The sequence below is a fragment of the Sorghum bicolor genome, chromosome 10, assembly GCF_000003195.3.
Source record: "Sorghum bicolor cultivar BTx623 chromosome 10, Sorghum_bicolor_NCBIv3, whole genome shotgun sequence".
In the NCBI taxonomy this organism is placed as follows: Eukaryota; Viridiplantae; Streptophyta; class Magnoliopsida; order Poales; family Poaceae; genus Sorghum; species Sorghum bicolor.
Window position 1 is genome coordinate 53383940 of NC_012879.2, and position 223517 is coordinate 53607456.

At 45.4% G+C, this 223517-nt stretch overlaps 13 protein-coding genes and 1 long non-coding RNA gene across 22 annotated transcripts; 9 read left to right on the forward strand and 5 right to left on the reverse strand.

Annotated features, from left to right (window-relative positions):
• On the forward strand, positions 2326-11879 carry LOC8067650 (two-component response regulator ORR25). Its single transcript, XM_021449900.1, has 8 exons — positions 2326-2383; positions 2884-3000; positions 3105-3272; positions 9399-9549; positions 9661-9725; positions 9816-9892; positions 10240-11508; positions 11823-11879. Exons 1-8 carry the CDS (start codon positions 2326-2328, stop codon positions 11877-11879), a joined length of 1962 nt encoding a protein of 653 aa, XP_021305575.1.
• Positions 68562-74248, reverse strand: LOC8082449 (transcription factor TGAL8). 2 transcript variants are annotated; one of them, XM_002438634.2, is made up of 10 exons: positions 73813-74248; positions 73089-73195; positions 72280-72335; positions 72006-72140; positions 71764-71910; positions 71274-71354; positions 71049-71082; positions 70672-70946; positions 69191-69481; positions 68562-69043 (listed from the first exon to the last, which is right to left on the reverse strand). In XM_002438634.2, exons 1-10 carry the CDS (start codon positions 73869-73871, stop codon positions 68873-68875), a joined length of 1356 nt encoding a protein of 451 aa, XP_002438679.1. In that variant the 5' UTR covers positions 73872-74248; the 3' UTR covers positions 68562-68872. The 2 variants fall into 2 exon arrangements, with proteins under 2 accessions (XP_002438679.1, XP_021304565.1); XM_021448890.1 differs by having other exon boundaries at positions 73089-73200.
• On the reverse strand, positions 80223-84295 carry LOC8067651 (FT-interacting protein 1). Its single transcript, XM_002438635.2, has 3 exons — positions 84054-84295; positions 83074-83202; positions 80223-82982 (listed from the first exon to the last, which is right to left on the reverse strand). The coding sequence occupies exon 3, from the start codon at positions 82885-82887 to the stop codon at positions 80560-80562; it is 2328 nt and encodes a 775-aa protein (XP_002438680.1). The 5' UTR covers positions 82888-82982; positions 83074-83202; positions 84054-84295; the 3' UTR covers positions 80223-80559.
• Positions 93773-101065, forward strand: LOC110431264 (TBCC domain-containing protein 1-like). Its single transcript, XM_021450181.1, has 9 exons — positions 93773-94294; positions 95273-95413; positions 96207-96608; positions 96766-96870; positions 97036-97176; positions 97836-98039; positions 98449-98535; positions 99102-99213; positions 100669-101065. The coding sequence occupies exons 1-9, from the start codon at positions 93806-93808 to the stop codon at positions 100710-100712; spliced, it is 1725 nt and encodes a 574-aa protein (XP_021305856.1). The 5' UTR covers positions 93773-93805; the 3' UTR covers positions 100713-101065.
• Positions 101196-103079, reverse strand: LOC8067652 (polyphenol oxidase, chloroplastic). Its single transcript, XM_002438636.2, has one exon. The coding sequence runs from the start codon at positions 103002-103004 to the stop codon at positions 101214-101216; it is 1791 nt and encodes a 596-aa protein (XP_002438681.1). The 5' UTR covers positions 103005-103079; the 3' UTR covers positions 101196-101213.
• LOC8067653 lies at positions 117447-118729 on the forward strand. Its single transcript, XM_002437241.2, has one exon. The coding sequence runs from the start codon at positions 117565-117567 to the stop codon at positions 118513-118515; it is 951 nt and encodes a 316-aa protein (XP_002437286.1). The 5' UTR covers positions 117447-117564; the 3' UTR covers positions 118516-118729.
• On the forward strand, positions 125041-126325 carry LOC8067654. Its single transcript, XM_002437242.2, has one exon. It carries the CDS (start codon positions 125137-125139, stop codon positions 126094-126096), a length of 960 nt encoding a protein of 319 aa, XP_002437287.1. The 5' UTR covers positions 125041-125136; the 3' UTR covers positions 126097-126325.
• On the forward strand, positions 128158-129366 carry LOC8083099. Its single transcript, XM_002437243.2, has one exon. It carries the CDS (start codon positions 128241-128243, stop codon positions 129186-129188), a length of 948 nt encoding a protein of 315 aa, XP_002437288.1. The 5' UTR covers positions 128158-128240; the 3' UTR covers positions 129189-129366.
• Positions 133729-134946, forward strand: LOC8083457. Its single transcript, XM_002437244.2, has one exon. It carries the CDS (start codon positions 133805-133807, stop codon positions 134759-134761), a length of 957 nt encoding a protein of 318 aa, XP_002437289.1. The 5' UTR covers positions 133729-133804; the 3' UTR covers positions 134762-134946.
• LOC8083458 lies at positions 142096-143381 on the forward strand. Its single transcript, XM_002437245.2, has one exon. The coding sequence runs from the start codon at positions 142258-142260 to the stop codon at positions 143182-143184; it is 927 nt and encodes a 308-aa protein (XP_002437290.1). The 5' UTR covers positions 142096-142257; the 3' UTR covers positions 143185-143381.
• Positions 148548-150865, reverse strand: LOC8083459 (lipid phosphate phosphatase 2). 3 transcript variants are annotated; one of them, XM_021448884.1, is made up of 7 exons: positions 150517-150864; positions 150266-150353; positions 150079-150191; positions 149776-149869; positions 149459-149647; positions 149286-149345; positions 148548-149002 (listed from the first exon to the last, which is right to left on the reverse strand). In XM_021448884.1, exons 1-7 carry the CDS (start codon positions 150757-150759, stop codon positions 148821-148823), a joined length of 969 nt encoding a protein of 322 aa, XP_021304559.1. In that variant the 5' UTR covers positions 150760-150864; the 3' UTR covers positions 148548-148820. The 3 variants fall into 3 exon arrangements, with proteins under 3 accessions (XP_021304559.1, XP_002438683.1, XP_021304561.1); XM_002438638.2 differs by having other exon boundaries at positions 150079-150188; positions 150517-150863; XM_021448886.1 differs by lacking the exon at positions 149286-149345 and having other exon boundaries at positions 150517-150865.
• On the forward strand, positions 156679-158275 carry LOC8067655 (GDSL esterase/lipase At5g37690). The gene is made up of 4 exons (XM_002437246.2): positions 156679-157038; positions 157157-157290; positions 157392-157652; positions 157757-158275. The coding sequence occupies exons 1-4, from the start codon at positions 156753-156755 to the stop codon at positions 158273-158275; spliced, it is 1200 nt and encodes a 399-aa protein (XP_002437291.1). The 5' UTR covers positions 156679-156752.
• Positions 159212-195875, forward strand: LOC110431313. 5 transcript variants are annotated; one of them, XR_002448791.1, is made up of 9 exons: positions 159212-159400; positions 160619-160700; positions 191502-192019; positions 192183-192245; positions 193097-193125; positions 193220-193323; positions 193674-193727; positions 194171-194208; positions 195628-195875. It is a non-coding gene; the product is annotated as an uncharacterized LOC110431313 (long non-coding RNA). The 5 variants fall into 5 exon arrangements; XR_002448793.1 differs by lacking the exon at positions 195628-195875 and adding an exon at positions 195050-195590; XR_002448792.1 differs by lacking the exons at positions 194171-194208; positions 195628-195875 and having other exon boundaries at positions 191502-191858; positions 191943-192019; positions 193674-194157.
• Positions 199906-204439, reverse strand: LOC8083460 (ribose-phosphate pyrophosphokinase 2, chloroplastic). 2 transcript variants are annotated; one of them, XM_021450239.1, is made up of 8 exons: positions 204115-204439; positions 203818-204012; positions 203089-203337; positions 202220-202363; positions 201950-202114; positions 201511-201580; positions 201329-201391; positions 199906-200451 (listed from the first exon to the last, which is right to left on the reverse strand). In XM_021450239.1, the coding sequence occupies exons 1-8, from the start codon at positions 204226-204228 to the stop codon at positions 200399-200401; spliced, it is 1053 nt and encodes a 350-aa protein (XP_021305914.1). In that variant the 5' UTR covers positions 204229-204439; the 3' UTR covers positions 199906-200398. The 2 variants fall into 2 exon arrangements, with proteins under 2 accessions (XP_021305914.1, XP_002438684.1); XM_002438639.2 differs by having other exon boundaries at positions 201310-201391; positions 204115-204437.

Sequence of the window (223517 nt, forward strand, 5' to 3'; positions counted from 1 at the left end):
TGCATCTCCTCAGTTCTCCCAAGGAGATATATATGATCATCAAATTGTCACAATTCAATGCATCAAAAATGGATATCAAAACCTCCAAGACTTTTCATCGAACTCGGCTCTTCTATTTTAAACATTTCTCTTCCATTGACACTAATCCTTCCAACAAGTACAACATTTGTATGTACTATACATCTTAATTTCCCTTCCTCTCAACCTACATGTAAACGACACTACTAACATAATATTGGGTGATACTTTAAAGTTCATTGTATTCATCCTAAAGTTTTCTAAAAATTAGTTTCCTCAAATTTTTGTTAGTAATTTAGATTGAAGATATATTTAAACTATTTTATTTATCCTACAAACTCAATTCCTCTATGGATCAATAGGGCATAACATGTAGTTCCTAAATATTTACCCTAAAGGTAATAAACAATACCATTGACAGAATAAACAAATTGTGTACCTTAGTTGTATTGCCTAGCTTGTTGTGCCTTGAGCATAGTCAACTGATTGATTCGTATCTTTGAGTTGTGCAACATGGGTTGGCTTGGATGAATAATTCATAGTTTTTGTTCCCTCTAGGTATCTTTTGAAGATAAAGGAAGTTTCATTCAAAAATAAAGTTTCAGCCTATGTAACAAATCCATACATACAACTAATTTGAAACAATGGCAAGGGGCATTCACATATAGGAAAAAATAAATGTCATAACTTTCTTTTGTTTTTTATGAAACAATCCTTTTAGGCTTTTGTGATCAAAACCACTCTCTTGGAGTCTTATTATATTTATTAGATATAAGCCAGTGGGTTGCATCAGGGTCGCAATTTTTTGAATTGAACCTTAGTGACTGGACATAGACACATGAGCTCCAAGGACTTCGTATTGGACGCGGACATGTGAGCGTTTAGTGGAGTATGATTTGTCACGAGTGATGCTGAGTGAGCGCTTAGTCACTGGGTAGATGATGACTTTAGAGTCTTTTTAGGTGTATGGAAACCGATGCATGATATGGTAATTTAATTATGAATATGCGTTGTATTTATTATAAAAATAATATGAATGTATTAAAAAAGCAATTTTCCTTAGTAATTAGGAGATTGGGAGGAGGGGCACCGGATGTTGTGATGATCCCATACACCCATACGTGCCTTTTTTGAATAATTAAAAACTGATGAGCCCAGCCCATACATGTTCGTTTGAGCTTATTAGCTAAATCTGTCAATCCTTTAACAATATTTTTCTCTTATAACAAATCAAGCAATAATACTTTTCTGTCATAGCTTATCAAAACAATACAAGGCTGCTGAGTGCTGACCATTTCCGACACGAAGTCATGAACTGTGAAGAACTGGCTCCAACACAGACTCCGTACGTATTTTATATGACTTTGAATTTGTGGTACGGAGGAACGGTGGCTGGATAGTGTACGTATTTGGTCGAATTGTATACGTATTTGGTATAGTTTTCTTGGTAGTCTGTGTCCGAATAGTATATGTTTTTGACAGGGACGAAGTCAGGAAAAAATTTAGAAGAAGCTGAACAAAAGTTCTACATCGACTTAGCTCTACTATTACCCCTCGTAAATATAGATTAAGAATGAAATTCACAAAATATATCTAAAAAATAAAGTTCTCAGCCCACCCTACCTTATAAATTTGTGTGTAAAATTAAAAGAAAAGCACTAGGAATTCCACTGGGCCAGCAGCGGTAGGGGGGCTGGAGCCACCCTAGCCCCACTGCTGGCTTCGTCGCTGGTTTTTGATATCACCAGGTAGAGGATTATTTTAGAGGTTTTTTAAGTGTAGAGATAGAGATATAGATACAGATAGAGATACAGATACAGATACAGATAGAGATATGTAGATAGATATAGAGAGATATAGAAGAAATAGAGATAGAGATAGAAATTATAAATATATTCATTAACTCATTTTTATTTTTTATACACATATAATATTTTTTTGAACATATGAAATAAATATTTTTTAAACGTATATATATATATATATATATATATATATATATATATATATATATATATATATATATATATATATATATATATATATATATATATATATATATATATATATATAATAAACAAACGAGCTAAAGATATATCTTAGATATATGTGCGTAGTTTGACCGGCGTGGACCATACCAGGTCAGCAGCGCTTGCCATACCACGATCCCCTCGCCTCCCTCGCCGGCACCTCCTCCATGCAGCAGATGCAGCAACGGAAACCCAATTGGGTGGCCCCTGATAGATAGGTGGGGATGGAGACTCTCGTGAAAGCAGGTCGGAGCTCTCCAATTGCGTCGCCTACGCCATGGCCGGCGAATCCACGTCTCCAGAGGCTCTTCCGTCGGGACCGGCGGCGAAGACGGGTGTGAGTCCGGCCGCTGCAGACCTAGAAGCTCCATGGGCCGCTTAAACCGTGGGCGACTTAGGGTTGTTTGGCTGGTTTTCCACCCATCAAGAAATTGAAGCAAGCAGCAGCACACAAGCCACGAACAAAGCCAGCAACTCTGGTGGTGGAAGCAGAGGATAACTGAAGGCAGGAATTAATGCTGGGGAAATTCCACCTCGCAAGGATGAACACACCTTCCATTTTTGCAGCCGCATGCATTCCTACCCCCGCTCCTCCCCCAACCCCCCTTGCTCCTGCTATAAATCCCCCCTTCCGAGATGGAAATTCCACATCGCTGCTGCATTCCTCTTCACCCGGAATTCGCCTGGCTCACTTGGCTTGTTTCCTCTGCCTCTATTGCTCACCGGAGGATCTCAGACGGAACCCATTGCATCAGGTACGTAAGAAAGTTCTAGTCGTCTTGGGTTCCTTGTGGGGATTGGATGGTCGAACTGATCGTGTACTTTTTCGATACAGGCAGGGAAGAGATGGCCGCTGACACCTTCCCAGCAGGGCTGCGTGTGCTCGCCGTCGAACACGACCGCGTCTGTCGCAAGGTCCTAGAGAGGCAGCTGCAGTATTGCAACTACAACGGTGTGTTCTTGGCTTCTTTTGCCGCCCCTATTTCCCCGATTCCGTCGTGATACAGTTTTTGGGTGACTTTGTTTTTACGGTTGGATTCTGGTGGTGCGACGCAGCGACAATGGTGACGAACGCCCAGACGGCGTTGGACATGCTCAGGGAGAGGAAGGAATACGGGAACCAGTTTGACCTGGTGATCAGCAACGTCGTCATGCCCAAGCCCAACATGGACGGCTTCAAGCTCCTCGAGCTCATCGGCCTGGAGATGGATCTCCCGGTCATCTGTAATAAAGCCCTTGCTCAAACTTATTTTCTCCATTTTTATGGCACGTTATACGGTAGAGCTACTGATTGTGAATGCTTGGGCAGGATATCAATAATTGGCACATATGCCAATAAGTCTTGATTTTGGGGGTGCATGTGTTCAGATACAACAAGCCAATAACTGTGTTACCATTTGTGTTCTAGTTTTGTATGTTACTGTTTGTTCCTAGATGCTAAGTACATTGGAGCAGTCGCAACAGCGACCAGTGGAGGCACCCTCGTGGCAGCGGGTGGCGGAATGCGGTGTGCGCCTGCCTGTGACCCATGCCTTCTCCCCATAGGATAGCTGTTGTTTCAAGCCACATAGGGAAGAGAGGAGAGCTTCTAATGAAGAACAGCGAGGAGGGGGTGCCCCGCCCCAACACCTGTCGCTGCAAACAATGAGGTTGCCGCTTGTGGGGGGAATAGCTTGTCCGCCACTCGTGGAGGAAATAGCATGTCTGCTGCCGTGGGATAAACCACATGCCCAAGATTCCTGGCGCAGCGGACAAGATTTAGGTCCTCTGCATGGCAATGCACAACTCAAAGGAGCTCCAAAGGGGTGTGGGACTGAATCAGCTACATATCGCGTATCTCTCGCATCCGATGATGTGCTAGGAGGCCACGTGCAGCAGCCTATAGCTGCACCATCGCTAACACCTAACGGCTAAGCTTCTTCCCTGCTAGCTCCATCGCGATGTCGGTCGGCTACTCGATCTGCTACAACTTCTCGCCCTCGGTTTGGATGTAGTGGTCGTCGGTTGTCGGGATTTGAGGACCTGTAGATGTGCCTAGAGAGACGCCACCTGCTGGGCAAGGTGGGCCAGCGCCTTGGCGATGCAATCTAGCGGCGGCTTATCGAAACCTGGCATCTCTAATACTAGATGTTATGTGGCTGCTATGGTCGCAAGGGAGAGAGGGGAGCCAGCCAGGGGCCTTGCTCTTTGTCGAGCAAGGGAGAAGGATTTTCCTTTAATTCTTGCTTGATTAGATTGATACATCTTGTCTCCTTATATAGAGAGACTTACTTGACCCCCTAAGCAAGCTATCCTTTTCAATAGGCCCATGACATAGACCAATCACCCCTTAATTCTCTCCCAATCACTCTTGCTAAGCTTCTATATTAGCACCTACTTATGATATGCCTAGGATTCCCCTCAATTGGGCGCCAATCTAGCCACTTTGCTAATTCGCCGCCTCTAACACTACACTCCTCCTCAACAAGCAGCTCGTCCTCGAGTTGCAACCTAACCAACTCATAACAATAACTCAACTCAATGTTCACATCTCGGCTAATTTTGTTATCCTTTGTACTTTTTATTTTTGCTGTGTCTGAACATAAGGTGGACACCATCTCCATCCGCATAGTGGAGCCACAGGTGTATAGCCACCTGGAGCCCATGGCATAGTCTAGCGGGTGTAGAGACCTGGGAATGGTCGCAACAGCGACCAGCGGAGGCGCCCTCACAACGGCGGGTGGCAGAATGTGGTGGCACTATGCAGTGCACGCCTGCCTGTGACCCATGCCTTCTCCCCACCGAATAGCTGTTGTTCTACGCCACACAGGGAAGAGAGGAGGGCTTCTAATGAAGAACGACGAGGAGGGGTGACCCTTCCCAACACCTGTCGGCATAGACAATGAGGTTGTCGTCTGCAGGGCCATATAGCATGGCTGCCACTTGTGGGGGACATGGCATGTCTACTACCCATGGGGGAACCACATGCCCAAGATCCTAGGCATGGTGGACGAGATCGAGGTCCTCCGCACGACAATGCACAACTTGAAGGAGCTGTAAAGGGGTGTGGGGCTGAATTAGCTGTAGATCACGCATCTCCCACACTCGCCAACGCGCTAGGAGGTCGTGTCCAGAAGCCTACACCCTCTAACACCTAACGACTAAGCATCTTCCTTGCTAGCTTCGTTGTGATGTCCATAGGCTGCTTGATCTGCTACAACTTCTCGCCCTCGGTTTGGATCTGGTGGTCACCAGTTGTCAGGATTTGAGGGCCCCCCAGATGCACCCAGAGAGACACCACCTGCTGGGCAAGGTGGGCCGCCACCTTGGCGATGGGATCTAGCGTCGGCTCATCAGAACCTGGCATCTCTAATACCAGATGTTATGTGGCTGCTATGGTCGCAAGGGAGAGTGGGGACCCGACCGGGGGCCTTGCTCAGGGCCAAGCAAGAGAGAAGGATTTTTCCTTTAATTCTTGCTTGGTTAGCTCGATACATCTCCTCTCCTTACATAGAGAGGCTTACTTGACCCCTAAGCAAGCTACCATGACATAGACCAATAACTCCTTAATTCTCTCCCAATTACTCTTGCTTAGCTTATATATTAGCACTTGCTAATGGTGTGCCCAGGATTCCCTTCAATTGGGCGCCAATCTAGCCACTTTCCTAATTTGTGGCCTCTAACACAACACCCCACCTCGACAAGCCGCTCGTCCTCGAGTTCCAACCTAACCAGCTCATAACAATAACTCAGCTTGACATAAACCTAACATCTAAAAATAAGGCGTTAACATCTCGACTAATTTTTTTATCCTTTGTACTCTTTATTTTTGCTACCTCCGAACATAAGGTGGACACCATCCCCATCTGCACAGCGGAGCTTCACGTGTACAACCACCTGGATCCCATAGCACAGTCTAGCGGGTGTGGAGACCTAGGAGTGGTCGCAACAATGACCAGTGGAGGCGCCCTCATGGCGGCGGGTGGTGGAATGAGGTGGAGCTATGCATTCGCGCCTGCGTGTGACCCATGCCTTCTCCCTACCGGATAGTTTTTGTTCCACGCTAGAGAGGGAAGAGAGGAGGGCTTCCAATGAAGAATGGTGAGGGGTGCCCCTCCCCAACACCTGTCGCCACATACAATGAGGTTGCCGCCTGCAGGGGAAATCACATATCCGGCACTCGCGGGGGAAATAGTATGTCCACTGCCCGTGGGGGAAACCACATGCCCAAGATCCTCGATGCGCCGGACGAGATCGAGGTCTACCGCATGGCAATGCATAACTTGAAGGAGCTCCAAAGGGGCATGGGGCTGAATCAACTATAGATCGCACATATCCCGCACCCGCCGACGTGCTAGGAGGTTGCGTGTAGCAACCTGCAGCCATACCATCGCTAACACCTAACGGCTAAGCATCTTTCTCGCTAGCTCCGTCGTGATGTCCATAGATTGCTCGATCTACTACAACTTCTCGGCCTTGGCTTGGATTTGGTGGTCTCTAGTTGTCGGGATTTGAGGGCCTCTAGATGTGCCTTGAGAGACGCCACCTGCTAGGCGAGGTGGGCCAGTGCCTTGGCGATGGGATCTAGCAGCGGCTCATCAGAACCTGGCATCTCTGATACTAGATGTTATGTGGCTGTTATGTTTGCAAGGGAGAGAGAGGAGCCGACCGGGGGCCTTGCTATGGCCAAGCAAAAGAGAAGGATTTTCCGTTAATTCTTGCTTGATTAGATTGATACATCTCCTCTCCTTATATAGAGAGGCTTACTTGACCCCTAAGCAAGCTAGCCTTATCGATAGGCCCATGACATAGACCAATGACCCCTTAATTCTCTCCCAATCACTCTTCCTTAGCTTCTATATTAGCACATGCTAATGGTGTGGCCAGGATTCCCTTCAATTGGGCGCCAATCTAGCCACTTTCCTAATTTGCGGCCTCTAACTACACCCCTCCTCGACAAGCCGCTCGTCCTTGAGTTCCAACCTAACCAGCTCATAACAACTCAACTCAACATAAACCTAACATCTAAAAATAAGGCGTTCACATCTCGGCTAATTTTGTTTTCCTTTGTATTCTTTATTTTTGCTGCCTCCGAACATAAGGTGGATGCCATCCCCATCCACCCAGTAGAGCTGCACGTGTACAACCACCTGGATCCCATGGCATAGTCTAGCGGGTGTAGAGACCTGAGGAGTGGTCGCAACAATTACCAGCGGAGGCGCCCTCGTGGCGGCGGGTGGTGGAATGAGGTGGCACTATGCATTCGCGCCTGCGTGTGACCCATGCCTTCTCCCCACCGGATAGCTACTGTTCCACGCCACAGAGGGAAAAGAGGAGGGCTTCCAATGAAGAATGGTGAGGGGTGCCCCTCCCCAACACATGTCGCCACATAAAATGAGGTTGCCACCTGCGGGGGAAATCACATGTCCGCCACTCACGGGGGATATGGTATGTCCACTACCCATGGGGGAAACCACATGCCCAAGATCAATGATGTGGTAGACGAGATTGAGGTCCTTCGCATGGCAATGCACAACTTGAAGGAGCTCCAAAGGGGTGTGGGGCTTAATCAGCTACAGATCGCGCATCTCCCGCACCCGACAACATGCTAGGAGGCTGCGTGCAGCAGCCTGCAGCCATACCGCCGCTAACACCTGATGGCTAAGCATCTTTCCCGCTAGCTTCGTTGCGATATCCATTGACTGCTCGATCTACTACAACTTCTCGCCCTCGGCTTGGATCTAGTGGTCGCTAGTTGTCGGGATTTGAGGGCCTCCAGCGCCTAGAGAGACGCCACCTGCTGGGCTCGGTGGGCCGGCGCCTTGGCGATGGGATCTAGCAGCAGCTCATCAGAACCTAGCATCTCTGATACCAGATGTTATGTGGCTGCTATGTTCGCAAGGGTGAGAGGGGAGCTGGCCGGGAGCCCTGCTCACGGCCTAGCAAGAGAGAAGGATTTTCCTTTAAATCTTGCTTGATTAGATTGATACATCTCGTCTTATATAGAGAGGCTTACTTGATCCCTAGGCAAGCTATCCTTATCGATAGACACATTACGTAGACCAATCACCCCTTAATTCTTTCTCAATCACTCTTGCTAAGCTTCTGTATTAGCACCTGCTAATGGTGTGCACAAGATTCCCCTCAATTGGGCGCCAATCTAGTCACTTTCCTAATTTGCTGCATCTAACACTACACCCCTCCTGGACAAGCAGCTCATCCTCGAGCTACAACCTAACCAGCTCATAACACTAACCAAACCAGCCAACATTTTCCCCATTATTTTGGTCATGCTGTGCATAAGACTTATCCGTCTATTGTCAGCAGCTGTTATTACTGATTTCTTCAGTATTAGGATGACAATTACTGGATTGAGAAGTTCTAGTGTGAAGCCCTGAGGTTGTATAGGTGGTGGATGGCTTGCATCAAGTCGTGCTCGACAATTTGCTAACATATTTTATAGAACATACTTGTGAAGCCATCAGGGCCCGGGGCTTTTTCGGGCTGCGCCTAAAAAATTACCTTCTTAACTTCTTCTATTATTGGGGTGTCTCACTGCTCTAGATCGTGTCTTTTTATGTTCAAACTCTCCCAGTTCAATGTGTTCATTCTTGGTAGGTTGCTGTTGAAGAGGTTTGTGTAGTATTGTAGCAGGATGTTTGTCATGTCTTGGTGTGCTGTAGCAGTTTTGTCCCCATTATTTAGTGTAGGAATGTAGAAATTCACATTTTCAGATTTCATCTAAATTTTTTTACTGCAATTTGGATCGAAATTTCTGAAACTCTGTGGATTTCGTTAATTTCAGCTTCGAAAGACATTTTTAGTAAATTCAAATCCAAATCGCTGAATCATCTAGCTACTGAACTGTTGTTTGTAGTTCATTCCATATGCTTCTGTTTATATGTAGTAGGTGCAATCAGTAACTACTAAATATTGTTGCTTGTAGTGTCATGTGCTACCATTTGTTCATATTTAGGAAAAAGGAGCAATCAATCTAACAACTGAATCCTGTCATTTGTGCATGGTTCATACATTGCATGGATTAGTAAGCTCTAGGCGCAACCAAGATAACTTCTGAATTTGTGGCCTGCAGGTTGGCTCGTTATTGTTGGTTTTCATAATAACTAGCCGTTTCCATAAGGATGTGAACAATGCCCATTCTAATAAATTTGTAAAGTTTCTTTTATGAAATTATGAATGACAAAAGTGGAAATGATAGGGAACTGCATTTACTATGTTTATGACACATTTGCTTAAAATGAATGTAAATGACACATGTAATGCCTAAATGACACTAGATCATTCAGTGCCTAATTTATTGAGTTGACTTCTGTATATCATAATTGACTTATGTTGCCTTATGTCATGCAGTGCTATCTGCAAACAGTGAGACACAGACTATAATGAAAGGGATAAAGCATGGAGCCTGTGAGTATATGGTAAAGCCGGTGCGCCTCGAACAGCTTAGGGGCATATGGACACATGTGGTGAAGAATAGTAAGACTGATCATGCTATTCGTAAGTTGCCATGTGGGGATGGTGATAAAGTTAAGAATTATTCAAGGAAAAACAAAATGGTTGTTGATGTTGCTGATGACGACAAGGATAACACATCAACCCAGAAGAAGCAAAGGGTCCAGTGGTGTGGTGAGCTACACCAGAAGTTTGTACAAGCTATCAATCAGATTGGCATGGACAGTAAGTTCTCACATTTCATGGCTTTTTCTATCAATAATTCTTCTGTTAAATCTGTTTCACTTAACAAATATTTTGTTGCTGTAAATGCAGGGGCTGTTCCTAAGAAGATATTAGAAGTCATGAATGTGGAAGGCCTTACTAAAGAGAATGTCGCTAGTCATCTACAGGTTTGGTTTCTACTCTTCTGCTCAATCACTATGTTTGTGTTCCCATCCACTATATTATTAAAGATATTTGCATAGAACTTGTTTTTGCATAATTTCCATCTCAAATTCAATATTGTGTTTATGTCAATGGAATTTGTGTGTTTGACACTCAACAATTCAACTGGAACTTGTGTGCGTACACACATGTATTGAGTTTGGTATGTTATACACATTTGCACTTCTGGAGTTAGTTTTTTCTCCCCTGAATTTCTTTTGTTTCACCCCATGATTAAGAGCCCACCTCACTCATTTTATGGCTTTGTCATTTTTTTCTTATCAAAATGTACTTGTCTATTTTGTGATTTCAGAAGTACAGAATCTACCTCAGGAAGCTCAGCGAGGGCACACTAAGGAATTATAATCCATTTGCTGATGAAACTGAAGCACTATGGAGAAACAAGAATGTCCCATTCTTCATTGGCTCTCCAAGCTCAAGCAACCATTTTGCAAAGATGAATTCCTTATCTGCAATTGGAACACAAGCTTTGCTGCCCACAGAGTCAGTTCAGGTCATGAGCTCCCAGAAAAACCTAGGCATTCCTCAGCCAAACATGAAACCAGTTGGCCACAGTATCCACCTGCCCAAAAATGTTGTGCCTATGCCAGTGCAGGATATCAACAGATTCATCTCTCCTGGCTACGCACCTATATCGAGTGGTGGGCTGCCGGGTGCAATCCAGTGCTTCCCTTCTGGTCCTTCTGGCAGCTCCTTTGCAAATAGTTCAAATAGTGTGGTGCTGAACACAAGCAAACCGTTCTCTGTTGATAGTTCTGGGACTACATTTGCAAATCTCTCAAATGACAGTCCACCATTGACCTCAAACATGTCCTTCTCTTCGTCTCATTCCTGCAGCTCCTATGCGAGCATATTGCGTGGCATGATTTTGGGTTCAATCAGAGGTATTCCTTTCGAAGACATATCAGATGGTGAGATGTTGGCTCCTTCTGCTCATTTACCATTGCAGTCTCCTGACTTGGTGACCCAGCCTTCGGTTCAACTTCAATCATGTTCTGCTGGCCAATTTAACAAGGTTGCCAGCGAAGTTCACCAAATTGCAGGACCTAGCAACTCCTGGAAAGCTGCTGCGCCATCAAGGTTTTCTGATCTTGGTCATAATGTTGGAATGTCTGAAGATCCCTCGCAGGGTAACATTTTCAAGATCAACCAATTGTCAAGATTTGCAGGCTCCTCTGGACAGATTCCAACTTTCAGAAATGAGTATGAGAAGAAATTTGCAGGAATCACAGGGAACTCTGTACCAATGGTAGGTTTCAAAGAGCAGGCGGCAGCATGCGGTTTTGGAAACAACACACACTCTACAGCGACGCTGATTGACAATTCTGCTTTGGCTAGTTCTTCAAACACCATACCTGACCTTCAGATAGACAATTCTGCTATTCCGACCCAGGTGCTGAATGGCGGTGGTGCAAGTGGCAACCTGCATGTAGGTAGCACCGTCAATCAGCAAGCTGTTAGAGACCAACTCAATAACATCAATAAATTCCTCATGGGAACAAGTGAGACACAGAATGAGGAGAGCGATGACTTGGATTATATCCTTGCTTACTTTAACCAAGTAAGATCCTTTGTCCACCTTTTTATGCATAATGTCTGTCCTGTCCTGATTTTCATTGAATTCCATTTCGCATTTTTGTGCAAAAGTAAATTAACACATGAGGAATTTACCTAACTGATGTTGGTTTAATTACTTCTAGTTGTTTGTACTGAGTGCATTGCTCATCATGCTTGTTCACGCATAACTCGACCATAAGATGTGTTAAATTGCTAGCTTATTTTAAATTTACTCCATCTATCCTATCTGGCTTTGCATGTGGAATTGATGACTACCACTTATATGATTTATCTAATTGAACTAGTTTCTTTCAGCAGGATTTTGTCAACAATGGTGATTCTTTCATCGATGGGGACAGGGAGTTTGCTTCTTGACGTCATCTCTGGAAAAGAGATATTTCTGCATTTCCCAGCTGCTAACCAATTCATGGTTCTTGCATGTTGTATGTGCAAATTGGCACCAGTTGTAAGCTAGGAGCAGGCCATCTTGGATGGAATCCCTATGTTTCTCTAGTGTAGTCATGCTGGTTCTCTTTTGTACCAGCTGTAGCTTTTAACCTGTGGTGTTAAGTTTGGCGGGAGGTGTGGGTTTGCCACCCCTGCCAACCCCTGACCTATGTGTTCCTCTTCGTCTTGAATTTTAGTGGTCATTTTTATTTTTATATAAAACAACCTAGCCCCTCGTGGGTGGTCGATCATAGACAAAGTTATGACAGATAGATGTAGTTTCCATGTATGTTTTATCTATCCAGTGGTATGATTTGCATGAACTATTTGAACTGTTGTATTTCATCTGTTTTTGAATTAATGAAATGTTGCTATTTCTTGAAATTAGATTGATGGTCCAGATCTTTTTGTATGGAACACTAGAACAAATGGAATGTGAGACAATAGTGCTATTGTTCATTACTATATTCTGAGCAAAATAAAAGTAGTGCAAGACATGAAGGAACCTTCAATTCAGGATTCATGTACATCTGTTGATAGTCTTGTGTATAAGAAAGGACATGTCATTTTTCTTTTAATTTTTTATACAAAATGAAAACAATCTTTCATCTCCTTGACTTCAACACCAATGGTGCTTCCTCATGGAGTTTGTAACATATCCAGATGGTAGTGATCTATTCATCCCTAATTTGATTTTGCCACATTTGATTTTGCACATCTTTCTTTCTAAAAGGTCTATGTGTATCCTTCACCCCTAATTAGTTCTAGAATAGTTCTTAAAAATCCTTCAAATTCATTAGGCTTTGCAAGTGTTTCAAACACAATTATACATATAACTTATATACATATATATCTTAAAACTCCTCGCCAAAAAAATATATATCTTAAACACATTAATTTAAAAGTTAATAATCTTGTACTTTTAATCTTTGACCAAACCTTGCACAAAATGATATGTTTTTATGACTAGAGGGAATACCTTTCTTTTGGAATTGTATTGGTATATATTTGTTGATGCAGTAAGCACCCTTTCCTTTGTTTAATTGATCTTGGGGTAGATTTATTATCTAAACCATATTATTTTTCTTGCATCTAGGAGGGAAAAAATTACTACCTTATGATTCAAACCAGCTACAGGCCTAGAAGCTCCATGGGCTTAAACTGTGGGTGATTCTAGGGTGGTTTGGCTGGTTTTCCATCCATCAAGAAACTGCACACAATAAGACAAGCGACCAGCAAAGCCAGCAAGTCTGGTAGTGGAAGCATAGGGTTACTGAAGGCAGGAATTGATGCGAGGGAAATTCCTCATCACAAGGATGAACACCTTCCATCTTTGCAGCCACCTGCATTCCGATCCCCGCTCCTCCCACAATCCCCTTGCCCCTTATCTCTAATTAACCCTAACACTAATGGGCCACACAGCCGAAGCCAGCCTATGACATGAAGCTTGTCCACTAGGTTGTGACCTATCAGCCTATGGCAAAGTTGTAAATGCAAACTAGGAAGCATATTAGTGAACCATTTAGAAATTCAAATTTTCATATTTCATCTAAGTTTTTTTTACTAAAATTTGGATTGGAACTGATAGAGAATTGCATTTATTATGTGTATGGCACATTTGCTTAAAATGAATGTAAATGACACATGTAATGCCTAAAGAAACGGAATTTGAAAAATGTGCCTAGTCAACTAAACATGAAGGCCAATATATCATTCAATGTCTAGTCTATTGAGCTTGTTGACTTCTGTATATCATAATTGACTTATATTGCCTTATGTCATGCACTGCTATCTGCAAACAGTGAGAGACATACTATAATGAAAGGGATAAAGCATGGAACTTGTGATTATATGGTAAAGCTGGCAGCTGCTGATGGTAGACCATCTCATCCAGGTGACCGTGGAGGAAGGCGTTCTTTGCATCCTGATGAATGGGCCAGGAACACGAGGTGGCCATGCTGAGGACAATGTTGATTGTCTCTAGTTTGATAACCGGGTTGAAGGTCTCGTCGTAGTCAATGCCTAACGCACCTTGTGTCAAGCCAGAGTCCCATCAAAGTGGAACTAGTCTTTGAATAGCCACTTTCCAATGACGATATTGACATCGGGCGGTTGAGGTACCAGGCGCTAGGTGTCATTGGCGATGAGAGCATCGTATTCTGCCAACATTACAGCATGCCAATTGGGGTTAGTAAGGGCACTATGATAGTTGGTCAGAATCATGGAGACAGAAGCCAAAGTGATCGTTCAGACATAGACTGCCTGTCTGCGGCCATGTCACTGGGCGCGAGAGTGGAGCCAAGAGTGCAGTAAGAGGCTCCAAGGGTGTCGGGGATGAGGTCATGGACGTCACTAATAGGTGGCGCCAAAGTGGCCGCTCTTGCCCAGACGTGGTGCAGGTGCACTGGGACCAAAGGCTTGCTTGGAAGCAGTGGCAGGGTGTGACCGTAGAGGTGCACCGAGCTAGCGTAAATGATAGCTAAATCTTGGGGTCTAGTAGCTCAGCCTCACTGCTAGGCGGAGGCGCAAGTGGTCGCTTCATGGCTGTAGGTGGAGGATTTGCTGGTGGAGAGAGACCCTGCATCAAGAATTCAAGTGATGGTGGCATAGAGGCTACTGACGGAGTCGAGCGAGGGGATAGTTTGTGGATTATCGTGGCACTAAGGTTGGGGTAGCAGAGGGAGCCGAACATTCAGAGGGAAGAGTAATTTGGGAGCTTCTAGTGGAGAAGCTAGTAGGGAATGTTCAGCCTAGTATTGGGGTGGCATAGAAGCGTGGAGCAGCAGGTGCGAACGATATTTGTTGATGGTGCAGAGCATGTGTTCGGCTTTGCCATTTTGTTGAGAAGTGTAGGGGCACAAGAGTCGCAAGGTGATGTCATGACTAGAGAGGAAAACACTGGTGGCCCTGTTGACAAACTCGGTGTTGTTATTCGTTTGGAGAGGTTTTGGAGTGATGTTGAACTACGTGCGAGCAAAAGCGATGAACTCAACAAGATGGTGGTGAACCTTAGATTTGTGGCATAAGGGAAATGACCAACAAAAATGAGAATAATCATCAAGCAACCTGAGATAATATTTGAACCCTGATGTGCTCAGAATAGGATGTCCATACATCATAGTAAGTTAACTAAAAAATGGAGCTAGTGATAGAAGTAGAACTACTGAACAGGATTCGAGTGTGTTTACCAAGATGACAGACATGAAACAGAGACCGTGGTAGGAGATGGCATACATGCTCTGTAGGGTGGCAAGGGTACAAGGACCATGATGACCGTGATGATGATGCCAAAGTGTGGACGAGGTGTAGAGACCCTGCCACTATTGCAGCAAAGAATCACACATCCTGTTTGCAGGTCATTAAGAAAAACCCAGGGCATCAAATTCAATGGAGCATGAGTTGTCGTGAGTTGCACGAGAGGAGCAACTAGAACATTATTAAGGTGGAAGGTAGTATTGGTTGTTAACAAGGTAGATGTGCCATGATGGGAAATGGTAATACCATTACCAATGGTATTGAAGGAATCAAAGTGAGGGGGCAGGAAAGGAGTATACCATCTAAGAATGTCATGTGTGCAATGGCACCATTGTTGAGGACCTAGGGATTGAAACCCTGGTGGTTTAGGGCAGCAATCAGGCTAGCCTAATTGTAGCAACTAGCTCTCAGCCGGGGAGTATCCTAAACATGGACGCATGGCAGGCAGAGCCATAGGAGGGAACTCCTACAAAGAGGGTAGTCTAAGATGTTACCTAGCCCTTGTTGGCAAGACGGAGCTCCTTGAGGACAAACCTTTTGTGGACAGTGACAAAGTTAGGGTATCACATTGGAATCTATAATGTTGTCGGCACTGTGGGAAAAGCGGGGGTTGAGGATGAGCTACGAATGGACAACGGTGTGGCTGACGTCATGCGGGGCATCAATGGTAGTCTTCATCTTCTAGCAGTTGTCGTTGATGGAGTGGTTGCCCTGAGTCGCCGAGTAGAATTCGTGACTCAGGAAGATGGTGTGGGAAGCCTTGTTCGCCTAGAAGAGGTCGGAGATCGCTGCCACAACTGACAGGTAGTCTAATTTGGCTCTTGGGCGAGGTTGAGGATGTCATCTACGATGGTGTTGAGGAGCTCGTTGTGGATGCAGGAGTCAGCTATTACCCACGCCTCATCATCTGGGCAAGCCTATAACACGCCATCGACATGTGGGCAAATGCCAAACTTGCCATGCAGGGATAGGAAGAAGTCTGACCATCGAGTGAGGGCACTTCAACTTGAGGGTGATTGGCACATGGGACTTGTCAAAGATTGTGGCATATGGAGGGATAAAGAAGACTACTGATGTTGATCCTGACCCAGCAAAGGCTAAGGAGAGTTGAGGGGTTGCTATGGTGGCGGCATGCCAAGGAAGACCGAAGCCACCAGCTAGGATTGGAGAAGGAGGTGGGAACAGCCAGGGTGCGTGGCGCTGCAAAGGAGGGAGGCGTGGCTAGGGCGAGTGGACCTAGGCCTGGACTTGTGATACTTTGTAAGGGATGGGAATTACACCACACCCCCAATGTGTGGGGTGTCTGTCATGTATATAGCCATAGTGAACATGTGGTACAAGAAAGGTACTACAACACAAGGAAGCTAGGCTATGATTGATCCTAATGGATTCTATCCTAGTATACAAATGATCCTGATGGATCCTTTCCTAATACAAATGATCCTAATGGATCCTTTCCTAATAGAATGTTTCCCAATTTCTTGCGCTTCATATGTTGATTTAGCTGTGTATGATCTTGATGTTGTAAACCTCCAAGCAATATCCTCCTCTGTTGTCAGGTTGACATCTTGCAATTGTGCCTAGAGTTGCATGAATTGGCATAGTTCTATGTTTGTGGTCATCTGCCTCCACACTTCCATGTCCGGTTTGTGAGAGCCTTCGCAACACTTTGGTTTTTGCAGAATGCAAGCTTGAAGCAGCTGTGTTGTCTTTTGGTGCAGTGCGCTTGAGCCAATTGTCTGTTCAAAATTTTGTTTTTGAACCATTGCGAACATGCATCTATGTGCAACACTTGAATAGCTATTTTTCTGTGTTGTTGAGGCTGATTGGCAGTCCAGCAAATGGTTTATTAGGAGCTTTCCATTTGAGCCATGCCCATTGGAGACACAAGGCTTTATTGAATGCAGCTCTTAGTTCTTGATGCCCAGCCCTCCTAGTTTTTATTGAACTGCATACTCTAATCCAGTTTACTGGACAGTGGCCGCTCCTTGCATCACCGCCCCTTTCATAAGAAGTTTCTTCTAATTCTATCTATACACTTAGTAGCCCATTTGGTGAGTGGGAATGCTGTCATATGGTATGATGGAATGGCTGAAAGTACTAGCATCAGACACCTAGATTTTGTCAGTAGCTTCCCTTTCCAACCGGGTATTGGCTCAAATTTTGTTGATCAGCACCTATTCAGCTTCTCTACACAATCGCCCAATATGCAGTGGTAATTCAAGGTATTTGCATGGAAACTGGCATACCTTCCCCTGAAAATTTCCCATCAATGCACTTATTGGTTCGCCACATCTAATTTGATATACCACCCTGTGATATTTGTTTCCAATCTAGTAGCTGTCCCGAAGACTGCTAGTATCCTCTAGATGGTTGTGAGGTCTTCCTGTTTGGGTTTAATAAGAAGTGATGTGTCATCTGAATAAAGCTTGTTCTTATCCAGATTGGGTCGAATCTAACCAGGGAGAGAATTCCTTGTTTCACAACCAGAATTTTAAATTTCTAGTGATGTGGGCTTCTCCTAGTGTTTTAGCATTTAGAATTTAGTATAAACTTTCCCTGCCAAATGCCTACTAGTGAGGATTCCCATGGGCTATTACTACTGGTAGTGTTTTATTACTATTTAAAAACACTAGAATTCCACCATTTTGGTAGTGTTCAGTTGCCTTCTCAAGTATTTTCTGAATTGGGTCAATTGCTAGGATGAAGACCATCAGTGAGAGTCGATCCCCCTTCCTAAGTCCTTGTTGGTGCCAGAAAACCATTGAGAATGATCCAAGGTGAGGTGGATGACAAGATTAAGCAAATGAGGTCCCGCCAGCATTGTCCAAATCCTAATTCCTAACCCCTGTAGAATTTCCAACATATAATCCCACCTGATACTGTCAAAGGCCTTGGTAGCTTCCAGTTTCAGAAATAGCATTGGCTTTTTGAGTGGTGGAAATGGTTGACAGCACCTTGCAATATTAAAAACTATCTAGGATGCTCCTTCCTTTGATAAAGGCGGTCTGGCTATGTGAGACCAGATTGTTAAGATGCGGAGACAATCGGTTTGCCCACAGTTCTCCCATTATTTTGGCCATGCTGTGCATAAGACTTATCAGTCTGTAGTCAGCAGCTGTAATGACTCCTCTCTTCAGCGTTAGGATGACATTTGCTGAATTGAGAAGGTTCCAGTGTGAAGCTCTGAGGTTGTATAGTTGCTGGATGGGTTGTATCAAGTCCATGATGCTTGACAAATTCCCAACATGTTTTATAGAACAGACCTATGAGGACATTTGTTGGGGTGTCCAACTTCACCAGATCTGTCTTTCTATCTTCAAACTCTCCTAGTTCAATGTGTTCATTCTTGGTGGGTTGCTGTTGAAGAGGTTTGCCTAGGATTGTAGTCGGATGTTTGCCTTGTCTTGGATTGCTGTAGCAGTTTTGTCCCCATTTTTTAGTGTGCGATGTAGAAATTCACGTTTTCAAATTTCCTCTAATTTTATTGCAGTTTGTATTGGAACTTTATGAATTTTGTTAATTTCAGCTGCGAAAGACATTTTTAACAAATCCAAATCGTTGGATCAGTCTAGCTGTTGAACTGCTGTTTCTAGCTAGTTCATTTAATATGCTACTGTTTGTTCATATGTAGTGCAATCAGTAACTACTAAATATTATTGCTTGTAGTTTCATGTGCTACCATTAGTTCATATCTAAGCAATCAATCTAACAATTGAATCATGTCATTTGTGTATGGTTCATACATTGCCATGGATTAGTAAGCTCTAGGCGCAACCAAGATAACTTCTGAATTTGTGACCTGCAGTTCGGTTTGTTATTGTTGGTTTCATAATAACTAGTTGTTTCTATAAGGATGTGAACTATGTGTATGTGTATGATACATTTGCTTAAAAATGAATGTAAATGACACATGTAATGCCTCAGCCTGGGCAATCGGTTAAAACCGACATTTCGGTTCGGTTGATTTGGTTTGCAAAAACTTCGGTTTGCAAGAATCAGAAGCTGATCGGTTATCCCCAGAACGAGAAACCGACGAAATCGGTTTCGGCTTTTTATATAGGTTTTTGGTTTTAAACCGTACTAACCGAACTGAAGCCGCCGGAGGCCGAAGCCCCTCGTCGTGCTGCCGCCGCTCTTTGCTCGGCGTTGCTCCGCTCGCCGCCGAAGACCTTGCTCCCCGCTCGCCTCCGCCGCCCCTCGCGCGCTGCTCGGCCACCCGCGCGCGCCGCCGCCGCCCGTGCACGCCGCTCCCGCTCGCCGTAGTAGCAAACTGAATTTCACCTGTGCACGAACGACCGCGCGGAGCACAGCATCGCCGAGCCGCCACCGAGCCACGCCAAGCAGCTCCAGCGCCTTCTCCTCCCCCTTTCCCCCCATGGACAAGCTTAAGCCGGGGGAGCGCGCCCCCGAGCCGAAGGCCCATGGGGGACGCTGATCCACGTGCGGCGGAGTCGCGAAGGAGGAGGTGGTGGCGGTGGCGGTGATGCTGCGAGCGCAGGATCGACGAAGTACGCTGGCAGCCGAGTCGGTGCCGACATCCGCGCCGCGATGGTCGGTGGAGATGGACGGTGCGGAGGTGGACTGTGCGCAGCCCGCTCGGGAGAAAACTGAATTTGAAAAATGTGCGAGATGGAAATTCCACATCGCAAGTCTGTTGCACTGCTCTTCACCTGGAAATCGCCTCGCTTACTTTGCTTTTTCCTCTGTCTCTGTTGCTCCCTAGAGGTTCTTGGACAGCAGACATTGCAGCATGTAAGGAAGTCCAATTCTTCTCGGGTTCCTTGCGGGGAGTTGGTGGTCGGCGGCTGCTTTCTTGGTGAAGGACCGAAAACGGCGACCAGAGGGGGGGTGAATGGGAGTCTCAAATTTTCTCACGAAAATATTTGGCCGCTGTCCCAAAATCACCACCAAACACAATTAACTAGCTGAGACTAAAATACGCTAGCCAACTTGTGACAAGAGTAACTAGAACAATTCCTTGGAATGGCAGAACACCATCGCAACAGACGGAACACGATTTAGAGCTCAAACGACCAAATTATGCGAGAAACACAAAATCAAAGCTAGTGAAAAATTGATAGAAAATCACCTAAAAATTGTTCATCACAACAAGACCATAACTGCAAGGCGCCCAAAACTAATCATTGTTCGGGCTCTGTTCGGCGAGCAGCCCACCAAGAGCGAGCACTGCTGTGCTTGTTTGCTCGACGTCGATCCAGCAGAAACATCACCACAGCAACGAGTACAAAGACAAATATCGAACAAAAACAAGAACCAAGCACAGCTCACGGTCCAAAAGCAGGGACGTGATTCTGCTCACGCCTGCAGAGAAGGGGATCCAACCTGATCCTATCACGAGCACCTGCAAGAAAACTGGATAGGCATAAGTCTGCTCATGCTCAAGCACGGGAAACAATGGTTGCCTGGGTCTGGAGGTGTTGTCTGCCTGCTGATGGTGACCGGAGGAAAATCCAGTGGCCTTAGTGGACCAGGGTGCACCACGGCAAGGCAAAAAAGAAAAGAACTGACTTAGCACAAGAACAAAGAACAGAACTTGACTCCTGAATCAAGAACGAACACGAGCACCTGATTGACCAAAAGCAACGAACGGAGAAAACTTGGCAGTGGTGCTGCACACCTCCAAGTAGAGAGACACGAACGCAACAGAAACTCAGAAAAGCAGCAGCAGGACTTGAACAAACACTTACGTATAAAGCTTAGCTTCCATTTGTCCAAGTGAACTGCACCCTTGAATGAAGGAGCGGACGAATACGAGCCTGAGCCCTCGGAACAGGAAAGGGGCGGCTTAGAAAAATCAACGAAAATCGACTCAAGGCTTCATGAAACGTTCCTAAAATTTGGTCAGATGAAATTCATCTAGGCACGAAACTATCCCTCAAAAATCATCACTTGAGATAAACTCAAACTCTGGAAAAATCAAATCGTGACCAAGAACGAAAAAGGGAAAACCTCAAGAACACAGTGAAAACAAAAATCACAGACACGATTGATGAATCCCGGAGGACAACTGGAGGATTCGGGCCTCCATTCCCACTCAAAATTCTCAAGAAATACACTACGAATTTTTAGGTCATAGAGACCTCTCTCACTCACTCAAGAACAAAAACAGAAAAGAGGGGAGCACCTACGGGTGAACTGGTGAAGAGAGAGAGATCGAGATGGGTCAGAGAGAGGTGGGAGAGAGGGTTGGGGAGATGGGGAACTCCCCCGATTTATTTATCAGCCATATTACATATTCCCCAAATGTCTTTAGGTATTTTTGAGCGAGCTAGCCCTAGGGGTATTCTAGTCCAACTCGACATGACCTAAATTCGACGGCCACCGCGCCTTCTCACCGGTAGCCTCGCTCCGAAGCGATCTCACCGATGCCGCCACGTGCCATCCGTCCGCATCGGGACCTCCGCCCGGGTTTTGAGGCCCAAACCCGCGAAACCCGCCGCGAGTAGCGTACTCCATACGCTTCCCCGCCACTCGACGTGTCACCGCCGTCCTCGACCGTCCGTCCCGCTAAGTCCTCCTGAGCCTCGCTCGACTTGCGTCCGCCGTCTTGACTTGGTCAACACGGTCACTCCCATGTACTCTTGCACTTGTCGATGTACCAGATGTCAGCCACTGCGGCTGGTCATCCGGCCTCCTGGTCCGTCAGTCCAAGCCTCACGTCCATCCTTCACCGCTCCAGGTCCATCGGCATGGCACGTCTCTACTTGACCTTCTCCTCGCCATCGACCACCGCCTCCGAGCTCCACAGCTGAACACCACAAGCCAAAAGACATGTCGCACACATAGCTTTCGCCATGGTAACGTTAGTCACTGACTCAACCTATTCGTGGATCACGTTGACAATCACTCATCACAAAACGTACCACAAGGGTACTTCTCGACCTTGTGTTCGCAATCTCCCCCTTGATGAGTGCATTGTCAACATACTCACACGAACAGCTTGAGCAAAAGAAAAAATAAAGAAAGAGGAAGGAAGAACTCACCCAAATGACCAAAAGCTAGAGAAAGCCAAAACAGGGTCATTTGAAGTGCACAACACTTGGCAAAAACTTGGTCCCCAAAGACATGGGCAAAGGCTCGACACAACCAAGTAAAACACAACTAGCCCTCAAGAAGAGACAAACGGGCTCAACACCGCTAGCAAAGCTCGAAAAGCCAGAAAACAACTAGACCCTCCAGAAGAGGCAAAGGCTCAACACATCTAGCAAAAGCAACTCAAATGCAATCTCTCTCAAATGAATGCATGTCTCTCTTTTTGTGTGTAACTTTCTCCCCCTTGTTGACACATGCACTTATCAAGATTTGCCCAAGGAGTGCAACTCTCCCTCAAAACATGCTATGAATGCAAAAAAATGCACATATATAAAAGCTTCAAGAGTATAGCAATCAGATTGAAAAGATGCTCTAGGTGGTGCTGTCATGTGTGTAGAGCAATAAGTACAGGTGCTAGCAAATGCTCAAACTGATCAAGTGAAACGAAATATGGCATTTTAGCATTTTTGATCAATTTTAAGCAATTGTAAGGAGTTCACCACTGAAGGTAGCACATAGCAGGTATAAGCAGGAAATCAACCTAGTGCTAACAAGTGTATACAAGGTGAACTACCCCAAGCAGCGTTCATACATCATGTCAGAGACTAACTTGAGACTTGTGTTTTCATCAAATTTTCATTTTATCGGAGTTTGCAGCATATCACAAGGTTTAGTCAAAAACATGTGTGGGTGTGAGAGGTTATCTGTACCATCAAACCAACTTATCGACCATGCCAAGCCTATGTCAGAGACAATCGCAAGCTTAAGATAATGATCTCGGCATCCACTACAAGGCTCAAGTTCATCCATAAGTGCAATTGGAAGCAGTCTCGATACCTTGACGTAGGACAGTACAGACCCATCTCGATCTTTTCTTTTCACTTAGCTTGATTTTCAATTTTTAGCACAAGATTTTGCAAGTTGTCCAAGCAAGTGTATAACTCAAAGCATGAGACATAGCAACCTAGCATATAAATGATAGCTCAAGTGATCTCAACACATCCTACACATGCTAGTTGCCAATGACAATGGTGAACAATTTTCAGGTTTCAACAGGTTTATGTCAAGTTCACTAGTTGTAAAATAGCTTAGCTCATAACATGCATCAAGTGATCAAAAGGAGCATAAGCGACAAGCACCATCATGTACATACAAGACATATCACAAAGAGCATAATCTCAATCTAACAACTATAATCATGAAGCTCAAAATGCTCTAATATACATGATGAGATGAAATGCAATGCAATATGATACAAAAATAAAATAAAAGCTAAACTAAAAGAAAAAGAAACTAGAATACAAGAACCAAAGTTCCCCTCCACTAAAAAGGGAAACAAACTCCAAGCTCCCCTCGCAAGCGAGCAAACTGGGCTTGGTCAAGGGGTTTGGTAAAGATGTCTGCAAGCTGGTTTTGGGTATCAACATGGTGTAGGTCAATATCTCCTTTCTCATAGTGGTCACGCAGGAAGTGAAAGTGAACATCTATATGCTTGGTTTTTGAGTGGAGAACTGGGTTTTTAGCAACGCTTATGGCACTGGTTCTATCACAAAGCAAAGGCACTCGCCTAAACTCTAACCCAAAGTCTCTCAAAGTAGCTATCATCCAAAGCAACTGGGAGCAGCAAGCAGCAGCAGCAACATACTCGGCTTCTATGGTGGATTGAGCAACAGAGGATTGCTTGCGAGAGGACCAAGACACAAGAGAAGTCTCAAGAAACTGGCAAGTCCCCGACGTGGACTTGCGCTCAACACGGCAGCCGGCATAATCCACATCAGAATAGCCGCAAAGAGAAAGAGAGGAGGAAGCTGAAAACCAAGGACCAAACTCAGGTGTGAAACGAAGGTACCTCAAGATCCGCTTGACGGCTTGACGATGAGATGTGCGCGGCGAAGACTGAAAGCGTGCACACAAGCAGACCGCGAACTGGATGTCCGGTCTTGTCGCCGTCAGGTACAGTAGCGACCCGATCATGCTTCGGTACTCCTTCTAGTCCACAGCTTCTCCTTCTTCATCTGCATCCAGGGCCGTGGTGGTCGACATGGGCGTCGAGAGAGGCTTGGCCTCGCCCATATCGAATTTCTTGAGTACGTCCTTGGTGTACTTGCCTTGGTGCACAAACGTCCCTTCTCTAGTTTGCTTGATTTGCAAACCAAGAAAGAACGTCAACTCGCCCATCATGCTCATCTCAAATTCCCTGCTCATAGTTTCTGCAAACTTGCCAACAAGTGCATGAGAAGAGCCACCGAAAATGATATCATCCACGTATATCTGAACCAAAAGAGTGTCAGTGCCTTGCTTGAGGAGAAACAAATTTTTATGAACAGAACCTATTTTAAAATCCTTTGCAAGCAAGAAGGCTTTCAAACGCTCATACCAGGCTCTCGGGGCTTGTTTTAGACCATACAAGGCTTTGTGGAGTTTAAAAACATGATTAGGAAACTTAGGATTTTCAAAGCCAGGGGGTTGTCTCACATAAACCTCTTCCTCTATATACCCATTCAAGAAAGCACTCTTCACATCCATCTGATACAGCTTGAACCCTTTTGAAGCTGCAAAAGCTAAAAGGATCCTAATGGCTTCTAGACGGGCAACAGGGGCAAAGGTTTCCTCATAGTCTATCCCCTCTTTTTGACAAAAACCCTGAGCTACCAACCTAGCCTTGTTCCTCACTACCACCCCATCTTCACTCTGTTTGTTTTTGAAAACCCACTTGGTACCGATAGGATGGCAATCTGGTGGAAGTGGTACTAAAACCCAAACCTTGTTTCTCTCAAAATTTTCTAGCTCCTCATGCATAGCATTAACCCAATCGGAATTAGATAGTGCGTGTCCAACATCTCGAGGCTCAAAAGAAGCAACAAAAGCAGAATGAGCGAAGTGTGAGATGTGATATGACCTGGACCGCGTGACTCGCTGGTCAATTTCACCAATCATGGTCTGAGGTGGATGACGACGCTGAATGTGTCGAGGTGCTTCCCTTGAAGAAGTCGCCTCCCCCTCAACTGCAGCTGGGGCCTCCTCAGGGACAGCCGGTGTAGGCTGAGGAGGCTGCTCGATCGGACCCCAAGTAGTGGAAGAAGAAGGATCGGGGCCATCAGGCGAAGTAGTTGTCGAAGACTCGAGAGGAGCAGCCACTGGTGTTGGCTCGGGATCACCCCAATCGGCATCTTCTGCATCATCATCAACAAAGATACTTTCACCAATCTCCTGATCACCTGCACATTCAAAGACAGGAGAAGAACAAGGCATAGTCTCATCGAATGTGACCTCACAGGTCTCCACGACTCGGTTAGTTTCAAGGTTAAGTACATGATATGCATGAGAATGAGAAGCATAACCAAGAAAAATACCGTCGGAGGACCTAGACTCAAATTTGTCCAAATTACCTTGCTTCAAGATGAAACACTTGCAACCAAACACCCTGAAGTGACTTACCTTGGGTAGTCGACCAAATCGCAACTCATAAGAAGTCTTTTTCAAGAAGGCTCGAAGAAAAATGCGATTGGAAACATGACAAGCGGTGTTGATCGCCTCAGCCCAGTATCTCCTAGGAGTCCTATGCTCATCAAGCATCGTCCTGGCCATCTCAACAAGGGTCCGATTTTTGCGCTCAGCAACACCATTTTGCTGGGGAACATAAGGAGAGGAAAACTGGTGCTCGAGACCCAAAGAAGCACAGAAGGTATCAAACTGAGTGTTTTTGAATTCTGTGCCATTGTCACTGCGTATAGCTCTCATGGCATTCTTAGGCAACTCAGTCTGTAACCGAAGAATCAAATCTCGAACATGAGAAAAAGCCTCATCCTTACCCTCCATGAAAAACACCCAAGAGTAGCGAGAAAAATCGTCCACGATCACTAGAACATACCACTTCCCTCCCTCAGACCGCACCAGAGCCGGACCAACTGTGTCCATATGAAGTAGCTCACCGGGTCCCTTGGTCATGACCTGAGTCACAGGAGGGTGAGAAGTGGCAACCATCTTCCCATGACGACAAGGGTGATAGACCAAATCCTTCTCAAATTTTAATTTGGGCAATCCTCGGATTAAGTCAAGTGAACTCAACCTAGCTAGTAAGTCAAAGCTCAAATGACCAAGTCTCCTATGCCACTTCCAAAGATCAGAAGAGGATCCGGCCACAAGGCAACGAGAAGAGCCAAAAGAGTGAGAAAAATCAGCTCGAAAGACACGGCCAAAAGGGACAATCTGGCAAACAAGATTTTCCTGAGAATCAAGAACTCGAGACAAGCCGGTCTTAAAACGCACCTCAAAACCATCCTGAAGGAGTTGCGAAACCGAAAGCAAATTGAAATGCAAATTCGAAACCAAAGCAACATCCTTCAAGACAAAACTCTCATTGACCCGAATGGTCCCACGAGAAAGAACTTTACCTTTGCTATTATCCCTGAATGTGATGTACTCCTTACATTGCACGGGGTCGAGGCTGGAGAACCATTTTGAACTTCTGGTCATGTGGCGCGAACAACCGGAATCAACAAGCCATGTGTTCTCCAGGCCTCCGATCTGCATCAATAGAAAGACATGGGGTGAGCAAATGGCGCAACACTGGGGTTAGTAAACTGTGAAGAATACCAGTGTTGGGTCATTTGCCCAGGAAAAGTGTTAGGAAAAACACCAAGCATGCCATGTCCCATTTGAGGAAAGCGATCACCACGAAAGGGAAAACGTGGTCCGCTAGAGCTGTGGGACTAAGAAGCAAAGCCACCGCCACGAGGTTCAAAGTCATATTGATCATAACCTGAACCATGTCGGGCATGACCACCACGTGGTCTCGCAAGCTGAGGCCTAGCACCTTGAGGCATTGCACCTCTAGGCCTAGCACTGCGCCTCTGAACAGGCGGCACATGTACGCCATGTGGTGGGCGGTACATGTTTCGGTTGTTCAACTCGTACTCTCGCCGCTCATCTCTCTTCCTCCTAAAGCAAAACTCAACAAGGTGACCATCCCTATGGCAATACTCACAGTGATACCTTACCTCTCTCTTGGGTGGTTGTTGGTTCACTCTCTTGTGGGTATGGTTCACTCTTGGTGGCTTTTTGGCTTTAGGAAGGGGATCCTCAGAGATGTTTGGTAGAGTGTCAAGTGGGTTCCTCAGATGGTTAGGTTTTGGAATCCACACTTGTTTCTGAGGTGGGGATTTTGGAGGTTCTTCAAACACTCCATCTTTGACAGTGGGTTTGGAAGGCTCAGGTGGAGTGAATTTGATCAACTTGGGAGTAGTGGATGGTTTCTCACTTGGGCTCAAACCACTAAACTCACCAACCTTGCCATAAAGATTTTCACCCTTCCCACCTATAGCAAAGCCTACACCCGATGTGCAAGTTCCCCGCCTGAACTGGCTCATCATCATGCCCAACTGTGGCTCACTGCTAGACACCCAGCTCAAGATGGACCGAAGGTATGTGTTGTCTTCCTCGGATCTCATCTTATCGTGCCTGCAAGACTCAAGCTCTAGCACCAAACTCTCACAACGTGCACACTTAGCAATAGTACTATCTGAACTGGCCTTCTCAAGACTAGAGATCTTGGCATTCTTCTCTGCCAGCTCAGATTGCAAGCCCGAGCAGGACTTGCACGCACCCAACAAGACAGGCCTAGCCTTCAGCTCACCATACTCATCAAGCAAAGTAGCATACTTACATTGCAATTCAGAGAAGTTAGACATATGAACAACACACTCATCGCACTCTACTTCATCTGACACAACCACAGCACACTCCTTAGCAACCTCAAGCTCCTTAAGCGCCAACTCTAGCTTGTCCTTAAACTCTTTCCTCTTACGGGCAGCACGCTTAAGCAATTTATCTTGACTAATCAAGGTGATATTCATGCTGTCAAGCTCAGCGACAAGGTCATCGACAGAAGGAGGTACCTCGGAGGTGTCGTCGTCGAAGGAGACCTCATCCTTGCTGGCCTTCACCTCTTCATCAATCGCCATGGTGCAGAAGCCTCCGTGAGTGGAGTCGGCGACGACGCAAAGACCGGTCAGCTTCTCCTCCATCTTCCTCTCGGACTCACCGTCACTCGAGGGAGAAGAGGAGCGGTCATCGCCGGAGTCGTTGTCGAGGTCGCTGAGGGAAGCAAGAAAGGCACGCTCTTGCGCCTTGGCTTTCTTGCGGTACATCTTCTTGAGCGCCTCCTTGTCGAAGCCCTTATTTGACTTGTGCTTCTTGGAGGTGTAGTCGTGCTTGTCCTTGCGCTTGCCGGAGTCGTACTTGTCAGAGGAGTGCTTGTTCTTCTTGGGGCAGTGGGCGACGAAGTGGTCGAGATCTCCACAGTTGTAGCAGCCCACCTTTTGATCACCGCCTCGGCGGCGGTTCAAGCGGTTGTTGTGGAACCGCGAGAACCGGCTGATGATCAACGCCAGCTCGTCATCCCCAAGGGTCTCCAACTGCTCCTCTGAAACAGACACCAAAGAAGACAAGGCAAACGACATCTGTGAAGGGTTAGCTGAAGAACTTGAACTGTTACCTGAGACTAAAGCCATAGTCGGTGCAGAGGGATTCTTGAGCTTGGCTTGAGTCTGGTAGTCGATCTCGGTGGACTTGAGCTTGCTGAACAGCTCGTCCACAGTGATGGTGTCGTAGTTCGAAGACTCGATAATGGCGGACACCTTCACATCCCATACCTTCCGATCTAGGGCATATAGAAGCTTGAGAGCCCTCTCATGATCATCATAAGGTAGCTGTGCCTTGTTTGCTCACATCTTGTTAATGATCGTCTGAAAACGAGAAAACATGGCATCGATGGACTCGCCATCAAGCTGAGTGAAGTTCTCGTACTCTCTCTTGTACGTCTCATAGAGTCTGGTTTTGACATGGGCTATACCCTTGTGATAGCTCTGAAGCCTCACCCAGATCTCTCGAGCAGTAGCACAATCAGAGACACGCTCGAACTCAGGAAGCGAAAGACTCGAGAAAAGAAAAGATCTTGCTCTGCTATTTGCATTGTGTCGATCTTTTTGATCTTGCGTGGTTCGAGCACGGGGTTCAAGCACAACGAAAGTAGCATCCTCGCAAATTTCCCAAACTAGCCAATCAATCCCCTGGAGATGAGCAGACATGCGTATTTTCCAATAGGGATAATTTGTTCCATCGAAGAACGGTGGTTTACCGGAACCACGCTCCATGTCGCCTTCGTGGATCACGGACCGATTAAGGTGGAATGATCCTTAACCGGCTCTGATACCAATTGAAGAACCGAAAACGGCGACCAGAGGTGGGCTGAATGGGAGCCTCAAATTTTCTCACGAAAATATTTGGCCGCTGTCCCAAAATCACCACCAAACACAATTAACTTGCTGAGACTAAAATACGCTAGCCAACTTGTGACAAGAGTAACTAGAACAATTCCTTGGAATGGCAGAACACCATCGCAACAGACGGAACACAATTTAGAGCTCAAACGACCAAATTATGCGAGAAACACAAAATCAAAGCTAGTGAAAAATTGATAGAAAATCACCTAAAAATTGTTCATCACAACAAGACCATAACTGCAAGGCGCCCAAAACTAATCATTGTTCGGGCTCTGTTCGGCGAGCAGCCCACCAAGAGCGAGCACTGCTGTGCTTGTTTGCTCGACGTCGATCCAGCAGAAACATCACCACAGCAACGAGTACAAAGACAAATATCGAACAAAAACAAGAACCAAGCACAGCTCACGGTCCAAAAGCAGGGACGTGATTCTGCTCACGCCTGCAGAGAAGGGGATCCAACCTGATCCTATCACGAGCACCTGCAAGAAAACTGGATAGGCATAAGTCTGCTCATGCTCAAGCACGGGAAACAATGGTTGCCTGGGTCTGGAGGTGTTGTCTGCCTGCTGATGGTGACCGGAGGAAAATCCAGTGGCCTTAGTGGACCAGGGTGCACCACGGCAAGGCAAAAAAGAAAAGAACTGACTTAGCACAAGAACAAAGAACAGAACTTGACTCCTGAATCAAGAACGAACACGAGCACCTGATTGACCAAAAGCAACGAACGGAGAAAACTTGGCAGTGGTGCTGCACACCTCCAAGTAGAGAGACACGAACGCAACAGAAACTCAGAAAAGCAGCAGCAGGACTTGAACAAACACTTACGTATAAAGCTTAGCTTCATTTGTCCAAGTGAACTGCACCCTTGAATGAAGGAGTGGATGAATACGAGCCTGAGCCCTCGGAACAGGAAAGGGGCGGCTTAGAAAAATCAACGAAAATCGACTCAAGGCTTCATGAAACGTTCCTAAAATTTAGTCAGATGAAATTCATCTAGGCACGAAACTATCCCCCAAAATCATCACTTGAGATAAACTCAAACTCTTGGAAAATCAAATCGTGACCAAGAACGAAAAAGGGGAAAACTCAAGAACACAGTGAAAACAAAAATCACAGACACGATTGATGAATTCCGGAGGACACTGGAGGATTCGGGCCTCCATTCCCACTCAAAATTCTCAAGAAATACACTACGAATTTTTAGGTCATAGAGACCTCTCTCACTCACTCAAGAACAAAAACAGAAAAGGGGGAGCACCTACGGGTGAACTGGTGAAGAGAGAGATCGAGATGGGTCAGAGAGAGGTGGGAGAGAGGGTTGGGGAGACGAGGAACTCCCCCGGTTTATTTATCATGCATATTACATATTCCCCAAATGTCTTTAGATATTTTTGAGCGAACTAGCTAGCCCCAGGGGCATTCTAGTCCAACTCGACATGACCTAAATCCGACGGCCACCGCGCCTTCTCACCGGTAGCCTCGCTCCGAAGCGATCTCACCGATGCCGCCACGTGCCATCCGTCCGCATCGGGACCTCCGCCCGGGTTTTGAGGCCCAAACCCGCGAAACCCGCCGCGAGTAGTGTACTCCATACGCTTCCCCGCCACTCGACACGTGTCACCGCCGTCCTCGACCGTCCAGCCCGCTAAGTCCTCCTGAGCCTCGCTCGACTCGCGTTCGCCGTCTTGACTTGGTCAACACGGTCACTCCCATGTACTCTTGCACTTGTCGATGTCCCAGATGTCAGCCACTACGGCTGGTCATCCGGCCTCCTGTCCGTCAGTCCAAGCCTCACGTCCATCCTTCACCGCTCCAGGTCCATCGGCATGGCACGTCTCTACTTGACCTTCTCCTCGCCATCGACCACCGCCTCCGAGCTCCACAGCTGAACACCACAAGCCAAAAGACATGTCGCACACATAGCTTTCGCCATGGTAACGTTAGTCACTGACTCAACCTATTCGTGGATCACGTTGACAATCACTCATCACAAAACGTACCACAAGGGTACTTCTCGACCTTGTGTTCGCACTTGGAAATGATCGTGTATGTTTTCAATATGGGGAAGAGATGGCCGCGGACACCTTCGCAGCAGGGCTAAGTGTGCCGCTGAAGACGACCACGTCTGCTGCAAGGTCCTAGAGAGGACTGAAATATTGCAACTACAATGATGTGTGTTCTTGCCACTTAGCCACCACTATTTCCCCTAATTATATTGTGATATAATTTTAGGCCCCACGATGAATTGTTTTGGGTCATTTTGTTTCTACAGTTGGAATCAGCCACAATGGTGACGAACACCCAAACAACGTTGGACATGCTTAGGGAGAGGAAGGACAGGAACCAGTTCAACCTAGTGACCAGCAACGTCGTCGTCCCCAACATGGACTGCTTCAAGCTCCTCGAGCTCATCGTCGGCCTAGAGATGGATCTCCTAGTCATCAGTAAAGCCTTTGTTCAAACTCATTTTCCCATTTTTATGCATGGCATTCTTCTAATCGTGCAAAGAATAGCAATCATGAGAATTTGTATTACTAACATTTTTGGATCTTGTTCTAGATATATGCATTGAATGGATTGCTTATAACACGGTTGGCACGCGATATCCAGTAGAGTTGTTGGTTATGCATGTTTAGGTAAGATGTGAATAAATGACGTATTGATTCAAGGGGTGCATGTGCTTAGAGCCAATCAAGCTAATGACTGCGCTACCGTCTGTGATCTAGTTTTGAGTGTATGTGTATGATACATTTCCTTGAAAATGAATGTAAATGACACATGTAATGCCTAAAGAAAACTGAGTTTGAAAAATGAAAATGAATGTAAATGACACATGTAATGCCTAAAGAAAATTGAATTTGAAAAATAAAAATGAATGTAAATGACACATGTAGTGCCTAAACAAAACTGAATTTGAAAAATGTGTGAGATGGAAATTCCACATCCTGTGGGGGTATAAATCCCTATACCCTTACGGCTAGACTTGGGCCAGGAGGCTTGGCCCATTACGAGACAAGTTCAAGGCTTGATTCGACAGCTTGGAGTTTTGCGCAAGGAAACAAGATGTGGAGATCAAGCAGGATTCTAGTCGGTTAGAATAGGAATTGATATCGAATTATCCATGGCAATTGTAACCGACTAGGATTAGTTTCTAGATCTGTAACCCTGCCCTCCAGACTATATAAGGAGGGGCAAGGGACCCCCCTAGGACAGATATTCTCTCAACACAATCCAATACAACCAGACGCAGGACGTAGGTATTACGCCAACTCGGCGGCCGAACCTGGATAAAAAGCTTGTCCGTGTCTTGCGTCACCATCGAGTTCGTAGTTTGCGCACCGTCTACCGATAAACTACTACCGTGGGTATACCCCAAGGTAGACTGCCGACTAGCTTTCGTCGACAGTGGCGCGCCAGGTAGGGGGTGTGCGTGTAACTTTTCCGGCGAACAAGATGGTCACGATCCCAGCTTCCGCGACCGTGCCCGAAGGCCTCACGTTCACCGTCGGCCAGATCACGTGGACGACGTGCAGCGGCGGCTTCGCGACCACGGTTTCGAAAGAGACCCAGATCCAATCTGAGATCACGCTGTCTCCGACCACGCGCACGACGGCACCAAGCACCCGACTACCGATCCCATCCTACAAGGGAAAGGCGATCGACTGCTCGGACCTTCTCCGAGCACTCGATCGCGTTGACTCCAAGCTACTCGAAGTTTCCCAACTCATAGATGGGGTTCTGCGTCGGCCCGACCAAGCTGCTCCAGCGGATTTTTTCAAATCCCGCCGGCCAACTCGTGTCGCCACACACGAACGGCTGGGAACGTCTTTGACGATAACCTCAACCCCCTCAGGACGATCCGTCGAGCTCAGGAAGGAAGACTATCCTTGCGGCCTGAACAACTCGGCCTCTGTTTACTCACGGCACACCCAATCCGTTTTCAGCAAGGCGGGTTGGTCGCCGACAAGGAACAATCGTCACCACGTCAACATGGTGACAATCCGAGAAACACGGGACGGCCAGGTCTCCAGCACCAACTCAAGCACCGGCTCCGTTCCCACCGAGGTTATAAACACCGAAGACGAGGACTACGACCTGGATTTTCCTTCACACCCTCCGGGTTTCGACCGATTCCCGATATTTCACCCCCGGCGAGGGGATATTGTGTTTAATGTCAGCGCCGACGAACCGGACGTTGATGGAGAAACAGATGACCAGAGGCAACTCCGCGAACATTGTAACGCCGAGCGCGCCCGATGACGTGCGGACGAGCAACAACAAATGCCACCAAATAATCTCAACGATGCCTTTGACATGGTCGGGGACCAGCCAGTCTACAAAACGCCAAGCGCCAACGTGGCTGTTGCCATGGCTAACCTAGATCGGCTTCCTGATACCCCCGAATGCCAGGGAGTCCGGACCAGCATCCGAGCACACCTGATCGCCGCAATGGGACAGACAGCCACTCTGCTCAAGAGAATCCAGGACGTCTCTTATACGGGAGCCGCCTCCGACCAGACTAATCGTAGCCGGGCCTCACCCAGCAGGCGTCACCGCAGCCGCTCCCCCGACAACCGTCGAGGGGACTCACGGCGCGACGATGGTGGTCGGGACGCCGATGGCCGCCGCCAGCAGAACCGCGCACGCGGCCAAGAAGAAGATCAACACAGGGATCTCCGCCACAACATCCCTCCCAAAGATGCCCGGGATCGCATCAACAGGCGCGCCGCAGAGAGAGCAGTCAACGAAAACCTGCGCCGCATCGAGTACGATGCAACGCACGGTCCTCCGGGCCTAAGACAGTTCTCCTCACACCTCCGCCAGGTCGTGTGGCCCCGCAATTTCAAGCTCGAAAAACTTAAAAAATACGACGGCAAGGAAAATCCAGAGAACTGGATCACCCTCTATGAAATCGCCGTCCGATCAGCGGCAGGGGATGAGCACGTCATGGCCAACTACTTCCCCGTAGTCCTCGACCAGGCTGGTCATCAGTGGCTTCTCGGCTTGCCCGAGGACTCCTTCGACTCTTGGGAAGAGCTGCGCCAGGCTTTCATCGACAACTTCATCGCCACATGCGAGCAGCCTGGAAACAAGTATGACCTTGAAAGGATAAGGGACAGGAGGAACGAACCTCTGCGCGATTACATCCGACGATTCTCGGATATGCGCCTCAAAATCCCGAAGATTTCTCATGACGAGGCCATCTCAGCCTTCATCAAGGGCCTGCGATTCCACGAAGCGCTGAGGAACAAGCTGTTGCGTAAACGTCCAACAACGGTAGCAGAGCTCCTCGCCACGGCTAAAAATTACGCCGATGCCGACGACGCAGAAAAACTAATCCGAGACGATGCGAGAGGTCCCGACCAGCCTCCCCGGCGAGATGACGGTCGTGGTCGCTACGACAGCAGAAATCACCGCCGCTCCGACAACCGCGATCACCGAGAGGGTTGGGATCGGCGGCGCGACGACTTCAGAGGAAAACGCCCCCGCGACTACGACCACGAAGTAAATACGGTCAAACGTCCCAATGGACGACGGGACTACCAAGAAGACTACAACAAAACGTTGAAGGGACCATGCCAACTACACCCAAAGTCCAATCATACCATGGAAGAGTGCCGCGTCCTCAAAAGTATCTATACACGGCGAGCCGCCCAAGACGACTCCGCCAAGAAAAATAACAAGCGCGACGGGCACGACCACGAAGATGAGGATGAGGACCAAGATAGGGACCCCCGACACCAATACGTCAGCCCCACTGACGTGGTCCACTCCATTTTCGGAGGCAAGGTCTCCACTGAGTCCAAGCGAGAAAGAAAGCTGTTAAAGAGAGCCTGCCTCAACATAGACAGCACGGACGGGCTGATCGCAGATCCGAAATTTCCCACGTGGTCCCACAGGGAGATCTCGTTCAGCAGGAAGGACCAGTGGGCTGCTATCCCAGAGCCGGGTCGTTTCCCATTGATTCTTGACCCCTGCATCAACAGCATCAGATTCGAGCGCGTGCTCGTGGACGGGGGAAGCTCCATCGACATCCTCTTCCGCAACAGCCTGCCCGCCCTCAAGATATCACCGGCACAACTAAAACCTTACGACGCCCAATTCTGGGGGGTTTTGCCAGGACAAAGTTCGGTGCCCCTCGGACAGATAACATTGCCTGTCCAATTCGGCACACCCGATCACTTCCGGACGGAGTTCATCAACTTCGTAGTCGCGGATTTCGACGGGACCTATCACGCCATACTGGGCCGCCCATCGCTGACAAAGTTCATGGCAGTCCCGCACTACTCATACCTAGTCCTTAAGATGCCCACGGAGAAGGGTGTCCTAACCGTCAGAGGCAACATCTACACCGCGTACACCTGCGAAGAAGAAAGCTTCAAGATCACCGAGGCAATCGACCTCTCAATCCGCATGGCGGAAACAGCAAACCAAGCCGCACAGCTGCCTCCCGACCAGCTCCGATTACCTGAGCAGGAGACAGCCAGAAAGAACTCGAAATCCAAGGAGTACAAAGAAGTGCAGCTGGTCGAAGGCAACCCCGAGAAGACAGCCCTCATCGGGGCTAACCTGGATCCAAAATAGGAAGACGCGCTCGTCAGGTTTCTAAGGGACAACGTGAGCGTTTTCGCATGGAAACCCGCAAACATGCCCGGTGTCCCACGAAACCTGATCGAGCACTCCTTAAATGTCTCGAAGACCGCAAGACCAATCAAGCAAAAACTGCGACGGTTCGCTCGTGACAAAAAGGAGGCTATTAGGACAGAAATAACACGGCTTCTAGCAGCCGGATTCATAAAAGAAGTGTATCACCCCGATTGGCTCGCCAATCCGGTTCTTGTACGCAAAAAGAATAATGAATGGAGAATGTGCGTTGATTACACCGATCTCAACAAACACTGTCCTAAAGATCCTTTTGGTCTTCCTCGCATCGACGAGGTGGTCGACTCAACGGCCGGATCCGAACTCCTCTCCTTTCTAGATTGCTACTCTGGTTATCACCAGATCTCGCTAAAGGAAGAAGATCAGATCAAAACATCCTTCATCACACCCTTCGGCGCATACTGCTACACTACCATGTCTTTCGGACTTAAAAACGCCGGGGCCACTTATCAAAGGGCCATCCAGCAATGCCTCCACGACGAGATTCGCGATGACCTCGTCGAGGCCTATGTGGACGACGTGGTCGTAAAAACAAGGGACGCGAGCACCCTAATCGACAACTTAGACCGAACCTTCAAGGCACTCAATAGGTACAAGTGGAAGCTCAACCCCAAGAAATGCATTTTCGGCGTTCCTTCTGGTCTACTGCTCGGCAACGTCGTCAGTCGCGACGGCATACGACCAAACCCTTCAAAAGTCAAAGCCGTACTCGACATGCGACCACCGAAGAACGTCAAGGATATTCAGAAGCTAACCGGATGCATGGCCGCCCTCGGTCGTTTCATCTCAAGGCTGGGAGAAAAAGGCCTCCCTTTCTTCAAACTATTGAAAGCGTCAGAAAAATTTTCTTGGACAGAGGAAGCCAACGCTGCATTCACTCAGCTTAAGACCTTCCTCACTTCACCACCTGTCCTCACAGCGCCTCAGCCCAATGAAGACCTACTCCTTTACATTGCTGCAACCGACAGGGTTGTTTCCACGGCAATAGTGGTCGAGCGAGACGAACCAGGTCACGTCTTCAAGGTCCAGAGACCCGTTTACTTCATAAGCGAAGTCTTAAACGAGTCCAAGGCCAGGTACCCACAAATACAGAAGCTTATATACGCCATCCTGATAACGTCAAGAAAGCTGAAGCACTACTTCGACGGCCATCGAGTCCTGGTGACAACCAGCTTCCCTCTCGGGGACATCCTGCGCAATAAAGACGCCAATGGCAGAATCGTGAAATGGGCAATGGAATTATGTCCATTTTCCCTGGAGTTCCAGAGTCGCACCACTGTCAAGTCTCAAGCCCTGGTCGATTTCATTGCCGAATGGACGGATCTCAACGAGCCTTCCGTTCCCGATGTCTCAGACCACTGGTCAATGTTCTTTGACAGGTCCTTGAACATCAACGGTGCAGGCGCTGGGATATTGTTCGTATCACCCAACAAGGACAAACTCCGTTACGTCCTTCGGATCCTTTTTCCGGCGTCAAACAACGTCGCCGAATACGAAGCATGCTTGCATGGCATACGACTAGCCGTTGAACTGGGGGTCAAGCGCCTCTATGTCTATGGCGACTCCGCTTTGGTCATCAACCAGCTCAACAAGGAGTGGGACGCAACCCACGAGAAGATGGATCTCTACTGCAAAGAAATTCGCAAATGGGAAACTAACTTCTATGGCATAGAGTACATCCACGTGGTCCGGGATAAGAACCAAGCAGCAGATGCGTTGTCAAAGTTAGGCTCATCTCGGGCCCAAATCCCACGGGGTATTTTCGTCCAGGACATCCATGAGCCGAGCGTAAGCTCCCCCCTGGTCGACAAGCAACCCACCGAGGCAATGCTCATAGATGACGCCACTCCGACAACCGGTGGGCGTGACTGGCGTACCCCGTTCATCAAATACATATCAGACGGGACAGGCTTTCAGGACAAAACAGAGAACGAGCGCCTCATCCGACGATCAAAGAACTACATCCTGGTCGACGGAAAACTCATGCGGAAAAACGCAAGCTCCGAAGTACTGCTCAAGTGCATACCCCAAGATGATGGTATCAAGCTCTTGGAGGACATACACGCTGGATCCTGCGGCAATCACGCCGCATCTAGAACGCTGGTCGGAAAGGCTTTCCGAGCAGGTTTTTATTGGCCAACCGCGGTCGGCGACGCAGAAAAACTGGTTCGGCATTGCGAAGGATGTCAGTTTTTCGCTAAGAGGACCCACGTACCTGCCCATGAAATTCAAACCATCCCGTCGTCTTGGCCCTTTGCTTGCTGGGGGCTTGACATGATCGGACCATTTAAACCAGCCCCGGGCAATTTCAAGTTTGTCTTCGTGTTAATCGACAAGTTCTCCAAGTGGATTGAATACATGCCCCTGGTCAAGGCAACCTCCGAGAAGGCTGTGGAGTTCCTCAATCAAATCATACACAGATTCGGCATCCCGAACAGCATAATCACCGACCTGGGCACTCAGTTTACTGGCACCACTTTTTGGGATTTCTGCGATGACAGAGGCATAGTCATAAAATATGTGTCAGTGGCACATCCACGTGCCAACGGTCAAGTCGAACGTGCTAACGGAATGATCGTTGACGCCCTAAAGAAAAGGTTGTACACCGAAAACGACAGGGCACCCGGTCGATGGATGAAAGAATTGCCGGCAGTGGTCTGGGGCCTCCGAACTCAGACCAGTCGAAACACAGGGGTGTCTCCCTACTTCATGGTGTACGGTGCAGAGGCGGTCCTGCCGTCTGACATACACTTCGGATCTCCTAGAATCGAGCACTTCGACCAGGCGACCGCCGACAACGCCAGAGAACTCGAAATCAATTGCATGGAGGAAAAGCGTTTAGTTTCATGTCTCCGAACAGCAAAATATCTCGCGGCAGTCAGGCGATACTACAACAGAAACGTCAAGGACCGTTCCTTCGTGGTCGGCGATCTGGTGCTTCGATGGAAAACAAGCCAGGAGGGAATGCACAAGCTATCCACTCCCTGGGAAGGACCCTTCGTGGTGACCGAGGTCACACGACCTACGTCCTACAGATTGGCATACCCAGACGGAACACGAGTGCCTAACTCTTGGCACATCGACAACCTGCGACGTTTCTATCCATAAAGTTTTAATGACTTTCTTTTGTAAGTATCTTATAATTTTTGATAATGAAATTCTCTATTTTTTGCCTATACCTTGTCACACACAGCACTCGGCAAAACTCCTGCAATGGATGCTCTTAGCGACAACCAAGACAAATACGGTGACACGTCACTCAGATATTCTTACAGCGCTCAAAACAACAGTCATGACAAAAAGCAAACTTTATTACAAACTTTACGTACAAAGTTTACAATAAATACCCTGACGGGCAGACACTAGTCTATTCCTACAGACTACTTTATTGGCCTAGCTGCTCGGGCTGATCACCCGCCTGGCCCTGCTGCCCGGACGAAGGGGTCGGGGCCACCGGCGCCTGGCTGGTCGAGACCGCAGGCATCGACCGCCCATCTCCCGCAACGGACGCGCCCGACAACTCCCTGGCCGACCTATCTGAACTCGGCTGGTCTGGAGGAGTGGCCGTTAAGCACAGATTGATGTCGCCGATCACTGTCGACGACAAGTCCAGCAGACTACCCCGAAGCTCGTCCGCTTCCTGTGGGCCGACTTCCTTCGGGTACCCCTTCTCCAGCCTGCTCAAGTAGACCAGGGGGTAGTGGGCGCGCACCATGCTGAGGACGTGCGCGCCGGCAAACTCCCCGGCGTCCTTCACAAACTGCTGGAGCCAGTCCCACGCCCGTTGCGCCTTCTCGACCGGGGTCAACTGCGGCGCGCGGGGCTGGCTCTCCGGGAGCTCGGGACTGATCAGGTCTAGGACCGGGGACACTCCTTTCCAGATCCTGCAACAGTTGACCTTCCAGGAGTCCCGGTCTTTGATCAGATCATCCAGGTGCTTTTTGGCGTTCACCTTGAGCACTGCAAACGAAACGAAGCGTTATTTTCGGCATACCAAACAAACAAAGGGGCAGGCAGCAACCAACAAGGCGGCACCCATTACCAGATAGCTCCCGGTCTTTTCGACCCAATTCCTCTCCTGCTCGCCGCCCGGACTCCAGCGCACCGGCGAGCTGTTGGCTGAGCTGCTCCTTCTCTTGTCGGAGGCGCGCCACCTCCTCCTCCAAGTCTGCGTGAATCATAAACTGGTCAGCAAAGCAAACTATACAAGTACGCAAAGCTGCTCGGAGCGTGTGACTAACCTTCTTGCAGCCGGTACTGGTCGGCCAAACGACGAGTGAGGTCGAGACGACGCTCCTTTTCGGCACTCATCTCGGCCACCTTCTCCCCGACCTCCGACCGCAACCGGTCTACCTCCGCGGCAAGGGCCTTGTTCTCGGCCATGACGCCTTCTATCTGGTCAAAGCACCGTTTCCGGTACTTCGCCGTTTTCATTGCGCCCTACAAAGCAAGCATATAACGACCATGCAAGACAAGGCATAGAATGTACAGCAGTACAAAAAGCCGCTTACCTTGACTTCGTCGACGAGGCGCTTGGCCGCGCGCTCCACCCTGGCGGCCTCTTCGGTCTCGGCGAGCTCCTCATGCCCGATAAAGTGATCCCCGTGTTGGCGCCACACATACACGTGTTGGCGGCCATCACGGGGACGACCCTCAATCTCTTCCACCTCATCATCGGAGGCCGCCCGGGTTTCCTCCTCCTGTGCTGCGTCACCCCCGGTGGTGGTCCCAAGTATTACTGGCCCTTGGACCAGACCTGGGGAGCCCGCAGCCGAAGAGGCTCCTGCTCGGGGCGGCGTGGGGACTTCACTCCCCCCGGCAGGAGGAGCGGTCGGAGATCTTCCCTTCTCTGAGGAGTCAGTTGGGGGAGCCTCTCCAGCCCTGGTCGGGCTGCTTGTCGTAGTCGGTGCCGCGCTCGGGAGCCCCTCGGTGCTCCCAGGCGCGACTGCAGCTGTCGGCTGCTCTGTGGTCTGGGGGGCCGCATCCCCAGAACCGCGGGCAGGCTCGCCCGTTCCCTGGCTGGCAGTTTGGCCGGGGTCGACATCCGATGCCGCACTACAGGAACAAAAGTTAAATTTCAAAAAAAAAAGTCAAAGAGGAGTCCAAAATACGTAAGTCGAACACTTACAGGTCTGACCGACGGTGGGTCGCGGTGAACCTCCTCCTCGCCCGGCCGGTCGGCACCTGTGCCCCCATCTCGACAGCTTGCGGGGCAGCGGCGCCGCTGGCCGCTCGATCAGTGGCGACCGGCGCATTGTCTGGGCGGCTCCGAGGCCGTCGGACCAACGACGGCGCAGCCTCCTCGTCGTCGTCGTCGTCGACGATCCGCACGAGCCGACGACGCTTCGGTGCTTGGCTGCTCTCCGCCGGTAGATCTGCCGGCAGCTCCGGTGTCGGCAAGGGATCTGCCGGCAATGGCCTTTTCCCCGCTACCCTCTCCTCGGAGGTCGGGACGGGGCGGGCTTGGTCTTCCTCACTGCTGGTGTAATGAGTACACCGAGCAGCGTCCTCCTCTGGCGGGACCTCTCCCGCAGGATTTTCCATCCCCAGTGCCAGTGATACATACACTGTGCACCGGTCGACATCGCCGATCTGCAAAAGCAACAGAGATGAGTCAACTGCAGACGATATACGAATGCTAAAACAGAATCTGCTACATACCTTTGGTGCTGGTCGTCCTAACTTGAAGGCTTGCACCCGATCACTGCCACGGATGAAGCCCCCATCCGCGAAGTTAAACAGCTCGTTCAACAGCTGTTGTACCTCCGCTTTCTCCAAGATCTCCGGCCGCATCCTGGTCGGGTCCGCGCTTCCGGCATACTCGTACGCCGAGTGCACCCTCTTCTGGCAGGGCATCACCCGGCGGCAAATGAAGTTGCCGACCACGCCAAGCCCGTCCAGGCGCGACCAGTCGATCAGCTTCATGAGATCCGCCACTGGACCGTCGAACTCCGGGCGGTCGGTCCAGCTCGTCCTCCTCTCAGGAATGTATCCCACGTCGCAGAACGTGGAGCTGCCCGGTTCCTCCCTGATGTAGAACCACTTCCTGTACCATTCGGTCAAGGAAGTGTTCCACGGACAGTGCAGGTAGCGATTCTTCATTCCATCACGAAGGTTGAGGTATACTCCACCTGCAACCTTGGAGCCTCCAACTGCTCCCTTCTTCCTCAAGCAGAAAAGATACCGAAAAAGATCGAAGTGCGGCTCTATGCCAACATAGGCCTCGCACAGGTGGATAAAGGTGGAAATGAGGAGAATTGAGTTCGGGTGCAGATTGCAAATCCCGATCTCATAATACAAAAGAAGACCTTGAAGAAAAGGATGAACAGGAACACCAAAACCCCTCTTAATGAAATCTTCAAATACGACGATCTCACCAGCGCGAGGGTCGGGGTAGCTCTCCCCCTCCGGTGCCCTCCAGCCGCCGAGCTCCGGGCCGTGCAGAAGCCCCATATCGACGAGGTCACCAAGAGATTTTGTGGTGCTGCGAGACTTCTTCCACTCCTTGGCCATCAGTTCGGCCCTCTTCCTGGAGTCGCTCTTCGCCATTAGAGGTGCGAATGTGGGCTTGAGTTAGGAAGATGCAGGAGATTGGAGGAGATGAGAGCGGAAGGTTTGAAGGCAATGGCAGGGTAAGCGGTACAGGCGGAACTATTAGGCTCTTATAGCCCGCAACTCCACCTCTCCCACTTCCTGTATTCTCGGGAAGTGGGCAGGCCATGCGGCGGACGCGGCGTTTCGGTTTACAATGATTATAGACAATTAATGCGGCGGAGTTTTCGTACCAATTGATGGTTTCCTTTTCTCAAACCATGCAAAGGGCGGCTGTACAGTTGTCAGGCGCAACTTTTCATGCATCCGTCTGACACCCCGTCAGGAGGCCTCGTCACGTCAACTTTAACTGGAAAGATCTTTTCAAAAATAAGAAGACACATACGCCAGTGAGTCAACAATCCGGGGACTGCACCGACCACCGAGCACTCGACGCTCGGGGACTGGTCGCCCAGTCTATCAGCTCGGAACTTCAAGGACTGCACCGACCACCGAGCACTCGACGCTCGGGGACTGGTCGCCCAGTCTATCAGCTCAAAGCTTTAAAGCATGCACCGACCACCGAGCACTCGACGCTCGGGGACTGGTCGTACGGTATAGCAACGTATAATTCCAAGGAGCACACTTAGTGCTTGGGGACTGGTCGATTGGTCTCTTCAATTGCAGATGAGCATGACATGCTCGGGGACTGGTAAATTCACTTTTGACCTTGCTACAAGGCTCATACTTCGTCTTCCAGCAAGCTCGGGGACTACATCGGTACGATGCATCTAGCGATGCATCTCAGTCTCAAAACTACTTTGGGGAATTTTCTTTTGACCCTGGCACCACGTGCCTACGTCACCTACTACCAGGCTCGGGGACTAAGTGGGCACACTTCACCTAGCAGTGAATTTGCTTGCTTTTTTGATGTTTATACCTTTCAAAAAGGTAAAGTGGGCACACTTCACCAGGAAAGAAATTTTTTTAAGAGCACCATGCATTCTTCGAACAACCTGCTTCTTCGATGTCAATGTTGATCAACTGTCTTTTGAGTTGGTCAAAATACCGTTGCAACTGTTCGGGCGACTTTCCTGCTTATTGAAGACGTCAAGCCACACTGATCGAAGAAGCTCAAGACGGCGTGTTACGTCACAATACATGGTGCTCGGGGACTAGCTGTGGGGGTATAAATCCCTATACCCTTACGGCTAGACTTGGGCCAGGAGGCTTGGCCCATTACGAGACGAGTTCAAGGCTTGATTCGACAGCTTGGAGTTTTGCGCAAGGAAACAAGATGTGGAGATCAAGCAGGATTCTAGTCGGTTAGAATAGAAATTGATATCGAATTATCCATGGCAATTGTAACCGACTAGGATTAGTTTCTAGATCTGTAACCCTGCCCTCCAGACTATATAAGGAGGGGCAAGGGACCCCCCTAGGACAGATATTCTCTCAACACAATCCAATACAACCAGACGCAGGACGTAGGTATTACGCCAACTCGGCGGCCGAACCTGGATAAAAAGCTTGTCCGTGTCTTGCGTCACCATCGAGTTCGTAGTTTGCGCACCGTCTACCGATAAACTACTACCGTGGGTATACCCCAAGGTAGACTGCCGACTAGCTTTCGTCGACACATCCCAACACTCTATTCACCTAGAAATCGCCTCACTTACTTTGCTTTTTCCTCTGTCTTTGTTGCTCCCCGGAGGTTCTCGGACAGCAGATATTGCAGCAGGTAAGAAAGTCCAATTCATCTCGGGTTCCTTGCGGGGATTTGGTGGTTGGTGGTTGCTTTCTTGGAAATGGTCGTATATGTTTTTGATATGGGGAAGAGATGGCCACGGACACCTTCCCAATTGGGCTAAGTGTGCTCGCCGTCGAAGACGACTGCGTCTGCTGCAAGGTCCTAGAAAGGAAGCTGAAGTATTACAACTACAACGGTGTGTGTTCTTGCCCCTTAGTCGTTGCTATTTTCCCTGATTATGTTGTGATACAATTTTAGGGCAGACAGATTTTGTTTCTATGGTTGGAATGAGCCATAATGGTGATGAACGCCCAAATGGTGTTGGACATGCTTAGGGAGAGGAAGGATGGGAACTGGTTCGACCTGGTGATCAGCAATGTCATCATCCCCAACATGGACGGCTTCAATCTCCTTAAGCTCATCGGCCTAGAGATGGATCTCCCTGTCACCACTAAAGCCCTTGGTCAAACTCATTTTCCCATTTTTATGCATGGCATTCTTCTAATCATGTAGAGAATAGCAATCATGAGAATTTGTATTACTAACATTTTTGGATGTTGTTCTGGATAGATGCATTGAATGGATTGCTTATAACTCGGTTGGCATGTGATATCTAGTAGAGCTGTTGGTTCTGCATGTTTGGGTAGGATGTGAGTAAATGACACATATGTCAGTCATAAGTATTGATTCAGGGGGTGTATGTGTGTAGATGCGATCAAGCTAATGACTGTGCTACCGTTCGTGATCTAGTTTTGATTGTATGTGTATGATACATTTTCTTTAAAAATGAATGTAAATGACACATGTAATGCCCAAAGAAAACTGAATTTAAAAAATGTGCAAGATGGAAATTCCACATTGCAAGTCTGTTGCACTGCTCTTCACTTGGAAACTCCCTCGCTGCTTACTTTGCTTTTTCCTCTATCTCTGTTGCTCCCCGGAGGTCCTCACACGGCAGATATTGCAGCAGGTAAGAAAGTCCAGGTTATCTCGGGTTCCTTGCAGTTATTTGGTGGTCGACTGTTGCTTTCTTGGAAATGACTGTGTACACTTTTGATATGGGGAAGAGAGGCTACAGACACCTTCCTAGTGGGGTTGAGTGTGCTCACCGTCGAAGACGACCACGTCTACCACAAGGTCCTTGAAAGGCAGCTGAAGTATTGCAACTACAATGGTGTGTGTTCTTGCCCCTTAGCCACCATTATTTCCCCTGATTCTATTGTGACACAGATTTAGGCCAAATAATGAATTGTTTTGGGTGATTTTGTTTCTATGGTTGGACATGCTTAGGGAGAGGAAGGATGGGAACCAGTTCAAACTGGTGATCAGCAATGTCGTCATCCCCAACATGGATTGCTTCAAACTCCTCAAGCTCATCAACCTGGAGATGGATCTCCCAGTCATCAGTAAAGCCCTTGCTCAAACTCATTTTTCTCATTTTTATGCATGACATTCTTCTCATCGTGCTGAGAATAGCAATCACGAGAATTTGTATTACTAACATTTTTGGATGTTGTTCTAGATAGATGCATTGAATGGATTTCTTATAACTCAGTTGGCATGTGATATCTAGTAGAGCTATTGGTTTTGCATGTTTGGGTATTATATGAATAAATGGCATATATGCTAGTCATAAGTATTGATTCAAGGGGTGCATGTGTTCACATGCAACCAAGCTAATAACTATGCTACTTTTCGTATTCTAGCTTGGTATGTTACTATAAGTTCCTAAGTGCTCAGTACAGTTGGGCTAGCTACTTATTTTTGTCATTTGTAGCTTCACACTTACAATTTGTTTTTAGTGTCTGTTACTGCTTTTTTTAGAACATGCCCATTGACACATGTTTCATTAAGAGTAGACCATTATTGTTTGTTCATAAGCGCAATGGTGTTGATGACTTCTTAATGATATTGATTTTTGTTTCATATGTTAGGGCACATTCATTAGCACTATGGAAATAAATTTGTTTTTGGACTACTAGTGCATGGAGTAAAACATCAATATCATGCTTTCTCCATCTTATCTTCTCCTCACCATGCTCTCCTACCATCTACTTCCTCCCCAGCAAGCCCCGCCCCACCTTCCTAGATCGCTGCCACTAGTCAGCATCTTTGCCCCTCGACCCTGTCCTCATCCTTATCCTCGCCTACGGTGAACTCCTTTCCCTCCGCATCCCGCATGTCATGTGGCCATGACCTCCTTCCACGACAAGCTCCAGCCATAGGCACCCCAACTCTGACTTGGCCTGACCACCTTCGTAGTTGCTAGAACCCTAATGCCACACTCTCGTTGTCCCCACCACCTGGCCAGCCTACATCCTCCAAGCCCCTTCTCTTCTAAGCACGACGGAGTTCAGGAGAAGATGGCTCGCTGGAGTTGGGGAAGAAGAGGGATGTGGCGGTGGACAGTGCACGTTGCGTGCATGGGTTGCTGCATTTGCATCTTGTAATCTTGTCAATTATATATCTAGCATGTAGATGCATTAGTTGGTAGTTTGCTTGCCACATGCATATTTTTAGTTTCGCGTAGAATCGCGAGCACCATGTAGACTGCACATTGGTGCGTCGTGACCGCGTCCAAGGCTATCTCTCTGCTGCGTCGTGCATGTCATGCATGTTACACAGGCGACTGCAAAAATGACAACGCATTGTGTAGCTACTGGGCACGGTGGGGATGTCGGATCAAGCCTATGTAAAGACCAGGATAATGCATCAGAAAAGGTTGCATGAACTATAGTTGAAAATCTCTGTCGCTCCTCTTTGTGTTCATTGTGCTCTTGTAATCCTGCTCGTGGTGATCGTGTTCTAGGCAACACTAGACGTAGGTGAACTCGTAGATCTAGCAATCCGTGGGTCCTAACAAGGGTGTGTGTCAGTGGGGTGTGGGACAGTCGATGTGGTGTGTGTGCAGTACCTCTAGGTCATGTGTGCTTGAAAATAACCTTTTCAATTTGTTTTTTGTACTTGTGTGCGTTACATTTGTTTATAGCAACCTCAGTGTTTTTAGGTTTAGTTACATATATTACAATTTTCCCTATATGTTATTGTTGTGCTTGAATTGCATATTTCTCTTCAAGATGTTTGTTGTACTCATCTTTCAACTTAATCAATTTATCTAGCAAGCACTCAACATATTGAACATCAAATCCATTTTTCTTTAGCTCAGCAAGTGTGCTTTTTTCTCTTCAAATGAACCCTCATCATCAGCTGTGCTTGATTTTCTTATTCTTCCCATACAGATATCAAATGCCACTGAGAGACACAATTTCATTCCTTTTTGTATGATCTTAGGATATTATTGAAGTGGAAGAAAATGGGGTTTGTTGTGGAATCTCTTTACCCACTTGAACATAGTATTTAAGCACATCCACATCTTCCACTGTGGACAGTACACATGAGTTATTCACAAATGGAGCCTAGGTATGAGAGTTGTCTGTGTCTTGAGAAATTAGCCCTTCATGTATGTTAGTATTTGTAGTCATTAGAAACTAGCTTATTTGATATACAGAAATCTTTAAGTGTCAAATGGACAATTTCATCATGGATAAGAATAGATATAGGTCATACCACAAGAAGTTGATGCAGAGCTCAAAGGTACCACTCCAATAGGTTCTTGATGTTTTACTTCATTTGTGTTCACTGCATTCTCCAAAGTACTATCAAGCTGTTGTTGAGTAGATTCTGATCTCTCAAACAGTATGAAGCCAGATATTAGAATGAGAACCTAATACATAACAGAAGTAGTCACAAAGAATGTACTTACTACTAATGAAGGCGCTAGTACTCCAAAAACAAAGTTTACCTTTTTGTCTCCATCTTATCTTCTCCTCACCATGTTGTCCCGCTGTCTACTTCCTTCCCCACAAGCCCTGCCCCCACCTTCCTCAACCACTGCCACTAGCCAATGTCTTCACCCCTTGACCTTGTCCTCAAACTCATCCTCACCAGCGGTGACCTCCTTCGCCTCCTCCCTCCTACACGCTACCATGAACTCCGGCCATGACCTCCTCCTTCCACGGCAAGCTCCAGCCATGGGCACCCCCACCCTAACTTGGCCCGACTGCCTCCATCATTGCTAGAACCATAATGTCTCCCTTCTATTGTGCCCACCACCTAGCCAGCCAGCCTCCTCCGAGTCCCTTCTCTTCTAAGCGTGTTGGAGTTGAGGAGAAGATAGCTCACTGGAGTTAGGGAAGAAGAGGGCTAGGGCGGTGGTCTGGTTGGGTGTAGGCAAGTGGGCTTGGATGGTGGATGCGGTGTGTGGAAGTGGGACGGTGGGGCCCAAGCTGGTCGATGCGGTGTGCGTGCCGCACCTCTAGGGCATGTGTGCCCAAAAATAAGCTTTTCCATTTGTTCTTTGGTACTTGTGTGTGTTACATTTGTTCAGAGCTAGGTCGACCTTATTGTTTTCAATTTTAGTTACATATGTTACAATTTTCCCTATATGTTGTTGTTGTGCTTGAATTGCGGATTTCTCTTCAAGATGTTTGTTGTACTCATCTTTCAATTCAGTCAATTTATCCAGCAAGCACAAGTGTGCTTTTCTCAATTCAAATGAACCCTTATTGTTAGCTATTTCTCACAGACATCAAATGCCACCATGAGACATAATTTCATTCCTTTTGTATTGTCTTAGGATATTGTTGAAGTGGAAGAAAATAAGGTTGTTGTGGAAACTATTTAAGCACTTTAACATAGTCTTTAAGCACATCCATGTTTTCCATTGCACACAATAAATACGAGTTATTCACAAATGGAAATCTACATCCATGTTTGTGTCTTGAGCAGTCTACCCTTCATGTATGTCAATATCTATAGAAATCTAGTCATTGAAAATTAGATTATTTGAAATACAAAAAACATTAAGTATCATATGGACAATTTCACCTAGATAATAATAGATATAGGTCATACCATCAGAAGCCGATGCAAAGCTCAAAGGTACCACTCCAATAGGTTCTTGATGTTTTACTTCATTTGCGTTCACTGCATTCTCCAAAGTACTATCAAGCTACTACTAAGTAGATTCTGATGTCTTGAACTGTATGTAGACTACATAACAGAAGTAGTCACAAAGAATGTACTTACTACTAATGAAGGTGCTAGTAGTCCAAAAACAAATTTTGCATTCTTGTCTTCATCTTATCTTCTCACCTTGTTCTCTTGTTCTCTACTTCATCCCCAATGAGCCCTGCCACCACCTTCCTTGACTGCCGCCACTACCTAATGTCTTCGTCGCTCAACCTTGTCCTCAAACTCACCCTCACGTGTGGTGACCTCCTTCCACTCCTTCCGCTTGCACGTTGTCGCAAACTCCGACCATGACCTCCTCCTTCCACAGCAAGCTCCAACCATGGGCACTCCTATCCTAACATGGCCCGACTGCTTCTAGCATTGCCAAAACCCTAACATCACCCTCCCACTGTCCCCACCACCTAGCCGGTCAGCCTCTCCTAAGCTCCTTCTCTTCTAAGCCTATTGGAGTTGAGGAGAAGATAGCTTGCTGGAATTAGAGAAGAAGAGGGCTAGGGCGGTGGTTCGGTCAGGTGTGGGTGAGTAGGCGTGGATGGTGGATGTGCTGTGCATGGCCGTGGGTCGGTGGGGCATGATCCGGTTGATGTGGTGTGTGTGCCACACCTCTAGGGCATGTGCGCCCAAAAAGAAGCTTTTCCATTTATTTTTTGTACTTGTGTGTGTTACATTTGTTCATAGCCAGGTCAAACTCATTGTTTTTGGTTTTAGTTACATATGTTACAATTTTCCCAATATGTTGTTGTAGTGCTTGAATTGCAAATTTCTCTTCAAGATGTTTGTTGTACTCATCTTTCAACTTATCCAACAAGGACTCAACATATTGAACATCAAATTCATTTTTCTTTAGCTCGCAAGTGTGCTTTTTGTCTCATCAAATGAACCCTCATCATCAATTATGCTTGATTTTCATTCTTTTTTATATTGTCTCAAGATACTGTTGAAGTGGAAGAAAATGAGGTTGCTATGGAACTCTTTAAGCACTTGGACGTACTCCCTCCATTATCATTTGTAGGGCATATGATAATTTTTCTGTTTTGATCTTTTGTAGGGCGTCAGTAGGTACCAGTCTTATAAAGTCCAAATGGTGCCCAATCAAATGCTCCAAGTAATTACTTAGCTCTCTAATCAAAGGTTACCATGCAGCAAGTCCTTGCCATACATAAATAGCCATCAAAATTACTACATGCATGCCAGCCAAACTAATCCCCACCAACAATGTGGCCAAGGCGAGCAGTGTTACTAATTTGTCATCTACTTTCACCATAGGGTTTCTTGGTCTCTAGAGTTATAATCTATATGCCCTCCACAAGATTATAAAGTAGTCTTTAAGCCCATCAACGTCTTCCACTACAAACAATAAACATGAGTTACTCACAAATGGAGCCTAGGGATGAGAGTTGTCTGGGTCTTGAGCAGTCAACCCTTCATGTATGTCAATATCGAAAGAAATCTAGTCATTAGAAACTAGCTTATTTGATATATAGAAAACATTAAGTATCATATCGACAATTTCACCATGGATAATAATAGATGTAGGTCATACCATCAGAAGGCAATGCAAAGCTCAAAGGTACCACTCCAACAGGTTCTTGATGTTTTACTTCATTTGTGTTCACTGCATTCTCCAAAGTACTATCAAGCCATTGTTGAGTAGATTCTGATCTCTACAACTTTATGAAGCTATATTAGAGTGACAATCTAATACATAACAGAAGTAGTCACAAAGAACATACTTACTACTAATGAAGGCGCTAGTAGTCCAAAAACAAATTTTACCTTTTTGTCTCCATCTTATCTTCTCCTCACCATGCTGGCATGCCATCTACTTTCTCCCCAACAATCCCTGCCACCACCTTCCTTGACTGTCAGCACCGGTCAATTTCTTCGCCTCTCGACCATATCCTCAAACTCATCCTCACCTGTGACGACCTCTTTCCCCTTCCCCTCATGCATGCTGTCATAAACTCTAGCCATTACCTCCTTCCACGGCAAGCTCTAGCCATAGGCATCCCCACCTAGACATGGCTCCATCGCCTTCGTCGGTACTAGAACCCTAACATCACCCTCCCACAGTCCCCATCGCCTGGCCAGCCTGCCTCCCCTGATCCCCTTCTCTTCTAAGCCTGTTGGAGTTGAGGAGAAGATGGCTCACCGGAGTTAGGGAAGAAGAGGGCTGGGTGGTGGTCTGGTCGGGCGTGGGCGAGTGGGCATGGACAGTGCATGTTGTGTGTGTGGGCATGGGTTGGTGGGGAATAGACCGGTCGATGTGGAGTGTGTGCCACACCTCTAAGGCATGTGTGCCTGAAAAGAAGCTTTTCCATTTGTTTTATGTACTTGTGTGTATTACATTTGTTTATAGCTAGGTCAACCTCATTGTTTTCAGTTTTAGTTACATATTGTGCTTGAATTGTGGATTTCTCTTCAAGATGTTTGTTGTACTCATCTTTCAACTTAATCAATTCATCCAGCAAGCAATCAACATATTCAACATCAAATCCATTTTTCTTTAGCTCAACAAGTGTGCCTTTTTCTCTTCAAATGAATCCCCATTGTGAGCTATGCTTGATTTTCTTATTCTTCCCACAAAGACATCAAATGCCACCATGAGACATAGTTTCATTCATTTTTGTATAGTCTTAGCATACTGCTTAAGTAGAAGAAAATGAGGTTGTCATGCAAACTCTTTAAGCACTTGAACATAGTCTTTAAGCCCATCAATGTCTTCCACTGCTGACAATAAACATGAGTTATTCACAAATTGAGCCTAGGTTTGAGAGTTGTATGTGTGTTGAGGAGTCAACCCTTAATGTATGTCAATATCTGTAGAAATCCGATCATTAGGGTCTAGCTTATTTCATATATAGAAAACATTAAGTATCATATGGATAATTTTACCATGGATAAGAATAGATATAGGCCGTACCATCAGAAGTCGATGCAAAGCTCAAAGGTACCACTCCAAAAGGTTCTTGATGTTTTACTTCGTTTGCATTCACTATATTCTCCAAAGTATTATCAAGTTGTTGCTGAGTAGATTTTGATCTCACTGCATTCTCCAAAGTACTATCAAGCTGTTACTGAGCAGATTCTGAAACTGTATGAAGCTTGACATTATAGTGAGAATCTAGTTCATAACAGAAGTAGTCACAAAGAATGTACTTACTACTAATGAAGGTGCTAATACTCCAAAAACAAATTTTATCTTTCTCTCTCCATATTATCTTCTCCTCACCATGCTCTCTCGCCATCTACTTCCCCCTAACAAGCCCTGCCCCCACCTTCCTCGATCGCTGCCATCGGCCAACGTCTTCGCACCTAGCCCCATCCTAATCCTCATCCACACCAACGGTGACCGCCTTTCCCTTCCCCTCCTGCATGCTATCATGAACTCCGACCATGACCTTGTTCTTCCAAGGTGAGCTTCGCCCATGGGCACCCTGCCCTGACTTAACCTAAGTGCCTCCGCCGCCTCCAGAACCCTAATGTTGTCATCCTGTTGTGCTCACCGTCTGGCTAGCCTGCCTCGCCCCTGAACCCCTTCTCTTTTAAGCTCGTTGGTGTTGAGGAGAAGATGGCTCACCAGAGTTGGGAAAGAAGAGGGTTGGGTGGTGGTCTGGTCAGACATGGGCAAGTGGGGCATGGACGATTAATGCGTTGTGTGTGGGGCATGAGCTGGGGTGGGGTGCAGATAGGGATGAAAACGGATCGAATACGAACTGATATCACTGATATCATATTTGTTTTCATATTTTTGGTCGGATTCGGATTCAAATACGGATAATATCAACAATGTCGGATAAGATACGATTGGATGTCGACATCATAAATATACGATTTATGTATTCGGATACAGATACTGTATCGAATATTAAACATTCGGACTCGGATACGGACAGATCTCAACCTCTCTAAACGAATTCAATTTCGAATACGGTCGGAAAATATCCGTACCATTTTCATCCCTAGGTGCAGATGCGGAGTGCACCTCTAGGGTGTATGCGCCCAAAGAGAAGCTTTTCTATTTGTTTTTTGTACTTGTGTGTGTTACATTTGTGATTTGTTCATTGCTAGGTTGACCTCATTGTTTTCAATTTTTATTACATATATATTACAGTTTTCCCTATATGCTACTGTGGTGCTTGAACTGCGGATTTCTCTTCAAGATATTTGTTGTACTCATCTTTCAACTTAATCAATTTATCCAGCAAGCACTCATCATATTGAACATCAAATCCATTTTTGCTTTAGATCACCAAGCGTGCTTTTTGTCTCTTCAATGAATCCTCATCGTTTGCTATGCTTGATTTTTTTTTCCCACACGGACATCAAATGCCATCGTGAGACCCAGTTTCATTCATTTTAGTATTATCAAGATTTGTAAGGCCAATAGAAGTAGATAGTGTTAAAGAATATTTGTATAATCTCCATAGTCTAGAATTTCCTCCATATATTGTCCCCCTTTGACATCAACAATATCAATCTAATTCAATTACTCTAGGTTTTCGATCTAGCCACCAGCCTTGGAATTGCTGCACTGCCCCCGGAAGATGGAGATCAGGTCCAATCCAAAGAAAAAAAATAGTAGGCTATAGCGGCGCTATAGCTACTAGACAGACTTGCTTGCTAAGCTATTTATATTTTTTCCGCTATTACAACTTTCACGACTATTACGCGCTATAGCGCTGCTAAGTTGCATTTGCTATGAGAACTTTCACTGTTATTACGCGTTATATCGTCGCTATGATAAATCTTTTCAATCTGACTCTCAAAATTACATCTTAGACTAGATTATTATTTATCATTTGTAACGAATTCGGTATTTTAGACAATTAAGCTTTCATAAACCATGCTATAATGTCATATTGGTATTTAGTAATGTTACCTAGGCCTTGTTTAGTTCCCAAAAAATTTTGCAAAATTTTTCAGATTCTCCATCACATCGAATCTTTAGATGCATGCATGGAGTATTAAATATAGACGAAAATAAAAACTAATTTCACAGTTTAGTCGAAATTGACGAGACAAATCTTTTGAGCCTAGTTAGTCCATAATTGGACAATATTTGTCAAATAAAAACGAAAGTGCTACAGTGTCAATTTTGCAAAAATTTTTGGAACTAAACAAGGCCCTAGACTTTTGAAAACATATTTTTATACATCGAAATTCATATTTATCATATCTTTTTATCAATTATTCATCCTTTTTATGTATTTTTAATAAAGACGTTATGTGTCATATCGCCGCTATAGTATCGCTATAGTTGCATAGTTACTGAAAAAAGTTACCGCTATTTTAAATTTTTGTCCAATCCTCATATAACAGCAGCCCATGTGCCTCTTCCTTGCCTTATAGTTGGCCATGCAGCCCGCGGCTCGGCATTTTGGCCTGGCCTGGCCCGACGGCTACTGGGTCCGAGCCAGCCCGGCCCGAGACACTAAGCCGTGCCTAGGCCGCCATCGTGGCCCGTGGCACGGCTCAGGCACGACCCAACGGCCCGGTGCTTAATGGTCTAGTAAAAATATGTAGGTCTATTGGCCCATACAGCCATCCTGAGTGGTCTGTTAAGAAACGTAGTCTGCTAATTTTTTTAAAAAAATATAAACTTACTACTTTAGCATCAGACACGAGCTTGACCCGGTGGCCACCGTGCCTTCGGGTCAGCCTGACGGCCCATGGACCGTGCTTTGGACCGTATCCCGGCACGAGGCACGATAATCGGCAGGCACGGCACGGCACCATGGCCATCTATAACTCGCCTCCATCCGGCCCGTTGCGGGCCACCGTCCCGGGTCCACAACTCGGCTTGTTGTTGCCGTCGCGTGATCCGCCAATCTTCCGCCGTCGCCGATGGGTCGATGCGGCTGCGTGCGTCCGCGCGCTTCTTCGTCTCTTGCGGCCCGTCGCCGCGGAGTTCACACGCGCACGTCCGCCCCGTGTCCACGCCGTCTTCACGCGCCGTACGGGTTCGCGCCGTCTTCACTAGTGCCGTACGGGTCCGCGCTGTCTTCACGCGGCCCGCTCGGGTGCCCCCATCTTCCGCGCGGCGCGCACGGCTTCTTCCTGCGTGCGATCCCGCAGCAGCGTCGTCCGCCGGCGTCATCTTCCGTGCACCCGCCATCTTCATGGATGGAGAGTTCCTTGGTCGTGCGGCTTCCAGTTCGTCTGCTCGCAGCTGGTGGTTCCTGTCAGCGCATCTCCATTCGTGGAAGTCTGACTCCGTCCGCCCTTTTGCCTCTATCTGTTCATCTGAGGTACGTCTAAGGATACATCTGCGTGCGGCTCTCGGTGGACGTCTGTCATTGCTTCAGTCCTCTCTTGTGCGGGTGCTCTGTTTTGCTAAGTGCCTCGGTCCTATGCTGGTGCTCTGCTTCGTGCTGCTGCTCTGTTATGAAGGATTCCTCCTCTACTCTGGTCCTGCTGCTTGCTGCTAGTATATTGAAGCCTATTTTCTGCAAATTTTGCATTTGAGTCCATCCAAGTCCAGTTCTATCCACTTCAGTTCGTCCAAGCCATACGTGTCCATAAATTTATTGTCAAATCAGTCATTTTTTTTTTCTTTGGTTAGCTGAGTCTCGTCTATTAGAATACAGAGAGTTTAGAATGTGATAAGACTTATCACATTCTAGACTAATTATAGCTAATGGCTTGGCACTTTCCATTGATTGATCATTAGTTTATATAGGAGATTACATGACTCTTCACTCTGAGACTTATCACATTCTAGACTTATCATATTCTAGACTCTCTGTATATAATATCGTCGATTTGGCTAATCATCGTTATCATTGGTATGATTATGCTCTCTTGCTCTCTTTTGTAGCCATTTTGCTACACTTCATGATCAATGGCCTTTTATTTGTCGTCATCACCATTATATTCTACTGCTTGCCATCTTGCAGCCATAATCTCTCTATGCTTCCTTTGGCTTGATTTGACACATCTTTGTTCTCGTCGACTTCAAAGTCTCCAAATCAAGATTCATATTTGAAGAGTTGATATATTGTGTTGTGAAGACTCGAGGTATTTTGCTGAAGTACGTGTTGTGAAGGCAGTACCCTATTGTGGAGGGGGTCATTTTCTACATCGACATTGTTCAAGAGTTGCACGCTTTGACAACATCTTTTTTTTGGATTTTGGATGTAACTCGTCTTTTTTTCAAAGTCTAGTGTGTAGTGCCAACTCTCCAACTGCAACGACATTGCATTCACGTTGCATTTGGGAGGGGTGTTAAGGGTATTAGTGTAATCTCCCTAGTCTAGGGTTTCCCTTATGTACTCTATATAGTCCCCTTTTAGGCATCGATAGTATCAATCCAATTCAGTCTCCAAGAACATCCGTGAATCTTGCTTTCTTAATGTAGCCACAACTCTTCGAAACCATTGTCTCCAAGAACATCTGTGAAAGGGGGACAATATATAGAGTACATGAGGGAACCCTAGAGGCCTAGACTGATATCGATCTTCTTGGGTTAGAGCCATCATGGATAGGAGAAGGGACTCGAATAATAGATCTATTTCTTCTACTGGATTCAATAGATACCTTTCCTCAAGAGACCCTTATCTCTAATTAACCCTAATACTAATAGGTGACACTGCTAAACCCAGCCCAATAGGCCTAGCCAACTACCCATGACATGAAGCTTGTCCACTAGGCTGTGGCCTTTGGCTAAGTTGTAAATACAATGTAGGAAGCATATTAGTGAACCATTTAGAAATTCAAATTTTTGGATTTCATCTAACTTTTTTTACTTCAATTTGGATTGAAACTTTTGAAATCTTGTGCATTTCATTAGTTTCAGCCGCGAGAGAAAATTTTTAACAAATCCAAATCCAAATCATTGAATCAGTCTAGCTACTGAATTGTTGTTAGTTCATTTCATATGCTACTGTTTGTTCGTATGTAGATGCAATCAATAGCTACTAATATTGTTGTTTGTAGCTTCATGTGTTACCATTTGCTCATTTAAATAACAGGAGCAATCAATCTAGCAATTGAATCCTGTCATGTGTGGTTCATACATTGCCATGGATTAGTAAGCTCTAGGCGCAACCAAGATAACTTCTGAATTTGTGGCCTACAGTTTGGTTCGTTATTGTTGGTTTTCATAATAACTAGTCGTTTCCATAAGGATGTGAACAATGCCCCATTCTAGTATATCTGTAAAGTTTCTTTTATGAAATTATGAATGACAAAAGTGGAAATGATAGAGAATTGCATTTACTATGTGTATGACACATTTTCTTCAAAACGAATGTAAATGACACATGTAATGCCTAAAGAAAACGGAATTTGGAAAATGTGCCAAGTCAACCAAACATGAAGGCCACTAGATCATTCAATGTCTAGTCTATTGACCTTGTTGACTTCTGTATATCATAATTTACTTATGTTGCCTTATGTCATGCAGTGCTATCAGCAAACAGTGAGACATAGACTACAATGAAAGGGATAAAAGCACTGTGATTATATGGTAACGCCAGTGCGCCTTGAACAGCTTATATGGACACATGTGGTGAAGAATAGTAAGACTGATCATGCTGTTCGGAAGTTGCCATCTGGGGATGGTGATAAAGTTGAGAAGGCTAGAGCAAACCACACCAAGAAGTATTCAAGGAAAAACAAAAAGGTTGTGGATGTTGCTGATGAGGACAAGGACAACACATCAACCCAGAAGAAGCAAAAGGTTTTGGATGTTGCTGAATGCTGCCAGCCATCTGCAGGTTTGGTTTCTACTCTTATGCTCAGTCACTATGCTTGTGTTCTCATCCACTATATTATTGCTAAAGATATTTGGATAGAACTTGTTTCTGCACAATTTCCATCTCAAACTCAATATTGTGTTTATGTCAATGGAATTTGTGTGTCTGGCACTTTAACAATTCAACCAGAACATGTGTCTGCCACACACAAAGCTCTTGTGGTGTACACACATGTATTGAGTTTGGTATGTTATACATATTTGCACTTCTAGAGTTAATTTTTTTCTCTCATGAATTTCTTTTGTTTCATCCCATGATTAAGAGCCTACTTCACTCATTTTATGACTTTCTCATTTTTTTTCTTAACAAAATGTACTTGTCTATTTTGTGATTTCAGAAGTACTGGATCTACCTCAGAAAGCTCAGTGAGGGTACACTGAGGAATTCTAATCCATTTGCTGATGAAACTGAAGCACTGCAGAGAATCATGAATGTCCCATCCTTCATTGTCTCTCCAAGCTCAAGCAACCATTTTGCAAAGATGAATTCCTCAATTGGAACGCAAGCTTCGCTGCCCACAAAGTCGTTCAGGTCATGAGCTCCCAGAAAAACCTAGGCATTCCTCGGTCAAACATGGCACCAGTTCGCCACAATGTCAACCTGCCCAAAGATGTTGTGCTTATGCCAATGCAGATTCATCTCTTCTGGAAAGTCCTACACACTTGTATCGAGTGGTGCGTGGTGGGTTGCCACGTGCGAGAGATTTGGATACTTAGGACTCGAAACATTGGCCTTTTGCAGATTTGCCATTGGACCGACATTCCATAGACACAGATGGACCCATTTGTCATCCACCCAAGTGGCAACATAATCAAGGAGTCAATCTTTATGATTCCCAAATATCCAGTTTTCTCGTGCAAGCCAGTGCTTCCCTTCTGGTCCTTCTGGTAGCTCCTTTGCAAATAGTTCAAATGGTGTGGTGTTGAACTCAAGCAAACCTTTCTCTTCTGATATTTCTGGGAGTTCATTTGCAAATATCTCAAATGACAGTCAACTATTGACCTCGAACATGTCTTTTTCTTCGTCTTGTTTTTACAACTCCTATGCGAGCATATTGTGTGGCAAGATTTTGGGGTCAGGCAGAGGTATTCCTATCGAAGACATATCAGATGGTGAGATGTTAGCTCCTTCTGATCATTTACCATTGCAGTCTTCTGACTTGGTGAACCAGCATTCTGTTCAGCTTCAATCATGTTCTGCTGGCCAATTAACAAAGTTGCCAACGAAGTTCATGAAATTGCAGGACCTAGCAACTCCTGGAAAGTTGTTGCGCCGTCAAGTTTTCTGATCTTGGTAATAATGTTGGAATGTTTGAAGATCCTTTGCAGGGTAACGTTTTCAAGATCAACCAGTTGTCAACATTTGCAGGCTCCTCTGGATAGATTACAACTTTCAGAAATGAGTATCATAAGAAAATTGCAGGAATCATGGGGAACACCGTACCAATGGTAGGTTTCAGTGAGCAGGTGGCAGCATTCAGTTTTGGATTCAACACACACTCTACAGCAACACCGATTGGCAACTCTGCCATGCCGACCTAGGTGCTGAATGGTGGTGGTGCAAGTGACAACCTCCATGTAGGTAGCACTGTTAATCAGCAAGCAGTTAGTGACCAAGTGAATAACATCAATGAATGCCTCATGGGAACAAGTGAGGCACAGAATGGGGAGAGCGAAGACTTGGATGATTTCCTTGCTTACTTGGTTAATCAAGTAAGATCCTTTCTCCACTTCTTATGCATAAAATCTGTCTCTGGCCTGATTTTCATTGAATTCCATTTCACATTTTTCTGCAAAAGTAAATTAACAGGTGAGGCTTTACCTAACTGATGTTGGTTTAATTACTTCTAGTTGTTAGTACTCAGCACACTGCTTGTTCATGCATAACTCGATCATAAGACGTGTTAAATTGCACCTCTAATCTACACCTCTTCTTTTCTCTGTGTATAGTTTTCAGCACAGCAGTAGTAGGGCCACAGACAAGCAGCTTGTAGTTTGCTAGGCAAGAGCAGCTTTCATATTGTCCAGTGTATGTTCGGTTAATCCCCGATTTGAGAGGATTAAGGAGATTTTATCATCTACAAGTCAAAATCCCCCTCAATCCATTTGGACTGGGGATTTACCGACAAGCGCTGAGGTAGCTTCAGTTTTGCCTTGTGTGGTCTGAAGTCTTAGATGACACCAGGCTTTAGCAGTTTAATTTCTTGTTTACATACCAGTGAGTGAACAGTGAATGGGAAGGAGTATTAGTGCAGATTTGTTTAGCTCCTAGTAAAAGGACAAGGAGTACTGTGGCACTTTCTACTATTATTGTTTCCTCTAGATTTAGATGGAAACTCAATATTAGAGTGAAAACGAGCTCGAGTAAACTTGCTCATCTTCATGCATCAGCGGTTACGATTACGGCAACTGAAGATGGTCAGGCTTCTCTCATTTTTCAAACATTGTTCAGCTACAACTTGTTTCATAGATTGTTTTCATGTACTTATAAAATAACAGTACTTATGCTTTGAAATAGCTCTGCTCTTGTCCGAAATAACCATGTTGTGCAAAGTAGTCATACACTGCTACAGTACATATTGCTCTAAGAAAAATTGCTCTCTGAATTACTGCAGAAGTGCGTGTGCATCCAAATTAGCTGGACTTTGTAAGCTAGATCTTCTAAATCGATTAATAGGCCATTGATAAGCTAAACTTTTGGCAACTAAACTTATTCAAGTGATAAGTTTAGTTTCAGTCAGACTGTTCTTGCGCAAGCTCTTTATCTAGATCTTCTAAATCCATTTACTTGCTTCATGCTCTTGGTTGTATGCGATGCAAGGAAATAAAGTTCAGGTGATGTTCAGTCTTTCAGTTTTTTGTTTCGCCGATCCAAGTGGACAGATCCGATGCTATGTATTTCAGGTTTTTTTGTCGAGTCTAACAGACAGATCATGAAGCAGTTTGTTTAAAGTTCAGTCTTCCATTCCTTCATGTTCTGTCCAGCAAATTCAGACTTGCAGTTCTTTAAATTTCAGTCTTTCCGGTTTACACCTTCTACTGTCCCTGATTGGCAATTCCACCAAATTGTTCAAAGCATGAAGCAAGTAAATGGATTCGATGCACCACCTGCTGCAAGGAAGTTTGATGCACCACCTGCTCCGAGTATGTCCTCATTGTTTATAGCGTAGATGGTTACATCATTCTTTTGCTATGTAGAACTCTTCTTTGTATCACCTCAGGTCCTGCCATTACATGGCAAAAGCATTCTTTCTTCTGCCATATAGATTGCTACATCATTCATTTCATCAGTTAAATATATTATAAGTATCGCCAAACTTGAATACCTTGTCTGTTGTTGCTTCTCTGCAGCTTATAGGCAAGAGCTATGTAATTTTTTTGTGCTTGATTAAACTCAGGAGACATCACCTTAGCTTTTAGTTCTGTGTGATCTCAGATTAAACTAATAGCCATGGAACCGTTACGCACTCCGGACCCAGCCCCCCCCCCCCCCCCCACTCGCGCCTCCCCCACGGTGTGTGAGCCCATATTTCACCCACTATGGCGGCACTAGCGCTTTCTTCGCTTGGCTGTTAAGTTATGGCTTAAAGTACTGTTTGTTGATTTGTTGTGAGAGAAAAAAATATTGTTTAATGGCTGGTAAATTCGACAGATAAATTGAAGCGAAGATTGTTGAGGGGCGTCGGGCCCTCCTTGCATTGTCATCTGCGGCTGCTTCAACGGCGTCATGACCGACACCGCACTCCTCTACGTCAACGTCAACGTCATGACCGGCTAAGGAAGACTAATAAGTTGGCAAATAAATACCCCGGTGATCCTTTCTTGTTATTAAAAAGTTAGCATTATTGTGTACGTTCACATATACGAGCACACAATCTCTCCTATGAACACACGCATACACAACCAACCCCAATGAACGCACTCATGTACATCCTATCCCTATGAGAACCTCCAAAGAATTGAGTTAGACTGGTTACATGTCCCTACAGGGCTTCGCCAAGCGCCACGGCATCGAAATCCACTTCGTCAAGTGGCGCAGCCTCGCCAACTGCTTTGGTGTGTCTCTCCTCTTCCGTGACAGGCTCTACCTCGACAGCATGCCCAGACATGCCTGGGATGATGACATTGTGGAGCGCATCATTGGGAGGCGCTGTGCTTTGGAGTCCATCGACACCGACCTGCTGCACCCAGCTGAGACAAAAACCATTGATCTCTGGACTTGGACAGCAAACCCTAGCCTCATCCCCAAGAAAGTTTGGCTCACCTTCACCAACCGCACCAAAGACGCCAAGCTTCAGTCAATCCTGGTGACTGAGACGCCGCCTGAGCACTGGCAGGCACCAAGCATCCTATCATCATCCACCTGGATGAAATTCATGACTACACTGCCTCCACCATCGACGACAAAGGCAACATCTCCCTAGGTAAAAGACGTCTCCCAAAATGGCATCTAGGTGTTGTTGATGGAGCGTAGGTTCCCTCCTGTGCTTTTGAGGAGTCCCTGCATCACCTGCCGCCGCCTAGGCGCACACACAAGGAGGGGCCGCGCACCAGGCGGCCTGACAACAGGTCCTCCAAAGGGACAAAGGGGTGCTACAACAATGACCACCCTGACTTCTACATGGGTCATGGCAAGCGCCACGATGACGACGACGACTACGACACCTTTGGCCAGGGCGGCCGTGATGACCCTGGCAGGTTTGGCCGGGGTGATCATAGCGGTGCTGGTGGCTACCGCGAACGCGAACGCTCCCCTCCACGTCACCTCTGGGCACATGGCAGTAGGCAGGGAGGACGCCAGAGGGCTTCTAGCGCCCTAGAGCATGTTGTGGTGCAGCCAACTGAGCTCTAGATGCTGGCTAAACTTCCTCAACTAAGGCTGAGCTGCAATGCCTCTTCAGAGCCATGCCATGGCCCTCCAAGGGGCTGTGCAGCACATCGTGGACCGGGCGGGCAGCCATCACACTAGAGAGATGGCCTCCCTGCTGAAGTCTCTCATGTACGACTACATCGACAAAGCCTCTGCGCTAGCTGGCGGGCTCGGGCTGATCCAAGCCCCTGCCGGAAGCCGCTACGCCGGACCTGTACAAGGCGGGGAATGAAGCCTGGTCCAAGTGCCCCCCCACAGCCAGCTCCGACACGCCGAGCTCTTCACGCCACAGTACTCGTGCGTGACGTCTTCGGCCGCATCCTCAAGACGCTACCACCAAAGGCAGCAGTGGAAGACAACTCCATTGCTGCGGTCGAGAAAGCACTGGCGCGCATCGAGCTCACTGCAAGGGAGAGCCCCACAATTCAGGTGCCACAGCCAACCTCTCCTTCTCACCTCTGCAGTTCAGAAATGTTTCCTACAGAGTAGAGTCCCAGCGATGCAGCTCTCCGTGATCTATTCAGCACCCAACCATCACTCACCCCTGCTGCCACTACACAGGGTGACAGTGGTTGTGGCCAGCAACTAACCAACAGTGTCGTAGCACTCTTCAGCAAGCCAACAGAGCCACTGCTCCAACAACCTCAGCACGCAGCTGCTGTCACGCCAACACCAGCTGTGCTGGGCCTAGGCGTCGCAGACACCAACGTGTCTTCGATATGTCTACAATACGATGCAGTGCGCGCCTAGCCAATGCTAGACCCATGTCCCAGATGCAGCGTGCTCAGAAAAATCTTTGCTGAAAACTTGGCCTACTGCATGATGATCTTGAACCTGTGGAAAACGCTTTGCAGGATTACATCGCCATGTTCAATGGCCCGCTGCCGATGGACACCATCACCGCACTGACGGAGATATTCAACATGGGCACTGAAGAGACGAATGATGCTGATGATGCGCTGCTTCACATGGTGGGTGAAGGAGTCGAAGAACTCCGTGACGCAGCCATCCTCACTGCAGCGGCCTAACAAGCATTACAGGCTACACAATTCGTGTCCAGACGTTTAATATGTATCAAGCGACCTTTTTTCAGAATTTGTACAAGTGCTTCGCACTTTCCGCCGTCGTCGTTGTTCGGGCTGTAGGCCTGCTTGCAAATTTGTTGAGACATCTTGATTTATGTATGCCTAAGACTTTCTTCAGTATGGGTCAACTTTGCTTCGCAACCACTGGTGATGCCTTCATAGCTGCTTTGTTACTCCTGTATACCTGGAGATGTAGATTAGTCTTCAGTGATCTTTCTCTAATTCTGCAATGTTCCTACAGGCTGCCTTCATGCACCATGTTCATGCGTTCATTACCCCTCCATGGTTGCACAGAGTATTGACCTTTTATCATAGAATGTTTGAGGACTAAACCAGCAAGCTAGAAGAGATATTGTTCACCAGATAATAGCTGCAACGTCATGCAACATTGCATGCCTGCAAGAAACTAAGCTATCCCAAATCTGTCAATATGATGCTTCGTACCTTGGTGGCTATCGCCTACATCAATGCTTACAAGCTGGCATCAGGGCCTTCTCAAACGCAGGGGGCATCATCATACTATGGAGCGACTGCCGTGTAAGCTGCACTGACATCACCATTGGAGAATTCCACGTCTCGATGAACGTTCAACTGAAAGACTTGGACACCAGCTTCCTGCTTACTGTGGTATATGGGCCATCGCTTCGTCGTGCGGACAAGTTACGATTCCTTGATGAATTAAAAGCGCTAAAGCCAGCATCTAGCACGCGGTGGCTCATCACAGGCGACTTCAACCTCATCTACAGAGCCGCAGACAAAAACAATGGGAACCTAAGCCCACGCCTAATGCGCCATTTTCATCAGGCGCTAGATGAGTGTGATCTTGCTGAAATTAGCCTGCAGAACAGAAAATTCACTTGGAGCAATGAGAGGCAACAACCCACGATGTCAAGACTCGATCGTTTTTTCTGTAACGCAGAATGGGATGCCACCTTCAGCACCCACACCCTGAATGTGTTGTCGACATCACTTTCCGATCATTGCCCTCTATTGTCATCTGACCTATCAGGACCTAGAACGCCTAGCTCATTCAAGTTTGAAAACTTTTGGATCAGACTCCCAGGCTTCAAAGACATAGTCAAGAATGCATGGGATACTCCATTGGAGCACCATGAGTCGTTTCATGTCTCGTACCACAAGCTGCGCTCTACCTCACAAAAGGTGAAAGCATGGAGTAAGGAAATTAACTTTGATGCCAAAAAAAACTTTTTTCATGGCGCAAGAGATCATCCTAAGGCTTGATATTGCCCAAGAAAATAGAAATCTCACCGTTGCTGAACTGCTGCTATGGGCAAAGCTCAAAAAAAGAATTTTGGGGCTAGCAGTGATCGAAAGAGCTAGGTCCAAGCAGGCCTCGAGACTGTCATCCATCAAGCTAGGCGATGCTAACACAAAAATTTTCCACCGTAAAGTAAATGCGAGAAGGAGGAAAAACTACATCCAGCGGTTGAGACATGGCCAGGGTTGGGCGATAAACCATGACGACAAAGCCTCTATAATACAGGACCATTTCTCAAACTTCATGAGGCACCCTCCAGACGACAGCAGGACATCAATTGGGACGAGCTGAATCTGCCGTCGCACGATCTGAGTGGACTTGACGCAGTGTTCACCGAAGAGGAGATAAAGCTTGCTATTCACCAAATGCCATTTGACAAAGCACCGGGACCAGATGGATACACTGGTGCTTTTTTCAGATCGTGTTGGGACATCATCAAGGTCGATGTCATCAATGCGGCAAATGCCTTCCATTCACTGCGTACAAGTAGTCTTGCGCTCCTCAGTTCAGCCAACGTGGTGTTGATCCCCAAAAAGGATGGCGCCGAAGCTATTACTGACTTCCGACCCATTAGCTTAATCCACTCCTTTGCTAAAATACTCGCCAAGGTTCTCGCACTACGGCTAGTGCCCCATATGAGCTCCATTGTCTCCCCAACACAAAGTGCTTTCATCAAAAGGCGAAGCATCCATGACAACTACATGGCTGTCCGCAACACGATAAGACACTACCATAATTCTAAGCTGCCAACTATATTCCTTAAGCTCGACGTCACCAAAGCTTTCGATTCAGTAAGATGGGAGTATCTCCTCACTCTGATGAATAAACTTGGTTTTCCTAGTCGTTGGCAAGACTGGATCGCGGCGCTTCTATTCACCTCTTCGACGAGGGTGCTATTGAATGACATCCCAAACGCACCTATCAAGCATGGCAGAGGGCTTCGTCAGGGTGATCCGCTGTCACCTCTGTTGCTTGTCATAGCAATGGATCCACTGCAAAAACTGCTTGATCCGGCAACTGAAAAGGATTTCTGTCTAGGCTAAGGGGAAGAACAACTCAACTTAGAGCTTCAATGTATGCTGATGACACGGCCATCTTTGTGAAGCCAACAAGGAAAGGCATCTTAGCTTTGGCCGAGCTCCTAACATTATTTGGCAAGGCTTTAGGATTGAAAACTAACTTCCAAAAATCAACAATAATCCCTATACGGTGTGAAGGATTAAATCTTAACGAAATCCTTGCTGGCTCCCCAACGAAAATTTCATGCTTCCCAACTAAATACCTAGGCCTGACGTTAACACCTCTGCGACTAAGGTGAGTGAACTTCCAGCCTCTGGTAGACAAAACGGTCAGCAAGCTCACTATATGGAATGGGCGCCAAATTAACCCGCGGGTCGCTCGACTTTGGTTAAAGCTGTCCTTACTTTGCAAGCAGTCTACTTCCTCAGTTCCTCACATCCCTCCGTGCGCCAAAAGGAATAATCAAGGACATCGATCGGCAGAGGAAGAGATTCCTGTGGGCAGGTGTTGAAATGCTAACAGGAGGAAAGTGCAAGGTCAATTGGCCGAGGTCAGCTAGACCCAAATACTTTGGAGGCTTGGGCATCCTCCACTTGGGGAAATTCGCAAGGGCGCTAAGGTTGCGATGGCTGTGGTGGCAATGGTCACCAATTTTTGATGGTAGACTTGGGGATGAGACCCCATGTAACAAGACTGACAAGCTTCTCTTTGCCGCATCCACGACATTGACAATAGGGGATGGGAAAAGAGCGTTGTTCTGGACAAGTGCATGGCTTGACGGCCAGCAGCCTTGTGACGTTGCGTCACACCTCTTCTCCATTTCCAGAAGGAAGAATAGAACTCTGCAATAGGCACTCCGTGATAATAATTGGATTCGTGACATCAACCTTCAGCATCAAAGTTTCTCTGCCAAGCACTTAATTGAGTACACACCTATGGCAAGCAACCAGGCGCATAACTCTAAGAACGGGCACGCCAGATAGCCTTGCATGGAAATTGAGGAAAATGGAGAATACACAACATCCTCTGCTTACCACGCCTAGTTTGTTGGTGCAACTAAAAACATCTTTGAGGCACTCATTTGGAAACCTTGGGTGCCACCCAAATGCAAATTCTTTAGCTGGCTTGCGATTCAGAATCGAGTTTGGACCACAGATAGATTGGAAGCTCGGAGATGGCCAAACCAAGGAACTTGCGCACTATGTCGACTCCATGCAGAGACAGGTGCAAGGCCTGCACCTGTTCAGGGACTGCAGGTTCATGAAGCATCTGTGGAAGGAAATCTCCACATGGGCGCAAAATTCTTACCTGCACCCAAGTGCATGGCCGCCAAGCAACACGACCGAGGAATGGTGGACGTCGATATCAAATGCGCCGAGTACAAGTAGGAAAGGTCTACGTTCACTCATTATACTAGTATGCTGGGAGGTCTGGAAGGAGAGAAATGCGAGAGTGTTTGAGCACAGAGAGTCCACCAATTTTGTGGTACTTCAAAGAATCAAAGATGAGGCGAGGTTGTGGATCAAAGCACCTTTCTACATGCATCCAACGACATCACCAACATTTTCTCCCCTAGTTTTTGAGCTTTTGTTTCCTTGCTTTGTTTGCTTGTTTGTTTTTTGTTTCTTCTAGCTGTGTACAGAGCCCAGTTGGCTGAGGTTGTACAGTGCATGTCCGGGCGATCTCTTCTTTTTAATACAGCAGGCAGCTCTCCTGCCGGTTCGTTTCAAAAAAAATAAATCTCGAGATAGACGAAGTCACAATAGGCGTCTCGCTGTCGATGCACCTAGCTACCACTAAAAGAATAGTACTATTAAATCTTAGAATAAATCTAGAAAAATACAAACATCTGTCAGTCGAGGACTTGAACCCGGGTGGCTTATGCTTCTTAGAAAGGGCACTTAAGTATTTTCCATGTTATTAGCTATTTTTATTTTACGTTGGTGAGAATCTTTCTGGTCCGACATGCCATATAGTGCCATCACATCGCCACCGAAACTTGTAATGTAAACAAAGTCTACAGGTATATATGAATATCATATCACAATCATTTTCATTCAGAAGCGATGGTTCTCCCTTCAAAGTTCAAACACATATGTATACCTCACTAATAATTAATCTGCTTTGGAATTGTTGCAACTTTGAAAAGAGAACCACTGGTGCACTTCTATATGATACTATTTTGTATCTATAAATATCACCGATACATTTGCATGTGATGTATATAGTTTAACGCTTTCTATGTTACTACGTCATATAGGCTATATAGCTAAGCTAGTAGCTAGCCGGCCGCGTATGTATTCCATTTCCATCCCATGCCGTAGATCAGTTGTACGTCTACCCGGCCGGGCCTCTAGCCAGATTGGCCGTCCGGCTGGTGGTCCAGAGCGTGCTGAGCGTTCGGAGGCGGCAGAAGTAGTCGTCGGCGGCGATGAAGCAGCGCGCCGCCTGCCTCGCCGTCAGGATCTGCCGGAGTGCGTGCAACGCCTGCATCCTCAGCTCGTCCGCCTGCATGCAATTGCCGGCATTATTGCGCTAGCTAGGTTTGCGATGAGCAAGCAATGCATGGGTTGCGGCTGAAAATTAAACTGAATCGAAGGACAGACAGACAGACAGAAAATGCATCCATGCATGCATGGTCACCATATACTATACCTGTCTGAGGATGGTCCCGAGCGAGGCCACCTTGTCCATGGCGACGGCGACGTGCATGTGGCCCATCCCCATGTAGCCGGCCACGTCGGCCGGGTGGTAGAGCTGGCCACCGTACATCATCCCCGGCGGCGGCGGCTGCGCGTCCGAGGACACGACCTCGGAGAGCGACCGGAGCAGCGCCTCCAGCTCGGCGTCCAGCGCCTCCTCCGCCCGCCGCGCCGCCTGCTCCACGTCGCGTGCCCCCGCCGCCTGTTGCTCCGCCGCCAGCGGCTCCACGTGCCGGACCACGACCTGCGTGTGCGTGCATGTCGGCGTCCGTCATCGAAAGGGTTCCAGGAGCAGGTATTAGTATTAAGTAGCAGGAAAAGCGAAGGAGATGATCGATGATCGATCCAATCCCACGAACAAAAGCTGGAATAATAATCCTGGCGTTCCAAATTAATCTAAGCACGTACGCCATGACGCGATCATATATCTATCGACGTCGACAGCGACGGCGACAGCGAGGGAGAACGACGACGACCCCGGCGGCGACGACGACGACGACGTCTGAGACTAGCTCGTCGTCGTCGCGTGAGGCGGCGTGTCCATGGATCGATCGAGCTCCAGCGTGTGACACACTGACACCGCCTGCGCGGCAATGAAGCTGGTGGATCACCTCGATCCGCCACCTACTCCCGGCCGTGTGCGAGATGGTACGTGTATTAGATGGAGACTCGTTGACGTGACACTCATGCATGTACGTACGCAGGCGGCGTCTAGCGGCTTACTGTAGCACAACGACTTCTCTCTGGAGACGGATCGAAGCTTATTAGCTTACTACGAACTGTTCCATCAGCTAATACGGTGACGTCCCACCTGCTACCTCTAGCTCCTTACTTGCCCTGCTAATCCACTGCACCTAATCCCTGCTGGACCGATAATTGACTAATATACATGCATGCCATCAACTTTGTATATATAAGGCCTTGTTTAGTTCCCCAAAAAATTTGCAAAATTTTTCAGATTCCCTGTCACATCGAATCTTTATACGTATGCATAGAGTATTGAATATAGATGAAAATAAAACTAATTGCACAGTTTGGTCAAAATTGACGAGACGAATCTTTTGAGCCTGGTTAGTCCATAATTGGACAATATTTGTCAAATACAAACGAAAGTGTTACTATTTCTATTTTGCAAAAAAATTTGGAAGTAAACAAGACCTAAATATGTATGTACTTAGAAGGGATTTGGCATTGGTTGGTTGTGAGGTACGGTGGTCATGCTGACGTGCATGCGATCGAACCACGGTCACGGTCACACATGTCAGTGACGGGCATGCATGATGATCAAAACAGGTGTCATTTCAGGTCCGTACGTGTGTCATTATGCATGTATTCGTTGCGTGTGTACCTTTCTTGGTCTTTCGGCCGGTGGGTACGGTATTAGGCTATTAGCTAGCGGCAGATGATGAATTTTAGCGTAGTACTAGTAGGTACCTTGACGAGCTCGGAGGGGCGGAAGCCGCCGATCCAGAGGAAGCAGCGCTCGGCGGCGCCCTTCCAGAGGCCGGAGAGGAGGTGGAGCGGGTCGGCGCCGGCGACCCGGGCCTTGTGCCCCATCAGCGCGCCGTAGTGGGCGGCGGCCTCGTCCACGTACGCCCGCAGTTCGCCGTCCGGCCGGTGGTGCTCCTCCGCGGCGGCACGCAGCCGGGCCACCACCTTGCTGTGCTCCCCAAGCCACCGCTCGTACTCCAGGTTGAACAGCGCCGCATCTGCATGCACGTGCACGTGCAGCCCCTAATAAGCCTTCCGTGACAGTTGTTGATTCGTGAGCTAGTTATATATATGTCACCAGTGGCAAAGCAAAAGCAAACCTGGGCTTAGAGTTCCTGCACCCCATAGTGCACCCTATATATATGAAGAAATGATCGAAGAAGCATAATTAGTATTAGACAGTTCAGAATTAAGCAAAAAAATACATGGATTGATCTTTTGCAATGTTCTGTTTGTCATAATGACTGTGAACAAACTTCCTCTGAAAGCATTGTTATATATAGGATCTAAAATTAATTAGTCACCAGTTCTTCACCACACTTTACCTGATGGGTTCTTGCCATCTGCATCTCCTGCTCTAGCTGTGCCAACCTGATCCTGCCTGACTCTAGCTGCTGAATATAAGCCTGTTTCACACGCAACCAACTAGACATAAGAAATTATTCTCAAAAAAAAAACTAGACATAAGAAATTAAGTAGCTTCTATATATATTACTCAGTGCAGCTCATCTTCCTTCATGAAGATAGAGAAACGGAACTTTCAGAAGGAAAAATATATATGTATGTATGTGTAGTCCAAAACAACTATTTTCTTAGGTAGTAGGTTAACTTAACATCCTATAATATATGTCCAGTCTACTTCCCAATCCCCATCTCTTCGTTTGTCAATTGCCCTTTCTTGCAAGACTTTTTCTCCTCATGTTTTGAGGGTTGACTTGTCCTTCCACCATATTTTTTAATCAGTATTACTACTTAACGACGGTAGTAGAGGTCGTCATCATCATCATCAGTAAATGAATTACAATACATAATTACCTTCTTCCTCAGCCTGCTCTTCCTGGCGGCCTCCCTATTCTGCGCGAGCCTCCGCAGCGTCTTGGGGTCCGGCGTCCGGGGCCCCTCCTGATCCGAGCTCGAAGCTCCCACGGCGCCATGCTTGCCGCCAGCGGTGCCGCCTTCTCTCTGGTTGCGAATTGTGATATATAACAAAGCATTACATTTGCTGTAGACATGAAGCGTACGAGATGAGATTGATCGTATTGCATATATATAATTACCTTGATTGCTGCCTTGGAGCTCTTGCCGGCGGCAGCAAGCGGCCCGCCGCCTCCCATCAACGACGGCGCCTGCGAGTTCTTGGAAGGGGCAGCAGCGACCTGTGCTGCCACCACTGAAGAAGAAGCCATGGAACCCTGAATAGCAAGAGACGAATATATGAAGGGCGTATATAATATGTACGACGTATGGCATCATCATGAAGCAATCATCACATCTCTTGTGCTTTGAGGTAGCTAGCTAGCTAGTATAGGTCGTTAGAGCTTGAAAGGGTACCTTCGGGGATGGCTCGATATGATGCATTGGCTGGGAGGGGAAGATGTTGAGAGTCTCTGCACGCATGAAACAAGTCCCGCAAACATTAGAATTTTGTAGAGCACACAATGGCACTCGCACGCGCATACTATTGTGTTTCCTAATATGGATGGTTTTCTCCATGCGTGTGCGAAAAAAGATCCTCATTCAGATATAGGTGTTTTCATTTCACACGCAATGGTAATAAGTGGTAAACTGGTAACAATCGTAAAATGCTGGTAGTTAATGTCAGAAATTAATTGGGGAGAGGGTTGCTCAAAAAAATAGAAATTGGGGAGAGGGGGGAGAGTCGAACAATAATTGTTCAGTTGCCTAATTTTAGCATGACATTTTGAAACTATATCAGTTAGTGTTACGTGTCACTCTACTCCGACAGCTAGCTACGTAGTTGGTACTTAGTAGCTAGAAAATATTCTGAGAAACTGTGATGACAAATGAAGGAGTTTGGGATCAACTGGTGGGGAAATTAAACACATTGAGATCTGCAAATGATCGATGAGAGCTAAGCGGAAAGGAAAATCGAAGACTACTCAACACCATTATTTGGTTTGCACTTCTGGCTAAGCTATACAATTTAAACCAGTCATATCACAACGCTTACATATATATATGGACAAGTTTGTGATACATTAATTCGGAACTAATGGAATTTTGGCAATGGCATATTCCCTCAACATATATGTGCTTATAGTGAAAAGTGAGTAAGTGAACAAGCATTTGTCAAAATAATGAACTTTCTTTTGCAGAAATATATATATCGAGCGGCTTACGCGGTTGTTGTTCTTGAATTGATGTCTTAGCTTGCTGCCCATCAAAGTAGAGGAGTAGGGCTTGGTCCAGATCGGATGACATGTCATATCCTTCAGGATCCCTTCTCCTGCACTTTCACAAATGCAACGGAATATCACAACTGCTCTCATTTCTATTGAGTAGTTAGTTCCACAAGTTTAAAAGGGATTTAATTGAGAAGAGGGGAATAAATTAAAAAAGTAAGCAGTACAAAAATAATATATAGCTTCCATAGAGAGGATGAACTAATCCATTTTAGGTTGTTCACCCAAAAGACATAAATTATTTGTTTGGGAATATATAGCATATCATCAAAGAATCGATCGCTCTCCAACAGGAAGAACTAAAAGGAAGCAAAAAGAAGCGTGAGAGGGGAGGTAAAGCTTATTATTAGTTCATGGTCAGATCGATTTGATAGCAATCATTTACTCACAACACAACTTGAACTAGCTAACTTGAAGAAAAAAAATCATCGCATGCATGATGAAATAAAGACCATAAGAAGAACGAAGGAAATAGGGATCGGATCTCCTATCAACCATAGCAAACTTCTTCTGCTAATCGTGATGACCAGATAACAAGATTCTCAAGGGAAATCATCAACTATATAGAATTGAAAGAAAAAAAGTAACTCATACGGTGCAAATCAAGTTTGAGAAAAAGAAAAGGTCAAATCGAGAAAGCTAAATGGATGGGTTAACTTACATGCTGCCATGGAGGGATGAAGAAGCTTGGACCATCCCGGAGGTAGATGGATAAGCCATTCAGATGCTTCCTTGAAGACAGAACCCAGCTCTGAACTTGCTTCTTGGCCACTTCAGACTGAATTGACACATCTTGAAATGGAGTGAAACATCCTACCAGACCAAAAAGCAATCTTATGTTTCTTCTTCCTCTTCCTCGTCCTCTTCCTCTTCCTCTTCTTCACAACAGGGCTGCTATGATCGATGAACGGAGATAAACAAAAAGGAAACTGATCAGCAGCAGCCGTCTTTGTTCCCCTTTAATTTTCCTGTGCCTGATCGAAATCAGTTTGTGTGGCTTTTCTTCTGACCAGAAGGTAACGGATGACTTTTGGCTTGGGGATGGAGGAGTGGTTGTGCAAGAAATAGAAGGGAGCCAGTGGCTATTGAAAAGTTGGAAAAGCAACATGTCTTCAGACTTTATAATAAAGAATTAAGAGATGTGATCAAGTCTATGCAATCGGGTAGTTTTAGAGCGGTTTTACACTTGTCGTTGTTTCATATCTTTTCACATATTGACATTTCAGAGGGTGGATTTGGTTCAACTCTTTAAAAAAACCTATCTGATAGAAGAATGAGTCCAAATTGGCTCCATCTTTTGGATCTACTTGCATGGGTGTAGACGATTAAGTTCAAGAGCTATTCCATATTAAACCCAAAACATACGACAAATGAGAATAGAAAGGCCCTTTTCTATGCTTAATCTCACTGGTATGTAGTGCCTTGCCTATCTTGGGGATACAAATAGCTAGAAAATTTTTCTCTATTTAAAATTAGTTAAATTGATATATATCGAATTATTCAGTGGGATTAGCTTAAAAGACGAGTTTGTTTTGTTCGGCCCACTATCAAGGTTAGGTGTCATGTCATCCTCAAGCAGACAGATACATTTCCCTCTTGATTTAAGTTAATGTGTTAAATTAGCTAGACTTCATTCTGGTTACGGGACTAGCTAAGTACACTTGATCCCATCAGATCGAGAAGGAAAGAGCGCCACTCTCTTGCGCGCTCCATGGCAAATTGTTTTGTCTCTCTTCTTTATTTATTTTGTTAGTCGAACGTAACAGGCGATGCGTCCAACTAGCTAGCTAGTACATGTGTCGTATATACGGACGTGTGACTAAGCACCACTGCTAAATGAACAAGTGTTGTTGAACCGTGCCATTATAAATGTTAAGGTTTGAAGAAAAAAACCATTATTATTTGTCTATTTTGAATCATAGAATTACAATCCGATGTCTATCTGAACCTTTCCATTTTCTACGGTTTTAGCAACATTTTTTTCAAAAAGCGGAAAAAAACTTAGTTGGCTTTTCTTAACAAAATAAATGACCTACAAATAAATGATTAAATTTTTATATCAATACCCCTTTCATCTTCTCTATTTCTATACGCTATATATAAGAAACATAAACCCACAACAATGGCTTCTTGTGCCTTGCTTCATCAACGCTCTCCACGCTGCGGGTGACTCATGGCGAGAGTAGGTCACGAGGACTATACCTGGGCAACGGGCCGGCCCGGCACGTTGCCTAACGGGCCGAGGGGGCCCGTCGTGCCCTGCGGGCCGTGCCTTACCGGCCTGCGAGCCTGACCTCCGGCCCAGGCACGGGCCCGTGGGCCATTTTGCGTACCGGGCGGGCCCGTCAGGCCGGGCCAGCCCATAGCCCGTTGAACAATAACATATCAATAAACACAGATTTAAAAGCATATTTCAAACACATTCATCAATTCATCACTTCATCAGTATAAAGAACACATTCAAATACATATGACAGATGTAGAGAATAGATTTAGATATTAAAATGAGTTATTTTATACAATGTTGTTATTTGACGGACCGGGCCGTGCCGGCCCGCGGGCCTGAAGTGCGGCCCAAGCACGGCCTGCAGCCCCGTGCCGTGCCAGCCCGAGCCCAATGACTTTCGGGCCGGGCCGGGCTAGGGTCGGGCCAAAATGACGGGCTTCGGGCCGTGCTCACGGGCTCGGGCTGCATGCCCAGGTATAACGAGGACCACTAAGAAGGGGTGGAAGTTGAGGATGGCATCATACTCCCTTAGAGGCGGTGACGCAGGTTGGGGCAGGTTTGCTACAATGCTGCTCGAAGCTCTGAAGGTCGGCTGGCAGCCGGGGCGAAGCTATGTTGAAGACCGTGGGTGCTCAGGCACCCACCAAAATTTGAAAAATTATTTTTTTAAGGGAAAATTTTGAAAAATTATTATTAGGAGTAGATTTTCATGAATCCATTGAGGGCGAAGAATGAAGGAAGAAGATGACCAAGAAGAGGGCATTTTAGTTCATATAAAATTATTGTGCATGTTAGTGGCCTGCACATGGGCCCAACGGTGACCAGAGCATATATAGATTGTGGACCATGGTAGATCTCACGTAGACAAAAAAAAAAGTATAATAGCATAATTCCAAATAAACAAATAGCAGTAGTGTTGCTCATTACATTTATAATGGAATCATTCTAGTTAACCCAATAAACGTTAGTTCTTGTAAACTAATTTTAAACCAAAATCATTCATTTAAAAAAGTTATATAGACGTAAACATCCATAAACACGCATCCACACGCTCCCTCCTAAGAATACACATGTACACACGCAAATTCTATCCCATAGACATCCCTAGAAGACTAAGATAACATAGATGCTTTGTTGCTGGTGGACACATTAGTAACTGAAAAATAATACTATTAAATTCTAGATTAATTTTAAAAAAAGAAAGCACGAATCTATGGAGCTCCAGCAAAGAAAAAGTAATCCTTCGAAGACAGGCAATATATTTTAGCGAGCATGTGCATGAATGGTTGCTGCCGAATTTCTGAAGAAACTTCTGGTGCTCAGTTCAGCAATTGATTGATTGAATTGCTTGAGCTTATCAGCATGGTTTATCATTATATAGTATTTTTCTCTTGTAGCAAATCACGAACAGTACCTTTCAGCATCAGCATAAGCTAAATTTCAGCGAAACGGTAATCATAGACTTTGATCTCAGTCCACCTCCTTTCTGGCATGCTATATAGCATTTTATTACGTATTTGGTTAACCTCCAGCTTCATCGATTCTCCGGCTGAGCCAACAAGCATAGATTTTTTTAGGGATAGAAAGTGCTGTTTTTGGAAAAGAAAACAAATTTAATGCAACAACTAGAAATAGTACTGAATCTAAGGAGTCCTGCAGGTTCAGAGTTATGAATTCAGAACAAACAATTCTAGAGACTTTCTGCAGACACCATTCATATTAATCTTGCATCAAAAAAAAATCCCTGGCCTGCAAGCGGAAATGAAAAGAAATCCAATCTAGGCGCCGTCCATGAAGTACAACAGGGCCGTACGAACCGTGAACATTCAATTCAAACAGGAGAATCCGAATACGACGTACGTATGGCAAAGGCATGGTAGCGGCAGCTGCAGTGCAGCGACCAAAGATCACGACTCTGACAGACAGTGATCGGGAAACCAATGCTTCCGTCCTACACACACATTCCTGGGACTTTCGTTCTCGAAACAAAAATGCCCCGTCATCTGCTAACTTTGACATTGCGACAAGGAACGGACTTTGAAATTTGAAACACCCGGACTTCTTGATTTAGTCTAGTTTTGAGTTTTATGCCTTGACCATCACTAGACTGATTTGGCCATATGTTGCAAAAGAAAAGAATTTACTAGTATTCTCTTCATTTCAAAAATTATGTGTAATCAAAATATCTTAAATTTAATTAAAACTATAAAGAGAATTACAAAATTTATGACATCAAATAGATATACTATAAAAATATAATTAATAAAAAAATTAATAATATTTAATTATATCATAAATGTTATTATTTTTTATATAAAATTAATTAAACTTGAGATGTTTTGACTGGAACGAATGGAGTACAATGAAACGAAACACTCTGAAGAACTCATTTGCTTCGGACTGTGAGAACACTGTGATCCAGTTTTTTTCAGGATGAGAGTACAGTACTAGTACTAGTAAACCACTGACGACAACCTAGGAGCTCCACCATTTGCCTTTGAGATAAAAAATCAATTCTCTAATAATGTTTTGTTTAGTTCACCCAAAAACCAAAAATAATTTTTCAAGATTCTCCGTCACATCGAATCTTGCAGCACATGCATGAAGCACTAAATATAGACAAAAATAAAATTTAATTGCACAGATTACCTGTAAATCACGAGATGAATCTATTGAGTCTAGTTAATCCATGATTGGACAATAATTGCCAATAAAAACGAAAGTGCTACAGCAACGAAAAGCAAAAAGTTTTGAGAACTAAACAAGGCCTAATACATTTTTTCCTTACTATGGTAAAATATGTAAGTTTGATAATACTTACCTTACTAAATAGTTTTATTATTAAATTTTTCATAAACTTTATAATACTCTCTCAATCCTCAAATAAATCAATTCCTACCGTCCGTATAAGTCAAACTATCTTTAAGTTTTTTTTAAGATCTAGTTACAAACGCAGACGCTCACAAACACGAGCGCACACTCACCCTTTATGAACGCACTTACGCACACCCTGCCCCTCTGCGAGTTGGACTGCCAAATCTCGCTATCGACAGGCACGTCGCCTACCACTAAAAGCATAGCACCGTTAAACGCGAGACCCCATGTGAAGCTGGGGATTTCAACTCAGGTGATCAGGTTTCACCAAAAGAAACTCAACTAGTTAATCTATGATTGACGTATAACATAAAATGAGTATATTATGAATATATATTCTATGGTATATATCTAATGATACTAACTTGATGTTATAAATCTAGACTAATTTTTATTAAAGTTTAAAACAATTGACTTAAGAAAATTCTATATATCTATTTATTCAGGGACTGAGATAGTATATTTATTTGGTGCGTTAAATTTTGGATATTTTAGTCGAAAACACTATTCTGTTTTAGATGAGGTAATATCGAATTTGGAACCATATAGAGTGGCTTTAGAGGTAGTCTATGCTTATTAATAAAGTAGCAAAATTTCTAGATATAAATTTTTTGTCCTACCCCTATTATCGAGTCGTGCTCGGACAGCAGCTATGCCGAGCTATCTTATGTTTCTCCGTTGGTTGACGCTGGAGTATGGAGGAGGATACGGTAGCTCGATGGCCCCAAGATGGCAAGATCTATGAGATTTTGTTGTGCTAAGAGAACGAGGCTGAGGTGGAGGTGCTGCTCCGAGACGTGGATCTTGCGGCGGCAGTGGCACGGTCGCGATTCACGAGAGATGCATCACTGGAATCGGGAGATGCGCGCTTGCCAGCCACTGAGAGATGCACGACTAGAGCGATGCGCCGACCATGAGCCACCAGGGGCGAAAGCAATAGTGGCGGCGGCGGCCACCCCCTCACGAGTCGTTGCGCGAGCAACAAGGTCAGGAAGAGGAAATGCTTTCGGCCTCATGATTCATGGATTTCTTCCATATGGAAAATGAAAGAAAACGGGCTTCTGTCTCCGTGTAGGTGTGCTTCCAAAGAGCACGGCAGATTGGCATAGGGAAAATCGTCACTCGACGTGGGAAAGTCACGGGGAGATCTCGTGCTGCCAAAGTAGCCCAAAATGTTTGTCACCAAACTCTATCTGTTCTTAAATATTTGTCACCACAATTTGCGTTTGGCTCGATTTTATAGAAAATGTGTAATATTTTTATCTCCAAATAAATTTATTAAAAAAACTAGATTTAAATATCTAATTATTCAAAGTTATTTCTTAGGAAGCAAAAACAAAACGAACATTTAGACCTTATTTACTTCCACCCCAAAACCTAAAATTTTTCAAGATTTCTCATCACATCGAATCTGAACCTTATTTACTTCCACCCCAAAACCTAAAATTTTTCATGATTTCTCATCACATCGAATCTGAATCTTTAGACGCGTACATAGAGTATCAAATATAGATAAAAATAAAAATTAATTACACAATTTGATCGAAATTTACGAGACGTGAGCCTAGTTAGTCTATAATTCCACAATAATTACCACAAACAAACAAAAATACTACAATGTCATAAAATCACAAAAATTTTCCCTTCCAAACTAAACACACCCTTAGGGATGGACGGAGGGAGTACTTGCAATCCTGCAGGCCTTCAATGAGCGTTCTGAAGAAAAGTGCAGCAGCTCCGTTCGGGAAGGCATTGCCGCTGCACCGTGGAAATTCAACTTTGACATCACCTAAGTTCAGAAGTACAACAACCTGCCTCAGCTTAGATTGGCACCCAATTACTTCCCTATTCAGGGTCTCCCCTATTCATAAATCGCCTGGAATTCAGATCAGTATTTCCCAAGTAAAAACTGAAATCAATCAAGCATCAAACTGATAAAATGGACTGGAAACCAAACCACACGATGCACATGCAGCAGTAGAGAACCACGTTAGCTGACAGCACTGCCGCTGAACAAATAGGTAAAGCAACAACTAACGCCCGGAGTTTCCAAGCATCACACATGCATGCATACCTAGCCATCACAGTCACACATCATGCGTTCGATTGTTACAGGAAAGGTTCACAACCATCTGAATACATAACCAACCATGCAACAGAGAGAAGCTACAAAAGTACCGAAGGTACCTAGCAGTTCATCGTTTTCAGATACACTCAAGACAGAGAGTGAGAGAGAGAAACCATCTGCGAGCTGCAATCGACAGGTGAAACCACCAAGCCAGCAATGGAACCAGGCACCTGCAGCACCTACAGCATGCTGTCGGTCCTTGCCGGCAGACGCCTGAAGAAGTTGAGCGGGACGGATGGCATCCTGTGGCGGAACCTGGGGTGCCTCAGCACGTACAGGCCTGCGAGGAAGACCACGACGCGGAACGGGGTGACATACAGGACGATGGCGGCGATGAAGCAGAAGACCACGAACAGCGCAGTGGCCCTTGGGTCCCTCCAGCTCAGCAGCGACTGCAGCCGCTCGCCCTGCGTCGCAAGGTCGCCGACCACTGTCTGGATCCTCCCCGCAACGCTGCGCAGCCTGTCATACCGCATCCGCACGATGTCCGGCGGGCGGGAGGTGGGGAAGGTGTCAAACTCCTCATCGAGCTCATCGGGGTGGGCAGTCTCCGCGTGGGAGAGGCGGGTGTCCATGTGCGGCGGCTGCCTTGGCCGCCACCTGTAGTACCACACCCCGATCAGGAACAGGTAAAGGAAGATTGTGGGCAGTATCAGCTCTGGGTACAGAACCAGTATCACGAAGAGGACATGGATCAGAATGGTGGTCAGCGGGTTCCTCCAGAGACAGATCTGATCGAACCACTTGGCCACTGCAATCAGAGGGCTCAGGACACCCATGATACGGAAGAAGTTAGCCTTGCTCTTTCTCATGCTCCACATGTGCGAGTCAACGTCAAGCATGTACTCCACGATTTCCTTTCGCAGTGGTGGCTCTGCACGGCCCAGCCTTGTCGAGACAATGTTTGTGGCTTGGCGCCTCAGGTTGTCCACCTGTATCACGGACAATGGGTGCACATAGTGCATCTTGGGCAGCAAGGGCTGTGAGTACAGATGCATCATGTTGAGCAGTGATGAGCATGTGAAACGGACAGCAAGCTGCACCTCACCCATCTTCTTAACGCCACCAGGTGTCAGAACAATAAGAGGGTATGAGTGGGTATACACCCGATCAGTTTCAAGCGTCGAGAGGCGGATGCGGACCTTCCCAATTCTGGTATCCCTGGCACCATTGGCCTTTTCCCCGCCATTCAGGTGGCAATTGTCAAATACACCAATTGTGATCACAGTGCATGGATCATACACTTCCCAGGTATACTGTTCATTCCATTTGGGAGTGAAACTGTCGATTATAGTCCTAGTACGCACCCATTTCTGTCCATACTTTGCAACACAATAGGCATCAGTCGTGCCACGCCCATCCTTGGTCTTCATTGGCAACAGGCCCTGTGCTGTCAAGATACCCAGCTCAAGAATGCCAATGCTAGGTTTCCACAGAGGTTTTGCAGTTGGCCTTAAATCACTACTGTAATGTGTTGACTCATCCAAGACATGATATCCACCTTCAAGACAAATTCTCAAGTGAATCCGGCTTGAAAACTTGGTCTCTTTCTTCTGCTCACCATCAATAATCACATGCTTCTCAAGGGGATACCACTGGCTGGTTAGCAACCTGTGATCCAACCTCCGGGGTACATGCTGCAGTGAAATGATTGTCCTTCCAATTACTTCATCCTTTCCTGGGGCCACCCTGTCCTCTACGCTCAAAATTAGGTGCTCCTCAAATGGCTCAGCTGCGACAAACATCAAATCTTCATTCCACATTGGATTCAAGGTCCGGCTCGCTAATACCCTGGTTCTAAGTACTTGGTTGCCTAGCATTGCTTTGACATAAACCTCAGGGAACCTGGTCTTGTCATTTGGTATAAGATCCTGAGCTTCAATGACATTGACACGGAGATACCAAAGCTTTGGAGTAAGATACACTTTCGATCTAATGCTTGCAAGACCATCACCAGGGACAGACGCTGCATCAGAATGCCATGCTTCAGGGAATGCTTCATCAGCTTGAGTACCCATCCAAACAGCCAACATCAACTCCCCCTTCACCTTGTGACCATTTCGGTCTTCCAACCGATACCATTGTGGAGCCAATGGACTATCAGGTGGCACTCTCTTTGGGACCTCATTCAGATCAAACATAACACGCCCAATGAAGTCATCCTTGACAAGATCCTTGTCCTTGACCACAATCTCCACAACCGATGACTGAATGCGCTCCTTTGAGAAGGCAAAGACCTGATTCCACTCTGGGTTGTTCTTCTTCTCGAAATGCCGAGTCTGGCCCTTATAATTTCCTAGCTTCACCTCAACATATGGGTCACAGCTCCCAGTGATGTCCTTGTTTGGAAGTTCCTTTGCTTTTACCACTCTTACATAAAGGTACTGCATCTGCTCAACCAGGTCATAGGTGGTGGTGAGTTTGTCACCAGCAGCTGCACCACCAAGGTGAGGTGAGGTCTCCTTCAAGGAGTACTCCTCCGGACGGAGTGGTGGCCTCTGCATCATCTTGAACGAAGACAATCTTCCACCAAACTTCTACTCACTGACTTGACAAAGTGCCAAGAAATCCCAGCTGTCCACTTGTCCTAGACAAGCTAGAACTGCACCAAAAGTAAACAACTAGCTTTAGATAGCTATTACAAGGAAAGAGCACTAATGAACAATAATATGAAATTGAGATGGAACTACTACCTCTGCAATAAACTTGTCAGGCAACACAGCTACGAGCATTTTGAACATTTCCTCATCTTGCTCTGTGGGAGGAAACCATTCGACTTAAAGAAGAGAATGAACTCTACATCACCAGTCTGGGGGAAATACCTGCAGCAAGTATGAAACTGGAATGAACCAACCAGGTAGTGTAAAGGAACTGCATTTTACTCAATATAAGTCCCGCCTGAGAACTGCAGCCATCTGACTTCAGATATTCAGTAAACATTGCAACAGCCGGATAGCGACTAAGCGAAGCACTACCAAAATAGAAAGAAAAAAACCCTGAAAAGTCACCATCTTAAAGAGCTGCGCACCAAACCAAAGGAGTTTAGTCCATCGTAAAAAACGAAACAATCTAAAACAAACTAGACTCGACAGCTACTACAGAGATAAACCAAAGGGTTTGTAAAGAAGTAACCATTTTTTTTATTTAGGGGAAAGAAAAGGAGTAAACGGAACTAAGCACACATGGAAGTTAAAACTAATAACAGATCTAAAAACACCATCGAGCAAAGGATCCAGCATCCTCCCCAGCATTGCAAGAAGCCAATAGACACAGATGGGATGGGCACCAATAATTACACAGCTTTATTACCTTTTCCAACTCACTAGCCTTCTCTTTTTCGGCCTTTTTCCCCCACTACCGTCCTCATCTCAACGATGACCTAGGAAGCAAAAATCCCAGATCCCACGCCATTACCATCCTAAACAACTCAAAAAGCACAGAGAAACTAAAGGCTAAAGGCCTAACCGCTTGAACCACGCGGCGCTATGCCGGCCCAGCAAGCGCAAATCCCGCAGCTAACCCGGAAAACATGAACGGGGCAAGGAACTGCGGTCACGGCCACCGGCATTACCATTTTCCCCCAACAGGCTCAAAGAAAACAGTAGAATGAAACCAACCACGGGGACAAAAAAGACTCAGAGAAAAAAAAAGCAGGGATCTTTGGGCTGCTTACCGACGCCGGCGGGCTGATCTCACGCGTAGCGGCGGCGGCGGCGGCGGCGAGGACCCAGAAGCTTCGGCGGTGGAGAGGACGGCGGATTTGCGTAGGATTTTTCGGCCTTTTTTCTTGCGAGCAAAAACAAAGGCAATGGGAGAGGAGTGAGAAGAGAGAGAGATGGGGAAGGGAGCAGAGAGTACTAGAGCGGCGTGGAGTGCTCGACGAGGACGAAGTGGAGTCCAGAGCGTGGGAGGTTTTTTGGTCTTGGGGGGAGCGGAAAAGCCCCCCTCCCCCGGACCCCGGTCGGCGCTTTTCCGCGGAGGCCCTCGGGCTTGGCACGATTTCGGTGGAAGGACCGGCTGTGTACCTAGGATTCCGTGCCAGCTCTATCTGCATTGTCGTTTTCCTGTTGCTTTGCTCTGGGTGGGCGTGGGCGTGGGCTGTGGCAACGAAACCCCTCGGCACTTCTCCTTCCGTGTTAGAAGGGGCGGCTGTTCCGAGCGGTTCCTTCGTGTGCATTGTAGTGACAAATTATTTTTAATCTTTTTGTTTTAAAACAAATTAAAAGATGGTAAAATTATTTTTTTTTCACGGTTCCTTTGAGGATGTAGCAAGACGCGTCCAAAAGTTTTCAAAACCCACTTTCAAGCTAAACTTTTTTAGTAAGATTGGGGAAAAAGTACTGTTCTTAAAACAACTCTCTACCTCAATTTTTAGTCTTTCCGCACTTGAAGAAATAATGCGAAAGAATAAGTAATATGATATGGTTGCCAATACAGATAATATGAGAGAAAAAAGTATATAAATAATTAAGTCATTTATAAATACTCCTCTTTGTGTCATATGAGTCCAGATCCCATATAAGACATGAAGGGTATAAGATGTACTAGATGAAAAAATAATAAAATTTTAGCTCTTTAATACTAGATATAGAAAGAGATGGAAAAAGATAGATAGATAGATAGATAGATAGATAGATAGATAGATAGATAGATAGATAGATAGATAGATATTATTCTCTAGAAAACTACTTAAGTGGGCTGATTAACTATTGAAAAGTGAGATTTACAACTTTTTTTATTATAAATATACCATAATGTTCCACGCGCCGCATTTTATATCGCATACGCCATTGCCACATAAATTCATTTGGATTTGATCGATTTGGTGTTGACGTTCTAAATTGGAGCATGTCATGTGAAAAGGTTTACGTTTTATTTGCTTGAACTTATTAAGTGAATTTGTTAATTTTTCTCTTACAACAAATCAGTCAACAATATTTTCTATCATGATTTATTAGCCAAACGAACAAGACGTTATTTGACGAGAGCAGCTATACTCTTTCGCTATACCATCTTCAGTCCTGGTCGTGATCGAGTCGTGAGTGACGTGTGTGTAATGCGTTTGTTTCGGTACATGGTTGCCGAAGTTGTTCAGCACGTACCAGCTGCAATCACCTGTGACCATGCTAGTACGTAACATCACAAGGCATATATCGAACGCCAGAAATACGCAAAGAAAAAAATCCACCGACAAAAAAAAAAGGGTAGAAAGAAGAAGAAGAAGAAGAAGGGACGCGTCCAGCCAACTGCCCACTGCCATTGCCGTGGTGTAGCAACAGCAAAACGGAAAGCCAAAAGCCATGCACGGATGCGCCGGGCGTAACGAATTAGGCGTAGCACGGAGGGCCTTGGCGCAAACGCTCCGTTACCGGCGGCCCCCACGACCATCATCCACGAGAGAGCACTCGAACTCGATGGTGCCCCGCCGCCCCCCACGCGACAGTCTGGAGGGGCCCGCTGTGCATATTCGCGTGGAGTGGATTTTTTTTTTTTACCCGTTTCACCCCTCTCTCTCTCTCTGTTTTTGAAATCTGGATGGAACCGAACCGGGCGTGCGCTCGCGACGAGGCCGGGCGTGCGCGGAGCAACCGAGCCGTTGGACCGCGGTCGGGGCTCGGGCACGTGCTGCTGTTGCCCCCCTGTTGCCGCGCGTGGACCGAGCCCAGACGCCCCCGCAGCCCGCAGCCAGCTCGGCGGGGGCGCGGCGTAGGGTTTTTGGCCCGGGGCCTGTAAACACCGGCGCGGCCCGAGAAGGACACGACCAGGTCCGTCACAGGAAACACCATAATTGTTCCCTAAAAAAACAATAATAACAACAAACAGCATAATTTTTCTACTGCAAGTGAGAGGGAGAGAGCATCGTTCGGCAGAGGAGGGAGAGAGAAGTGTGCTCAAGGACTCTTCACTCCTCCTCCCTCTGGGCTCTCAATTGGAGCACCGGACTCAGTTGAGGGCCCAGAGAGAGGAGGAGTGAAGAGTTCTTGTTTGGTTTTGATAATTGAATGACAACTTAGGTAGATTAATAGTATTTATGTGAGATACACAGAAGATTAGTCCACAGGTGATGATGTAATGATGGAGGAGCTTATTGCACATGAGACATAACATGGAGTCATGTGACCAAGGTGAAGAAGATCAAGATGAGGCTTGGCTGATGGACCGGTTGCAAAAGTGAAGGACAAGTCAGAGGCTTTAAAGCGAGGGACCGTGTGTGACGGTAAAGCTTGAGCAAGACTTGGCGTCGATGGACCAAGGCAACAGTGAAGAGCAAGTGAGGTCAAGATCGATGAACCAATACGGTCACGCGATGATATGAAGTGGATGATATCATTTGGTGATTGGTTGGTGCATGTGTTGCATCAACATTAGAGGAGATGGAATGGAAAGCGCAAGGCAAATGTATAACCTAGGGCTTTTCCATTTCATCGGTCATAGGTGTGTAGAGAAGTTTATGACCGGATTTAGGATAAATGGTCGTACTATCAAGAGGAGCAAACTTGTTTGCATATCGGTCATCTAGTGCCACTTGAGCGATCTAACTTTGCATACGTGTTAGGATCGAGTAGAGTGGCAGATGAGAGGCTAACTCCTTTGGGAAAAAATGTTTGTGAAATGCTAACACACATGCACATGGTGGTGTACACTTGGTGGTGTTGGTATATTTACAAAGGAGGTAGAGTTCCTAGGGTAGAGAGGGGTTTGGGTTTCTCGGTGCTTTTAAGAAAATTAAGTGTATATTTTCTATTACGCCGGTGGGAAATTTAGAGAAGTTGCGAGAGTGTCACCGGACGCACTGCGCGGAGGCACCGGACGCTGGCCTTTATTGTCCGGTGTACTGTCGGGTCTGACCAGAGAAAGCAGTGTGCACCGGACGCACCAAAGTGAGTCCGGTGCTCAGCGTCCGGTGTGCGGGCGTTTTGCGACCCTCTCTACGCATGGATCCGTTGAGCACCGGACGCTACTGGTGCTCAGCGTCCGGTGACCCTGCGGGTTTGCGGAGCTCTCGAGTTCGGTGAGCACCGGACGCGTCCGGTGTGAACCAGCAGAGCGTCCGGTGGTGCTGTGTCAGGCGTGAACGTGTGCTAGCCGTTGGCGGCAACGGTCGAATTCAAACGCTAGTGTCATGTGGCTGTTTTTGGAGCACCGGACGCATTGTTCCAGCGTCCGGTGGCTCCATGCAGTGAGTCCGGTGCCCACGTGTTTTGCCCAGTGAAGGAGCAACGACTAGTTTCTTGGAGCTATAAATGGAAGTGGTGGCCGGCCACGGCTAGTGTTAAGCACCCTTGAGACTTAGTGTCCATGCTTGGGGAGTGCTAGGAAAGCCTCTAACTCACTTTTGCTTAGAGTGTGAATTAATAGCGAGTGAGTGATTCTAGTGCGTTGAATCGAGAGATTGCATAGAGTGGCATTAGGTGTTCGTGTTGCAAACCGGTGATTCTTGTTACTCTTGGAGGTTGCCACCTCCTTGGCTTGTGACTCCGTCGAAACACACAAGGAGATTGAACGGTGCTCTGGAGAAGAGATTGTAAGGGGTACGGTGCTCGCCCCACGCGGATCGCGAAGAGCAACTCTAGTTGAGCAAGACGTGAAGAGCGACAAATGGTCCGGCCGGGTCAAGTGCTAGAGCTTGTGGTAAGCACTCCACGTGGAAGAGTGTGACTTGCGGATCACCACTAGCAAGAGGACCGATGAAGGGTCGAGATGGCGGACTAGAGGGGGGTGAATAGTCGTTTCTAAAACTTATTGCGCCGGCAAACCGAAATAAATGCGGAATTAAAACTATCGGTCTAGCCAAGACTACACCCCTCTATCTAAGTTCTCTAGCACCCTGTAAAAGATCCTAAACAAGAAAACAAGGTGCTTCCTTAGCAAGAGCTCATCTAACCAATTCTAGGAGCAAGGTCACACAAACCTATGCCACTAGTACTTTGCAAACCGGGGAGCTCCTATACAACTAGTAAGCAAAAGCACGAAGCTCCTAAGCTCACTAGCAAGCTCAATAACAAGGCAACTAATGCCAAATTAGAGAGCGCAACTTACTTAGTTACACAAACTAAGCAATGTGACTAATAAGGTTACACAAACCGAATTAGCCATATAAGGGAACTACTTCTAGCTACACAAGCAAGAAGGTAACTAGCAAGCTACACAAGCTTAACTAATTACAAAAGCAACTACACGAGCACAAGTATATAAAGAATGTAAATACAAGCTTGTGTAAGGCGAATGCAAACCACCGAGAAGAGTAGACAATGTTGACACGGTGATTTTTACCGAGGTTCACTTGGTTGCCACCAAGCTACGTCCTCGTTGTGGCGATACACCCACTTGATGGATCACGAGCTAATTGGCATTCCAAAGCCAAACCCTCAGCGGGTGCTGCACATCCACTCTCAAGATGGGGATCCTCCAAGCCACAAGCAATCCACTAGAGTTGCTCTTTGCGATCCCCGCGGGGTGAGCACCGTACCCCTCACAAATCCTCCTCCGGAGCACCGCACAATCTTCTTGCGTGCTTCAAACGGAGCACAATCCACCAAACCGTCTAGGTGATGGCAATCACCAAGAGTAACAAGAAATCCCCAATCACAAAGATTTCCTAGTGCCACCAAATGCAAATCATGAAAGCACACACTAGGCTCTCACTCCCTCACTCAAAATAGCACCAAGCATGAGAGGGAGAAGAAGGGGAAAAGGTGGATCTTCAACCTCTCATCCACACCCACAAAGGGCTCTCAATCTCTCTAAGAAATTTCAGCTCAAATCCATAGGAGAGAGAGAGGAGAGGAGGAACCCTAACTTGCTTGCTCTCCTAAAGTGAGAAAATGGGGAGAGAAGTGAGGAGGAAGAGGGCAGCAGCAGCCCCAAATACCTCAGCTCGCGCTTCCAACGGTCAGATTCAGCCTCGCAGGAAATTCCAGTGCGGGTAGGAAATAATTCCAGGCGAACACACTTTTGACCGTTGGCGTGGGTTAGATCTGAGCTCAACCGAAAAATTTCCAGTGCGGGTAGGAAATAATTCCGATCGACCCCTCTCTATTGCAAGCACAAACACTAGAATATCCAGGTAGGGCAGTGAATAATTCCGATCGACCCCTTGCTGTTTTGGCAAGACTACTAGCTCAGTTTTTCCAACTCAAACCCCTTTTAAAGGTGCTAACTTTCCCACGAAGTACCAAAAACAATTGAGCACTTAGGTTAACATTTTCACAAATAATTTTTAGGGCTTTCTCAAGTATTCTCACCACGTCACTAAGCGCAATGCATATGCAAATGAGACTCACACTTAGTGGCACTAGATAACCATTGTAACTAAAGATTTCCCCTCTTTATAGTACGGTTATATATCCTAAATCCGGTCAAGCAATTCTCTAATCAACTTAGACCGGTGAAATGAAATGCCCTATAGGTTATACCTTTGCCTTGCGTATTTTATTCCATCTCCTTCGATGTTGATGCAACACATGCACCAACCAATCACAAATGATATGATCCACTTCATATCATCACATGACCGTATTGGTTCATCGATCTTGACCTCACTTGCTCTTCACCATTGCCTTGGTCCATCGGCGCCAAGTCTTGCTCAAGCTTCACCATCACACGCGGTCCCTCGCTTCAAAGCCTCTGACTTGCCCTTCACACTTGCAACTAGTCCATCGAGCCAAGCCTCATCTTGATCTTCTCCACCTTGGTCACATGATTCCATGTCATGTCTCATATGCAATGAGTTCCTTTATCACTACATACCCACCTGTGGACTAATCTCCTGTATATCTCACATAAATACTATTAGTCCACCTAAGTTGTCACTCAATTACCAAAACCAAACAAGGACCTTTCAACCGACGGCAACCTTGAAGCTTGTCTCAACGGGGACGTAGCTTGGTGGCAACCAAGTGAACCTCGGGAGAAAATCATCGTGTCAACATTGTTCTTTCCGTTGGTTTGCAAGTCCCTAACACAAGCTTGTTCTTACATTCATACACTTGTGCTTGTGTAGTTGCTCTTGTAATTAGTTAGCTTGTGTAGCTTGCTAGTTACCTTCTTGCTTGTGTAGCTAGAAATAGTTTTCTTGCGTGACTAATTTGGTTTGTGTAACCTTGTTAGTCACATTGCTTAGTTTGTGTAGCTAAGTAACTTGCGCTCTCTAATTTGACATTGGTTGCCTTGTTATTGAGCATTGCTAGTGAGCTTAGGAGCTTTGTGCTTTTGCTTACTAGTTGTGTAGGAGCTCCCCGTCTTACAAAGTACTAGTAGCATAGGTTTGTGTGACCTTACTCCTAGAATTGGTTAGGTGAGCTCTTGCTAAGGTAGCACTTTGCTTGCTTGCTTAGGATCTTTTCAAGGTGCTAGAGAACTTAGATAGAGGAGTGTAGTCATGGCTAGACCGATAGTTTTAATTCCGCATTTGTTTCGGTTAGCCGGCGTAATAAATTTTTAGAAAGAACTATTCATCCCCTTCTAGTCCGCCATCTCGACCCTTCAAGAAGTGCGGCTGCAGAGGGAGGAGAAGTGAAGCAACAAACCTAACTTTCTATATTTATATCGAAGACGGCTATCGGACCTCGACTGGGCCTATTAGGCCTTGGCCTTTTTTGGAGACGGGCTTTGGGTGCTACACACATGTTGCATCGGGACGGCTTGCCCGACCTCTTCTTCTTCCTTCATAGGTTCACTAGCTCATGCTGCTATGGAGGAAGCAGAGTTTGCTTGGTTATTGATTGAATAAAGTTTGCTAACACTACCTTACATAGTGTTATCCTAAAAGTGAAAGGGTAAATAATCAGTTATCTTTTGTTAGCATTTAAACGGTTTAGACAATATTTAAATAGATTAAAACGGTCTAAACAATTTTACATAATATTACCAAAATATGCATATTTGTATGTAAAATTAATTGTGCTGAAATTTTTATATTTATGCAATTAAAATCAATTCTTTTAGCATGTATATATAATTAGGGAACATATCCTGTGCAACACAGCTTCGTGTGCAACCTATGCAATCACCAATTAAGACCACATGATCTAGATCTAACGTCTGAGATTTTTTCACTTAAACCCTCCCATCTGGATACACACGGGTTAAATTTAAACCCACAGGTGGAGGGGTTTAAGTGAAAAAAATCTCAGACGTTGCATCTAGATCCTGTGGCTTTAATTGGTGGTTGCATAGATTGCACACGAAGTTGGGTTGCATATGATACGTTGCCATATAATTATGCTTTGAAAAGAATCAAATATACATATTTATACATGTAACAAAATCAAATATACATATTTATAAATATAATAATTTTAAGTATACAAATTTATACATCTAAAACTCAAATAAATTTATCTAGTGTTCGCTTAAACAATCGTTTAACCTGTTTAATACCATTTATCTCTATTCCATTCCATTCCATTGTTTTTTATCATTTAAACAAAATATTTTACCACCGTTTACCATTTAGCGGCCATTTATAGGTAGGATGAACTTGTCAAAAAAAAAATACGTAGGATGCAGCTTGGCCATCATCCTACAAAGGTTATTGTGTTCCTATCAGCGCGATACCCGCATCATGGACGCCCCATACATGCATTATCGGGAAAAAACAACACCGCCTCCACTTGAGCCCGTCGTCATATGTGAAGTCAGTAAGGTCATCTTTGGTTGGTGAATTTTTTTTTCTCTATTTGACAATTATTATTCAATTATAGACTAACTAGACTTAAAAAATTTATCTCGCAAATTTGAGGACCCTGTTTAGATTGGAGATAAAAAATTTTTGGTTGTCACATCGGATATGTCGGAAGGATGCCGGGAGGGTTTTTTAGAAACTAATAAAAAACAAATTATATAGCTCGTCTGAAAACTGCAAGACAAATCTATTAAGCATAATTAATCTGTCATTAGCACATGTGGGTTACTGTAGCACTTAAGGCTAATCATGAACTAACTAGGCTTAAAAGATCCATCTCGCGATTTTCAACCAAACTGTGTAATTATTTTATTTTTTATCTATATTTAATGTTCCATGAATGTGTCCAAAGATTCGACGGGATGGATAAAATTTTTTTGCATAGAGAACTAAACAGGGCCTAGGTAAACTATGCAATTAGCTATCTTTTTTATCTATATTTAATATTTAATGCATGTGCGGCAAAATTTGATGTGACAGGAAATCTTAAAAAAATTGGGAGACTAAACAAGGCCTAAGTCACTTGTCAGTTCTATATCCTCGAGCTGATGGTATTTTAATATATATAGATCTTTTATATTTCTATATATTTTCATGTGAAATTAATCTGATTCATATGAAATTCCCGTACAAATCCTGTTCCACACAAGTTTTAAAATTTGGTCGTTACATTCTATTTTCATTTAATTTACTAATTGAGATTTTAATTTATTCACTAACTAATTGTTACTCTTAACGACATGTCCACACGATGTATCCCAAACTCTTGTATATCTCGTACTTCCTCCCAAATTATAAATTATTTAAAAAATCTTAGAGAATCAAAGTGTTATAAATTTAACTAAATTTATATGATAACATAATAATATTTATGATACTAATTATCATTATATTAATTATATTTTTATAGTATATCTATTTAATGTAATAAATCTTTATAAAATTTTTAATAATTTTTATTAAACTAATATGCTTTAACTTTATAAGATTCAAAACTACTTATAATTTGGGATGGAGTAAGTAGTACTTTGAACGGAGAACTTAAAATTTGTTGAACAATTTTTTCAGTAACTTGAATAGTTCCATTTTAGGAAAATTTTGTGTGTGAGCTCTTGCAATTTCTATAATTTTGTGTGTGAGAAACGGGATTTTTTTTAACCCAAAAAGGGCTAAAACTAGCGAAAATAAGGAAACCAAGAGCTATTCTCAGGCCTTGTTTAGTTCCGAAAAGATTTCGAATTTCGGTACCGTAGCACTTTCGTTTGTTTGTGACAAATATTATTCAATAATGGACTAACTAGGATCAAAAGATTTGTCTCGCGATTTCCAGCTAAACTGTGTAATTAGTTTTTGCTTTCGTCTATATTTAATGGTTCATGCATGTGCCGCAAGATTCGATGTGACGAGGAATCTTGAAAACTTTTTGCTTTTTGGGTGAACTAAACAAGCACTCTGAAAACCAAAAAGTTTTCAAGATTCTCCGTCACATCGAATCTTGTGGCACATGCATGAAACATTAAATATAGACGAAAACAAAAACTAATTATACAGTTTAGCTGTAAATCACGAGACGAATCTTTTGATCCCAGTTAGTCTATAATTGGATAATATTTGTCACAAACAAACGAAAGTACTACGGTACCGAAAACTTTTCATTTTTCGGAACTAAACAAGGCCAAGGCCTTCTCAGATCTCTGTTTGTCTCTGCCTCCTCTAGCCCAGTCAGTCAGTTACCCTCAATGGCCGACGATCCCCTGGACTCGTCCCCGTCGGCGTCCGCCGCCGCCGCTGCTGCCGGCGGAGTCTGCTCCGCCCCCGCCCCAGCGCTCCGGCCGCGGCGGGAGCCATTTGAGTACGGGCTCCTGCCGATCCCCAAGCTGGTCTTCCCGGAGGGCACGCTGACGCAAACCCTATCCCAGCTGAAGGAGAGGCTCGCGCCGGGGGGACCGCGGGTGGGCGCCGCAGCGCTCGCTGATGCGCTGCAGATCCCTGCCGAGCAGGCGGCCCTGGCGCTCGGGACGCTCGCTGCGGTGCTGCCCGCGGAGGATCCGGAGCTCGGCGAGGATGGCGCGGGGAATGCCGACCTCCGCGACCTGCTTCTTTTCATCTACATCCAGTCCTACAAGCGCCTCGTGCCGCGCGCGCACAAGGACTCGCCCGCCGTCGCGGATGTTTGGCCGTCCACCTCCGCCTTCGATGGATACCTCTCCGCGCTATCGCCGATCCAGGTCAGGCCCCGCGTGTATTATGGACTTATGTTTAGTATATGTGCTAGATTGGAGTGCGACAGAGTGATTCCTTAAGATTGGTTTTGGTGGTTTCTAAAAAAAAATAATTTTGGATCGAAATTGAGGCATGCTTCTTCCAACATATACATATTATGGATCTCGGATATAACACACATATATAAGAATAAGAGATAATAATATTGTGATATATTCCTGAAATGGCCAAAAATCTAGAGTGTCAGGAAATGATGCTTAATGTCTGGTTTCAGTTTCAAGTGCATTTCAACTTTCAGGCAATCAATAAAGGTGTCAGGTGATTGCTTCATTATGAGAACATGAGAAGGCTTTATATTTATTACCAGTTCTGTAGCATTATTTTTTATGAAATTCTTGCCAATCATTTTGGTTAAGGAATGTATAAGAAGATGTATTTTTGTGAATATTTTTACAGTAACTTTGGTACATTTTACCGACTATGAGAGTCTATGACCGCTAGGGTTTGTAGGAAATGGCGCATTTGATGATTTGATTAACAGTTAAAATTTTGATTGTTCAAGTGCTTATTATTGACACATGGGGTAGAACTTGTAAAATATCAAAAGTTTTTCTCAATATGTGATTCCCAATGTTTTTTTGTTTCTCGAAAAAATGTGCTTCCCAATGTTGCATGCTAACTGTAAGGCTAGTCTCAATGCATGTTTCATGAGAGTGTCATGCACATTAAATAGGGTGCCACATAAGCAAAATTGTTGACTTGGCAGGGTCATTAAATGAAGAAGTTTCATCAGATGAGAGAGGAGTTTCATCCCCATGAAATTCATGTGGCTTGGTTAACTAGTTTATAGTCTTGGTAACTATGTCATGAAACTATGCATTGAGACTGGCCTAACTGTTCCATATCAAAACGTGCTCTTTCTTCATTGCAACTTTTACTTCTTATTTAGCAACTCTTAGACATATGTTTATGTCATTTTGCAGTTTGTACGCAGCAATAGTCGCCGTTTTATGCCTTCACAAGCAGATGAAGAATCTCATCAACTGTCATATTTACAAAAGCATATGGCCAACATTCTAACACTTTTAGCAGATTCTGTTGATGGAGAGGGAGATGACTCTATGGTCAGTTTTGGCTTTGTGTATTCTTGTATACATGTTTGTTTCTCTAAGCCGACATATAGTTATTTAAGTTGATTAACATCAATGGAGGCAAAGATGTGTGCAGATTGTAGAGAACAATGCTAGGATGTCATTGTCACACCTAAAACTATTCAAACTGAAGCACTTGATTGTCATTTTGGATAGGAAACATGAGACTGCAGCACCAGAAACTGTCAACTGTTACGAATACCATATAGCTTTGTTTTCACATTTTTCAGACAATCCGATTGATATGCATTGTAAACTACCCAAATATTCGACTTACAAATTTTTGTCCTTTATGCTTATGAGTGAGCTACGGTGAAAACTACCTGAAGTGACTCCAGCTTGGTAGTGATTGCTATTAGTGAGGTAAAATGATATAACGAAAAGCAAGGACCACTTTTTTGTGATCTAGATGAGTAAGGATGAACTGGGCAAGATACTCCTGTAGGCTGTTAATCTTCATGTATTCATGTGACCTCACATGACCACATTTTGGTAGCATGAAGAATGTAATAAATTTTATGTACTGCCTCGAAATTTTGTTGACAAATTGCAAAATATAGCTTGCTAATCTTCTAAAAACATATGAAATACTAAAAAAGATTTTGGCAAGTAGTTTTGGATGATCGATTAATTACTATTGCAGAACACAACACATCCACAATTCTGTTGTAATGCTTCTGCTCTGAAGAAATATACCATGAATGCATTGTGGTAGATATGCTTACGCTGAAGATTCACAAAGTGCTAACTATTGCTTTATATGCAGGTATTGACAATGGAGACTTTTGAGCACCTTGGATTTTTGTTGCATCTCTCTGAAGGAACTCCTTTAAGCCAAGCAGCTACATTTTTTGCAAATTCGGATCCAGACATGCCCGCTGCTCCTGTACCTGCTGCTCTGGTACATGATTGGATCTTGCAGCATATAGCTTCAGCATTAGATTTTATGGCAGAGAAGTCTGCGGCAAAAGAAAACAGCAATAATGCATTTGATCCTGATGTCACAATGTCTGATGCTGTCACGAATACAAGAATTCATAGCAGCTCACCAACTGGCACTTCTGCACCAAACTATCCTGGATACTACCGAAATGCATCATTTGTGGAGGGTTGCTCTAAAACTTCAGTTGTCAAACAAGCATCGGATCTGAAAGGGCATTCAATAAAGGTATGTATGTGTTTGTTTTTTTGTGGACAACAGAAACTGAAGACAGACCGAATATGCTTGTCCTGTGCCCTTTGTACTTCCATGTTGTACCTTCAAGACTGGAATTTCGAACCTGCAATTGGCAGTGATTAATGACACTGAAATTATGTTTTTGTAGGTTTTGAACTGCCATGATTCTGTCATTTACATTTTAGCCCCACTTAAGTATGCAACCGTCTACGGATGTTCTGACACTACCATTATTCTTGGTGCTATTGGTAAGGTATGTTTTATATAATTTTACTATGCAAGACTGGGATTCCAGGATGACTTTATATTCCAATGCACACCTTTCCAATAAGAATTCTATTCTATAGTTTTCACCTTCTAGATTTAAATATCTGTCACCTTATTTTGTTTTGAGCCAAAAGATGTTCTATGTTATCAGGTTGTTAAAGTGGAGCATTGTGAACGTGTACAAATTATTGCAGCTTCAAAACGAATCTGTATTGCCAATTGTCGTGAATGTATCTTCTACTTGGGAGTAAATCACCAACCACTTATTGTGGGGGACAACCATAAATTACAAGTGAGTTTTGCTCTTCCATCTGTGCCTTTTTCCACCTCATCAGATGTGTATCAGTATATGGTAATCCGTAATGTATCAATACTCATCCTGTTATAAAGGATAAAGAACATGGTGGACAGTTGGACGGTAAAAAAACAGCTGGGTTCAGATATACAGAAATAATATGTTCCTCGTCATGGCCTGGGGATGGATAGTAGTGTGGACATAGGTTTTATGTATGGAGGGGATCAGTAGCCGAGCGCTTGAATTTGGGCACCATGGTGCCAGCGTTGACGAACTGAAGGTTAGGGATGAAAGGGAATTGGGTTTAACTTCTTGATTGCTTAACTCATGGGATTACAAACTTGATATATAGTCTCCCTCTCCACTATCTTAACAAACTCAAACTCTCATAAACTAAGCTAGTACGATTCCAATGAACTCTCAACAAATCCTAAACAAACTCTATGTCTGGCCACTTGAACTGGACATGTTCGTTTTGGTTTTCGGTTCTAGTCTGTCAGGACGCCGACCTCTCTGGTACATCTGGCCAAACATGACAAACCCAAGTGTGTGATTTTATTTGGTCATTTTGATTTCAAGAATCTCTGCTTTAAAACATCGCAATGCATGCATTTTAATCTTCAACAGCTTGAGTACCTTATTTTGTATTTTAACAGGTTGCCCCATTCAATACTTATTATCCACTACTTGGGGAGCATTTGGCACAAGTTGGTGTGGATCCTAATGTCAACAAGTGGGACCAACCTTTTGTGTTGGGAGTTGTTGATCCGCATGATTCTTTATCTCATCCTGCTGGGGTTTCTGACGTCCAGGCCGAGTCCGCCACTTGTCTAGATCCTGATCTATTTACTAACTTTTTGGTATGTGAGCTATATGTTCCCTACATTATTACTATCTGCTAGACTTGAAAAAACTCAAATGCAGTAAAAAAAATAAGCGTTTTATGATGAACAGATCTCTTGCTTTGACAACATGTTGCATGTGATGCATCTGCATTAATAATGTTACCCAATTTTTTGCAGTATTATTTTGTCCATAGCAGTTGGAGTAGGAACCTAGATAAATATTTTTGTATACTATGTTGTTACTAGTTGATCAATCAATTGACAAAGTTTTAGTTTCTCAATATTCTACTCAACCAAATATGGGTGGTAATATGCTGTGTTGTGGTTCTGTAAAAATGACATCTGATGCATTTTAAATGACTTTAGTGTGCATTTTTTCTTGCAAAATATAAAAAAATTGACAGTCAACTAATTCTCTATGCAGATTCCTAGTTGGTTTGAAGTAGAAGGACCTACCAAATACAATCCGTTTACCTTACCTGAAGTTTACTGGGCATCCCAAAGGAAAAAGGTATATATGTCGAGTGACAGCAAACCTTTGTATATAGCTTTATAATAGTAGTTGTTTAGGTCAGAGGTGCTTATTCTGTGGAGGGGGATTTTTTGCAACATTATATTAAAACAGTTTCCTTGATGTAATTCTATGAGATTGGGGGATTCAATTGAGATAAGCACATGCTATTGATGTATCTACAACATTCATAAAATGAAAATGCTGTGGTGTTCTGAGACGAGGATAGCTTGAAAGATGCAAGTTATTTAGTTTAAGTTTAGTTTAATACATGGATGTTGATACAAAAATATTCCATCCATTTGGTTTGTTGTCGTAATTACTACTCTAATTTATTTGTGTACCGTTATGATTTGAAACAAAATAAATATATAGTTCCTGGCATATGTGTGACCTATAAGCTTATAAAGGTGCATTGTTGGATCAATGGATTCGATGGCCCCAGCAATTTGATTAGTCTCTTTATTTTATTGTCTAGTACCTTTCAGTAGCCTATTCTTGAGCATGTTATGCAGAATAAAGTATTTGCACATCTTTTTGAAGTTCAACCTATTTTAAATTTTCAGCATGCTTCTCTGGACGATATTCAAAAGAATATCCGGGAACTGGAGATCGATGATAACCGGAAGAAAGAATTAGCATGTGCCCTTCATGCTCAATTCAAAGATTGGTTATATGGTAAGTTACATGTTCTTATACAACTGTGATGATAGGTTGGTGTTTACATGGCTTTTGTGTCTCTGTTTTGCTATTTTTCTTTAGTTAGTCCATGTAACCTTGTCTCAAGTTGACTCATGCTAGATTTCCTTTTTCCAATCGTGTGTTGTTGATTCCTTGCAAATTGTGTGGTCATTACTACACTAGCAGTATCAACCACCCAAAATATGTATTTAACCTTGTCGGGATTCTGAACATCAGCTCTGGAGTTTCGAAACATGGTCAGAGATACTCTAGGGAGATTCTTCAAGATGGTTGTTGTTTGATCATCTCTGAACTGTACATTCAAATACTAAACACATTGATTCAAGTGTTGAGATTGCTTGGTCATTTACTTTAGTTGGTCATATGATCTTTCATTGCCTACTTCAGAAGTTGTAAACTGAACCCAGTGATTAGTAGTGACAACTCTAGGGGCTAGGGTAGCGTTTGGATGCAATGTGATTTGGGATAGGGATGAATTGGTTATAATTTGGTGGGTTTGGGATAGGGATAGAAGTTTCTAGACCATTTCCTTGTTTGCATGCACTAGGTTTGGTTTGGGATTAAGTCAAATCAGAGAAACAAAAATGGAGAAGAGAGAATTGCGTCTCCCTAAGAAGATCGTCGAGTCAACCATCTTGTTGTTTCCACCCAGGCACATCATTATCCACCCAGGCACATACCAAGCCTGCACCACCTGTCTTGTCTCATCCCTGGCATGAGTGGGCAGCTCTGTGGGGAACCAAGATCCAGCGGCTCTTTGCGCTGCTGGCTGCTGCTATTGTTTGAGTTCATGTTGGCGTGGTGGGTGGCTGTCGGCACATTTCTCGGCATTGTCTTCACAGCAGCTGGCGAGGTGTCCCTGAGCTACCTGTACTCGAGCTCAGTGAGGCATCCATGAGCTGCTTCTGCTCGAGCTTGGCAAGGCATCAGTGAGCTGTGCGGGCATGGTGGCGTGGGCAGACTGGGATCCAGTGCTCTCTTTGAAGACGGCGCAGTCGATCTTGAGGGGTGTACTGGGCACAGCTTGCGTGGATGGAGGTGTAAGAGCAGTGCACCGCACTGCAGGAAGCAATGGTGGCGGCGTAGTCCGTCTTGTCGATGCTGCAGGCTGAGGTTGATAAGGAAGCACATCCAGGTCATAGTTTGTATCCTGGTCATAAACCCTCCCCTTACAACGGATTAAGATCGGCAGGAAATTGTGGTGCTCATTTCTCTTTCCTGCAAACCAAACATTGGATATGATATCTGCCCCGCCTCATTTTCCTTTCCCACACCATTTCCCACCAACCAAATGCTACCTAGTTGGTTTTACTCTTTTCACTTTCCAGTTTCCACACCATCGGAATCTTGTCCAATGCAAATGCATGTTCATTTTTATTTTGAGCAAAATTCTTGAGTGAATGTTTAATATTTTTTTTATTCTTGTTTCAGCTTCAGGGAATATCCGCCAGCTATACTGTTTGCAAGGTGAATAAGCATACGGTGGGATTCATCTCTCATTGCAATATGCACCAGTCTGCATCTGTAAGTGCAACTCAACTCGGGGCGCCTCCGAAATCCAAAAGTGACTTCCAAGCTGACTTCGTGTTGCTTGCCCTGATGCACCTGGTATTTCAGCTGTAGTGTTTGTGGAGGGAAGTATGTATGTAACTGTAACGTTTTTTGTTTGTTCCAATCATTTTTTATCACTTTCCCCATTTTGTTTGGCCGCAAGGTTTCTGTAAATCTTTGATATTGCGGGTTTCATACTTGAAATTTCACAAAGCGGATACTCAATCCTCTCTTTGGGAAGAAATAACATTTTTTTAACCTTCAGAGGGTCATTTAATCTACTGTGTCAACTGGCGAGATCTTTGCCCAGGTGAGTGATAAATTGACAGTTTTGGATTTTTTTTCCGGACATCATTATTCAGCGGAACAATTCAAAATGCCCGTCAACGTAACGCGTGCACCTCGTGTGTGTTGTACTGTAAACCTCACTCCGTCATGTACACTATTCTGAGGCCTCCGATCCTGACCCTCCCCTCCACGGGCACCAACGTCACCGTGACGCTGTCGTCTCCCTCGGCGCCCAGGTCCTCCAGGATCTCCTTCAGCGCCACCCTCATGCTGGTCTGCACCACCACCTCGCCGGGGTGCTTCAGGGACACAAAGCTTCCAGCCATTTCCCGTCCGCCGGGGCCGACCTTCTCGTGATCCACCGCGTTCACGTACACGTCGAACTTGACGAAGTCCGCGCCGTCGGCTTCGATGCCGTCGACCACCAGCACCTCCTCCTCCCGCTGCCCTCGTGGCTTTCCCTGCCGCCGCCGGCTCACCGCCGCGGTCACCGCAGCATCGAGCGACACCGGGAAGCGGACGGACTTCAGGTGCGTCGGGCCGCCTCTTCCGCGGTTCACGTCGGCGACGACGGGCGGCCGCGCGCTGAGCCACGGCAGGCCGACCTCGGCGTACGCGTACCGGAGCCTCCCGACGTCGAGCATGTCGCGGACGGTGACTCGCACGAGCCGGGCGTCCTCGTCGTAGAACAGGAACGACGAGTCGAGCCAGTCGGGGTCCGTGAAGTCCGCGTGGCCGCCGCCGACGCCGCGCCAGACCTCCCAGAGGCGGTCGGAGTTGGCGTGGTGCGGGTAGAAGATGGGGTCGCGGGCGGCGGAGTAGTAGGCGCCCATGTTCTCGTGGTTGGCCCGCGAGAGGTCGCCGGACCATCGGTGGATTACGTTGTGCGGGCTCAGCTCCACCGTCCCTGCTCCGGGCATCGCCCGGTCGCCGGCGCGGTACGGCTGCCCGTGGAAGAGCGACGGCAGCGGCGCGTTGGTGACCATCTGTTTATACATGATGCGGAGGTTGAGCTGGATTTGCTGCTCGTCGGTGCAATTCCTGTCCACGTACGAGAAGTCGAGGTCGACGAGTCTCGGCGGCGCGTGGTCCGGGTTCCTCATGGGGTCGTACAGCGGGGACGCGGCGTCGGCGAACTCCGGCGGCACCCGCATCCCCTCCGGCACGTCCCAGCTCCAGAACGGCACGGCGAAGCCGGGGTCGCCCAGGAGCCTCGCCGCGACGCGCTCGAAGAAGTAGAGGTAGGCGCGGTGGAACGGGAAGAAGAGCCACGAGTAGTGGATCTGCAGGGGCAGCTCCGGTCGCCCCGCCTGCCGGTACGCGGCGGCGCAGTAGGCGCAGTGGACGTTGGCCTGCTGGTAGAAGCTGCGCGGGTCCGACTCCGGCAGCGCCTTCATCAGCGCCACCGCGCGCGCGTACCTGGCGACGACGCTGTTGTCCGTGCCGCTGCCGGAGCCGGACTCGTGCGCCGGCCGCCGCGTCCGGAGCGGCTCGCCTGGGTCGGGGAACGTGAAGTTGGCGATAGGAGTGCCGGACGGCGGTGTCGGCGGGCAGCAGCGGAACGGCGGGAGCGCGTGGGATGGGAGGTCGGGCTCGCCGCACGACAGCAGGTCCGTGACTATGGGCCTGCCGCCGCTACCGGCCGGCTTGTTGCCTCCGTCGCCTTCAGACAGCTCGGCATTGGACTTGGAGCCGTCGTCGGCGCAGGAGATGAGGTGAGGGTCGAGGGCGGTGGCGGCGAGGATGGTTCTTGACAGGGAGGAGGCGCATGGCCTTGTGATGAGAGGGAGCAGCAAGGTGGTGGCCGCGGAGGCGAGGGCGCAGAAGAGGACGATGCGGAATGCGATCAGCAGAGTGCCGTTGCTTCCTGCCATAGCCCAGACACGGAGTATACACTTTGTTGCTTCGCGCCAAAAGCTTTCAGGCATTCAGGCTCCCCATGGAATAGCTGGCCGGAGTACACATGCGCGCACCAATATATATACTCCACGTCCTAGATATATAGGGGGAGGTCGAGACCGGGAGCGACAGAAAAAAAAAAGCACGAAGATCAATTTTCTTGGGATATTTAACTTTTTACTATCGTAATAAGAGGACACCTCCTTAGATATCACTCTTACAATTACTCATATAAATATTTACCATTAGAGAAAGAGCACATTTGCTATATTCTTACCATTTTCGTTGATATGACAAGCTAACTCGACCTGACAGTATGGACCGGCCACGTGAAATGACAATTTTGCTCCTGATCTATTTCTTCTTTCTCTATCCCTTCCTTGCTTGAGCTCCAGCCATGGCCAACAATGAGGTCCATGGTGGCAGCTGACGGGCATAGGGGAAGTTGGGCGCGAGGCAGCGGGGGCCATGGCTCGCACGTCCACGGCCATGCCCTACGACGGCGACGGACATGGCGGCACCTAGAGCACGCCACTACTACAGAATTGGTTTGTAGGGGCGGCTAGAAACCCTCTATAAGAGCGGCTGGCCCAGCCGCTCCTCCGGTCTCGCACTTACAAATAAAACATTTGTAAGGGCGGGTGCCCCAGCCGCCCTTAGAAATACCATATGTAAGGGCGGCTGGTGACCCAACCTCCCTTACAAATAGTATTTTCTAAGGGCGGCTGGTGATCCAGCCCCCCTTACAAATAGTATTTCTAAGGGCGGCTGAGACACCATCCGCCCCTAAAGTGATAATTTGTAGGGGCGGTTCAATCTACAGCCTGTTTTTCAGCAAAAAAAATTTAAATCTGAATTCAAATATGACTAGAGCACGTAATATATAATTCAAATCTGACCACCACACACACACACACACACACACACACACACACATATATATATATATATATATATATATATATATATTCATCCACAACCACACAAGAACAATATAAACCACAAATTACATGTCTAATTCATCGCAAAGTCTATTACATAACCATAATTCACAAGTTCAAATATTCCTACAAGTCCATATGCATCTTAGTCTAGATTGTTATCAACGTCCAAGACAGAGCCTGTGTGTCTCACGCAGGTGTTGGTGAAGTGGATTGGAGCCTAAGTCGGACCTTACATCATGATAAGCGCCTCTAGAATCAACAATCTCGTCAATGATGAAGTTGCAAAGGTCGCCGACGAGCCCTATGAGTTCATCCTCCTTGATTAGGTTCCTTCGCTTGTCTTTATATTCTTTCCACTATAGGAGAACAAGTTTAAGATTTTATAACATGAGGAAACTAAATTTCATAACATAAGCTAAGTTTTCATACTATGAGGGAACAAAGTGTGAAACTAACCAGATTGGGGTGTCTCGTGTAGGCACTAGTGTTACTCATCATGCAACATATGTAATATCCGCAATGGTATTCAGATCTCGTGTAGGCACTAGTGTTACTCGCATAATCAGATGTGATCTAATGGTATTCAGATCTACAAATGCCATAAGATTCTTGCAATCTTTGCAGGGACAAATAATTATATCCTTATAATGTGTCAATGTTAATGCATGCTTCTCTGTGGCTTCAATAAATTTATCCACCTCATCGCCAAAACCTTCATCAATCCTTGACCAACCATACATCCAAGAGTTCCTGTACTCCGTCTTTTAAAACAAAATAAAAATACAAAATACATAAAACAAAATAAACTAATAAAGAAAAATACAAAGTAGACATTAATTGTGTATATACTCATGGTAGAGGATAATTATTTAGTTGGCTATTAATAAAACTAAATATTTAAAAAACGAATAAGAAACAAGTATTATTTTACCAATTTGCAACAATTAACAACAAAACAAAAATACAAAATACATAAAAAATAAATTAATGAAGAAAACTACAAACTAGAGATTAATTGTGTATACATACTTATACTCATGGTAGAGGATAATTCTTTAGTTGGCTATTCTTGATTATAAAGTTGTAAATGGTGAAAATATTAACTTATATATTAATTAGTTGGCTATTAATGAAACTAAATATTTAGAAAAGAAATTAGAAACAAGTATTATTTTACCAATCAACAATAATTAGCAACAATTATAAAAATATAATTATATAAATAAACTTATATATAGTTCCATTGTCAACAATTAGAAACAATTATTATTTTACCAACAATTTTTCATATCCAAACCATTCTAATTTCATGAACCATAAATAAAAAAAATTAAAAAGCAAATCCTAGATCTAGAACTAGATCTACACATACATGATAAAGTGAAATATATCACCACTAAAATGAAGCAAGATCGACCAATAAAGAGGGCAAGCTCATATCTCTAACTAATTCCAACTAATAGCTTAAGAACAAGGGTCTAATTTGCTCCATACAAAGCTCAAGCACTATGGAAGAGAGAGAAAAGCAAAACTCAAATTACTCACTAACCAACCACTAAAAACTTTAATTAAAGTGTTGGAATAGCATTTTCTTACTTTTCCAAGCTTCCCATCATAGTTTTTGAGACCAAAACCTCCCCCCTCACTAGAGCAATTTTTAGGAGGTGCCCAAGGCCTCCCAACCTTATCTCCTCGGGTTGGAGTGAGTGACCCGAGGAGGAAGAAGGGTGCAGCATATATACAGCCGTGATTTGTAAGGGCGGCTGCCAGCCGCCCTTAGAAATACCACAATAAGAGCGGCTAGATCACGAGCCGCCCTTACAAATCGCACAGTAAGGACGGTTGGATCAACAACAGTCTTTATAAATGCAGCCATTTGTAAGGGCGGCTCGTGTTACCAGCCGCCCTTACTGTAGTATTTGTAAGGGTGGCTCGTGATCAAGAAGCCAGGTGCTGATGGAAAATCCACTGTAACGACAGTTACATCACCAGCCACCCTTACAGTGGAATTACCCTGGCTCTTACAAAAATTCTGTAGTAGTGCGCGCAGGAGCATGGCCTCCTCGGCACCAGCGACAAACATGGCTGTTCCATGCCTCCTCCTGCTCATGCTCCTCTACTTCCAAAGCGGTGGAGGACGTGGATCCCCGGCCACAGACGAGCTGCGCCACATCTCTTCGTGCGCGGCCGCCACCGCCACCAGCCTCTGCCGTTACCGGCGCCCCCCAGGAGCAGCGGATCGGTGCCTAGGGCCCACCTGGCCCTCTTCTGCAGTTGCCTTCCTGTGCGCGTGGTGCCATGCCACACGACGGCGCATGTGGACACACGGGGAGTCGAGCCGGGCACCCGTGGCCAGACCTGCCATGACCAACCCCGCACACGCGCGCGCAGCAGAAGCAGCTACGTGCTCCGGCGGCACATTGAGTGCGAAGGTCGGCGAGGGGAGGCGCTCGAGCGGGGCAGCTACTAGCTACGCCCGTGGGTGCTCGCTTTGTGGCCGAGGGTGGTCCGTGGCGTTGTGCCCACACACGCAGCCACACCGCTATGGCTTGATGACATCGACGTGCTCTAGCAGGGAGAGACAGAGATGAGAGGCGCGTAGGCCGAGATACATCTTGACCATTGCCGGCCATGGCTGGAGCTTAATCGAGAGGAAGAGACGGACGAAGAAGAAAGGGGTAACGAAGTCAATTCACATCTGACAGACATGCATGCTGACATGCCTAGGTGTCCTGCCACGTATGCAAAAATGGCTTAAAATTATGAAATCTTCACTAATGATGGCAAATATGTATGAGCAACTGTAAGAGTGCTATCTGGAGAGGTGTCCCCCGTTATAATGGTAAAAAGTTAAATATCTAATTTTTTTGCTAGCCTAGTTTGAAAACTCCAATCCCTCTAGGATGTGGACTTTTTTTTCTAGATAGGTAATCCATAGGAATGCTATTTTGTATATCTTAGGCTCCATTTGGGAAACTCAACTTCACAAGTGGAACTGCTTTTTTAGTTTTAGTTTCACGAACAATTTTCTCGGTGAAGCTAAAGCTGTTTTGGAGGCCCGTTTGGCAAAACAGTTATGCGTATACAAAATAGACTTTCACAGGATTCCACACAGGACCCACAAATGTGCGCTGAAGACGTGAAAGTTACTATTTTCAGCTTTATTCGGCCTCATTCGCATGTGAGAGCATGATTTAAGAAGAATTATGAGTAATAAAAAAGACCCGTTTGGCAAAAAAAAAGCAGCTTACAAGAGTTCATGAAATTGTTAGTGAAGCTTTTCTCTCTTGTTTTCTTCTTCTTTCTTTGTGTGCCTTGGTGGTGTGGTCAACCCCTGGGTGGCTCCTCTCTCTGTAATTGTTTTTGGTGTCATTTATGCAGCTCTTTGGTGTTTGGTGTTTTTTTCCATGGTTTTTGTTTTAAAAAAATAGTTTCTATATTAGTGTCCACATTTAGCTGACATAAAACATGTGATTTTTAGCATTGGGACTCCCCTTAAACTAAAAATAGAGGAGGGTCACTATAACTTGTGTCTAGCTTTTGACCAACCTGTAATTATTTTAATCCGCATGAGAAAGGCATGGACAACTACTATGGCTTGATGTTTTTCCTTTTGAGATCTTGATCGCCAATGAAAGAGATTAGCATGTCATGCACTATACAACGAAAGTTGCCGGCAAAAAAATTGAGGCAAGAAAAACCAGACAAATTGCTATCGATGAGGTTTTTGCTGGCCCCATAACGGGGTTGCTTATGCAGTGATGGATATAGAATTTAGCGCAGCTGCGTAGGGCACCGTATAAATTTTTTTGTGCGCAGCTCGATAAAAGCCATTTAACAATTTGGTGAACAAGAACTAAATAACATAAGTCTTAAATTTACTTAATTACAATATATAGTTAAAAATATAGGCATAAAAGAGACCTACAATATTAATGTACTAGTGAACATGCCATGGTAGCAAAGTATCTAGAGAGAGCATCCAACATCAACGGCGGCAAAGCATCTGCCAGCGAAGACCAAGCGACCATGGTGCCCAAGTATCCGCCAAGTAGAGGGCCAACACTCTCTCAGCAACAAAACATTTCTACCAGATAGGAGACCAAAGAGCTAATGGTAGCAAAGCATCCGCTAAGGATTTCACTGATGGCCAAGCATCTGTCGAGAAAGAAGCAAAAACGCCCACTGCGACAAAGCATCCACAAAGTGGAACAATCATGACACTCTCGGTAGCAAAGCATTTACCAAATAAGATACCAACAACAATGGCGAAAAAGTATCTACCAGAGATGATAACGACAAAGCATTCTCTATGAAAGCCAAACAATGATGACAAAGTCAAGAGCTACAAGACACAAACCATTGTGAGTAGAGCATAGACACACATTGGCACAACGAGAAACTCCACCAGGAGCCGATGGCATAGAAGGAACAACGGATTTCGATGACACCATACGTGGGACAAGCAAGCTCCAGCAGCCAAGGGGGTAGGGGAGCAAGCGACGAGACGTAGGTGATTCTTCAGTGATGCCTTTAGGAAGGTAGGTGATGCCAAGGGTAGCACTATACTTGGCTAAATGGGTCAGGCACGTTGGGCCAACATTGGCATCACCCTAAAAAGCCCGGCTCAGCCTAGCTCCCATCGTGCCCATGCCCAGCTTGACCTGATCATAATACTTGATGGACTTGATTTATTTAATTTATTGATCTATTTCCCTCTCAGTTTGTGACTGCTGAGTTCCTTTCGATCTGCGTTTGCTATGAATTTGGGGCTAAACTTTGATAGTTCCTAGAACAACACTAGCACGATGGCCGCCGTGCTCATCGGCATGGCACGACTAAGATGTTGTCGTGGTGTGCCTAGGCCAAGACCGCAACACAATGACACTATGTGGCACGACATGACTAAGCTATCGTCCCTTGCCATGCTCATTCCTGTGTCGTGTCGTGTAGCCCGGTTGGCCATGTATAAAGATAAAGGCATCAAAGGCTAGGCTTACGCCCAGAATCCAGTGCCATCAATGTAGAATGAAGCATGAGGTTCTTCAATGACATCTCAAAGGCGGAATGTGGTGCTTGAGGTGTCACTGCCCAAACTGGGCTGAGCTTGCGCCCAGAAGACCATGTATCCAATAGCGTCCCCCAATGTTGCCACCGCACGAAGAAGTAGGAACCGACACTGTCTACATAGTATTAACACCGAATTGCAGTGGAATTGAAATTACAATGACTCAACGAGCATCGCTCTTCTCTGACACAACCGACACAACCGACCAATTTCTTCTTCGTCCTTCCTACCTCTCTCTCACGCTACTAGCACCTAATTAACATTCTCTTGTGCACTGATTACACATGACTCTATCACTCATAGGGCCGGCTCTATAATTTGAGGGCCCTTGGGCAAGCAATAAGATAAGAGCCTGTTGAATGAGATCACATCTGCTATCCATCATTGTTGTTGGTTGCATCGTCTCGCAGTAGTGGTGGTGCCACAGCGAGCTAGTGAGTCTGCGACTTGGCAACTAGCATCGGTCGTTGCTGACTCGGCTTCCATGTTTGCATGTGCATTGATGCCTCAATGATCAATCGATAGGAGATTTTGGGATTTGGGAATTTGAAAGAGAATAAGAAGGCCTCGTTTAGTTCACAAAAAAGTTTAGATTTGGTTATTGTAGCATTTTTATTTCATTTGAAAATTAATGTCCAATTATGGACTAATTAGGCTCAAAAGATTCGTCTCGCAAAATACATATAAACTATGTAATTATTTATTTTTTATCTATATTTAATGTTCTATGCATGTGTCTAAAGATTCCCAAAATAAAAATAAAATTTTTAAGAACTAAACATGGCTGAATTAGGAAGCATTGGTGGTTTGGCGCTGGTAGAAAATAAATCGTCCTCTAGTCTCTTGATTTCGCTGCTTGTGCTCTAATGCTTCCAAGTTACATACAATAGGAAGACTGGAAGACACCTACAATGGAATTTTAAAGACTTATATGTGTTAGTCATGCTAAATAAAAAATTATATATACTAAATATTTATATTATTTTGGGCCCCCTAGCTCCATAGGCCCGTGGCGGTCGCACTGCCTGCCCACCCCCTAGAGCCGGGCCTGGTCACTCATTCCAACCCTCGATAACGCTTGCTGGGCTAAACCGTTTGACTTGGCCTTCCCAAGTGCCACTTCTTTATCATAGCCAGCAATAAGGATGAAAACATAACGGAAATATTTGAAATCGACCGTTTTTGTTTTCTATATTATGATACCGTTTTTAAATTTTGTTAAACATAAAAATTTATCAATTTCAGTTGGTTTCACAATCATTTTTAATTATTTTTTTGCATTCTTTGATTTCTAAAATATAGAAATATTCTAAACCAACCGTGTTTGTTTTCTATATCATAATTCTGTTTTCGACCATACCTTCCCGCCTTCTCCTTCTTGTGACTAGTACTCAGTCCAACAAGAATGTTCTCCTGTCATGACACACTTGCGAATCGAGCTGTGGCCAAACAGATTCCACCGCTGAAGCCGTGTACTCGTGCAAGCACCAGAATTGCCATGGAGGTTGGTCGCACATTGGCCCTGCCGTGCCTTCGTCGTATTGATTGGAATCGTCCCAGCGGACAGAAAAAACTGCCGCTTGCAATTGCCATGGCACGCAACCTATATTATTATAAGATATAAGGGATTGTAGAGATTACTCATTCTATCAAAATAATAATAAAAGTTTTAAATATTTACTCAAAATCCACCGTCTTTTTCCTTCAAATGCACGAGATCCTCCCTTGTCACCTATCTACTTTAAAAGTATTGATTGATAATCTGTCTAGGGACAAGCAAAAAAACATATACTACTAATAATAGGAGATCATCTATGGAGAAGTCAGACAAGTAATCCGATGTGCAACTTAAGGTTGGAGAATGTGCTTTACACTAATTTTTACTATCAATTGCTTAATTCGTTCCAGATATACACAATCCGGTCATTGTTCCTCCACATCACAAATCCAAAGTCATACCAAATACGTATACTATACGCACAAACAAGTACACTACCCAACACTATCCGGCCATTGTTCCTCTGCACCATAAATCCAAAGTCATACCAATTAAATACGTATACTACACGCCCAAACATGTACACTACCTAGCTAGCCGTGCTAAGTCTAAAATCCATAATAAAAAGAGACTCCAATGTCATCATTTACCTTGCTTACGAAATCGGCATCTGAATACGAATAAAACTTCACTCGAAGCTTACATGTCCGCATCCTAGACGGTTATGATACGAAGACTGTTGACAGAGTGGCTGCTAGGATCTCTGGTTGGAAGGGGACTCTTCTGAATGCGGCTGGCCGCGCAGCGCTCGTCACTCCAATGTTGGCCACCATTCCTATTCATATGTCCATGGTGCTGTGTCTCTTGGCATGGGCAATTGAGACTATCGACAAGTTGAGGAGAGGTTTTATTTGGGCTGGAGCAGACAAAGTTTCGGGTGGTCGCTGTAAAGTTGCTTGGCCGGTGGTGTCTTTGCCAAAGGAGCTTGGTGGCCTTGGCATTTCTGATTTGAGGAAGGCTGGGATGGCTCTCCGTGCAAGATGGGTCTAGAAAGAACGGATTCAGGGCCTCTACCCTTCAACAAATGAGCGTGCTGTGCTTGCTCTGTTCCAGGTTGCTACCTCCTTCTCTGTGGGGGATGGTGCTTCCACTTTCTTCTGGACCGATAGATGGATGCATGGCTCCAGCCTGCAGTTCCAAGCGCCCACAGTGTTTGCGGCTGTGCAGCCGCACAAGTTGAGGAGCACGGTGGCAGAAGCGATGCAGATCAACAATTGGGTAAGGCACATCAGCGGAGCAGTTACAGTGCAAATGATGATTGAGGTGGCTTGGATTTGTAACCGGATCGATAAGGTGCATCTCTCAGCTGAACCTGATTCCTTCTCCTAGAAGTTGTCTGCCAACCAATGCTACTCCGCGGCGTCGGCCTACTCGGTCTTGTTCTTCGGCGCCTGCGCTCCGGTGGGGGCAAAGCACATTTGGAAGACTTCCGCGCCGCCTCGGGTGAGATTCTTCTTTTGGCTCGTCCTCCACGACCGCTGCTGGACGGCGTACCGAAGATGGAGGCACGGCCTGCAAGACTCCAACTCTTGCATCATGTGTGATCAGGCGCCCGAAACTATCCACCACATCATCCTAGGTTGCTCTTTTAGCCGTGAGGTCTGGCATGCCTGCCTCTCCCATGGTGCAGCTCCAGTCCTTCGTGCTTGTTCGGGAAGAATCTGTCCTTGAATGGTGGTTGATGCAGCGCAAGTGCGTTCCCAAGCAACTTAGAAAGGGCTTTGACTCTCTCGTCTTCCTTATCGGGTGGTCGCTGTGGAAGGAGCGTAACTCAAGAATGTTTGATGGCCGCACCGCCTCCGTGCAGCAGCTCCAGGCAAGTATCCGTGATGAGGCTCTAGCGTGGTGTGCTGCTGGCCACAAGCAGCTGAAGTTTTTGCTTTCTAGGTTGGGGCTTTGCTAGAGTTTTAGGACCCACATGTTGCTCGTTGTTCTTCACAGACTGTTTTTCTTAGACTTCCTTGTTAACTGGTGGTGGTTAGCGTGCCGAGCTGCGGCTCTGGTCGCTGAGTATTTTTTTTGGGTCTTGCTGTTGTTCTCTGCAGCAAATGGTAGCTTTTGGGTGGGCTTCGGTAACCGTGGTTACCGTCCCTATTTTGTAACTTTTTGTTTAAACTCTTAATGCATTACATGTCTACAGCGTGTTCTATAAAAAAGACTTCATCCACGTGTCCACATCCATACAAATGCCTCGGAGCTCACACCACTGTGTTCAATTAATAATAATAACACACGAGCATATATCTAACAGTAAAGAAAGATGTTAGTCGTACTTGGACCATGGAGGACCCAAGGGAATTTACACCAGCTTTGTACTCAAGTTGGCATCAAGCATTTGAGTAGTACAGCAAGCAGAGGACGTGTCATGGTTCGTGGACTGTCTTTTGGGCCATTCTCACGTAGCAGAGTTTGCAGGCCGGGCTTGACTTGGGCCATGGGAACATTCAACCTTGCACTACAAAAGGAAAGCCGGCATCGGCAAAAACGGCCTTGGAGTCTTGGAGATCAAAACACCGGACCGACAGCGAGCTGCGGCTCGAAGGGAGCCTCTTCCCCTCTCTTTTTCGTCCTTCCAAATAATGGCCGAGCTTAATATGGCTTTCACTCCAAAAACTAAAAAAAATTTAAAATTCTCTGTCACATCAAATCTTTCGCCACATGCATGAAGCATTAAATATAGATGAAAATAAAAACTAATTGTACAGTTTAACTGTAAATCGCGAGACGAATTTTTTGATCCTAGTTAGTCTATGATTGGACAATATTTGCCACAAACAAACGAAAGTGCTACAGTAGCGAAAACCAAAATCTTTTCGCATCTAAACAAGGCCATGGACTAAAAATGCTTTTAGTGATGTACTCTATGTATAAATTCAAACAAATATTTTGTCCAGATTCATATCATGAACTTTTAATTTTTTTTGGGGTAGAGAGAATATTTAATTTAATTTGACTAAAGTACTAAGAAAATTCTAATCTGCTCCCTACATACACATTTTAAGCCGTATTTAGCTCCCTCTTTGTTCATGGCCAAGCTCCGCAACTGTTCTCACTAGTCACTACCTTCTCTTGTATCAGAGTGTTCTTAAACTCGATTTCTGTTATACTAGGAAAAACTCGATTTGTGCTTGGGTTTCGTTGAATCCACATGGAGGTTCGTGATAAGAATCAAGATAACTTATCTTGTAATTGAGACACATCTGGAAGATGCAGACCAAGCAGACAAGCTGGCCGGCACAGTCGACACTGGCTTGGACCTTCGTTTCCTTGCTGCCGTGCTGATTAAAATTCAAACGGCTAAGACTGTCTCCAATAGTCTGAACCCATACTAACGACGCATTTATCAATTTGGGTCAAGCACAGTAAAAAAGTACGAGACCCATAACTTTCCCTCTCCAACAATAGACGCAGCGGATATCCTTCCTCCTTTTGCGAGCGCTGAGCTTGGACTCTGCTGCTGCCGCCGCCTCCTCCTCTTCCCTTCCTATCGCGGCCTTTCCTGGAGCAGATCCGCCCTTGAGCAGATCCACAGCGGCCTTCTCCTCCACCTCCCCTCGTGGATCCCCTCTGGGCGGTGGTGTGGCCATTGGCGGGGACCGGTGGGGCGGATCCGACCGGCGAGCGGTGGCACGAACCGACAAGCGGTGATGTGGATGCGACCTCCCCCATCGGAGGTTCCAGGTGCGCTTGCAGCTGCCTCTACGCGGAGCTCCCAGTCTCGGGTCCGTCATGGTCACCCCAGCAGCTCCCCATCGCGGGCCCACCATTGTCGATGGCACAAATTTGGGTCGAGGAGAGAGAGCGATGCAATTTTGGGTTCCCTCTCACCTCCGACGCAAAATGGGTGCTTGCATTGCGTTTCTTTGTTGGAGGGCATTTTTTTCACTGTACACTAGGCATTTTAGGTGCATAGCCTTTTGCATTCGTTGTTGGAGACAGTATAAAAGCATACTCCCTCGACCCTTTTTATCTATGTAGCTCTAGTATTCGTGTTGATCAAATTTTCTTAAATTTATCTACATTTGTTAAAATATTATCAACATTTGTATCTTTAAATAAGTTTATTATATTATATGTTATAAATATATTTTTTCCTATATATATTTTTGTCGAGGTTGAATATATTTGAATTTTTAAAAACAAGAACAACAGTTAGAAAAAGATAAAGGGAGTAGTGGTTGTTGTATGTATAGATATTTATAATGCTCATCTATAAGTCTATCTATATAATATATAGTTGGTTATTAGAATACTACTCATAGATTTTTTAGAGCTCATGCATTAGTAGGTTGTGAACTTACATTTCATTTATCCTCTCCCTTATCTCTCTCTGCCACCAGCTAAGACTGACTCCAATAGCATAGCCATTACGCAACCCATAGCCAAAATACGTCGTGCACAGTATTCCAGGGGCAAAAAACAGGCTCCAACGGAGCAGGCAAACACATGAGCCATTTTGGGTCAGGTGTGACACAGAACACAAATATGCGTCCTCCTTTCATCTCTTTGCGTCTCCATTCACACAACGCTAGGCCCACCACCGAAGGAAGGGGCGACCGGAGCCAGCTCGACGACAGCTGCCTTGGCGTCGGCGAACGATGCGGAGCTCTCGAACCCAGAGGAGGCGGTTGCGGTGGACGAGGTCGTGGAGTCGTCCAGCCGCAGGAGGAGAATGGAGGTGGAGAGCGGCATGGAGAGCACCTTGTCCGCCCGGAAGTAGCAGAGGCTGAGGCCCTCGTTGGAGGCAGGGGCAGAGGGGAGCGCAGCGGGCAGCATGGGGCAGCCGCGGCCGGCGCCGCCGCTCATGCAGCAAAAGCAGGAAAGGGAGTTTCCCAAGGATGGGGGCAGGGTTGGGAGGACGGGAGCCGGAGGAGCAGTGGGGAGGAGCCGGAGGAGCGGACAGGAGGGGAGCCTGAGGAGCAAAGTGCCGCCGTAGTGGAGGAAGATGCCATCGAAGAAGGGGGCGGCGAGCTCGGCCGCCGGATCCAGCGGCTCCCCTTGCTTGCAGTTGTGGATGAGGATGTCAGGAAGTCCAGGCTGGGCCGCATCCTTTCTGGATCTCGGTTTGGGTTGGCTGTTGGAGCTAGTAAATTTTAGGTCCTCAACCTTTTGCCATGATACGACCTAAATCATCAAATGGGTTTTCGTTTTGGGTTGGTGCTGTTGGAGTCAGTCTAACAGCCCTTTATTACAATTGCTCTAAGACCAATCTCAATAGAGTTTTATAATTATTTAATATAGTGCCGCATCAGCAAAAGTGATAAGCTGGTATAAAGATTAAGAGAAAAAGAGATGAAAATATTACTATGGATTGAATCCCATGTTTTAGCTAACCTACAAAACAGTAAAATGAAGATATAGATTGAAAAAGGTTGTTTCATTTCTAGTTTTTAAAACAGCCACATCTTGAAAACAGGGACACAAAACCTCCCATCAAGCAAAAAAAAAAACGATATTTGCTGCTTACTGTGTAAGTATATGTAAGACTGACTTAATATAGGGAAAGGTAAGTTAGGAGGGCAACATGTGAAAATGATGGAGTCTCCTTCGTGATAAGTACCAACAAACATGTCCGTATATTGCAGTCACCTAGATACAACCGTGTTAATGGTAATGAGCTTTGGATTTAACTTGTCTTAACCTCATCTTATTTCAATTAAATCAAATAATTCTAAGTCTCATAATAAATCCTAGGTACAATAAATGACTAATCTCGTAGGGAAAAATTATTGAAGAGTGACTCAGCTTAAATAGATGGCTATTGTGTGCATCTCTTGCAAGGTTAAAAATGGTAGATGGCTGTCCATATACATTTGTGCATGGGCTTAGACAACGAGGCCAGTGACACACGAGTGGTGTGACACACCACCACCACCACCAAATGTTTTCCAATGGTGGGAGTGAGGGATGACAGAATGAGTGATGTTAGAACAGTTGTGGCCATGTGGGAGTGGTGTGGCCATATGGGGAAAGGATGAACAGATGGAGAGAGAGAGAGAGAGAGAGAGAGAGAGAGAGAGAGAGAGAGAGAGAGAGAGAGAGAGAGAGGAGGGGGCACCGTGAGAGTGAGGGATGGATGAACGAGAGGGGCACAGTGAAAGTGAGGGATGTATTAACGAACAAAGAGTGAGAGATGGATGAACGAGCAGGGACACTGTGATGGTGAGGGATGGATATATAAACGGACAAGAGAGATGAAAGAAATTTGTACATGATATTGTTATTTCCATATATATACTTAGTTACGAGAATACTACTACATATGTTACTCCTTCAGTCCATTTTATCTACCACACACGCATATCAAAATTTAAACTTTTAAAAATTTGACAAATAATTAGACTAATAATTTTTAATTATTATAATATAAACTTTATATGATTAGATTTTTATAAAGAATTATCTATCCAATGATTTTAGATTTATAAGCATAAATAATATAATATAAATAAAAAAATAAATGGTCAAAGTTTAATTTAGGAGACTGTATAACTTGTGCCAGATAAAATGGACCGAGAGTATGTTTTATGCCAAGTCAAATATGTCAATTTTGATCTAGTTTACAAATGCGTCAACATCTACAATGTTCATTGGATACTGTATGGAAAATATATTGGTAGTGCAAATTATATTATCTATAGAGTTATCATAACTTGATTAAAATTTAGAAGTTTAATTTAGGACAAAGCAAAAGTGAATTACAATTAAAATGGAGTGAGCAGCACCAATCATAACGCTCCATTCCAAACCGTACACATCACTTTCAAACTACAATAGGGTGAGCTTATTTTCAAAGTATTTGCATTGACTCCCTATAGTGGGCTAGTGGCCTACACGGCACATATTTTCCAAGTCTTCCACGTAGACTAGACTGCATATGTGACATTATATGTCTCCACCAACAAGCAACAGCCATCTAAATTTTCTTCAGCTTTGGCAGTTCCTTCATTATTAAAAGCCTTATCCTTCAGCTACCTCATCGCTACCATTTGGTTGATCATCAAAGCGATCAGGCAGCCATGGCTACCAAAGCCAAATCAAGCTCCTCGTCATGCCTCTCCTTCCTCAAGGACGCCCTGCTCCTTCCATCCAAGAACCCCAAGCTCTTCGTCCCTGTCTTCTTCCTGGTAACCGCTTCCCTCCTCCTTCTCCAAATCACCAATGTCTTCTGCATCCAGCCGCGCACAGCCGACATACTGCACCAGCTCGACGAGATCAAGAACATGGATCCCTCAAGCTCCGATTACGCCAAACTCATGGCGGAGATCATAAAGGAAACCAGGGAGCTTGTCGTCATCTCCATCACGCTCCTAATCATCAGCTTTGCAGAAAGCTTCGCCAGACAGATCATTGCCTTCTTCGCCACCTCCACCACCTACGCCGGCGACCGCTACTCGCTCCCTGAGCTCTTCACCGAGGTGATCATGAAGGGGCGTCGCGTGAGGGGCCCTCTAATAACCGTGGCCATGGTGGGCGTCCTCAACGTCGCGTGCATGCTCCTCCTCGTCGCGCTGCTGCAGCTCGCGATGCGCCACATGGGGGTGCTCTACATGGCGGTCCTCTTCGTGCTCCCGTTCCTCGCGTTCCTCTACCTCAACGTCGTCTTCTTCGTCGCCGTCGCCGCGTCGGTGGCCGACGCGGACCACCGCGGCGTGAGCGCGCTCAGGCTGGCGTGGCGGTTGATGACGAAGGTGTGGAGGAAAGAAGGCTGCGTGCTGGTCGTCGTGGTCCACTTGGTGGCGACGGTTCCGTCCCCGCTCTACGCGGTGGCGCTCGCGTGCTTGAAGAAGAGCATGCCCATGGGACTGGCTCTGCTCTCCGTGTACACGCTGCTGGGCGGCTTGGTGCAGCTCTTCTACTACGCCGCAGCGATGGTGTACTACTACCAAGCCATGGAGAGCAAGGAGAAGGAGGTGATGGCCCATGATGACTACGTCAAGATCCCGACCGGTGAAGCAACAACTGTGTGATTGATTGTTGAATGGTAGGAGTAATAAATTTTCTGCCAGGTAATGAATAATATTTGTTCAATAGAAATGGATAATACTATACATGTATGGTTTGTGCTGAGACTTGTATGCAAAGACTACTCATTTTGCAAATTTTTTTAAAAAAATCCAAAGACTATAATGTACAGCTTTTGTGAAAAGGGTTAGTGGCAAGTGAGCTATGTATATATAATAATTTTTGTGCGTTTTCTATTTAACAGATATAAGCTACAAAAGTACTCAGCTGATGAGTTGTCTTTTTTTTTACAGTGAACATATATATCCAGATTCAAGTATTTTTCAGGATTTATTTTTGAACTTAGTATTTTTGAACATATACCTGTGATGTAGATTGTAGCTTTTTTTAGATAAAGGATATAAATATCCGGCCTCTACATCTGGGGATGTACACAACCAATTATTACAACGTTTTAAATAAAAGATAGAGCAAATATGGTCGTAACAAATGACCATGGAACTAAAGCAAACAATATGTAGATTGTAGCTATAGAAAACAAAGGCGTATGGGTAACTTCTCGTCGATCTCAGCGCATAGGTGTATGGTGTGTGTATGCATTCTGTAAATATCAGTCACTAGCCCATCAATCTATGCCCCAGCACGCTCTATAATCGTATATGTTTTATAAGTATTAAAAGCTTTGTAGGTAAATTTAGTAGATACAACTAATCAAAACCGATATCTTTACTCTCTCTTTATTTATTTCTAACTGTGTACCGATTTAGATACTCTAAAGTGTCTCTCCGGTATGATAAATTTACGAATTACTACTATATATATATATGTGTGTTTTCAACCTTAATGTGTGCGGTTTTACTATGTATTTAGTTGTAAAATTAGATTAAATTATATCAACACTTATTGCACCATCTTTGTGGCAACATGATTTTTTTATTTTTTTATCTTATTAGTTGCGGCATTTTGTATCTACATTCTGGACCACTCTTAGGTACTGCAATAGCATAAACAACCTACACTACGCTACTCAAATCTGCTTGTATATTTGGTATACGTGGTAACACATAGCATTTGTGTTTACCTTAAGTTTAATAATGGTAAAACTAAGAAATTTACAAATGTACATAGTGTCATTTACGGTTATTTAGTTATGAGTAAAATACAAATCCGGTCCTTAAACTTTGCATGGGGTGTCACCCCGGTCCATAAACTTTTAAAGTGTGTCATTACCATGCCTAAACTCAATTTGGGTCTCAATTTGTTATGTAATGGGTCATGCCCACGCCAGGTGGCTGTGCATATAAGCAGAAACCCCCCACTCACACTTCATTTCGTTTCAAATAAAAAGGATCGATGAGCCTTGCCTCCTGGACTGCTGATCCGATGAACAGAGGAGTTCAATCATCGTTTTCTGATTTTTTTTTATAAAAGCGTCTCCTGAACCGATGAACAGAGGATCGTCCAGCCATTTTTCAAAGCAGCAGGAGGTACTCATGCGTTCATTTGGACTGTATGTCTCAGCTGAAATAGACGAACAGAGCTGCTGTCCAACAGCCGAAGTTCTTAGAGACAAACATGATAACAAAGGACAACAACAAAGAATGGGACATGCAAATTCCCAGCTGAAGTTCATTTCATAGTGATGAATGTCATCTTAACCAAGTGCATAACACCTCAGACACATTTTAAATTGTTAACACAGTGCACAGAAGTAGCAGACTTAATGGATACAAAATCTTAGCCTACGAGTAACAGGAATCTGAGCAGACAACTAGCAGACTACACAACTTCTGCATGTCACATGTTATGTCCCCGTTTTAGAAGATGCGCCTGTTGGTGTCTTGGCTTTCTTGGAAGAAGTCTTTTGACTTGTAGACGATCTCTTCTTGGATAATGCAGCCCTGCCTGCGGCTGTGCTTGTGGTAAGTGGAGTTGGCCTTTGCACCGGCTGGTTGGACATGATGAAGATTGGATCCGGTAGAGGCCCTTGGGGTTGTGACAGTGAGCTTTCATGTGTCTCCTGTGTTTCAAATATGAGTGAATGATTTTAGTTAGAAAATATGAGTGGAATATCCATGTCATACATGAGTAAGAATCTGACCTCTCCAAGCATTTCAGAAAGAACAGAACTGCTAGCTTGTGTCATTTCTACAAGTGATGGTGGCTGCGTGGATGAGATGTTTAGTGCGTCTGGTGTCTCATTTTCATTTACTTGATCAGCAGCTGCTCTCATTGCCTCTTCTTGTGCCTCTAGCTGAGTTGTGGCTTGTGTTGTAGCAACTAAAGCCTTTGCTTCTTCTGAATTAAAGCCCATTTTTTTTAGCCTGCAACCAGCTTTGTTATGACCACCATCTGAACAATGGCTGCAATGCATTGTCACACCATGCTTAGATAACCTTGGTCCGTTTCTGCCTGGTACCTCATGCGCTTGTTTCTTCCTAGCCTTCGGCGGTCTACCAGCCCTTTTCTCATAGAATGGTGGGAGGACCTCAGGTCCATTCATTTTCTCCCACTGTGACTTATCTTTGCAAGGCCAAATACTGTTGGCATAAGCTCTGTTATAAGCATCCAGTGAGTAGCAGCTCGGTAGCACAGATTCAGGTGGTATCGTCCCAATTAATCCCAGTAGCAGTGTTAACATGATTAAAGTACACTACAAAGTTTGTAACCTTGTGCACAATATCAGCCATGGCATTGGTGTCTTTGTCTTCAAGGAGGATTCTAAGACCATCTGGGAAGGGCAGCCCAGGTAACAACCAGTGAAATCTAATCTTGTCATCCTTTTTGTAGCCTAATTGTTGCACAAAATCATCAAACCATAGAAAGGACCAAGTCTCTACCTCCAATTCATCAAAAAAATCAATTTTTTCATCAACATAGCTTCTGAGATTGCCACTGCCAACAAAAATTCCACCATGGTGAACCTCTACACTGAACTGACCTCCACCTTCACCTACGTTGTCAACACAAAAATGAGCACAGAAACAACTATTGCAGTGCAGAAATCGTTTTTACACAGAAACCAACAATCAAAACCCTAACAAAAAAAATCATGGACACAGGCATACATTCAATGAAACAGTTGTTGTCCATACTGATCCACCTAGTCCTCTAACACATCATACATTGAATGAACATGATCAGAAAAGGGAGAATAGAGATGTAGAGGAACGGAGCTCACAGTACACGGGCGGCGGTTGCCCTTTGCGTCGCAGAAGCGCAGCCATGTTGAACGGTTGATCGGCGTTGGTCGCCCGGCCCTAACTTGCGCGGCTCCTGCTCCGCCTGATCGGCGTTGGTCGCCAGGCACAGCGCAGCCGCCGCTGCCGCCGCCACAGCCGTCGCGAACTCGCGAGGAACACGAACAGTCACGCGACTTCGACGATCGATCGGGGAATAGGAGTAGTCGCCTAATGAATAAGCTGATCGGGGGCCTAATTGCATAACTACAATGGCTGATCGGGCGCTAATGGGTTGTTTGGGACCCAAATTAAGTTTAGGCATAGTAATGACACACTTTAAAAGTTTATGGACCGGGGTGACACCCCATGCAAAGTTTAAGGACCGGATTTGTATTTTACTCATTAAAAAATAATTTTACTATATCATCTTCTCTTCTCCTACCTTTAGCTTTATTCAATCCCTTAGCTATATATGAAGGATCGAAAACGGTGACCAGAGAGAGAGAGGAGGGTGAATGGGAGTCAATTAAATTTCTTCTCTAAGAGAGGATTTGGCCTATATCCCAAATATCCCTGAAATTGCCTTCCTTGTAGTAAAATCGATTTCTAATCGCCATGACGAGACTATAGATCTAGAGGACAGTGTGCTAGGAAAGCCAAAACATGAAGCGAAAGCAAAAACAGCTTAGAACGGCAAAAGCTCAGAAGTTCCAATGCATGCCGGAAGTTCCAATGTCAAAAGTTGTGGTGGAAGTTGAAAGTTCCGAGACAGCCCATGAAACAGCCTCGATAACAAGAGAGAAAATTCAAAACTCGATTCAATAAACTCTGAACAGTCCAAAACTTTCCCCAAAGCTTGTCAAGCATGTTTAGAAGCTATCCCCAACAGATAAAGTCAAAAAGATTAAAGCATGATCAGGAAATTCAAAAGCCCACTCTCAAACTGGGGTTTTCATAATTTTCTTGAAATGAAGGAGATTGGGTGCCCATGGAAAATTTGGTTGAGGAAAAGCCTAAGCATATTTCCAAAACCTCATAGCACCTAGAAAAGCACAAGAAATCAACCCAAAAACTTCTGCTTAAAGATCCTCAAGAATTTCATAAAAAGTTCAAGAATTGTAAGAGTTGAGGTTTGGAACCAAAAGCTTCCGAGCTGGACTTCAAGACATGTTCAAGATATTTTCCAACAGTCCCAAAGTCTCACAACCCAAAGACATGATATCCAATAAATTTTTTATGCCAAATTGTCAAAATTTGTTGTTCCAACAGTCCCAAAGTCTCACAACAAAAAAAGTCAAATATCTAATGAGTCAGCACATTGATCCAATTGTATTATAATCAATTTAACAGTATTTATTTGATATCATAAACATCTGTATTCGTTTATAGATTTGGTTAAATTTGAAATTGTTTGACTCATTAGAAGTGATAATTGTTTCTTTAAAGAACAGAGAGAGTAGGAAAAACCATACGGGAGAGGCAAGGGACAGTTGCAAACGCCAAGCAACCTCCTAAGGGCATGTACAACGCCGTCTCTTCACCCGTCTCTGTGTTGCTGTTTTTTTGCAAAAAAGACCCCTGTCCGGCATGGAGACGGTCGTCCCGTCGTCTCATGAGGCGACAGCGAGGGCCCGTGCTCCGAGGCCGAATCGCCGGCAAGAGCTGCGTTGTAGGAGTCGTCTTCTCAACTCGACGATGGAGGCGGGATCCCGCGCGGGTGCATACAGAATCTAGTGCCTGTAGGAGGATGTTGCGCGCCTTGCCGCTGCGAGTCGCGCGGTCGACCTCCGCCGCGGCCGCCGCGAGATGCGCTGCAGGCTGCGTGTGATGACCTCTGCCCCGGTCGTCGCGTGAAGCGCGGTCGAGCTCCGCTGCGCCAAGGGCTGGGCACAGGTGAGCTCCGCCACGGCCGCAGCAAGCCGCGCAGTCGAGCTCCGCCACTCCGACCCGGCCACCGCGAGCCACGCGGGTGAGCAACACCTCGGGCAGGTCCCCGGAGATTCTTTGCCTGCTTTCGTTTTGACTGTTGATTCTTGCTAGCTTCCTCTTGCGAGCGAGTTTATAATCTGTTAGGGTTTGGATGACCAAATTTGTTTTTGTGAGCTAGTAGCCTAGTAGTGAACCTGTGTGCTGCTATTTTTGAATTTGAACTTGAACCTATCTTCTGAATTGCTGCGTTTTTCTGAATGTGAACTTGATATGCTATCTTCAGAATGTGCTGCGTTTTTCTGAATGTGAATAGAGGCATCAGGATCCATGCGTAGTGCTCCACTAGTGTCAGTCACATTGTCTATGCTTGTCACTAGTGCTCCACTGTTTTTTGATTGCTTGATATATTTTAAATCAAATAGCAACACAATGGTATACAAAGATCAATTTATGTTAAATTTATCTATATACAAAGTATTAAATAGCTTGCAGACAATGAGATAGACTATGAGTTGTATGACATGTCTTTATACCCGTCTGTATGATGAAATCGAGACGCTTAGAGACAGACTCATCTCGTCTGTGAGTTGTACATGCCCTAACACTACAGGAAAACTGGGCTTTGCCGACTACTAAAATCCTTTGCCACCTGCCAAAGGCAGGCCAGTCGGCAAACATGCACTTTGCCTGACCCAGTAATTATAATCAATTTAACAGTATTTATTTGATATCATAAACATCTGTATTCGTTTATAGATTTGGTTAAATTTGAAATTGTTTAACTCATTAAAAGTGATAATGATTTCTTTAAAGAACAGAGAGAGTAGGAAGAACCATACGGGAGAGGCATGGGACAGTTGCAAACGCCAAGCAACCTCCTAAGAGATGAACTTCCTACGCCCTACAGCTGCAGCAGAAATGCTCTGTAGAATAATAGACTTTTCCCTGACCCAGTCATATGACTCATTAACTCATATAAGCGCGTTATGCAACATCCACCATTATTTCAGATTTAAGAAATAACAGCTACGCGTAACATAGGCTTTGTTTAGTTCCAAATTTTTTTACAAAATGAAGACTGTAGCATTTTTGTTTGTATAGGATAAATATTGTTCAATTATAAACTAACTAGGTTTAAAAGATTCGTCTCGCAAATTACAGACAAACTGTATAATTAGTTATTATTTTTATTTTTATTTAATACTCTACGTATACGTCACAAGATTTGATGTAATAGGGAATCTAAATTCTTTTGCAAATTTTTTTTGAACTAAACGAGGCCATTGCTTATATCAATTGTGCTGACTGCTGACTCTTTCTCACAACGGCGACTTTTTCTAATCGCGTCCGGCAGTTCGGCATCATTTTTCTATAAGGTTGGTTCGTCCAAACATGTTTGTTTACTCAACCATGCGCTTATAAACCGTGATACACTCCTCCAACTTTCTTCTCATCACCTTCTATACGACCTCGTCTCTCTCTCTCTCTCTAGCTAGCTACCTCCAGCCTTCAGCCATGGCAACCGGGCAAAGCTCGACTCCATCGTTCTTCAACTTCCTGAAAGAAGGCCTGCTCCTCCCTAGCCACAACCGGAGGCTCTTCGCAGCTGTCTTCACAGTTATCGCCGCCTCCACATGTCTCCTCCTCCTCGGCAACGACCTCGCCGTCCAGCCCCTCAGAGACCAGCTTGACCAGGACAAAAAGGCTCTCCACAGCGCCGATCCCCGTACCAGTAGCCTAGCAGACATTCTTCAACTCATCCAAAAGACCAAAAATGACGCCCGGGCTCTCGTGCTCACCAGCGCAGCCTATTCTCTGTTCGGCGCCATCACCAAATCCGCCATCCAGGTCGTCGTCGTCTTCGCCGCCGTCGCGACATACTCCGGCGATAAGCTGCTCACCTTCGGGTCGCTCCTTGGCAAAGTCAAGGCGCAGCTGAAGGGCCCCGTGCTCACGCTCGCCTTCGTCTACGCACTGGAGATCGCCTACGTCGCGCTTCTCGCTGCCATGTCCGCTCTGCTCATGTTCCTCAAGATCAAGAAATACTTGGGGTTGTTGGCTGTGGCGTCGCTGCTCTTCCTGGTCGCCGTCGTCTTCCTCCTCTACTTCTCCTTCCTCTGCTCCATGAGCGTCGTCGTGGCGGTGGCCGAGCCCGGTTGCCATGGCGCTGGAGCTCTCGGGCGGGCGTGGAGGCTGATGAAGGGGAAGCACAGACGGGCCATGCTATTCGTTTTTGTGACTGCCTTGCTCGCCGTTGCCTTGACTCTTATCTACACTCTGGCCAAGAGATGCGCCGTAACTGACATGGGAGAAGGGTTGCTCCTGGGGTTTCTGTACAGCATCTTCATGTCCGCCGTGCAGCTGTTTGCAGCCTGCGCCATGGCCGCGTTCTACTACGAGTGTAAGGGGAGCACGACGGAGGCATCGGCGGTGGAATACGTCAAGGTTTCTACCAAGGAGCAAGTTGATGCTTGATTATTAGTAGCTACTCTATTCTGTCAACCTGATGTGCACTGTGCATATATCCTGTTAATATCCATGTTACTTGACTGGTCCAAGTCAAGCGCTTGCTCGTAAGGCAGCCAACGTATTGTACTTTATTTTTTTATCGCATTCCTCGGCTCTATGGTCTTGTATTAATTAAGGATAGCTCAACTAAATCATGAGCTACAGCAACATTTATGAGTAGAAAGTCATCCGTCCATATATGCATCTGGTCCAGATCCTATACTCTAGCTAACTAAGCAGCCTCGTGCGCAGACGAGTTACACAAGTGAGGTATTAGTATAAAGACGTACAAACTTTTTATGTGATTAAAAAATAAGGAGAAAAAAGAAAGATGGAAGAGACACGAGATATAAAGTTTGTACTCGCAAATGTAGTGAGTAAGCTTTGGAGCGTGAACCGAAACAATCAAACAAAAAATAAAACCTTTACAAACAATATTTTCATTAATAAAGAAAAACCTAAATGCTATAATAACGAAAAGCTAGCTAGCCGTGCTATCTGCGTGGCGTGGGTAGGGATGAAAACAGTACGGATATTTTCCGACCGTATTCGAGACCGAATTCGTTTAGAGGGGTTTAAATCTGTCCGTATCCGAGTCCGAATATTCAACATCCGATACCGTATCCGTATCCGAATACTTAAATCGTATATTTGTGATGTCGACCTCCAATCATATCTTATCCGACATAGTTGACATTATCCGTATTCGAATCCGAATTCGACCAAAAATATGAAAACAAATATGATATCAGTGATATTCGTCCGTATCCGATCCGTTTTCATCCCTATGCGTGGGTCATATTGCTGACTAACTAGGGTCTTATTTAGTTTCCAAAAAATTTTACAAAATTTATTAGATTCTTCATCACATCGAATCTTGCAGTAAATGCATGAAGCATTAAATATAAATAAAAAATAACTAATTACATAGTTTATCGGTAATTGACGAGACAGATCTTTTGAGCCTAGTTAGTCTATAATTGAAAAATATTTATTAAATATAAATGAAAGTATTATAGTATCTATTTTGCAAAATTTTTTGGAACTAAACAAGCTGTAGGGCCAGGAGGATTTAGCCGGTCGAACAGAAAAAAGTCGCCGTGGTGAGAGAGAGTCAGCAGTCAGCATATTGATAGGCCATGTTACGCGGAGCCACATTATTTCTGAAATCTAAAATATTGGTGAACGTTGCATAACGCGCTTATGAGTTAATGAGTTATATGCTCCCTTTATATCTGAATAAATAGATTTTTACATTTGTTTAAGTCAAAAATTTTAAACCGTCGAATTTCTAAGAAAAAAAACATTATTATTTATACTGTCAAATTAGTATTTATGTTATAGAGATGTTACTATTTTTTATAAATTAGTCAAAATATAAAAGTTAAAAATGTTTGACTAGCAGAGATTTTAGAAATTGATTTGTTTGAGGACAAAAGGATATGCTATTATTCTATAGAGCATTTCTATAGCCCTAGCCGTAGAGCGTAGAAATTAAGTTCATCTCTCTTGGTGCGTTGCTTGGCGTTCGCAACTGTCCCTCGCCTCTAGCAGTCTAGCGTGGATCTTTCTACTCCTCTGTTCTAGAAAACAAATACTTATCACTTCCTAATGAGTGAAACAATTTTAAGTTTCATTAACTTTATAAAAAATAAAAATATGTTTTTGATTCGAAATAAGAATTATTAAGTTGACTATGAAATATATTTTTATAGTAAATTAAATACAATAGGAGACATAAATATTGATATTTTTCTTAAAAATTGGATCAAAATTTAAAATAGCTTGATTTATCTAAGAGTTATTGACGCCGAATAATAGGACCTAGTTGTATTTTTTGTAAGGTAGAGGGGAGTGACTCTTTGTAATAGTGACAATCTCTTTCCTCTTATCTTAACGAAAAACACGCAAGTGCATGTTGAAAAAAAGAACGGTGAATTTGGGCTAGTTTCCTGGAATCTTCGTGAAGAAAAATCAGGTCGCCTCTGGATCCTAGACCGCTATTTCTGCCTCAGATTTTTCTATAAGGTTGCTGTGTGGTCCAAACCTGTGTTCTCATCACCTTCAATTCGACCTTTGTCTATCTCTCTAGCTAGCTCCAGCGTCCAGCCATGGCAGCCGGGCAAAGCTCGACCCCATGGTTCTTCAACTTCCTGAAAGAAGGCCTGCTCCTCCCTAGCCACAACCGGAGGCTCTTCGGAGCTGTCCTCACAATTATCGCCGTCTCCACCTGTCTCCTCCTCGTCGGCAACGACCTCGCCGTCCAGCCCCTCACAGACGAGCTTGACATCGACACAAAGGCGCTCAACAGCACCGATCCCAGTACCCCAGAAGACATTATTCAACTCATCCAAAAGACCAAAGATGACGCCCGAGCTCTCGTGCTCACCAGCGCAGCCTATCTTGTGCTTTCCGAAATCATCAGATCAGCCATCCAGATCGTCGTCCTCTTCGCCGCCGTCGCGACATACTCCGGTGAGCTGCACACCTTTGGGTCGCTCCTTGGCAAAGTCAAGGCGCAGCTGAAGGGCCCCGTACTTACGGTCGCCTTCGTCTACGCACTGAAGATCGTCTACTTCGTGCTTCTTGCTGCCATGATTGGGCTAGTCTTGTTCCTCATGATCAAGAAATTCCTGGGGTTGTTCTTGGCGTCGCTGCTCCTCCTGGTCCCCTCCATCGTCTTCCTCGTGTACTTCTCCTTCGTCTGCTCCATGAGCGTCGTCGTGGCGGTGGCCGAACCCGGTTGCCATGGCGCTGGAGCTCTTGGGCGGGCGTGGCGGCTGTTGAAGGGGAAGCGCAGACGGGTCATGCTTTTGATTTCTGTCACTGGCGTGCTCGCCGCTGCCTTGACCCCTGTCTACACTCTGGCCAAGAGATGGGAACTTACTAACATGGCAGCAGGGTTGCTCCTGAGGTTTCTGCACAGCCTGTTAATGGCCGCCGTGCAGTTGTTTGCTTTTTGCGCCATGGCCGCGTTATACTACGAGTGCAAGGGGAGCACGGAGGGATCGGCGGCGAAGTACGTCAAGGTTTCTACCAAGGAGCAACTTGATGCTTGATTCTTAGCTACTCTATTCTGTCGTCAATCTGATGTGCACTGTTAATATCCATGTTACTTAGACTAGGTAGAAGTCAAGGGCTTGCTTTCCACCATATGTAATACTCCCTCTTTTCTCCCTTTCATTTCATTTTTCGTGGATGTGATATAAGAAAAAGGCACAAGTGCAATTTCATTAATTTTCTAGAGGGGAAAAGATCATCAATATATAGAACAGCATAAGTACTATATAGAACAAGTGACCAAAGTGCATCCTAACTATAAGGTTCGGTTTGGCACAACTTTCCCAGCAGCTCCAGTAGCTATTTGAAGCTGGTTCTCTTTTTTTTACCAAACGGAATAAAATAAAACAGCTCCTTATTAAGTGAAATTCCTGAAAACCCGTTCTTACATGGGGCGGCTGCTGGATGTAGGTGAAAATACTAGCTCCTTCCAGCTTCTCTTTCAGATCTACTATAAGAAGTTATTTTACCAAATATTTGTTTTATAAACAGTTTTTCTCCGCCAGCAGAGTTGCTCGTGGAGAAAGAAAAAACGTACTCCGCAAATGAAATAGAGCTACTATACCTAACGTGGCCTAAATATCATCCATCTACAACTTGTCCAAATCTCACCTCCTTATAGTTCCCCAGTACAGTAGGACTCCATCGCAAGCGATCTCCGGTGCGTGGTCTCCATATGCGCATCAGCTTCATAGAGGAATCCCCTCCTCCAACTACAAAACGTCAAGGCTCCATTCATCTACGTTCCTGCTTATCTTTTGCCTGCTCTCCATCCTAGGACACGCGCTCTCTGTTGGCATCCTTGGAGAATGGAGACATATATGGACTGACGATATAGTCTCTGAAAAACACCAACACTACTAGCTGTTGGAACCGATCTCTGGTGAGGAGCTCGGCACAGCGCGACACCGGTGAGTGGTGATCGCGGCGACTAAAATCCTACCGGCGGCGCCAGAGCACAACACACAAGAGAGACAGAGGTTTTACTGCATAACAGCGCAGCTTGTTTGATGCATTCAACTTGGCCTTTGTAGGCTCTGATACACTCCCTCCGCCATTGTTGGGCACTGCATGGTGTGTCTTATTTCTCGGTCACCCGTGCGACATGCACGGCATGCCAGCCATGACGGAGAGGGGCCTAAGACGTGGTCTCAGCATGTACGTGTGCAATCAGCGTGACATCCAAGAATCTACGCTAGAATACAAACATGTTCAAACTGAAAACGAACTGAACTAATTAATGCACCTAACATGCATGGATACATTGTCTGCGCTGACACGATTACTAGGACTTTGATCAACACTAGCGACAGTTACAATGTTCAGTCTGTTCTTGATCACAAGATCAAGGAAAATGACAGAACTGGAAGCTCTCTATTACAGGACTAACCTCATCTACACTGCAAGCGAGCTCGCAGGCCGACACTTGTTAATAGCAACCTTTACAACTTACTCTGATGTGAGCGGCACACATTCAAATGCAAATAGCTGTTTCTCTGTAGGGTTGTTAGGGAGGGAATCCCACAGCCATATATGCGTTCGAGACTACTGTGTTTACATCCCTCAAGGCCTTTTCCTCGTGAGATCCATCATTTCGATCGGTGATGGAACAAAAGCTAGCATGCCACACCAGGGATCCAGTGCCAGTGGGCATATATAGCAGCTTTTGAAAGAAACTAGCACACAGAGGCTGTCCGCTGCCCTTCTGTTTCTTTGTCCCTCTGCTGGTTTTTGTCACCAATTTCCTAAATGTTGTTATCTACCATATGCACACACCACTTTGCTCTCTACACCTAAGCCTTGTGGTTATATTTCAATATTTGTGTGCTATATATTTGGGTTTGTTGTTCCTTAGGCACTCATTCAATACAAGCAGATCACACCTTTGGTTGCATCTCTTAGGTCCTAACCACTACCTTCATTATGTCAGAAAAACAGAAGAATCAATGTCTCATCGTAGCGTAACTAACTATATACAATTTGAAAGCTGCTCCCAATCCCAAAAGAGAAAGGGAGATCTTTTTTTTGTTTGGTGGGCTTTGGTGTTTCCAACGAAAAACAAAAATATTCGAACATGAACACAAACTTCAATGAAAAAACAAATATAGACTTTTTAATATTACTGGAGGGATTACTCCCCCACTTGTATATATATTGATATAGCGTCAAATGGGCTCTTTTTATGTTTTACAAACATTGAGAACTGAAAAACAACAATAAAATGCCCAAGCACTAAGGTGAAAAGCGGCAGGACCACAAATATACTAGCAAAATGCAAAGACTACCACACCAAGGCACATGAGCTCTTCAATGATGCCTCTAGGAACGTGAATGACACCAAATCGTAATCATCGTCAGCAAAGTAGGAGCTTGGCAAGGCTTTCGGGTGAGCCTTGTGCCGAGGGATAACTGCATTGATCATGCCGATCTAGGAGAAGTAGCAACGGGTTCTTCAATGACGCCTTTGAGAAGAAAATCCACCTCACTGGACTAGATAGATTTGAGCTAAGCTTTCACTCATAACCTTTGCTAGTGCTCCCATTGACCTGTCGCGACGGAGGGAGGCGTGCAGCAACAAGAGGTTCTTCAATGACGCCTTCGATAAGGGAATCCACCTCACTGGACCAGATAGATTTGAGCTAAGCTTTCACTCATAACCTCTGCCAGTGCTCCTATTGACCTGCCGCGATGGAGGGAGACGTGCACTAGCAAGCGTTCACTCTTGGACGGAGAGGGGTGTCGGCCACCACCACACCGCGCAGCGCAGAGCCATTCCCAAATTCGCCTATGATGGTGGGGGCGTGCATTAGCAAGCGATCATTCCTCAACGAGGGCGGTGCTAGCTGCCACCACACTATACAGAGTTCTTGTCCCTCTGCCAGCCCGCGATGGTGGAAGACACTAAACGGCGAGCGTCCATGCCTAGATGGAGGGGGCGCAAGTCGCAACCACACTGCACGGAGCCATTCCTAGACTCACTTGCGATGGTGAGAGGCGCGCGCACCGGCAAGCGTCCATGCTTATGCGGAGGAGGGTGTCGACCATCGCCACACCACACAGAGCCGTTCCCAGATTCGCCCACGATGGTGGGAGGCACACATCGCCAAGCGTCCACGCTTGGACTGATGGGGTTGTTGGCCGCCGTCACACCGCGTGGAGCCATTCTCAGACGCGCCCGCTATGGTGGGAGGAACACAATGGAAAACATCCATGCCTAGATGGAGGGGTTGCCACCCCAACTGTTCTCGAACTCTCCCGTGATAGCTTCTCGAGTAGCAACTCTAGGCCACCAGGTCTGGACAATTTGACGTCGGATCAGGCAAAAGGGACTCCCATGGGCACACATCCCCAACACTAGCATGCTTGTGGCCCAACCGCGCGCCCAAGGTTCCTGCACACATGCTCGTGTAGAAGAAGCACCACATCACAAATCAGCACTATCCGATCTAGACATGAGGCTATCGAATCAGATGAAGGGGTCGCTGGATAAAAATCTACACATCTGCCAGCATGGCGGGGGCGCCAGCAACTAGCCATCGATGACCAGGTTGACGTGCAAGATCTGGACAAGGTGATGCTAGATTCATGCTATCGGTTACCAATCCACACACCGGGAGAAGGCCGAGAGAGGGGGAGGAGGAAGAAGGTTACAGCCAGCAAACCGTGAGGCTATAGCCCCAGCCCTACAATGGCCAGCGCGCCCCGCGTAGATCTAGGCAGGGCACGAGCCGGGGAGCATGCATGCGTGCATGGGGGGGTCCAAGTAGGGGAGGAGAACCCATGACCCTTTTGGTAGAGCTCAACGCCATAGAGCTCTGCTACAGGGATGGAGGGATCCGGCCAACATGCATCTGCGCTAGATGGGGACCTGTGTCTGCTGCAAGGCTGCTCATGTGCCCAGATGTGCACTGTCAACTCTCCAGAAGCTCCATGGATGACAGGGAAGAGGAGGGACGGGGCAGAGGGCAGGGGAGGGGAGGAGAGTCTAGGTGACTGTATGCAATATCCCATTTTTAGGTCATGTCGTGGGCCACCGCCGCATGCGGAAGGACAGCGACAACAGCAGATGTGATGGCCAGGAGTAGGGGACTAGCGGCACCAGCGACCGGCGAGCACCTCCAATTTGTGCGCAAGAGGATGTGGTGGGTGGACGACTCCTGTAGTCGACCTGTTCGCTTAATTGTCTGAAAAGTTATGGCTGAAAGTACTGTTTGCTAATTTGTTGTGAGACAAAAACACTGCTAAATGACTAATAGATTCGGCAGATGAACTTAAACGAACAGGCTTGACTTTTACTTTACCCAGTCATATCTCATAAGTGCGTTAGGCAACACCCAACAATATTTCAGAATTGAGAAAAAATGGCTACGCGTAACATGTCCAATATGCGCTGACTGCTGACTCTTCTCACAACAGCGACTTTTTTTATTGGATCGGCATCAAGTTTTTCTACGTAAAAGGTTTGGTTTCTCCAAACATGTGTCTTACTTTCTTTACTCCACCATTTGCTTAAAACCTGTGATACAGTCCTCCAACTTTGTTCTCATCACCTTCTATTAATTCGACCTTGTCTATCTCTCTAGCTGGCTAAGCTTGCTCCAGCATCCATCCAGCCATGGCAACCGGGCAAAGCTCGACCCTACCGTTCTTCAGTTTCCTAAAGCAAGGCCTGCTCCTCCCTAGCCACAACCGGAGGCTATTCGCAGCTGTCTTTACAATTACCGCCGCCTGCATCTGTCTACTCCACCTCGGCAAAGACCTCGCTGTCCAGCCCCTCAGAGACGAGATTGACCTCGACACAAAGGCGCTCAACAGCACCGATCCCAGTAGCCCAAAGTTTCTTCAACTCACCCGAAAGATCCAAGATGACACACGGGCTCTCTTGCTCACCAGAGCAGCCAATTTTCTATTTGGCGCCATCACCAGATCAGCAATACGGATCATCGTCCTTTTCGCCGCCGTCGCGACATACTCCGGTGAGCTGCACACCTTCGGGTCCCTCCTTGGCAAAGTCAAGACGCAGCTGAAAGGCCTCGTGCTTACGCTCGCCTTCGTCTACACACTGGAGGTTGCCTACGTCGCGCTTCTTGGCGCCATGATTGGGCTACTCATGTGCCTCATGACCATGGAATACTTTGGGTGGTTCCTTGTGGGGGCGCTGCTCTTACTGGTTCCCTTGATCTTCCTCGTGTACTTCTCCTTCCTCTGCTCCATGAGCGTCGTCGTGGCGGTGGCCGAGCCCGGTTGCCACAGCGCCGTCGCTCTTGGGCGGGCGTGGCGGCTGATGAAGGGGAAGCGCAGACGGGCCATGCTTTTCATTTCTGTGACTGCCGTGCTCGCCGCTGCCTTGACCCCTGTCTACACTCTGGCCAAGAGATGCGCACTTACTAGCATGGCAGTAGGGTTGCTCCTGGGGTTTCTGTACATCATCTTGAAGGCCGCCGTGCAGGTGTTTGCAGCCGGCGCCATGGCCGCGTTATACTACGAGTGCAAGGGCAGCACCGAGGCATCGGCGGTGGGGTACGTTAAGGTTTATACCAAGGAGTATCAACCTGATGCGCACTATGCATAACCTGTTAATATCGATGCTACTTGGTTAAGGGGGTTTGTTCTCTTCTATTCCAAAAATATTTTGGGTCTTGGTTCATTATTTTACGTATGGAACCACCATACAATTTTTTAGCAAAAAGATGGTTATTCTCTATTTTGGATTTTAGCCTCAAGCCCTCAAGAAACTAAAAAAACCAAAAGAGTCTCAAGAGGCTCTTATGAGGACAATAAATTCTGCATTTTGAATGGAATCAATACCTAATACTAAAGAGGCAACATTTTAGCCAGATTTTTGGTCTGGTTAGATTTTCGTCTGTCTTACTTCGATTCTTATAAGGGCCGGTGGTGATTAGAAAAAAAATTGTTTCCAAATCCAAATCTAACAAGAACCAGACACAACATATAGATGGAAAGAGAAGAAAAAGAAACTAGAATTCAGATAGAGAACGTTAATGTGATGAACTCCCTTAAGAAATCTACAATACAAACATGAATCATGAGATTTTCCAAAACGTGACCGAGGTACAAGAGGAGTAGACAACCAAATCCAGGCAATCACGATTTAGATCGGGACCAAATAGAATACAATACCAAATTAAGACTATCAGATGCGTATATAGACCAAATCGAGATCGAGTACATAGAAAATCAAGAGCACCAACTATTAGCAAAAAAAAAATTGAGCACAAACGGCGAGGCCTCACCCGACGTCGCCTACCACAATCACCGAGTAGTCGCCTCCGCTCATGCTCGTGCCGCCTCCCCTGCCACTCCAGGTTGGGGAAGACAACAACAGGAGTGTTGCTCGTGCTTCCTCTACCGATGCTCGCACTGCACACCACCTCCACCACTCGTGCTGGGCGTTGCCGCCGCCGCAACCAACGCTTATCCAGGGACCACGTCGTAGTCCAGCGAAGGAGAGGCACAGGCAGCAGCCGCTGCTTGGGAGCTCTGCCTGGCCGCGCGGCCGTCTCCAGTCAGCCGCCGCCGGAAGAGAAGTTGTAGCCGCTGTGTGCTCTTTTTTTTCTTAGACCAGGAGAGACCAATGCTTGTGGAGTCGTGGAAGTAGAATTTTTTTTTGACAACATCGTGGAAGTAGAATGAGCGGATGATGCTAGGTTACGGGATGGGGGTGGATTCAGAGTAAAGCTGGACCGCACTGGGATCTGTTTTATGGGCTGCCAAAATTTTAACTACTACTATTTGTTAGTTAGACATAATCCTAAAATTTTTGGCATTTTGCATTCTATCATTCCAAAGTAGTTAATATTTTGCATTTTGTATTTTATGGAGAACTAAACATCCCCTAAGTTGTTATTTGCTTATGTTATAAAACATGTTGCCAGCGGTTGGGACCTTTCCCTCTCCGTCTCTCATGATCAACATAGTAGATGAAAGTAGAAGAATAAATAGACACAAGATAGAGAGACTATTCTTTATTCCTCTGAATATTGGTGATTACAACATAGATCTCCCACGTATATATAGTCCTGCCAAGGCCTAAGAGTTTTGGTAAGAGCCCACATACAAACGGACTAGGATTAGGATTCCTCCTTCTCCTTTCCTTCTAGGATCAAGTCCGTATGTTTTACAACACTCCCTTTTGGGCGATTACCACGATATGCACATGCCTCATTAAAAACTCCATCCGAAAACCCAATGGGAAAAAATGGTTTTTGGAGAAGAGTACATCACATTCGTTAATTGTATTGCACATGTTGTCTCGTTAAAAACCTTGTGTGAGAAACCTTCAAGTAAAAACTCACATAGGAAAAAAAGAGTACAACATTTATCCTTCGTGGTCATGTATTCTTCAGGATATTCTATTCTTCATGAATAGATATTTATCTTCATGATTTATGCGTAAACTTCAATGTTTTAGCAAATATGATCTACTTGATCTTTGTAATTCTAGTGTTTTACCTTTAAGGTAGATTTAATAAAAATATGCTCCCCCTCATAATACCAAATTTTCACCTTTATTGTTCAAATCACACTGTTCACAAATGTGTGCTTAATTAATGGTATGCAGTACCACAATACTATATCTTTCAAAAAGTTGGCTCATAATTCTTCTATGAATTATATGGGTATAAATAAGAGCAATATGCTTTATGTATAAATGACCACTAATTAGTTGTGCAAAACAAATAAAAATTATCTTCAAGATAATAAATCCTTTCAGAGGATTATGGGGTAAATAACTTACAATATTCAATATCTTCTAGATAGTGCATCAAACTTATATTTCTTGTTTAGTAGATTTTAAATTATATATTCTAAAAATCTTCGAGATTTTGATTATACCACTAAACAATAAATCCAGTCTTGCATTTGGTACTTAGGGGATAATTCAATTACCAAAATCACCATTATTTTTATACCTTCTATGGTACGAAAATCACAATATACACTTTCTGAGTGTTTCGATGATACCTTCATGGTATTTATAATTCCTCAATTTATTTTTTTCTTGGGTCTACATTCACTTCAGGGACTAATGGTGTTTTTCAAGAATCAACTGGAAAATCCTTCATGGATTAAATCCTTTAAGGATGTTCTCATTTCTATTGAATAATATTTCTCTTCTATGAGAAATATTCTCTACTACATGAGAGTTTATTATGTGATATACATAATGAGATAGTGTTATTCACTACAAAGTCATTCAATGACTATTCCTTCTAGGACATGCTCTTCTTGAGACTTCAATATTCATTCAGGAATATATTATTCCACCTTAGACTTTTTAATACTTAGTATGAGATTTAATTTCCATATGCTGCGATTTCTGTTCTTCAGAAACTATATGGATTTTCAGAATCCACTTTACTAATTGCATATTTCATATTTATTTATTTCATTTGCTAGAGATATTGCAGAACATTTAATTCTTCTTAGTAGGAGATTCAACCTCAATTGCTTTCTTCATTGACCCGATATCATCGCTTCAAGCGACTTTGCCATGGACTTTGTTTTCCGGATCCGGGTTCTCATAAGAGAAACATTTGCAATTATAGACGTAGCATTGTCGACAACTATTATTTTCTCCCAATACTCTCACAATTTGAGATTATCCTATCTCTTTGTCATTTTCTAAACAAGAGATAATTTATTGTTCTGCATACCCAACACTATGATGTGCGCGCTTATTGTGTTGGATTTCATCTTCATGATGATCCTCTTCATGAGGTGCCTAACCTTCTTCATGAGGTGTTCTCTTCATGAGAATGGAGGAGTTTATTCTTATTTCATTTAACAAGTATACACTAAACTAGAATCTAAAGGCGTCCCCGTAGATTTTAGCTTCATAGTATACACATTCAGTTTACTACTAGTAAACACAACTTCTGGTTTATAACTTCAAGTTACTCCTCTCATTTTTTTAAAAAATATCTGGCATATGCTCTGCTTCATACTTCACAAGAGCATTAGTCAAACTATTGTTTGATTTAGTGCGTGATACTATTCCTGCTTCAAGCTTCAAGGAATATTTTCTCTTAAGATCATTTTCCTTCCATGAAAATAATATTTGGCATTCGACATAGTAAAACATGTTGCCAGTGGTTGGGACCTTTCCCTCTCCGTCTCTCATGATCAACATAGTAGATGAAAGTAGAAGAACAAATAGACACAAGATAGGGAGACTATTCTTTATTCCTCTGAATATTGGTGATTACAACATAGATCTTCCACGTATATATAGTCCTGCCAAGGCCTAAGAGTTTTGGTAAGAGCTCACATACAAACGGACTAGGATTAGGATTCCTCCTTCTCCTTTCCTTGTAGGATCAAGTCCGTATATTTTACAACAGCTTACACCATATTTAATACTCTTGTTCCCCTTTTCGTTTCATTTGAGAATTTACTTCGTCGATGTGATGTAAGAAAAAGAATGAGTGTTTCATGATTTTTCTCTCCCTCGTCTCTCTTTGCTTCGTATTATAAAAAATCCTACATGGCACCATACGAGAGGGAGTATAAGATCGCTGACATGTAACAATGCACTTGGCTTAAGCAATCACTACTAGTGCCAGCGAGTGTTGAACGTCTTTGCTGAATGCAACACTCAGCAAAAAAAAACACTCGGCAAAGGGGTCTTTGTCGAGTGCCCAGTGCTCGGCAAAGACAGGCACTCGGCAAAGGTTTTGTACTGAGTGTCGGACACTCGTCAAAACCTGACACTCGGCATATGTGGTCGTAGGTGACAGCCGTCTATCTTTGCTTGGTGTCCACGGTCCGGCACTCGGCAATGAAATTTTTTATTTTTTTAATATATTCTTTGCCGAGTGTCCCGCCTCCAGAACTCGGCAAAGAATTTTTTTATTTTTTTAATAATTTTTTTGCTGAGTGTCCTGGCTCCGGAACTCAGCAAAGAAATTTTTATTTTTTATATGTTCTTTGCCGAGTGCTCTGGCTCCAGCACTCGACAAAGAAATTTTATATTTTTTTTCATATATTTTTTGCCGAGTGCTCATGCTCTTACACTCGGCAAAGAAACTTTTTATTTTTTCCCAGGCTCTTACACTCGGCAAAGAAATTTTTTATTTTTTTATATATTCTTTGCCGAGTGCTCTAGCTCCAACACTCGGCAAAGAAATTTTTTATTTTTTTAATATATTCGTTGTCGAGTGCCCTGGCTCCGTCACTCAGCAAAGTTTTTAGTTTTTTACTTTTTTATCCAAATTTTTTATAACCTTACCACAGTACCTGTAACCAAATTTGGTATATATTTTTTACTTTTTGGTGTATTTTTGTGTTAATTTCATTTCATTAAATTATTTCAAAAAATGCAAATTTGAAATGCACCTGTATCGAATAATGAATCTAGAGATTTTAAAAGATTATATTAAAGTTATTGAGCGTCGTGTGAGGCTGTATCCAGAAATTGGATGGAAATTTCTAACATCTTGTTCATGAAACATGAGGGAAAATTTGTAGACAAAATGTTTTTAAATTCTATAAAATTCAAATTAATTACAAAAATGACAAAACTTTAGAAAACATCGTTATATTGTATGTGTAGGCTATAATAAAAAATTGAGAAGGTTTGGTACATGTTGTCATGTACGACGGTTAGAAACCGCAACATCATACACACATCTTAAAAAAATTATTTTCTTTGCAAATGCCCTGCTGGAGGCACTCGTCAAAGATTTTTCAAAAAAAAAATATTTTCTTTGCTAAGTGCCCCGCTGGTAGGCACTAGGCAAAGCCACCGTTAACAGCGGAACTGCCGTGAAATGCCTTTTTTTTTGTCGAGTACCGCGGCGGCACTCAGCAGAGTCTTTATCGAGTGCCCAACAAAATGCACTACTGACTAGTCATCCAATGCGCGGCACACATACAAGCTAGAAGAGATAAAGATGAAAGGACGCACCACCCATCAGAGCTGGCAGTACAACAAGCTCGCACCCTCGGTTCTCTATATGATCAGGTGGTGGAAATCGCAACAATTCAAAACACTGCATCATCCGCTGTGCTAGTGGTGATTAGAAGTTTCACCGCTGATTTGTTCGGATAGTGAACTCCACAAGCTATGATCTGGCCGTAAATATATATATATATCACTGTCGATTGTCGGTTTAATTCGATGGTGGTAAATGGCTGGAAAAAGAATATTTCCCTCCTCTTCTTCTTCACTCAACTTCTTCAATCATGGCTACTCCCACCATTTTTTGCAACCGTTTCCTGGTGAAGGCTCCCAATTTTCAAAGGATGTTGTAAGGTTGGTGAGTAACAACCCTTTTCATCGCTAGATTAGTTCCCGTGGTTAAATTGTCACCGAGATCAACCTACTTTCTTTTAGAGTGCTTCTTGATTTTGGAGGCGGCTTTTGATACTGTGACTGTTGGCATTAACATCATTACAAATATCATTCCACCAGAAAAGAGAAAATCTAGTAAACCCACTAGTAGGAAGCCTAATAACTCTATGTTCTTTAGGTACTAGATGAGAATTAAATATTCGCTAGTAGCTAGCTCCCAATCTAAATATGTCTTCGGATCACCAAGCTCCCAATCTAAATATGCCCTAGGACCAACAAAGCCAACAAAGGTAAGCATTTTAAACTTAGTTTTGGCAAAAAGATGACTATTACCTTGGTCATTACCTCCCATACCGCAACGGTTTTGATGTAGTCCCCCATGTAACCGTGCATCACGCTCAACACATCGCACCTCAGTGTCTACCTCGGTGTTGCTAGCATCCTCATCTTTCAGGTCATCAACATCTTCAATGTCACCACGATGCAGGTCGTCATTGTTCAACATCTTCAATCCTCTTGGCCAAAGCGTTGGTACTTTACATGATCTAATTAAGCTTCTCATCAATGAAGGTGCTCTCATCTCGTATAAGCTTCTGGAGCCAGTTCTTGGACACACAATCATTGAAATTTGTGGGAGGGGTCTCGTCTCTGGTTTGCCTGACATTGTTAGTAGAAAGAAGACAACACAAAAAGTTCTATCCCTAACTATTATACGCAAGAGGACAAGGAAATAAGGCACTCAACTCTCAAGGGTCTTACTATGATCTTACCGATGTTCTTACCAATACAACAGAGATGCAATCGGTGGTTGGTTGTGATACCGTTGTAGCTTCTGTGTAACAGTTGCAAAGGTGAACCTATAGTAGCAATGGATTAGCAATAACCGTAACATATTAGCAAAGCTGAATAAATTTCAAAAGTACTAGTCATATATAGCTGTTGGTCTTAGGGACGCAGAACAATAAGCTAAAACAAAAGACCAAGAAAGATTCGGAGATATTGCCAAGAGAGTGCTTGTTCTATCCCTTTCTTTGTTTTTTTCCTGATTTTCCTTCTTTTGTATATGTTTTCTTTTCCTTTTTTTCTTCATTTTTTCTAGGGTGCAATATAAACACTCACGACGAATGATCAGAAACAAATGACAGAAAAAGAAAACAAGGAAAAAATCAAGAGAAAAAACAAGAAAAACTGGAAACTTGTTGGATTTCAACTTCTGGGATGGATCTGATGAGGTCCAAAACAATTGGTTGTCAGGGTCCAAGATGACAACAGGACAAATCCGTGTGTTGGTTTCTTCACATCAGCCTCGAAATTATCTTGCCATCGACTACTAGATTGTCTGATTCCGACTTTAATAGAAGTTATCAAAAATTATGATCTTGTTATATTTTAAAAAGTTTGGCTAACACGACAGCTAGCGTCATTTGTTTTGTTTGTTTTTTATGCAGGGAGTATGTCTATAGTCGTTGGCGGGCAAGCAAGATCCTCCATGCGTCAAATCCACTCATCACCTATCAGAGTTCAGAGTTGCCTGCTCCGACGACCTGTGCTTTCCAAGTCGTCGTCGGAGAGACCGATGACCGATGACGCTATATGACAGCGACATCCGGCCGGCCATTGAAAACGAAAACAACACGTCTACACCCACCGCAACCCCACTTGTATAATCCATCTTCCAGTTGTCTAAATCCTAACTACGCCATGGCCACCAAAGCAAGCTCCTCACTGTCGCCTCGCCATGCATCAGGCTCATGGAGGAATCCCTGCTCCTCCCGACGCAAGACGTCGGTCTCTTTGCCAAGACCTTCCTGCTCATCTTCGCCCACACCTTCATCTTCATCGCCGTCGCCGTCCACTTTGCCCACCCACTCGCCACCAGCATCCTCGCCGACATCAAAGCTCACAGGATCGTCGTCACCACTGACACCGCGAGCTCCAACTCCAACCACTCCAAGGCGCTCTCCTTACTAGCCATCTACCTCTCCTACCTCGCGAGTAAACTCGCCACCCAGCTTGTCACCTCTCTGGCCACCGCCACGACCTACTCCGGCGAGCGCCTCACGCGCAAGGCGATCAACAAGGAGAGGATCGGAGGACTTCTTGGGACGGCCGTCCTCGCCGGCGTGCTGGAGCTGTTACTCACGGCTCTACTCGTCGTTCTCCTCGTATCCACATGGACCTGGACCTACGCTGACTCAGGCATGAAGAAGTCTCTGTGTGGCTACTTGATGTTCTCAGTGGCTCTTCTACTCTACATCTACCTCGCCACGGCGATCACGGTGAGCGTCGGCGTGTCGGCGGTGGACAGAGGCTGCCACAGCGTCTGGGCGCTCCGTCGGGCGTGGCGGCTCATGGCAGCAAGGAGGAAGGAGGCTGCCGTGCTTGTGTTCGTCGTCAACCTCCTGCCCGCGTTCATCTACCCAGCCCCCGTGTACGCGTTTTCGTCCGTGTACCGGGCGGATGAGTATTCCCTCTTCTACGGGCAGGACCTGGCGGGCAGGTTTTCTCTCCACCGCTCAGCGACATGGAGCCTGGGCGTGTGGTTGATGGGTGTAGTTTCTGGATCTGGTCTTCCGTCAATTGGTGCGCAGTTGTTCTCCATGGTGGCAGCCACGGTGTTCTGCTGCCTCTCCACGGAAACCAACGATGGAACGCGCTCGCCTGGGCCTGTAGTTTGAGTAGTATGGACTATGGAGGAGGTGAAAAGTTTTTGTGTTCGGCCATTGTAGCATTTTTTTTGTATTTGATAATTATTGTCCAACCATAGACTAACTAGGCTTAAAATTAAGATTTGTCTCGAAAATTATAGGCAAAATGTGCAATTAGTTTTTTTATCTATATTTAATGCTTCATGTATGCGTCCAAAGATTCAATATGATAGAGAATTTTGAAAATTTTTGAGAACTAAACAAGATATAGATCACACTGAGGCCATGTTCGTTTAGGTCAGATCAGGCCAGGAACAGAGTGGAACAGTTTCTAGCTAGCACAAATAAATTTATGAACTAAATCTGCAGGGACTAGTTCCCGTTAAAACGAACGGGGTCTGACAAAATTTGCCTACTTTTTTGTCATGTCGTGGCCAAGACTTTCTCGTTGTTCTATATATGACGAGAGAGAGAAAGGGTGAGCGTTTTACAATGTTTCTCACCCCCAACCATAAACGTAAGGGACTGTTTATTTCTCACACCCCAACGACAACTGTGTCAAGGGAAATAGATCGGATATGTGAATAGGTATTGCTAATCTTATATTTGCTTTTATAGTTTGCTTTGGATGGAGATTATTTTTAACCGTCACCGGGAAGGGAAAATCCACACATAAATAGTATTGATATGTCATTAACAGCCTTGTTTTTAAGGAACGAGGCAAAACTCTTTATCTGGTTAATTTTGAAAAATTGGACTAAAATATATAACAACCCCAGTACAAGGGCGAGATTGTGACAAATCTACGAAAATAAAAACAAAAGCCCCAGCACAAGAGAAAAACATGGTAGAACCATGAGTACAACCGCAAGATAAGCAGACTATAGAGTATAGACACAAGGCACAAGAGCATCGTTCCCTAAGAAGGTGTATGACGCCATTGCGTCAGCCAAAACTAAGCTTAGCATGGCTTTTGCCCAAGCGTGTTTATGCCAAGGAGTGACTGCACCGATCGGGCCTTCCATGGAGAGAAGACCATAGAGACGATGCAAGAATAGGTTCCTCAACAACGCCTCCAATAAGGAAATGTCACCCAATGGCATCCCTCGTGGCTAACCCAAGACTTGTCAATAGTATAAGAAAACAACCAAGAGGGGCTACAATAGGGAGCAGCCATGTGATTGACAGCAAGCTAGCAATACAATTGAAGCAAAGCCCCATGAGCTTTAGCGGAATAGGGCGCCCTAGTGAAAGGATGTATACAATGCCTAGAGGGGGTGAATAGGCATATCTAAAAATTTCTACACAAAATTCAAAGTCACTTGTCAGCAACTGTCGGAAGTCCCGATAGTTTAGGTTAGAACTTCTGATGTGTCAGAAGTTCTGACGCAAACTGTCAGCAGTTCCGACACCTACAGAAAATGAACTACAAGTGCTTAAATGAACTTTGTGAGGTCAACAACCTACAACACCACTTCCTAGTGGTTAGATGAGGATGTTGAGCAACTTCCTTGACACCGAGAGCCCTCCAAATGGTAGATCGATACCAAACCCTAAGAGTGAAGATGGGAGAGAGAGAGACACACACACAAACAAATTCAAGTAATAACAAGCAAATCACAATAACAACAAGCACGCGGGACATAAGGATTTATACCGAGATTCGGCAAGCCCACAAAGGAGTTCCTACGTCCTTGTTATTGAGGTGACCACTAAAGTCAGAGTCTTTTTCACCTTCTTTCTTCTCTCAGGCAACCATAAAGGTCACTTGAGATTTCCACTATGAACAAGTGGGTAGTACAAACTTTACAAGGCTCTTACACAAGATGGAAGCTCTTGGATGATGCCTAGCCGGCTAGGATTCCAAGAATCCAAGAGTAACAGATGCAAAACCCATCGACTTGACAAAGAAATCAAGTGCTCAAGCTTTCCAAAGTGTTGCTCTCACTTAATCCACTCTCCAATCACTCTAATCCTTAGGGGAATCGAAGTTGGGAACAAAGGGGAGAGGAGAGGGGAGCCTTGAATGTTTGGGAGCTATTTTGGCCGAAGGTAGGTCACAATGAATGAATGGGTAACGGTTAGAAAGGGGGAGAGAGTTATTATACTTAGGGGAAGGTTGACTGCTCAGATCTACGTTAGAAGTCCCGATGTAGATCTTGAGACTTCCGACGTACAATAGAAACACTGTTCAAGTGTAAGTCAGAGTCTACGCGAAAATCCAATGTTGGAAGTTCTGACATACATCGGGACTTCCGACGCGTCAGCACTGCTGATAGGCGTCGGGACTGCTGGCACAAGCGCGAGGGCTGAGCTAGCCAAAGAGCTTGGTGTTGGGACCCAGCGTCGGGAGTTCTGACTTACATCAAAACTTTCGACGACCACTGTTCCCGCGCAACACATTGGGAGTTCCGACTCACATCAGGACTTCTGACACCAAAAGTCATGGAAAATTATTCTATATGCCCGTGAAGTGCTAGAGTGTCTCTAATTTAATTTAGTTAAAATGCTTGAGCACTCTATCTTCCCCAAACCAACAACTTTTGTATCCCTCTTAATAGTACGACATACCTAAACCCAAAGACAAAAAGAATAAACTTTGAAGCTCCGCTTTGAGTCCAACACCTTTTTCAACTTCATAAATTAAGGGATACCATTTCATCTTTTATCAATTCTTTGAATCTTTCACGAGACTAATAGCTGTAGCAATTCTTATTAAAAACATATTAGTCCCTAATTTAGGTGTCATCAATACACTAAAACCCACATAGGGGGCAAATGCACTTTCACCTAGGTGAGAAACCCGGCCACCAGATAGGGACCTGTCAATGCTAGTGACTAAGAAGTGGCTATGCCTAGTGTTGGGAGGACTTGAGTATTGCCATGATAAAATGTGTTGCCAACCATTGGCATCATGTGATGTGACATGATGATTGCTAGCAAGATGGGCCTTAGGCATTGGTGCACTAAGAAGTGTCCACCTAGATTGTGGACAAGACGCGACCTATCATCCCCATGGGCCATGGCACTAGATGAGCCCATGATGAGCTAGAGGTGGGGGCGTGGGCAAACTGGGGTGCAATGATGTCGACGCTCGCTTGTTCCAGCATCAACTACTCAAGATGGTGGAGGCCTGACGACGATGGATTGCATGCACTGCAACATAGTAAATGCTCGAACCTCGAGAGTGCTAAGCGGCGGGGGCGATGATGGAGGAGAGACAATGGACTTGGAGGCCTCGGGATGAAATCATGGAATAGGGATGAGGCCTTGTTTTGGAGATCATTGAAGGAGGAGGACCAAACCAAGCGACGTTGTTTGAAGCTCCTCACCCCTAGAATCAGCAAAGAAAAAGGGGTGCACCAAAGGGTAGTGGGAGGGGGCTTACCTAGGAGGAGGAGAGGGGTTGAGGTGGTCACCAGAGTGGGGGAGTCCGCCAGTGAGGGCATGTGGAGGAGACAATGAGGTTTGCCCCTATAGGGGAGGTTGGACTAGGCACTGATGCAGCCCATCTCCTCTCGCCTATAGTTTTAGTAATGAGTATTGGAACTATGGGTCCTCATGTATATTTAGTTCCTCTTAGTATGTGTTTGGTTTGGAGACATAATGAGATAGAATGAATCTATTCTTGATTCTTAGTATGGGGTGTCCCAGCTCTTGTCAGGTTATAAGGGATGGGACTATCCCATTTTTTTGTTTGGAGGAATTAGACCGCATGAGATAGATAGTGCGAACACATGATTGATATGTGCCCATATGTGTGAATTTGCGATTAGTGAATGTCAGGAGTTGATCGGCTTTGGTTGAGTTTGGAGATTAACCATGGCATCAGTGTGTGCAACATATCTCTTGGCTATCATTACTACATTCAGACTATCACCAAAGCCACTATCAATGTCAGTTGGTGATGAAAGTATCACTGTTGGGTGATAGAAGTATCACCACCGGTTCGTAAGAACGTTGGGGTTTGATAAATATCACCGTTGCTTCTCCTTACCAACCGACGGGGATAGTCCATCATCATAGCTGGTTTGCACCACTAATCCTCGGTTATGATGTGCTCCTCTTCACTGTCAGCTCACCGTAAACTAGTGATTAAGACGTTTTTCACCGCTAGCTTGTTGTATGATACGACGGCCATAACCATGTTGCAGCATAATGAAATTCATAACTTTCAAATAAAGTAGAATGGAAACAAACTTTACATAAAAGTTACAAATCTCGACAAGATCTACAACTTTGTAGTTAATGAATTTTCATCTGAAATCATTTAAAATCTAGAATTCTGTTTGAAGCACTCAAATTTGGTAGTTGAAAACTTTTGATTAGAAATCATTTATGGTCTCAAATTTGTATCTAAAGTTTTAAAATTTTGAAAATCAAAGTTTTCAAACGATCTTGGATAGAAAATTAAAATGACCAAAACAAAAATTTATAGATCTTGATGAGAACTATAACTTTATAGTTGATGATTTTTTTTCATTTAGAATCATTTGTGGTCCCAAAACTATGGTTGAAGTTTAGACGATTTGAAATTCAAATTTGTCAAATAACCTCGATGGTTAAATGACTAAAATCAAAGTTCTAGATCTTAATTAGAACAATAAATTGGTAGTTTATGATTTTTTTTCATCTGAAGCCATTTAGGGTCCTAAATATTCTTTCTAAAATCATGAAAAGTGAATACTAGGGCAATGGCACCCAAGGAGGCTGGGTTTGCCTAGGAAAGGAGTCCTCTCCAATGTGATTTGGAGTTCCGCATGTATGTTCTTCGATCCACTTGTTCCTTGGGTTATGACGTGCCTTAAAACTTTTCTAAGGCCTTGTTTAGATCACCTCAAAAACAAAAAAAAAATTCAAGATTCCTCGTCAAATGGAATCTTATGACATATGCATGGAGCATTAAATATAAATGAAAACAAAAACTAATTGCACATGTAAATCGCGAGACGAATTTTTTAAGCCTAATTACTCTATGATTAGACAATGTTTGTCAAATAAAAACGAAAGTGCTACAGTGTTAAAATTCAAAAAAAAAATGGATCTAAACAAGGCCTCATTAAGTCAACAATTGGCTCGAGTGATCTTGGTTTGAGCTCTTCCCTTCGGTTGATGGAAGTTGAAAGCCTCACTTTTGGATTTTAGTGAGTTTCGGTGTGGCGATTGGTTTTTCATTTTGTTGTTGTGTTCTTCGGATATCTAGCTGCTAGTTGGCTCGAGGGCACCACGTTTGTGAGATTTGGCGTTTTTGAAGATTATTTGGAGACCTGTTATTTCGGAAGAAAAAATTAATTAGCATTCATTCCCTCTCTGGTCGTCTTTCTTGGTCCTTCACATAGTCGTTTTCTATCCAAGATGAATTATCGTTTTCTAGCAACGGACTACATGAGATATATAACCGTTTTCCACACATTAGTCACTGTAGTCAATGGGCCCACATACAGGCACAAAAAATGGCTAAGCATCTCATGTAGTACAGTCTCTCCAACCAAAAAAGAAACTAGGACAGTCCCATCCTAGCTAGAAACAGGGATAAAATTCATTCCATCCCATACCGTCTCCAAATGAAACACATACTTAGTGTCTCGGTAAGAAGTCATCTATTCCTTTCACCTGCATTACAAAAATAAAAGAAAAGAAAGAAACGGAAACCTTAAATTCATCGGTCACTGATCTCTGCTTCCTTCTTCCATGGAATCCAGTGCATGGCTGGTAGTTCTAATCTCATTTGACCCAGAAAGATCAAGTGACAGTGACTGATGGTGTAAATTCGCGTTTGTTGTTGACTGTATATTCCTTTCACCTCCCGTTTGATGAATGTGCTCAAAGTAGGCATGAGGCCAAACTCCTGTTGTTCAAAAGTGATATAAAGTTTCACTGTTATAGAAGTAGGTTTGTTCAAAACGATATGTATTCGTAATTCAGAACAAGCTAAGCGCCTAAGCCCAATTGGTTTTTAATATATGTCCACCTATATCTATATGCTAGCAGCCTTTGGCTGTATGTTGTTGAAACTTAAAGGGGAAGACTTTGCTTAGTCGTGTGTTTTTAGTAGTTGCAGAGGACACTACGACACGTTATAAAGTTAAAGAAAATTACTGTTCTGACACATGCAACTAAGCATCTCGTACCCTGTTTACTGTAGGGTGGTGGAAAGAACTGAAGGTAGCAAAATGAAGCAACCACCAATCCTGAAGAGTTGTATCAAACATATATAATCAGCTACTGTGTGATCTTCAGGAATCATAAAAGTTACAGTAGGATGGAGAGAAGCTGAACTTAGTAACTTTTGATGGATACTTACCAAGAACTCCACCAGCAAACACATCCTGCCAGTGGTGCCAGTAGTCACTGACTCGTGACACAGCAACCATCGTTGCAAGCAGCAGAGGCAGAAGCACGATGCACAGCTTGGCAACATGGCCTCCTCGATCGAAAGCCTTGATTTTGCCGGCCAGGTACCATGACAGGAATCCGAGCCCGGAAAAACAACCTTGAGAGGACAAGAAAGACAGCCAGCTAATCTATAAGCGAGAGGGTATTGTAAACTGAGGAATAAATGGATAATCCAAGTCTGGCAAACTTACTGAATTCAGAGAATGGCTAGCTTTCAGCACTTACCTGAAGAATGCCCACTTGGGAAGCTCTTGTGGCCCTCTTCGATTACGCTCTGCTGTCCGTGGCATATGACACCTCCGGTGATGTTGTTGTAATTCTAAAATTAAATTAATGTTCAGGTAAATAAGTTAGTTACCTCAGAATTATACAAACATCAACATTCTAATTCCCAAACTAGTGAACGGTTTCGAAGTGTCGACAGGAAGCAACAAGCAAGCTATAGCTCTGAGCCTCTGACGAATCAGTGAAAAGAACTCTATGACAGATCAAGTGACTGAAGTTACAATCACAACGACTGACACTCACCGGTACTCCATCAGGAAAGCAGCGCCAAAAGAAGTCCGGGCGCGGCCAGCCAACTGCATCCTTGATCGCAACGGTCAGGATGGCCGTTATCAGAACGGAAAACAGAAGGCCTGCTAATAAGCTGACGATGACCACACATCCCATGAAAAATCAAATCAGCTAGCGTTAAAATAAGAAATTACCCTACCAAGAATAGCATGATGCAGGTCATAGACGTTTCTCCTCTTGATGTATATTCCAACCATGAAAATCATCGGCACAACGATGGCAATAATCTGTTTAAAAATCAATTTGAAAACAATCAAAGTTCTTCGTTCCTGGATAGTAGAAACTGCAGTTGCAATTTCATCTTTTGAGATATATAAGCATGGAAACCAGAACATGCATATGATCTTTTTTGTTCAGAAGATGTGGTGTAGGAGTATAGATGTACCGTACCGGCACGGCCCAGCTAGGCACGGTGTTGCCCTTCATCGGGTACCGGAGGCTCGCCATCATGTCCTCTGCGACGAACCGGTGGAACGGCTGGAGCCGGCCGAGCACGGCGTACATGGCGATAAGCAGGAGCAGCACGATCCAGTCGAACAGGTGCAGCCTAGCGACTTGCTTTCCGTGCGTCGTCAAGTATGGGCGCATCGCGGCCGCAGCGGCTCCCGAGGCAGGGGTCGCCGGCGGCGGCATATCCTCACCTTCACCTGATGCACCGCAGCCTCGGTGACGGTGAGGCGACGAGCTCCTCTTAGCCTCCTCCCCTCAACGGCTGAACGGCAGAGGAGTTTATTGAGGTCGTTTTATTTTCTTTATCTTAGATTCTAAAGGGAAGGGAGATGTTGACAAGCGAAGCTAGGGGAACCTAGAAAAGTTGTTGACTCTTTTGCTTACTAGCTCGCTGGTCGCTGCTGCTGACACATCTATCACTCGTGGTGCTTTCTGTGTTTGTTCCGGGAAGATGGAAGGAAGCAATGCAGCAGTACCCTGGAACTTGATCTCGTTCTGGTTGTACCTAACAACAGTTGAGATTTACAGAATCTGTCAGCTATTTAGCCGCGTTTTTCTCTTATAATAAATTAGCAAACAATATTTTCACTCATGGCTTTTCTACCAAGTGAGCAGACTCTGGTCAAATATACACATTTAACTACCGTAGAAATTTGAATTTCTCTGTTTGTCCCAAAACTTGATTCATTTTGGTATCCTAAATATTTCAAACACTATCCCCTATGGACAGTCCATATATTTAAAACATCTTTATTCGATTGAGAAATGGATATCTTAATATCTGTTCTTTTCCAAAAAGGATGAGGGTATGGATGTGGAAAGTGAAAGTCTCAATGGATATGGACTGACAATAATGGATCTTCTTGCTTCTTCTGGTTAAGATTCTTGCAATGGTTTCTCCTTCAGCACCAGTATACCAGAACTTTTCACCTTTATGAAGGACAAATACATCACAGTTTAGTAGGTTTGCCAATCCACTGCAGATCTTTTTCACTTGCCTCTTTCTGAAGAAGCTTATCAGCAGTTCATTCATCTCTCGGTTACTGTGCGATCCTTGGAATTACAAGGAGGTTTTGATTCATGGTCATATATACATTTGGGGTTATAACATCTTTACTTCAAAACATGCATATGTGCACCTCACTGGTACAAGGCAAGTCCACCCTGCTTTCTCTTGGCTATGGAAGTCCTGCTATCATAACAAAAGGAAAATTTTCTTATGGTTGTTACTCAAGGACCAGCTTAGCACTTCTGAGCTCCTAAGAAGGAAAAGAATAGTGTTAGAAGATTATAATTGTGTTGTTTGTCACCCAGCCATGGAAGAATCCCTCATTCACCTCTTCCTAGCTTGTCCTTTCTCAAGATCTTGTTGGGCAACTCTGGAGCTGGTTATTCAGCAACCAACAGTTCCGCTTAGAACTCTGGTTTTCTTTAAAAACCGGCTCAAACTTCCTTTTTTTTCATGGAGATTATTGTAACAATGAGCTGGTCTATCTGGACTGTCAGAAATGATGCTATTTTCAAGCAAGCGCAGCCCTCAATTCTTCACTGCAAGTCCATCTTCAAACAAGTTATTCTTAGAGGAAAAAGGAGCTTAGCGCCATGTTTGCCCAATAGCTAGAAGCTTATGTGTAATTTTTCAAATTTATTTTGTTTCCTTTTTTGTTTCTTGAGGCACTTTGTAAGATCTACACTGCCTTTTTTATTTACTAATAAAAGCACAGTAGGGGGCACTCCTCCTGTTTTCCTAAAAAAGAGATAGGATTTCTTATATCCACACTTTTACCACATGTATCTAAGATTTAAAAAAGAGATAGGATATCTGATATCCACACTTTTACCACATGTGTTGTTATTAATACTAGCAAACATGACCATCAAATCCTTCATAGAGCTTTGTTTTGCAGACTACGGTCATGAATCTATCTATAATTACTGTTGTATTTAGTTAGGTTTGGTCCTACCTTCAATTACTCTCTTCGTCCCCGGATACAACGCATGCACATATTTTAAATTCAAACTTTATTATCTTTAACTAATAATTAGCCTAATTGTATCAAAATTTTATATTACAAAAGTAGATACATGAAATTTGTGTTTTCTAATGATCAAACTTTTATTCCTATATCAAATTATATATATTAGGCCTTGTTTAGATCTAATTTTTTTTTGGATTTTGACATTGTAGCACTTTCGTTTTTATTTAACAAATATTATCTAATCATGGAGTAACTGAGCTTAAAAGATTCGTCTCGTGATTTACAGACAAACTATGTAATTAGTTTTTATTTTCATCTATATTTAATGTTCCATGTATGTGCTGCAAGATTTGATGTGATGGCCGGGGAATCTTGAAAAAATTTTGGTTTTTGAAGTGAACTAAGGCCTTGTTTAGTTGTGAATTTTTTTTGGATTTCGCTACTGTAGCACTTTCGTTTTTATTTGACAAACATTATCCAATCATGGAGTAATTAGGCTTAAAAGATTCATCCTCGTGATTTACAAATAAACTGTGCAATTAGTTTTTATTTTCATCTATATTTAATGCTTCATGCATGTGCCGTAAGATCCGATGAGACGGGAAATCTTGAAAAGTTTTTAGTTTTTGTTGGGAACTAAACAAGGCCTAAACAAGGTCTAAGAAACTATAGCTCAAATATGTTCTTCAAAACCACACTAAGTCAAATTACGTCTTAGGGAATCCACAATAGAAGAAAGAAAAAAAAGCTAGCTCTTGATCAAGAGTAGGCTCATATGAGACACACATTCCAAGATCATGTGAGACTGTCAGGACTGTCATGTGAGGTTATCCATATAAGCTATATGCTAAAAGTTAGCACTATTGAGAAAGATGGCTCAGAGCTAGTAACAGCTTAAGGCATGTCCAATGGCAATTGAAATCACTAGCAGAAAGTTTATTTTATTCATCACAGGAGAGAGAACAAAAAACGGGGCGCGCTAGCGAGAGGTGTGAAGCGGCAAGCTCGCACAAAATTAAATCTAATACTATCTATGTCACTACTCTAATTTTCCTTTTGAACCATATAATTAATGATGCTTTGAGTTTTTCTATTATTTTACCTTTTTGAGCCGGTAATTTATTAAAGGTCATTGGAGACACCATTATATATATTCAGGGTAATCCCAAGGCCGGTAATAGATGTAGGTGCAATAAAGAATGAATCTGGCAATGCAAATTGAATAAGATTGACTTATTTTAATTCAATGTTATGTTAAATTGATACAGTAACAAACTCTATATCCTATTTGTAACTTGTAAGCATGCTGAAATTCAAGGCTGTGGAAGAATAGTCAGCTAGTGGAGATGAAAGTTCCTATGAAATCCCTTTAACATTTTCAGTGTAGCATCAGACAACCAAACTGAAAGTTTAATTCACATTTTCCATGTTCCTAAAAAAAAATATTATCATTGTAAGGTTATACGCCGGTAAAGATTCATACATCAGGATTTGAACTTAGTACATGGATATTCTCTCGAGTGTCCGTACCATCTAAGTTACGCGCAAAACCAACTACATTATTAATGCTATTTTTAACTACACATTTATGAATCTTATATTATATATTTAACACTCTAAATAATATCAAATGAAAGGGTTGTTAACTGCTAAAATTAAAGTTGTAGATCTTGTCAAGTAGTACAACTTTGATGTTGACTTCGTGGCCATTCAACGTTGTTAATTAACTAAGTAAAACACTATCTAAGAACTTATATTAAATATTTAGAATATAAATCATCTCAAATTAAAATTTGGCAACTAGAAAAGTTTTAGATCTCTTTGAATTCTATAATTTTAATATAAAGATTATCTTAGTCCAACTTCATATAAAAAATTTTTATTTATAAACGTAGCCTATCGCTCCCGGTTGTAGTCACAAACAGGTAGCTAAAACCTATCTATCATTATTCACTGCCCTATGTTTTAAAGCAACTAATAGTTTTGCTTTTTGTGACTTACACAGTACAACGCAGACGTTCACAGCGCACGCACACTCATCTCTATGAATACACAAACACAAATCTTATCTATGATCATCTTCAAAGATCGGGTGTTAAATCCTCGATATTGACGAAGTCACTACAAACATCTCGCTAGTAGTGAACTAGTTTCATCGGCTATGTAGCCCATAACTTCTCTACTATAAAAAAACAATGCGAACAATCCTATGTCCACTCAGGTGGTTGTCCCCCAAAGAGATGTGTTTTCCTTTATATACCCTAATTTGTGCACCTAACAAGCTAACACTATTAAAATCAATGGCTCACAGGCCTTCCCGTAGGATTCATCACTATCCAATGGACATGGTCACTTCGAGTCTTTTGGTTTTTATCTTAGCGTTAGCATGCATGGACATACTGCTAGTATTGTAGTAATGAAGTATAGTTCCACTCATGCTAGACGATAGACCCGGCCCATATATAATTCTACCATGTAAGCAAACAAAAAAATTAGAATTTTGCACCCCGACGATCCATCTATTATTGTTTGACCTCCTTATTATGGAACAAAATCCTAGCTGCGCTCTTGTTATGTATGTATAAATTTCTAATTTTGTGAGTCATGTTTGTCCTTTTTTTTTGTGGCACCACTCCAGTTTTGCCTATAAATAGCAGACAACACGGAACGATAAAAAAAGGTTGGGACAAAATGCATCGCGAACCTTGGTATAAGTCTCGATGTATAGTTTCATGGCACAGTTTCCATGACTATAAACTAGGTAACCGAGCCACAGGAGTTTCATGGAGATGAAACTCTTCTCTCATCTAATGAAACTCCTTCATTTAATGATCCGTCAAGTCAGCAATTTTGCTTATGTGGCACTCTATTTAATGTGAATGACACTCTTATGAAACATACATTGAGACCTGCCAATGCGCCTAATAAAGCACCACATGACAGATTCGCGTCCCGACGATGTGGACGTCGCGCAGTCCTGATCAGTGATCCTGAATTCCTGATGCATCGATCCACGAGTATCGCTGTGTGCACGAGCTTGCATATGTGGGATGTGGCACTCGCCTTTACCACACATCCGCGTGCAAGTTGTAACATAAGGCCCTGTTTAGTTCCCTACCCAAAATTTTTTCATCCATCTCATCGAATCTTTGGACACATGCATGGAACATTAAATGTAGATAAAAAATAAACTAATTACACAGTTTAGTTAAGAATCGCGAGACGAATCTTTTAAGCCTAGTTACTCCATGATTAGCCTTAAGTGCTACAGTAACCCACATATGCTAATGACAGATTAATTATGCTTAATAAATTTGTCTTGCAGTTTTCTGACGAGCTATGTAATTTGTTTTTTTATTAGTTTCTAAAAACCCCTCGACATCCTTCCGACACATCCGATGTGACACCCAAAAAATTTTCGTTCTCAATCTAAACAGGCCCTAAATATTCATCATTCATTGCCCACATACAGGCTTGCAACGTGCGTGAACAGGATGAAGGGCTGGCCGCCGCTGGCAACCGCCACACAACGAGCAGCACGCATAACTTGGCCGCCCGATCTATAGAATTCTATCCGGCACTAACACGATGGGACGGCCCGAGCACGACACTAAAAAGCACGGTCTAGGCACGGTATGGCCCGATGATAGTGCCGTGCCTGGGCCGCAACTTCGACCCGCAGTGCCGGTACGGACACGGCACGGTTAATAGGCTGGCACGACGCTGGCACGATTATTTCCATCGTTTGATGCTTTGATAATAGATCATGACCATTAAATATATTTTGAGCCATGTATATAAGCATCACACAACTCTTCTAGACCCTAACTCCCTAGTCGGCGGCGCAGACACATCCTTGCTGCGGCCACTCTTTCTCTCGCCTGACTATACGACAACGGTGGTGCTCGTCTTCTCCTTGAGGCAGGGCGCAGAGAGCTTCTCGACTTCTCTCGAAGCCACGGACCGACACGGGCACGATGAGCCACCGTGCCTATCGGCACGGCACGGCACGGTTAAGGAGCCATAGTGCCGTGCCTGGGCCGAGAGTTTGGCACGATAACACGGCACGATAGACATAGTGCTACATAGTGTCGTATAGTGACAGGATCGGGCCGCCCGTTTGGCCAAGTATAGCCCGATCAATGTATCTGGCTACAACGAACCGGACTTTAGCGATCGATCGGATCGACGACGACCATGAGGTACTACGAGCTGGCCACGAAGACTGCTCTTCTTCTTAGCCTTGTGGTCGTCGGCGCCGCCGCCGCCGCCGGCAGCATCCCGCCGAGTAACGACATCCTGCGCCAGGTCCCGGCGGCGGTGTACGTGTTCGGCGACTCGACGCTGGACGTCGGCAACAACAACTATTTGCCGGGGAAGAACGTTCCCAGGGCAGACATGCCCTACTACGGCATCGACATGCCGGGCTCCGGCAAACCAAACGGAAGGTTCAGCAACGGCGACAACACCGCCGACTTCGTCGGTATATATATATATATATATATATATATATATATACGTACATAGTTACTAGCTATGCTCTTTATTAGCATTTGTTCTATGTGCATGGTCATTATATACAGTATGCATGTACGCCGCAGCGAAGAGCATGGGTTTGGAGAGTAGCCCTCCGCCGTATCTGTCGTTGGCGTCAAGTTCCGACCAACTGGTCCAGACCGCTCTCGCCGCCGGTGTGAGCTATGCGTCGGCAGGAGCTGGCATCCTGGACTCCACGGTAAGTGTTCTGCTGTTCTCCAAAACATTTAACTTTTATTTGCATACATGTCAAAGTGACTGGTGAGTAACAATGTAAAAGTATCATGTATATGGATGAAGAACGAAGGCAACAACATCCCATTGTCGAGGCAGGTGAAGTACTTTAGAGCCACCTGGTCTAAGATGGTCGCTAGCAATGGCTCCGAGGCGGTGAGCGCCCTGCTCTCCAGGTCCGTCATCCTCATCGGCATCGGCGGCAACGACATATCCGCGTTCGAGAACGCCGAGCAGGCGCGCAACAGGTCAGCCGCAGAGCGGCACGACGACGACGTCGCCGTGTTCTACGGCAGCCTCATCTCCGTCTACTCGGCCACCATCACGGTACGTAACACAGCTACTACCAGAGCATCGATCACCGGCCAAATAATCTTGCCGAACTGTTGCCTTGTCTCCATAATTTGGCATGTGTGTTAGTCATATTTCAGGAGCTGTACAGGATGGGGGCCAGGAAGTTCGCCATCATCAACGTGGGGCTAGCCGGTTGCCTGCCTGTTGCACGGGTGCTCAGCGCGGCGGGGGCGTGCTCGGACAGTCGGAACAAGCTCGCCGCCGGCTTCAACGACGCGCTCCGGTCGCTGCTCGCCGGCGCAAGGCTGCCGGGCCTCGTCTACTCCCTCGCCGACTCCTACGGCATCATGGCCGCCATCTTCGCCGACCCGCCGGCGTCGGGGTTCGCGGACGTCTCCGGCGCGTGCTGCGGCAGCGGGCGCCTGGGCGTAGGCGGCTGCCTGCCCACCTCCAGTGTCTGCGCCAATCGTGACCAGCATTACTTCTGGGACGGGATCCACCCTTCTCAGCGAGCCGCGTTGATAAGAGCACAGGCCTTCTACGACGGCCCAACACAGTACACGTACACCACGCCCATCAATTTTAAGGAGCTGGTTTGGAGTACGCACGTAGTAGTTGCGACGGGAAACACAAATCAAACCGTACCGTGGAAATAGTTAGGCATGGTGGGTAATTATCATTTAATAACTTCGTGAGAATCTATGAAAATTGTGTTTTCCGAGTATCCCTTTAGTGTTTGTTATGGAATTCATGGGTCTAGACCCCAAATCTAGACTTTTGATGACTTCCCCACCATAAGGCCAGTCTCAATGCATGTTTTATGAGAGTGTCATGCACATTAAATAGGGTGCCACATAAGTAAAATTGCTGACTTGGCAGGGTCATTAAATGAAGGAGTTTCATCAAATAAGAGAGGAGTTTCATCCCCATGAAACTCTTGTGGCTCGGTTACCTAGTTTATAGTCTTGGTAACTGTGTCATGAAACTATGCATTGAGACTGGCCTAAGAAAAACTCTGTACTTCGTGGCCAATTGGCCATAGAGTCAAAGTTTGAATAAAAAAATGTATGAGCCAGCATCCAGCCATCCTTGGGTCCTCCGTCTTGTTGAGTCAAATTCTAGAACTCGTTCGCATGTGTTATAGTTGAAAATACTATTCGCTGATTTTCTATAAAAAAACTAATGTTGAATGACTTGTAAATTTGATAGATAAATTCAAGTGAACATAACCGCTCTGTGCTTCGTGGTGAAAATAGGTGTTGCTCTGGTTGTACAAGTTGCTCAACACCACGTAAAAAAAATGCTGAACTGGCAAGTTGCGCCGGGCCCTGGCAAGTTGCCCCGTGTGCCGGACTGCCGGCATCGAAAGGAGTCGTGAAGGCAGAAACGGAGAAGGAATGAGCCACTTACACATGGGTCCTACATAAATCACAGAGGAATGATCCACTTACACATGGGTCCCACATAAATCACAGGAGGGCACGAGAAGAAAATTTTCTCAACCTGCCGTACGCATCTCCTTTTATCTTCTATATATACAATCTCCCCTTGTACCGAGAATCTGCATCCCTATATATATCGGCCGCCGCCGGCCTTCTCTTCTCCCTCGTGCCGCCGCGGCGCCGCCTGCCCATCCCTCTCCGAGTTGACCGCAGCGTCGGGGCCATCGCTTCTTCGCCCTCGTACGTGGGCAAGCCTAGCGAAGCCTCTCGCTCTCTCGTTCACCTCTCTCCGGGCGGCGGCAGCGGCGGGGATCGTACGACGACGACCCCAATTCTCAGGTACGCACCAGCCTTTCCTTGATCTTGCTCTAACTGGGGTCATTGGAGTTGGTGATTGGTTGGCCTGGTTCGTGGTTCATACATATTTGGATGCTGCGTTTTTTTTTTCGGTTCCTTAGGTTTTCATCGCCTGAATTACTGATGAGGAGGTCAATGCTAAAGTAGTGATTACTGCTATATCTCCGGTTAGATCAGGTCAACCACGTACGGTTAAGATTGGATCCGAAAAAAAAGACAGAGTACCTGTCAGATAAGATCAGTACCAACAATGTCTGTCTGAGTATTCGTGTTCATGGCCTTGTTTTGTTTGCACTTGGGATTTGCACCTGTCTGTTTAGGCTCAGCCGAATTCGATTCAAAAAGGTTTATACTACTGGCCAGGTTCATAGATCGACATCATGTTGTATTCTATTTTAGGTTTGGTTATTTTCTTACACTAGGGCTGTAGATGTGTTACTTTTATTCCTCATGTTGTACTAGGGCTGTACGTACGAGCATCATATATACTTTAATGTAGAGTATGGTATATATAATCATGTGTGAGTTAGATTAGCTATTTAAGCCTAACAAACTGCACTGGTAGCAATAAAATGCATTGAATAATTTAGTTGCAAAATCTTGAGTAATATGTACTAGAGCATAGGAAGTTTAACATCCATAATACTATGTTCCTTTTATATAGCTGGCATTTATATCGGTTCCCATTTATATCCGTACAACCATTATCAATTGAAAGATGTGACAAAAACAGTGGACACTTATCTTGTTTGTGATATTATAGTTGTAATGTCAGCTGATTTAAAATTCTAAATAAGCATCGCTTTTGTGGTTTCTTTCTGTGTCCAATTTATTTATATATGGTTTGTGCAGATAACTTGGTATTCTAAACCCAAAACCTTTTACAACACCCTTTGTGAAATGAAGATTTTTATGAAAGAACTAGCGTGCATGAGAGCATGACCATAACCATAAAGCTTCTAATAATAGAATGACAAGCGACATGGTAGCAAGTGTTGAGGATATGTTATTGCATTACCATTAGGGTAGCTTTGAGTTATGTTGTGTGTTTTTGTTTAGGAGATGCTAAATTAGCTGTAAACTTGAATTGGTTTCTTTGTGCCTTACTTAGAACAGCGAACAACTATCTATATTATACTTCTGTTGCACATGCTCTTAAAAATGCTAATTTATATATTTTTTTTATTTACATCCCTGCAGCAAACGAGACATACCATTCTTGATAATGTAGAGACAATAGTCAAGAGAGACAACAAGTAAGCTGAAGCCACATTGAAAGAAGGTATATAGTTTGTTAATGGATTTACAATTTACAATTTACAATTTATAATTTACACCATTGTTAGATTATTACATCATATTATTTGTTTTCTTAAATAGTTGTAGTGGTAGAGTTATTTCAATCATTTGTTTGTAGTAACACACATAAGTTAATAAATCATAATAGCATCATCACAATGCTTACTACATAGCGAACAAATATTTATTACATAGGCTTAAACAATAAATGTAACAACTAAAGATAACTCTCTCACAGATTAGGAGTAGATCTTTGGTTGTTGTTCTGCTGATTGAGCTTCTTTGGACAGTTATAAGACATATGTTCTTCCTTTCCATAGCAGAAATACTTGTTAGGAGTGTTGGGAGCACTATTCTTTATAGGAGTGTCATTGGAATTCCCTGAACGAGGTGTCTGCTGACCACTTTGTTGCTAATACGGGTTATGTTGTGGAAACTAAGAGCGCCGATTCCCATTTTGTTGCTGGTTCTAGAGGCGTTGAGGGTACTAGAGGCGTTGAGGGTACTGATTGCGGTTCCACTGGCTAACTGGTCATTGGTACCTCTGTTGAGAACCTTACTGAGAGCTAAAACGCTGTCGGTTACTACTACCAGAGCCTTGTCCTTGCATTCTCCTCTTCCTATCCTGATCCGTGCGCATATTATCCAGCACAATTGCACGGTTCATTAGAGCTTAGAAATTAGGATAAGTATTACCAACAAACTATAATTTAAGATCATAATAAAAACCCTTCAAAAATAAACGTTGTTTATCAGCATCTTCTCTGACCTCATTTGGAGCATAACGAGCTAGCTGTTCAAAGGTATCAAACTCTGCAACTGATCTGGATCCCATTCTGAGTGATCTGAACTCCTCATGCTTAAGCTCTATCATCCCCTCATTAATATAACGAGCCTTGAAATCTCTACAAAACTTCTGCTAAGTGATAACGGAAGTATTATTGGGACGAGTAGCTTGGTATGATTTCCACCAAGTCTGGCGGCTCCCTGCAAGTTGTCTAGAAGCACATAGCAATTTTTCCACATCATTGCACTGAGCTATATTCAATTGCTTCTCCACTGAACGTAGTCAATTGTTTGCATCTAGAGGATCAGCAGAATGAGAGAATACTGGAGGTCGTCCTTTCATAAACTCACCACGCTTATTCCTCACATGGATAGATAGTGGTGGAGCTGCAGGCTAGTGCTGAAGGTGATGCAAGAATGCCTACATTGTGTCATTCTGTGACTGCATAAGCTCTTCCATAGAGATTAGGGCATTATCACCCCTACCATAGCCCTCTGCCTCTACCTCTTGCTGCCATCTGTATTCCAAAGCACTGTCGCACCCAAATTTCAAGGACGAAATAGGATGCGTAAAAAACTCATGTGCGCCCCAGAAACAGTAGCACACATAAGTAGACAAATCTCAAGAATATCATCACAATGTTCATTACACAGTGAAACAATAATAATCACATAGTCTTATACAACAAAGATAATATCCCACATGATAAGTACAGGAGATAATTGAATCTAAATTTTTCTAGGCGGTATCCAACACTAGCAGTTTAGAAAATCAGTCATATCTTTAGTTCTAGAACGAAAACACCTAGTAGGAGTATTAGGAGCACTTCTCTTCATGGGGGTGGCATTTGGATTTCCTGAACGGGGTGTCTGCTGACCATTCTGCTGTTGATTATGATTACGCTGTGGGAACAGAGGGCGCTGATTCCCATTCTGTGGCTGATTCTGGAAACGCTGAGGCTGCTGGTTGCGGTTCCACTGACTAACCGGTCCCTGGAACATCTGCTGGTAGCCCTGCTGAGAACTGAAACGCTGGCGGTTATTGCTTCTAGAACCTTGTGCTAGCATCCTCCTCTTCTTATCCTGCCCCTTGCGCATGTTGTCCAACACAATACCATGATTCACTAGAGCCTGAAAAGTAGGATAGGTATTTCCAGCCAGCTGCAACCTGAGTTCATAGTAGAGACCTTTCATGAACAGACGCTGCTTATCAGCATCTTCTCTGACATTATTTGGGGCATAGTGAGCCAACTGCTTGAATGTGTCATGATACTCAGCCAGTCATAGAGCCCATTCTGAGAGATCTGAATTCCTCCTTCTTGAGCTCCATCATTCCCTCATTGATATGTCGTGCTCTGAAATCTCTACAAAATTCCTGCCAAGTGACAACAGGAGCATGGTTGGAACGAGCAGCTTGATAAGACTCCCACCAAGTCTGAGCTGCTCCCTGCAGCTGTCCTGAAGCGTACAACATCTTTTTTAGATCATTGCATTGTGCTATGTTCAATTGTTTCTCCACAGCACGTAGCCAGTCATCTGCCTCCATAGGGTCTGCAGAGTGAGTAAACACTGGAGGTCTTCTCTTCATAAATTCCCCACGCTTGTCCCTCACATGAACAAGTGATGGTGGTGGCGGCGGTGCAGGTTGATGCTAAAGGTGCTGCATGAAAGCATGCATCATCTCGTTCTGAGTTTGCATGAGCTCTTCCACAGTAATTGGAACATTGGCACCCATGCCATGGCCTCTGCCTCTGCCTCTTCCCCTTGCTGTCATCTGTATTGTATTACAAGGTACAGAAACATGTCTTAGTAACGTCCAACATGACAATTACAAGAGATAACAGAATCTAAAATTTTTCTGGGTAACATACAACATTAGTAGTTCAGAAAATCAATCATATCTCGAGTTCCAAAACTCAAAAGGAAACATTCTGTATTCCGTTGGAAAGATAAAGAAATTATCTACAACTTTCGTTTAGATCATATTAACAGATTCCATCGTTAAATTAGTCAAAAACTGAGCACAACTGAAACTGTTTCAGAATTCCAGACTGGAGAACCTCAACTTTAAACAGTCATATCTCACAGCTCATAACAGATAATAATATCATTCTTGTGGCATTGGAAAGATATGAAAGTCTACTTGTTCTTAGAAAAATTTAATGAACTTTGCATGAACAGAAATTGAATTATTTCAGAATCATTACAGACTGCTCCAGAAAACAGCAAAGAACAGAAACATAATATGACCCCAAACCAACTATTTATTCATGTTCTTACTTAAGGTTCTTAACTAGGGAACTTGTAGACATGTCCACAAAGTTCCAGCACTTATTACAAAAATTCAAATCACACATAATCATAATAACAATCCAGCAAGCACACCAAGTTCACACCATACTAAAAAAAGACTCGAAATTACTCACGATACTACTAACGTTCCTATTACATATGGGTTTTTCCTAAACCTCGGGAGCGGCATCCTTTAAGATGGGTTCTGAACGACGCCTCTTGTGAAGCTTGGGACAGCCTAGCTCTGCTCGAAGATCATCTGCTTTCTTTTGCTCCTGCTCCAGGAGTTCTCTCTCACGGCGCATGTTGATATTTGTTAACGCAATCTTTACTTATTCTCTTGAGTCATTTATTACAATAAACCGACCAATTAATAATAAATCAAATCTAATAATGAATAACTAAGATACAAGCCTCAAGATCTAATTTGAACAGCTCAGTGGCGTTCTAGCTCCTTTATCCTATCAGTGGCCCTAGAAAGGTCGTGTCTAAGGTTGAGCACAATAGTGTTCAAGTTAGAGACCTGCCTATTAAGGAAGTTAATCAAGGACTGGAGCTCCATCATTAGCTTCGTCTAAGGTTGAGCACAATAGTGTTCAAGTTAGAGACCTGCCTATTAAGGAAGTTAATCAAGGACTGGAGCTCCATCATTAGCTTGTCTGTCCCATGGACTTCCTTATCTAAGTCGGCTATAGTCGGCTATAGTTTTACGGCGCTTAGGTGGTGTCTCGAAGGAGTTGAGGGCGTGCTTCGGAGCTTCCTTTGGTGGGATGAAGCAAACCTTCGCTGCTCTGATTCCCTCGAAGTAGGGCCTCTCTTCCTCCGTGGTGTAGCGGACGCTGCTGATCTTGCGCTCCTATTGGTCTTGACGCCTACAACCCTCTCACTGGGCTTAGGCGGCAAGATCCTCATGCCGGCTGGCACCTTGACGATCGCCTCCTGCTTAGCTGATGGCCCCTTGAGAAGAAAGGGTTGTGGCGGCGCTGTGAGAACTGGTTGGGCGTAGTAGGATTGGGTGGAGCTGCGCTGGCGTGATGGCATGGCTGCTAGCTGTCGCTCTGTGTTGGCTGGCACGAGCATGTAGGCATCTCCTTGGGCTTCTTATTAAGGTCGTAGGGAACGATCTTCCAATCGGGGTTGAACTCGTCGGCCATTGGAGCAGCGAGAGACTAAGCAAACTCTAATTGAGGAAGGAAAGAATGAATGAATGAATTGGTGTTGAAAACTGACGTCAGGGGTCTATTTATATAGGGGTCAAAAGTGCCTCTAGAATATTCCACGGGATAAATCCCGCCGCCAAACTTGCGTAACAACCCATCCGTAGGGTTTTTTGGATAGAGATGGGCGAGATTATCGTAATGGAAAAAGACGGCGGCGAGAGGGGCCAGGGGCAGGGCGCCCGCCCTAATGCCTAGGGCGCCCGCCCTGGGCCTGCCTCCTCTGCCTGCCCGCTCGAAGTATTATTATCCTGATGAAAAATATATACGTGGCGCAAAAATGTCAGATTAAAAAGGTCCGGCTTTAATTCTCCATTGGAAGGTAAAAATGGATCACGTCTATTTCCTTAAAGACCACCATCTCCTAGGCATGTGGGTCCAGCGTCATCTCCACGAATAGCGTATGCTAGTGTGTCAAATCCCACGGCAAGAGCACTCCATCGGCTACCAGCTTCTCTAGCGACTCATCGGTGGAAAGCGAGTGACTCCAGTTCGGTTCCATCGCTAACCCTAGAGCAGATGTGAAGACTATGGTGGTGTGGATTCGGGTTGACTACACTTCTCTAGGTGGGATCAGGGATGTGGAGGCAAGGAAGAAGATGATGTGACAGCAACTGCAAGGTGAAAGGGGGAGCAGTCGCCGCATGGGTATTTATACCCTATGGGCTGACCCCTCGAGTCCTAGGGTCCTCTTGTTGTCTCTCATAAACGGAACAGTGTCATCTTGTGAGGATTTCAGTCTTTCCTCCTCCTTAGCGCACATTGCCATGAGAGTTTTGAGATTCCATTTTTTAGGTTGAATGTTGTAGTTCACAATAAAGACCTCATATTCTTTCAGCAAGGAAGTAGAAATCAAATGAATCTAGAATTCATCTTCCTTCAAATTTATTTCCTTAACCCTAGATGTTGTGGCATTATTTTTCAAAATGTGCTCTCTTATGCCACCACAAGTGTATTTCTCAGTGACAAGCTTCTTAATTAGTGAAGTGACTTTGGCCTTAGTAGACCTAGTAAATTGATTCTTAACATGGTTAAGATATTCTGTGGTAGTGACACATTCAAGGATTGAGCACCTTATTATTCTTCTATTGTGGCTCTTGCCACCAACAGGCACTTGTGGTTGGACTAAACCCAATGCTTATGATCAATGACATATTTCGTTCTTACATCCGCATGATCACGCTCTCTAGGTGTGTTGCTGCAATGGCGTCTGGTTGAAATCGTTGGGCACTATGCAGCCCACCTCTCGCTGAATGTAGAACCATTTATGCATCCAATCCGAGAGCGAACTGCTCAGCGGTAGCCTCAGGTACTGGGCTTGCATCCCAATCCTAGAGGCTGAGATGCATGCCTTCCATGACTTTTAAGCCTCCTGCCACCCACTTCTTCAAGTAGTAGAGGTGGCGGAACAGATTGAAATGGGGTTAGATTCCAAGCCAGGACTCACAGAAATCAATGAAAACAGAAACGAAGAGGATGGAATTGGGTTGGAGATTGAAGAGACTAATCTTGTAGTACTCCACGATATATTGGAGAAAGGGATGCAAGCCTAGCTCTAGGGGGTGGGCAGGCAGTGCGACCGCCACGGGCCCATAGAGCTAGGGGGCCCAAGATTATATAGATAATTAGTATATATAATTTTTTATTTGGCATAACTAACACATTTAAGTCTTTAAAAGTCCACCTTAGGTGTCTTCCAATCTTGCTATTGTATGTAACTTGAAAGCATTAGAGCACAGGCAGCAAAGTCAAGAGACTAGAGGATGATTTATTTTCTACCAACGCCAAACCATCAATGCTTCCTAGTTCGGCCCTATTTAGTCCCAAAAATTTTATTTTTGTTCCATCACATCGAATCTATAGACGCAAGCATAGAGCATTAAATATAGATAAAGAATAACTAATTACATAGTTTACATGTAATTTGTGAGACGAATCTTTTGAGCCTAATTAGTCCATGATTGGACACTAATTGTGAAATGAAATAAAAATGCTACAGTAGCTAAATCTAAAACTTTTCATAAACTAAGGTAGATGCACTTAAAAACTCAAAAGTTTATAAGATTCTCCGTCACATCGAATCTTACGGCACATGCATGGAGCATTAAATATAGATTAAAAAATAACTAATTACACAATTTACCTGCAAATCGTGAGATGAATCTTTTAAGCCTAGTTAGTTCATGATTGGACAACATTTATCAAATAAAAATGAAAGTGCTACAGTGTCAAAATCCAAAGAGATTTGGGATCTATACACACCCTAAACGAGGCCTTCCTATTCTTTTCCAAATTTCCAAATTCCAAAATCTCCCATCGATTGATCGAGGCATCAATGCACACATGAACACGGATGTCGAGTCAGCGATGGCCGATGCTATTGCCAAGTTGCAGACTCACTAGTTCGCGGTGGCACCACCACTACCGCGAGACGATGCAACCAGCAAAGATGGTGGATAGCAGATGTGATCTCATTCAATAGGCCTTTATCTAATTGCTTGCCCAAATACCCTTCAAATTATAGAGTCGGCCCTAAAGGGATGGCAAGGATTGCTGAACCCACTGCGGAAGTAGTCCTCAAAAACCACCATCTTCTAGGGGTGCGGGTCCGGCGTCATCTCCGCAAACAGTGCACGCCAGTCTGCTAAATCCTACGGCAGGAGCACTCCATCAGCTACCAGCTTCTCCAGTGACTCATCGGTGGAAAGCAAGTGACTCCAGTTTGGCGCCATAGCTAACCCTAGAGCGGATGTGAAAACTACGATGGTGTGGATTCGGATTAACTACACTTCTCTGTCTGGGAGCCGGGATGTGGGGGCAAGGAAGAAGATGATGTGACGACAATTGCAAGGTGAAAGGGGCAGCAGTCGCCGCATGGGTATTTGTACCCTGTGGACTGACCCCTCGAGTCCTAGGGTCCTCTTGTTGTCTCTCACAAACTGAACAGTGTCACCTTATGAGGATTTCAGTCTTTCCTTCTCCTGACAGCACATTACCGTGAGAGTTTCTAGATTCCATTTTTAGGCTAAATGTTGTAGTTCACAACAAAGACCTCATATTCTTTCGGTAAGGAAGCAAAAAACAAATGAATCAGGAATTCATCTTCCTTCAAATTCATTTCCTTGACCTTAGATGTCGTGGCATTCATTTTTAAAATATGCTCTCTTATGCCACCTCCAGTGTATTTCTCAGTGACAAGTTTCTTAATCAGTGAACTAGATTTGACCCTGTAAACTGATTCTTAACATCGTCAAGATATTTTGTGGTAGTGACACAATCAAGGATCGAGCCCCTTATTTGTTCTTCTATGGCAACCTTGCCACCAACAGGCACTTGCGGTTGGACTGAACCCAATGCCTATGATCAATGTCATATTTCATTCTTACATTCACATGATCACACTCTCCATGTGTGTCACCGCAATGGCGCCTCATTGAAATTATTAGGCACTGTGTAACCCACCTCCCGCTGGATGTTGAACCATTTATGCATCCAATCTGATAGCGAACTGCTCAGCGGCAGCCTTAGGTACTGGGCTTGCATCCCATCCTAGAGGCTGAGATACATGCCTTCGACGACTTTCGAGCCTCCCGCCACCTTTTTCTTCTTCAAGTAGTAGAGGTGGCAGAATAGAATTAAAATGAGGTTGGATCCCTAGCCAGGACTCATAGAAATCAATGAAAATAGAAATGTAGAGGATGGAATTGGAATGGAGATTGCAGAGACTAATCTTGTTGTACTCCACGAGATCTTGGAGGAAGGGATGGCAAGGGTTGCTGAACCCGCAGTGAAAGTAGTCCTCAAAGACCGCCATCTCCTAGGCGTGCGGGTACAGCATCATCTCCACGAATGGCGTATGACAGTCTGCCAAATCCCATTGTAGGAGCACTCCATCGGCTACCAGCTGCTCCATTGACTCATCGGTGGAAAGCGAATGACTCTAGTTTGGTTCCATCGCTAACCCTAGAGCAGATGTGAAGACTGTGGTGGTGTAGATTCAGGTTGACTACACTTCTCTATGTGGGATCAGGGATGTGGAGGCAAGGAAGAAGATGATGTGATGGCAACTGCAAGCTGAAAGGGGGAGCGGTCGCCGCATGGGTCTTTATACCCTATGGGCTAACCCCTCGAGTCCTAGGGTCCTCTTGTTGTCTCTCACAAACTAAACAGTGTCACCTTGTGAGGATTTCAGTCTTTCCTCTTGAGCGCACATTGCCATGAGAGTTTCTAGATTCTATTTTTCAGGCTGAATGTTGTAGTTCACAACAAAGACCTCATATTCTTTCAGCAAGGAAGTAAAAATCAAATGAATCTATAATTCATCTTCCTTCAAATTCATTTCCTTACATTAGATGTTGTGGCATTCATTTTCAAAATGTGCTCTCTTATGCCACCACTAGTGTATTTCTCAGTGACAAGCTTCTTAATTAGTGAACTGGCTTTGGTAACATGGTTAAGATATTTTAAGGTAGTGAGAGATTCAGGGATCGAGCACCTTATTTATTCTTCCATGGTGGCTCTTGCCACCAACTGGCACTTGTGGTTGGACTAAACCCAATGTGTATGATCAATGTTATATTGCATTCTTACATCCACATGATCACACTCTCCAGGTGTGTAGATTCGGGTTGACTACACTTCACTCTGCGGGAGCAGGGATGTGGGGGCAAGGAAGAAGATGATGTTATGACAACTGCTAGGTGAAAGGGGCAGTAGTCGCCGCATGGGTATTTATACCCTATGGGCTGACCCCTTGATTCCTAGGGTCCTCTTGTTGTCTCTCACAAACTGAACAGTGTCACCTGTGAGGATTTTAGTCTTTCCTCCTTCTGAGCGCACATTACCATGAGAGTTTCTAGATAACATTTTTTAGGTTGAGTGTTGTAAGTCACAACAAAGACATCATATTCTTTTGGCAAGGAAGCAAAAAAACAAATGAATCAGGAATTTATCTTCCTTCAAATTCATTTTCTTGACCTTAGATGTTGTGGCATTCATTTTCAAAATATGCTCTCTTATGCCACCACCAGTGTATTTCTCAATGACAAGCTTCTTAATCAGTGAAGTAGCTTTGACCCAGTAAACTAATTCTTAATATGGTCAAGATATTCTGTGGTAGTGACATATTCAGGGATCGAGCCCCTTTTTATTCTTCTATGGTGGCTCTTGCCATCAACATGCACTTGCATTTGGACCGAACCCAATGCCTATGATCAATATCATATTTCATTCTTACATCTACATGATCACACTCTCTAGGTGTGTCACCACAATGGCGCCTGGTTACAATCCCGCCAGATGTACAACCATTTATGTATCCAATCCGAGAGCAAATTGCTCAGCGACAGCCTCAGGTACTGAGCTTGCATCTCATCCCAGAGGCTGAGATACATGCCTTCGATGACTTTTGAGCCTCCCACCACCCTCTTCTTCTTCAAGTAGTAGAGCTGACCGAACATATTGAAATACGGTTGGATCCCTAGCCAGGACTCACTAAAATCAATGAAAACGGAAATGTAGAGGATGAAAATAGGATGGAGATTGCAGAGACTAATCTTGTACTCCACGAGATCTTGGAGGAAGGGATGACAAGGGTTGCTAAACCCACTATAAATGTAGTCCTCAAAGACCACCGTCTCCTAGGCGTGCGAATCCGGCATCATCTCTATGAATGGCGCACGCCAGTCTGCCAAATCCCATGGTAGGAGCACTCCATCGGCTACCAGCTTCTCTAGTGACTCATTGGTGGAAAGCGTGTGACTCTAGTTCGTCACCTGTCACATCCAAATTTAAGGATAAATTTGAGTACAATAAACCTCATGTGCGCCCCAGGAATAGTCGCGTACACAAGTCGACAAATTACAAATGTATCATCACAAGTGCCTTACATAACGTTTATTACAACACAAATATCAAAGTCTGCAACGAGCGGAAATAAAACACATATCTAGCTAAGCTTGGTAGCTCAAATCACAGGGACGACCGACTGGTGGATCGCCAACCTAGAAGTCCTCAGGGAATTCTTCATAGTAGCTTTCATCTGTTACTCATCCGGGATTTTGAGTACATCTCGTACTCCGCAAGCATAACATAGGATTTTATGCGGCTCAAAAAGGTCAGACACTGGCTACAGCAGTTAGCATTTTAATTGGTGAATGTTTTAATCCTATTTAATCATAAATTATGCTTAAGCTCCCGATTAGCCCAAATGAGTACATGGCAATAACAACGTTAACCTTCACGGCTAACACCATCACCATGACGGTTAAACCACATTAATCATCACGATTAATGCATCAGATTTTCATAAGTCATTTACCCCATAACCATCCACACAGAACTATTTCGTAAGGGTCCAAGGCCGCTCATGTTCGAGAGCACGACTAGTATACCAGTTTGATCAAACTCTGCGCAGAGGTGTGCACTTTTTCCGTAAGTCGTGTTACCCATATGCCCGGGATTTGCAAGATCCACTAACACTACCAAGGTGAGCGGGCAAGGAACACTATGAAGCCTTCCATAGGCCTCGTCTAACCAATTAGGGCCGCGAGGTTTCCTCGGCAGGCAGATATAGAGGACCCCCCTTTCCTATGGCACATTTCCATCACGACTATACACATAGGAACAGAAGCAGTTCTATACCCAAGGTGGCAAGCCCCTCTTGCGTCCTTTCGGGTAACCTCTAACCAACTAGATGAGATCCTACTACTGAGCTAAAGTTAGAGCGATATAACCATCACGGTTGCACTGTAAGTCCCGGATAGTCGCTTACAGAGAAGTCCTTACGGAGGGTCTAGGTCAACCAGACCGAAGTCAATTGCACCATAGCCCTTTTCCCAACATTTATCATCATATTCATTAAAGTCAGAGTGATAGTAAAGTCTCAATTAATTAAAGCACTAACAAAGCTACCCACATGCATTCTACCCATAGGTGTCATAAATTTACAGTCAGGTAGCTAGGATGTCCTTATGGTTATCAAAATTAGACACATGCAGATGCATAATTAATTAAGTGAATAGGTGTACAAGGGGAACCCATGTTATACTTGCCTTCGGTGAAGGAAAGCTGCTGCTGGTCCTGCTACTCCTCGGAGTAAAACGGATCACCCACGGACACGTCACCGTCTGCGCTCGATCGGTACCACACAACAACACGCATCCAGGTTCAATCATATAATAAAACAATCATTTAATTAGAACAATACACCAACAGATCAAAAATGAAATAAAATATTTAAAAACAGAACCTACGTTTCGCTACGATCACATAGATACGAAGATCACGAAAATCGAAGTTAAAACGATCAAGTAATGAATTTACAGCGATTTCCTATAGCCATTTAATTAATTAAACCTAACCCTAAAAATAAAAAGTTGCAAACTACAGAAACAGTGGTACTAACATGTAGAGAATTGAATTACGAATCTAACGCAATTTGAACAGGTCAAATCGGAGCTAAAACAAATATTTTATGGCCAAAACAATGCAGTGGCAATCTTGTAAATAAAGTATGTTTAAACGAATTTAAATAAATACAGAAATTCCTGGAATTCTCCCGGCCGAGGACTGCGGCGCAAAATCAAGTTTTTTGAGAGGCTCTTTAACAAAGTTTGCCCCCGAAGGGGTATGGAGCATCCTGGGCCACTGGATCGCGAACGGACGGCCAGGATTAGAGGTAGAGATGAGAGAGAGAGGGAAGGGTGGCGCGCCGGCCGGAGGGGAAAGGGATGGCGGCGGCGCGCCATTGCCGGCCGGCCCGAGCTCGCCGGAGAAACCCTACAGAGCGCTACGGAGCTCGGTTTCGCGAAGCAAATACACCAGGAGAGAGAGGACGTCCCTTCAAGAACTCCCCACGCTTGTCACGGACTTGAACCGGTGGTGGTGCTGCTACTGGTTCATTGTTTATGCGGTTCATCATGGCTTGCATTAGATTGGCTTGCATACCCATTAGCTGCTCAATGGTCATCGGCGGCGGTGGTGGTGGTGGATTCTCAGGTACACCATGTCCATGGCCACGGCCACGTCCACGACCAGCGCCTGCTCCTTCGGCGTCCATCTGCTTCCAACAAAGATTCACGGCTTTTAGTGATCTTCCAAAATAATTATTCATCGCTTATAATGAATAAAAACAAGACTAGCAGTTTTCTGGACAAGTTTCAAACTCAGCAGGTCAGTAATCCATGCTTATCTCAGAATCTATAGATCCAATAGGAACATGGTATACATCGTTGGAAAGGTTAAAAAATTCTCTACAAACTTTATTCAGACCACATTTACTGGTTTCAACAGTAACATAATCAAAATTGTGGTTTATCAAGTTCTGCTCCGGTTCTCAGTCTGCGCAGGTACAGCAGATTAAATCGGACATAATTCATAGAACCGAACAGATAATGAGGTGATTCCAGTTGGAGACGAAAGATATACCAGTCTAGTTTTCACCATAAAAAGTTCGTAATTTTTGACTGAACCAATTATGAGATACAGAATAAACATCACAGACTGCTCCAGAAACAGCACGACTGAGACAGTGATAAAGTAACCCGACCTCACATTAAACATCATTTACTACTAGAATTAAACTTTAGAAACATGCGGACAGGCCCACATGATTCCACAATCAAACAAAATCTCCAAATTATAATTGTTCATCATCACAAACAGCAACACACTGAAAGTTCACATGCCACACATAAATAAACCACTCGTGCTAACGTCTAACTAGAAAGTACTGGGACATCTAGGGAGCTCTATCCTGCAAACGAACTTGCGGGGCTTCTTCTTGTAGATGGGTGGCTGTCCAAGATGACCACGCAGCTCATCCACCTATTGCTGGAGGCGCTTTCCCGCCTGCTGAGAAACCCGCAGCTCCTGCCTCAGTGCCACATTCATCTCATGAATGGCACTAACGTGTCTCACAGTCATATCCAGGGTAGGGTCATCGGCAGGAGGTGCCAGGACATGCCATGTCCTGCCATCTGGGTCGTTGCGGGGAAGAAACCGGTACCTATCCTCCTGCATTGCCTCAATACGGCGGCCATGGTAGTGAAAGTACGCAGCTTGAGCTGCATCCTCCATGCTCTCATAAGCGGAAGCACGCCTAACCTTGCTCTCATGGAGGGACTCCACCTCATCCGAGTTGTCGATGTTGTTCCGAGCTGTGATGATCACCTCGGCCTTCCAGTAGGTGTTCTCCAACGGGTGCTTGTGCTCCGAGCAGAGGTAGCGGACGGTGGCAGCAAACTCCGGGTAGTAGCTCGCCAATACACCCGTGAGTAGAGTGTGGTAGTGAGCGTCCTCGTCAGCCTCCATGAACTTGTTCCTGGAGGTCCATCCCATCTCTGGGACAACCTGTGGGTGCTGAGGCGTCGGCGCTGAACCCGTCGACACATGGGGTGCAGGCGCAGGTGATGCAGGCGGAGCTGGAGCGGCGGCCTACGGGATCGGTATCGCCACCGGAGTAGGTGTTGAAGGTGTAGGCGTAGGAGACCCCGTGTCCATAGGCTCCTCCTCGCCGCCAGCAGAGGCGACGATCTCGGGCTGAGGTACAGGTGCTGGTGCAGGTGCAGGTGCAGGTACTGGTGTTGGTGCAACTGGCGGAGCACGGGCGGAAGTGAAGAGTGCCCGGTACACGGCTGCGCTGTGACGAGGCATCTATAAATTTTATTTTAAGAATTAGAAGCAATATGTTTACATAAATAGAACAGTGGGTAAGAATATAAAATTTTTATAAAATAACAAGAAGGTAAAGTAAGCAGTAAAATAAACAAAGCGAAAGGAAACCCTAAAGTCGACCGTTTCTACCTAGGTTTGCGTCCTACAGTCAGCCTTGCTTTGATACCAATTTGTCACACCCAAATTTAAGGATAAATTTGAGTACAATAAACCTCATGTGCGCCCCAGAAATAGTCGCGCACACAAGTCGACAAATTACAAATGTATCATCACAAGTGTCTTACATAACGTTTATTACAACACAAATATCAAAGTCTGCAACGAGCGGAAATAAAACACATATCTAGCTAAGCTTGGTAGCTCCAATCACAGGGACGACCGACTGGTGGATCGCCAACCTAGAAGTCCTCAGGGAATTCTTCATAGTAGCTTTCATCTGTTACCCATCCGGAATTTTGTCCAAAAAGGGGGCGCGGGGGAAGATCTGGGACAAAAGGCCGAAAAAAGGGGAAGGGAGAAAGAGAAAAGCTTTTTTCTTTTTATTTTCCAAACAAATTTTTCAAACTCTTTTCAAAATGAAATTTGAATTCAGATTCCTTTGTTCAAAACCACTCATCATATAAAAGAAGTGCACCAGCATGTATGCAACAAAAATATTAGTCTAAACTTATATTTAATTTTATTCTCCCAAAATTTATTATTTTCCTATATTGAAATGCTCACAAAATAATTCATTTAAATTCAATTCATCTATTTTAAAGAAACAAAACTTTTGGGTGACCCTAGAGCGGATGTGAAGACTATGGTGGTGTAGATTTGGGTTGACTACACTTCTCTGTGGGAGCAGGGATGTGGGGCAAGGAAGAAGATGATGTGATGACAACTGCAAGGTGAAAGGGGTGTTGCGAGTGGAATGTAAAGTACGAGAGAACAGAGAAGAAGTATGAACTTGGTGTCTATCTTTATTGCATTGATCGGTATTTATACAAGTTGAGGGGGGAGGGGAAACTCTCTCTCCCCAAGTAATCACGATGCCCACGAGTCATGGGGGAAGTCTTGGAGGGGAACCAGTCTTCACGAGCATGTACGGGTCATGGGGAGAAGTCTCGGTTCTCGAGCTGTTAGGATAGATCTCTGGAGAGAGAATCCGAGGAGATGAAATCACCCAAAAATTTTATCCGTAACACTCCCCCTTGATCGAATCGCTTTCTTGACATCAATGGGTTGTATTGCTCCTCCAAAAATTTTGATAGGATAAAAATGAGGAAAATACGTGTATGTGTGCTAAAGTAAAATTCCTTAAAATCGATTGAGAAAAGAAGGAGAAAGTTATAGCACTTAATGATTGCCTCATTGTAAACTAATATGAGGCATGTACGGGGTCGTGGGGAGAAGTCTCGGTCCTCGAGCTGTTAGGATAGATCTTTGGGGAGAGAATCCGAGGAGATGAGATCACTCGGACATTTTATCTGTAACACTCCCCCTTGATCGAATTGCTTTCTTGAGATCAATGGGTTGTATTTGTCCTTCAAAAATTCTTGTAGGATAAAACTGAGGAAAAATACGTGTGTATGTGTGCCATAGTAAAACTCCTTAAAATTGATTGGGAAAATAAGGAGAAAGTTATAACACTTAATGATTGTGTCATTGTAAACTAATATGAGAAAATCTTTATAGGAGAAAACTCATCTTGTAGTTTAGAGAGCAATATGTGTCTTTAATACTCCTTTAAAAACCCCTGTGGGAAAAACAAGAATATGACACTCTTGTGTTAATATTATCTCATTAAAAACTCCTTATGAGAAACCTTGTGAGGAAATACTCATAAAGAGAAAAGAGTGTAATATGATGGTGTAGACAGGCTAAGGTCTAGGGGATTTCTCCCCCTGAACTTTGCTAATCCCTAAGTCATCGCATGCCAATTCCTTTGACACATTTTTCAAATGAGGACTTGGTAGGGACTTAGTGAATAGGTCAGCGAGATTGTTGCATGATTTAGTTTTCAAGATATCAATCTCTCCATTTTGTTGTAATTCATGAGGATAGAACAACTTTGCTGAGATATGTTTGTTGATATTGCTCTTGATATAGCATGTTTCCATTTGTGTAACACAAGCTACATTATCTTCATAGATAATAGTTGGAGCTGTGATAGCTTTAAGACCACACAGCTGTTGTATGCGGTTGATCATTCTACGGAGCCAAACACATTCACATGATGCCTCCTATAGTGCGACTATTTTAGAATCATTTGTGGACATTGTTGTCAAGGTTTGCTTGGATGATGTCTATGATATGGCGGTTCCATTTTGTAAGAATACAAAACCAGTTTGTGATCTGCCATTATGGGGATCTGATTGATATCCAGCATTAGTGTATCCTATGATCTCAGGACTTGTTTCTCTTTGTAAGAATAATCTGAGATGGTCGGTGGAGACGCACAGCGCAGAGGCGGACTGTGTGCAACCCGCTCGGGAGACGGCGTCAGCATCGGGTACCGGATCGACGACAACGGCTCTATGCCTAGTGACTGCCATTGCTGGCTGGCCACCATGGATGGTGGTGGTGGTGGGCACAGGTCGTCGCCATGGAGCGGGCACCTTGGCCGGGGTGGAGCCGGCAATGCGAGGACCGGCGCTGGAGGCGCCAATGGAGTCGGTGCCCTCGACGGTGGTGCCACGGGCGGAGCCACAGATGACACCACCGAACGCTGCGACGGAGAAGCGACATTTGCACGTCGGTGTCCCCCGAAACGACGTCCTACAGGGAAACATCTGGGATTCCTGTCGAGGTCACGACGTTTGCCCCGAAGGCGATAGCCGCGAGGCTCCCTGAGGAGTTCCCGGATGTCTGCAATAGTTTCGTTTGAAGGCGGTTGTTGCCGAAGTGTATGCCTAAAGTATGGGCACGATTGATCGCCATCCAGGCAATCTATAGGATGAGGGAAGCCATAGAGGCGGAATTATGGTGAGACAACGACATGTTTTACCTCGGGCTGAAGGTCTCGGGTGAAGGTCGATCCCTCGACAATGTTCGTACCAACCGAGCGGGAAGAGCGATGTGCTGATAACGGCGAGTGGAATGTAAAGTACGAGAGAACAGAGAGGAAGTATGAACTCAGTGTCTTTCTTTATTGCATTGATCGGTACTCCCTCTAGTCCGTTATATCTGGCGTGAAGAGCCTCATTCCAGATACTAAGGCTGGCCCATTGATGCACGCGCCACAATTAATCACTCCGCTGCTAGCATCAATTAATCTCTCGATAATGCTCCCAACTACTGCTATTTCTCTAGTCTCCTCCATTGCTAGTCACGCATGTATGCATGCAACACTTCGTTTTAAGTAGTAGTGGAGCAGCAGAGTAGTTAATTCACCCTCGATTCTTCATCCCGCCTCCTATTATGGCCTAAGCCAAAAACCTACTCACACCAGATATACTGGACTAGAGGAAGTATTTATACAAGTCGAGAAGGGAGGGGAAACTCTCTCCCCAAGTAATCACGATGCCCACAATGAGTCCTAAGGGAAGTCTTGGAGGGGAACCGGTCTTCACGGGCACGTATGGGGTTGTGGGGAGAAGTCTCGGTCCTCGAGCTATTAGGATAGATCTCTAGGGAGAGAATCCAGATATTTTATCCGTAACAAGGGGCAGCAGTCGCCGCATGGGTATTTATACCCTATGGGCTGACCCCTCGAGTCCTAGGGTTTTTGGGAATCGTGCAGTATGTGACGCCGCGCACAACGCTTCCACTTTCCCACTACCTCCGGCAATCACGCCCGCAGTTAAAGCATTGGTTTCTTGTTTATACCGAGCGATTCAAAGTGTCGCCTCTTTGTTTCCACCGTGTCGTGGGCTCGTGTCAGCATCGTCAAGACTTGCGTTCATATAACTGACACAACAAGACAAGCCCTGAAGGGTCGCGTCTCTTGCCAGTCCTGATGACTGCAGTGTGACCCGTCAAAATTGAAAAGATCATGATGACGATAGCAAAGGAAGATGAAAAATTTCGAGACCTGTAGCCAAGCTGTAATTGGGCCCATGATTAGGGCTGGCAATCCAACATGTGTCCCACGGGTAGAGCTCGGGGACTCCTCCGTACTCCTCTGAGATAAATATCCTCATTTGGGATGTTTCTTTTGTTGTGTCTCAACTCTTCAATATCCTTATAATATAAAAAATTCAAAAATATCATACTAAAATTTTATATTATTTCCACTCATGTGTGAAAGGGCAACCTTTATAATTTATGTCTTTTGTGCAAATGGTTTTGTAAAAAAGTTATTAGTTGATAGTGTAGTTTGGTCAACGTTTTTATATCCATATCACATTAGAGATAAGGGTCTATAAATGTTGATGAATATGGTTGACTAACTTAGATAATTAGTAGCACCCATTGTAACGTTACTGCTATTTTCCCCCTTTCCTCTTAGCTCTAATTTTTCATGTATTCCTAGCGGACAAAAATGTATGTAGAATAGCAGTAACGTTACAATGGGTGCTACATATTGTTTAAGTTAGTCAATTACCCTTATCCCTACTATATATGTATATGGACATAAAAACACTAAACAAACTACACTATCAATTAATAACTTTTTGAAAGATCATTTGCATAGAGCCACAGAGAGACCCAAATTATAGAAATTGTCTTTTTCACACACCAGTGCAAATACTATAAACCTTTAGTATGGGAATATTGAAGATTTTGGAGATTTCAAGAATATTGAAGAGTTGAGGCATAGTAAAACAACAAACACTATATAATCTCAAATAAGAATATTCTCTTAGGGAATTTTGATAAGTTCAATAAAAGGCTATCTTAGAATCTAAATTCTTATCTCTTACTGGTTCACTTGGATAGCTAAAACACAAAGGGCATGATTCTGATACCTTGCTTCACCGCAAAACAAATGATTAAATAACCCTCCTACTAGGTGGTAACTACTTTTTTAAAAAAATAGGATGTAATCTAACAATGGAGTAAATTATGAATTAGAGAGCACTTTGACAAACTATACACCCCTCTCTCCTCTTCGCTTGCCGCGATGGCGGTGACAGACAAGTTCAGGTTTCACTAGGCTTCAGGTTCGACATCCAAGATCAGGTAAACACAAAGTTCAATCTTTGAGCAACCACAATGTTGCAGCAAAGCAGTCCATAGGTATTAGAATATTATCTACCAGCTAGCTGAAACATTGTAGAGGTAGTCTATAGATCAATCCATAACTACTATGGGCTGCCCATAGGGAATAACAAATAGTTCTTCTCTCTGCTCACTCTCTCTCCCTTGTCTCTCTCATATGGAGTATAACTATAGCTGACATAAAAGTTGTCCATATACATTGTGGTTGCTTCTCTCAATGTTTATAATGAACCAATTTTCTAATATTGTTTGTTAAGATTATCCTTTGTGCAGCTAGTATTTTGCATCATCTGAGTCATAAACTATCAGATTATATAGGTATAATTATTTCTTTCTGGTAAAATAACCATTGCTCATTCAATAGTAAATTCTCTTGTTCTATGCAGACCTTGTCCGACCTGTCATACTAAATAATGTTACTAAATTTAAAGAAAAAAATAGTGGACTAATGTTATGACTAATGTTTTCTTAACTCAACCGCCAGTGTAAATGCCTGATTTCCACTGGCGGTTCAGTTAAGCCGACCGCCAATGCAAGTCGATTACCACTGGCGGTTTGCTTAACTGAACTAGCAGTGCAACTCCCTGATTTTCACTGGCGGTTTTCGCCTGTAATAATAGGTTTACTGTTAGAGCTAGCACTTCTGAGATTATACCGATGATGGACTGGTGGTCTAGGCTTGAAAGCACGGCGACTTGCTGGCGGCGCCGTGCTCGGCGCCTAGGGTTTTAGCTGCAAGATAATGGATGTCGAGGGGTAGGAGACAAGGGGCTGGGTGCCCAAGGGAGATACAAGTATCTCAATCCTAGGCTGATCCTTCTCATTAATCAGAGTCCAATACTTATACAAGCAATCCTAACAAACCTGCTACTTTTACCAAATAACAATAATAACTAAATATAAATAGATCCTAACATATAGGACTCCATAACTAGCTGAACTCCTAAACCGACCAGGCCTAGGCCTGTATCTAGGCGCCCAACATAAGGCCTGATCAGCCAACCCGGTCAGCCACGACTCCTACGCTGATATGTCTTGCCGACCATAACATCACCCCCTGCCTCGATAAACAGCTCGTCCTCGAGCTGAAAGTCCAGAAAGCGAAGCTTGAAGTCCTCCACCTGCTCCCAAGTGGCCTCAGATGGATCGAGACCAAGCCATTGGACAAGGACGAACCAAATGCCGCGACGCAACTGAGCCCGAAGAATGCGTTCAGGATGAAGGAGCAGACGACCATTCCGAAGCGGCGGTAGAGGTTGCAATGACGTCGGCGGAGTACCACGGAAGGGCTTCAGAACACCAACATGGAAAAATCATGAATGCGGGCGCCCGCAGGTAGACGAAGACGATAAGCCACATCGCCGGTGCGCTCCAGAACCTGGAAAGGACCTGCATACCGAGGTCCTAGTTTGCCGCGCGACCCCGGCACTAAAGACTGAACTGGTCGGTGAAGAATACGCAGCAGCACCCAATCATCAATCTTGAACTCGAGCGCACGATGCTTGCTGTTGTAATGGCGGCGAGCATATTCCTAGGCTTGAAGAAGGCGAGCACGAACCTCCTGCAGAAACTCATCACGATCCCGGAGCAAGGTGTCCACTGTTTCGGTTGTAGCAATACTCAGCCCAAGGCAGCCATTCCAGCCACGCACGCGGTCGGTCCCCAGTGAGACAGCGCAGATACATGGCGATAGTCTTGTTAACAATTTCTGGTTGGTCATCCGTCTGTGGATGAAAAGCAGTACTCATGCGCAGCTTGACACCTGCGTGCTTGAATAGATCCCGCCAAACATGGACCGTGAACACTGGATCGCGATCACTCACAATAGAAGTTGGAAATCCATGAAGACGAACAACAGCTTCGAAGAAAGCTTTCGCAACCGATGCAGCCGTGTATGGATGACTGAGCGGGATGAAATGAGCGTGCTTGGAGAAACGGTCCACAACCGTCAAAATAACGCTCTTGCCATGCACACAGGAAAGACCTTCGACGAAATCCATAGAGATGTCAGACCATACTTGGGAGGGAACTTCCAGTGGCTGGAGTAGGCTGGCAGGATGCAAAGTTTCAGTCTTGTTGCATTGACATGTGACACAGGAACGGACATACTCTTGCACCAGCCGATGGTCATGCTCGATGACAAAGTGCTGTCGCAGCCGCTGTAGGGTTTTCTGGATGCCGCCATGGCCCCCAGCGTGAGCCAACTCCAGGACCACGGGCACCAGCGAGGATGATGGTGGGACAAAGACCTAGGTGCCACGGAGGACCAGCCCGTCCACCACGCGCCATGGGGCGCCACGATCTTGGACGACCTTGTCACGAAAGGCACGCAAATCCTCGTCTTCCTAGAACTCCCGGCGCAGGGTGTTGTAGAAGTCGAATGAAGGTCCACTGAGCGCTGCCATAGTTGCATCCCCTGCTGACGGAACAGACAATTCGTCGCCGCGACGTGATAGGGCGTCTGCCACCACGTTAAGCCGACCAGGACGGAACTCCATGCTGAAATCATACCCGAACAATTTACTGACCCATTGGTGTTGAGGGACTGTTGAAAGGCGCTGGTCCAGGAGAAATTTGAGGGCGTAGTGGTCCGTGCGTACTGTGAAATGACGGCCCCAAACATAAGGTCTCCAGTGGCGAACCGCGTGCACAAGGTCGATGAGTTCATGCTCGTATGCGGCCAACTTGAGGTGCCGTGCTGCAAATGGCCTGCTGAAGAACGCAATCGCCCCTTCGTCTTGGTGCAGTACCGCGCCAAATCCCGACCCCAAAGCATCACAATCAATCAAGAAGGGCTGGTCAAAATTGGGCAGCTGGAGTACTAGCGTTGTGGAGAGGGCATGCTTGAGTGCTACAAACGCTGCAGAGGCTGCTTCTGTCCACACAAAACCATCCCGCTTAAGAAGCTGAGTGAGGGGTGATGCGATGGCAGCATAACTCTGAATGAATCGACGGTAATAGTCGGCGAGGCCAAGAAAACCGCGCAGGCCGCGAACTGAGCGGGGCTGGGGCCATGAGGTGACTGCTTCCACTTTCTCCTGATCCATGGCAACTCCTATAGATGAAATCACGTGCCCAAGGTAGGTCACCATCGGTTGGGCAAAGGAGCACTTGGTACGCTTGAGGCGTAATTGATGAGACCGGAGAGCCAAGAGCACTGCGTGGAGGTGCTAGAGATGAGCAGATCAGGACGGGCTGTAGATCAAGATGTCGTCAAAGAAAACCAAGACGAACTTCCGTAGGAACGGGCGCAACACTGTGTTCATCAAATGTTGGAACGTCGCCGGGGCATTGGTGAGCCCAAATGGCATCACAAGGAACTCAAAGTGACCCTCGTGCGTCCTGAACGCCGTCTTCTCAATGTCTGCAGTGTGCATACGGACTTGATGATACCCCAACCGAAGGTCCAACTTTGTAAAAAATCGAGCACCCTGTAGTTCATCCAATAATTCTTCCACGACAGGGATAGGGAATTTGTCCTTGATGGTCTGCTGGTTGAGTGCACGGTAATCCACGCAAAATCGCCATGTGCCGTCGTGTTTCTTCACCAGCAGCACAGGTGCGGAAAATACCGATGTACTGGGCCGGATCACGCCCTCTTGAAGCATCGCAGCGCACTGAGTCTCAAGTTCATCCTTTTGGAGTTATGGATAGCGGTATGGACGAACCGCTATTGGGGCTGTGTTCGGTAGAAGGTGGATTATGTGGTCGCACGCGCGCGCTGGTGGCAGACCTTGAGGTTCAGCGAAGACATCCTCAAAGGAATCCAGCAGCGTGTCCAGCAGAGGAGCGTCAGAGTGGACTACGTGGAGTCGAGTAGATGGGACATCCCACCATGTGGACCCGATGCCACGCCAGAACACCCGCTCTCCGCCACGTGTGAACGCCATGCACAAGTCGTAGAAGTCCCAAAGAATCGGACCCAGACCGCGGAGGAAAGAGACACCTAGCACCATGTCCCAGCGATCCAGGGGAATTGTGTAACAGACCACGGCAAAGGCTTCATTGGCGATGCGGATTCCCACGTCGGACGCCAGGCCGCGACACTCGACGCGGTCACCGTTAGCCACGGTAACACCAGTGCCGGGGCAAGGCGTGAACTGAATGCCGACACATTGGGCCACAGCGCCACTGATGAAGTTATGAGTAGACCCGGAGTCGATGAGGGCGACGCACTGCTCGCTGCCCACCTGAACATAAATCTGCATGGTGTCCTTCGTGCGAATGCGCGCAATGGCCGCCAAGGAGATGGTGGGTGTGGTGGACGCCTCTGCTGCTGTGGGTTCCTCATCATCTGATTCCGGGGGCTCTTCTACGATGTAGTCAGCTGCTTCGATGAAGAACACACGCGCACACTTATGGCCTTGGACGTATGGCTCATCACAGTTGTAGCATAACCCTTGCTTGCGGCGCTCAGCCATCTCTGCTGGGGTCTGTGCTGAAGATGCAGCTGAGGACGACGAATTGGTTGGCTATCCCGACGGCGGGCGGCGCGTTGGGCGTGGTGGTGCTCCTGGCAATGCGAGCACCTTGGGAGCATTGCGACGTTCATACGCTCGTGCCAACCGCATCGCGCGATGGAGGTCTTGTGGTTCGTGGAGTTCAACATCCACACGAATGTGTTCTGGCAGGCCTCCAGTGAACAATTGCGCCTGTTGGATAGGATCTAGGCACCCTGCATGGGCTAGGCGCGCCTGGAATGCAGACATGTAGGTGTCGACGTTGTTTGTGAATGGCAGGCGGGCAAGATCGGTGAGGTGGTTGGTGGAGAGGGCCGATCCAAAGCGCTGCTGGCAAAGCAAGCGGAACGCCGGCCATGCAGGGCGACCATGGTCGCGCTCCAAGATGAAGTACCATTGTTGGGCATCGCCTGTCATATGAAAGGAGGCGAGCCAGACCTTGTCCGCTTCCCTCCTTAGCTGGCCACGAAAGAAAGACTCGCAGCGATTCAGCCACCCGAGAGGATCCTCCTTGCCATCGTAGAGGGGAAAGGACAGCTTGTGGAATTTGGGCACACCATGGCGCTCACTGTCGCCCTCAATCTGCTGGGATCCCTGAGGTTGCAGCGAAGCTTCATGCACCGTCGTTGATGACGAATAGATCGGACCATGCAGGATGGACGACAGTGTTGGCACGGGGGACAGCGAGTGGGGGAAGGGGATCTGATGGATCGGCAAGCCCGGCAATGCTGGTGTGCCAACAGAGACGATTGACGTTGCTGCTGCGGAGTTGGAGAGGCCCTGGGACGTTGTAGGCAGCAGTGGAGCCGAGAGCGCTGGTGAAGACAGGATCTCGGAGACCGTCGGCGGCTGCGCAGGGATACCGCCATAGCTCGGCATCCTGTATGGTAGTAGCAGTGGGGACGAATACGGTAGGGCCGGTGGCATCGGCTGACTCGTGCCACCCTCTACGGCTGTCAACCGCATGCAGACTTCAACCATCTGTCGCTGCATGCCTTGGAATAGGAGATTCATCTGTTGTTGCCCCACAGCTAGCGACGCCAAAGCCTCAAAGAGGGAAGGCTGTGCAGACGGCTCGGGGGTGGACGTCGGTGCCGATGGGGGAACGAAGAGCGCTGGGGCACCCAGCGATGAAACTAGCGGCGTTGGAGAGCCGCTGGTGGCCACAGCGTCGGCGGCGGAGGTCCCGGATGCCATGAACACCGATACCAGATTGTTAGCGCTAGCTCTTCTGAGATTATACCGTTGATGGACTGGTGGTCTAGGCTTGAAAGCACGACGACTTGCTGGCGGCGCCGTGCTCGGCGCCTAGGGTTTTAGCTGCAAGACAATGGATGTCGAGGGGTAGGAGACAAGGGGCTGGGCACCCAAGGGAGATACAAGTATCTCAATCCCAGGCTGATCCTTCTCATTAATCAGAGTCCAATACTTATGCAAGCAATCCTAACAAACCTGCTACTTTTACCAAATGATAATAATAACTAAATATAAATAGATCCTAACATATAGGACTCCATAACTAGCTGAACTCCTAAACCGACCAGGCCTAGGCCTGTATCCAGGCGCCCAACATAAGGCCTGATCAGCCAACCCGGTCAGCCACGACTCCTACGCTGATATGTCTTGCCGACCATAAAATTTACATAGGCAGTTTATGAGTCGGGCCGGATGTTTTCTTTGCACTGGCGCGATAACGGAAACCACCGGTACAAATTATACTCAACCGTCGCCGTTGAGCTTTTTGTACTAGTGGGCAAGGCTCTAGCCTAAAAAAACAGTCCAATCCCACAACAGGTACAAGTTGTATCCATGCTTTTGGTAACTCGTGGATGTAATAGGAAGTATCCACCTGAATTGGCTGGTCGCGCATAACAAATGTTGGACAGCAGATAGACTTGCAAAGAAGGGACTCCCACACCCTGAACATTGTCCCTTATGCAGCCAGGAGGACGAGACAATTGACCATTTGCTTGTTTTTTGTGTCTTCTCACGTCAAGCTTGGTTTATTGTACTGCAACGCTTTGGTCTTCAACATTTGGCTCCGCAACCTGATGAGCAGTCCTTTGAAGATTGGTGGGAGGTGGCCTCCACTAGGGCGGCTGACTATATGAATCAAGGCCTAAACTCTCTTGTCATCTTAGTGGCTTGGGCGATTTGGAATCACAGGAATCGTTGTGTGTTTGAAGGAAGGCAACCAGATTTGATTAGGCTTATCGCCTCCATTAGAGAAGATCTAAACTCTTGGGGCTATGCTGGGGCTCGAGGGATTTCACATCTCCTTGCCTTGCAACCGAGTTGATGGCTTTGTGTAGTTCGGGTCTAGGCGTGTGTTTATTTTTTCAGTAGGTATATTAGTGGGTTTTGTTGGTTGTGTGGGTTCGGGCCCCCTGCCCAACCCACCCCCCCAGCTCTCCTGCGTGTTCGAGAAAAAAAAAAGTATCCACCTGAATCTGCACAGACATTTGTTGCTATTGGCTTCTTTGCTCTTCTCATGGTTTGAGGTCGCATCTTTAATCGATCCAAGAAGATTTTTTTAGCAACTTGTTTTCCCATATAAAAGATTGATCCTTTTAGTGCTTGGTTCATGCTTATCTTCAGCAGCCCCTGCTATGATTGGTAGCATCAATTTGTATGCCAACATAGAAACTGACCTTAAGCCAAAAGATTTTCTAGATGCAGTAGATTTCTAGTGAAAACAGAGAAGTTCCATGCTAAGTGCAGCAGGTTTTCTGAATTTACCTCTTATCTTATATAGGAGCAAGAATGAAAATGGAACCCAATGTTTTCATCAAGATCAGAAGCAAAGGCAGATTGGAAAAGTAGCAATAATAAAATTAACAAAATTAATAAGAGAGCTGAGTAGTTGACAGCCCATAGAACCTCATTGGCATGTAGTACCTACATAGTAATTTTTTTTGTTGATGCCCCTGGACATCTTATATGATTTGGACATATCATAACTAAGGCAATCATAACCAAAACTGTGTTCAGTGTATCATGGATTGTATGTAAGAACCAACTATCCTTTTTAATCTATCAAACTATATTATTATATGGCATGCCAAAGGATGCTAGATCAGTTGGTCTAGGCACTCCGGTGGCACCTCCTAGGTCCTGAGTTCGAATTCCAGTGGGAGCAAATTTCAAGCTGGATTAAAAAAATCTCCTTGCCCGTTCTCATGCCAAAGCACCGGGGGGCTTGGCCCAATTCTCACTTGGGTGACGGAAGGGTCACCGTGTATGGATGGGGGGTGTGGGTTCCAGGGTTTTCTTGCCGGTTAGGCGGCAGTCTTAACCACCCCGGTTGAGTTTTTATATTATTATATGGCACTTAACATGGACGTATCTCTAAACAACCTTACCAAAACAAAGTATCAGTTCTGAAAGCAAGACAGTCATGTGCGATCTCATAAATATGTGATCATGTAGTTTCTTTATGCATAGAAAATTATACATACATCAGTCTAATTCAAGTGGACGCAGCTGCAAGCAATGTAATATTATCTACTATATGCAAACTATAAAGTGTTTAACCTCAAAGCCCAGTTACGTCTGAGCCCTGGTGACTATGTTCAAGAACCCTTGGTTCAGGAAAGCAGCAATCTACTTCTTGGTTTTGGACGCTAGTTAACAAATGGCATTCTCTCTCTGCATGTCTGCAGACTGAATCAAGTATCAGAAAAAGCAACGAATAGATCCTTGAGCACCACCGATAAATTAGCGTTACCTGGAACTCGGTGGCGAGAGTGGTCAATGACTCGGTGACATACTTGTTGCCGAAACAATTGATCGGAGTAAATGGATTAGGATTCGAAGTACTTCCTTAAAAAAAGAGGGAACAGCCAAAGTTTCATTTAGTAAACCAAAAGATACATGTCAGATGCCAGAACAGTACCATCAACATTGCCAGCAATTATCTCTGTCTTTCTTAGGTTAACTAACATTACACTATCTTGAAAAGTATCAACTGTCTGCAACATGATAAAATAGAAAGCAAGTGTATAAGACATCAAGAAAAGGAATATAACAAAATGTGATGCATCTATGCATTATAGGTAACAATGTAAAACTTCCTGAGTAGGGTCGTTGCTTTGTGACATGCAGTCAAATGCAACGGTCATAACCAGTTGAAACTACAACAGCATTGTACTCATTAAACTTCACTGAATTGACCTACCAAGAGCTGAATAAAGATGGCTGAGTAGCATAACAAATCTCAAAAAATACAAATCTATCACATAGAGACTATCAATTTTTTAGCATCACCAACAGGCTTTGGAAAAAGTGTGCAATGCCAAGTGCTAAATGCAAGTGAAACTATCAGATAAAAACACGAGAGTAGAAACACCAGAAGTATCGTTTAGAGCATTGCATTGGATGCAGATGGTATTACAACAATGGGAATGGTCCGTGGTGCTCTTTAGGCAGTGTTCACCAATGTTCAGAGCAACGAACAAGAATTGTACGATAGAAATACTATCACCCACACAATGAGCACGTAACTACTTGATTAGAATTGTGTAAACCGCTCAGCTCTAAGAACAATCACATTATGTCATAGACATCAGAAAATAGGGATGAAAACTCCATAAACAATGGGGAGAAAAAGAAAACATCAATTAATTTACCTCGCTGTTGTGACCACGGAACTTGTAGATGACATGGCCCGAGGCGACGTCCCAATAGAGGATCTGTCTGTCGGCTCATTTGTGTTATCCCTGTCCAAAAACGAACCATGAAACGAATGAACATCAAGAAGCACTTGGTGAATTTCCTGTTGCCGTGTCTCCAGATCAGACGTGATGCAACAAAGGGAGACAACGAGATGGAGAAGGGGGTGCGTGCGTGCGGCAGCGACCATAGGAACAAAATGAGGGAAGGGGATAGATCTACAGCGAGGGAGCCATGTCGGTGGTGCAGTGGTGATCCACTCACAATGTCGCCGATGGAAGAGAGATGAGAGCGATCAGGAGAAGGGAGGTCACCACGGGGAAAGGAGAGGCGTCCCCATCCCATGCGCGGACAATGTTTTTTTTTGGTGGACAAAATACTGAGGACAGGGGTGGACCCACAGGGTATGCTAGGTGGGCCACGGCATACCCTGTGGGGCAGCTATGTACTACTTACTATTGGATTATGCATATAACAAAAAATTTTGAAATTAAAGATCAATACAATATGTCTTGGTAGCCCAATGGTAAGTTGTTTACTCTTTAACCAAGAGATCGTTGGTCCAATTCTCCATATCTGCTTTTTTTGTTTTTATTTTCTATATTTTTATGTTCCCCTTAAAAACTAACTTTTTATATGTTCCCTTCAAAAACTAACTGTAGATCATTTTTTATTTAGTTTTTGTGATCTGTTTTTATCCTTTTTCCCCAATTTTTGTTTTATTTTTCTACTTTTATGTTCCCTTTAAAACTAACTTTTTATGTCCCTTCAAAAACTAACTGTAGATAATACATATTTTTTTAGTTTTTGTGTTGTATTTTTATCCTTTATTTTCCTATTGTTTTCATCCCATTTTATTGTGTCCTGTGAGATACTTGGAATGAAAATCTATAGCTATGCATAGCATGAAAATTAGTAGTTATGCATGGCATGGAAATTGGTAGCTATATATAGTGTCCTGTCAGCTTTACAAATTATGCACTCCTAATGTTGCGCATCAGGAATATTAGCGAGATCGGTGGTTAGAGATTGGTTCATAGTTCGTCCAACATTAGTATTATCATGTGAGTTTTTTTAATAAAATTTAATTGATAGGGTTTTTACTGAATGAAATGGTTTTACCAAATTGTATAAAATATTTTGTGTGTGGCATACCCTGTGTTAAAATCCTAGATCTGCCACTGACTGGGGAAGAAGAGGATCGAACCGTGGTTGTGACCATGGGGTGCTGTCATGGAGGAGGCGGAGTGAGCGTGGGTGAGGGCGGAAGCGAGGGGTGGGGTGCTAAGTTTGAAGCCTTGCATCAAACTTTCATCAACAACCATCGGATTGGGTTTGGGTGGTTTTGTAACCCTTGATTTTAACGGAGATAAATTTCCGTGTGTATTTTTCTAGGTGCACAATGGTTAGAGACTCTCAGCGGGGGACGTTTTCTTTTTGGTGGACCTAGGATAGTTTTAAATGGTCCATTATAGTAGAGACTACGTATTTACCTGAATGATTCCCTATGCATCTGGTGGGATATTTTCCTTGTCCAAAATAGTTGGGGTGTCTTGCTCCATACCACAACAATTAGTACCTGTATAATTTTGTTATCAATTGCACGGTGGAAGTTTGCCCAATGGGTTAAAATATACTTGAGTTAATGGTGTAATAAGAAGTCTGAATCAAAGAGATTGGTACATACCTATAGTTGAAGAATCTGGCACTATTTCACTGAGAGCACGAGAAGTAGTAGCATTTTGAGATGTAGCTTTCTTCCGTGCTCGGTAATCATGTTGATACTCATGTTGCTTTCTCCTAATTTCTTCTCTTTGTTCGTCGGTCATTTGAGCTCGAAGATTGTGTTGTTGTATATTTCTTTCCTCCCTCCTCCGTGAGCCTTTATCTAAAGTGGATGTTTTAACATATATTATATTACAAGAATATAAACAGGAATAGGAAATTGAAAATACACTTTAACAACCTGGTATATCTACTATAATACTAAAAATTAACAAAGGTTCTGCAAATTGAGAAATTAACAAAAACACTGCAAACTGAAAAACTGAGACAATACCGGGCAGATCTTACTAAGGCCAAAATTATGAGCATATACATTAAATAATATAAAAATTAATATATAAAAATTAATATGGTTGCAGATCTTTCTTCTATATCCATATGAGCAAAGCATTAAATAATATATAAAAATTAATAATTCTGAAGACCAAATATAGAGTTCTACCAAGGATATTGGTGACGTCGCTTAGCGCCTCGCGTGTATCTTCTGGTGTAGACATTGCAACCTCCCAAAGCGTGTTGTCGTAGGCGAGGACGCCGCCGTCGCGGATCAGCCGCAACAGCCGCTCGTGATATCCTGATGTTTGCCGCAACAGCCTCGAATCAGCCGTCAACAGCCGCAGATCAGCCGTAGTTTTCTTGAAATTTTTGTATCATCATCCACTTGACTGAAGAATATTTTCCTAAAATATTTTCCTGAAATATTTTGGATCAGCCCGTTTTCCTTGTTGGCTTCCTGATGTTTGCCGCACGCAGATTCCAGACGTCCTGCCGCGGATCAATGTTTGCCACACGCAGATTCCAGACGTCCTGCCGCGGATCAAAGGGCACTGGCCTGCTTGCGCTCGCAAGATTGAAGAGGAGAGGACGCTAGCCTGCTGCCGCGTGCAGGAGTCCGAGGAGAGGGCGGCGGCCTGCCACCGCGCGCAGGACTCCAGAGGAGAGGGCGCCGGGCTGCTACGCCGTGCAGTTTTCGGCGTGAGGGGGAAGGAGCGTGGGAGAGCGAGAGTTGATGCAGGCTTCAAACTTTTCTCTAAAACCATTGAATTTAGTCATGGTTGATTTTGAGACGTTGATTATGTTGAAGATAAAATTCTGTGTGTGTTTTCCTAGGTACACAATGTTCCTACCTCCTCTCACTCCCTCCCTCCCCCCTCCTACGCCCTGCATCACACGGATCTGCTATGAGAGCTGTAGGAACAGGAGCGTCCAAGGGTGGCGGCTGCAGGCTCCCCATGAGGACCTTCGGACCACCTAGGGTTCTTACACATGAGGTCACAGCTCTTCCTTCAATCCTTCCCCTGTTCATCCAGGCTGTTGTAGGGTAGAATGGTATATGTGTCTAATTTGTCTTATATCAATAATCATAACCATGTATCACTAATCGACTTGGATTGCTCATGGTTATGTTGATTCAATTTGAAATTGATTTTACAGGATAACAAAAAGGGCGAGATCGAGAAGGATGACGCTTTCTAGAATCAAGACGCCCTCAAGGATGTAGGTTGCAGTCCCCATTCTTTTTTTCTCTTTGCGGAACTGGTTTGGTGTTGCTACTACCAGAGGCTTAGATTTCTTCTAATCTACAAGTATGTTTCGTGTTTCTATAGATCTGCAGTCACTTGGTGCAATGTTGTATGACTATTCATTGTAGTTTTGTGTGCAATTGATTAATCTGTGGCGATCCCTTGTTAGGAATTAGATGCCATAGATGGTTATTATGAGAGCTTTGGTAAATTATAGGAACAAATAGCCCCTTTCAAAACATATCCCAAATTTATATATGTAAGGACTTAGAAACCACAAAAATATATAGTTTGGGTGCACTTTGTAGTTTTTGCTTAACAAAGATTTTTTTATGCAGCATATAGAAAACTAAGAAAATAAGTATTTCTTCATATTACATGCTTGTTACTTGTAAACTCGTGATAGGATGGTCGAGTACGAATTGACCTTAATCACTTTGCAACTTGACGATTTCAGGGAATGTGTTTTTCACATTGTTTATTGAATGGGAAATGAACACTTCTTAAACATTTTCTTAGCAATTATGAACTCAAAACAAAACAATGGATCTCTTGGCAATGCTTAGCTGTGTCATATGACTTTACAGTCCAGTTTTTCTCTGGCAGTTTAGAATTTAAATAAACTAACAAGAGATAGAATGAAATATCCTTTTTATATTAAAAAGGTAAAATGGTGTTGTTCTCTTTCAACTTTTGATTTCACCTTTTGTAATGAGATACTATATGCTTATTTAGCCTAGAGAAAGGGATTTGTTTTCATTTGTTCTTGTATCGCAATCTCTCGTTTTGTGCATCAACTGTCTCTGATTTCTTTGTTTGATCCAGGGAGCAGACACAATCAGGCTCTGTTGCAGGTATCTCCTGAATTTACTATCTGCAGTTTGGAATGGACTTACCCAATAGAATATGATGATGATCATAACTGTACTCTGATCATGTGATCTGTAGTTAGCATTGTGAGACCATGTCTGAGATTGAGAGGCGACGTCTAGATTCTGTGAGGCCATGAAGGCTGTGCCCTGTGCAACCTCGTGCAGTATTATGATAGGATGGTAAGTAGGATTATATGTTGATGGTTTCCTTGGTTGTTTCTTTTATATTGGAAAATATATTGATGGGTTGTTGATCCTTGTGGATGCTAGATTCTTGAATCTTCTATGCAAATTGATTTTCCATGTTACGTTAAAAAGTAAATAATTGATTTTTCATGTCAATTTCAGAAATTTCAGAACCTTGAAGCCTTTTCTTTTCATGCCTGTGATATTCAAATGAAGAACTAATTTAATTTTTTGACACATAGTCAAATGGCCAAATGGTTCTTATTCGTTAATTTAATAGCTCCAATTTTGAAGCATCTTATTTTGTTTCCTTTCTTCCAACCAAATTATGTACCTAATTTCAGGTGGGCTCCTTGCTTTTGGGACCCATTTCAGGATACTTTGGTTAACAATGCTTGGTGAGCTTTCTGCAAATTCAGGGCCAATTTTTTTTACCTTGATTGCCCTCTACAACTTCACTGCCAACGCCATCTATCGCCATTGGCCATCCAACTACAACTGCCCCTGGTCACTGCAGCATCATTGTACCCTTCTCGAACATCATCGTCCCTATTGCACGGTCTAGCAAATTTACCTTCCTACCAATTAGTTGGATTGATCAAATGTACTGCATAGGTGGAAAGGAAGTTGGATTGTAAAACTAACGCTTTGCTTTGTAATATTTTGAAGCCTTTGTTGCTTGGTTTGATGGTGTATAGGTGTACTGATGCATAGGTAGAAAGAGAGTTGTTTGATATAAGGTTTCACTGCTCTATTTGCCATATGATGTGCACAAGTTTTGTCATTTGCATCTCCTGAGCATCTTATGACCCTACTAATGTAGGTCATGTTTTTCTTTCAGGTGCATCAGTTTTCTGACTTTCTATGCATAAGAAAATGGTATGAATCTAGATCATAGCTTGATTACTTATGTTATCTATATTCAGGCTTTGTCCTTTTCTACAGTTCCTGTGTCCTTTTCTGAGTTAAATTAGTTGTCTATTTTTTATCGCGAAATTGCAAAACAAAAAACTACCCATACATCACTTTGGGGTTTGAGACCCCTATAAATCTTGGGATTTTTGGATAAGATGTGAAGCCAGGCGCCACTGGTCATGGTTGGTCGAGGCCTGGTGGGTGGTGTGGTGCGGTGTCAGCGGAGTTAGCATGTGAGGGGTGGTGGGAGTGGATCTGGCAGTGGAGCGCTGCTGATGACGAGCTACTAAATTGGGCAAAGAAAGGATCAAGGAGAGTAGGCTCAGAACAGTATTATTTTGTTTGAAAATCTTCTTATAGAGCAGAATTTCCCTACGGCTCTGAGAAGTACTGAATTAGAAGTAGTGTATACTGGTGTTGTTTTTCTTTAAAGTGAGCAAATGCGACTTTAGGCATTCATATCATTTTAATATAATAACATTCTTTTTCTTGAGTTTTTGTTATAAAGACGGATGCTATGAAATGGTACAATATATTTTATCCTTCTGTAATCTTAAGCTCATGGGTGGATAATAGCTAATCTGTGCTGCCACTTTCAGTTAAGCTGGAGATTCATTTACCTGAAAATAAGTGATTACTGATTATAGTAGATGTTAAAAAAGTCGTAATATCAACTTGTGCTTCATATAAAGCATGTGCAACTAGAGGATCCATATGTCATTACAAAGTGCCTTTTAGAGCCAAAACATGCAATCACTTCCTATTGCTAGGATTCTTTATTTCTGACTTCTTCTGGTTATTGCAGATTGGTGGCAGTAACTTCTTGAGAAAAGCACCTGCTCCTAAAATGTTAACCTCTCTATGTGATGGGTTGTTTTTGGTTATCATTTCATATAATGAATGGCCTTAGAATGACAATGCCCCCTCATTAGGAAGTGAATACAGTTAAGGAAGTCAACATATTATTTAAGTTGTTAGGGATATTGGTGCTTGAAAAATGGTGACAGTGTGTGTTATGCTGATTGCTACATATAGGCCTTGTATAATTGATAATTCTATCATTTGAAATTTTGAAGTGTACCATAAGGTAAATGATAATTCTAGTGAAATCATTTTAGTTGCGGGTTGGATTTTGATATGAATGTAAAAATGGTGCTGGTGCTTACTAACCAACTCTTGTCGTAAATACAGAACTTTTTTTGTCATCCAACCATTATATGAATTAAGCATCCAACTCCTGCGATAGATACACATTTTTATATCTATCTAAGTTCTTATTATCTATTATATGAATTCTCTCAAATGTGTATTATTATTTCTCAAAATTTTCACTATAATTCCTCCTTTACGAATAAAACTTTTTATGGACATGTGTGCCGCAAGCCGGAGATCAACAAGGGCACGACCGAGGTGGCATGGCACGGGCTACAATTGTATAGGGTGTCCGTCATCATTTTAATCTTTCAAGACTTCTACCAGTTTTATCAAAAAGTATTTTAGAGGTCAAACAATGTATATTTTTCATCATATATTTTGTTGTGTTGTAATTGGTGGAGTTGTAATCTAATTATTGAAAATAGAAAGAATTGGAATGAAAGAGTTGGCTACGAAGTTTTATGTAGCGAGGCAAGGTGGGTTTTTTTTGTCTTTGATGAAATTTAAGTTTTATGAACTTTGCTTTTTTAGATTAAATGTTAATTTAACATTGATATTTATTTTTATATTATTATTATCTTATCATGTGATCTGTGTATTTTTAGTATAAAAGTTTTGTTATCCCGTAGCAACGTACGGGCATGCTACCTAGTTAAAAAAATAGACAGCACGTCACCTCTTCTTCAACCTCTCGCAGGCCGGTCGGCCGCGCGCACACTACGACCTGTGAGGGAGCTCAGCACCGGCCACGCCCTTGCCGCGATGGAGCTCAGCACCAACAGCCGCGCGGCCGCGCGCGATGGAGCTCGGCAGCACCGACGAGCGCGATGGATCGAGCTCATCAGCACCATCCACGCAGCTGGCACTATAATACCACCAATTCGATCGCCGCGCACACCATGGCCGGCAATCGGCCCTACGGCCGGGCACACCCTGCCCCAAAAAGCCCGCGCCGCGCGTGTACGTAGCACAGACGCGTGTTAACACGCCCACCGAACGACGGTTTTCCTGCATCGAATTAGTTCAGACGAGCGTTTGTTATAGGTGTCTATGATCTTGGTTTACAGACGTCTGTTCTCCACGCGTCCGTAAGCAGCATAGTGAATATAAAGCGTTTTGGCATAGTGATCATCAAGTGTCTCAGTTCTGCCGTCGGGGAGAGCACATCATCAAGTTTCTCAGTTCTGATCTCAATGTCCATAACTATGTGTACGTCTTTTTAGTTGATTGGTGATTAAAAAAACATAGACATCTAAATTTCGAGGACTTGAACTTTGTACGGGCATAATCCGTTACCTCTCAACCGACTGAGCTAGGCTTACTTCAAACGGAGTAACAAAGTCGCTCAAGAAAACTAGTAACAAATTCGACACAGCTAATCATTCTGTGTTATTGCCATCTTGTGGAGTTGACATGAATGAACACATAAATCCCTTGCCCGCAATACAAAGCTTTCATACTAGGGGATGTTTGGTTAGAGTTGGTAAAGTTTAACATGTACTATAGCATTTTCGTCTTATTTATTTAAAAATTATTGTCTAATCATAGGCTAATTAAGCTTAAAAAATTCGTCTTGCAAATTACTCTCTAACTGTGTTTTTAGTTTCGTAAATAGTCTATATTTAGTACCCCATGCATGTGCCCAAACATTCGATGTAACGGGTGGTAAAGTTTAACGGATGAAACCAAACACCCCCTAAGATTCCCCATCACGCGGCAGATCAGGAGCCCACCACCCTATACTCGGTGATGTCATGATACAAAATTAGTAACCATGTAAAATGTATGTAAGGTCCCCCCTTCGGCAATACTCCCTGAACAATTTCTACCAGGAAAAAAATCCACATTATCTCCCTCAATTTTTTTTGAAAATCCATTTTCCTTCCTGAACTCTAAAACCTGTCAAAACACCTCTGTCAACTTTTAAAACCGTTGATCTTATCTCCCTAGCCCTATTATAAGCAGTTTTGAAGGTAGTTTTGTTTTTTTCTTTTTTGTTTATTTTGGCTGAATCTTTGAAAAATCATTGCAAATCACAAAAATCACAAAATAAAAAATCTAATTTTGTTAGACTACGCAGGAGTAGAATTACATAGTGAACATATAATATGGTATGCTTTAGTATAAAATTGGATTTCCCATTTTATGATTTTTCTATGATCTAATATGATTTTTCAAAGATTCAACCAAAATAATAGAAACAAAACAAAACCACCATCACTGTAGCAGAACCATCATTCACTGTAGTAAAACAGACTTTGAAACCGCTTTAGGAAGGTAAAAAGCATGGTTTGAAAAATTGAGGAAAATATTTTGTCCGGTTTCGACAAAAGGCAGGCTTTCGTGAAAGTTGGAACAGGAAAAGTAGATTTTACCCTTCTATTTGACAAAGAACTAGTTGCAAGATGATTTGCAAATTCTAACACGCGACCTCAGCATGAGTGGGCCGGCCCAATAGTCCCACAACCCACCTAACACTTCTCCCTGCCACCAGCGTCGAGGATTGCCCCAGTTCCATTCTAGTGAACGTTCATTAGAAACTAATCCAGCGAACGATCCGATCAGCGCCTTCCACGTCCCACTGATGTCATCTAAAAAATACAAATCATTTATTTTAAATTGCTATAACTTCCAAACGGTTTATCCAATTTTCATTCCCTCTGCACCATTGTATTCTTCGCGACGAGACGAACAAAACTAGATCCCACTTATATATATTTCAAAGATTTTTTTTTACGTAGAAAGTTATATGTGTTAAATTATAACATATAACTTTACAACTTATGTACATAAATTGTATTGATTAACTTATATACACAAGTTGCATGGAATAACTTATGTACACAAGTTGACTTTCATGACTTTTTATGTTTGTAAGTTTTGATATAAGTTATAAGTTAATTTGTTCCTTTGTGTGTTAATAATTTTTGTGTTTGCAAGTTTTGTCATAAGCTATAACTTAGTTCATTGCTTTGTTTTTAATAACTTTTATAAATAAATTGTGTTTCATAACTCTTGCACTTTCAAGGTTTCGTATATAAGTTATAACTTATACATTATAAGTTATGTATGTTAAGTTATATATTCTAAGTTATATCTAATTATTTGGTACACATAAGCGATTATATGTAAATGGTGTGTTCTAAGTTATATGTTCTAAATTATATATCCTAAGTTAGTACATATAAGTTATTCGTAGAACAAAATTCTTTGAAATATATCTAAGTGGGGGTGTAGTTTTATTCGTCGCATCATGTAGAATGCACTGGTGCAGACGAAATTAAAAATGGACACACTGTTTTTAAGTTATAGCATTTTTTTAAAAAAAATTGCTTTTATGGTTATGTCAGTGCCGACATCATAGCCAGAGAAAAAAACGAAGCGAGAGAGACAATAGGGATGCACGGAATGAGTATTTCCTAAAAGGGAAAGAGATAGGATTTTTTTTCTTAAAATGGAAAGTTTAGATGGTCGAAAATCGTTCGCTTGATTTAGTTTGAGCAATCATTCGCCGGGTGAGGCGCCCGCCTGATGGCTGACACCCCGGTGGTCAGTGGAGGTGAGCAAGACAGCGACAGGGCGGCACGAGACGCCAGTTGCACAGGCGTCTCACCGGCGGATGCTGTGTGATCAGAGGAGGATGGGGTTGAGGGGAGGGGCAACGACTAAGGGCCTGTTTAGATTGGAAACGAAAATTTTTTGGGTGTCACATCGGATGTGTCGGAAGGATGTCGGGAGGAGTTTTTAGAAACTAATAAAAAAATAAAGTACATAGCTCGTCAGGAAACTGCAAGACAAATTTATTAAGCATAATTAATCTGTCATTAGCATATGTGGGTTACTGTAGCACTTAAGGCTAATCATGGAGTAACTAGGCTTAAAAGATTCGTCTCGCGATTCTCAACTAAACTGTGTAATTAGTTTATTTTTTTATCTATATTTAATGTTCCATGCATGTGTCCAAAGATTCGATGGGATGGATGAAAAATTTTTGGATGGGAAACTAAACAGGGCCTAAGGCGGGACGAAAAACAAAACTCGAAGCTAGTTCGTGGCTGGCTCAGCTCAGCTCGTTAGGATAACGAGTCGAGCCGAGCCAAGATTTTAGCTCGTTAGCTATAACGAGCCAGCTCGCAAGCCTAACGAGCTACAGTATTAGAGAAAAAAATCATCATAATTTATACTAGAACCATATCAAGCTTTTAACAAGCCAAGCCGAGCTATCTTTCTGGCTCGTTAAAATAACAAACCGAGCCGAGCTAACTCGTTATCCTAACGAGCTAAAACAAGCCGAGTCAGCTCATTATCCAGCCTTAGCAACAACTCTACGAATTGTTGGTAGCCTGATCGTTTGAGCTTATCAGCCTAAATCTTATTCAGCAATATTTTTCTCCCACATACCTACATACCTATCTGTACCTAAGTACTTATAAAACTGTAAAATAGCACACTTCACAAGATAATACTTCTCGGTGACTCCGAGGAGTACCTTAAAACGTATGAAACTAAGTCAATCGTCAAAGCTAACGATTCTGCGATTTCCATCTTGTCAGGATGACAGGAACACCCGAACCCCTCGCACGCACCCCACGTTATCAAATTGCTACGACTGAGCCTCCACATAAGAGGCAGGTCAGGAGCTTAACATTACTTAGTAACATGACACAGAATTGATCACCCACGTACACCAGCGTAGCACCGGGAATACCACCTTATTATCACCACGTACCAGATCAGCAATACCACCTTATTATACCCTGCCGCCAAAATTGACTCCCTACAAAAATAGGCAAAACAGCAACAGGCACTGGGTGCCTTCTCTATACCACACGAATGTAAGACGAGATGATGATAGCTGATAGGCGTTTCTGTTATTGGAAGATGCTGCTGACGGAGCCATCACGATGAACATGCCAAATTGTTTCGGCTACAAGGTTCGCCATTGAAAGCACCGTCAGCTGAGGGAAGCATTTGTCTTCTGGCAGCAGGATGGAGTTTGTCACAATAACTTCCTCAAAGACACCTCCAGAAAGCCTTTCAATTGCGGGAGGGCTGAGAAGTCAACCATGTTAATATAAAAGTCTTGTGCAAGAATAAGCATGTTATTAGAATATAAGACAACAATTGTGCAAACCAAATAAAGCCTACTGCTACTTTCTTTCTAAAATAAAGTGCAGGTCACCAAGCATACTGAGCACCAAACAAGCAAATTTATTAGTAGTCAAATTTGGACGACTGACTGCAGACAAGATTTCCTCAGGCACCTTCCTACTACAAAATACCATGAGCTATGTTTAGAGGACTCGTATTCCTGGTTGTGAGTTGTGACGTTGCAAACGAACACCATTTTCAAGTCTGGTCAGAGTAAAGATTAACGAGTGACCCATGGCAAACAATGCAATTTATATTCACCTATATGATTTTTTTCCTTAACAAAAATGGCATCCACCACAAATCAATTTGACACTCAACCGTGCATGAGTTAATTTGTATTATACATGTACAACAGGAAGGGGCCATGAAAAACTAATATAAGGTTACTTATAATTGGAGTTGAGGTAATAGAGCATTCCCTCCATTCTCAGATGAATGCTGATTACGGATGTGTGCGCAAACTTTCGAACTTTGACCACTAATATACATGAAAGTATATTAAAAACATCACATGAAAATGCTAGTAAAAAAGGGGTAGAAAACATACTGCATACTATTCTAGTAATCACATAGTTAAGATTAGCTGCTAATGCTGTGCGCACAAGATTAGCAAAGTTAATATGACCTACACATGTTATCCACTAACTACTGCCGCTGCTGTACTTTTTTGTATGGTTTTATGGATGTACTTGCAGAGAAATATTCAAAAGTGCAGAGTGATGAAGCCACATCATAAAATAAAGCCAACTAGAAAACCTGAAAACAGCATGCGTACAACAAGCATATACAGCTTCTGCTCCCTCCTGCTTTAACAAAGCTGCTGCACTAGTGATTGTCCCTGGATTTGATTAAAATTAAAAATAAAAAATGTTCAAAATATGTGACTATTGGATGGAATAATAAACAGACTAATATGTGGAGGCGTGCAGCCAAAAAACTAAAAATCAGATTGCAAACCTGCTGTGTCAATCATGTCATCAATCAAGATAGCCACTTTTCCTTTCACATCACCAATTAAGTTCATGACCTGAAGGAAAACGGAACTCAGAAGTAGGAAACTCAAAAATATGATATAAGCCTCTGTAGTTTTGCAAGCTATAATTGCATTTTATTGCACAGATCAACACAAGTTGAAACATGGATGACCCAAACAAAACATCGGTGATAAAAATACTTTTTTTTTTTGCAAGCAGGTGATAAAAATACTTGCATACAATTATAGTACTAATGAAATTATACAGCTATAAAGAATATAGTGAATCATTGTAATGAGAAGTTTCAAACTCAAGGAACTTAAAAAGAAAAAAAAAAGAGAGAGAACTCCTATCCCGTTTCTAGAACCTTGATAAAAGGGTGGGGCTGTGAAATAAGGATTGGTTCAATCCAAAGGTCTCACCTCTGACATGTTGTGACCCTGTCTTCTTTTATCAACAATAGCTAAACGGGCGTTCAATAATTTCTTAGCGAATGCACGTGCTCTAACAACACCACCCACATCAGGAGAAACAACCACAAGATCTTCAGATATTGTCTTGCTGGCCAGGTAATCCAGAATCACAGGCTACCAAGGATGACACGAATTAGTAATCAGCTAAAATTTTCAGATGAGGATTTCAATGAGATGCAACATTCAAATCAAACGCTGTAAAGAAAGAACTCTCACTACCTGCCCATATATATGATCCACAGGAATATCAAAGTACCCCAACGCTTGCGTAGAATGGATATCACATACAATGACACGGTCACTACCAGCTTCAGTAAGTAAATTTGCAGCAAGTTTGGCAGTAATGGGCTCACGCCCTTGTGCCTGCGTTACCAAAGATGTTGTGCAGTTAAACAAAAGAAAAGCTAGATGTTCAGATATTAAAGCAAATGGAGCAGTAATTTTTTCTTTAATTTAAGTTGGGCAGTTCAGATCCTCCATAATACTCCCTATGTTCCAAACTATAAGACATTTTGGCTTTTCTAGATAAATAACATAATTTATATCTAAGTGCATAGTAAAAAAAGCTATGTATCTAGAAAAGCCAAAACGTCTTATAATTTGGAATGGAGGGGGTATTTGGAAACCCATAGTGGTAATAGTAGTATATAAAGTAATACAATTAGAGGAATAGAAGTCATTCGTAATAGATGGATTTTATCAAAGTTAAGGCAGCAGCAGGGAAATGATTGATTTTTGGATCAACAATAAAGCTGACGTACAAGACTAATTGCCAACTTTATTGCATGAAAATCAGCATCGGAAGATTTTTCGGATCCATAATAAAGTTGGAGAACCAAACAGGTGGCAAACTATATCACAAATCAGCATTAGCAGTGTACACTGCCCTTACAGCAATCCTTGACAAGGAGCTCAAATGTTGAAGCTTACTTTGATGGTGTTGCTTTTATTTGCATTTTGCCAGCAAACACAATGAAATCAGAAGCAATGTGCTTCGAAATAATCTGATTTTTTTAATATTTTACGTTAAATTCTGAATCTGAAGTTACTAGGTTATAAACTAAATCACTGTATCATTTAGCTAATACCTTTCTGTCTGCTCTAGCATAACCAAAGTATGGAATAACAACGGTAATAGACCGTGCTGAAGCCCGCCGGCAGGCATCAATCATGATGAAGAGCTCCATGAGGTTTTCGTTGACAGGAGAGCATGTGGGCTGGATCAAGAACACATCACATCCTCTCACGCTCTCTTGCAGTTGCACATAAATTTCTCCATCAGCAAAACGCTTGATCAGGATCTTGCCGAGGTCTACACCCAGGTAAGCAGCAATTTCCTAGAAAGTAAAGACATAGAGGGACATTACAATTTTCAGTACTGTGTTTAGAAGCGATGTCGCCACGACCACAGTGTATAAAACATCAAAATCTAGAAACCGTACAAATAAAAAGGTGCAAGCACCTTAAACCTACTATTTTAATAGTACTGGCACAAAAGTCGTATCACAATAATAGTAGTTGAAAGATATAAAATGCATAAAATAAAAAATTGCACGTTTAAAAAATATTCGAATTTCAACTGCAGAGACATCTCTTTCATGTAAAGCACTAAATCCAACTGCAATTATGCGCGTAACTGTATAAGTAAAATTATCATGCACAGTGCCATTGACGACTTAAAACCAGTCAAAGAACTAAGAAATAAAGCACTATAGTACCCAAGTTGCATAAAATGGAAACAACAGTTTTTCTTCTTTCCTGTAATAGCCCACGGAACCAAGCGGCCTAACATGGACGAACAGAGTCAGTGACCCCACCTGAGCGAGCGGGCGGTTGGCCGTGCCGGAGAAGATCTTCATCCTGGAGTCCCGCGGCTCCCTTGGCAGTGCGGCAAGCCTGGCCTCCGGCGCGGGCGCCTTTGGCGTCCACACGGCGGCCCTGGGCTCGGCGGCCCCGCCCATCCGCTTCCCTTCCTGCGCCACCCGCAGCTGCTCGCTACCGAGCACGGATCTCTGCGCACACCAAAAGAAGACCAACCAAAAAAGCTCTAGACCTCACCACTTCGTAGGCATCATCCACCAATCAGAAAGCCCCGCGACGAGACGAAAGCTCACCGGAGAGCGGAAGCGCGAGGCGGCGGCGCGGACAGTCGAGGAGGCGGCGCTGCGACTGCGGCGCGGGGAGAGGAAGGAGGACCCGGTCCCCGACGCGGCCGCGGTGGCCGCCATGGGATGCAGGTGGCGCGCGCGGCTAGGTTTTTGGGAGTGGGAGGGTGCGTGCGCGTGGATGGGAGAGGCGTCCTCCCCGGGTTGCCTCTTCAGGGGTCGAGGGTGGCGGCGGTGGCGGCGGCGGCGGCGGTGCCGTAGTGGTGACCGCGTCGCCGTGCTTTTTATGGATGGTCGGATGGATTCCTTTTCTGCGGTTTTAAATCGAGGTTCGGTGCGTGGGGCATGGTCATGATTTCTTTTCGATGATGTGAAATTCCGCTATTTTTCGGCATTTCGGTTGGGAAATCTTGCAACTTTGCAGTCCCATCCAATCATTTCGTGGCAATTCGTGGAAGCCAATGTAGGGAGCGCTAGATTTGTGCGCTTCTTTGATATAGGGATTTAATTACAAATTTTGTTACAAAATGGCACCATTGTGTATAAGGATGAACAATGCATTATAACAAGTCATCCTCACCGGAGGTTTCATAACTTAATTTTCAACATATTTATATTTTAAAAATAGTGTTATCTACTCCCATAAAATTTTTATTATCTCTCTTTATTAACACAGTATCACATAAATATATTTAATATGCATAAAATTCTAATAAAATTTTGTTAAAACTAGCCTTAGAGCATCTCCAATAGTTATACAATTAGACTTTGCATTCTTGAAATTTGCCAAAAACCTTAAAAATTGCTCTCCAACAGTTTTGCATTTGACTTATGCATTTTGGCAAACTTGCATTTGATGGACCAAACTTGGCATTTTTGCATAAGCACAATGGCTTGACAATTTTGATATCCCGAGAATCTTAGACTCTTTGTCGTGCCCGTACTCTCCACGTCGCGGTAGTTTCCCGCAATACGACACCTCCCCACGTGTGACTCTTTTCTTTCCCCCGCGCGCCGCCTCCTTTCTTCGCGCGGGGACGAAGGAGATCCATCGCCACCTCCTTTTCTTACAGCAACGCGAGTGTCGGCGTCTAGATTCGTGGTCTAGGCACTAACAAGTATAAGTCTGCGTGACCGACCGAGCTTGGATGGTGATGCAAGTGAGACACAGGGGGTTTATACTGGTTCGGGCCAAGAATGCCCTACGTCCAGTGCGATCGAGGGTCCTGTATAACCTTGCACCCAAGGGTGCTTGTAGTAGGGGGTACAAGCAGATTGCGAGAGAGGGGTAAGCCCCAGGTCTCGGCTTGGTGATGGACAGAGTGTGGATTGCTGCTCTATGAAAGAGTGTTGTGCGTGTGAGTGTATGTGTGTGTGTGTTCTGGACCTGTGCCTGTCATCCAGTTGTGAACCCTGGCTCCCCTTTTATAGTCTCAAGGGGAAGACAGGTTTTTACAAGAGTAGATTTCTTCTGTTGAATGGTGAAACCACAGTCCCGACCCTGCTGAGGCTGGTCCATCTCGTCCTTGAGGGATGGTTGACGGCATGGCTGTTCCTGTATAGGGTTACCGAGCCCTGTAGGGGTCGCGGGGGTCGGATCGCCAGCACTGCTGCACATCCCGTCAATAGTGGGAAAAGACCTCAAACAGTGGTGCTGATTTTACCTCTCCCATCCCCCTTTTACTGTGCGACAGTATGCTACAGCGAAAGAGGTATGGATGTACAGTGACAGAGGTAAGGCCACAGTGACCGTGGTGGTTGGAACAGTTATCGCCTTGCACTGCTGCGGTATGGAAGCCGTCGCGTCTGTCATGTCGTGGGTACGGGCGCCGGGCGGTGGAAGTCTTGCTGCCCAGGCGGAGTGGGGTCCGGCGCCCGAGCCTGGATGGGGTCGGGCGAGCCGGAAACTGCGTCCGAGGCCCTGAGGGGTCGGGCGAGTCGGAACTTACGTCCGAGGCCCTGAGGGGTCGGGCGAGTCGGAACTTGCGTGCGAGGCCCTGAGGGGTCGGGCGAGTCGGAACTTACGTCCGAGGCCCTGAGGGGTCGGGCGAGTCGGAACTTGCGTTCGAGGCCCTGAGGGGTCGGGCGAGTCGGAACTTACGTCCGAGGCCCTGATGATTGTGGTTAGTACGTTCCTTTGCGTTTTTTATTGCTCTGATTTGGGTATCCCTTATTATGGTACCCAACAGTAGCCCCCGAGCCTCTGAAGGGGTGAGGTCACCTCTTTAGAGGTTCTCTTCCCACGAACTGTAGTCGACTCGGAGCCTTTTACTTTTTTCCGGGGGTGCGCGCGAGCGCACCCGCCGGGTGTAGCCCCCGAGCCTTTTGGAGGAATGATGTTATTCCTTCAAAGACTTTCACCCCTTGACATCTTTAGTCTAGAGTGTTTCAAGGAAAAGGTTGTGTGTTCTTTACACGTAGTGCCTGTTCCTGTGGTGCGAGGAAGCCCCCGAGCCCTTTCCCCGCAAGGGTCGATCAGGTTCTTTCTCGTCTTGTAATTTCGTCCCTCATTCTTCCTTTCGCTCGGAGGAGGGGTGGGTCGTGTCGTACTACCCTCGGTGGGCGAGTGACGACACTTCCCGGGAGCTGCAGGCGGGTAGATCCGAGTGGATGTCCGAGTCCCGTTCGATAGGGGTCGGCTAGTGGCCTTATGAGCACATCTCAAAAAGTACCCGAGGGCAGTCACGGTGGATGTCGGAACCGTTCGTTAGGTCCCGAGGGCTCGATGCCTCCCTCGATGGGATCCCACTCTCGTGACACCCGCATGGGTCTCGGATATGACTTGCAAAGATGCGCCGACTCCCTGTAGGGTTCGGACCTTGGCCTCTATTGTGCTCATCTCCAGTCATCCCTCACTCAGTTATCCTGAGGCGACTGTTCGAACCTGTGTCGCAGGTCAGTCTCGCAACCTCTGGAACGTAGGTGGCCATGGCCTGGGGATTTTGGGCCTTGAAAGGCTTTCTTTAGACTCGTTCTTTCGCGTCGGGGTCGGGCGAGACGGAATCTGACGCCCGACTGAGACCTCCATGCGACGCTTGGTCAGCGGGGGGTCGGGCGCCGCGTCCCTTGGAAGGAACCGCCCTGACATAACTTTTCAGGGCGCTCCTTTTGAGGCGCGGCGCGTGGGGACTCAAAACGGCTGTGCCGTCTCGCCTCGGTTTGGACGGGACGTTTCGCCTGCGAATTTAATGCGCGCGTGCGGTGGGCGCGGGAATCGGAGGGAGTTGGCGCTTCGAGTTTTTCACCTGAGTGGGCGACAGTTGCTCTCTCCCCGCTTAGCCTTCTTCGTAGGGGCGTGGTCGTGGCTCGCCCCTCCTATAAAAGCGGCTGCTGAGGGCTCGATTTCTCTCCTCTCGCTCCTGCGCCATCAAGCCTTTGCCTTCTGCCCCTTCTCCTGCTACCGTCTCTTCCACCTTCATCGCGCAGACTCTCCTCTTCCTCGCGGAGCCATGGCTGGTGTCGAGGCGTGGCCACCCAGCAATGTGACCAAGTCCGCGCTGGAGGCACGCGTGAAGGCCGAGATTCTCCGTCCCCTTAAGGATGTCGGGTTCCCGGAGTGGATTGTTCCCTCGGCGAACGACAGGGAGCCAAACCCGCCACCGGGCTACGTGGTTTGCCTCCTGTCGTTCTTAGACCGGGGGTTCGGGGTTCCGGCGGGCCGCCTGATCAGGGCCATCCTCCACTACTACGAGGTGGAGCTGCACAACCTGAATCCCAACTCGGTGATGCAGGCTTCCGTCTTCACCACGGTTTGCGAGGGGTTCCTGGGGGTTCCGGTCAACTGGAATCTCTGGCTTCACCTCTTCAAGGCGGAGATGTCGGCCCGCTATGTGGGGAAGGAGAATTTCCCCCTGCGGGCCGGTGGCTGCACACTGCAGCTTCGTCAGCAGCGGGCCAGGCTGTACATATGGAGCTCGATGCCTTCGTCGAACCGGGGGTGGCAGAGCGGGTGGTTCTACCTCCGGAACGACGGCGGCCTGCTCCCGAAGTTCACCGGGAAGATGGTGACGGAGGTTCCCATGAAGTGGGCGTGGGGCGCTCCGACCGAGGAGCAGAAGAGGCTCGCCCCGCTTCTCGCGGGGCTTCAGAAGTTGCGAGATGCCGAAGTCACCGCGGCCACGGTGGCGACTGCCTTCCACAAGAGGAGTTTGCTTCCGCTGGCGCAGCGGCGAGTGCCCATGTTCGAGATGACCCGGGGGTCCCCTGGGCAGGGACGAGGATGTTGGCTGAGCCGCTATCGGCCTCGGACATCGCCGCCCGGGTCGAGAAGACGACGCACCCAGAGATGAAGAATTCTCGGGTGGTGCCGATGCGCCCTGAAAAGGGCTACATTTCCCTGGTGAGTATGGATTTTTTGCGCCTTCTTTTCATTTCCTTCTTGCCTTTTCTTTGACTCCTGATCGTTCGTAGAGGATGGGGGTCGTCAAGGATTCCCTGCCCCCTGTCCCAGAGGACAAGGAGATCCGGGCCAAGAATCAGGCCCGGAACGAGGAGCAGAAGAAAGCCAAGGAGGACAAGAAAGCCAAGGCAGCGCGGAAAGCGCAGCGGCGGGAGATCTCCGCCAAAAATCATCGTGAAGCCGAAAAGGCGGGGGTGGCCCCGCCTCTGTCTCCCGAGACTTCGGTCTCGGAGATAGAGGGCGGAGGAAACAGCACCGACTGGCTCGACGAGCTGGCGGAGGAGGATGATGTTATCCCTCCGGCCGGCGGAGGAATCGAGGCCCCGGAGTCGTCGAAAGCCCGAGGGGGGTCGGAGGCCCCCCAGGGGGCCCAAGCGCCGGGGGGCGGACAGGCTGCCCCCCACATTATTGTGGTTGATGAGGACAGCGCCGCTCGTGAGGGTTCAGGCCCAGTGGGTCCTCAAGAAGGGGAGAAGGCGTTGGAGGTCGGTTCCGAGGTGCTACCTCAACCGGTAGTGCCAGAGGCTCCGGCCGAGCCCGCCCCAGCGACCGGGGCGGGAACTGATGCCTTGGTGGAGGCGTCGCAGGCTGAGACCGCCGTGGTATCTCCTGCGCCGTCGGCAGGCGAGGCCGGGGTCGGACCGGCGGCCCCTGGCGCCGCGGGAGGCCCCTTAGGAGCTCCGAGCTCCCAGAAGAAGTCTGCTCCCCGAGCGAGGTACGCATAGGATTTCTGATTCCTCAGCTGATTTTTTGTTTTTCTCTTTCTTCTAACTTGATGTTGTTCCCCCAGCCGTAAGCAAAAGGCGCCTTCGGTGGCGCTGGCCCCCCTGAAAGCTATGAAGAGGGGGGCTCAGTCGACTCCCGGGTCGGCTAGGCCCGCGTCGCCGCCGCCGCCGCCAGGCTACGAGGAGGCAGGGCGCCACCAGGGGCAGGACACGGGGGCGCCAAAGCCCCAAGGACCGGAGGACGCTGACCTCGGAGGTGCGGCCCGGCCTGCGTGCGCTGAGGAAAGCCGAGCCATCGTGGCGTCCAGCGTGGCACCCGAGGCCCCCGCGGCGGGAAGGGAGGAGGAAGCCGGATGGGGCAAGAGCCCCGTAATCTGGCCCAACCTCCGCGATGCCGAGGGGGGAGCCAGATTTGTCCTGAATGACCCGTCAGAGAATTACCTCTGGCAGGGTCTGGATGCGTGTGGGCGCGCCGGTGTCGAGGCCCTTAACTGAGCTACCCAGCTCGTGGGCCGTGACATGTTTAATTTGGCTCAGGTAAGATTTTTACCCGTGTTGTAAAGTAGTTTTGTCCTTACCTTTGCGGTATTAACTCCATGTGTGACCTCTGATCTTGCAGGCGCTCAAGGCCACCTCCCAGGCGAAGTCGGTATTTCTCTGTCGGGAGAAGGACGCTTGGGCGTCCTTTGAGAAGGAGAGGACTGCCAGGGAGGCGACCGAGGGGGAGCTCGCGAAGGAGTACGAGATTTCTGCCGAGCTTCGGCAGAAGTGCTCGGCACTAGCCACCGAGGCTCGGGAGGCCCGGGACAAGGTTGCCCCCCTGGAGGAGAGGGTTGGGGTCCTCGCCCAAGAGTCTGAGGCGCAGAGGGCGGCGGCTGAGAGGTACAAGGGTGAGGTCGCTCGGCTTGTGTTGACGGTCCTTAAGTACTAAAATTAATAATCAAATAAACATGAAAAAGGATCAATATGAAACAAACATCTAGAATTAGGGTTTTATCTGACAGAATTCCACGAGCTTTGGTGTTTATCTATTTCTGCAGGGGTTTATCAGAAAATATGGAGAGAAGGTCCACATGTCATGTTTACAACGAGATAATTACGTGCCGCGCAATTTTCCTCAATCTAGAAGGATCCAGAAGCCACGGGAACGAACGGGACGCGAATCGGGCTCGGGAGCTGGGCGGCCGCCCACCCCCCTTGGGCGCCCGCCCTGGCCAGGAGTTGGATCAGGACTCTTTTTCGGGACAACGCTCCACCGACCTAAAGGATCAATCTAAACCATACAATCTATGTCGGTTTGATCCAATGGCTCACGTTCACTTGAGGGGACTATAAAACCAGACCCCCTGACCCCTGGAGGAGAGGAGGAGAAATCATTATTCAGAGGTAGCCATCAAAGTTAGGGTTTAGATCTCTCTCCCACAGAGAATTAGAATTAGCTACTCCCTAATCCTTCAAGTTTAGAGGTTGATTAGATAGCAATTAGAGAAGTAGAGCACTACGCTCTGGATTTGGATCTTCGGTAATAAAGATTGGTATTATTCATATCTTTCTCTAATTCTATTGTTCTAATTGCATTATGTCTCTAATTATTATGTTCTTAGTTTGCTCTAGTTCTATATTTGATATAGTTCTAATTGATAATGAGTTTATGTATAAGTTTGCAAAGCGCTTAGCTCTTGTCGCGAGGGAGTTAGGTGATAGATCACATGTGAGCGTGGTGCTTAGATGTTATTTATCTGCAAATGTATCCTATTGGCCGAGTCGTGTGGTAGTTCGCGATAGTGACAGCTTCGTTGATTCTTATATAGTCCACCCTCCGTTGATAGGACATGCAGAACCGGTATTGTGGAGTAAGTCATGCGATGTTCTGATTTACTTTATCAATGTTCCTTATACATGAATGAAGAGTCTTTTATGCTATATATGATCTTGTAGATAACTAGAGTAGATTATGACTTAGTAGTTAGTAGATGACTTAGAATCCATTCTCTAGCTAATCCGACATCACCTACATATATGAGGAGTAGTCTATTTTCTAATCGCTGTGCTATCTACCCATGAACTTATACTTTATTATCATTATCTTTATGGTTTACCCCCTGCTAAAGTATGTGATTGTGTGACGAGTTCCTCATTAGTAATCATGTTCTTGCAAGTTTATCTTTAGTCTATGCCTTGATAGATTTTGCCCCTTTGATTTAATTCCATCTTCTTAAGATACCCTAAGCAAAATTATAAATAACGATACCTGGAATACTTATCCTGGTGAAATGCTACAATGAGGTGTTTTATCTGTGCGCTTGCGGATAGAATAGATTATTTTCTAGAGAGCCTTTACATTTATAAATACCTTTGTACACTCTGGCGCCATGCTAGGGATGTCAACCTAGTATCTAAGTGGTGTTAGCTAGTGTCAACAGCTTGAAGCTTTGTTCGCCGAAAAAGACCTCGCCTTGAACCAAGCTCAGACCGACCTGGCCGGGGCTCTGAGCGAGGTGTCCCGCTGGCACCAGAGCTCGGCGGAGTACGAAAAGCGCGCCAAGGGTAGGACTTGCGCCCTTTACCTTAGACGCCTTTGTACTTTTGAATTGGTTCTTCCTGATTCCTTTTTTTGTCGTATTTTTTAATCAGAATTGGAGATGAAGGTGGTCGAGGCGACCTCTACTGCCGAGGCCGTGCAAAAGTCCCTCGACGCTGAGGCTTCGGACCGCTCGGCTCTTGAAGCCGTGGTCACCTCGGCGTGTGAGGGGCTCGGGGTATCGGTGTCGGGGTCGTCGCTGCGCAGTCGGGTCGAGGCCCTTTACTCCCGGGCCGGGGAGAGGATGAGGGAGGCGCTCCACACCGGGGTGAAGAAGGCCCTGGCGGTGGTGAGCTTTCACTATGCCGGCATTGATTTGCCAGCGGTTTGTGAGGGCTACGTCCTCCCTGACGATGAAACAGAAGCCCAGGAGGAGGTGCAGAGGCTCGACGACGCCGCGACTGTCCCTGGAGACGCCTTGGCCGCCTTTTTTGACGATGAGGCGGAGCTTCCCCCCCTCGGGGCTCAAGGACCTGAGTAGATAGGGCAATAGGATTCTTAGTTTTTCTTTTTTCTTTTTGTGGGTGTTGAGGTCAGTAGGCCTCGTATTATACAATGTTTAATGCAAATATTTGTGTAATTGCTCTTTAAGCAGTTTTCTTTTTCCTTATGCCGATCCGACCTCGGCAGCGCGAGGTCGGGTAAGCTCGATAGCCAGAAACCCCAAGCCTGAGTCCTCTTCCTTTTTCCCTTAGTGGTTTTTTTAGAAGTCCAAATCCGTCCCTCGAATCTAAGGTGAGTAGGAGCGGTCTCTGGCTCGTGAGCGCTGACCTTTCCTAGTGCTCATGCCTTAAGATTTGTGGGGCGAGTTTCCGGTTTTCCTAAAACTTTCTAAGAGAAAAAAGGGGGGAAGGACTTTGGCTCGGAGTTCTTTTAACTTGCGCGAAAAAGGAAAAAAGGTTTGGAGTTGACACGGGGGTTCCCCCCTATGTAGCCCCCGAGGGAGGCTCGGACTCTGGTGGGCAGGTCCGAGGCTCCTTGATAAAAAAGGGCCAATATAACTTAAATTTTCATTTATTCCTCCATGGTGATGAACAAACGAAAATTTTTACAAAAGTTCTAAGGGTAAAAGCGACGTAGCTGTTCTATGTTCCATGCGTTTTTGAAGACCTCTCCCGCTTTATTGGCGAGTTTGTAGGTGCCGGGTCGGAGAATCTCGGCGATGACGAAAGGTCCTTCCCAGGGGGGTGTGAGCTTGTGACGACCCTTGTTGCTCTGTCTGAGCCTCAGCACCAAGTCGCCGACTTGAAAGGCTCGGCCTCGGATTCGTCGTGCATGGTATCGGTGGAGGGCCTGCTGGTATTTGGCGGAGTGTAGGAGGGCTACGTCCCTGGCTTCATCCAGCTGGTCCAGCGCGTCTTCTTGGAACGTCTTGCCGCTATTTTCGTCGTAGGCTTGCACTCTCGGGGACCCGTACTCCAGATCAGTGGGGAGGATGGCTTCCGACCCGTAGATCATGAAGAACGGGGTGAAGCCTGTGGCTCGGCTTCGGGAGGTTCTCAGGCTCCAGAGCACGGCTGGTAGCTCCTTGAGCCACCTTTTTCCAAACTTGTTCAGCCGGTTGAAAATCCTGGGCTTCAAACCCTGGAGGATCATGCCGTTGGCACGCTCCACCTGACCGTTGGTCTTGGGGTGAGCCACTGCCGCCCAGTCCACACGTATGTGGTGTCTGTCGCAGAACTGCAAGAACTTTCGCCCGGTGAACTGTGTGCCGTTGTCGGTGATTATGGAGTTCGGTACTCCAAATCGATGGATGATGTCTGTGAAGAACAACACGGCTTGCTCGGCCTTGATCCTTATAATGGGTCGGACTTCGATCCACTTAGAGAACTTGTCGATTGCGACAAGCAAGTGGGTGAAGCCCCCAGGCGCTTTCTGCAGAGGCCCGACCAGGTCGAGGCCCCAGACAGCGAAAGGCCAGGTGATGGGGATCGTTTGCAGGGCCTGAGCGGGTAGATGTGTCTGCCGAGTGTAGAACTGGCATCCCTTACAGGACCTGACGATCTCTGTGGCGTCGGCTACGGCGGTGGGCCAGTAGAAGCCTTGTCGGAAGGCATTTCCTACCAGCGTCCGAGGCGCGGCGTGATGGCCACAAGCCCCCGAGTGAATGTCCTGTAAGAGCTTGACCCCCTCTTGACGCAGGATGCACCGCATGAGGACGCCCGAGGGGCTTCGCTTGTACATCTCCCCATCAAGGAGGACAAAGGTCTTAGCACGATGAGTCACGCGCCTTGCTTCAGCCTGGTCCATGGGCAAAGTGCCGTCGACCAGGCGTTGAAGTAAAGGGTAGCGCCAGTCGGGCGAGTCGTCAGGCGCAGGTGGCTCTGGCTCGATGTCCATGACACCCTGCTCTGGGGCGGCGGTATCTTTGGGGTCGGAACTTTGTTCGCTTGGGGGTTCGTCCGACCCCACGTCGTCCCTGCAGTCGATGGAGGGCTTGTAGAGGTCGCTGACGAAAACATCCGGGAGGACCGTGGCCCGCTCGGATGCCATTTTGGCGAGCGCGTCGGCGGCCTCATTATACTTTCTTAACACGTGGTTAAGTTCGAGGCCATCGAACTTTTCTTCCAGGCGTCGGACCGCTTTGCAGTACGCGTCCATCTTGGGGTCGTGGCAGCTAGACTCTTTCATGACTTGATCGATGATGAGTCTGGAATCGCCTCGGGCGTCGAGCTGTTTGATCCCAAGCTCGATCGCGATGTGGAGACCGTTAACCAGGGCCTCGTACTCTGCTGCATTGTTTGAAGCAGGGAAATGGAGTCGGATCACGTATCGCATGCTTACCCCGAGGGGTGAGATGAAGACGAGGCCCGCACCGGCCCCGGTTTTCATCAAAGACCCGTCGAAGTACATAGTCCAGCACTCGTGCTGGATTTGAGGTGGTGGGAGCTGAGTCCCGATCCATTCTGCCACGAAATCCGCCAGTACTTGGGACTTTATGGCCTTCCGAGGCTCATAAGTGATTCCATCGCCCATGAGCTCTATGGCCCATTTAGCAATCCTTCTGTTGGCCTCTCGGTTCTGAATCACTTCTCCCAGAGCGAAAGATGAGACCACTGAGACCGGGTGAGATTCAAAGTAATGGCGGAGCTTGCGTCGGGCCAACACCACTGCGTAGAGCAGTTTTTGAATCTGGGGGTATCGGGTCTTTGTGTCGGAGAGCACTTCACTGATGAAGTACACCGGCCTTTGGACCGGCAGGGCATGCCCTTCTTCCTTCCTCTCGACCACGATTGCTGCGCTGGCCACCTGATCAGTGGCTGCGACGTAGAGAAGAAGTGGCTCCCCCTCGGCGGGGGGCACCAGGATGGGAGGGTTGGTGAGCAGAGCCTTGAGCTTGTCAAGGGCTTCCTGGGCCTCGGGGGTCCAGGAAAAGTGCTCAGATTTCCTAAGTAACCTATACAGAGGTAGCCCTTTTTCCCCGAGGCGAGAAATGAAACGGCTTAGGGAAGCTAGACATCCCATTACTCTCTGTACTCCCTTTAGGCTACGAATGGGGCCCATATTTGCGATGGCCGAGACCTTTTCTGGGTTGGCCTCGATCCCCCGCTCAGACACAATAAATCCAAGGAGCATGCCTCGGGGGACCCCGAAAACGCACTTTTCGGGGTTGAGTCTGATCCCTTTCGCCCTAAGGCATCGGAATGTTTCTTCCAGGTCGGCGACCAAGCCGCTCGCTTTCGTGGACTTGACGACGATGTCGTCTACGTAAGCCTCCACCGTTTTGCCTATAAGGTTCCCAAAAACCTAGAGCATACATCATTGATATGTAGCCCCCGCGTTCTTGAGGCCAAAAGGCATGGTTACGTAGCAATACATTCCGAAAGGGGTGATGAACGAAGTCGCGAGCTGGTCGAACTCTTTCATCTTGATTTGGTGGTAGCCGGAGTAAGCATCAAGAAAAGATAAAATTTCACATCCTGCGGCGGAGTCAACTATCTGATCAATACGAGGCAATGGAAAGGGATTCTTTGGACATGCTTTATTTAAACTAGTATAGTCTACACACATCCTCCACTTCCCATTTTTCTTCTTAACTAGGACGGGGTTGGCTAACCACTCGGGATGGAATACCTCCTTGATGAATCCGCCGCCAGCAGCTTATGGATCTCCTCCCCGATGGCTCGACGCTTCTCCTCGTCGAATCGGCGCAGGCGTTGCTTCACGGGTTTGGAGCCGGCTCGGATGTCCAAGGAGTGCTCGGCGACCTCCCTCGGTATCCCAGGCATGTCCGAGGGACTCCATGCAAACATATCGGCGTTTGCGCGGAGAAAGTCGACGAGCACCACTTCCTATTTGGGTTCGAGGCCGGAGCTGATCCTCAACGCCTTGCCCTCAGAGGTTCCGGGGTCGAGAAAGACTAACTTAGTTTCCTCCGCCGGTTCGAAGCTCCCGGCGTGACGTTTGGGGTCGGGGACGTCCTGGTCGCAGTCGCCGAGGCCGGTAAGGATGGCCAGAGACTCTGCCAGAGCCTCGGCCTGCTCGACGCACTCGACGTCGCACTGATAGGCGTGCTGGCTGGTCGTGCTGACGGTGATGATGCCCTTTGGCCCTGGCATCTTGAGCTTGAGGTAAGTGTAGTTGGGGACGGCCATGAACTTAGCGTAGCACGGTCGTCCCAAGATGGCGTGGTAGGTCCCTGGGAACCCGACCACGTCGAAGGTGAGGACTTCCCGTCTAAAGTTGTCAGGGGTTCCGAAGCAGACGGACAGATCGATCTGTCCGAGGGGGTGGGCACGATGCCCCGGCACCACTCCGTGGAATGGCACGGTGTCGTTCCTTAGCCGGGACTTGCTGATCCCCATGAGGGCCAGAGTCTCGGCATATAGGATATTGAGGCCGCTGCCTCCATCCATCAGCACCTTAGTGAGACGGGTCTCGGCGATGATGGGGTCGACGATCAGAGGGTAGCTCCCGGGATTGGGGATCCGATCCGGGTGATCCCGTCTGTCGAACGTGATCGCGCTCTCGGACAATTTGAGGTACAGGGGCGCGGCCGTGCTGACTGCGCAGACTTCTCGGAGTTCGCGCTTCCTCTGGCTCGCAGTGAGGCGAGCCGTTCGTCCCCCAAAGATCAGAAGGCAGTTCTTGACCTTGGGGAAATCCTCCCCCTGGAGGTCGTCGTCCTTGGGGGGCTCTTCGACGTTCTCTTTGGTGATGATGTCGGTGTAGTACCGATGGAGGACGGTGCACTCTTCAAGGGTGTGTTTGGTTGGCCCCCTGTGATAGGGGCACGGCTTTTTCAACATTTCATCGAAGAGACCGGGGCCAGCAGGGGCCCGCTTGGGGTTCTTGCGATCTACCGCGGCGACCAGGTTGTCGTCCGACTGTCCCTGCTTCCCCTTGCGACCCTTCTTCTTCTTCTTCGGGTCGCACGAGCCCAAGGCTTCGGTGGCCTCGGCCTTCTGCTTCCCCTTGGCTGTGCAGTCGGAGAAAATGGCGCCAACTGCTTCTTCGCCTGAGGCAAAGTTGGTGGCGATGTCGAGCAGCTGGCTCGTGCTTGTGGGGGTCTTGCGTCCGAGCTCGTGTACCAACTCCTTGCAGGTGGTACAGGAAATGAAGGCTCCGATCACGTCGGAGTCCGTAATGTTGGGGAGCTCGGTGCATTGTTTGGAGAATCGCTTGATGAAGTCTCGAAGAGACTCGTCAGGCTTCTGCCGGCAGCTCCTGAGGTCCCAAGAGTTCCCAGGGCGCACGTATGTGCCCTGGAAGTTCCCGACAAAGATCCTGACTAGGTCAGCCCAGTCGTGGATCATGCGCTCAGGGAGGTGCTCGAGCCATGCCCTGGCCGTATCGGCCAGGTGGAGTGGAAGGTTGCGGATGATGAGCAGGTCGTCATCCGCGCCGCCTAGCTGGCATGCCAGGCGGTAATCCGCCAGCCAGAGCTCAGGGTTAGTTTCTCCTGAGTACTTGGCGAGGTTGGCGGGTTGTCGGAATCGCGCCGGGAATTTGGCTCTGCGTATGGCCTCGCTGAAGACGCGGGGCCCCGGAGGCTCTTGTGACGTGCTTCGGTCGTGATCGGGGTCGTACCTCCCGCCTCGGCGCGGTCGGTAACGTCGGGACTCGGCCTCGTCCCTGTCACGTCGCCTGGCCTCGAGGGTGGCCCGTACGTCCGCGTCGGCTCTGACGCGCTCATGAACTGACGGGGCCCTGTTGCCCCCTTGTGGGTTAGGGGGTGGCAGACCCTGTACTGTTGGTGCCTTGTTAGGAGGGGGCGTTCCCCACGACGTCTCGTGCTATGGGATTGTGAAGCAGAACTTTCCGCGTTCTGCACCACAGCCTGCTCCAGGAGGCCACGTAGCCCCTGGCGCACTCTCCTTCCCTCAGGAGTCGAAGGCTCGGGCATCGCCCTGAGGAGGAGCGTGGCGGCCATCACATTCTGGCTGGCCGTGCTGAAGACTGGGGCGTCTTCCCCTTGGTCCGCAATAATGCGACGGTTGACGTCACGGGCGCGACGTCTGGCTTCACCCCCGTCTCTGCGGCCGGACGGCTCTCGGACCAGGGCCTCGCGGAGTTGGCGGAGGCGTGTGCGCTCTTCTTCGAGCCTGGCCTCCAGCTCATCGAGCTGTGCGAGGTCAGGGTGGTGTCCCCCAGCGGGGGCAGATGCTACCCCACGGGCTCCGGGATTGGTTCCGGGAGTTGGATTGGGAGGTGGAGTTGCGTCCTCTTGCCTAGAGGGCCCTGCGTCCCCCTGGGCGCTATGCGGCGTGCCTCCGACTTCTATGTTGAAGCATTCTCGTGACGGGTCGTAGTTTCCGTCGTCGGAGTCGGAGTAGCCGAGACAATAGTTGCTGGCTTCCAAGAAACGCATGAAGGTCTCCGGGTCGCCACACCCGGAAAAGTCAGCGCCCGCCCACTCGTCGTTGCCTGATGTAGGATCCTCAGGGTATGGCGAAACGGGCGGCGTGGAGATGAGGTCCAGAGTAGACCTCAAGTGGTGCCCTGGAAGTTCCGCGTACGCACTTAGTGAAGTGCTCACGGAAGAGGCGTTGGTGGCGGCGGCATTCCTGAGCCCAAAAGGTAACTCAGGAGGTGCCGCTGCTGCTCCTTCGTGCGTAGGCGGAGGAGGACGGGACGTTGAGGCCCCTTTGTCCCCCTTGCGGGGGACAGGCGCGGGCCGTGCCTTCCCCTTTGACCGGGGTGGAACGGGAGACCGCGATGATCCTCTGTTGGTCCTAGGACCGGGGTTTGATGCCCCGCGAGCCCTTCCTCTAGCGCCTGTCGGGCCGGAGGAACGGGCGACCTGGTGAGGAATATGCGGGGGGAGGACCGGACGGGTCCTAGCTTCAGAGGTAGGGTCGGAGATCCTGGATCTCTGACGCCCCCTCCGTGAGCCCCCCGCATGGTGTCCCGAACGTCTCCCACGCACTGACTGTGGTGGGATCGGCTCGGGGCTAGGCTCGGCGTCGTTGTGTGGCGGGAGGAGGACCATGTCGTAACCGGAACCGAGGGACATGAACTCCAAACTCCCAAACATCATGATGGTGCCGCGACGGAGCGGGTGAAATCTGTCTGCCATCCAAACCTCCCCAGTAGGGACTGGCAAGCGTCACGCAGAAGGCCCCTACCTGGCGCGCCAACTGTCGGCGTCTAGATTCGTGGTCTAGGCACTAACAAGTATAAGTCTGCGTGACCGACCGAGCTTGGATGGTGATGCAAGTGAGACACAGGGGGTTTATACTGGTTCGGGCTAAGAATGCCCTACGTCCAGTGCGATCGAGGGGCCTATATAACCTTGCACCCAAGGGTGCTTGTAGTAGGGGGTACAAGCACATTGCGAGAGAGGGGTAAGCCCCAGGTCTCGGCTTAGTGATGGACAGAGTGTGGATTGCTGCTCTATGAAAGAGTGTTGTGCGTGTGAGTGTATGTGTGTGTGTGTGTGTGTGTGTTCTGGACCTGTGCCTGTCATCCAGTTGTGAACCCTGGCTCCCCTTTTATAGTCTCAAGGGGAAGACAGGTTTTTACAAGAGTAGATTTCTTCTGTTGAATGGTGAAACCAAGGTCCCGACCCTGCTGAGGCTGGTCCATCTCGTCCTTGAGGGATGGTTGACGGCATGGCTGTTCCTGTATAGGGTTACCGAGCCCTGTAGGGGTCGCGGGGGTCGGATCGCCAGCACTGCTGCACATCCCGTCAATAGTGGGAAAAGACCTCAAACAGTGGTGCTGATTTTACCTCTCTCATCCCCTTTTTACTGTGCGACATATGCTACAGCGAAAGAGGTATGGATGTACAGTGACAGAGGTAAGGCCACAGTGACCGGGGTGGTTGGAACAGTTATCGCCTTGCACTGCTGCGGTATGGAAGCCGTCGCGTCTGTCATGTCGTGGGTACGGGCGTCGGGCGGTGGAAGTCTTGCTGCCCAGGCGGAGTGGGGTCCGGCGCCCGAGCCTGGACGGGGTCGGGCGAGCCGGAAACTGCGTCTGATGATTGTGGTTAGTACGTTCCTTTGCGTTTTTTATTGCTCTGATTTGGGTATCCCTTATTATGGTACCCAACAGCGAGGCTAGGAGATCCATCACCGCCTCCTCTCCTTCCTTCACGCGACGCTACGCCAGGTAGGATATCCATCACCGCCTCGTTTTGTTGCAGCGACGCGAGGCTAGGAGATCGATCGCAGGGACGAGATCGGAACTCGACGACCTGGACCAAGCGGCGACGTGGACTTGCGGGATGAACACGGCCGCGCGACGTGCGAGAGAATTGGCGGCGACGGGCGAAGGAATTGTGCGCAGAAAAGAAAGCGACCCGCGACGCACGAGAGAATTTCCCCGCGAAGATGAAAGATTCCCGAACAAAAATAGTTGGATCCACTATTTTGGAAAATGTCAAGTCAAAAATACCAAACACTTGGAGATGAACTTATTTTTCCTTTGGCAAAACGTTTAGGGACTTAGCAAACTCCAACAAATGGCAAATTCCAATTGCATAACTGTTGGAGATGCTCTTAGGGCATCAGGGCAACTCCATCGCATTGAAAAAATAATTATTTTTTCTTCTAAAAATTATCATATAGAAGAATGACGTTAAAAAATACTCCAGCACATACTAATTTCTTACTCGATCCCTAAAATAGCGGGTAGTTTTTTTCAATCCCTTTTCCTCTCCTTCTAGCACTAGCATCTCGGCCCGCCGTCATCGCGCGGGTGAGCGCGCGAGTCACGCCGCCGCCACGAGCGAGCATGCAGGCCATATCATTGCCACTGCATCGGGCGAGCGCACAAGTCACGCCACCGCTGGGTTGGATGAGCCCGCCGAGAGAGATTGAGGTCTTGCTTAGTTCGCGGAACTTTTTAGTTTGGTTAATATAATATTTTTTTATTTGCTAATTATTGTCTAATTATAGATTAACTGGTTTCAAAAAATTTATCTCGCAAATTATAGTTAAACTGTGTAATTATTTATTTTTTTCAATCTATGACTTTATTTAGTTCACCCAAAACCTAAATTTTTAAAGATTTCTCGTTACATCGAATCTTGCGGCACATATATAAAACATTAATGTGAATTTAGTTATGTGTAATAGTGCATTACTTATTAATTGCACAGCTTGCATGTTGAGAGAAATATAGTGACTTGCGGACACTACAATTTCATGAGCTAGTGGATGGATTGCTTAGTTGGACAACTTTTGTATGTTAAGAGAAATAGTAATATTAGAGTTTAGCTTTATAGGAGTATAAAATAAGATATACTATTATAAAGTAGATAAAATATGACTTAAGATTTAGTATATAGTGTCATGCATCACCATCAATTTTATTTGTTTCGTCCAACCACAGTTTGATATTTTTTGTTTTCATGTTTATATGTTTGTCTCTCGTCAAGTCATCATGTAGGAAGCCCATATTTGGCGATTTGTTTATTCCAAGTAAAATGATCTAGACCATATGTATGATACGAAAGTGAATATTGATTTTGTGTTGCGTACCCATCAATTGAGGCCTTGTTTAGTTCGCAAAAATTTTCAAGATTCCTTGTCACGTTGAATCTTTGATCGCATGCATAGAGCATTAAATATAGACAAAAATAAAAACTAATTTTTATTTTTACGAACTAAACAAGGCCTAACAAGCTTGTATGCCACACATAAAAGTGACAGGCCACGCATACAAGCAATACATGAGGGTGTGCATCCGGCAACGCAGGCAGCATAGGTCCAGTACTTTTTGTCAGAACCAATTTACCCTTTGGTCAGAGGTTTTAGGCCCTGTTTAGTTTCCCACCCAAAATTTTTTCATCCATCCCATCGAATCTTTGGACACATGCATGTAACATTAAATTTAGATAAAAAAATAAACTAATTACACAGTTTAGTTGAGAATCGCGAGACGAATCTTTTAAGCCTAGTTACTCTATGATTAGCCTTAAGTGCTACAGTAACCCACATATGCTAATGACAGATTAATTATGCTTAATAAATTTATCTTGAAGTTTCCTGACGAGCTATGTAATTTGTTTTTTTATTAGTTTCTAAAAAACCCTCCCGACATCCTTCCGACACATTCGATGTGACACTCAAAAAATTTTCATTGCCAATCTAAACAGGCCTAGCTATTTTCTCTGACAAGGCATCAACAGCTCTCAACACAACGCATTCTCTGATAGAATCTTTGGTCTTTTGACAGACGAGGCGCTGGTTCTTCTGCAAGCACTTCTGACGTTCTGCGAAGCCACCGGCCGGGGTGATTTGGACCTAGCCAGCGTGTAGCGATGGGGCTGGCCTGCCATGGACCCACCTGCCAACGTCTGCGTTCCACCGCGTCCACCGTCGGGACCGGTCCTTGTCCTGCGCAGAGCAACTTGCCTGCGCGCGGGCCCCAGCTGGCGGCCTGGTGGAGCCCGCGTGTCGTGTCGTCCGCGGCGGCTGCGTCCGCACGAAACGACTTTCGGGCGTTTCCTTCCGCCGGCTTGGGAAGACAGGAGGCACACGGGACTCTGACACGTATGTGTAACGTTATTAAATATAGATAAACAAAATAATTAATTATATAATCTATCTATCTATCCCTATTACTAAATCACCAAAGTTTCAGTCTGCCGCAGCAATCTTCTGCCTCCTCGTCCGCCTCCGTTCCGTGAAGAAAAAATAAAATCTTTTTAGAGTTTTCAATACAAAATCTTAAATACACATCAAATAAAAAAACTGTAAGGGCCTAGGTGCAAAACCTCCTCTACTTCCGTCCGAAGCGGCATCCGAACTGGTGGAACCGTTCCCCTAATGCAAAATCTTTTGTGCACATCAAATAAGAAAGTGTTTGCCCTATTAGTTTATTTTTTTTATTTTTTACGGTTGAAAATTGATAAATACGTAGTAATTCATAGAAAAATTTAAAAATTATAAAACAAATTTTGTTCAGCTCCACATATATTTTTTATTTTTTACGGTTGAAAATTGATAAATACGTAGTAATTCATAGAAAAATTTAAAAATTATAAAACAAATTTTGTTCAGCTCCACATATATAGATCCATGCAGTAAACAAAAAATCATAAATTTTAGTAAACTTTTTTGCTGGAGATTCTTGCCTGTGCTTTTTAGTGTAAAATTGATCGGTTGTAAATTGATAAATGCGTATTAATTCATAGAAAATTACAAATCAAATTTTGTTCAGCTCCACATATGTAGATCCATGGAGTAAATAAAAAATATCATAAATTTTAGTACATTTTTTTGCTGGAGATGCTTGTCTATGTTTTTTATTGTAA

Coding starts and splice junctions, on each gene's coding strand:
- LOC8067650 (XM_021449900.1), top strand. CDS start 2,326: ATGGCCGGCGAATCCACGTCTCCAGAGGCTCTTCCGTCGGGACCGGCG. Junction 2,384..2,883: donor GGGACCGGCGGCGAAGACGG/GTGTGAGTCCGG, acceptor TTTTCGATACAG/GCAGGGAAGAGATGGCCGCT. Junction 11,509..11,822: donor TCCTTGCTTACTTTAACCAA/GTAAGATCCTTT, acceptor TTCTTTCAGCAG/GATTTTGTCAACAATGGTGA.
- LOC8082449 (XM_002438634.2), bottom strand. CDS start 73,871: ATGGCTTATCCATCTACCTCCGGGATGGTCCAAGCTTCTTCATCCCTC. Junction 73,196..73,812: donor TCATCCCTCCATGGCAGCAT/GTAAGTTAACCC, acceptor GTGAAAGTGCAG/GAGAAGGGATCCTGAAGGAT. Junction 72,336..73,088: donor AATTCAAGAACAACAACCGC/GTAAGCCGCTCG, acceptor TCATGCGTGCAG/AGACTCTCAACATCTTCCCC.
- LOC8067651 (XM_002438635.2), bottom strand. CDS start 82,887: ATGATGCAGAGGCCACCACTCCGTCCGGAGGAGTACTCCTTGAAGGAG.
- LOC110431264 (XM_021450181.1), top strand. CDS start 93,806: ATGGCCGACGATCCCCTGGACTCGTCCCCGTCGGCGTCCGCCGCCGCC. Junction 94,295..95,272: donor CCGCGCTATCGCCGATCCAG/GTCAGGCCCCGC, acceptor GTCATTTTGCAG/TTTGTACGCAGCAATAGTCG. Junction 96,609..96,765: donor TGAAAGGGCATTCAATAAAG/GTATGTATGTGT, acceptor ATGTTTTTGTAG/GTTTTGAACTGCCATGATTC.
- LOC8067652 (XM_002438636.2), bottom strand. CDS start 103,004: ATGCCTGAAAGCTTTTGGCGCGAAGCAACAAAGTGTATACTCCGTGTC.
- LOC8067653 (XM_002437241.2), top strand. CDS start 117,565: ATGGCTACCAAAGCCAAATCAAGCTCCTCGTCATGCCTCTCCTTCCTC.
- LOC8067654 (XM_002437242.2), top strand. CDS start 125,137: ATGGCAACCGGGCAAAGCTCGACTCCATCGTTCTTCAACTTCCTGAAA.
- LOC8083099 (XM_002437243.2), top strand. CDS start 128,241: ATGGCAGCCGGGCAAAGCTCGACCCCATGGTTCTTCAACTTCCTGAAA.
- LOC8083457 (XM_002437244.2), top strand. CDS start 133,805: ATGGCAACCGGGCAAAGCTCGACCCTACCGTTCTTCAGTTTCCTAAAG.
- LOC8083458 (XM_002437245.2), top strand. CDS start 142,258: ATGGAGGAATCCCTGCTCCTCCCGACGCAAGACGTCGGTCTCTTTGCC.
- LOC8083459 (XM_021448884.1), bottom strand. CDS start 150,759: ATGCCGCCGCCGGCGACCCCTGCCTCGGGAGCCGCTGCGGCCGCGATG. Junction 150,354..150,516: donor TGCCTAGCTGGGCCGTGCCG/GTACGGTACATC, acceptor ATTTTTAAACAG/ATTATTGCCATCGTTGTGCC. Junction 149,870..150,078: donor GCTTTCCTGATGGAGTACCG/GTGAGTGTCAGT, acceptor ATTTAATTTTAG/AATTACAACAACATCACCGG.
- LOC8067655 (XM_002437246.2), top strand. CDS start 156,753: ATGAGGTACTACGAGCTGGCCACGAAGACTGCTCTTCTTCTTAGCCTT. Junction 157,039..157,156: donor CAACACCGCCGACTTCGTCG/GTATATATATAT, acceptor TGTACGCCGCAG/CGAAGAGCATGGGTTTGGAG. Junction 157,291..157,391: donor CTGGCATCCTGGACTCCACG/GTAAGTGTTCTG, acceptor ATATGGATGAAG/AACGAAGGCAACAACATCCC.
- LOC8083460 (XM_002438639.2), bottom strand. CDS start 204,228: ATGGCGGCCACCGCGGCCGCGTCGGGGACCGGGTCCTCCTTCCTCTCC. Junction 201,392..201,510: donor TGACATGATTGACACAGCAG/GTTTGCAATCTG, acceptor AATCAAATCCAG/GGACAATCACTAGTGCAGCA. Junction 200,452..201,309: donor TGTACGCATGCTGTTTTCAG/GTTTTCTAGTTG, acceptor TTGACTTCTCAG/CCCTCCCGCAATTGAAAGGC.